We start from the raw sequence: 288,358 nt of genomic DNA, 5'->3' as shown, positions 1-288,358 counted from the left end.
TCTTGCATAATCTGTGTGAAATAGTTTTGCTGATCAGAGTCCTGATGAACAAATGCCCACATCAGAAAACCTACCATCACGATTGATTCTAATGATCACCCTTCTAGGTATTCCTAGTAAAGAATACAGAAGCTGACTTGACTATGGAGCCTGAATTCCTATCTCACTCCAATGGCATGGGCGTTGTTGCACACAGATTGCCCCGCTGCTGTCCAGATGTATCAGCATTGTGGGTGAATAGAGATTATCAGTCTCTGCTGATGTCAGTATGGCACTTTTCTCTGCCATGAAATATACTGACTTTTTAAAGATAGAACTTCCCTACGCATCTGTGTGCCACTGTCCATTTTATTATTTACACCCTTCACTCCCACCTCTCATCCCAGGGAGGTTTTGACTTTTAAAGACATTTCATCTCTCTTTCCCCCTAACAATGCAGTGGTTTGATTTTCCTCACATGTATTTCTTCGTTGCTCCAGGGTGGGTTGTTCCTCAGAACAAGTATACCAGCAGTGCACACACAGACACATTCGGATCAGAAGGAAACACAGCTGAGGTAGCAGGGAAATACACAGGCAGATGGGGTTGTGTCTGCTTCTATCTCTCTATAATTTATGAGGGTTTTGTAAAGGATAAATCATTTTCTGTGTGAAAGCCACATTATGTATGGTCTGGGAGTCAGGGCATGCACATAGGTAATAAGGGTAATTGGGGTGTTACAGATAGAATTCATGCTTCAAGAACATCGGTGTAAAATAAGTAGAAGCCTGGTTTGGAGATTATGCATATTGAATGACTTTGATACTGAATATATGAGTGCAAAACTGACTGGGAAAGTTATTTCTAACCTATAAAATACTGAACTGGACTCTGGATTATCTGGCTTACTGATTTTTGTATTGCAGATTGTTTGGGCAGGAATTTTTCTTTTGAGGAGCACTTCAAAGATATAACTGAAATAAATTATTATAGTATTTGGTAGGTTTCCCAGGCATATATTGGGCCTGCTGTTGCTTAATGCTAAACTTTGCTGTATAAAGAAGTATATATCTATTCACCCCTTCAAAGCCCTTTCAGGATTCTGCAGTAATGACCTAGAGCTTTGATGAACAACATGTTGCTGCCAGTACTCCAGGGCATTGGCTTTATTAGCTCAGATTTTTGTGACTGGTAAATCCATTAGGACAGAATAACATTTTTGTCCCCATATTAAATTTTAGTAAATAGGAAGAATTTACAGCTTCAGCGGTACTCTGTGTTTGATTTCTGATAGAAAAGACTTTTTATATCCAGCTAGTCAGAAGATACATTTACAAAGTAAACTGAGTTGAGCCTTTCACCTCTAATTCACTGGTATGATTCTTGCATAGGTTGGCAGTCAGTGAGAATCACAGCCTGTTTAGTGGCTGATGTGATATGAGTTTGGTGGGTCTGTCACATTCCAGGTTGCAGTCCAGAGTAGTGAGAAGTTGTGTCACCACCTGCCCCACAACTTTGAGGTACCTCACAATGTTTTCCTGTTGTAGCTCCCAACTTGGGCAACTCACAAACAACCTGCCAGCATGCAGGTCACAATCTCAGTGTCTGGGTCTAGCTACAGCCCTTGTCCAGCAGTTCTAACCCCAACAGCCTCTCAGCAACACACCAATCAAACTCTGGCTTCCATCAGCCTTGGTTATTGCTTGCAGGGCAACCCCAAAACACCCCTGGTCCTGGATTTTCCTACAATCATGTGTTCTGCGCTGTCCAGCGCTCTCCTGGGCAATTCAGAGATTAAAGGCCATTGCCCCTAAAAAGGGCCAATATTCAACTATTTGCTACTTTAACTGGAGTTACCAAACAGTTTAGTTTAAACACAGCATTGGATTGGTTCAGATTAAAATACAAGAAGTTTATTAACAACAGAAGATAGGACTTTAGTTGAATTCAAATATCAGGTATTAAAGTCAGAAATGGGTACAAGATAAATAAAGATAGAACACTTTCTAGTAGTTACAACTTAACAAGCTAGACTTGGTTCAAGGTAAAATCCTTACCTCATGTTTCCAGCAGCACTGGCTGACCAAATTCTCAGGTTCCTTTGTCTTCTTAGATGTGTGTGTGTATGAGAGAGAGATCCCCTGGGGCTTTCTGCCCCTTTCTTTTATAATCCAGTTAACCTTTGAAGTGGATTCTTCTGAGGGTTATGCCTCAAAGCAAAGTTTATTCAAACAGTAAAGAAGATGACATGAAGTCGGGTCGTGAAGGAGGCTCCAGGTTCTTTCTTCTCACCTGTGTCTGGTGAGATGTAAATTTGCTTTGTCTCCTGCCATCTCCTCTCCCTGCCTTTTTAGGATCCTGCTTACTACTTATATGTACATTGAGGTAAACACACATTTCTTTGTTCAGGATATTTCTGACTGGGCAGGGCTGTTTTGATTTTGAACATCTGCTAAGAACATTATATAGTGGGATTTCATAACTTTATAGATACTGTCGCTACACACATTTCACAATGATATTATTGACCAGCAAGTTATTAGTTTTCAAATGATACCACACAAGGCTTATTCTGTACAAAGATTATTACAATGGTGTGTCAGGTGTGAATGCAGGGCTGCTTTCAGTCACAGGGTCTCAGTGCAGTTCCAAGTGGGAAAGCCTCTTATGACAAAAGCTCTCATTACAACTGGCACTAGCTGACTCCCTTGTGGGCAGCCTCAGCTGAGCAGACAAAGGTTGAATGGCCAATGGGGACAATGAACTAATCTCACCTGTAGAGGTGGTTGATCCAGGTCCAGATTGAGGCACATTGGCAGGATGGTGTAACAGAAGCGTGTCCTGGCATTGCCTATTGTGTACTTGTTCTGTGGATAAATAAAAAGCTGCATTTTGTGAGTCTGACAAGCCCGTACCTTTCATCTGGAATTTCCCTTTATAAAATGTTGAAACATCTCCAAACAGTGGCGGAACCAAGATTGTAATCTGTCCTCTAATGCATATTGAAGGAGAGCGAAACCAACCAAAATGAGGCTAGTGCTGGTAACATCAATAAAGACAATTTAAAGGAAGTTCTCTGCTGCTCCTTTGAGTGAATATGAACAAGCAGTAGCCATACAAACTTCCTCACAGCAATCCTTTCTCTTTCCCTCTGATGGGCTTCACCCCAGACCTAAATGGATCCCCATGTGACACAATCCTTCAGTCTCTATACTCATTCAGGTTGAAATCCTGGCCCCACTGAAGCAATAGCAAAGTTTCCATTGACTTCAGGGGAGCCGGTATTTCATCCTCAATCTTTGGTCCTTCTGCTGAGACTGCTCCCCATGAGTCCAGCTTCTGCTAACAGTTATTATATGGACAACTGTGCTGTCCAGAAACTGAAATAATATAAACCCTATTTTACACAGATCACAGAAGAGCCATCAAATGATAAAAAGTATCTGACATTATTACTGGCTTGGACCAGATTTAAACTGATGACTTAAAACCGACAATTTCCATATTCCACTTCTCCAGCATGCAAATAACGCAACACTCCACTGAAAATGTGACTGCGGCAAGCACATTAAATGACAGAAACGTGAGTTTCATTAAGAATGAAGGGCCAGTTTGTCTAAAATGCTCAGCCTCCAACAGCCCCCACTGATATGAAGTGGCCAAGTTTTCAAAAGTGCTCATCTCATTTTAGATGCCTAAACTGAGCTCTTTTGGAAATCTGGCCTTAAACTGTACAGGAAATAAAATACTTTGACAGTCCTGTGGAGATGACAAAATTAAATTTAAAGGGGAAGAAAAAGGAGACAATGAGAACTTCAAGCTGTTGTAACCATTCCAGGAAAATTTACCAAACACAGCTGCTACTTTTAGTGTTTGGCTAAAGGATGAATATTTATTTCAAAATGTGCTAATAAAAGAGTTTAAAAGACACAATAACGTTCTGCCTTCCCTCACCATCACCCCAGCTGAAAGCCTGCACTTGATTGCTAGGCAACCAGGTAGTTGCCCTGTCTGTGGGTGGTGGGCAAAGGCCCTATGGCCACTGGCTCTCCCCACACTTCTAATGTGAGGCAAACTAATAACTGTCAAAGTGCTCTGCCAATGTCAGGCATAGTGAGAGGACCCTAAATTAATTCCCTCTGCTTATGCGGAAAAAAGTTCTTGTGGGTCATTGAGGAATAAGGCAGAACCCTTCCAGCACCCTACTCCATGGATTTGATCAATGCTCATTGAAGTCAACGGCAAGACTCTCATTGACGACAGTATGTGTTGGATCAGGCTGTAAGTGGGGAGCTGGGCAAGAAGTGATTGTGTAGCCTCTTCACTTGGCCTGTGAGGAGCTGATGAAAGAACCCTCAGCCACACAGTGTGGAATAGTGATCAAGAACCTATTGGCATAGTCTGCCCAGTGCTTCAGGTGTGATAGGGCTGCAGACAAAGGCTAAGGGTGTGTCTACACAAGGAAATTTTTAACAAAACATTTGCACTGGTGCTACCGCCACTTTAGCTGAATTGCTAGCTGCATTGGTGGAATCCTTAATGTAGACCAGTGGTTCTCAAACTAGGTCTGCCGCTTGTTCAGGGAAGTGGCACAGGCTGAGGGATGTGCTGGCCGCCCTTTCAGCAGCTCCCATTGGCCTGGAGCGGTGAACCATGGCCAGTGGGAGCCACGATCAACCGAACCTGCGGACGCAGCAGATAAACAAACAGGCCCAGCCCACCAGGGGCATTCCCTGAACAAGCAGCGGCCCTTGTTTGAGAACCACTGATGTAGACTGGGCTCCACTGGCTCCTGGCATTTTTATTATCTGGTCAATTAAATCTATTCAGGAGCTTTTCCTTATTCCATTATTTACTCTTTCAAACCGTAGACTCCATCTCCAGAGCTAGTATAATATATAGGCATAATATATAAAAAGGTAAAAGCCTTGTCTACATGAATATGTCTACACTAAGGCTAGAAGGTGGTAGACATAGCTGCACTAGCTCTGATTCCTAGCATGCTAAAAATAGAAATGTAGCCATGGTGGCATGTGTTATGGGAGGCAAGAGGCCTGAGTATGTACCTAAAGTCTCAGATGGAATCATCCCCCTTGGTGCTACCACCAGGCAAGGGAAGGAGAGGGTATTTTTACTAAAATTCCCTAGTATACACAGACCTTAGCCTTTTAAGTTCCTATTACCTACATAGATACAACGTTGGGAGAGGATAGAAGCATACTTGAGAAAGGGACCGCAAGGGGATGTGCAGGCAAATAGCAGTTGAATGGAAGAGGAGAGAAAATAAAATAGCCTATAATCCTAAAACAGAAGAAAGAAACATATTGAGCAACAACAACAACAAAGAAGAAGAATAAAACATGAAAAATCTGACTACCTTTAAAGAATTAAAATAGATAAAAATGAAAACATTTTACAACATCCATCTACAGAGGCAAGTTTTAAAAGCCACTTAACCCATAAATGGGTGCAATACACTCAGCTCTTACAAGGCAGGAGTGGTAAAAGTCCAAGTACCACTAGAAATAGTCCAACTTTTCAAAACCTAAGGGAATCATTAGTTCTGTATAGCACAAGGCAGCCTAGGAATAACTGACTCATTAAAACAAAGAAAAATGCCTGTGATTGGTTAAGCTGTATCTGCACCAGACGGTGTGAGATGTCTGTGCTCTAGATTTTGTTTGAAAACTAGGAATCATTTACATGCACCTTAGGAGGGATTCTTTATTGCATTGTAAAAGGCTTGTTAATCTGAACATTATGGAACATTGGAAAGGAAATTCTTCATCACTTCTGTAGCTGCATCACAAGCAGCTAAGCACTTCACCATCGGACACTGCACTGGGCAAGTAAAACAACCAGAATAATATTATGATCAGCTGGTTGATGTGTTGTGTGTACCATGGGCCTCTCCTGGATGGAATCAGAATGGCTAAACTGTGCATCATGAACTCTATTCTAAGAGCAGTTAATGGAGATTCTTCAGCATGAGTGGCAGGGACCTGTTTTGGGAGCAAGCAGCTCGGGATTCTATCCCTGTGAAGTTCCACATAGAATCAGTCTGCAGCACAGAGGTAAAAGTCAATCTCCAAGTAGACTTAGACTTGTACTTTCACAGAGTACATGGGGCTGAATTTCTTTAAAAAACTGAAGTAGCACCAGTTTATCGTCAGTTACCAGATGGATAATCTTAAATGAAATGTTAATGATCAAAATGAAAATCACCTACTCTGGTTACAAGTAACACTTGGGATGTCCTGAACTGAAAGAAGTTAGCAGAAAAAAAAAGTCTATTTTCTCTTTTTCCAGTTTCTTCACTAGTTGACATCAGTTTGAAAATAGTCATTTTGGCCCTGATCCAGCCAAGCACTTAAACATATGACTAACTTTAAGCACATGAGCATTCCTAGATTTCAGTGGGACTATTCACTTTGCTTTGCTGGATCAGGCCTTTCCGCTTTATATGATCTGATTCTACAGCCACTGAAGTCTGGCAAAATGCCCATTGGTTTCCGTGATTCAGGATCAAAACAACAGACAGTTACTTAGTTCTTCCTTGGGGCTTGGTCATGCTGAAGTCAATGGCAAAATTCCCAGAGACATCAGTGAGTCCTTGGATATAAACATCAATCAAGGATCTCAAAAGACCCTTCTTTTTTGAAGGATTTACACATGTGCAGTCAGGAAACACTAACTACCAGAAACTGGGCTTTAAAAAATATTACATTCATGTTGCCAGCATCCTCTTAAGCTCCAAAACACTTCATGGGTTCAGAGTCATGAAAAGAGCACAGTAAAATTAGCTTTCTGGGTACAGTTCTCTGTGTATTTTGAGTCATACGTACTTAACTGAGAAATAAATATTTACCACTTTCAGTGCAGCAGGCAGCAAGTACAGCTGTGGAAGAGCAAGCTGAATTCCCCTTTGCCTCATGTATTATGACACAATTCTCAGTAATGGTGGAGGATGGTGTATGAAGTTGAGGTAAAGTGGTTTAATTTTCATTACCTCTCTGAACTAGCAATGCTATCAGTTAGAAAAATGCTGTTTTGTGTCTTGAGCAAGTTGGCTATGGAATTGACTGAGGACAAAGAAATATGAAATATCCTGATAACATTTCTGATATTCTCATTTTTCCAACCATTACCACTTTAACACAGCAGTAAATGGCAAAATCTTGTACTTACAGCACAAGACTGGAGTCAGGAGATGTAGGTTCTAATCCCTGCTTTGCTATGTGATCTTTAGTGAGTCACATTACCACTCTGTGCTTCAGTTTTCCCAGCTGAAAAAACGGGAATAATAATACTTCCCTGCCTCACAGAGCTGTTGTGAGGTTTAATTAAATAATTTACGTAAAAATCGTTAAGATCTTTGCATGGAAGGTTGCTATAGAAAAGCAAAGAATATGTGTTTTTGACTGCATTTTAATTAATGAATTGAGATAGCTGAAAAATGAATTGCAAATCTGAAACATCCTTTAGTATGTCTTTCCATTTTTATAATGTCATTACTTTCTGCATTATCTCTGGAATGTGTACTTCATTCAAACTACGTGGTTTTTAAAATGTTTGAGATATGCCTTCCTGAACTATTTAGAGACTATATTAACATTTGATAATTCCTCTGCAATCCTGTTAATCAAACTGAATCTTTAACTGTATAAGAAGTAAGGAATTTTGAGTTTGATACTGTGTGCATGGAAATATTTCTGTTTACTTCAATGGGCTTCGAAACAGGCCATTGATCTGTTAAGGGAAAATTGTGACTTTGCTAGAAGTCCCATGTTTGGAGCACTGCATCCCAGGAGTGGACCAGGAAGCCAGCTGAGACAGTCTGCCTCCTGCTTTCTGCCCCTGTGCTCTGTGGATGGGTGTACCCTGGGAGCCAGTCGGCATGACAGTGACAGTGTTATGGCTCCACCCACTTCCTGCCCTGACTGCTCATTCTCTCTCTCACACATATACACACACACAAACACACACACACCTGTGCAGGAAGGGGAGTAGTGGATCTGACAATAAGGTGATACTTATTGCATAATAACAGAAAGAAGATGCAATATTGATGTAAAAAATACATGAAAAGGAGATCAGAGTTGGTCAGCTTAATAAACCTGCGGATTCTTGTGAAATGAGCTTGGAGCTCCAGTCCAGTTCCTTCAGGTGACCACCATGGCAGCAAACACCGATGGAAACTCTTGATGGTCATAGGAATGGTTGGAAAAATCTCAAAACATTAAAAGTTTTGATGAAAATTACAAAAAGAAATCCACAGAATTTCAAACTGGTAAAAAATCAGCTTTGGTTTAAAAATAATGTCAGCATAATCTTTCTCAGAATTATTTCCCCACTTTTTGACCAGCTGGGCCATTCAGTCCTTGGCCTCGGTGCTAAGAGAGCCAATAATCCAGCAAGACTGAACTATCCTGCAATGTGTAGAAACTGTTCCCTGTAAGACAGGGTTGACATATATTGGTGAGAGCATATAGGAAGCTTGTGCTGTTGCCTGCCAGGCTAAACGTGCTCTCTGGATAACACAGGACTTTGTTCTCCATAGCTATCAATCCGATGCTTTATACCAGCTTTAAATCTACACAGAAATATGAAAAACCAATTAACTGCTCTTGATATTTTTAAGTTTCACCTTAAGAATTTCAGAAGTATATTTAAAAAAAAAGGAATCTGGGGCCAAATCCTGATTACTTTACTCAGACAAATGGCCCCATTACTTTTAGTAGAACTATTGATTTCATTTGGTAAGTATCAGTGAGAGTGTACACCTTGATTCAGTACACGAATACACCATTAAGGGGAGAATGCTTTAGCTCCCTTCCTGCAGGATTCAGTTTATAACAAAAACAACAATCACTGGTTTACTTCTCATTTCACTTAGCGTATGTGGGCTTCTTAGTGTGGGTAGATACCCATGCTAGCGCTCCTCAAGTTAGCATGCTAAAAATAGCTGTATAGCTGTGGCGGCGTGGGCCACATCTCAAGCTAGCCACCTGAGCGCTGTTGTGCCCAACCACTTGGATACATACTCAGGCTGCCAACCCATGCCACTGTGGCCACGCTGCTGTTTTTAGTGCACTAGCACTGGCTAGCACGTCTACCTACTTGCACTTAGACCCGCATCAGTGCATGACTCCCATGCTCTATTTGTCTTGTTTGTGCAGTGAGTGCCAGCCAGACTCAAAGCCTACTGAGATCAGTCGGAGTCTTTCCACTGATTTCAATGGGCTTTGCATCATATCCTAAGTCCCCATTCCGGTAAAGCATATAAGCAATTGATTTCAAATCACCTGATTAAAGTTAAGCACATGCATACATGATTTGCTGTTTCAGGTTCTAAGTGAGGGGAATATGGAAACTTTGAATTTGTTCTTTTTTATTTATTTCCAGCAATCATCACTTACTGGAATCCCCAAAATAAAATCTAAAATGTGAAAAGGCAGGCAGATTTTAAGGGTTAACCGCAGTAACAAAGCTTATACTATACACCCAAGTTCTGCAAGGGTTTCTGCATTCGTTTTTTTACGGGAGAGTGTAGCACTTTAATATGAAATAGGCAGACAAAATCTGTCCAGAACAGTTGGATTTCAATGAGATGTTGGAATGACATTGCAATTGTATGCAGTAATATTTATTGTCTGTGGTAAGCCTGTCAAATGCAAAAAGTCTGATAATTTTCTATGGCATTTGCATTCAAGAGCCAATAATCAACAGGAATGTATTGTCTATCATCCTTTAGCCCAGACAAAATAGGTTTTTTGGTTTTTTTATTTTAATATCTATCTCCCTATGGTATTTACATATCACACGTCACTGAGAGCCAGATTTTAATACCCCTGCTCTCACTCAATCACAAGAGGTTCCCTTGGAAGAAATGGGATTGCTTGTGGAGTGAGGTACTACTCAGTGTGAGTAAGGGTATCAGAATCTGGCCCTACAGTATTTAGGTGCTAAGATTCCTCTTCTAAATCACACTCTACTAGGGACAAATTGTATAAACAAAGTTAACCTAGGGGGGTAATGAATCTTATTTGATAGGACAAGAAAGGGTGCCCCAAATAATTTTAGTGCAGACACTAAAGCACTATAATTTGCAATCAGTATTAATAAGGACACAAACTGTTACTAGGCGGTGTCATGGACTTGGAGGAGACAAGGCCCTGCACCCCTGGCTTCCTGTAATTCACCATGACTTTCAGCCAGCCAGCAGAAGGTTTGTTTAGATGACGGGGACACAGTCCAAGACAGGTCTTGCAGGTACAGACAACAGGACCTCCTCAGTCAGGTCCATCTTGGAGGCCAGGGGAGGCCAGAAGGTCTGTCTGGTCTCCTCTCCATTTCCCCAGCCAGCTCCAAACAGAAACTCTCCAGTCTCTCCTCTCCCTTTGTCTCTTTCCTGGGCCAGGAGGCCACCTGATCTCTTCGTTCTCCAACACCTTCAGTTGGCATCTTTGCAGGGGAGGGGCCCAGGTTATCAGTTGCCAGGCAACGGTGTCGGCCATTCTCTGTGCAGTCCCTTGCACATCTCTACCCTGTAGGGCTCTGCAACAATCGTACACCCTTATCCCACCACCTAGATACTAGAAACTGCCAGCTAATTTTGACCTTGCCTCTAAAAGCTGGCTTTCAAATTAATCCTATCCTATCCTATTCTATTTTATTAATTCATGGTGGCTGAATGCACATAATATGGATGCAATTAGTTTGATCACATTCTGGGGTACATATACCCCTGAAATCCAGGGCAACAGGTCATACTGGCTGATACCTGGTGTGATAAACTCAGGACCGACAGCTGCAAGGGAGGGGTAGGAATCAGTCCCAGAGGGTTAAAAGGCCCTACTCCTTATCAACTGGGAGGCAACTACAGGTCAATCAGATTCAGCTGAGAAAGGGTTACCAAGGCAGCAATTAGAATTAGCTGATGGGGAGCTACCTGAGGTTAATTAGGATCAGCTGATTCCAACTTAGGGCTGCCTGAGACCTTTTTAAACCCTTCCCTGGGAGGAAGGAGGGGGAAGAGCAGAGAGAGAAGGAGCCCTGCTGCCAGGAGTGTTGAAGCAGCAAGACAGCGAGCCTCAACAGGAGGAGAGGCAGTACTCTCTCCCAAAAGGGAGTAAAAATACTCTAAACAGGACTGGTGAAGATACGGGGAGCAGACTTCCCCTGTGTCCCAAGGGGGACTGCATTACCCAAGCCTGTCTCACCAGGCTAAAGCAGCAGAGGCTGGGGAGACTGAGAAGGTGCCTTTCTATTGACAGTTCCTCCTAGCTGTTGAACACACTTGCTCTCTAGAGCTCCCTCCAGAGGTTGGAAGAAACCACCACTAGTTACAAAGAAATTAAAAGTAGACACTTTAGCAACTGTAACAAATACCAAAATACTGTATTACTCACTTTATAAGGGTTCCAAGTGGTGGAAGAAGGGAATAAGAGCTATAAAGTTTTCAACCCAAAGGGTCTGTTCTTGTCTTTACTGAAGACAATGGCAAATGCCCGACTGACTTTATTGATTCAGGACAGTGATTTCCCTCCCCCTCCCCGAATTTCCCCAACTCTCCCCATCCCAGTTTTGTAAACTAGTTACATGCCAATTTAGTGACTGTTTGAAAATCTGAATTGAAACGGAAACATTAATACACACTTTAAAAGCATATATAGTGTATGATAAAATACGTGTAACTGAAAAAGTATAATAGACTTTAAAAGTATGAACATAGACTAGCTTCCTTATACAGCTGTTGTTTTTTATGACAGTGTCAGTGCATTCATTTCAGTGATGTTGGCCAACCTAATAATTCCAAATGATGATTTGTAAGCAAAATCTAAATGAGCTCTGCCTGACAGCTAGTGATGAGCTGGGGCTGGGGAAAAAGGCTTCACGACCAGATTGTATTTACATTCCCAACTAATCTACCTAGGTATCCAGCAAACAGAGCTGTGTTGCCCAAGTGATAGATTTTGGCTGGGGTTGGGTTACAAATCACTTGAATGTGGGGGTGAGGGGGAGGGGAAATGAAATGTTGTTGTTCTTATTGTATGAGTAAAGGGTGGTAGAACTACAGATAATCAGGTCTAAGTGCTTAGTCCTGCTGTGGGGACAGTGTTGTCTATGGAAGAGACGGCCCAGCCTGCACTAGCAGCAAGGTTCTCCCACTGAGAGCTCAGCTGAAATCACTGAGAGCTGGGTGGAACCTCAAGAAACCGAGTCACAGAAGTCACAGTGACAGGTGGCAGCAGAAGGTGGCTATTTTGTCTGGGCTAAAGGATGATAGACAAATACATTCCTGTGGTTATTGGCTCTTGAATGCAAATGCCATAGAAATTATCAGACCTTTTTGCATTTGACAGTCTTACCACAGACAATAAATATTACTGCACAGGCCATTGGCAACAGAATGGTGGAATAACAGTGGCACAATGACAGCAGTGGCCAGAAGCGAACAGTGAGCAGCTGGAGGAATAGCAAGGTGCCTTCGTTGCCCCTCACCTGGGAGGTGTACTCACATGAAAGCACCTCTGAACTCTGAGTCTCCGCTGATCAAGGACAACACCGATGAGTGGAGTGCGGTAGAGGGAAAAATGAGGAGCACTTTAAATAAACATTTGTTTGTTGGACTATATTTTAGTGACTTTGCTCCAGAATGCTAGATTTGTGACTGGGAATGGAAACTTCTATAAATATGTTTCCTAGTAGGCCAAGATTTTTGAAATGCATTATTTGCCAAGGCTGTTAACTCATATCATTGCTATCTTGAGAGGTCATTATGTTGGGGAGTTTCTGTACTAAACATTTTTATTATTATAATTAATTTTTACATAGGAATGGTCATACTGGGTCAGACCAATGATCCATATAGTCCAGTATCCTGTCTTCTGACAGTGGTCAAGGCCAGGTGCTTCAGAGGGAATGAACAGAACAGGTAATCATCAAGTGATCCATCTCCTGTTCCCCATTCCCAGCTTCTGGCAAACAGGCTAGGGACACTCAGACCAAGGTGTTGCATCCCTCCCCATCCTGGCTAATAGCCACTGATGGACCTGTTCTCCAGGAATTTATCTAGTTATTTTTTTAATCCTGTTATAGTTTTGGTATATCTACATCCAACCAGCCCGAAGCACAAATACAGCTACCTATTGAAGAAACAGTGTCTCTAAAACCTAAAGGCAGTTCCCAATGTTTGTCAGTTAAAGTGTTCCCATTTATTGAAGTTACAAAAGATGGCTACTGGTGCATCTCTTGCCAAAAAGCTTACGAAGAAGGAAAGCTTCCCAATGCTATAACTGGTAAAAGTGGAGGAGCTTGGTTTGTCAAACCGATCAGCAAAGCCAATGCTGACAAACTACATGAAAAGGCTGCAAAACACCAGGCCTCTGGAGTACATCAACATGCAGAAAGCCTTATAAACCCACTTTCAAAGGCAATTTTAGAAGTACTTAATGAGGCTGTTAAGAATGCTGGAGACACAACACAGATCATGCGAACAAACATGGCTGTGCCATCCTACTTTCTATTTAAGCAAGAGATACCACACACTACAAACTGGAGGCCAATGTTAAGTGCATTGTCACTTGTTCATCCTGAAGTTGAACACTGGTTCCAAACAAGACCCGCAAAGGCTCACTATCTTTCTGCAAGAAACTCAACTGACTGGCTAGAAGCATGTGGTGCAACAGCAAAAGACTCATCAGTTGAAAACGTGAAGAACTCTGTCACCACATTCAAAAAATTTGCAAACATGGCTGATGAATGCACCGATCCAAAGGGCATCAAGTATTAAGTCATTGTGTACATTATCTTGATGTCAGGAGTAGGCCAGTAGATGCATTTCTAGATGTTCAAGTTATAGAAGACACACTGGCTGCATCTGTGGCAACCCACATCTTAGAAGAGTTAAATGCTTGTCAATTGGACCCCAAACAGATGGCTGCTTATGCATTTGATGGAGCTGCAAACTTCTCTGGAAGACATAGACTCATAGACTCATAGGTCAGAAAGGGCCAATATGATCATCTAGTCTGACCTCTTGCACAAGGCAGGCCACAGAACCCTACCCATCCACTTTTATAACAACCCCTAACCCAGGACTGAGTTATTGAAATCCTCAAAACTGGTTTGAAGACCTCAAGCTGCAGAGAATCCACCAGCAAGCAACCCATGCCCCACGCTGCAGAGGAAGGCGATAAACCTCCAGGGCCCCTGCCAATCCGCCCTGGAGGAAAATTCCTTCCCGACCCCAAATATGGCGATCAGCTAAACCCTGAGCATGTGGGCAAGACTCACCAGCCAGCACCCAAGAAGGAATTCTCTGCAGTAACTCAGTTCCCATCCCATCCAACATCTCCCCGCAGACCATTGAGCAGACTTATCTGGTGATAATCCAAGATCAATTGCCCAAATTAAACTATCCTATCATAACATCCCTTCCATATACTTATCAAGCTTAGTCTTAAAGCCAGATAAGTCCTTTGCCCCCACTACTTCCCTCTGAAGGCTGTTCCAGAACTTCACTCCCCTAATGGTTAGAAACCTTCGTCTAATTTCAGTCTAAACTTCTTAATATCCAGTTTGTACCCATTCGTCCTCGTGCCTACATTAGTACTAAACTTAAATAATTCCTCTCCCTCCCTAACGTTAACCCCCCTGATATATTTATATAGAACAAGCATATCCCCCCGCAGCCTTCTTTTGGCCAGGCTAAACAAGCCAAGCTCTTTGAGTCTCCTTTCATAAGGCAGGTTTTCCATTCCTCGGATCATCCTAGTAGCCCGTCTCTGGACCTGTTCCAGTTTGAATTCATCCTTCTTTAACATGGGACACCACAACTGCACACCAATATTCCAGATGGGTCTCACCAGCGCTTTATATAACGGTACTAACACCTCCTTATCCTTGCTGGAAATACCTCGCCTAATGCATCCTAAATCGCATTTGCTTTTCTAACAGCCATATCACATTGGCAGCTCATAGTCATCCTGCTATCAACCAATACCCCAAGGTCCTTCTCCTCCTCTGTCGCTTCCAACTGATGCGTCCCCAACGTATATCTAAAATTCTTATTATTAATCCCTAAGTGCATGATGCACTTATCACTATTGTATTTCATCCTATTACTAATACTCCAGTTTACAAGGTGGTCCAGATCTTCCTGAATAGTATCCCTGTCCTTCTCCGTGTTAGCAATAACCCCCAGCTTTGTGTCATCCACAAACTTTATTTGCACATTCCCGCTCTTTGTGCCAAAGTCAGTAATAAAAAGGTTAAATAAGATCGGTCCCAAAACCGATCCTTGAGGGACTCCACTAGTAACCTCCTTCCAGCCTGACAATTCACCCTTCAATACGACCTGCTGGAGTCTCCCCTTTAACCAGTTCCTTATCCACCTTACAACTTTCATATTCATCCCCATCTTTTCCAATTTAACTAACAGTTCCCCATGTGGAACCGTGTCAAACGCCTTACTGAAATCAAGGTAAATTAGATCTACCGCATTTCCTTTATATAAGTAATCCGTCACCTTCTCAAAGAAGGAGATCAGATTGGTTTGGCACGATCTACCTTTAGTAAATCCATGTTGCAATTTGTCCCAATTACCATTGACCTCTATGTCCTTAACTACTTTCTCCCTTAAATTTTTTTCCAAGACCTTACATACTACAGACGTCAAACTAACAGGCCTATAATTACCCGGATCACTTTTATTCCCTTTCTTAAAAATAGGAACTACGTTAGCAATTCTCCAGTCGTACGGCACAACCCCCGAGTTTATCGATTGCTTAAAAATTCTCGCTAACGGGCTCGCAATTTCACAAGCCAGTTCCTTTAATATCCTCAGATGGAGATTGTCCGTGCCCTCCGATTTTGTCCCATTAAGCTGTTCAAGTTTGGCCTCTACCTCAGTTGCGGTAATATCCACCTCCATATCCACATTCCCGTTTATCATCCCTCCATCATCGCTAAACTCCTCACTAGTCTTATTAAAAACTGAGGCAAAGTACTGATTAGATATTGGGCCATGCCTAGGTTATCCTTAACCTCCATTCCTCCTCAGTGTATAGCGGCCCCACTTCTTCTTTCTCTTTTTTTCTTCTATTTATGTGGCTGTAGAACCTTTTACTATTGGTTTTGATTCCCTTTGCAAGGTCCAGTTCAATGCGGCTTTTAGCCTTCCTCACTTTATCCCTACATGTTCTGACCTCACCAAGGTAGCTTCCCTTGCTAATCCCGCCTTTCTTCCACTCCTTGTAAGCTTTCTGCTTTTTCCTAATCCCCTCTCTGAGTTGCTTGCTCATCCAGCTTGGCCTACAACTCCTGCCCATGGTTTTTTTCCCCTTTCTTGGGATGCAGGCTTCAGACAATTTCCGCAGCTGCGACTTAAATTAATTCCAGGCCTCCTCCGCATTTAAATCAGCAAGTTCCTCCATCCAATCCACTTCCCTAACTAATTTCCTTAACTCTTTAAAATTAGCCCTCGAGAGGTCGAAAACCCTAATTCCAGATCTACATTCGTTTATCCTTCCATCTAGTTTGAACTGAATCAGCTCATGATCACTCGAACCAAGGTTATCCCCTACCACCATTTCTTCTACGAGGTCTCACTGCTCACTGAAACCAAATCTAAAATGGCATCCCCTCTCGTAGGTACTTCAACTACTTGATGAAGAAATCCATCCGCTATCACATCCAGAAAAATCTGACCCCTATTATTCTTGCAAGCACTCGTCCTCCAGTCTATATCCGGGAAGTTGAAGTCTCCCATAATCACACATTTCCCCTTTGTGTTTACCTTCATTAAAGACATTAAAGAGTCTCTATCCATATCCAAATCAGATCCCGGCGGTCTATAGCACACCCCAAGCACTATCTCAGGGGAAGCTCTAGTTGCTTTTTTACCCAGTGTGATTTTTGCCCAGACAGACTCTGTCTTATCCATTCCATCGCTTCTTATTTAATTACAGTTAATCTCATCATTGATGTACAAGGCTACTCCACCACCTTTGCCTTTCTTCCTGTCTTTTCTAAACAGCACATAGCCTTCAATACCTGTACTCCAGTCATGAGTACTATTCCCACCAGGTTTCTGTTATCCCTATAATATCCGGTTTAACTTCCTGCACCAGTAGCTCCAGTTTCCTCCATCTTGTTACCTAGGCTCCTCGCATTAGTGTACAGACATTTTAATTTTTGGCGTTTGGCGTCAGGACATTCTTTCCCCCGTCGTGCACAGACCTTCTACCACCAGCATCACCCATTAATCTGGTTTCTACTCCACTATTCCTCCTTGGATCAATTCTTTGGTCCACAAGGGTATCCCCTCTCACTTTGTTTACTTCCCTCTCCAGGTTATATTCCGGCGTGGAGATCTCCTGAACATCTCCCAACCATCTCCCTCAACTTCCTAGTTTAAAGCTCTCTTGATGAGGTCGGCGAGCCTCCATCCTAGAATTCTATTTCCCTCCTTACTTAGATGAAGTCCATCCTGAGCGAACAGTTGTCTGTCCGTAAACGCTTCCCAATGACCGTACATCCCAAAGCCCTCCTTATAACACCAATGCCTGAGCCATCTGTTGATCGCCATAATCTTGTCACTCCTTCGTCGCCCTGCTCTAGGAACCGGCAGAATCCCACTGAAGATCACCTGAGCCTCGATTTCTTTGAGCGTCTTCCCCAGTCTGGCATAATCCTCCTTGATACAGTCCAGCGAGTAACTAGCCGTATCATTCGTTCCCACATGAAGGACAATCAACGGATTCTTTCCCGCTCCCGCTAGGATCCTATTCAGCCTCTGGTCCACATCCTGTATCTTAGCCCCTGGCAGACAGCATACCCTTCTGTTCTCCCGATCAGGTCTAATTACAGGCCTGTCTATTCTTCTCAGTAAAGAGTCTCCAATCACGTAGACTTGCCTTTTCCTGGTGACAGTGTGATTCTCCGGTCTATCCCCCACACCAGCTGGCCGCAAGTCCTCTCGATTTGTATTCGCCCTTACAATCCTCCTAGGGGTCATACTTGGGTCGCCTCCATTGACTCCTCCCTCCTTCTGCAGGACTCGCTGTTCGTCTCTTTTCCTTGCCCTCTCTCCTTCAGCAGCCTGCTGTGCTCCATCTTCATTTTCCAACTCAGCAAACCTGTTCCTGAGTTCTATTTCTCCATCACTGGCCCGTCTTTTCCTCTGCCTGGTTCTCCTAGTCACATGCTTCCACCGTCCACTTTCCTCACCCAGCAGCCCCTCTCAGAGTTCTTTGGTCCTGCTTCTATCCGCTCGTCTGAGCTTATCCCCTGTGCCTCATCATGTCTGTGTTCCATCATCTGCTCAAACCCCCTTCTAACTCAGCCAGAGTTTCCACCTGCATCTCCAGTCCTCTTATCTTTTCCTTCAGCAGCTCTATCAGGCGGCACTTCGTGCAGACAAACTCCTTTCAGGTGCCCCTCCAGGACATGTACATGCCACAGCTACCGCATCCGTCATCCTCAGTGTGTCTCTACCTGCTGCCTCTGCCTCAGTCATACCCTTCCAACTCTGTGCCTGGCAGTCCACGCCTCACAACCGCACCACAGGCCACCAACAAGCACTGGACCCCTGCCTCTTCCCTTGTCCTGACTTCCTGGTTTCCTCTGCCTTGGTCTCCCCTGTAACCTCCTCCTGGGAACTCCCACTGGAACTCCTCTGTTAGCAGCTCTGTTTGCTGGCTCCTGTGCCTCTGCAGCTGTCTGTGACATGGTGGATAAAGCTTTGATCAGAGAAAAGTGTAACCCTATCTCTCCTGTACACACTGCAGAGGCCATCTACTCCAACTAGCACTAGTACAAGCTGCAGAATCTTCAAAAGACATTTAAAAAGCATAAATGTAATGTCTTCATTATATTCTTTTTTCAGCAAGAGTCCAAAAAGACTGAATATCTTGGAAAATATAGAAGATACACTGGGACTGAAGTTTTAAATTAGTCCAACGGGGAAACCCACTGGCTTTTTCATGAGCAATCCTTGGCTATTGTCTTAAATTACTCCAGCCGTTATTACTGGCTTTGGAAAGTATCTACCAAGATGGGATGGACCTAAGTAGTGAGGCTGGTAGATTACTTTTGCTATACATTCAGAGAAGACTACTGCCATTTCTCTCTCGTAAGTCTACTGTTGAAACCACTTGGGTCATTAAACAATGCCATCCAGGCATCTGCTACAACAGTTAGTAGATCTTTGTCCAGCAATAGAGGCTACATTTGGATCAACCAGAGAGCTATCCATTGAAAAAGTACTGGAAGAAGCAAAGACTTCAGTAAGGAAGTTGACTATGAAGGCATTTATATTGAATCCTTAAGTGAAGTAGACAAGAAGTGGTGTTAAGAAAACTGAAAAAGTTCACAGACTTGATTCTTAAAAATCTACAACAGCGACTTCTAGATTCTACTCAACCTCTATATAGCTTTTACAGATGCCTGTCCTATAAAACACCAACAGTTGAGTGGAGTGAGGAACTACTAGCAGTGGGGCTGCCATGTGATCAGGACAGAATAGAGAATTTGAACACAGAGTGGAATATCATATGACGAATGAATGAAGATTTGACTTCAACTTCTTTTTTATCATCACTAGTGGCTTGACCGATCTTTGGGCTATGTTTCCTGGGATGAAAGAAGTAGGAATTCATCTCTTGCTACTCCCAGACACAACAGCTACAGTTGAGCATTCTTTTTCATCACAAAATAGAATTTTGTGTTTTGAAAGAAGTCGCCTTCTGCCTGATCATGTGAATGAACTATGAGCATGTCAGTTGAAGGAATGGAAGTGCTGGACACACGAGAAGCCACCAAAGATGAACACACTGCATTCAAGAAGTTTCATTAACAGAGTTGTGCAACATTATAACAAGAATCAAGAAGGATGTAGATGTCGTGCTTCATAGAAGGCTTGAGTAGCCAACTGTAATTTGTGTGATGATTTTAAAACATGAGTTAAATCTAATAAAATGGTCATGAAACATTTTTCAGTTTTCACTATGGTGCCATACAACCTACCTTAACCCTCACAGTCTCACCCCTCATCGGCCCTGATACACATACTCTGTAAATTCAAACACCTCCCCCCCCATTTCAATTCCTGGGGAAACCACTGATTCAGGATCCAGTCATAAGATGGGTCTATTTGATAGCTAGAGTGGAATAAAATAGAAGAGATTTCCCATGACAAAGCAATTAACAAGAAACAAAAGTTCAGTTCTTAGATATTGCCTCAGCATCAATTATACATCCATCTCAAAGGCAGCCTCATCTCCAGACCCTGCAGTAATTTTAGCTAAATATTTCCTTTCTCTTCTAGTATTGACTTTTGTTAGATTGGAAGAATTTGAAGAGTTGGGTGTTAATCTGAAGCTTGATAATTTATAGAAGGAAGTAACAAGCCTGCGTGGCTGCTGACCAATTAAAATTCCATTAAAAATGAAACACAACAAAAGCTACACCCTTGGGAAGTTGAGTTCAACTTTGATTTAGATTTGTGTATAATAGGGGTTTAAAGGGTGACAATAGTGTTACTATAAATACTGTCGTGTTATGTTTGCTTTAAAATAGTTAAAACTTCTCATTTTGTTGTAAACACATCACTGCCAACCACAAATGTCAAAAAATCATGAGTCAAGCCCCCCCAAATTAAAGAGAATGATGCTAAAATTAAGTTAAAAACAATAATTTGGGATTCTTGTAATTTGTCTTCTGCTTTTCATCATTTAGGATTCACTGGGGACACATTTTTCAAAGTTTTCTCTGCAACTATGAAGGCCAAAAACTTGTTTTGTAATGAAAGTGGAAATTCTCATATATTCTAGCAACTGTAGCTTCAAAAATACCATTTATCATGAGACTTCATCATAAAAAGAAGACACTGTTGTTGATCATCTAGTATGTTAATGGGGAAGGGAATTAGATTTACTTTTCTTTTTTTAACTTAACGGTGCTTTTAAACTTTTTTAAAACGTTTCCCTCCCCCCCCTTTGGTATTCTGCCTCCATTGCCTGTCTCCCCTCTGCTCAGCTAGTGGTTGCTCTTTGGAGCTAGTGAAGCCTTCAAGTTGTGTACCCCTCAGCCCTTTGACCAGAGACGAACAGCAGTTGGAAGGCAGAATGGCTGAGTTTCAAAATCCACCGGAGAAATGATGAGATAGGTGAGAAAACATTTATATTTAAGCGACAGCGGCAGCCCACGCTAGAGAAAGTGCGGATCCAAAACAGGAGTTGTCCAGATGTGATCAGTGTAGAAAGGATTGGGGAGGCGGGAGGGGCGTAATGACATAACGAAAAGAAAATCAATAAAAACAAGGAGCAATCACCCATCCCAGCCCTTCCTCACCCGATGCAACAGGAGGCACAACATTATGTCCCTCCTCACCCTTCCCCAAGTATTTGTGTTTGATGCTTCCCTTAAATCAATGTGTTGTGTAGCATCCCTGGGATTGTTCACAGCCAGCCGCTGGTGCCTGACTAGAATGCAGCAGGCCCCGAAAACCACCCGCGTATGGATGCCAGAACCTGGCCTTTGAGTGGGAAATCTGACACGTGGACAGCTGCCGGTTTTCTGAGCGAAGTGTAGAAAAGCAGGGCAGTAAAAGTATGTATTTAAGCCAGTGGTGGGCAACTTGCTGCCCGCCCGTCGCTAGACAGTTTGTTGACACTGACCGCCCGCAGGCAGGCACGGCCAGCATGTCCCCGCACGTAGGTTAGGGAGATATTGAGGGCGCAGAAAGCACATCGCCAACTCTCATGTGTATCTATTTGATGGCTACCCTCTATTCCTTGTAAATATGCTTTTAAAAATCCGAACGTGATTCTTCCCTGACCGATTCTCTTCCCCCCTCCCAGTTTGGCAGGTATTGTTAGGTGTCACTCCGCTCCCTGTGTCTCTGAAGGAGCTGAAATTAACAATGACCCTTTTTGCGTAGCTTCACTGAATACCTTTCGGTTATCATGTCATTGGGGAGATGCACAACGTCGGGCATGGTGCCTACAGGGAAACCAGCTACTCGTGACCTGAAACCAGAGGCGCAAACATTCGTTCTTCGTGCGCCCCACACAAATGGTGGTTATTGTTGCGGGGGGGGGGCTGTACAGACTAGTGGATTATAAAAGACATGCTTATTGTCTGGACCAAAGTATCTCTTCCATTTTCAGATGATGGCAAGACAACTTCTCTGCTACTCGATATCTGTATGATACTCAGCTTTCTTAGCTGTACATCGAAACGTGTGTAGATTCACCGGGTAGAAAGGCAACTTAATTATTACGGCTGGTCGGAAAATGTCAGTGAATATAAATCTTCAGTGAAAAACGAAAATGAGGATTTTCATGAACATGGCTCCCCCACCCCACACCGCTTTCCATCTAGCTCAGCGACTTATTACCTTAAGGGATGGGGTCACGCAGATCAGAGAAAAGGAGCTAATTCCCCGTGGGTATCCGAAATGTATCAGGATGAGGATTTGCTGCAGGCTGGAGCTTGCACTCTATTTACGTGCTTGTTGTTCTTCCCCATGCCCTGGAAATAAGGCCTCTTCTCCTTCTTACAGCTTTTCTGATACACTGCTGACAGGAGAATGCATTTGTCTACATGCTAGAAAGCGTGGAAGCTGCATTTATGTTTTACATGTAATTGGGCATGATTACTGGACGAGCCAATATAGTGTAGACGCAAATCTCTGAGGCGATGTAAACACAGGTGCTTCTGTAGGGGTATCTATATGTAGGTGCATCTCATGTACTGTAATTTCATGCACCTTTGTACCCAGCATACGCGCTCCATTTATTCTAAACTGCACAGCCCTATTCTCTGTCTCTCTCTCTGTGTATGTGTACATGTGTATGTATACACACACACACACACACACACACACACACACACACACACACATATATTACTGTTCATAGGTATTGCGCATGTGGTTTAGTATGTGCTGTGCATTTATGCTGTGCGAGCCTATGACTGCGTGTATTTGCACTTGTGTGCTTTCGTGTATGCGTGTGCAATGAGCGAGCCCTGTGTATGAATGTGTGTGATGCAGGCACGTGTACTTTAGTGTGTGTGTGTGTACACAATGCAAGAGTCCTCCTGCTAAAGGCGAGCCTCAGTATATATATGTGTACGTGGCACACGTTCGCACCAGCATGGTAAAGTACCGCTGGGTGATCTCGGTGCATTTTATTACGAGACTCTTTTGATTGACGCCCCTCCTGCTTCTCTTCAGCCCGAAGGTCTCTGCCAATTCCGCTCAACACCCGCCGGCTCTGCTGGCTGAGGAGCCAGACAGAGAGCAGCGGGACGGATTCGAGTAAGCAAAAGTCCCAGCACCAGTTCGGTGCGCAGCACTCGCGGCTGATCTCTTGGACTCCGCGGCGCACGCAGCTCTTCCCACAGCCCCTGGGAAAGGCTCTGCAAGAGCAGCGCGCCCCGGCGGGGCTGAGCAGCAGCTCAGCTACGGGGCGAAGAGAAACCAGCCGAAGTTGCTGCAAAGAGCCCCGGGAGCCATCTGCTGCGCGCGGAGCCTGCTGCAAGGGATTGCTCGGGGGAGACGCGCTTTCCCTTTCCCCAGGACTTGTTGCTTCCCCCGAGACCTAGCTCTGCGGCGGCCCTTTGAAGTCTGGGCGATTTGGGCTCTGAGTTGCTAATAACCTCTCCGAATTTGCTGCCCCCCTCCCCGCCGCCGATCCTGGTGCAGCCTCGCTGGGACGCCGTGTAAATATTTTTGCAGCCGTGAGACGATTTGTAGGCTGTGATCCAGCTGAGCGCTAAGCGGCGCCCGCAGACTTCGGGGGAAGAAGGAGGTCAAGGGCCGCTCGGGACTGGAGCTGCGGCTGTGGCCTCTGTGTGTGTGTTTAGTGGCTATTTGGCTTTAACCTCAGGTCACCCTGTTTGCTCGGTTGCATTCCCTCCCTCTGGCTGAGAGGAGAGACGTCAACTGCAGCCGCAGCAGCGTTTTGTAAAAAGGCGCCGCGCTCCTCCCTGCTAAAAGTTACCGGCTTAATTATTGCAAAGCCCCGGGACCTGCTTTGCGGCGTAGGCCGGTCTCCCCTCCCCCCACTCTTCTGCCTCTCTCCAGGTCACATATCAAAAGAGTAACGAGCAGCCCCCAGCTCCAGCGGTCGGAAGGGTCCTATCCCGGCGGCACCTGCTAGTGCCAGGGTTTCCCTCCCCACCCCCAGCGAGTAGGAAACCATGGGATTCGCTGGCCAGAGCCCGTGTTAGACCCGAGCCAGCGAGCTGCACGAGAGGGGACAGGACCGCAAAAGGCTCGTTCTCCGCTCGCTGCTTGCACTCGATCCCAGCGCTCCCGGCGGACTGCCCCGCGGGCCCCCTCCGGGCATGGAGGTGCAAGTTGGACTTGGCAGCGTGTATGCCCGGCCGGCGGGCAAGACGTTCCGGGGAGCGTTCCAGAGCCTGTTCCAGAGCGTCCGCGAGGTGTTCCAGAGCCCGAGCGCCGGCCTGCCGAGAGAGGAGCCGGGCACCAGCCCCCAACCTTCCTCCTCCGCCCAATGTCAACCCGATGCCCGCCTGCAGCAGCAGAGCCCCCGGCAGCAGCAGCCGGGCTCCCCCGCGTACCTGGCTCTGGAGGAGCAGCCCCAGAGCCAGTGCGCCCCGGCGGCCAAGGGGCTGCAGCCTGAGGACGGGGGCCCGGCTGTCACCCCCTCCTCGACCCTGCCCCTAATGGGCTCCGCTTTTCAGGGCTGTTCCGGGGACCTCAAGGACATCCTGGGCGAAGCGGGCGCCCTGCAGCTCCTGCAGCCGGAGGCCCAGGCCCGGGGCAGCCGCGGCGAGGTGGCTGGGGCCAAGGAGGACTTCCTGGGGGACAGCGCCAAGGAGCTGTGCAAAGCCGTGTCCGCCTCTATGGGCCTGGGGGTGGAAGCGCTGGAGACGCCCGGCGAGCTCCTGCCCCGGGAGGACTGCATGTTCGCCCTGCACGGCGGGCACTCCCGGGCTGCAGCGGGCGCCCAGCTCGGGGACTGCAAGAACCCAGCGGGGGCTGCGCTCCTGGAAGAGCCGGGCACCAGCCCGGCCTCCTTCAAAGGGCACTCAGCCGCGGGCAGCGGCCCCGGGCCAGGCGAGAACGTCCTGGCCATAGACGTGCCCCACAGCCTGTCCCCGTACAAGGGCTCCCCGGGCTTGGAGGAGCCCGCTGCTTTCCAGGGTCGCGATTATTACAACTTCCAGCTGGCGCTCGCCCCCCACGCCCGCATCAAGCTGGAGAACCCCCTGGACTACGGGCCCGGCACCGCCTGGACTGCCCAGTGCAGGCATGGGGGGGACATGGCCAGCCTGGCGCCCCATTGCCCTGCCTCGGGCCCAGCCTGGCACTCGTTCTTCGCAGAGGAGGGGCAGCTCTACGGCCCATGTGCAGAGGCAGCTGCGGGCCCTTTCGGCTGCGGGCGAAGCCAGGGGCCACTGGGGCAAGAAGTAAGCGACTTCCCATCCGACGTGTGGTACCCAGGAGGGATGGTGAGCAGGATGCCCTATGCTGCTGCCTCCGGTTGCATCAAGAGCGAACTCACCCCTTGGATGGAGAGCTATGCCGGGACCTTTGGGGAAATGCGGTACGTACCCACAGGCACTTGCAGATGAGGGACCCCCCTGCCCTGCCCTGTCAGCATCTTCCCGGAAAAGTCACTCGAGCAAAACTACCTTGTGCATCGGAAGCCCCTACTAAATACCAGTGAATATAGGTTACTGTGACAGCAGCGAGCAGACTGTCCCAAAGGGCAATGCTGGGGGAATAGACAGCACGCAGGTGCAAATAATATACTAGGTGCCCTGGCTATTTAAGCAAGAAGTTACTGATAAAAGTTAGTGGACATTTTTCTCCCTGCATTTATGAAGTGCTGGTTCCCTCTAAAAAGCCCAGAGCAAGTTCTTAGGAGAGAGGGCTACAGCTGTTCAGTCTGAATTATGAAGTGGATTCAGATAATCGAGCACGAAGTATATGGAAGGGGTTTCCTCTTTAAAAGGTGATGGTTCGCATTCAGTGCTTACTCTAGATCATAACAACTCATAATCTCAATACACAATTTAATTTGGCTGCCTACATGGAGTAATAGCTTTGTGGTTTTGTTTTTGTTTTACTCTGATTAATGTTATAGCACTGCTCCTTGTCACTCATTAGGGGAGATTGTACCTGCATTGCTGTTCTAAAAATCACTGCACCATAAGATGATATAACTATCCATACTTCTTTTATTACTTTCTTTTAAATTAGTTATGTATCTGTTTCCAGAGCACTAACAGGCTGGCACCCAGGTCAGTGCATTTTTAGTACAGAACCCTATTGAATGTCAGACTTTAAAAAAATCTCTGATCACTGGTCTTCTTTCTGAGTAGAACCTGAGACTAATCACAGCATGGGAAGAAGTTAAACTAAGTGAATTTGCTCTCATAATAATACTTCCTTCAGATTTAAACTCTGTGTTTTAATGTAGTTAGAGGTGCAATTACTTAAGATTGCATGCGAGAGTACTCTGTATCCTCTGGGGAGCCTCTTTAAACAAACAAAAGAAATCTGAAGGGAGTTTTAATATATTTTGCAAGAAGGAATTGAGAGTAGTGCCCCCTCATCGTGTCACTAGATCCGTTAAATCTAGCCCAAAGTAGGAAGTAAACCACTATGCCTGAAGTAGATCAAAATAACCCTGAAGCCGTGGGCACCTCAGTGCATTGTTAGTTATGGCAAAAAAATTCAGTACCTGACGCTATCACTACAATTAGGGATATAAACCAATGGTGCCTGGAAGGCTGAGGGACTAATAATGGGCTATCCTGCATTTTTACATCTCTATGGCCAGTTCAAATCTATCTCTGGTCACTTAGTGTTTGAGACACTGTGTAAATGAGTTGGTGATCTCAGTCCAAGTACTCAGTGACAGGTTTCAAATGGGCATGGGCAGCTCTAGACATTTCGCCGCCCCAAGCACGGCGGCATGCCACGGGGGGTGCTCTGCTGATCGCCAGTCCCATGGCTCCGGTGGACCTCCCGCAGGCGTGCCTGTGGAGGGTCCGCAGGTCCCACGGCTCCGGTGGACCCTCCGCAGGCAGGCCGCCAAAGGTGTCCTGCCTGCCGCCCTCCCGGCAACCAGCAGAGCGCTCCCCGCGGCATACTGCCCCAAGCACACGCTTGGCGTGCTGGGCCTGGAGCCTCCCCTGCAAATGGGCAAGTAAAGCAGTAGGTAATCTTTTTGGATCAGCATTTTGCGGAAGAGGCATACTTGTCTCTGCTTGTGCTGTACCTGCTTTGTTGATAAAAAGACAGCTTTGTTTTCTTGGGCAATACAGCAGCTATCGTGAGCACTACATATATCAAAATGTTTTAAATAAAAAATAAGGATGTGACAAAAATGGGGAAAAGCGAGAGAATGTTAACATGAGTCTGACTTACGCAGATAGTGCCAATAGGGTGAGTTAAGTACAGAGTATTCTTTGGGAGCGTGGTGCAGCCCCCACCAGAGTCAGTGCGAAGTAACTGGAGCTGAATGAGGGCCTTAAATTTTTACTTGTCATAGCTTATGTCAGTTGATGGAGTGACTTTGAAGTCATGGGGCCCACTCCTGCTGACTTCTTACTCAACATGTGTTGTCCTTGCTCACAATATAACCACACATGGCACATGATTAAAGAATAGTTGCATGAGGGTATAGGGGCTTGGGTCAGGGTTTTTTTAAATGTAATTACTTCAGGTAATATTTCTCAGAACCAAATAGTATGTGTAATTATTTAAATTGCATCTGACAGTGAATGACACTAATGGGACTTATATGCCACTTTGTGTTCGGTTTTAATTTAACTGTGTTTAAGTGAAGAGCAATGAGGTTTCTGTGTGGCGCTGCTAATATTGCACAGTTCAGTCCTGCCAAGATTATTTATCATCTAGATGAGATTCTCTATTACTATTATAACTTACTGCCTATTGATTGCAGTGTGCGTTGCCTTTAATTTACTTGTGGATATGAACAGATAACAGATGAATGGACAATCATTGTTGTGACAGAGGCTGTGATTTATATAGCAGTTTCTTAGACAATAGCCCAAGTGATGGCAGAGAGTCAGAGGAGTGTTGTATCAAAGTTCTTTCCCTCAGTTCCCTCCAGTGAGCAAGTCTCTCTCTAATGATCACACTTGGTAGTTTTACAGCACTTTACGTTTCCAAAGCAAGATTCAGTCACTAGCTGACTAGGCTCGCAACCTGCCTGGTGTTGCACAGAGTTCTGTAGGATGGATTGCACAGGGAGCCTCTTCTCTCACCCTGAGGTCACGACAAGATATTCTCCTTGCAGTCTCTTTGGTGCTAGGTGAGGGACTCAGCTAATGTGCCCAAGGAGAAGTAGTCATCCATTCTGGGGACATGGGTATAGAGGGACCAAATGTCCTGATTTTATAGGGACAATCCTGATATTTGGGGCTTTTTCTTACATAGGTGCCTGTTACCCTTCATCCTCTGTCCCAATTTTTCACACTTGCTGTCTGGTCACCCTACATGGGTGGAGTCCCAGATCCTCCTACATTCACGCTGTGGTCAACAGCAGATGCTGAGGTGGGCTGAGTCTTCCTAAAGGAGTAGTAATAAGTGTTTTGGAATGCTTTGCTATCAGCCTTCTTCGCCTGAGCCAGTCTGTCTTGTGCCATCAGGCTGGACCTTCATCCATTCACTCCACTGTTACTAGTCTCCTTCTCTCTTCTTGTCCCCAGTTCTCTTTGGATTTGTGCCTTCATTTTTAAATTTTTAATCTTTTTTATTCTGCTCCTTTTTTGCATACATGATGTTAAAACATGAGCACATTTTCCCCTTTGCTTCTTAGCAGGTTATAAATTTATTTCTGTTATATCATATCTGTGTCACGCTTTTCAATTTATTTTATTTGTGATACCAAACTAGGTTATTTCAGCTCTAAAACATCTGGGAGGGCTTGGATGGCTTAAGAGATTGCTGATGGAATGCAGGGGGTCTTTCTCCTGTGCATCGTGTCATTGTTTTGAATCTTGCACATTGACTGGTACCGTCTGATGGCTGCTCAGTCACTTCTGTGAACTTAGTTGGTTCCTGTGATGCTGGGATATCCACCTATAAAAACCACCCTTACCATTTGCCCCCCTTATTGGCTGTCTCTGGGGACAGGACAAGGAGTGAGTGAGCAAAGGAGGGGAACTATTGTACTTGTTCCAAAGGATTGGTCCCTCTAGGTTGAGATTAATGCTGCCTGTGCTGTATCACTTACCATAAAAAAGAATATTTCAGTTTGCTGGACTCACAGAAGTACATTAAATTCACTAAAACATTAAAAAGGCAAAACAAAAAATATTAATCCATTTAGATTGCTCTTGTGGCTTTTCACACGCTGCTCGTAATTGCTCCAGCATCATTTGCTTATAAGCGGTAAATTCATCTAAGTCTTTGTTATTCTGTGGATTAATAGCTTTTTCTTATAACGGTGTTTCATTTGCTGAGGAATTATTTACAGCATTTGAGGTGACAATGGAGGTTTTCTAAATTAAGAAAGGGTTTGCTAGAAAAAATATTAATAAGACAGAAAGTTCACAAACCAAAAGACATGACTTGAAAATTAGAAACTAAGAATAAGTAACGGATTTGGGCAGATTTATTTCACACAAAAATAATAAACACCTGGAATTAGTCACTAGTCAGGTGATGGAAGAAAAGACTATAAGTAAACTGAAGGGATAATTGACTCAGAAACATCTAACTGTGCATATAGCTAGTCTTTGTAATCACATTTCCTATCACTATCGCTCCGCTCCTTTTTCTCATCCCATCCATTTGTTTCTGAGGTACACTCACTTGTCATATCCTCTTTTAAATTAAATTGCAATCTGTTCAGGGCAGAGACTCTTTTACTAGCATAGCATCTGGCATAATGGCACTGTAATCTTACGTGGAGCCTGTGGGTGCTATTGTAATACAAATGGTAAATTATTATTATAATAATTATTGTTACACGTGGAGGAGATTGAGGTATTTGGTAATAAAATCAGAAAGGTGTTAGTAAGATCAACCAAAAAAGAGGCAAGCATATTGAGCCAGATGGTTTTTCCATGTTCCTAAACTCTTTTACGTTAACAGTAATCAGTATTCAACTCTATGTGCGGGTGAGACTGTGAAGGAAGATTATTTTAGAATTCACAGAGCCCAATCCTGCACCTGTTCAGTAGCAACATTCCTATGAACTTTCATGGGAGCACGTTCAACCCCCTGTTTTTCTAACATGACCTTTTTGCTCAAGCAAATGATAATATTATGTAAATATTTCTTTTGAAGAGAAGTGGCGCATGGAAGAATGCTGTTTCTGAAACCTGCCATTCTAGCCAGCTTTCTCATACGATCTCAAAGTCCACAGTTATTAAAAGAGATTTCATGTACAGCGAATTCCAGGTAATTGTTGAAATCACTGATGTGCTAAATCCTGTCTTTCATTACAGAAAAATAAAATCCCTCCTTACCACCTTCTTTTAACCCCTTCCCCCCTTTTTTTGTTTAAAAACTATGAGGCAGATTCTGCCCTCATCTACACCCGGAAACCCAATAGATATTTGTCCTTGTAAGAAAGAAGGCTGTCATTTTGCAGCACTGTCAAAGTATCTGGTTTATTTGATTACACCTGGGGGGACAGATCCAGAAGGTCTTGCGTAGTGTTTTCTTAGGCAGGAGAACACTGACTTCAAAGACAGTTGGTGCGTGAGAAAAAAATGCAGTTTTTAAGGTGCTCGAAATTCAGCCCTTAATTATCAGTTTTCATCTCCTTTCAGAACACTGAAGTGATTTCAGTTCAGTGATGTCTGACTGACTGTTCAGTAATAAATCTGAGCTCTTGGTTGCTTCTGCAGCTTTAAAAATACAGTATTGCATGTTTGAAAAATTTTCCCAAACACTTCTGAAGGTTAAGCCTAGGGTTCTCTTTTCCCCGGACCACTAGTGACCAATGAGTTAATGGTCCCTGCCTAGTTCACAGGGGAGTGTATGCACCTTTTCATGTTACAGAACCAGTTTTGTGCCACTGTCAGCTTCTGCTTAGGAAATGCTAAGGTCTTAAATAATAGGGGATACTTATCAGGATTTAAAGCACTGGCATAGCTTTTGGATAGGACGAAGTTTGCCCAGGGCCTACCTGCATTATCCCTAGCTCTGGTGAGTGCTTGCAAACTATCGCTTCCGTGAGCACTAAATAGATATTTTTCTTTTTTCTTTTTTTGTTATTTAGCGGAGAAGATTGGGAGGCCAGGAGAAGTCAGTACTGATAATGATGGTTCCCGGGACTTGCTTTGATAATGATGGTTATTGAATTCTGTAGGGTCTGTTATTTTCTGCCAGCAGTTTGCTTCTTTAAAAAATGTAACAAAAGATAGCTGAACAAATCATTTCACGGCATAATAGGCCAGTGGGCTACCAAAGGGCAAGTTTTGGTAGTTGATATATTGATTAGATTGGATCAGAATAATCCCTGCTGTAATTCACCCATTATCCTCAGTAGAGTTATTCCATGGATGAATTTACCCCATTTTCAAGTATAATAATAATACCTGGGCAGATTTTGGTTTTGTCTCTAGCACTTTGAGCTCGATCCAAAGCCAGTTTGAGTTACTGGAAGAACTCACATTGACTTCAGTGGACATTAGATCAGGCCCTTAGTTCAAAGTTTGTAGCGCTGCAGTTTTCACAATAACACTATGTTCAGGTCTTCTGCAGCCAAGCCTTATGTCCTGAGCTGCCAGACTAATATTTTCTTTGCCCTGTAAAATGACAGCAGTCCTAAACCTGGCTAAGACACTGATGCCTTCTGGAGCCTTGGGCAAGACCCTTCCCTACCTAGTGCCTGAGGCACTGTGTTTGCAAACCAGTTAAATGCAAAAAAGGAAAAATCACCAGCCTTGCTATGAGATTAATGCTGGCTCTGAACTGAGTTTTCCTTAGCACTTAGTAATAATTAGAAAGGGACTTTCACATGTTCTCTACTAATAACCATGAAAATATTTTTTTAAGCACAGAGTGGAAGGAGTAGATGACAGCCGTGTTGTATATTTAAATAACTGTTCAGTCATTTTAAGTGTAAACTGGCATGTCGCTGGCCAGACACTCATCTCATCTCTCAGGGATAAGTTAATAAATTATGAAATCAATCTGGTCACCATGTAGGGTAGGGAACTAAACCAGGTGACACTTTAAAGGTTTCCTATAAACCTGCTCTCTTTAGCCCTAGCTCCTCATGATTCGGGGCCTGCCTGGTAGGCTCTTGCTGTTGTACTCAGGGCCGGTAGTGAGACTGCTTATTCCCATGTCTGGTCTCTCAGAGTTAGTGTTTGATGGGTTAGAGTGGAAGATGCAAGGCTTGGCTGTTTACTTAGTTCCCTGCTGAGTTGGTTGATTTAAGTAAATTGTGTTTTGTGTGTTTCTTTTATTCTGTGTTTTGGATATGTTTATTTGGTTTTGTTCTCATTGTTAATTTAAATTTGGTCTCCTAAATTCAGCTGACAGCAGTTATAAAGTAGCAGCAGTTTCCCCGCTGCCATTATTTAAGGATGGCTCATGTGATATATAGCAGGTATACAGATAAAATTTCAGTTCAGGCATCTAACCTCCAGATTATACAAGCCCTCTGGTGCTCAGTACCTTGCAGGAGACACTCAGAACTTTGCAGGATAGTGTTGCTATGTTGCTACAGCAGCAGGGCCCATAAAATTAATAACGTAAATCATTTGAGTCCTCTTCTGTTTATGAATTTGTTCATGATTTTCAGAGAAGACTGGTGTTGGAATTAAGTAGACTGTCATTGTGCTGGCAGTATTCACAGTTGTAGGTTTTTTCCTCTGCTATTAAAAAAGGCTCTCAGGGCTGTAGTGATAAGTGAAGGAAAAGTATTTGCTTCCAGTTTTTATGATTGTCCACCTCCCTCCACCTATCATGTAAATTTTTTGGTCATGTGATTTCAGTTGTTACCAAAAACTGAAATAAAAATAAATGATATTTACCATGAAATTATAAATATTTATTTCTGTCTTTGTTTCCGTGTAGTACTTCTGAAGTTGCTAGTATAGAAATCTACAGTTAGGGAGGGTAGATGCATCAGGGTATAAACCAATGTGATGTAGAGCTTTGTTCATTCATAGATTTAGAACCACCGTGCCTGCTGTGCTTAGAATCCCACGGTGTAGTTCAAAACAAAACATCTGTTTGATCTTTCACCAGATGCACCAGAAAAACATTCAAGGCAACATAGTCTGAGTCACCCTTTGAATTTCTGAAATCTGACAACTGCAAGAAATTTATTCTAAACACTTATACCTGACATGTAAAATGGACAAGCCATTTTGAGTTTCCTCTTAAACCCAGTATGTAACAAAAGGGTAATCTATACACAAAGCATTTAGGATAGAAAGCAGTGGCTGGGAATTCACAAATACATTAGAGAAATAATGTGTAATAGCACTAAAGAAGTCTGATCCATTTTAGCTATAGTAGCATTGGGTATGAGAATTCTGTCTTGTATTAGCTGGTATCTTTATATAAATAATAGTAAACAAATAGGTTGTGACAGCTATTCCCAGCGTGTACAGTTTTACATCTTTTCATGATCTATGCTTGAGGGTATTCTTACGGCATTCCTCTACTACAGAACTAAGGACTGTGCTTTGTGTTGTACAGCTCAGCTAGTCTTTGCCTTGTCATAAATCTTCCGTTTGCATATTATAGGAACCGCCAACAAGGGTGGGAGGTATTAAGCATAGACCATTAGAAAATATGCAAAGGATTTGTTGCTTTTGGTTGAAGGTTAGAGAGTCCTCCTTAGTGTTCTCTCTTAAGATGGTGGTGGTGGAAGGAGGCGGAACAGTGAAAGAGGAGCGTGATACTTGACCAAAGATATATTTTAAATAAAATCAGAGTATGTTTTGTAACAGAGAAGGAGGAAATTGTAACTTTGTATATTGGTAGACTTCAAACGAAAAGATATTTTAATAACAGGTTTGTGTTTTCATACAACTCCAGTGAGCTAACACCTTCTTGGGATTGTGACACCGACTCGGCAAAGGCAACAGTAATCAGCTCCACTTAAACTGGCTTTTTGAGCTCACTTTACAATCACACAGGAGGCATGTTATCCTTGGAAGTAACTCTGACACCACTAAAGTGGGGAGGATCTAAGAGGATTGTCATATTACCTGATAAAGAGAATAGGGGTCAGTTTGGGATATTGATGTCTCCATGTAATAATAGTAAGGGGAGAGAGAGGGCAACTCAGACAGAAGCAGAGAGAAATGCTGAGATGTTTATGGATTTTTTTCTCCCTCACACAGGGAGAGGAGAACATACCCACAATTTCTGAAGTTTTTATGTCAAGATTTATATTTGGAGTGGTTATTGTGGTAATGATGGAAAGAGTGGGAAGTCTTTGCTTCTACTTTACTTCTTAAATGCATTGTGGTAAATCTAGAAGAATGATAACTATTTACAACCAGTGCTTCATTGTGAGCTGCAGCAGATATTAAAACTAGTTAGTTCAGGTGAGTGCAGTAGTAAAAACTAGAGCTGGTTGGATTTGAATTCCTGTTCTGCAGAAAATTCTGAAGTTTGAAAAAAAATTATTACAAATCACAATAAAAACTTTTGAAATTTCCTGCAGAATATGATTCCAAAGTTTCATTTAAAAATTAAAACAATTTTTTGTCAACCTGAACTGAAATCTTTTGTTTTGATGAGGTCAAAATAATTTCATTTTGATAAATTTTAAATGAAGCATTAACATTATTAACTTAAGTTTTAAGTTATAATATAAAAGTCAACATGACATAATATAGGCAAAGCATTTTGCCTTTTATATTATAAAATAAAATGTATGTCAATTGTATATTTCTAATTTATTCTCTTTTCTTTTATAAATTAGTTTTAAAATTGGCATTCTAATTGGTAAGTGTTATTCTAATTGGTAATTGCTATTTTCATTGGTTTGGTAATTGGTACTTGGTGTGCTCATTGGTAATTGCTACTCTGGTCATGGGTAAATTTTATAATTGGTAAATGGCCTGGTAATTGATATTTTTATTATATAAATTACAATAGGAAACTAAAATAAAAAAAATTTGGATGCTGTTGAATCAGTATTTTCTGAAAGTAAGCTGTTCCATTGTAAAATGTTCATTCCACTTTAGTGAAAACTGGTTGTTCCTTAGAGCCATTCTGATAGCTCCCAAGGAACTGTATAGTAGATGCATGACTCTGACCAAACATTGCAAATATGCATAAGGAGTTACAGTCACTTCTCTGCTGACCACACAAGAGCTATGGGCTTAAGTGGCACTGAAGTGATGTATACTCCCCCAAAACATCCACAAAGCCACCTCATTGTCCTTCATATCGCTCCTTAAACTTCTCCTTTGCCATGAGGACTACAAACTTGACAATGCTTAGGCCACTGGTCTGCTGAGATTGCTGCCTATCATACTTACTAATATTGTTTCATTGTTTCTTTTTGTCCCCCTCTTTCCCCTCCCCCCCGGTAGCTTTCCATATGTTCCTTTTGTCTCCGTCTCTAGTCTTATACTTAGCTGGTAAGCTTTTGTCTTTCCTTCTGTATTTGTTCAGCACCTAGCAGAATGCAGTCCTAGTCCATGATTGAGACTCCTAGGTGTCATGGCAGTACAAATAAATAGTAATTAATAGGGCTGTCAATGAATTGCAGTGAACTCACACAATTAACTAAAAAAACCCGATCATGATAAAAAAATTAATTATGTTTAATCAGTTTTAATTGCACTGCTAAACAATAGAATACCAATTGAAATGGATGAAATATTTTTGGATGTTTTTCTACATTTTCAAATATATTGATTTCAATTGCAACACAATACAAAGTTTACAGTGCTCACTTTATATTACTATTTTGATTACAAATATTTGCACAGTAAAAATAGCAAAGAAATACTATTTTTAAATTCACATCATAGAAGTACTGTACTGCCGTGCAATCTCTTTATGCTGAAATTGCAATTTACAAATGTAGATTTTTTTAAACATAACTACACTCAAAGTGAAAAACTTTAGCGCTTACAAGTCCACTCAGGCCTACTTCTTGTAGAGCCAATCACTAAGACATACAAGTTTGTTTACATTTATGGGAGATAATGCTGCCCGCTTCTTGTTTACAATGTCACCTGAAAATGAGAACAAGCATTCGCATGGCAATTTTGTAGCAGGCATTGCAAGGTATTTATGTGCCAGATAGGCAAAACATTTGTATGCCCCTTCATGCTTTGGCCACCATTCCAGAGGACATGCTTTCATGCTGATGACACTCGTTAAAAAAAAAATCATGGTTAATGAAATTTGTGAATTAACTCCTTGGGGGAGAATAGTATGTCTCCTGCTCTGTTTTACCCACATTCTGCCATATATTTTAGGTTATAGCAGTCTTGGATGATGACATAGCGCATGGTTGTTTCAAAAACACTTTCACTGCAGATTTGACAAAATAAATAATTGGAGATATACCAATCTCCTAGAACTGGAAGGGACCTTGAGAGGTCATTGAGTCCAGCCCCCTGCCTTCACTAGCAGGATCAATTTTTGCCCCAGATCCCTAAGTAGTCCCTTCAAGGATTAAACTCCTAACCCTGGTTCTAGTAGGCCAATGCTCAAACCACTGAGCTGTCCCCCAAATGCAAAAGGAGATATCAATGTGAGATTTCTAAAGATGCTACAGCACTGGCCTGAAGGTTTAAGAATCTGAAGTGCTTTCCAAAAATCTGAGAGGGATGAGGTGTGGAGCATGTTTCAGAAGTCTTAAAAGAGCAACACTCTGATGCAGAACTACAGAACCCAAACCACCACAAAACCCCCCCCCCCACACAAAACACCTTCTGCTGGCCTCTGACTCAGATCATGAAAATAAAAGTGTTGGTCCACCCTGCTTTGGATCGTTGACCAGAACCCGTCATCAGCATGGACGCATGTCTTCTGGAATGGTGGCTGAAGCATAAAGAAACATGAATCTTTAGCGCATCTGGCACATAAATATCTTGCGACACCAGCTACAACAGTGCCATGTGAATGCCTGTTCTCACTTTCAGGTGACATTGTAAACAAGAAGCGTGCCACATTATCTCCTGTAAGTGTAAACAAATATGTTGGTCTGAGCAATTGGCTGAACAAGTAGTATTAAGTGGACTTGTAGGCTCTAAAGTTTTACATTGTTTTATTTGTGAGTGCAGTTATTTTTTGTACATAATTGCACATTTGTATGTTCAACTTTCATGACAAAGATTGCACGACAGTACTTTTGTTAGGTAAAGTGAAAAGTACAATTTCTTTTTTGTAATCAAAAATATAAAGTGAACACTGTACACTCTGTATTCTGTGTTGTAATTGAAATCAATATATTTGAATGTAGATAACATCCAAAAATATTGAAATAAATGGTATTCTGTTATTGTTTAACTGCATGATCACATTTTTTTAATTGCGCAATGAATTGTGATTAATTTTTTAATCGCTTGACAACCCTAGTAGTTAATAGTCTGTAGGCCTTGTGGAGAACCTCTGCTCATGTGGTAAATTTCCCCATGGAGAGTTTTAATTTTAGAAGATTACAAGGTGATGTGCAGTCCATAGTAGAGTTATCACCTGTGCTGATTTTTCTGGATCTGTTCCACCATCTGCAAATTAGGTTAAGGATGTTAGCAGTTCTGAATATATTTTATAATCGATGGAACATCACGACACAAAGACTTTATCCCACAAGGGCAACACTAAAGGTAGGTCTACACTTAGAGCTGAGAGAGTGATTCCCAGCTCGAGGAGACATGGCTTCACTACTTGCAATTGAGCTAGCCTGCTAAAAATAGCGAGTAGCCACAGTAGGTAGAGAAACTAGCTGCCGTGAGTATGCGCCTGCTGGCTTGCATGGGCTCATACTCAATGCATCTAGCCCCTTCAGCTGCTCGTGCCACCATGGTTACACGCTAGTTTTAGGATGCCAGTTCGATCAGAGCTAGCGCTGGTATGTCTTCTTGAGCTGGAAATCACACCACCGGCTGAAAATGTAGATGTACCCTAAGAAGGAGGCAGCCTGAACTCAGTTAGCTGAAAAGTTTGTGAAGACCTATCTTTCCCTGCTTTGTTTAGTTTACCTATAAACTTCTTTTTAATTGTAAAGTGTGTGTTTTATGCTGTTCAGTATACCACATTGACAGCCCAAAAAGCTGAAGTGTCCATCACAGCACAGGCAGCTGCAGTGCAGCCTTCCCCAGCATCCATTGCTCTGTGAATACACCTCAGCTTTGTCTTGAAAAAAAAAAACAACTCTAAGATGGAGAGGGGGCATTTAGTCCATTGTCCCACTCAGTCCTCGGCCTAAAACTGCCAACAAAGTAACTGCCAGTTTCTGAGGCTGGTTTTTGCGATGTGGACATGTACACTCTGAGAACTGAACAGAGGTTGTAAACTCATTCAATGCTGCCCACCTAACAGCTTGATCACTGAATTGGTGACCTGGAAGTGAAGGATTCCATAGCCTACTGCCATCAAATAAAATGTAATTTTCTGTTCCTAACAGTCTCCTTTCAAATTTGATGGCCCTACATCTTGCTGGAAGCAAGAATCAGGTTAGAGTCAGAGCCAAGCTATCATGCAAAGCCTGGCATTGCAGCAAGCTGAAGTCTGTATGGCTGCCCACACAACTTCCTAGCACAACCCCTGGGGATAAATAGGGCATTTGGCCAATCAAAGGGCTGCAGGGTACCATCACCCTGGGTTTCTTGGGTGTTACTTTCTGTGACACCTCTTCTCAGTGCTGCCTGGGAGTGTTATGCAGTGCCTCCTGGTGACCCTGTGGAGCTAGCAGCTATTTTATACCCTGCAGACCTGGGTTCTAGTCCCTGGATCCTTAAGAGTGTTATCATTACCTAGCCACAGTGGCATCTCAACTGCAAATCTACCTGATAACTACAGCTGCCTACATGAGTACTAACTCCTACCAACATTTCTGTTTAAAAACATGCAAATTTGCTGACAAAAAGCTTGGTTACCACAGAGTTCAGATTGCCTGGTGGGGTTTTGTGCCCTTCCCTGGGACCAAGTTCAGCAACACTGAGACATCTGAGAACCAGGAAGTACATTAAAGTACGTGCCTGCAGAACCTTAACTCTGTCCTCTTTGAGCAATGCCCCAATAAGCATTCAGACTCTGCCTTTGCACTTTTCTGAATGCCCTGCACTCAAACTCTCAGCTCTGGTCTACACTACAGAGGTAGGTCAACACAAGGCAGTTTACATCAACCTAACTATGTAAGTATCTACACAAAAATTTTGCTCCCACTAACATAACTCGCTCTCTACACTGACTGAATAACTCCACCTCCATGAGAGGCATAGAGTCAATGTTGATGTAGTTAGGTCAACACAGTGCATTGATTACATCGACTGTTGCTGGCTTTCAGAAGGCATCTCACACAGTGCCCCACCCTGAGAGTTCAGTCAGTGCAAGCGCTCCTTGTGAAAGTGTAGACACGCACAAGTGATGTAATTACTGTGGCAGCTGTATGCCAACGTAAATGAGATTGACTTAAATTTGTGGTGTAGACATGTCTTTAGCCTACTCCACAGAAACACCACATCTGCTAAATTTTATAATCCCTACAGTACCTTCATTCATATACACACAATGTTATCAAACACTACAATTTTACTTTACCCATCCTTAAACTCACAGACTACACTCCTGTTCAACCTAACTGCCCCAGTGACAATCCCGATGGCAAGAAGACCCCTTTGCCCTGCTACTGACCAGCTGTGAAATTAGCATATTGAATCTCTCAAGGTACACATGCACATCCTTCCTCTGATCACACATACAGGGATCAAGGAGAAGGACTCAGTTTTTCAGAGGCACACAGCCCCTCTCCCCTGATTACTTCATGTCACAGTTACAGCTCTGCTAAGCTGCTCTAACTAATCCCTCTACCATTCAATGCAACTACACCTAACACAATGACCGCAACTGGAGTGCATGCAGGTAACTCCCAGTAGCTGTTGCCAGTTCCAGAGGGGCAAAGTTGTGGTTGCATAGACATGTCACTTAAATCTTCATTTCCTTTTTTACACAAGTTTGGGTTATGCTAACTCAACATTCTGGAAGGACGTGATGTATACCTGTGAGCAATCTCAACTCTGCACTACTCAAGTGTTTTTGGTCAGTGATAATATAGATTGATTGATCCCTTAATAGATAAGGGCGTGGCTGCAATGCTAAAGATTTATTTTCAATTGAGTAAATGACCCCATATTTATTTTGTGTCCTACGGCAACACAGTTTGTTATAATGATGCATTAAACATACTTTATCCTTGCTTTCCAGTCCTTCTATTCAGCGCTGGAGAATCCTGATTGCTGCAGAGAATTGCTGTGTAAAGGACAGGAGTAGGTAGATGCTGGGGCTTTGCTTGAGGTGTTGGGCAAAAGCAAATGTAATGAATGCCCCACTCATGTATTCAATGCGGAAGGTACCTGCTTATCCAAAATCATCAAGGATGAGCCCTCAGTGGGCAGATCTGGGTTCTTATAAGGAATAGCAGTTGTTGTTTTGCTGTGGATCAGAGTTTTAAACTACAGTTAATACTAAATGTAACTTGAGTAAATTTTGTATATGAGCAATAGGATACAAAGTCATTTAATCAAGTATACAAAATGTGACGGAGCTCTATCCTTGTCTCCGTGGGTCCTGCGTTGTCTGAGATTTCACTAGCCTCAGAGGCACACTGTGACCCTCCACCTTTCTCCCTCTAGAGACAAGGAGGGCTTTAAACTAGGTTCGACGGGGACAGGTGAGCAAAGCCCATAGGTAAGTGGGGAACAAGACCTGGGAGATGGGTTGGAAACAGGAGGGAGCACGGGCTATAATGACAGAGAGGAAGGAGGGTCAGGGCAAAGCTGGGAGGCAAGATCAAACCAGTATCTTAGATGCCTATGTACAAATGCAAGAAGTATGGGTAATAAGCAGGAAGAACTGGAAGTGCTAATAAATAAATACAACTACGACATTATTGGCATTACTGAAACTTGGTGGGATAATACACATGACTGGAATGTTGGTGTGGATGGGTATAGTTTGCTCAGGAAGGATAGACAGGGGGAAAAGGGAGGAGGTGTTGCCTATATATTAAAAATGTACACACTTGGACTGAGGTGGAGATGGACATAGGAGACGGAAGTGTGGAGAGTCTCTGGGTTAGGCTAAAAGGGGTAAAAAAACACAGGTGATGTCGTGCTGGGAGTCTACTACAGGCCACCTAATCAGGTGGAAGAGGTGGATGAGGCTTTTTTCAAACAACTAACAAAATCATCCAAAGCCCAAGATTTGGTGGTGATGGGGGACTTCAACTATCCAGATATATGTTGGGAAAATAACACCGCAGGGCACAGACTATCCAATAAGTTCCTGGACTGCATTGCAGACAACTTTTTATTTCAGAAAGTTGAAAAATCTACTAGGGGGGAAGCTGTTCTAGACTTGATTTTAACAAATAGGGAGGAACTTGTTGAGAATTTGAAAGTAGAAGGAAGCTTGGGTGAAAGTGATCATGAAATCATAGAATTTGCAATTCTAAGGAAAGGTAGAAGGGAGTACAGCAGAATAGAGACAATGGATTTCAGGAAGGCGGATTTTGGTAAGCTCAGAGAGCTGATAGGTAAGGTCCCATGGGAATTAAGACTAGGGGAAAAACAACTGAGGAAAGTTGGCAGTTTTTCAAAGGGACACTATTAAGGGCCCAAAAGCAAGTTATTCCGATGGTTAGGAAAGATAGAAAATGTGGCAAAAGACCACCTTGGCTTACCCTTGAGATCTTGCGTGACCTACAAAATAAAAAGGCGTCATATAAAAAATGGAAACTAGGTCAGATCACGAAGGATGAATATAGGCAAATAACACAGGAATGCAGAGGCAAGATTAGAAAAGCAAAGGCACAGAATGAACTCAAACTAGCTATGGGAATAAAGGGAAACAAGAAGACATTTTATCAATACATTAGAAGCAAGAGGAAGACTAAGGACAGGGTAGGCCCACTGCTCAATGAGGAGGGGGAAACAGTAACAGGAGACTTGGAAATGGCAGAGATGCTTAATGACTTCTTTGTTTCAGTCTTCACTGAGAAGTCTGAAGGAATGTCTAATATAGTGAATGCTTACGGGAAGAGGGTAGGTTTAGAAGAGAAAATAAGGAAAGAGCAAGTAAAAAATCACTTAGAAAAGTTAGATGCCTGCAAGTCACCAGGGCCTGATGAAATGCATCCTAGAATACTCAAGGAGTTAATAGAAGAGGTATCTGAGCCTCTAGCTATTATCTTTGGGAAATCATGGGAGACGGGGGAGATTCCAGAAGACTGGAAGGGGGCAAATATAGTGCCCATCTATAAAAAGGGAAATAAAAACAACCCAGGAAACTACAGACCAGTTAGTTTAACTTCTGTGCCAGGGAAGATAATGGAGCAGGTAATCAAAGAAATCATCTGCAAACAGTTGGAAGGTGGTAAGGTGATAGGGAATAGCCAGCATGGATTTGTAAAGAACAAATCGTGTCAAACTAATCTGATAGCGTTCTTTGATAGGATAACGAGCCTTGTGGATAAGGGAGAAGTGGTGGATGTGATATACCTAGACTTTAGTAAGGCATTTGATACGGTCTCGCATGATATTCTTATAGATAAACTAGGAAAGTACAATTTAGATGGGGCTACTATAAGGTGGGTGCATAACTGGCTGGATAACTGTACTCAGAGAGTAGTGGTTAATGGCTCCCAATCCTGCTGGAAAGGTATAACAAGTGGGGTTCCGCAGGGGTCTGTTTTGGGACCGGTTCTGTTCAATATCTTCATCAACGATTTAGATGTTGGCATAGAAAGTATGCTTATTAAGTTTGTGGACGATACCAAACTGGGAGGGATTGCAACTGCTTTGGAGGACAGGGTCAAAATTCAAAATGATCTGGACAGATTGGAGAAATGGTCTGAGGTAAACAGGATGAAGTTCAATAAAGATAAATGCAAAGTGCTCCACCTAGGAAGGAACAATCAGTTTCACACATACAGAATGGGAAGAGACTATCTAGGAAGGAGTATGGCAGAAAGAGATCTAGGGGTCATAGTAGACCACAGGCTTAATATGAGTCAACAGTGTGATACTGTTGCAAAAAAAGCAAACATGATTCTGGGATGCATTAACAGGTGTGTTGTAAACAAGACACGAGAAGTCATTCTTCCGCTTTACTCTGCGCTGGTTATTCCTCAACTGGAGTATTGTGTCCAGTTCTGGGCACCGCATTTCAAGAAAGATGTGGAGAAATTGGAGAGGGTCCAGAGAAGAGCAACAAGAATGATGAAAGGTCTTGAGAACATGACCAATGAAGGAAGGCTGAAGGAATTGGGTTTGTTTAGTTTGGAAAAGAGAAGACTGAGAGGGGACCTGATAGCAGTTTTCAGGTATCTAAAAGGGTGTCGTCAGGAGGAGGGAGAAAACTTGTTCACCTTAGCCTCCAATGATAGAACAAGAAGCAATGGGCTTAAACTGCAGCAAGGGAGATTTAGGTTGGACATTAGGAAAAAGTTCCTAACTGTCAGGGTAGTTAAACACTGGAATAGATTGCCTAGGGAAGTTGTGGAATCTCCATCTCTGGAATATTTAAGAGTAGGTTAGATAAATGTCTATTAGGGATGGTCTAGACGGTATTTGGTCCTGCCATGAGGGCAGGGGACTGGACTCGATGACCTCTCGAGGTCCCTTCCAGTCCTAGAGTCTATGAGTCTATAAGGGTCACAGTTCACTGAGCCATTTTCATCATAAGCCAGTGAGGGAGGTGAGGAGAAGCTATCCTCCTTTGCACAGTCTCTGTTGTCTCCCAGTCTCACTGATTAATCAGGGGGTAAAGTGGGGGGAGCCCAGGCCCGTCCTCTACTCTAGGCTTCAGCCCAGGGACCCTAATAGTATCAGCTATGGTAGCTGACCTTTTTGGAACAGGACATATTCAATTCCCTGGGCTACTTCCCCACAGCAGACCCCACTTCCTCAATCTCCACTTCACCCTTACCTCAGGGCCTCCTTCCTTGTGTCAGATCAGGCACCCCCACCTGACTAACTGGGAGGCTTTTAACTAGGTTCAGCCAGCCCCTGATTGGCTTCAGGTGTCCCAATCAACCTACCATCGTCCCTGCCTTCTGGAAAGCTCTTAATTGGCCCCAGGTGTCTTCATTGACCTGGAGCAGCTGCCATTTACTTATCCTGGTACCAGGGATTTGTTTAACCTAGGGCTAAAATATCTATCTCCGACTACTTTTCTATAGCCATCTGGCCTTGCCCCATCACAAAAAGTACATTTGTTTTCTTGTAGTTGTCTTGTGGTTTAATATCTTCTGCACAGACATTTATGCTGGGATATGCTAAAATATGTTATGACTGAATAATTGACTGAAAAAGTTCCTTTTGTTATTTTATGTGAGAGGTAAATCCCACGTTTTGAGTTTAAAAAACAAAATCTGGTGGCTTTCAATAGCCCTTTTAACTGCAGCCGTGTTAGCATTTAGCTGTCATGGAGTGGCAAGGTGACCAGTTGGCTAGAACACTGCACCGACACTCTAGAGAGCTGTGTTCTGTTATCACCTCTGCAACTGGCTTGCTGAGTGACCTTAGTGAAGTCACTTCACTGCTTTGTGCCTCACTTTCCTTGCTTATACAATGAGGGTAATGAGACCTCCTTTGTAAAACACTTTGAGTTCTGCAAATGGAAAGCTCTGTAAACGAGCTAGATATTATCACCTGCTGAACCAGCTAAAGCATGGGAAACAGGTGGCCTTATGAACTTCTACTTAGTGTTTTAGACTAGAAAGCAGAAATTTTGTTTAGAGAATGAGGACATCACCAGTGAATTTTCTTTTCCTTTCCTGCCCCCCACTCTAGTTCAGTGGGAAACAGTATAGCTGCCTGATGTCCTATTCATTGCCTGTTTAGTGAGGATGTTTGGTTAGCAAAATTGTTTGCTGGGGAGCCAGCTGGGGAATCATACAAATTAACATTTTGATGTAATGACATCAGATGAATCCCAGTGATTTCCCAAATGTCCAATGACAATTGAAAGAATAACAAAAGTTACACTGAGAATATATAGGGATTTATACTCAGATTGCAGTTGATTTAAGGCAAATCCAATGTGGATCTCAAAAAGGATGGCAGTTGTCCAAATTAAGTTCTGATTTTGGATAACTCCACTGCAGTTTTTTTTACCGGTTGTATTTTTTTCTAGTTTCCTATAGGTAATTTGTGTACGTAGAGTCTCCTCTGCCTAGTGGCACATGAGGCAACCTGTTTTTCCCCTTGTTGTCTGTCCTTGGCAGCAGCCATCACTCTTCACATCACAGAGTCTATGACGATGCAGAAAGAAGTGGGCATAGTAGGCCTTACCCCAGTAATAGTCTTAATCCATTCTGTGTCTCTTCTCTTTGTCCTAATGCAGCGCACAGACTCATCATACAAAGCTGTTATATTTTCAGTCTTTGCTGGAATTTCTTAGCATCTCAGGCTCTTCCAAAGGGCTTGTCTGTGACATCTGTGATGAGTCTCAGAGCACCCAGGATTGTCAGTCACCATGTTACCCTGGCCTCCAGCGAGAAGGAGAAGGTAGCAGAGTATCATCTCTTTGGCACCTTCAGCCATTCAAATTCTCTCTTCTGAGCTCTGCCAGCCCTAACTTTTCCTTGCAGGCTAACAACAGTTGCACCCCAATCCCTGAGCCCCCTTGAATTGTTTCACTGTGATATCCAGCCCCTGTCACTGGCTACTCACAGAAATTCCAGACCCTCTGCACCAATAGCAGTGTACCCCGGTTTTACCTTATCCACTGCTCCTGTGCGCTTGTGAACGTTTACAGTAAAACAAAAGGAGGGTTATTTTAAAAAGAATAAGGACTTAAGTAGAAATGAGAGGGTAGTGCAAACAAATACAAAACAAAATCATAAAACATGAACCTGGGTCTACACTTATCAATAGTTACCTTTCCTAGCTAGTAAAGCAAGTTCTCCCTCCCCCTGAAGTTCAGCCTGTTGCAGAGCTATCTGGTTTTGAAGAACCAGGATCCAAACATGCGTGAAAGCCCGATGCTCCACAAGGTATTTGCTCAGTGAATGGATACAGAGTGCTTCTCCCTCCTCGGTGTTACACTGAAAACAGCCTTTTGTTTCTAGTCAGACAGGGAAAAGCCTTGTCTTGTAGAATTTCTTTTTTTACCTTTATATTGTTAAAATGTTTGTCATCTCTGATGGTTTCCCATTCAATGTCTTAGTATTGCACAAGGCTAAACTACTGCGCTATGCATTGCATCACTGGCCAAACAGGGCAAGGTGACAACACTCCCTTGCCTGACTGGGCCATCACCAAGACACAATATCTCTTGGTGACAAATTGCTACTCCAAGTCCATAAAGAATGCTTTCAGTAAAATACATCATTCCTTAAATATTATCTGTACATATACCTCACAATGATTATGAACCTTGACAAGTCGTGAGCTTTCTGTAGGTACCTTACCTGCTACTCTTTATGGATAAATATCATGTAAGACATGGGTATAGTGTGTTTGTCAGGTCTGAGGTGAGAGATGTTTGCAAACAACAGAGACCACTTTGCCAAGAGGTCTGTGTCACACTATCAAATAGTTCCATAAAATCAATGAAGTTAAAAAGCATCTTCCTCTAGCATTCTAAGCCTTTCTCAATGTGCCTTCTCAGGGTGAAAATCTGCTCAGAACATGACCAACCAACTTGAAAGCCATCCTGTTCTTCCCTGACCATTTTCTCAACATCAGATTTCATGCTATTCAGAATGTAATGGGATTCACAGAATACTTTATAAATAGAGCGCGCGTGTGAGCAGGCTTTTAAAGAGAGGATAATTTTTTTATAACTATTCAAACTGCACTGGTCATTCCAAAACCCTTATTCCAGTAATGTGCTCTTGTGAAATCCTCCCCAACATTTACCATCCCAGGAAAAAAATCTAATAGCTTTCCATAGTTGTGCTGCTAAACTTTATGAGGCTTTTCAGGGATGAGTAGGGAATAGCAGGGAAAAGTTCTGGCTGTGGTGAGGGAAGAAAGAATATGCTGCTTCTGGCTGTGTTGATGAAGGAGCTGGAGATATTAAAAGGAAGATCTGTCTGGTCTTTACCTCCTCTCACAGGGATAGGACTGCAGGATGCTACTCTGTGGTCCTCTTCTGTTGATCTGCAGCTTCTTTTTGCATGATGTAGCAAGATTCCTAGAGACATTCTATTGTGTCTCCAAAAGGTGGCTGGAAGCCCAGGGGTGTGTTATCCTAGCAGCACCAGGCTAAAAAGGTTAATTTCCATTCACCCTAGGAGCAGCAGGAGTACTGAAATTAGCAAGGCTGTAGTAATATTTAACAATGCCTATAGTTATAGAAAAGTAACAGCAATGTAGAAATCAACTCAATCTCTGTAGGTATAAAAATTAAATAAAGACCAACTCTTGCCCTGTCATTCACCTTGTTTAAGCCCAGTGAATGTGATTTTGCAGAATATACCAGTCATGGCACAGTTGGGTCTGACAGCTGTAAAATTAATAACAGAATGATTCTTCATTATAATGTTAAACCTGAGAAATGTCTCCTTCTGACTGTATCAGTTAATCTTTTTGAATGAATGCTTGAGTTTAAAAAAAAATTTTTTTAAACCTTCTCATCCACTCCTGGATTTGATAACGGAATGACAGACAAAATAAAGCAGCAGCATTGTTTTCTTTTAGTTAAAGAAAACAATTACATTACTTCAGGTTTAAAGTCAAAACCAGAATTGACTTTGTCTTGAATAGTTAGTAACACATTACGGAATTTAATTGTAGGTATAAGTTCTAATGATGACATGATTAAGCACATTAAAATAGGGGGAACCTGACAAGGTTGTCATGGCAAAAGGCTTCTCTCAAGGGTTCTCGATATAAATTTTATTTCACCATATCCCTCTGTTTTTGCCTTTAGCACCACTCTGTTCTTGTGTGTGAGATGCCCATTCCAAACTCCACTTTCTCTCATCTAAGGACTCTTGATTTGGGACAGTTAAGTGTCAAAGAAAAGGGATAAAGCCATTAAGGATCTGCTTGTCTTTACTTCACTCATTTTATGAGGCACTTGTGACTCTAGCTGTTGGAGGAACCTATAAAGGTAGCATTGGTTATAGCTACAGCATATTTATATTTTGTTCCACTGAAAAATAAACTCAAGTTCCTCTTGGTTAAAACTGTACATTTTTAAATGAAGTATCAGTTTCAACACATCTTGTAATAAGTATAGTAGTAATACTTTGTATTTGTTTAGCATTTTTCTTTAAAGACCTCAAAACGCTTTGCAGACATTCATTAATTTAGCATCAGAATACCACTGCAAAGTAGCTATTCGCCTTTTTCCAGACGGAGGAAACGGAGGATTACAGAGAGTAGGTAACTTCCCCCTGGTTTCTGTAGTTCATCATTTAGAGCTCAGTCCTTTCACGTGTGCTTGATTTTAGGCACCGTGACATCACCGTGTGTAAAATTAAGCATATGTGTATCGTTTTTGCAGGATCAAGCCTTAGACTGAATGATATTGGAGTAGAGAGACCTGTATTTTCTGTGAAGCACCTTGTGGCTGCTGTTACAAAATATTCAGCAATTATAATGCCAGAAACCATGCGATAGGGCAATGTTAGAGCTGGGATCAGAGCCCATGAATCTTGACTCTCTGCTCTACTATATGCACCTTTCCCACACTCCCTTACACAATCACTTCGCAATCACCTTTCATGAGACTAAAACTATTTTAGATATTATTTGAGAATGAATCAAAAGCCCATGTTTAAAAAGTTAAAAAAAAACTACAGTGCTCCTGCTCCTGAAAATCTTGCCAGAAATAACTGAGATGTTTAGAAATGTCCAGACTTGCTCTATTTTGTTACTAACAACTCAGGATACTTATGAAATGAAAAAGCTACACAACCTGTTCTGGATGCTGTCCAGCCTCTGTATGCCACTCCAGCAGTATATAGGGCCTATAAATGTGCTACCAACAGCTATGGGAGACTTACTCCACCACAGGGGTTGTCCTACATTGTCTAGTGGAGGGCGCATGTGTGGAGTTGGGAAGGGGAGTGTCTGGATCCAAGGGCTTCTCTAATTCACACTGAGCGCTTCATTGGCCTCAGGTTGGCCCAGAATCTGGGCAGTGCAGAAGTGTCTTAAAACCACCTTTGCCCTCTTTCCCCTTGGGCTGTGCCATCTGCCAGGTGCAGCACAGAGTCTTTCCCCGTATTATATAGAACATTCAGTATTCCCAAGTTTTCAGTCTGATGAGAAGAAACCTGCAAGAGCTGGATTAGCCGTATAGTTCCTGAATTGGTTAGAAATGACTGAATTTTCCATCTTGAGAAACATTGTTAAATGATGAGAGCCAGCAAGTTTGAGTTTTAATAAATCCTAATAAGCAGCAAAGATAAATTATCCAGACAAAGCAAACCAAATGGAAATAACGTTTATGCCTAGTTGCTCTTGTGTAAAAAAAACCCCAAAAAACAAAACATAAACCCAAGAAAAAAAAGAGGCACAGTAGGTATTTATTAATTGTTAACGCCCCACTGTACCCAGTAATCTCCACTCCCACATAACAGGCACCAGTCCCATCAGGACTACAGTTCTCACGTTGCTTAGCTCCTCGCTTGCCAGATAAACTCACAGGGCCAAATTCTGTCTTCCAGTGCATAAGCATTGTGCTCCCTGTGATTGCTGTGTGAGAGCCCCATCTAAGGGTAGAATTGGGCCCACTGCAGTAAATGAGTGTCCATTCCTGACTGAGAGCTAGGGTTCTAGTTTATGGCTCTTTTCCCAGGATGGGAGGGTCTCAGTTAGGTATCCAAAACAGACTGTTCATGTGCCAGGAGTGAGCAAGAGGGATCACACAGAACAATGATATTAGGAGCCACAGTGCAGACTATAGTGGAATGGAATCATAAAGAGGCAGCCTTGGGAGCAAAGATTATATATTAATAAGCCGCAGAAAAACAGTCCAAAGGAGTAAGTGTCAGAACATCATCCCAGACAAATGCCGAGATCAACTCTTCGGAGCTCCTGCTCAGCTCTCTTATGGGTTAGCCAGGGAGGGCAGGCAGCCTATGTTTATGAATATAAGACAACTCATAGTGACTTCAGAGAGTTACACCAATCATGACTTTGCCCCTTTGAGCTGGATAAATACATCGTATAATAGGAATACGTATTCTGAATACACTTTAGCTACCAGAGCCCAAACTACACCACCTGTTATTGGTGTTGCACCTTGTACCCTCTGAACAGTGCCTGGTGCACCTATCATGTGCTGTATACGTGTACTGAGAATTACACCTGTCTGTACCCGCTTTTAAATCGGGGCATCTGTGGCAGAGGGGGATTCACCCCAGAGAGAGCGAGATTGACTTCACTAGGGGAACCACAGGTACTAGGGCATCCCTGTACCTGTCTGAGCCAGCCTCACCCACTGTATGGTCTCTACCAGCCAACTTCAGCATCCCCAGTACTGCAGGACTTGTGCTGTTGCACTCTCCCTTCCCCACAGACAGTCCATTGCTGAGGGCTGAGTACGTGGGTTCTTCCGGCTTGCACTGAGAGAATCCATGGGTGAATCCATCCCTGGGATTATCTCCCCTTCTCTACTCAAACTGCCAGACCACCAATGCTGTCACATTTTCTGTAAAATGGCTGTCATCAGCAGAACCTGATCAAAGCAATGCCAGTTGGGAAAAGGGTGGCCAGATGTCCCAATTTTATAGGGACAGTCCTGATTTTTGGGTCTTTTTCTTATATAGACTCCCCATTCTCTGTCCCGATTTTTCACATTTGCTATCTGGTCACCCTAGTTGGGAAAATACAGTTTTCTATTCACAGATTAGGTGCTCCTTGCTGGGGAACTATTAGAACAAGAGGCTGGGGTGAGGAGCTTTCCAGGAAAATCATCAGCCTTTCACTTTCTTTTTCCCTTGTCAGAGTGAAATACCGTCCTCCTTAGAAGGCCCGGTTTTTGTCATTTTTGTCATTTTGTCATTTTTAAAGATGATATTTTAATGTTATCTGATGTTTTCTTGCAAACCCTTCAAGAGCCAGGCTTTACATACTTTAGCTGCATTGGCTGCTTTTCTGGGTCCAAATGCCAGAAAAAAAAAAACCATAGTGACCTTGGCACTTGTGCTGAGAACAGAGTACAGGAATGTTTTTTGTATCAGTAATTTACCATTTAAGTTTCTCCCTGCTGCCACCCTGTATATGTGGAACGTGAAACATCAGAAATTGCACACTTTCTAGAATGCTGCTGGGGAGGGTTTGAACTAAATATCTTTCCTGTTTCACTTTGCCTTTTCGAGAGAGAGAAGTAACTTGTAAAACTGTTCAGGTTAATTTCTTTCCTTTGGCCTACATGATTAGAAGGATTAACCAGAGAAATGTGACCAGGTTGCTGAGTTTTTTCAAACCATTAACAATATTTTCTTGTGTTGTGTGTGTGCATGCACAAGCAGTACATGTGTACACATATGTGTGTTCCTTTCCTGTACTAACAACATCTGCTAAATGTCTGACAGCCAAGGGAAGAAATTGTACCCCCTCAGTTGCTGACTGCTAAAGTGGGAGGAGGAGACAATCCATGGGACACTGGCTCTTGAGGTGTAATGGCAGACCTGTGTGGAAGTTAGAACTTTGAAGCAGAACCATATTTTGCTTGAGGTACAATTTGATGCAGAGCTAAGGTGTGAGGGGGCCATGATTAAAGGGCTAGGAAGGTGTAAGGATTAGGGAGCCAAGGGTAGGGGGATCCTGCAGCGAAGCCAAAGGGAACTCCACTGAAGTCAGTGAAGAAGTTGGCCCTGTGTATTTAGTTTTGAAAGGACATTGACAGATCTGCTAAACTTTCAGAGGGAATCGCAATGTTTTGACACCCCCAAACAACACCTGAACAATGGAAATTGAACTTCCTTGTTACTGTAGAGGTATCTAATTTTTCAAAAAATGTTTCCAGAAGTTACACAATTCTGTTAACAACAGAATAGAGATTTGCCACTCAGCCAAAGATCAGCTCGCAAAAGCTTCCTGCAGCTCTTCTGAAATTCACTGAAACTGGTTGATGGGAATGAACAAGAATCTGAGAAGGTCAGAAGGCAGATCTATTTGCATTGTGCTTCCTATTCATCTGGATAGTCAAGATCGATTGTTGTTACTAAGAGCACTGTAGTCCTTTATGATTTATGCGTTTGATGAGTCTCTATTATTTCCTTAGAATATTTAGATGTGCTCATCTCATTCAGCGGATGGTTTTAGCTGGCTGCTGGGCAGGTAGCTGTAGTGTCCTCATCATTGGCTTAAAACAATGGTCTGGAGCCCTTTTGTTTGTATAGATATTCTGGGAATAAAGACAGTCCTCCCAAGTTCCTCCCCATACATATAGCTAAGCATTTCTGAGTCAGGTATCAGTGAAAGACAAAGAAGCACAAAGGTTAAGGCAGGAATCACTAATTGAAGTTCTGTGGCCTCTGTTATCCAGGAGATCAAACAAGATCATCATGAACTCTTCTGGCCTTAAAATTTATGAAATGTCAACATATCAGAAGGTGACTATTAGGTGTACCCACTGGGGCCAGAAACTGAGGTGGGCATAAAATATTAGTGGTCTCCCATCTAGTGGGTGGACTTGATGTATGTACATCCAGCACATTAACCCAACTGCCATGTCGGTTGGGACCTTGATGGTCCACATACAGTGGTTACACCTTGTCAGAAAAAAGGGAGTCTCCTCCAGGCCACTCTGATAGGGTCTGTTGTAAACTGGTCTTTAGCATTTGATATTACCCTTCTTTTGGGGGGCTAGGGTAGATCAGAGAGATTAGGGGAATGCAGTCATTGCGTGGTCACAGCTCATGGACATGTAGGATTAATTATATAGTATCTGTACAGTGCTTTGAAAATGTGAAGTGCTGTGTGAATGCGAAGCATTATCCTTACTGCCCTATCGTGAATAAGTATATGAAGAGTATAAAAATATGAGGTTTATTAAGTTTATGTAAAACGTGCTACTGTTCCATAAGGGATGTCACAACTAGGAGGGATTTATCAGTGATGGAAGATGGATTATTTACCTCTATATGTGTATTTTCACCATGTCCCTTGTGAATTGACTTGGGAAAAGGTGCTGTATTTTCAACAATTTCTTCCTTGATTGGTCTCTCCAGTGTCTCACTTTCAGTTTAAATGTGAGACCACCATTTTCTCCAGAGGCAGAGATTGATTGGTCACCATCTTTCTTTCTTTGGAGATCTTAGGTATTTTCTGAGTCCCATGGATAATTTTCAGTGGCAGAATAAATCAGTTGTTCCAGCTGTGTTCTCAGTTGGGCCTTTGTGTGTGTGTTTCCATATCAAGATGTTGTGGTTTTTGGAGTCGTCATACATGTGATATGATGTATTAGCATACTATGCTCTTTTTTTTTTTTTTTAAAAAGTAAATATACCTCTACCCCAATATAATGCCATCCTCTGGAGCCAAAAAATCTTACTGCGTTATAGGTGAAACTGCGTTATACTGAACTTGCTTTGATCCGCCGGAGTGTGCAGCCCCGCCCCTCCCCGAGCACTGCTTTACCGTGTTATATCCAAATTCTTGTTATATTGGGTCACGTTATATCGAGGTAGAGGTGTAATACCCAGATCCTTATCAGCAGGCAGAAATCCAGGCTGGAATTAGCCTCCAAGTAAGCCATGTAATCATCTTTTCTGTTTCATTTTGCAAAGTTTTTGTATCACGCAGAATAGAAATTAGGTTTTAGAGCGCACTTTACAAATTTAGACCTGAGCTTAAGGAAGTCTGAAATAATTTAGAGCTATCTAATTTGGTAAAATACACCTTTGTCCAGGCCCCTCAGCGTGGACATCGCACCAAATAAAGCTCCCACAGACTTATTTAGAGTTCCTTAGTTAGACTCATACCCATTAACCGGTAGGGCTGGTCAGAAAATGGAATTTCCATCCATGAGAAATTCTGACATTTTGAAATTTGTTTTCATTTCCAGAATGAAAAGTCAAAATGTTTTGCAGAATGGAAATTCTGAAAAATTTAGATTCAGAAACAACAAAATGTTCACTTTGATATAGCAAAAGTGTTTAGGGTTTGTTTGTTTTTTGATGATGTTGAAATATTCTAATATAATGTACAATATATAACCTATAACCTTGAAATTAATAATTAATATGTCACAACAAAATGAATGTAAATGACAAAATCAAAACAAAACATTTTTACCTTATAGAAATGTTTCAACATTATTAAAATGAAACTAGAAAGTCAAAAAACTATTTGCTTTGACAATTGACATGTTCCTATGGAAAGTTTTGATTTGAATGAAGCTGCATTCTCTGATGCCAAACTATTCTGTTGAAAATTTTGTAACTAGCATGTAACTTACACCCCTTTCATCTTTATGTCCAATCTGTGAATTTGGCCCAGAGACTCTTTCCATATATACCAAGTGCCCAGAAGGAAGGAGTGTAGCAAGAGAAGCAGCTAAAGGGAGAGTGCAATGAAGCATAAATGGAAGTATCCCACCCCCTTCTTCAACATACCCCTTCTTCCTGCTTCTCAGCCTGTAAATTACCCCAGCTGAGACTGCTTAGCCCTCCCTATGCATTGTAACTATGGCTGTGTCTACAGTACAGCCCGGATCAATGCTCTGAGATCGATCCACTGGCGGTTGATTTAGCGGGTCTAGTGAAGACCCTCCAAATGGACTGCAGATCGCTCTCCCGTCAACCCCAGTACTCTACCCCAATGAGAAGAGTAAGGTAAGTCGACGGGCAAGAATCTGCCTTAGAGTCTGGAATCTGCCTTAGAGTCGGATGATACATTGGCCAGGACCCTGGGTCACCCCTACTTTTTTTTTTTTTTAAAGCGCCTGTGTATCTTAGCAGCCCATTGAGATTGGCAAGAAGCGCCTTAGTTTAACGTGCTGTCTTTATGACAGTATCTCTGGCAGTGCGTTAGCCTTCCTACCCATTCCTTCCATATGTCACCCCACTGTCTTCATTGGTTAGGAACCTATGTCCTTGGATAGAACTCAGCCAACCTTCTGTAGTATCTGAACAAGAATGTGTCTGGTTTCATCATTGCTGGAGCTGGCGTTAGTATGTTTTCAATATTTCACTTGACGGCTGTTGTTGTGTGTCCCTTGGTACAAAAGCAGAAAGTCTCTCACTCATGATTTGATCTCATACTTGTAAAGAAAATCAGGATTTCCTGGGCTGCCGGAAAATCCACAGCAACATCTTAAAAGGACAGGTTTGGACAAAAAAGAGCGATGAATGGATTTGCCCTCTCTTGTTTATAGAAGAATTTGAGCCAAAACTATGACTCTAATCTTTGGCTATAGCTGAGACCACCTGGCACAGATCATAAAGAGGTGCAAAGCTCACTTGATCCTGGGCTGGCTGTGTGTAGGCCTGATCCTTCAGGCCACTCTAGATGAGACCAGTTGCCAACAGCTCAAAGAGGATGAAATGGCTGTCTGGGATTAGCAGGCTGCAGGGTCAACCCATCCATGTGACTATTCCCAGTTTAATTTAAGGTGGGGGAGGGCCAGTACGTCAGCTCCATGTCACTGGGGAATTCCCCTGTGCTGGGAGGATCATCTGGGCACCAGCTATGCCAGATTTGCACCCCAAATCCACTGATGGTATGGTGCAAAGCAGCTGCACTGCAGCTGCAAAAGAGAATCGGGCTCTATAGCTGAGAAACCTCAGGCTTTAAGAGGATTTGATTTGGGATTGGGAACTAGAACTTTGTGGCTTTTTCCTAGCTCTGCTTTTATTCTAAACTTTCAACAGGTGTGTCCTACACTCTCAGAGCTGGGAGGCCTAAAATTAAACCTAGCAACTAACTGTGTTTTGGTTTGCTGGCAGGCTTCAGAGAAAACAATTTCTGTCTTCTTCAGTTCTCTGCCTGCTCGTAAGAAGGAGGCAGACAGGTAGAGCAGAGGGATGATGTGCCTATAAAGGAATCCAAAGCCCATGGTCTCTTGCAATATTGCTATCCTGCAGAACTGAAGTGTATCAGAACTCCAGTATTTGTTTAAATACATGGGACTTGATTTTCATCTCACACAGGTGTAAATCAGGAATGAGCCTGTTGAGATCAGTGGAGTTAATCCTGTGTAAAACTGGCCTAAGTGAGAGCCTATTGGTCCCATCCTGTTTTTCAGCAGGGCCTCTATCTGGCTCATGCTGATGTAAAATCGCACTAATACCAAAGGCAAAATTACACACTACATACGTGTGTCTGTGCACCCACATTCATTTTTCCAACATTTCAGCATGAGCAAAGCATTAGAATTTGCATCTACCAACGACTCTTTATCCCAGTGGGTTTTCCAAGTGCAATAATGATGGATCACACACAGGTGTTAGAATTTTTAAAGCGATCATGCAGACATTTACAGCTGTAAATTAGAGGCACACACGTGCATGCTTAGTATTGTGGGCTGATGACAGTTTTGCAAAGTTGCAAGTCAGATAGGGATCCAGCTGAAAAGTTGTCATTAACTCTGAGATGCTTAGGTATTTACAGCTGTGATGGCAACAGGTAATGAAGTGTGCTCATCATAATTGATAATACCCTCTTTTATAAGTTAACTGAAAGAAAGTTCTTCCCCAAGAGCCTAAGTTCTTATTGCTGTATAAATTGTCTACACTAGAGAGAGTTTGCCAGCATTGCTATGCCAGCAGACACGCCTAGTGGAGATGCAGTTTATAATGGCAAAATAGTGTTTTGCAGGTATAGTTTATGCCAGTTCTCAGAGCAAAATAAAACAAACGAGCAAAATAACTATACCAAAAAAAGTTTCTAATGTAAACCAGGTCTAAAATACTAATGACAGGCTTTTGGCAGCTGTCTATTCCCTTCTTTTGCTTATGGTTGAAGTAAATGGAATAATCCATGATAGCCAGCATGCTCTTTGTTTTGAAGCTTTGCAACATTGTAGCTGCAATGTTTTTGTTTGTGACTCCCATTCTTGGACCTGCCTTAATTCCACCCCTTCAGGCTTCAAGTGTTGCGAATGTGTTTCCTGATTTTCCTTACCACATATCTCCAGCTTCTGATGACACCTGTGTTTAAACAGAGGCTTTGCTCATGCCCTGTCTACTTTCATTGTGTGCCTTATCCAGCAGTCAACATGCTGACTTTGTAGCGTTAATTTCCTCACCAACAATTTAATTGTCCACTAAAATGGAGAAATCCTCCAAGTTTGGAATATTCAGGCCTATGTATAAATCCTGGCAACCCTTCAAAGCTTTACAAGCCCTCCAAGCACACAGTAGAGGCTCCAGTTCTCTCTTCTGTGGGAGTTTGTACACATGTGCTTGAGGACAGAGTGTAGAACTGGGGGTCCATTTCTGTAGCCTTTGCTCATGCTGAGTAGATCTGAAGTACACATGTTGCAGAACTGGGGGTCTAAGGCCAGATTCTCAGGAAACTGACCAGCTGAGAATTTCTGTGGTGGAGGGGTGGGGTTGCCCTTAGCTGGTGTAAATCTATCCCCCAGGAACTCAACAGAGGGTGCATGTTAGTGGGGGGAACGGGGGGAGTGGAACTCATCACCACCTATGCTTAGGACAGCGGAATGGGGGGAGCCCCTTTAATGGATCATTTTGAGGGCTGCACCTTCACATAAACTTGCTCATGTCCGGGGTGCGACGGGGAAGTGCACAGAGGTGAGAGCAGGATCCAGAGAGACTGGAGTGGCTGCTGCAAGACCCAGGATTGGGGCCAGGAGTGGGACCAAGAGGGGCTAGAGCTGCCATCACGGCACCCAAGATTGAGCCAGGGAGCAAGGAGTGGGACTTGGAGGGTCTGGAATGGGCCCAGAAGCAGGACCCTCCTTCCAAGCCAGGAGCCAGCTGTCTTCCCAATCCCAAGGTCTCAGTACCTCCCCTTAACTCTCCCTCCTATCCCTCCACCCCCACATTCGCAGGGTGCTTTTCTCCTTCCCCCCACTTGTGCATAGCTGTCATATGGTCCCTTGGGGATCGTAATGCTAGTGTAGGCTGCTTTAACGTGTACTGGGTCTGGGGCTAGGGCACACAGAATCCTGGGGCTAGGGCACACAGAATCGTGGAGTTCTAATGTCTCCCTGCTGCCCTGCACTCGTGCTCGCAAGCGAGCATCAGCTCTTGGAGTCTGGAGACCATCTGCCCTACAATGTTTATTGTCTAGGGGTAGCTCAGTGGTTTGAGCATTGGCCTTCTAAACCCCAGGGTTTGAGTTTAATCCTCAAGGGGGTCACTTAGGGATCTGGGGCAAAAACATAGAATATCAGGGTTGGAAGGGACCTCAGGAGGCCATCTAATCCAACCCCTGGCTCAAAGCAAGTCCAATCTTCAGACAGATTTTTGCCCCAGGTCTCTAAATGACCCCCCTCAAGGACTGAACTCACAGCCCTGGGTTTAGCAGGCTAATGCTCAAACCAGTGAGCTATCCTTCCCCCTAGTACTTGGTCCTGCTAGTGAAGGCAGGGGGCTGGACTCAATGACCTTTTGGGGTCCCTTCCAGTTCTATGAGATAGGTATATCTCCATATATTATATTATAGCTCTCTGGCCTTTGCAGTGACAGATAACTAGCCAGCATTATTCTAATGTCATGCGTGAGGCTGGTTACAAACAAAGATGACCTGATAAGAGACACAGTACCTGAATCAAAATGATTGCAAACAGAAAACCAGCCACGGTAATTTCAATATAATTGAACCAACAGAGTAATAATCCATGTTTGACACCTGGGGAAGAGGACACTATCAGGAAAGAAAAACGTTATCAAGTAAACTAACCCATCTCATATCTATATTGAAAACTATGGACCATATCCTCAGATGGGTAAATCAACCTAGCTCCATTGGCTTCAATGGAGTGTGTGGCTTTGTCCATGAAAAACAAATGACAGTCCTTTCAAAATCAGACTGTCAGTATTTGCAGCGCACTCTATAGCATCTATCATGGAGCTGTCAACTCTGTTAATGATACTGAACAACTAGTGTTTTCTGAATATCTAGTAATTTCTAACTTAAATGCTGTACAAGCATTTAGCACTGTTGTGCTGTATGCATGAATAATACAGCACTGAATTAAATTTCCGGTAGTCTGGATACTTATTGCACATTTTGCTTGTGTGACAGGGAAGTCGTACCCATGTCTGTATAGTAGGTGCATGTATTTGATTGTTTTCCTTGTCTATGTATAAAGTCTATAGTAGTAATAAGTCACTCCATATCATGCATTTCATGGTGATTTGTGCACATTTTGGGTAGTTCACTCAATATTTGAACTAGGGCTGTCAAACAAAAAAAATTGTGATTAATTGCAGTTTTAATCACATTTTTAAACAATAATAGAATACCAATTGAAATTTATTATAAATATTTTTGGATGTTTTTCTACATTTTCAAATATATTGATTTCAATTACAAGACAGAGTATAAAGTATACAATGCTCACTATATTATTATTTTGATTACAAATATTTGCACTGTAAAAATGATAAAATAAATAGTATTTTTCAATTCACCTCATACAAGTACTGTAGTGCGATATCTTTATCATGAAAGTGCAACTTACAAATGTAGATTTTTTTTATTACATAATTGCACTCAAAAACAAAACAATGTCAAACTTTAGAGACCACAAGTCAGCTCAGTCCTACTTCTTGTTCGACCAATCACTAAGGCAATCAAGTTTGTTTACATTTATGGGAGATAATACTGCCCACTTCTTAGTTACAGTGTCACCTGAAAGTGAGAACATGCATTCACATGGCACTTTTGTAGCTGGCATTGCAAGGTATTTATGTGCCAGATGTGCTAAACATCCATATGCCCCTTCATGGTATGGTCACCATTTTAGAGGACTTGGGGTCTCTAAAAATTGACATTGTTTCGTTTTTGAGTGTGGTTATGTGACAAAAAAAATCTACATTTGTAAGTTGCACTTTCATAATGTAGATCAGAGGTTGGCAACCTATGGCACGCATGCCAAAGATGGCACGCGAGCCAATTTTTAATGGCACGCAGCTGCCTGCTGAGACTCCGTGTGTCATTAAAAATCCTGTTGATGCGGCAAGCTGTGGGGTCCATGGTCCCGCGCAGGAGTGCTGGTCTAGCGCAGCAAGCCACTGTCCCCTCCCCCGCCTTCCCCCAGAGCCCTGCTGCCGCCCACGCAGAGCTCTGGGGGCTGGGGCTGCATGCTCCCGCGGGGCAGCGTTTGGCTCCGTGGGGGGGGAAAGACGCTCCCCGCTCACCCGGAGCAGGGCTGCGCGTGGCGGAGGTGGCAGGGCTCCGGATGAGCGAGGAGCCTCATGGTAAGGGGGCCGTCTCCGGGGCTGGGGGGGGGGGGGGCGTTGGGTAAGGGGTGGGGGCAGTCAAGAGACAGGGAATAGGGGGGTTGGATGGGGGGGTGGTATACTGGTGAGTGGTTAGGAGTGGGGGTCTCTGGAGGGGGCAGTCAGGGAGCGGGGGGGGGTTGGATGGGGCATATGAGTCCCGGGGTCCGTTTGGGGGATGGATAGGGGTCAGGGCAGTCAGGGGACAGGAAGCAAAGAGGATCCTGGGGGAGCAGTTAGGGTGGGGGAGGGTCTCTGGAGGGGTGGTCAGGGGACAAGGAGCTGGGGGGTTGGATGAGTCAGGAGTTCTGGGGGGACTGCCAGGAGGTAGGGGTGTGGAGAGGGGTTGGGGCAGGCAGGGAGCAGGTGGGGGGGTTGTATGGGTCCAGGGTTCTAGGGATCCTGTCAGGGGACGGGGAGCAATTAGATAGGCATGAGAGTCCAGGGGGTCTGTCTGGGTGTAGGGGTGTGGATAAGGGTTGGGGCAGTCAGGGGACAGGTAGGGGGTAGGGTCCTTGGGGGGGCCAGTCAGGACATAAGGGGCAGGGAGGGTTAGGTAGGGGGTGGGGTCCCAGGAGGGGGTAGTCGGGACAAGGAGCGGGGGGAGGGTTGGGGGTTCTGGGAGGTGCAGTCACCCAGCCCTCTGCCCTGAGCCCTGATTCCCCCCCCACACACACCCTCAGCCCTCTATCCTGAGCCCTGCACCCCCGCACACCCCCAGGCCCCTGCCCTGAGCCCTATACCACCCAGCCCTCTGTTGACTCCTTGACCCCCCCATGACCCCAGCCCTGACTGGCACCCCCACACATACCCAGCCCCCCTACCCTGACACCTGCACCCCCTCACATGCCCCCAGCCCTCTGCCCTGACTCTTGCACCCCCCACATCCCCAGCTCCCCCCACATCCCATGCACCCTGCACATCCCCACCCCCATCTTGAGCACCAAACAGGAGCCCCTGCACCCTCACTCACATTGCCACCTGCACCTCTCACACCACATGGGAGCTGCCCAGGTAAGTGCCCCCACACCCAAACCTCCTGAGCCCCCTCCTTCATTTTAGCTCCTGGCCAGACCCTTCACCCCCAGCCCTGTGCTCAGTGCACTCCCACCCTCAGCTCAGTGCAAAGAGAGGAAGGCCAGAACCAGGGAGAAACTGGGTACCCGCTCTATGTGGGCAGGGCCGGGACCCCAGACCGGCACTGGGCTGAGCGGGTCCAGGAGCCGGAGGATGGAACCCCTGAGTGGCAGTGAGCTGAGCCGCTCAGCCCACTGCCGGTCTGGGGTCCCTGCTGCTGGCCCCGCACAGCCCGCTGCCAGTCTGGGGTTCTGGCTGCCAGACCCTTCCCAGCTGAGGTCCTAGCGACAGGCCCCACTCAGCCCACTGCCGGCCTAGGTGAACAGAACCCCAGACCAGCAGCGGGCTGAGTGGGTCGGTGGCGTAAGATCAACATTTTAATTCAATTTTAAATGAAGCTTCTTAAACATTTTGAAAACCTTGTTCATTTTACAATACAACACTAGTTTAGTTATATAATATATAGACTTGTAGAGAGAGACCTTCTAAAAAACATTAAAATGTATGACCGGCACACGAAACCTTAAATTAGAATGAATAAATGAAGACTCGGCACACCACTTCTGAAAGGTTGCCGACCCCTGATATAGATAATGTCCATAAAAACATGAATGGTGTGGAGAAAATGAATAAGGAAGTGTTATTTACCCCTTCATATTACACAAGAACCAGGAGTCACCCAATGAAATTAATAGGCAGCAGACTTTAAACAAACATAGGGCAGTATTTCTTCACACAATGCACAGTCAACCTGTGGAATTCATTGCCAGGGGTTGTTGTGAAGGCCAAAAGTATGACTGGGTTTTAAAAAGAATCAGATAAGTTCATGGAGGGCAGGTTCATCAATGTCTATAAGCAAGATGGTCAACTGTATGCTCTGGTATCAGAGGGTAGCCGTGTTAGTCTGGATCTGTAAAAGCAGCAAAGAATCCTGTGGCACCTTATAGACTAACAGACGTTTTGGAGCATGAGCTTTCGTGGGTGAATACCCACTTCCTCAGATGCATGTGGAGCATGAGCTTTCGTGGGTGAATACCCACTTCCTCAGATGCATGACATGCATCTGAGGAAGTGGGTATTCACCCACGAAAGCTCATGCTCCAAAACGTCTGTTAGTCTATAAGGTGCCACAGGATTCTTTGCTGCTTTTGTATGCTCTGGGTGTCCCTAAATCTATGACTGCCAGAAGATTGGACTGGACATTAGGGGATGGATCACTCAATAATTTCCTTGTTTTAGTCATTCCTTGTGATGCATCTGGCAGGATGCTGGGTTAGATGGCCCACTGGTCTAATCCAGTGTGCCATTTTATGATTAGGGCCCTACCAAATTCATGGCCATGAAAAACACATCACGGACCATGAAATCTGATCTCCCCCAATGAAATTTGGTCTTTTGTGTGCTTTTATCCTATGCTGTACAGATTTTACGGGACAGGCCAGCGTTTCTCAAACTGGAGGTCCTGACCCAAAAGGGGTTTGCAGGGGGGGAATCACAAGGTTATTTTAAGGGCAATATTGCCACCTTTACTTCTGTGTTGCCTTCAGAGCTGGGCAGCTGGAAGTCAGCGGCTCTTGACTCGGCACTCAGCTCTGAAGGCAGCACCCCACCATCAGCAGAGCAGAAGTAAGGGTGGCAACACCATACCATGCCATCCTCACTTCTGTGCTGCTGCTGGCAGCAGCTCTGCTGTCAGAGCTGGACTTCTGGCCACCCAGCTCTGAAGGTAGCACTGCCACCGCCAGCAGCACAGAAGTAAGGGTAACAGTACTGCAACCGTGCGACTTTGTTGGGGTAGGACCCCTACAATTACAACACCATGAAAATTCAGATTTAAATTACTGAAGTCATGAAATTTATGATTTTTAAAATCCTATGACTATGAAATTGACCAAAATGGACCGTGAATTTGGTAGGGTTCTACTTAGGATTTATTGCTGATTTGTAGCAATTTTTGAAGTACACAAGGTTTTAAAGAGACACAGCTAATCTAAAACATTTGAAATTGATGAATTTTTAAATCATCCCATTTCTGAGTAAGCACATTTAAAATCATATATCCTGATTTTTTTTAAAGACAATTCTAATGTTTTTATAAGGTATTTTAAAAATTGCTCTCTGATATGAGTTTTTTCAGCAAGAAGGTAACTGCCTAAATGACTGCACAGAACAAAGAGCAAAGTTGACAGCACACAGAGTGTGTCCAATGCACAAAGGTAACATATTGCAAAGGGAGATTTATTTGGTTTGATTTTGCTGACTTTTTAACTATTAATCCCTTGAGTGACTTCTTTAGCTCTTAGTCATTTGGGTGTTAATTGTAACTGTAGTTGTGCAACCTTTTCATACAGAAACATAACTTTTCAAGTTGACTGTCTTTTTAAGGAACTGTTTTTTGAAAAGTTTGGACCAACAACTTAATCTTTTTGGCTGGAATTGATTTGGTTTGAAGGGATAGGCTGGGGGGATGCTGTAGCGTTAAAAGGTATTTGACATTACACTTGGTTGTTGATCTGTCAGTCTGCATGCTTCCAAGTGGACTGTGAGCACCTATCCCTTTTTCTTGAAAACGGAAATACAGTTTGGAATAATTTTGCTGAAGATAGCAATGACTGGTCATTTCAGTTTCTGTCTCTTTCTTTCTACAGAACCCTAGCAGGTTTTTCCTGTGCTAGTTTTTCAGACCATATGAGAGAGAGAAAGCTTTGTAAACATTAAATAGTATGTGTTCTGCATAGTGCTGCAACCTATTTAATTTATCCATCAAAAGAAGATCTCAGGAGAGAAATACAGAGGGTTAAACCCTCAAAAGAACAAGGTCAGCCTTTGCAGGGACAATTTATGACTAATTTGGCTGTTGCTTCTTCCAAAACAATATGGCTTGCTTTCGCTACATGTAGGTTGTGAATAGCAATAAAAATTTTAGTAGGGGCGCTTTTCCCCTTGGCAGACCTGGCACCAATTAATCAGAAGATGGAACTCAGAGCACCTGTTTTCTACCAATTGTCATTCAAGATTGATATCTTTAATGTATTGTATTAGCATGCCAAATTGAACTGACTAGACTCCATCATTTTCACATTAATATCGTGTTGCAAGAAAGAGAGTCAGTGATTTAGTAAGGAGCATGCTCCTTACAAGAATAAAAGAGTTAGCATATTTACCCCTTCAGTTCCAAATTGGGTATGCTATTTACACCTTTTTTTTCACTTCTTGTTCTGAACTATTGGATAATATTGCTGTTACTCTCTTAAACAGCTGCTGCATTTCATCCAAGAGGTGGCTTCACTTCACTGGTTGGCAAAGTGAGTTGTGTACATACTTATAGTATCACTTTTCAGCTGATGCAAATTTGCCTTGCTCCATTGAGGTCAATAAGATTAGAGCAAGTTACACCAGCTGAGGATCTGACCTATGGCATTTATAATGCTAAATGCTACTTTGTACTTCTGCTACATGGAAAAGGTCACATGGTGATAAGCATCTTACAGATAACTAAAGCACAGATGTGTGAAGTTATTGTCCATAATAATAATTATTGCTCTGGATCAGTGGAGTTTCTACTATGGGATACAGCAAAGAGTAGAGATGATCACTCAGGACACTACAGTCAGGATTCTGCTTATGACTTGGAAAGGGTTTGGCAGATACCTGCACCATAAACTGGAATCTTACCTTCACTTTACTGGCAATGTTTTTTTTTCCTCTTTTGCTCCACTGGGGTTCCTCCACCAAGTATATCTTTGTTAACTTAGAGAACATGTCTGGTGCAAGTTTGCCCATCACCTAGAGTCCCAACTACAACATGAAGCACACCAAGCACTCTACATGTGTAGCAGTTGCCCTGCTTATATATGAGCTATGTCAAAGCAAAGATGGTTCTTTGATTCTTCCTGGGAATTAGGGAGAGGGTCAGCACTAACTCATCTACAGCAGATTGGTGAGCTGCAATGGATGGAACCCACTCCTGTTTGTTCTACATCTACAGACCTGGAAATTTAGGCCACATAACATGAGTCACTGTGTTTATTCGGAGCTGTTCCAGAACACAACTTTCCTGAGCTGCTATGTCTGGTTCTCACTATTAGGAACAGAGGCCATTTTGACTAATTTATGGGTGAAGCCATGCCCCAGGATGGCATTAGTATTACAATCTGTATACAGCAGCAACACAAATCATATTTACATGCAGGTGGGATATGTGTGCAGAGACAAGCTTTGGTCTTTGGTCACCAGGTAATTTCCAAAAACACATCAACCTGAGTCACAGAAATCTTCCCCACAGCAGAATTAAAGTAATTATTGGCACAACCAGCCAGTGAAAGTTTGCAAAATGTATTATAACACATTTAGTTGGAAGGCACTCATTATATAAATGTAACATGCTTATCATTTGGGAGTACAGATCAGAATTCCACTTCCAGCACTGCATTTCCTTCACATTTTCTGCACTCCTTTCTCCCTCCCTTAACCCCAGTTCTCTCATGCACATTTTCCAGTGTGGAATTTTCTTCTGTGCAATGTGTGATCAGGGAGGCTGGCTGGTCACAGCATTGAAAGTAATGAAATGTAGTGTGTGTGTGTTTTTAGGGAGATTTAAGTTTAAGAATAGTAGAAATCTGGGCCCCTATCACCAAGAAACAGGTTAACACCTATTCAGCTCCATGCATACCATGCATATCCTTCAAGAGAGCGAATCATGCTCATGCATTTGCTTAAAAGAAAAAAAGAGCAATCCTGCAGGATGTTTGGGGCATAGGATTAAATCTTGCTCCCAGTCATGCCCTTGCAATGCCATTGGCCCTAGTGGTCTGTGGAGATGGAACAAAAGTCAGAATTTGTCTCTTTGCATGCAGGGTTTGGAACTGCTTTTGAATTAACTTGCCTGTGTAACCTTTGCCACTGCAGAGTTTCACATCAAGCCCCCTATTTATACATAGCCTTTGTAAAACCTGTACAAGGTGCCCATATCTTCTGCTCAAAAGCATTCAATTAAGGCCTAATGATTTAATAGGGGAGACTAACTATCTCCCTGACCATAAGAATAGCATCTTGTTAAGCAATAATACAAACCTGTTGCAGCATGTGAAATAAAATAACATCCAGTTAATGTTTTTTGTGCGATCTTTAGCAAATGCTACCTTAGTCATTTTGCCAGTGTCTCCTGGGGCCATGGAACACAGGGATCAAGACTATCTCATTACTTCCAATCTCCTTTGTCACATTTTCCTTTCATTGCCATGGGGAATGGAGTATAGAATTGAAGATCAGGGTGCAGGTTAAATGAAATTAGAAAATGGTACACAGGACAGATTGTTTCCTTGGGAACTAGCTAGAGCTCTTGTTGCACTTCTGTGGTGCACCAAGGACCCCACCAAGGTCTTGACCTTGGAGATTCCAGGTGACTTTCAAGTCACCAGGATGTCACAGTGTGCAGGTGTGATGGCCTTATGGTTGTCAGCATGGGTTGTTATTTGCTTTGTTTTCTCATGCTTTGCAATCAGGTGAGCTCCAGTCTTAAGTAACATGGTGATGTGTTTGTGCTTGACTTTCTTAATGGATGGATTCTATATCAGCCAAACTCAGGTGTTTCATCTTTTCCCTCTCTGGCTGAGCTATTGATGCTGCTCCCATTGGCTCATGGGGTGCTGTTTTTGCAACAATTTCTGTTCCCAAGCCCCAGGCACTATGGAAGCCATTACTTACCACAGAGGCCATACAAATGTGGCAAAGACTGCAGTATGTACTTGCCAAGCCAGCCATTCCAGTGTAAAAACTATAGGCCGCTGTTATTGTTTCACTCGTTTAACCTTGTTTCCCCTCTCCACAGTCCTTGCAAAAGTTGGCTGGAAGTGTGAGGGCTACTGATTACAGCTGAAATAAGGTCGCTGAGTTCCCCATTTGTTTGCTTACTGATACATATTATGTCTATTTTCCCAAGGTATATTTCAGGAAAGGGCTCCCTGGTCTAGGAAACATTTTGAGAATGTGTCTATATACATGTGCAAAGACAGTCCAAAAAGGGGAGTGGCACAGACTGTCACATGGTTCACTCACTGCTAGCAGCACCTCCTGCTGGCCATCCTGGGAATTAGCTCTGTGAGACATTGCACTTCCCTTCTGGTGTCTTCCCCATATCATCTCACCCTGCAGCCCCTCTTGTTCCAGGGGCTGGAGTCTCCTCTTCCATGGCTAGGCCCTCCAGGCAGGTCGCTAAAGTCCTCTCCTTCCAGGGAATTCAGGTCCTTCCAGACCTGCTGGCTGGCTGGCTGGCATCTCCAACATCCTTGCTACTTTCCAGTGGCTGGTAGGGGAACCCAGGCCCACCCTCTACAATGGGTTCCAGCCCTGGGACCCTATAACAAGCAGCCAGAGTCTCTGCACGGTCCTGCTCCTTGTTGCTGTTTCCCTGGGCTTCTTTCTACATATCTGGTTTCCCTTCTCTCTGAGGATACCAGCCTCCCAACTCCCTCCACTCAGGGAGTAGCTGCAGCTTACTTCCCTGCCTTCTTGCATCCTCCTGTCTGTAGCCACCTTCCTGGCTTTACAGGCCCCACCTGTTCTTGCACAGCTGAGCCTACTTACGATCAGTTAGTTCTCTGCTCCCCGGCTCCTCCTCCAGGTGCAGCCTGGGGAATTAATTGGCCAGCCTGACTATCTTAATCCCTTGCAATCCTGTGTGGGGTGGCCACCTCATCACACAGATGTTTAGGTGGCATTCTAAGCTAAATTGTTCTTTCCAAGCATGACTGCAGAACCTTGATTTCCCATCCACACACAGCGATGAAAACAGAATGTGTTATAACATCAGATGCCCTTACTCGTGGCAGAGAGCCATGCACTAGCACAGGTCTTGTAGTGTAGATAGGTTCTTAGAAGTGAGTGTGATCCGGTAAAGGTTGGATAATAAATGGCCAAATGTTTGTAAGTGGAGTGTTAAGGGTAAAAGCAATACTTGATTTAGAGTGTTTGATAATGGATGTATGCCAGTACTTCCTACAGAGTGCGTTAGAAAGATACAAGACCAAACCAGGTAAGGGGGGGACTCTGAATCCAGTGATAAGAATGTGTGCCATGTGTAGAAATGACTGCCATATCAGCTGCACAGCCTGATGCTTCCACTGTTACTTAGAAGAGTGGTTCTCAAACTAGGGCCGCCGCTTGTTCAGGGAAAGCCCCTAGCGGGCCGGGCCCATTTGTTTACCTGCCGCATCCTCAGGTTCGGCCGACTGCGGCTCCCACTGGTCGCGGTTTGCCGCTCCAGGCCAATGGGGGCTGCAAGAAGGGCAGCCATCACGTCCCTCATCTTGTGCTGCTTCCCACAGCCCCCATTGGCCTGAAGCACCAAACTGTGGCCAGTGGGAGCCACGATCAGCCAAACCTGAGGATGCGGCAGGTAAAGAAACTGGCCCGGCCTGCGAGGGCCTTTTCCTGAACAAGCGGCAGCCCTAGTTTGAGGACCACTGACTTAGAAGACCTTCATTAGGAAGTTGTGCTGGATCTGTTTGCCCTCTGTCTTCTTGCCAGAGCAGTCTGGAACTTCCTTAGTATCATACTAATGTTTATTAATATCAAAATGAAGACAGTGTTCTGTTTTGTGTTTACCACAGACATGCACCTATTGTTCGCCATACTTATTGCTCTCACAGGGATGCTATCTTCCACCTCCGCCCCCAGTAACCACACATAAAAACAAGAGATGGTCAGTCTGGAAACAAACTCAAGGCTATTTAGAGAAGGGAAACAAAAGTCAGTGTTCAAGACTGTGTGTTTACAGATTAAACTTCTCAAAGCAGTTTAAAGAATGGGATGGTTTGAAGATCCTAGGCAAAACTTGCAATTTAAATCAGTGCAGCTCAGACAATGACAACAAATTAAGGACTCAATTAATGTCAATCAAATATCAATGTACAAAAGTGCCTGGATCATTCATGCTTGAAGTACATGGAATAGGCAAGAGTATTCAAGCTAGGCATGTTCCTTGCATTTTGACTTGAAACATAAATCCTTGCATGCCTTGCCTTATCCATGCACGAGCCTTGCACTTTCACTGACATGACATTGCTTATTCAAGTACTATTTATTTAAAGTGTAATGTACGGCGAGTACCATTTTAGAGCCAATGTTTACTACCAGTGACCACATCATGGTAACTCACGCACAGCAGTACTTAAGCTGGGGCAGGAGTGCTGTCTCCTCTCACTTCGAGAATAAGTGCATTTTCAGTTCATGGCTTGGTTGCTAATCCAAAACAATCAGCCAGATTTTCAGAAGTGGCAGTGGAACTGGGCTGAAAAGCAGCCAAATCTCTCTAGGCATGTTGGGGCAAGAAGGTCTGTGACTAATGTGCTACTGCACTCTGATGATCCCCGGCTGGTAAACAGCCCAACGGGGGTCAGAAACTGCTGGTGGAGAGCACCCCTGAAACGTGCAGTCATAACCAGCTCAGCTGTGCCCACGATAGACTTGGCACAGGCAAGAATCTGGCTCATTGTGCTTTTCCAATGACATGATCGCTGTCATCCAGAATGGTTTAATATTTCAGCAGGTACTTTTAAGTAATATTACATTACAGTTAAAATGCTTGGCTGATGAAATAATGGGAGAATCAGCACAAGTTCGTTACTTCTCCTTTAAGATTCCTGGACTGTTATTGGTGGTGTCGGCTGTAGTGGAGGATTAAGCCACTTTGCCAAATGTGGTGGTCTGGAAGATTTGTTCAGTTGATCATCACTGAATCATAGAGGGCATAGAGCATGTCACTGATGTGTGTAGTGTCTGATTAGCATGCTGGATGCTTAGTGATGGAACTGCTAGCAATAAAACAGTCATGAGACACTTTCTAATAAGGAATGGCCTGCAGGAGCCATATAGATATGGAAGGGAAGCAAACCTGCTATTTCCTGCTCCCTCTTAATGATCACAAGATCCTGAGCATTGCAGGAGAGACAGCATATGAGGAGTTTTGACGTTGCATAAGATGAATTGCAGAGCTTAGTGCTTTGGTTCCTCTTGAAAAGGGTATAAGTTTTATTACTCAGGTGGAAAGTTTAGTGTGAGCGGTGGGAGAGGGGTTGAATGTTCTCGTCTATGGCTGTGCCCGGCTTTTTGGGTGTGCCAGGCTATTTGGAGAAATTAACTGTTGATAAACAGATGCTTACTATGAAGGATAAATAGCTCTCAATCGAGGAAGTTATCTGTATGCTGATTGAGCTACGGCTTGATGTATTATTCTTCCTATAGTGCCCTGCCAGCATGATACTAAAAGTCCTCTTCCTGTGCCAAGAAGCAAGAGAGGCTGTTTTTTTATCTCCCCTCTGAAAGCTGTTTTGCTCCCTTGTGAGCAGTTCTGACCTTGGCCTTCTAGTCATGAACTGAGTCTGGAATCTCTATCCCACGTCATTACTACACAAGTTGTGTCTGCTTGCACGGCGCTATCTTCATTCTTTGAATTAGCAAGTTACTGTGACATTTGCCACACATTTTTTCAAACTCTAGTTGTGTGCTTTAGAGTTCACAGCTAGAAGCTCTTTGTTTATACCTGGAGGAGGACAGCAGTGTGCAGTGGGTGAGACCAGAGGACTTTAAAAAGAACTAGAAATGCCTATTTATATAGAGGAAAAGTCTTAAGTAACACAGCATGTGCTTGCTGCTTGCCAATTCCTTGTGTTCAGAGATTTAGGAACTACAACTGCTCTTGGTTATTCATGATCTTACTAGTGGTAGGGTCGACTTAGAACAACTTCTAGCATATCTAGGCTCTCCACATCGCCTTCCATCCCAAGGTGCCAAGAAGGTGAGGCTCCCTTTTGGCACAACTAGAATAATTGCTACCTACATACCACAAGGGCCTGTTCAAAGCATTGGTTGCAGTAATCTGAATGTTCCATTTGCTCATGTGCAAGAAAGGCACATGCACCTTGCCTAGACAACTAGATGTGGTCTTGGCAGGTGGGTTAAGCCTATTCTAGGGTCTGTCCCCAGCTGGCAGGCACGACACTAATTTCCACCTTTGCCATGGAATTATAGATTTAAATATGTCCTGATAGTTTGCCAGCCTCATTTCTGAACTGGGCACTCATTGATGTTAGGCTCACAGTTAGACCCACTTTCTGTAGCACTGCTGTATAAAGTAACTCTTCCACAGCAGCATGTTGTTATCCTCGTTCTGTCTCACTAACTTATTCATGTATACTTTATAATATCTTCATCTTACAGGTAAAAATAAAAAACAACTGCTCTCCCGCTAAGATCAAATTAAGTAGCTTTCATTCTGCTTCATCCATCATTGACAATGGCTTCCAGCAATAAAGATCCTGGGACAGGAACTTGGTTAGCAGTTTGGTTGATGATGCAGGACATAATCTTTTGAAGCTCTGTTGGCTTTGCAGATCTGATCACAATAAGGCTGTATTGATGTTAAACTAAACAAATGGAGGAGCCACAGGGGCCAAATTCTTCCATGATATACATTCATTGAAGTTAGTGGTGTTACACCAGGGATGAATTTGGCCCAGTGAGCCTTACTACCCAAGATCTCTACTTTTGTATCTACAGTTGGAAATCTAACTGTTTGTGCCCGCAAATCAAGTGGTTAAGCGTCTAAATGCTAGTATTTGTGCAAAAATGGGTGTGCAAAATTAGAGACTGGATGAAGGGGTATTGCTAGAGATACCCATCAGCATGTGCACACACACGTGCACATACATGGACACACAAATCTGTTGCCGAGAATTATTTTAAAATCTGCCATGTCAGTGTTGTGCCTGACCAGCTTTAATTATTATCTTGCCTTGAAGCTTTAAGCAATTAAGCTACAAAAATTGCTCGTTCCAGGACTGCACATTCATGCTGATATCACCAAAACAGCTGCTGCAGAAATGGAGAGGTAAACAACAGGGGGGCATATTTACTTCTTTTCCATAATAAATAGATAGGATAAGGGGAGGAAGAATTTAAGATTTGCCATGTGGAAAAGGATAAATTAAGTAATTTTCAGATTTCAGACTCTATCCAATGGAAAGAAAAACATGGAAGACCATTAAAAGAGAATTGAGTGGTGTGTTTAGGACAGCAGCAAGTCCTGCAGTGTGAGGACATTTGCTGCAAAACTGTTATTTTTGTGCCACCTGTATTACAGTAGTGTCTAGGAACCTCAGTTGAGGACAAGTGCCTGGGTGCTAGGTGCTGTACAGACATGCTCCAAAGAAGACAATCCATGCACCACGGGGGTTCACCATCCCTATAACAGCTGGGATGCAAAGGGTGGAAAAAATAGACAAGTTGGAAAAGGACGAGAGGACAATGTAACAAAATGTTTATAGCATTAGCACATGCATAATATATAGCAGTTATATTGCAGTAAGCATATATCTCATTCCATTTAATCTACCTGTCAAATAAAAGAGAACATAAATTTACAGCCTTGTAAATTGAAATCATCAGTGTTCTGTGACTGCACAATGGAATAGTCCCCAGAAGTGTGGCTCCTTATTCTTTAATAAAAAGGACATGGACAGCCAGTTTAGACTCAAACTTTTCTCTAAAGGAAACTTCCAGTGTAACTTGGCATTTATTTTGATCACCACATCTAATTAAAAAGAAGAGAAAATTGCTCCCAAAATTCAGTTAACTTTTGGACTGTAGAATTAAATTGTTGGTCTTGATCTTCAGCTGCAGCTCGGGAGGACTCTGTATAGCTATGGAGTGAGGGGCATAAAGGTGAGAACATTACTGAATGATGTAGCAGATAGCTAGATCAGGTAGGTAAATGTAGAGACAAAGCCAAGCCTGATTCTCATCTCACTTACACCCTCTAGCTCCATTGACTTCACTGGAGTTGTCCCTGGTTTACAATAGTGCAAGTGAATGCAGAATTAGACCTTTGAGCTATTAGGTGAAATCCTGCCCCCATTGAAGTGAACAGCAAACTCCCATTCACTTCAATAAGTCCAGGATTTTATCTTCTGTCTTTAAGGGTGAAACTTTAAAAAGTGTTTGCATGCTTCTGAAAATCTGGCCCTAAACTAGTTGAAAGGCAGACTGCAGCGATACTGTCCTTTAAGGAAAGTCTGTTTTGTGGCTGATAGTAAACGTCCTTTTAAAATTTTTGACCCTATGTTCACAGAATACAAGGCCTTTTCTACATGGGAAAGTTTTGTCGGTATAATCTAATTGTGAATTTAAACCAATATAGTTATACTGACCCACCAACCTCTCCCTGAAGTGGACGCTCTTCTTCTGGTATAAGAGTGGCCTTTTTTCAGTTGAGCTTACGTCTCTTGAGAAGGGAGGGGTTAAGCTAAACTAAAAAAAACCACTCATACCAGAGTAAGTATGTCCAGAATAAGGGAAGTCTAGGGGTACAACTACATTGGTACATCTAGTAAAACTTTCCTATGTAGACAAGGCTTAAGAGTTTGACCCTGCAGCCTGTACTCATGTGAGAAGTCTCACTGGAGTTACTCATGGGATTAGGGATGCAGGACCTCAGCCCTACATTTTAAATAAGCTTTTAATAACCTGCTTTGCCTAACTAATTGTGAAACTCATATAAAGAAACGTACAACAAACAGCACTCCTGTTTCATGTGACAATGCTATCAGTTTAGAGTAGCAAAAATATAAATCCATTATGAAATAATAAAGAGCTGGAACTCAAGTGGGAAAAGTTGGGAACTGGGATCTGCAAATAATGCATGTTCATTTGTTTAATTTAGCCTTATTTTAACAGGCAGCTCTTCCTGAGTGCACAGGCTTCCTTTTGAATCATATGCCAAAGTGCAGAAATGCCTATGATACTGCAGAGCACACAGGCACACTGGGCAAAGGCTAATGGGAACCAGTCCAATGACAGATAAATATAGACTGAATCCATGATAGATTACAGTTGTGGGTGGGACTAGGGGGAACCACCAGGAAGCGTCACTATGCTCTGAGGTCTGTGTAAGTGACAGGAGCACTGGACAGTGAAAATAGGAAACTGGAGGGAGTTTTCAGAACATTTTCCTCACTGTTTGTAATCAGCTCCCTGGAAGATTGAAACTGTCATCTGTTTCCTTGGTAATTTTGTTTGGTTTTCTCCATCATTTGTTCACATTAAGAGTGCTATCCTGCAACATTTCTTCCTGTGTGTAACGATTATTCAACCAAGTAAGGATTGTAGGATTTGTTATCGAAGGGTTGCTTGCTCCTAGTTTGATTTTCAGTAGCACATTTATTAAAGTATGTGCAGGGTTAAACTAGATCTAGAGGTTATATGGATTTTGCAAACGGATAGAAGAAAAGGCAGGTTAAAATTTGAGCCAAACAGATGTTAGTGTCCCTTTCCATATTACGTGATATTAAGCATTATTTGCCTAGCACTCTGTAGGTGTTACTGCAAACAAATCGTAAATAATAACTAACAATAAAATATGATAGAACTTCCCAATGTCACTGCCAGTACATGCATTATCTGATAACTCTGATACACTGTCTTCGTGCCATGTCTTCTTGAAAATCAACTGCTGAACATATGTGATTTAGTGAGTTACACAGCCACACATAATGTATATCAGAGGACAGGTTAAAGGCATAAATTTTCATGTCAGAGAAAAGGCTCTGAATTGTAGATTAATAGGTGTAAGATGACAGTTAAGTGGTTAGATAAGAAAAACATGCACTTCACCATGTATTGTTATTGTTCTGAATGAAATTTGATATTTGTACATTGTGCCATTTGGGTATAGCCCATGGTGGGGTGGGATGCAGAGCTACCCTGAGGAAGCAGGAGGCATTCTGCCTTGTGGGAGATAATATGCTTTCCAGAGCTCCCTCTGGCACACAGAGACAGCTCATCTGCTACCACATCTTTATGCGGGGTGCAGACTGCTCCCCTCACTCCACACAGCCAGCTGGCTCTGCTGGCCAGTGCATTGGGAGGAGATTGAGCTATTACTTCACCTCAAGGGGGTTACTGCATCATCCTAGTGCACGCCCATGCTCTGTCCCAGTCCCTGCTCTGTATTAGCGTGTTACAAACCCAGGTTTGATTCACCAGCCCTGTCTCCTGCTGATGGTAACAAAGCTGAGCGAGCATGGGGCGGGAATGTGCAATCCCCTTAGATGTTTAATAAGTATCACTGGTGGGCTGGAGTGCAAAGAACTTTCTGGCCAGTTACAGCTTCTTGAAGGTGGTCATGCATTCCAAATGGGATAGAGATTTTGGGGTAGGGGGAAGGAAAGATATTGTCCTCAGGGCTGCACTGGAGATATGAGAGTGCTCCTTTGGAGGAGGAAAGGTTCAGGTGAAATATTTAATTTGGTGGGAGTGGGGAGAGGGGCCCATCCCCACAACCTGTTGGACAGTTTTACATTAGTTGATAGACTTGTTTAAAAGAATTCCTTCTTTCAGCCTGAGTGTTTTACCAGTCAGCACAGCACTTCTGCGCATAACTGAGTCCTGCTGTTTCACTGGCAGTTGTAATGGTGGCTGGCTCACCAAAGGGAAGTGCTGTGGCAGGACTTCGTGCCCTGCTGTTTTCTTTATGCAGTGAGGGTTGCAGGGGCTTGTTTGAGAGGGATTTGAGTGCTGTGTTGACAGCTCTGGTGACTGAAGTCATCTCTCTACCAAGGGGGTACCACACACATGGAGTGCAGCAGCAGCATCATTCACTCTCCCTCCGTGACAAGGATCTTAGCCCTGACAGGTGAAGCCATCTCTAGGTCTAAGAAAGGAGTTCAGTCTTTGGCCTGTCAGCTGAATAGCCAATGGTGGTGATTGTAGCTGAGTTTTTGGGGTGTGTTTTGTTATGCCTGTGAGGAATTAGATTGACTCCACAGTGAACTTTGATCACTGCTGATACCAGTGACCTTGTAATGAAATACTTTATAGCCCATTGCTGATCACTGAGCTATCCACTCCCCTCTTGGACTATGTTTTTGAGACATGACTGAAGAGAGTTATGGAGCCAAATCGTTCCATTTAAGGTATTGGTTCAGTGGCATGGATGTTTGCAACTCTTGGGATATCAATGGAAACTTCACTATTTCATAAAATATGATTATGACTTATGATTTGCATTGCCTGGTGCGTAGGAGCCCCATTCACAGAACAGGACCCCCCTTGCCTTAGGCATTGTACAAAGGCAGAAAACGAAGATGGTCTCTGGCTCGGTTCTAGCTATTAGTCCTGCATAGGAGATCACAGGATTAATGTTTGGATCTGAACTTTGTCTCTGTAGGCCAGTAGATGCAGGGAGCACAGCAGAGACAGCACTCTCAAACCTGGTGTGAGGGGAGCAAGTGCCTCCTGTTTTCAATAGGGACTTCTCCATCTGCACTGGATCAGTGATAGAAGGAGTCCTGTCTGCCCATCCTTAACTGAAAGTAGGTCTATGCAGCTTCCACTGGGCCTTCAGAGAGAGATGTGTTGCAAACCTAGCAGGGAGAAAGAGAGAGGAGAGGAGCCGCCTGCAAGAGGCTTGATGGTACTGCAAAAATTAAACTGTTCAGATTAAAAATCAAAGCGCCAAATTAATCCTCAGCGAAACAGCACTGACTTCGATGGATTTGGCCCAAATAGCCAACTGAAAATGCAGGGTGTTTGCAGTGCTATACCGCATTTGGGCTTGAGTCCTGCCAGCTAAATTGGCTGTACAATGGCCTGTTCCAAAGAGGCACCTTACAGATCTAACCCCCGGAAGCCCTCAGCAAGACAGGACTGAGTTATGAGCCCTGGGCCTGATGCTGCTATCACTCATACTATAAGAGTAATCACCCTGCCAAAGTCAGCAGGGTGACACTAGCGTGAAACTAGTTTGTTGTCAGAGTGAAGCCTCAGCTCTATTGCTTCCCGTCTTCATAGGTGTGACCCTTCCTGTTTCTTGAGTCTAGTGTTTTGAAGTGAACAGTCTCCCAAGCAGTGCACGCTGAGCTCACCCACAGCTCACCTAGACCATATTTGTTGACTCTCTTTATCTTGCTCCCTTTCTCTTTTATCCCTGAAGGCTGGAGGCTGGCAGGGACCACGTTCTGCCCATTGACTATTACTTTCCACCGCAGAAGACTTGCCTGATTTGCGGCGATGAAGCTTCTGGGTGCCACTACGGAGCTCTCACTTGCGGCAGCTGCAAAGTCTTCTTCAAAAGGGCAGCTGAAGGTAATTCACCTTGTATACTTCACTCACTAAACACATTCTCTCATGAGAAACAAATGCATTAATTACATAAAATGTCCATGGGCATTAGCAGCATCGTTAAATGTCTGAGGAGGACATTCCTACCTTCTTAGGAAGTTGAGCTTCCCTGCTGGCTCTGAGGAGCCTGTGGTGCAGGGGGAAGCAGAGACCTGAGGGATGGGCAGAGAACGCTGAGGGACCCTGAATTCCTTAACACAGAAAAGAAAATTGGTTTTCTTACTGTACGTTTGTCATTCCACATTACAGACCAGTTATAGAAAAAAATACCAATAACGAAAGCCTAGGCCAGCCCAATGTCAGCATCACCATATCCCCATCCACCCATCTGTGGTCTAAAATCCAAATATCAGAATCCAATATTTTCCCTCTATTCCCTTTCCTGTTTCCCATTTCTTAGTATCCCCTCCAGCAATATGTGCACTCATGACTGTCCCATTAACACCCTGAGAATGATAGTGTTTCCATGGTGCCCGAAACACTAGTAGATGTAGCACTTCTAGTGTAGGCCTTCCCCAATGTTATAGTTAGGTGAACTGAGGGAAGAAAGAGCAGTTTAGGTTGTGGATAGTGCTCTGATAGTTCAGTTAATTCTTCACAACACACGGATGGAAACTCATCCCACCTGCCACCCCTAACCCAGCCCCAGTTATACCAACCAGCCTATCACCTTCACCCTCATAGAATAATCACAGTGAACAATCTGTGCAATTACAGAGTCTGATTCTCCTCTTACATGGTGCACGTTAGAAATAACTCCATTTACTTCACTGCTGTGAGAGGCCATACCATCTGCTACCTTTCAGTCAAGGATCTCCAAACTCCTGTACTACTGTTGGTCAAGTAGTATTTTCACATTGCATATTTGACATTTGGGGGCACAAATTGTGGAATAAATCAGCTTCATATACATTTTTTTCACTGTTCCACTAGCTGTCTATATGGTCAAATGCAAAGGGTCAGATCCTTAGGTGATGTAAATTGGCACAGATCTATTGAAGTCAATGGAGCTGTGTTGATTTACACCAGCTAAGGATCTGGTCTAATTTTTCAGATACATCATTCAGAATTTGTCCCATCACCAATTGGTGAATAATTTGTTAATTAGGAGGGTTTGAAATCATTGGACAAGCTCTGCTGTAACAAAGCTGGGCAGGTCCCATTCTCCTGTGTGACAGAAGGGAAAACTGAAGCATTGGGTGCTTAACCTACTTGCCAATGTCAAACAGTGAGTAACTGCAGAGTGAGGAGTGGGATCTGGAGTCTGTTGATCCCCATTTCCGTATGCCTGGGTATTTGGGCTGCTTGGTCCTTTCTGGTTGATTTTGTATTGCTGAGTTGCTTTGTGATAGACGCCTTTCTAATGGGGTATGTAACAAAAATGAACAAATCAGTAGTATGGTACATAATAGTTTAACACGGGATGGCCAACCTGTGGCTCCAGAGCCACATGCGGCTCTTCAGAAGTTAATCTGTGGCTGCTTGTATAGGCACTGACTCCGGGGCTGGAGCTACAGGCCCAACTTTCCAATGTGCCGGGGGCTGCTTACTGCTCAACCCCTGGCTCTGCCACAGGCTCTGCCCCCACTACCTCCCTTCCCTCCCCCTCCCTTGAGCCTGCCGTACCCTTGCTCCTTCCCCCCAGAGCCTCCTGCAATCCACACAACTGATTGGGAGGTGCAGGGAGGGAGAGGGAGGCATTGATTGGCAGGGCTGCCAGTGAGTAGGAGGTGCTGGGAGCTAATGAGGGCTGCTGATGTATAACTGTGGCTCTTTGGCAATGTACATTGGTAAATTTTGGCTCTTTCTCAGGCTCAGGTTGGCAACTCCTGGTTTAACATTTCAACGCAACACAAGTTTTTTTCTTACCATCAGGTATAACTAACTTCTGGATATTTTATTTGAAATTTATCTGGATCATTATTTGACAGAACATTTGAGTAACTCAAGTAATAGGGAACTAAAATGATCTGTTAACGGATACTGTCCCCATTCAGCATCTTCAGACATAATGAAAGGTGATCGACCTCGCTTCCTGGAGTGCCTCCCAATCTATTTGTTTCACCCTCGTTCAGATCCAAGGGCTTTCTCAATTTAACCCTCAGGCATCCTCATAGCAAAGCCATCATGCAAGTTCGCACAACTGGACATGTTTTCCAGAGTCAGGACTGAAATAGCAGGGGTGTTGTAACTTGGCATTGAGTTACATTGGCAGAGCTGATTGGGGAACCCAGGACTGGAATAACAGGGGGTGCTGCACGTCAGGAGTGAGAAAACCAACATGCTGGCCTATCTGCGCTATGCTTTATAATATATACTGCTGTCATCTCCTTCATGAAGTAAATTTACAGATTCCTTTAAAAAGGGATTTACTGATGTTCCAAGTTCTGGACTGTGTGTGGAGTGTCAGCAATATTTTATTGTTTTATTTATAAATTAGGATCATATGACATAAGGTCATAATTCTTCATGCAGCAGGTTCTTTCCTTTCCCTTGACAGAGTAATTAGAATAAAACATGTTTGCCTGATGCACTAAATTGCAAGACAGGGGAGAGGGGAAAGGCAATGGTCTCCAATTGGAAAACCTCATTGGTATGTTGTTCTATTTTCAGCTACCAAGCAGTGTTGTCTCTATGTGTAAAGAGTGAGAGTATAAATGAAAATTTTCTTTTGCAGTATCAGATTCTGAACCATTTAGTTTTGCAGGGCAAGGCTTTGTTTGCAGTATTAATAGTGCAGCTGGAATTAAAAGCCTGCTAGCTCTTCCCCTAGAACCCCCCTGCTCCCTTTACATCCAGGAGTTAGTAACTAATACCCCATTTCCCCTCTCATATGGACACCTTGGGCAAAGTTCGGTGCTGGTGTCAATTGGTGCAGCTCCATTGACCTTAATGGAGTTTCACCCAATTACACCAGCAGAGAACTTGGCTCCTTAAAATGCTGTATTTGAGCCCATACAGATATTTATGGTTGTGACACAATCATAAAAATAGGGAGCTTTTTCTCATCGAGGATCAGAATTGGCAAGTGTTTGTTGCCTCTTTACAAATGGGAAGACGTGTAGATCCCACATTGGAGAGAATCATGCACTAGTAAGAATGCCTGGTCCATTTATCTGGAGAATGAACGCTGGTCTGGCAGACACAGAGTTAATAGCTTGGATTAGGATTTTGTTTTTAGCTATCTAGGTGAAACACAGATGAAAACTCTTAATGGGGAAGAGAGAAAATTAGAAACCAAGTGCAGGTGAAGGCAAATAATCCCTGTTGATTTTGATTGGTCAAACGGAGAGACCAGAGGGCTAGAAAAGCCAAGAGGTGATTGCACTAATCTAATGCTGTTTGCTTCTGCTATCTTTGCTATCTTAGACTAGGGCTTCTGCATGGCTTTGTTTATACATGCTGCAACACTCACTGCTTTCCTACTTGTGTGTGAGAGGTGGAGATTTTCCAACTAGACAGTGATTTGAGGGTGTGTTACATAGGAACTAGTGCGAGGCAATTTAGGTCACCTAAATCAAGATTTTTAACCTAGATAATTAGAAGTGAAGTGTAAGGCAGGAGTTCACTGTGCTACTCAGCCCTTGAGGTTCTTATACTAAATTATACAGTACTGCATTTTATTTAACAAATAATTGAACCAAGAGGAGAACTTTGTGTTTTTGCTTTACCTTGCAGGGCATGGATATAGCCTGAGGTGTCTTTATTTTGGGAAGGGGGTCGTAAATGAGGGTTCTTACCACTTTCCACCCTTGATTCCATATTTGTAACAGTTTTCATACTCCCTTTGGGTAATTTTCCATGGACAGTCCCTTTGCTTCTTGCACAGATGTAAACTTGAAATCTGGGATTCCCCACCTTCCAATACATTTTTACTTCTTTAGATTTCTAGAGGAATTTTTTTTTTAGGACTATCTGAAAAGCTCTAGGCAGGTTCCTTTTGGTGTACTCTAAAAATACAGACCAACAAAACCAAACACAGCAGCTTTCCCAAACCAGAAAAACACTCCCTTTACCACAGATTCATACCAGCAGCTTACAGCAAACTCCTCCCTCTCCAAAAGCTAGGGAGAAGAAATGGGTTGTTTAGTGTGCTGTGAAGATCAACACATTCAAGCTATTTGGGGGTGGAGGGTACCTATATGTCTAGATATGTCTTTGGCCCTCATCACAGTATCTGGAAATCAATTAGCAATTGTACATAGCTGCAAGTATTTCAAAACTGTAAATGGGGGTGTTGGGGCAGGAAACTTCATAGAAATACATTGCACTGGGAGAGACAGAAGGGTAAAAGATGTTTTTCTGAAAAATGATCATCAATACCTTGGGGCTGTCACTCCTTTATAAAGAGGGCTAGTTGGTCTGTGCGGTACTTTGTGCTTCAAGGAAAAAAGCTCACTCTCCTCTTAATAAAAACATGACTAACTCTTTCCAACAGGACTTGCAATCTTGACCACAAAATGCTGGAACAGTGGCAAAAAGGCATAAATCTTTCTTCCTCACAAGCCCATCAGCTGTCTGGATTTATAACCTTCTAAGGCACACGTAGGGCCAGGTTAAATACAGGCTGGTTCCAAAACTTGTGTGCACGGATTCTTCAGCCCTGACGTGGGATTTCTCACTGCAAGTGGGACGGGCTGGAATTAATTTATTTTTTTAATCAAAGCTGGCATTTCTTTTGCTCAGAATATGGTCCCATTCTGCATCCAGACAGGCCAGTTTTTATTTTTCCTCTCTCCTGGTGGAAGGTTGTGCTGTAACTGTTCCACCAGGCATGTTCTCTGCTTCCAAAGAAAAAGAATAATCATTCTTGCTTTTAATCCCTCCGCAATATACAGAGAGATAAAAAACAAGAAACCCTTCCATCTAAGTGGTTTTTTTTTTATGCTTTCATTTTATGTGACCAAAGCAGATTCAGGCAATGAGTAAGGGCTGCAGATCTTTGGCATTCACAGCAGCATTCTTGCACTTTGTCAGGGGTAGTGATCTGAATAGCATGTTATTTTAAAAGTCATCTAATTTTGAGAGAAGATTCATGATCCTGATTGCTCCTTCTCACAGAAAAATCGACAAAGGAGCCGTGTGTGCATGTGGAGGGATCTGTCAGGTTCTATTCTATTTTGATCCCTTCCATCTCCTGCTGTGTTCAGCTCCCAAAACCTGTAGATCCCCTGATATCTCATGAAAGCTTGAGGGCCATCTGAGGCAGTTCTGGGGCCCTCTGCCCCCAATGTTCCCAAGCAGAAGGGCACTGAAGCCACACTGCCAGGAAGTTCACTGCCTGCAGTTGCCTCTAGATCCTTTTCTCAGAGCACTTTCATGGTGCAGAGAGGGCTTAATGGAAAAGTGAATGCAGCAAGATAGTGAGTTAACATTTTGGCAGATTCCCTTCAGGGTCAGTGTGTGGCCCTTTTGGCCCCCTCCCTGCTGCTGGGACTAGGATGACAGTGGACTGCAGGCCGCTGACCCCCATTTCTGGACTCAGGCGGTGTGCCTGAACCATCCTGGCTTGATGATTTTTCTGGTAGGCAGGTAAAAGCACTTTATTTTCCATTACTTTTCTTGGCGCTCCTGTGACCTATACCTTGGGGGAGCGTAGTGTAACCCCCATATTCCTCATTTTCACATAATTGTGATCTTACGTATAAAGCATGCCTTGTAAGGTATCAGGGGAAAGTTTATGATCTGCTGAAAGTCATTTCTCTATCCATGTATGTATGTCATGAGTTATGAGAATTTGTGTAGTATTGTTGTCACTAAAACATGCTGTAAGTTGGGGGAATCAACCAGATATTAGCTCCCCAGAGGCAACAGCAAGGAAAGTAACCAATGCCCGGGTGGGGTGTCAAACAACTCATCAGTAGTCCAGCCATAGTCCAGCATGGGAGCTACAATGCAGTGACCCACCTGCATGAGGCCACACGTGAACAGCAGTGACCATGAGATGGTTGAGTTCAGGACCCTCACAAAAGGAAGAAAGGAGAGTAGCAAAATATGGACCCAGGACTTCAGAAAAGCAGACTTTGACTCCCTTAGGAAACTGATGGGCAGGATCCCTTGGGACACTAATATGAGAGGGGAAACGAGTCCAGGAACGCTGGCTGTATTTTAAAGAAGCCGCGTTGAGGGCATAGAAACAGACCATCCCGATGTGCAGAAAGTATCAGAGAGGTAGCTGTGTTAGTCTTTATCCACAAAAACAACAAGGAGTATGTTGCCACCTTAAAGACTAACAGATTTGACTAATCTGTTAGTCTTTAATGAGCCACCGGAGTCCTCGATGTGCAGAAAGAATAGCAAATATGGCAGGCAACCAGCTTGACTTAAGAGTGAAATCTTTGGTGAGCTTAAACTCAAAAAGGAAGCTTACAAGAAGTGGAAACTTGGTCAGATGACTAGGGAGTAGTACTAAAATGTTGCTCGAGCATGCAGGGGTGTAATAAGGGAGGCCAAAACACAACTGGAGTTGCAGCTAGGAAGGGATGTGAAGGGTAACAAGGAGGGTTTCTACAGATATGTTAGCAACAAGAAAAAGGTCAGGGAAAGTGTGGGACCCTTAATGAATGGGGGAGGCAACGTAGTGACAGATGATGTGGAAAAAGCTGAAGTACTCGATGCTTTTTTTGCTTCGGTCTTCACAGACAAGGTCAGCTCCTACACTGCTGTCCTGGGCAACACAGTGTGGGGAGGAGGTGAGTAGCCCTCAGTGGTGAAAGAACAGGTTAAGAGCTATTTAGAAAAGTTGGATATTCATAGGTCCCTGGGTCCAGATCTAATGCATCTGAGGGTGCTGAGGGAATTAACTGATGTGATTGCAGAGCCATTATCTTTGAAAACTTGTGACGATCGGGGAAGGTCCCAGACAATTGTAAAAAGGCAATTATAGTGCCCATATTTAAAAAAAAAGGGAAGGAGAACGTGGGGAACTACAGAACGATCAGCCTCAACTCAGTCCCTGGAAAAATCATGGAGCAGGTCCTCCAGGAAACCATTTTGAAGCACTTGGAGGAGAGGAAGGTGATCAGGAACAGTCAATGTGGATTCACCAAGGGCAAGTCATGCCTGACCAACCTGATTGCCTTCTATGATGAGATATCTGGCTCTGAGAATATGGGGAAAGCAGTGGACATGATATATCTGGACTTTAGCAAAGTTTTTGATAAGAGTCTATCACAGTATTCTTGCCAGCAAGTTAAAAAAGCATGGATTGGACTAGTGGACAAAGAAAGCTGGCTAGATTGTCGGGCTCAATGGGTAGTGATCAACAGCTCGATGTCTAGTTGGCAGCTGGTATCAAGGGAAGTGCCTCGGGTGGGTCCTGGGGCCAGTTTTGTACAATGTCTTTATTAATGATCTGGACGATGGGATAGATTGCGCTCTCAGCAAGTTCACAGATGACACTAAGAGGGGAGGAGAGGTAGATATGCTGGAGGGTAGAGATAGGATCCAGAGTGATCTAGACAAATCGGAGGATTGGGCCAAAAGAAATCTGATGAGGTTCAGCAAGGACAAGTGTAGAGTCCTGCACTTAGGACAGAAGAATCCCATGCACTGTTACAGGCTGGGGACCAACTGGTTAAGCAGCAGTTCTGCAGAAAAGGAACTGGGGATGACAGCAGATGAGAAGCTGGATATGAGTCAGCAGTGCGCCCTTGTTGCCAAGAAGGCTGATGGTATGTTGGGCTGCATTAGTAGGAGCACTGACAGCAAATGGAGGGAAGTGATTATTCCCCTCTATTCAGCACTGGTGAGGCCACCTCTGGAAAATTTTGGTCTCCTCACTACAGAAAGGATGTGGACAAACTGGAGAGAGTCCAGCAGAGGGCAACGAAAATGTTCAAGGGGCTGGGGCACATGACTTGCAAGGAGAGGCTGAGGGAACTGGGCTTGTTTAGTCTGCAGAAGAGAAGAGTGAGGGGGGGATTTAATAGCAGCCTTCAACTACCTGAAGGGAGGTTCCAAAGAGAATAGAGCTCAGCTGCTCTCAGTGGTGGCAAATGACAGAACAAGTAGCAATGGTCTCAAGTTGTAGTGGGGGAGGTCTAGTTTGGATATTAGGAAAAACTATTTCACTAGGAGGGTGGTGAAGCACTGGAATGGGTTACCTAGGGAGGTGGTGGAATCTCCATCCTTAGAGGTTTTTAAGGCCTAGCTTGATAAAGCCCTGGCTGGGATGATTTAATTGTTGTTGGTCCTGCTTTGAGCAGAGGGTTGGACTAGATGACCTCCTGAGGGTCTTTTCCAACCCAAATCTTCTATGATTCTATGAACCTTGCTTAGAGAGACTCAGTAATGCCCTCAAGACATGCTTGGACTTGTGCTCCCCAAGCACATAGAATGAGAGTATAAAACAGACAGAGTGGACACATACTGGGCCCTTCTCCTGTCCCCACCTATTCTGCAAGCAACCAAGACACTGAGGCCATGGCTATACTGGAACTTTACAGCGCTGCAACTTTTGTGTGCAGGGGTGTGAAAAAACACCCCCATGAGCACTGCAAGATACAGCGCTGTAAAGCTGCAGCACTAGGAGCGCGGCTCCCAGCGCTGCAAGCTACACCCGTAGAGGATGTGGAGTACGTGCAGCACTGGGAGAGCTCTCTCCCAGCGCTGGCACTCCGACCACACTCACACTTCAAAGCGCTGCCGTGATAGCGCTCCCGCAGTGCTGCCGCAGCAGCGCTTTGAAATTTCAAGTGTAGCCATACCCTGAGAAGAGACTCCAACACAGGAGATTGGCCAGGTTTAAAGAACAAACCTGTATATTAAGGACTGCAATATTCAGTGGAGTGAGAGAAACTGCTTTATCTAGTTGCTGCCCAGTCTAATAGGGTTGAGAGTTTAGACTGCCTGCTTTTATTTTATTTTGGTAACCACTCTGACTTACTTATAATCACTTAAAATCTTTGTTTATAGTTAATAAATCTGTTTGTTTATTCTACCTGAAACGGTATGTTTGGTTTGAAGTGTGTCAGAGTCTCCCCTTTGAGTAACAAGCCTGGTGCATATCAATTTCTTTGTTAAATTGACTAACTCATATAAGCTTGCAGTGTCCAGCCGGCATAACTAGACACTGCAAGGTGGAGGTTTCTAGAGCTGTATCTGGGACCGGAGATATTGGCTGGTGTCATTCATATGCAAGTAGCTGGGAGCAGCTTATATGCCAGAGGCTGTGCGTGAACAGCCCAGGAGTGGGGGTTCTCACAGCAGAGCAGGGTAAGGCTGGCTCCCAGAGTCAAGGATTGGGTTGACCTAGCAGATCACCGGTCCAGATAACACCAGATGGGAACGTCACAGCTCCTCATTCCCATCCTAGAGCGGGAGCCATGACATCATTGTCATGATGGGACCTATCAAGGCAGCCATCTCACTGTGCAGCTCACATACCACTATCCATGAATATTAAAAGGGATTAAAGTTTCCTGCCTCCCTTTCCTGGGGTACATCAGAGAACACATTCTTTCTTTGCTCTACATCCTGAGCTGCCATTTGCCAGAAAAAAAAATATTTGGGCTAGACTGCTGGTTGCTGCCAAAATTGGTAATAATTTGAAATTAAAAAATGTCAGGACCTGTCCTTGTGGTTTAAAATTTCACTCCCTTGTGTTGGGTGATCAGATGGTTGACTGAAGAAACCTGCAAAAGATCCCTTCACAGAATATCAAAACAAATTCATCTGCCCACTCTACCAGTTGGTTTCTCTTGTTCAGTTTTCCACAGTTGGACTTTTTTAGCAGACTCAGGGTTTAAATGACAGGGTGACTTAATTGTGGGTGAAGATGTGTTGAGGGTGTTGGTGATCAAGAATGAAGTGCCGTGGCAGAGCTGTACAGGGAACTCAGGAACTGAAATAGCAATTGCTACAGGTGGGGTCAGTTGAGCTGCATAGGAGAAGTTTGCACACTGGCTTGTCTGCATTAGTCTGTATTATTCAATATTGCTGTGCCCCTTTTGCTGCAGTCCTTACTCAGGCAGGGCACCCACTGACTGCCATGTAGATACGGTAGGATCAGACGTTACATCATCTGAAGTTTGAAGCAGTCATTTTGATTTGAAGAAACCTAGCGAATTAAAACATTATATGTTTTTTGACTATAAAAATGTAAAATGATTAAAATGTTCCTGTTCACTGGACTTGAGCTTCCTTAAAAAACAGCCTATTAAACTTAAACAATTCCATAGTTATTTGTGTTTATAGCTTGTCATGCAGGTTTTCTTGGCTTGCTCTGCCCCGCTAATAATTCTTTGTCCTCCCACACAGTGCTCTTCACTTGCACGTAGCACGATTAGAACTCCAGTGTCTGGAGCCGCTTTATCATTTGCATGGCAGGCAGTGACACTGGGTAATATTTCATAGAATCATAGGACTGGAAGGGACCTCGAGAGGTCATCACTCATGGCAGGACTAAGTATTATCTAGACCATCCCTGACAGGTGTTTGTCAACCTGCTCTTAAAAATCTCCAATGATAGAGATTCCACAACCTCCCTAGGCAATTTATTATAGTGCTTAACCACCCATTTGCATTTGAGGTGGAACATTCTTGGGTCCCCTGATAGTTCCCCTTTTGTTTTCCCAACTCCAAGCTCTCACACTGAGCTAAGCTCTCCTAGCTCTAGCAGGCTGTTGCAATATTTGTCTCAACCAAGCAGAACCATAGTGGCCAGGGCTAACTCGGGTGTTGTGTGCCCCCATGCTGAGGACAGTGTTGATTGAAAGATGTTCCTTCATTTCCATCAGTTGCATTAAAATTGTGCCTCATGCACACATGGCAGTTACCAAAATCACTCTGCAAGAATAATCAACAACCAGTGACAGATTACTGGATCCTGAAAGCTAATTTATTGTGTCTTGCTGATGACTTTCCAATGGGAGTAATAGGTTAGGAACACAGAAGCCCAGGGATTGCCAAACTGGATCAGACCAGTTGTCTCATCTAATGCAATATCTTGTCTCTAACAATAGTCAATTCTGGATCTTTCAGAGGAAAGTGTGAGAAACCCAGTGGCAGTCAGTTATATAATAACTGATTCCCGGGGAAAGTTTCCTCCTAGTAATTAGAGATTGGTTTATGCCCTGAAGGATGAGGATTTATATTCCTTCCAAAATTGATTTTAATGTTTTATAGCATTTTACTGTCATAAACACTATTCCAGATGTACTTACAGATTGCTCTGCTTCTGGAGGAAACTGCTGCATCAGGCACAGCAAAAAATGGTAATTGACAGGCTTTTAGTTGAATAATTTCTGCTGCTTGTTTTGTTCTCAGATTAGACTAGAGAATTGTTCTCCCTCTTTGCCCTTCACTTTGTAATCTCAGCTAATGAGCCAAGAGGAATCCAGTGATAGTGACAATTATATTATCATTCTCTCTGTGCCATGCTAAAGAGATATGGAGGAAACCCACTAGAAAGAGATGATGTCTCACTATCACCTGGGGGGAGGCCCTGAGTTGTCATCCCCCTTGCTGACAGCAGAGAGGGCCATAGGGAGATTCTGCATTGCACAAGAGGATGTCTGTTAGGAAAAGAGGGGTTGGAATCTTCTAGCATCCTAATTGCACAATTTACCTGAACAGTCGTAAGTGCCTTATAAGAATCCTCCTCTTCTGATCATTTCTTATCTATACCTAATACCAAACTGTGTGGATCAGTTTCTTTTCCAAGGTCTACATTTAAGAGCACTATCTGTTGGCATTGTATCATTGCAGAAGGGACTGAAATCACAGGACAGTGCAGGCTTTTATGTCAGGGGGCTAAATGGAAAAATAGTCTTTCCAGTGCATTACTGCATTGGAAGTGCAGGGATATGTGGTACCACAGAGGAGTGTTACTCTAATAAATTATGAAATAGCATTTAGCAGAGGATACGGAAACCCTCAAATCTCTGACAGAGAGGAAAGGTGGTCTTGTGAAGTCACTGAGCTGTGACTCAGAAGACCTGGGTTAAAATCCTAGACTTTCTGGGTAACCTTGGGCAAGTCATTTAATCTCTCTGTACCTCAGTTCTCTACTGTAAAACTGTGATGATAATACTTCTTCTGACTCTCCCCTCCTCCCCCCGTTTTGTCTCTTTTGGTTATTTAGAGTTCTTCAGGGAAGGGACTGTCTCTTACTATGTGCACAGACACCACTTAGCACTATGGGATCTGATCTGGGTTGGAACCTCAAGGCATTACTTTAATACAAACAATAAACAGTAGTTAACAGCAACTTATCACATGTATAATAGCAACCACTCTTTGACGTCCTCTAATGCTTTCAAGCCAAAGATCTCAGAACACTTTACAAACACTCATTTAATGTCAGTAACTCCCCTAAATTGGGAAAAATCATTGTCTACGTTTTACAGAGGGAGAGACTGAGACACAGAGAGAAGGAGCGACTTGCCCAAGACCATATACGGGATTATTGACAGAAATTGGAAGTTAATATTGTGGTCTTATTACTTATGTTACCTATATAATCCAACCTCAGGAAAAGGTTAAAGTATAGACTATAGATGGTGTGTGTATACTCTGTTGATACCTCACATGGGCACCATATGCCTTAATGTTAGCATACATGCTGTCTGGTGCAGTGTCTTCCTGTTTAATATCAAATTTCTTTTAGAATCCCTTATTCTAGGACCTGTGCGAGCGTGTAACATGTTAAATGGCTGTTACTGTGGGAATAACAAAAAATGATGGGTGCTCCCTCTGGAGACATAGCTATTAAATGAAAAACGTTGTTGCTAGGTCTTTAGTAACACCCTTGGTGAAGCCATTGCACCACTAAGAAGGTAAACAATTAGTTCCATAAACTCCATGATTTAGAAACAGGAGATAAATTGTCATTTGCTAAATGGAAAAAAGACAAAGCCATTCCAGAATGAAACCCTACCTTCAAGTTCTTAAGAAGTTTTATAAACAATGGAAAATAGGAAAAAAGAAAAGTAAAAACTAAGCTATTTAGTTTTTTTTGTTTTGTTATTTTTAGTTGTCTGCAAATTTGTCAGTTTTTCTGAAACAGGGAAGGGAATGAATCACCCTGAAAAGAGTTAGCAATAATGCAGAAAAAGGCACATAAATCTGTGAGATCCTTTTTGTATTAAAACCACTCTTCATTATTTCCTGTGCTTTTTCATTCAAGGCTATAGTACCATCCCCACATATAAGATCTATAATCAGAATATCCAGATTTCAGAGTAGCAACCGTGTTAGTCTGTATCCGCAAAAAGAACAGGAGTATTTGTGGCACTTTAGAGACTAACAAATTTATTTGAGCATAAGCTTTCGTGGGCTACGGCCCACTTCATCGGATGCGTCCGATGAAGTGGGCTGTAGCCCATGAAAGCTTATGCCCAAATAAATTTGTTAGAATATCCAGAGATTCATGTCTGTCATCAATTATTGTACTTCTGTTTCATCACTACTTGTAGGGGTGGGAAATCACAAGTTCTGTTAGAATATTAGTTGTACACACACAGGAGATTCCCCAGGTTGGCATCCATATCTATAAGATCCACAAGTAAATACATAATATCTCAGTTATGGCCATCCTCCATCCAGCCAAGGAGGACTGGACAGTAGTCAGTTCAGCCAGGTTTGCTTTTAACTAGGCTGAGATGATGACATGAAACGTGGTCTCTCTCCCACTGTCTGAGCTCACAGTATAAGCAATAATCTTAGCTCCTGGCACTCCGAGGTGTGAGAAGTCTAGGCTGCCCCAGTAAATTAAAAAAAAGGTCAGAAGGCCAAAGTGTCACAGGCAGCTTATTCTCCCAGTGAAAAAGTAAAAGACAGGTGTGTGAACAATTATCCCTATTATTTGTTTAGTGGTAAAGAAACCATACCTCCGTTATGACACACATATAACAAAAAGACAGCCACAGAGAGTTTTACAATGCAAGGAAAAAAGGGAGAGCCTTCCCTGAACTGAACCCAGCTGTCACAGTGAAAGCACTAGCTCCTGACAACTGACTTGAGATTCAGAGGCCATAGGTCCACTTAAACCCAGTGGCAGGAAGACATACTGTAGCAGAGTTGCATTTTAAAACATGCACAGTTGTATATAATTATATAGTTAGATGAGAGACAGAGAGCTCCCACTTCTAGGTGGAGTAGATTGTTCAGTCTTCAAGACCCTTTCATGTTTTGGCCTTTCTACGGCATGCGCCAACAAAGAGTGAACATTAGTGACAGCTGGTGATGTTAATATATTTTGAAGTGAACCTATTCCCCTAAGGGACTGGGTTGATACCACTGATTCATTTCAAGTAGACCACTGAAACATCAACAGACTGCAGGTGGCCTGGGGGTAGAAAGCTCTGTATTCCGCTTCCAGTCCCCTGAGCCCTCCTACCACCCCCAGTGGTATTACCTCACACATACACGCAGAGTCCCACCGATGCTATGTGAGGAAAGCAAGAGCACTTGTAATAGAAAAAACTGCCTTGGATGCTATTCATGTGTTTGGATTAAAGAAAGGGGTTAGTGCTGTAGTGGTGTCTGGTTAGCCTCAGAAAGTTCTGATAGTGATATATTTGACCCTGGAATGTCCTTGTATGTCTTGAGCAGTTATCTTGTTGCATTTCTTTGCTAATGTCCCTCTTGGGAGCGGCACTTGGCTTTTCTAAGGTTTTGAGCTGTTATTTTAGCAAAGACACTGTAGTTGAGACTAGGGAAATGAGATAGGGAAGGAGCAGGAGCCAAGCTGTGAAGAGGTGGAGCCAGATAGTGCTTTAGATGGAGCTGCCCAGCTGCCCTCAGGCAACTCCTCCAAGGGACGTCCCAGTTTGTGAGCCACCTTTGCAAACGCAGGTAGGAAGTTCTGAGTTGGCCATGAATATCTGTCATGTGGTTCCTGCCGCTCTCAGTTCCACCTTTCTTTCTGCCTATGGTAATATTGGTGAGTTCCAGGGGAGTCCTGTGTGCCCCGCTTCACCATGGGAAAGGAATTGTACAGTTGAAAATGAATGTCGCAGGGAAGAGAGTAAGATGTCCACAGGGGCTGTTCTGTTACTCCCCACTTCAATGCCTTGGGAAGCGAAGCTTCCATTCTTGTTGGATTCACACTAACAAGCAGGTCCAGCAAAGAGAGCATGGACTCAGCGCCTGGTGCCCTTATCTCTCTCACACACATATAATGCTAACTAACCCATTTTCTACTGAGGCTGTATGTTATCCAGCCTTCTCAGTTAATTGCTAGAAAGAGGTTAGTATTGGAGTTCTTTGGGGTTTTGCGTGGTCTCTGCTTCTGTGGGTTTTTTTTTAACATGTCCTTAAAGCTGATTGATGGGCAAGAGAGAGAGAAGTGGGGGAATGAGAGGGGGAGCTGATGAAAGTTTGTGGTGTTAAAAGGATTGAGTGATATCTCACATGCTGTAGTAATGCACTCCAGACTCATTATGTTTCCATTCTTGGCACCCAAGCACATGGGATGTTATAACCAGGTGCTAATAAAGGCAGCTACAAGGAGCTTAACTGTATGGTAGTTTTCAGCCCTGTGCTATAGCCTCATGCCAGGCATCATGAGAGAGATGATTATTATTATAACAGAAAGCCTCATCATGACTCTTACGTGATGCCTTGATTACAGGTTGTTGGTGTGATTTTGCTGATGGAGGTCAACAATGTCAGACAAAGAGTACAGTTGTATAATGTTAGGAGGAGGCTCAGGAGGTGGGAAGAAGACTGAGAATTCTTAGGGTACGTCTCCACTACGGGATTATTCCAATTTTACATAAACCGGTTTGTATAAAGTCGAGTACACGCGGCCACACTAAGCACATTAATTCGATGGTTCGTGTCCATGTACCGAGGCTAGCGTCGATTTCTGGAGCATTGCACTGTGGATAGCTATCCCGTAGCTATCCCATAGTTCCCGCAGTCGCCCCCACCCGTTGGAATTCTGGGTTGAGATCCCAGTGCATGATGGTGCAAAAACAGTGTCGTGGGTGATTCTGGGTAAATGTCGTCACTCAATCCTTCCTCTGTGAAAGCAACGGCAGACAATCATTTCACGCCCTTTTTCCCCTGGATTATAGACTCATAGACTCCAGGGTCAGAAGGGACCAATGTGATCATCTAGTCCGACCCCCTGCACAAAGCAGGCCACAGAACCCTACCCATCCACTTCTGTAACAAACCCCTAACCTATGTCCGAGTTATTGAAGTCTTCAAATTGTGGTTTGAAGACCTCAAGCTGCAGAGAATCCACCAGATGCCATAGCATGGCAGCCATGGAGCCCGTTTTGCCTTTTGTCACTGTCACCGTATGTGTACTGGATGCTGCTGACAGAGGCAGTACTGCAGCGCTACACAGCAGCATTCATTTGCCTTTGCAAGGTAGCAGAGATGGTTACCATCCCTACTGCACCGTCTGCCATTGTAAATTGGCAATGAGATGACGGTTATCAATCATTTTGTACTGTTTGCAATTGGAAATTGGTGATGATGGTTATCAATCATTTTGTACCTTCTGCTGCTGTCATGGGTGCTCCTGGCTGGCCTCGCTGAGGTCAACCGGGGGCGCATGGGCAAAAATGAGAGTGACTCCCCAGGTCATTCCCTTCTTTATGTTTTATCTAAAAATAGATTCAGTCCTGCCTAGAATATGGAGCAAGTCTACAAGAGAGCCAGACAGCACAGCTGCTCCATGTCAGAGCCCCAGAGATCCCATAGAAATGATGAGCTGCATGCCATTCTAGAAGGTGCCTCTGCAACAACCCCACCTGTTGCTTCCCTCCTCTCCCAACCCTCCTGGCCTACTGTTGCAATGTTCCCCGATTTGTGTGATGAAGTAATAAAGAATGCAGGAATAAGAAACACTGACTTTTTAGCAAGATAAAATGAGAGGGAGGCTGCCTCCCACTGCTATGATAGTCCAGGGAGTACAGAATCTTTTCTTTAGACACGAAAGGAGGGGAGGGCTGATGGAGCTCAGGCTCCAGCTGCTATGATGAGGACGATTACCAAGCATTTTGTACCGTCTGCCAGGAATGACAGAGTCATTCCCATTTTTACCCAGGCGCCCCCGGCTGACCTCACTGAGGCCAGCCAGGAGCACTCACGGGATGATGATGGTTTTCCACCATTTTGCGCCATCTGTCATCAGGAAAGGAAGGGGAGGGGATGCTGCTGTTCAGCGCCGCAGCACTGCATCTACCAGCAGCATCCAGTAGACATAGGGTGACATTGAAAAATGGCAAGAAATGATTTTTTTCCCTTTTCTTTCATGGGGGGCATGGGGGGGTAAATTGACGAGATATACACTGAACCACCCCGGACAATGTTTTTGACCCTACAGGCATTGGGAGCTCAGCCAAGAATGCAAATGCTTTTTGGAGACTGCAGGGACTGTGGGATAGCTGGAGTCCTCAGTTCTCCCTCCCTCCCTCCCTCCCCAAGGGTCCATTTGATTCTTTGGCTTTCCGTTACACTTGTCACGCAGCACTGTGCTGAGTCCCTGCTGTGGCCTCTGTCTATCATAGCCTGGAGATTTTTTCAAATGCTTTGTCATTTCGTCTTCTGTAACAGAGCTCTGATAGAACAGATTTGTCTCCCCATACAGTGATCAGATCCAGTATCTCCCGTACGGTCCATGCTGGAGCTCTTTTTGGATTTGGGACTGCACAGCCACTCATGCTGATCAGAGCTCCACGCTGGGCAAACAGGATATGCAATTCAAAAGTTCGCGGGGATTTTCCTGTCTACCTGGGCAGTGCATCTGAGTTCAGATTGCTTTCCAGAGCGGTCACAGTGGTGCATTGTGGGATACTGCCCGGAGGCCAATACCGTCGATTTGCGACCACACTAACCCTAATCCGACATGGCAATACTGATTTCAGCGCTACTCCTCTCATCGAGGAGGAGTACAGAAATTGATTTAAAGAACCCTTTATATCGATATAAAGGGCCTCGTTGTGTGGACGGGTGCAGGCTTAAATCGGTTTAACGATGCTAAATTCGGTTTAAACGCGTAGTGTAGACCAGGCCTTAGTGTGAGCTCAGCAGTCACCTAGGACACAGCAGGCAAGTAATTGACTGCAAGGTGCTCTTGGAATTTGAAGGTTGCTGATGAAACCAGAGGTGTCGGAACCTGTTGTGTGACACCCCCACACTCATGCACTAACAAACTAACCTAGCCATTTTGGGGCTTTTCTTGTGAAGAAATACCAATATACTGAAGTTTTGTTGTTGTTTTTTTTCATTCAGTGCAATAAAAGCAGGGCCGTCCTTACCTATATGCAAAGTACGCCAAATTTCCTGTGCCCTGTGCAGCTGTGTGCTGCTCTAGCCCCTGCTCTTCTCCAGGGCCCCTGCCCCTGCTCCACCCCGACCCACCTCTTCCCACCCCAGCCCCGCCCCCACTCCACTGAGGACTCCAGAAGCGGTCGGGCCTGCCCTCACCGGTACGTAGAGCTACCTGGCCCCAGCCTGCTCTGCTTCCCTGACTCCCAGCTGCGTCGCCAGTGAGTGCTGTGGGGCGGTCTCCCTCCTCCCCCCCTAAAGCCTGGGAGCCAGGGGAGCAGAGCAGGCTGGGGCTGGGTCACTCCACTTCCTTCAGGAAGTGGCCAGCCCCCACCCTCCAATCCCCCACGGAGACCTGGGACCAGGCCTCCCGCCCCCACTCTCCCCCGTACAGCCCCCCTATGGGGGAGGGGGGCTGCATAGGGCACCAAAATAGCTAGGGATGGCCCTGAACAAAAGTGAATCCTTTGATAAAGCTGTTAGGTTAGACTTATTTAGATGGATCAAAAGGTTGGCTCCTTGAGCAGTACTGAAAGCCAAAGTTTGTGGGATTTCAGGGAAAACCAGTATAGGCAGAATTTGGACAGGTACAATTTTCCATGACTCCACAACATCAGATTACATTGGGTGTATGGCTTCTTCCTTTGTTGAGGCTAATCCGGGTTTGGGTGCTCAGAGTCTGAAGTGCATTGGGTAAATCTTGATCTACTAAATGTATCCAGACTTGACAAGAAAGCAAAATGTGAAGCAATAGATAATATGTTGCAACTGAGGGAAAGTTAATTCTTGGTGTGTCTTGAGATTGAGACATCAAGGCTGATAAGGTAGAAGCAGGTTAAATATTACGATTTACAACTCCTTTCCTTCCCTCTGAATTCGAAGAATAGTGCTTTTAAGATGCTAGCTATAAATGACAATAAATAGTGGCCTCTCAGCTCTCTGCAGGTGTTCATAAACTCACTGCTTCACAGGAAATCCCACATTAAGCAAGGCCAGTTAGAAGATGGGTTCAGTTAAAAATACTGCATTATGCTGCATAAACAACATATTCAGCCCATAGGGATGTGGGAGAACTTTGCATCACTGAGCAGTTACTTTCCTGACATGTTGCCCACAGAATCCAGCCCTCAGTCTCAAGATTAGTAGCTATAGCTCATAGTCTGAAGGGCAGGTTAAAGTAAGTGAGTAGAATAAATCATTTCTGATATAAAATGCACTGTAAGCAGAAGGATAAATATGTAGGGACAGGCAGTGCCTGGGGACGTATTCCACAATCCATAGAATAGAGACGTGCATTTATATCAAAGGAATTTTATTGGCTTTAAGGGATATAATTTGGATATCCTAATGCTCCAATGAGAATGCAGAATGTTGGAGCTGTGGGAATGAAAAGGTACATGACACTATATAGTATAGATACCACAAAGTACCAGAGGAGTGAGAGCAAGCTGTTTTGAGCGTGGGGCAGTTTGCTTGTACTGAGTCTCTCTTGCTTGTTGATAGTTCATTGCTATCTCCAAGCAGGGCTGCCTGGGGGAGGGGATGACAAGTGGGGCAATTTGCCCCGGGCCCCACAGGGGCCCACACAAGAATATAGTCTTCTATAGTATTGCAACTTTTTTTTATGGAAACGTCTCCCGAAATTGCTTTGTCCCAGGCCCCCTGAATCCTCTGGGCGGCCCTGTCTCTAAGAAGTATCTTTGTAGTCCTACAGTGTGTTTCCTATCACCTGTTTCACATACTTTTATAGACAGGCCATTTTACTAAGAGTCAAGAATAGACTTGAGAGACAAATTCTGCAGCCCTCTCTCAAGCAGCATTTGGCACACAGTGATTAGAGATGGAAAGACCTATTAGATCTCATACAGGTCATCCCCAGTTAGCACAGGTTTGTTCTGCACAGTCTGTTTCCTAGTGTTATGTTCAGTCTAGTTTTAAATGTGCTGTTTAAATGCAAAGTCTACCATGTGGGCGATGCTGATAATTCTGTCACTGAAAATCAGCAGGCCCACAACACATCTAGGCTGAGTCAGCTACATGTCTTCATAGGCACCGAACCCCATAGCAATAAAGAATTAATGGAAAAAATGGAAGTGGCAAATGTTTGGTGTGTTGATGGTGCTGAGGATCCACAGGAATGTGGTATAACTGTTAACTCAACCTAAGGCTGCAGGGAGGAGACCTAGCCAGATCATTTCCCCTTCCTGTGACCACAATATTTCACAGAGGCTGAGGAAATAACACAGGAGATGCACGGCTGTTGCCTCATTCTGTCCCAGTTCTTTGGTTATCTTTTGGTTACTTTCTTTTTTATTCTTAAAAATTTGCTGATTGCTAATGACATTCTGCACAAGACAAAATACAGACTCTCTGTCATCCAAAGAGCTTACAGTCTAAAAGATAGCATTGAAAGTGGGCCTTTAGACAAATACCTGATGTCATGTATCTTCAGGCGGGACACCCAAAGAAAGGGGCCTTTTTAGTACAGCAAAATCAGTTTACATATATATTTTGCTGCTGGCCAATTCCCGTAAAAAATTCCCATATCTAGCAACAAAGATTGCTAACATAGTAAGTGAAGAATCATGTTTAGAATTCTCAATAGCAAGTTAACAGAAAGCATCACTGCTCCACTGGGAGGAGATGGGGTCCACGCCAATCTGATTTAGATTTTATCAGAAAGCTGCTCCATCTGTCCACTGTCCTGATGGAGATACAGATGGTGTTTGCCTTTCCAGCAGCTCTCCTTTATGTGGAGGAATGATCACAGTTCCCAAGGCCCTAGTGGGATGGCTAATGGGAGGTATTTGCACTGCCCTCTTGGGTTTCCATTTTCAGATTTCATTCTCCAGATCAGAGATGTTTCATCAAGACAATATGGCATTTGGATCTCGTAACGTTACATCGTGCTGGCCCCCAGACTGTATTGCTGCTGCCACAACATCCCAGCAATCTGCTTGCCAGATGCAGGAAAGACCATTTCAAATCAGGAATGTCCTGCAGAAACTGTCAGTGCTAGGAGCCCTTTCTTGCTCAAAATGGTATCCTTTCTTTTAATATGCATCCTTCTTATGCAGTGGCTTTCAGCCTCCAAAATGAGCTGCAGTGCTCTGAAAACTAGATTATTTTTAGAAGACCCACACAAAACGAAACTAGGAATGTGAATTTTCCAAAACTCTTATTGAGTTCAGTGGGAACAGCGTCAGGTCCATACAGCGATGCTATGGAAAAACATGAGAGCTTGTCCTGATTGTACAGTACCTTCTGACTGATCTGTGGAAATGCAGGATCCATTGTCCATCTGCTTTTTCTTTAATGTCTCTAGGTAAACAGAAATACCTGTGTGCCAGCCGGAATGACTGCACCATTGATAAATTCAGGAGAAAAAACTGCCCTTCCTGTCGCCTGCGAAAGTGCTACGAAGCAGGGATGACCCTGGGAGGTAGTGTGAGCTTGGTAGAACCCTTTGATGCTTTCATATGCACCTGTATAATTTATATATGGAACGCACACCTGTGGCGCTTTTTTAGATCTCTCCCTAGATTAAGCTATTGGCACCTCTGACCATAGAGACTGTACATTGCCCTGTATTAAATTCTTGCAATTAACTGATAAGCGTATTATGGACACAATGCACTCTTCTTACAGATCTCTTCTTCCAGTTACCCCTGCAGGATCTCTGATGTGTGGGATACATGCCATTGACATCACCTAGGCCCATCTGGCCCATTGGGAGTAGCATGCAGCCCTAAGATAACAAGTAGTCCCATGTCATGGCAGGCAACAGGTTAAGAGGACTCACTTGTTTTATAAAGCAGGGCAGTAGGGCCTCTTTAATCTGTGCTTTGCCAATCCCCACACTCTGTAACCCACACCAGTAAAGGTTCTCTCTCTCCCCACCTCTGACAAAGATTTAACAGAAGAGTGCCATATCTTGTATTACTGAGCTTTCATTGTTTTCCCCAAAATTTCTGCAGCCCATGCTTGTGGATTATAGAAGTTATCATAACACTTACATATTGTCAAAGTCAATTATTGTTATTGCAGCTTGTAATTGCAGACCCCTCGCTCTTGTTTTTCTATTGCATTTGTTCTCACTAATTGACCAAGTTCAGTCCTCCCCAAAAGGGCCTTCCCCATCCCTAGTGCACTGTGCTGAAGTTGTACTGTGGTTGCCTTTGAATAACAGGAAATATTTTCACAGACTTCTCTTGGAGGGACTTTTCCACTCCTGCCGTTTAACCTTTCTATGCCAAAACATTTTTTATCTCCTGGTCTTTTAAAAGCTATTCATATTATGGGCATTTTATTGTTTGTCTGGGTGTGAAGTGGTTTGACATGCATGGGTTGTGATAATTTAATAGCTCTGGTCTTTTAAGTGGACTGATCCTTTAAAAGGTGCAGTAAATATGGAAGGACTCTAGGCTCCAATTTAATTCTTTCTCATTTCACAGCTCTCCCCTTTGCAGTTGTATAATTCTCCAGCTACTTTGCTGACTCCCTAATGTGCCTTCCTAAAATCCCTTTGAATCCTGAGAAGCTCTAGCTAATTAGTGACCTTTCCTCCTTCTTTAAAATAACCATCCGGGTGAGATGATAGTTATGTGTGAGCCGTAATTGTGGTGCTTGCACCTTGTTATTAGTTATGTATTTGTCTGGAAAATAAAAGAATGAGTCACTAAAATATTGGCTTTTCCTTAATCCCACTGGAGCTGAGTCACATTGGTGTTGCTGAATCCAACTGTTGCGGAATTGTGTCATTAATGCTTTCATTTGAGGTGTCAAATGCATTGCTTGTCGATTGTGTTTATTTTCAGCAATATGATGGATATGGATTAATCCCATATAGAGAGTAATAAAGCTTAGTCCTTTTCATCTTCAGAGTGCTTTATAAACACGTTCAACAGATCTACACTACAGGCCTATATTGGAATAACTACAGTCCTTAGGGGTGTGAAAAATCTACACCCCTGAGCGACATAGTTGTACAGACTTAGCCATACCCCCCATCATGTGTAGACAGCACTATGCTGGTGGTAGAGTTTCTCCTGTCAACACAGCTACTACCTCTCAGGGAAGTGGATTAGCTATGCCGATTAGAGAAGCTTTTCCATCAGCATAGGAGCGTCTTCACTAACGCATTACAAGGGCACAGCTATACCAGCACTGCTGTTACACTGTACGTCCTGTGCCCTGGCCATGGAGGTAGTAGCATTCTGATTTTACAGGTAGGAAAACAGGCATAGAGAAATGAAGGGTCTCACAATAAGGCAGAGTCAGAGCTAGTTGAGAACTCCCATGTTACTGGTTCTCTCATCTGTGCTTGACATCATCACTTGGTCAATAAGGGGAGAGCGAAGGTTTGTTTTTCAATAAACAGCTTGAACCCTGGCTTCCCCTGTGGCTGCATCATCACATTTCACTTGAACATTTGTGGAAAGGCCTGAAGTTAATTAAAAGTCACAGAGTTGTAGAGCTCTCTGTCCACATGAGCGGCTTTCTTTGCGGGCCTTTAAGCTTTTATGTTCACTAGGGGAAAAAAGGGTGTGGTCTTATTTCAAGTTAGCTAACACAAGGTAAAATTCTAGTGAAAACAAGGCAGTTTGTAGCTTTCAGCAGAGTTAGCAGGTCAAGGTAAGCCCTAGACTCACCTATGGTCTCTAAGGGTATGTCTACAGGGCTGTGTGTCTCAGAGCCCAGGTCAACTGACTCAGGCACACTGGTCTCACTCTATGGGGCTAAAAATAGCAGTGTAGACATTCTCGCTTGGGCTGGAGCCAGGGCTCTGAGATGCAGTCTGAGCAGGAACATCTCTGTTGCTATTTTTAGTCCATAGTATGAACCTGAGTCTGTTGACGCAAGCTCTGAGACTTGCTACCACTGGCCTTTTTTTTTTCTTTCTTTCTTTTTTTTCCGTGTAAATGTATCCTAACTTGATTGGCTCACCCTCCTGAAAGCTACAGACTGCCTTGTCTTTACTAGGAATTTACTCCATGTTAGTTACCTCGAGCTGAGCACACACCTCTTTCCTAGAACAGAACACCTTCTTATTTTCCCTGTGTGGGCTGGTGGAAACATTAGATCAGAAGAAAAGGGGGTCAGAGTGGCTACAGTCCACTCTCCCAGGTGAGCACCAGCTCCAATGTGTCACCCTGGCATTCCTGATGTTCCATTGGGTTGTTAGCACTTCAGAGGGGGCCATGCTGGATCCAAGTGTCACCTGCCATACCAGCTATGTGAGTTAGCAGCACAGCAAGTACTACAAATCCCCGCAAAAACTTCTAAGTGCACTGAAATGTGCAGCTCAGCGAGGCCAACAAAAATGTCCTTAGAATATCACAGAGGAGACACTGTATTAGGCAGATGTTTTTAAAACTCAAGCTGAGGCTCCGTAACTAACTGGGGGCATCACAGGAAATATGAAGGCTTCTTTTGCTGCAGTTGGCTTGTTTCCAGGTCACCATGCTCCTCTTGTAGTGTGCAAGCAGCTATCGTTTAATGAAGGAACGAATCCCAATAGACAAGCCATTTCTGGGTCAATTTAAACCCCGCTGGGTGGTGGTTTAGGGCATGAGGCCAACAAATCTGCCATTTTGACCATTTGAGAAGTATTTTACAAATGGGTTTATAAGTTGTGGGGGGAGGGTAAGTCAGGCTTGCCCATTCACTGGATCAGCTGCTGAAGCTTTCTGATTGGTTGGCAGCTCTGTGCTCCCCATTGTATTTGAGTCCTAATGCCATTTTACTGTCTATATTAATAAAGGCCTATCTGGCATTGTCTTCCTGGGATTTTAAGGTGCTTTCATTAACTGCTTGGGCAATTCCAAGAACCTTGAACCTCAGGTTTTTGCCCAAATATTCCCTGAGAGCAGTTGGGAATGCCAGGAAAAGATGCACCAGATAAAAGTATCTGAAAGCTCTGAAACACATGCGACTTGAGATAAACATATCTCTGTGAACATAGAGGAAGAGAGAGCCTCAGCAACTAGATATTATTGGTGCTCAGTAAATACCAGGAAGAGAGAGAGAAGTCCTGTTTCCTCTGCCTTTTCTGTCGTATGAAAGTTCTGGAGCATGTGACAACAGATTTTTGGAGACAAAACATGCCTTATCTTCCACTGTGACCTGCAGGATGGGCTTTTCTATTTTATGCTCTAGTTATGAGAATAGCCTTAGGGCTTGTCATCACTAGAAAATTAGATTGATGTTAACACAGTTCAGCAGTCAGTAGGCAAGGGCCATTGTGTTTAACGTCCAGTTAGCTGGTCGTGATTATCCTTCTGGTTCCAGTAAAGGTTGCCCACTACCAGCTGACACAACGTTAAACACCGTTTGGCCCTGTCTGCTCTGATTGCTGAGTTGGTAGTTAATATATCTCTTCAAGGCTGTGTTGTTACACTAATCACTTAATTTTTTGGTTCTACCTGCAGGCACCATATGGGGAGGCTACATCGGTATTTGGAGTAGCTCATGTTGATCATGTAGCCAGTTAACAGAGTCAGTGTACTGGTTAGTAACCAATAAATGAGTAAATGGGCCTGGTGGGAACCCAGGTGATATTTAGTTTCATGAAACATCTGGAATGTTTTATTTTGAGTTCTGAGATTTACTGAACCTTTTGTTTGCGTTTCAAGAAACATTTCTTCCCTTAATTTAAACTCTTGTTAATCCAGGGAAATTTAATAAAAACTGTGGGGGCAGATTTTCAGTTACAGCAAAGCACCTTTACACCACTCACTCCCACTTTCGGGTGACTTTACACTGCCCGAGTGATGTAAAAGGCCTAGTGTAAATGAATATCTGGTTCTGTCTTTTTGACTAACTGGAAGTCTGTGCAGTGTAAAGTCCATCTTTGAAAGTCATTTTTGCCAGGTCTCCAGACTAACTACCGTAGAAGAATAAAAGATGAAAAACATACGATGCAGCTTTGTCAAAACCAACTCGAACCCAAACTTTCAAAGTCTGAGGTTTGATGTATATTTGATGTGAGCAGGGGGCAGAAAATACCCTGAAAACTGGGCTGACGGAACATCTAACAGCCAGAGCAAGGGAGTTGTCAGTTAGGCTACCTATGGTATAATATAATGAAAATGAAAGAGACTGGCAGCATTAAACACAGCACAAAATGAGGTGTGGGAGCCTTCATTAATGAGTGTTAGCTACATAAACACGTTAATTTCACAATGTTTTCCATTGCTGAGCTGGATAATATATGATGGGGATTGTTAGGCTGCTGTGAAATAGTCAAGGAAATTGTCAGTGAAAAGGCTCAGTTTTGTTGGTCTCTGGGGAGCAATGATTTAGATTAGTTTTTTTCCCTATCTCCAAGATTATTCTAACCACTCCCCTCTCCCCATCATGCACACACACTCAGTAGAGCAGCAGGTGCCCTGCCTGACCCTTCCGCGTTTACACCAGCAAATAGTGCATTTGAAAAAATGGTAATAACACAATGAGGGGAAGGTCAGAGGCAAGCAATCAGCCCAACCCCCACCATCCATTCCTTCCAGACAAGAAGTAGGGGAAATAAATTGCCAAATGTAAACACGCTCTCTCACTCTCATGCTCACTCACTGCTGGATTAGCGCACAAGGTCTGGCTAGCTGTTCAATCACATGTGCCAGCTCGGGGAGAGGCAGGCCACATAACCTGAGAGCTGCCTCTTTCATAGATTAATATGTCCAATAGACCCTGACTCTCTTTCACAATCAAGCATCACTGTATGAGCAAGATGGGGGAGAGACCCAAAGTGCAAGAAGTAAAAATGGATGGGTTCTGCCTCACCTGATATAAGAAAAACCAACAATCCTTGTAAGGTGAAAACATACCTCAGTGAGCTGTTCGGAACATTTAGTTGTTTTGAATTTGTCATTCAAAGCTCAGATCTGCTCCTAAAATGTGATTGTAAAAATGGAATAGTGGGGCTCTCTTTTTTGTCTCTGTGAGTCCAGATCAGATTTGCTCTTTTACAAGTAGAAGACGAGGGAGTTGTTTTTAGTGTCTTCCAACTCTGGAAACTCACTTTGGTGCCTGTGAGTCAAGCTGAGGTTTTTTCCTGCTCGCTCTTTGGCAACAAGGAACATTTCGTAGTCAGAACTTCACTATCAATTTCAGTTGATAGCATACAGTTCAGAATGGAATGCTGCTTGTTCCTCCAGAGTTTAGTTGAATATGAAGGGCTAACAGAAGTAAGACCCACCAGAGAAAGATTTAGCCAGCAAAGTGAGCAAATGTGACTGAATTCATATGGGGAGCAGATCAGCAAAGTTAAGAAGACACCATTTGGAGCACATTTCAAAGCAGAAAGAAAACCCTACACACCCCTGATGGGTCGTGATGTTTGAACAATAATTTTTTTACTGCTGAACATGGCTAACCTGCTGGACATGGCCAACCAGAACTTCCTGATGGCCAGTTTATAGCCATTTGTTGTTCTGTCCTTGTTGGTGCTGAGCTTAAATAATTCCTCTCCCTCCCTGGTATTTTGACATCTCCTACCAGGAGGTGTAAAGGATGTGCTTGGGAGGGACTCCATTACATTCTGAAGGCTCGCATTGCTTCCTGCCTTATAGCCCTGACTGTCACTGAAGTTCATGGCAAAACTCCCATTGATTATAATAGTTCAGGATCAATACATATATCCCTTGGAGGCTCATCATAGCCATCTTTGGAATGAGAAATGCTAGAGTGGGACTCCTTTGGGAACTGATCTGCACTTCCTTAATTGGCCAGAGGGGTCGCTGTTCAACAGTGCACTGTAGGTATTACTTCTGGCCCTTGCCAGCTTGGGAAGGACAAAGACAAGGAATCAAACCAGGATCTCCAGCACTACAGTGCAGAGCGCTAAGCCCTTGACCAACAGAGCAGCCGTTTGCTATGTTTGCAAAAGCTAACATGCTTTTATTTATTTTTAAGCTCTTTTTCTTTTTACTTAAAGATTCATAGTGAAGTTTCCTTGAATAAAAGCAGCCATACATCATTGCTACGTTCTCACATAGGACAGACTGACAATTAATGCTGCTAACGATGGGGCGTAGTTTTCACTCTCCAGGTCACCCTGACCTGTTCTGCCTCGTCTGTTTTACATTTGTTTTTAATGCTGGTTTAAAAGTAATTCTAAAGCCATGTATGCTGTGAATTCACGCACTGCAATTTTTCCCCCCAGTAGAAAGACAAAGCATTCAAGAATGCTTCCAGGGTCAAACAGTTCGTATTAACTGTTTATTAATCACCAGTCACTTCTGGGTAGAGAGCTATGTGTGACCAGTGAACCTGCAGCTTTGAGTATTTATAGTGCTATAAGGAGGAGACCAAGCAAATGTCTTATTTAAAACTTTCTCTGCTTTGGCACAGAATTGCAGTTCTGAAGCCTTCATTATTGATTTAGTTCACTCTGACATGAGAGCTGAAATCCATTAAAAAGGATCTTCTCATGACCCATACCATCAAACCAAAAAAAGGGGGACAATGGAAGAAGTGAAATAGTTATAGCACTTGGTGATGCTTCTAACTTTTCAGCAAGAGTCCCCAATGCACATCACTCCTGCCCTAGAGTCTCCCTTGTTATTGCAGACCTGAACACCTATGCAGCTGTGCTGATGCATCTCAATCCTGACCTGCAGTAACCCTTCTGTTCCACTTGTAAGCAACCAAACGTCTCTGCTAATGAACCTTACACAACCCTCTTCCCATTTTGGTCATGCACCAATCTATTCAAATTCTTTGATGGTGTCAACAAACATGTGGACAAGGGATATTCAGTAGATTTAGTGTACTTGGACTTTCAGAAAGCCTTGGACGAAGTCCCTCATCAAAGGCTTTTAAGCAAAGTAGGCAGTCATAGGATAAGAGGGAAGGTCCTCTCATGGATCAGTAACAGGAAACAACGGGTAAGAATAAATGCTGAGTTTTCAGAATGGAGAGAGGTAAATAGTGGTGTTCCCCAGGGGTCTGTACTGGGACCAGTACTATTCAACATATTCATAAATGATCCAGAAAAAAGGATAAACAGTGAGGTGGCAACATTTGCAGACAATACAAAATTACTCAAGATAGTTAAGTCCAAAGCTGACTGCAAAGAGTTCCAAAGGGATTTCACAAAACTGGGTGGCTTGGCAACAAAATAGCAGATGAAATTCAGTGTTTATAAATGCAAAGTAATGCATATTGGAAAACATAATCCAAACTATGAATAAAAAATGATGGGGTCTAAATTAGCTGTTACCACTCAAGAAAGAGATCTTGGAGTCACTGTGGATAGTTCTCTGAAAACATCCACTCAATGCGCAGTAGCAATCAAAAAAGCAAACAAAATGTTTGGAACCATTAGGAAAGTGATAGATAATAAGACAGAAAATGTCATAATGCCACTATATATATCCATGGAATGCCTACACCTAGAATACTGCATGCAGTTCTGATTGCCCCATCTCAAAAAAGATGTATTAGAATTGGAAAAGGTACAGCGAAGGGCAACAAAAATGAGTAAGGGTATGGAACAGTTTCCATATAAGGAAAGATTTAAAAGATGGGGATTTATCAGCTTGGAAAAGAAACGACCAAGGGGAGGATATGATAGAGATCTATACAATTGGGAATGGTATGGAGAAAGTGAATAAGGAGGTGTTATTTACCCCTTCACATAACACAAGAACCAGGGGTCACCCAGTGAAATTAATAGGCAGCAGATTTAAAACAAACAAAAGGATATATTTCTTCACATAATGCACAGTCAACCTAAGGAACTCATTGCCAGGGGATGTTGTGAAAACCAAAAGTATAACAGGGTTCAAAAAAGAACTAGATAAGTTCATGGAGGATAGGTCCATCAATGGCTATTAGTCAAGATGGTCAGGGATGCAACCCCATATGTTCTGAATGTCCCTGGTCTCTGACTGCCAGAAGCTAGGAGTGGATGACGGGATGGATCACATGATGATTGCATGTTCTGTTCATTCCCTCTGAAGCACCCAGCCACTGTCAGAAGACAGGATACTGGGCTGGATGGACCATTGGTCTGATTGTTCTTATTTTCTTAGGTCCTTATAATTTTGTCAGTCCATTTTAGTCCTGACTTGCAAAACTTTCTGACACTCTAGTCAAGGGCATTGCCTAAATAGGGGCTTCCAGTACACTATAGTCCTGACCTAAAGCGCACACACGTTGTTCTATATGTATAGACTACACACACACTGATAGTGGACTGTAATCGCAGCCTGTAGAACCCACTGCTATTCTGGTCTTGGCTTCCCAGGCCACAGTTCTGCCCATGCACCTCATTCCTGACTTGTAGCACCCCCTGTTGTTCCAGTCTGGATTTTCTCCTTACCAGAGACTGAAATGTGGCAGACATGCTTGAGTTTTACATATTAAAGCCAGAAGGACCCATTGTGATCATCTAATCTGACCTCCTGTATAACAGAGGCCACAGGACTTCCCTGAATTAATTCCTGCTGCAAGTCCAATAGGTGTGGTGGAACTAGAGCATATCTTTTAGAAAAATATCCAGTCTTGGTTTTAAAATGTCCAGTCATGGAGAATCCATCACAACACTGGGTAAGCTGTTTCAATAGTCAGTTACCCTCAATGTTTAAAATTTGCATCTTTTTTCTTATCTGAATTTGTCTAGTTTCAACTTCCAGCCATTGGATATTTTTATATCTTTGTCTGCTATATTGAAGAGCCCTCTCATATCAAATTTCTGTTCCCCTTGTAGGTTTTTATAGACTGTGATCCAATCACCCCTAAACTTTCTCTTTGATAAGATAATTAGATTGAAATCCTTGCTTTTCTCATTATAAGGCATGTTTTCAAGTACTTTAATCATTCCTGACACTAGAGCTGGACATAGTATTCCAATAGCATTTGTCCCAGTGCCAAATACAGAGCTAATATAACCTCCCTATTCCTATTTGATGTTCCCATTTATACATACAAGGATCACGTTATCCCTTTTGGCCACAGCATGGCCCTGGGAGGTCACAGTCAGCTGATTATCCACCCTGACCCTGAGGCTTTTTCAGTCACAGCTTCCGAAGTTAGAGTCCCCCATTCTGTCAGCATGGCCTACATTCTTTATTCCTAGATGTATGACCCTTACATTTGGCCGTATTGAAACATATTGTTTTACTGCAGCAGGTTTAACAAGGGATTCAGATCGTTCTGTGTCAGTGACTTGTCCTCTTCATTGTTTACCACTTTCCCAATCTCTTTGTCAACTGCAAACTTTATCAATGATGAGTTTGTTTTCTTCCAGGTCATTCATACATTTTTTTAATAGTGTAGGGCCAAGAACCAATCCCTGCAGGATCCCACTAGTCTCACACCCACTCAGTGATGATTCCCTGTTTACAATTACATTTTGAAACATATCAGTTAACTAGTTTTTAACCCATTTACTATGTGCTGTGTAGATTTTTCATCATAGTTTATTAATCAAAATGTGTTGTGGTACTGAGTCAAATGACTTACAGAAGTGTGTTACATCAACACTGTTACCTTTACCAACCACATTTGTTATCAAAAATGATATTAAGGTAGTTTGACAAGATGTATTTTCCATGTTAAATTGCATTACTTGTATTACCTTCTTTTTGCAGTCATTCCATTGAAATCAGGCAGACAGTCCTGTAATTACTTTAGTGATCCCACTGATCCTTTTTAAGTATTGGCACATTAGCTTTCTTCTGGAGCTCTAGAACTTCCCCCTGTGTTCCAAGACTTAATAAAAATCAACATTAGTGGTCCACAGAGTTCTTAGGCAAACTCTTCTAAAACTCTTGGAAGCATGTTATCCAGACCTGCTCATTTAAAGATGCCTCACCTTAGTAGCTGCTGTTTAACATCCTCCTTAGTTACTGTTGGAATGCAAAATATTTCATCATTATCATCATCATATAATGTGAATACATTATCTGGCTTTTCCCCAAACACAACAGAAATATTTATTGAATAAAGAGTAAAGTGAGAATATCAAACTCATCTCACTTGTAATTTGTGGTAAGTAGGTGGAAGACCAATGCATTTAACCCAGTATATTGTGAGGCTCCCAGATTTTTCATATTTCTAGTAACAGCAAAAGCAGTTAATATATTTTTCACTATCATTATTCATCTACTTATTTTGCAAGGTATTTGTAATGATGGCAGCACATTATTTACAGATTGAGGATGGGGAGCCAAAAACCTCCTCTCATATCTTCACAGTAGATCTTGACTCTAATTATTTTTGCTCTTAAGCATGTGCAGAGTGACAGTTGCCATCAGTGGGAATTTTGTGCACATAAGCAAAGCAAAATACCAGTCAAGAGGAGCTGTGCTAATTTGAAAGGTGGTGGGGAGGAGGGCGAGGTGTTTCCCTGGATGCTATGTTTGTCCAGATGTCTGAATGCTTCACCCATGCTTTCACTGAAACAACCTCTCATGTTTTTAGATTAAAAAAAAAAATAAAAAAAGTAAAACATTGAAAAAGACCAGATAGGTAACATGGTATGGGATGGGGCATATACAGTCCTAGAGAAGTACACACCAGTGCCATGGAAATAACAATACGTTAGAGAAAGCTGCTCATTTTTCAGGCTGAATACAATATAATTCCTCCACTGAAAAAGATCTGAAATTCCTCTGGATCTAGTAAATCAGATTTTCATTGGTGATGGGAAGAATCAAACTTCTCCATCCCTGGCTTTAAAAATAAACACAAATGCTTATATCTTCCTTCTCTCTGAAATGGGAATTATTCATATCACTGACACTCCTTGTGAACAATAATATATATAACATATATATTCTCATTAGAATTGGGGTGATTATTCAACTGAGTCCTGTGGCACCTTGTAGACTAACAGACATTTTGGAGCATAAGCTTTCGTGGGTGAATACCCACTTCATCGGATGCATATGAAGTGGGTATTCACCCACGAAAGCTAATGCTCCAAAATGTCTGTTAGTCTATGAGGTGCCACAGGACTCTTTGCTGCTTTTACAGATCCAGACTAACACGGCTACCCCTCTGATATTTCAACTGACTGTTTCTTTCTTCACAATGATCCTTTTTACCACTATTAATTCATTTTTTAAAAAATGAATACAACACTTACTGTAGGTCTCAGATATAAACAGATCCATGCACATGTATGTTATAGCATACAATAACATCTACCTCTTTGTAGATGCAGGACCTCTAATGGCTGGCACTTTTCTTGGTTTATTTGTCTTGATTATTCAGCACTGAAAGTACTGGTCTGAAATTTCTCTCCTTCATTGAAGTGGAATGACCTTGTTCCCTATAAGCACATAGACTTTTAAAAGTACAGCACAGGGTTGAACTGAAGGACATCAGCATGTCACCATGACATTGACTCGCTCATTCATGCCTCCAGCCTTTCCAGATTTTTTATGGATTATGGTGGGATTTCTAATAACCGGGAATTGGCACTTTGTACTCATGTCTCTCCTTGTTTGTCCAAACCCAGATCACCTATTGACTTAAAGTGCACAGTTCTCCTGTTCTGTCCTGATGATAGATTTTTTAGGGAAGATATCTCAAGGTTACTAACGGGGGGCAGCTACATCACTCTGAGTCCTGATGATATGTCTGCCATCAGAGATTTGGAGGAGTTTGAGAGGAGTGATTTTGTTTTTTGTTTTGCTTGTGACCCACACAAATAATTGCAAGACTATGTCATGCTGCACTTTGGTCTTGTTTTCCATGCTACTCTCTGATTTTTATGGCCATGTTCTAGTTTTCTCAGAGCAGCCTCCCTTAATTGCTATTACTGTAGATCATCCAAAGCATATTATTTAAAGATCAGCCTTTGCATTGATTTACAAAGCTGCACTTTGACTTGACATTTTTACGTTTCGAGGCTTGCTTTTCTTTTTTACAGCCGAAAGGAAGTTTCAGATGAGTATCATATAACGTAGGAGCCAGAACCCCAAGGACAACAGTTTTTGTGTTATTTTCTGTGCTTGAACTAAGCAATCAGCTTTTTATCGTGATTGATTAATTTTCATTGGGGCTCTTGGGGATAAAAGGTTTGCCATCTAGAGTAACTTGCTCAGCTCCGTAAATTTCATACATGTGAACCAGTCAGCCATTATAAATTAAACTGAACACTAAATACCCAATCTCAAAGCATTTCTAAATTGTACACATGAAGTTCCTGGTATTTTGTTCATGGACTGTATAATTTGTATGTGCAATCTAACCATCGGTCCATCTATCTAATGCAGTGGTTCTTAACCAGAGATATGTGTACCCCTGGGCGTATGCAGAGGTCTTCCAGGTGGTACATCAAACCATGTAGATATTTGCCTCGTTTTACAACAGGGTACATAAAAAGCACTATCATAGTCAGCACAAACTAAAATTTCATACATATACTGTACACTGAAATTTAAGTACAATATTTATATTCCAGTTGATTAATTGTATAATTATTTGGCAAAAGGGAGAAAATGAGCAATTTTTCAGTACTAGTGTGCAGTGAGACTTGTATTTTATGTCTGATTTTGTAAGCAATTCGTTTTAAAATGAGGTGTAATGTGGGGGTATGTAAGACAAATCAGACTCCTGAAAGGGGTACAGTAGTCTGGAAGGGTTGAGAGCCACTGATCTAATGTATCTGTCTGTCTAATCTATGAGGTCCATCACTGTAGAGTGTAGGTGTTGGCTTCTAGGATATCCTCATTGTGGCATCCTGTGCACCGCAATTTGTCATCTGTATGCTGACATCACACATCCACAAGGCTGCAGCTCCACCTGATCCTGGCTAATTGCCATCTTGTCTTGAGAGTTGCCTGTTTTGAAGGAAGTGACTGAGATGGTTGTGGTGAAGCAGCTCTGGTGCCATCTAGTCTTCTGATTTCCTTGATCCATTTGTAGAGTGAGTATCAAGTAGGAATGCTTGAGTCCTACAGTGTTTGGCTTAGGTTCAGCCGGCTGTTCATGGCTTATTTTCTCCTTCTACTTAATCCTGTAATAAAATTACAGTATTGGATTTGTGATGTCACAATAATTTGCATGGCAATAGTGCCTGGATACCACAGTGATGGATGTAATATACATTTCAAGCAGGATAACTATGATGTAGAGATTGTGCTATGTTGTGCCACAGAGTGATGGGCTTCTGTGCTTCCATGTCGCATCGTGCAGTGATTTATTTGCTGTCAGTCATATTGTGGGTTATGGGTTTTTTTTACTTGCATAGTTGTTTGGATCAATACACGCCCCTCCACCCACTCTTTCCTCAACACACACATGCAGTCATATTCTTCTCTCTCCAATCCTTCCAAAATAAGTATATCTGAAAGTAACACCATGCAGATGGGACCGATCGCTCTTGAGGTCAAGCAACCTTGTCCTTGTCTCAGTAACACTGTTTGCCATGTATGGATTAATGGCTTGAATGCTTTCTATGTATAATAGACCTCCATCCTTGTTCTTACACAGTGCCTCCATCACCATGGCATCTGGATAACTTTCTAGGCTGTAGCTGTCGCTAGACTAAATGTGAAGGTGCAGCTCTCTTTCAGCTTCACCCTCCTTGTGGGTGGTGGGGCTGGAAGTGTAAGAAGCCTTAAGATTGTTGTATATTTAACCATCATGTCAAGCTGTGTCATTTTTCACAGCCCGCAAGCTGAAGAAACTGGGCAACCTGAAGCTGCAAGAGGATGGTGAGGGAGCCAGCTCATCCAGCCCAACAGATGAGCAGGCCTCCAAGATGGTGATGACACGCATCGATGGGTTTGAGTGCCAGCCCATTTTCCTCAACGTCCTGGAAGCCATTGAGCCTGGTGTAGTGTGTGCAGGCCATGATAACAACCAGCCTGACTCCTTTGCTGCTCTTCTGACCAGCCTGAATGAGCTTGGGGAGAGGCAGCTGGTGCATGTGGTGAAGTGGGCAAAGGCCTTGCCAGGTGAGGAGAAAAATGACAAATTCCAGCACCTTCCACCACCTTCCTAAAACCATCGCACTCAAATCATGGCAGGGACATGTTTCAATAGAAGAACCGTATAATCTTGGCCCCAAAACCACAACATTTGTAGGGGTGCATTTTCAGAATGTTTTCTTCTGTGAGCACAAATTACACCCACAACATTTGAGTGTAACCCACATTGCTGTAGCATGGGATTTGTGCCCCTCTAGTGGCTGGTCCATGAGAGGTTATTGAGTCTGCTGCAGCTGTAGACGTTTACCCCTTTAGCTCAACCAGAAGAGGCTTGTGCTTTTAGAATGAAAACTTTTGGGTTCAGTCTCTGCTTGAGTTCATTCCTTTGGCAGGTGGTTATCACATGGGTATGGTTTTGGCCACAGTTAAATAGCTTCTACAAATCTAAGCACTGGGTTTTTCAAATATCTGAATTAGGGTGACCAGTCCTGATTTTATAGGGACAGTCCTGATTTTTGGGTCTTTTTCTTATATAAGCTCTTATTACTCTCCACCTCCATCCTGATTTTTCACACTTGCTCTCTGGTCACCCTAATCTGAATGTTTTCTAGACCAGCAGGGGTGGAAGTTGCTGTAAAGAAGAGAAGCTTCTCTATTCTTCTCTGTGCAATGATCTCTGTCTGCTTTAGGAAGAATATTAGGTTCAGGCAGGAGCTACAGCCTTACTTCTTAAAATGAAGGCCCAACACCATGACGCACTCCTGGGAGTGGATGGAAGGAGTAAATTTTCTGAGGGAAGGAATAAAAACAAGGCTGTTTGATAATGTAGGAGGTGGAAGCTGAGTAAAACCAGGCTGAAAGTAGCTAGGGAACAGAACACATTGGCATGAAAGAATCTATGCCCTTCCAGCCTGTTTCACATTGTATCTCCTCCAAGTGCTGGAATTTCATCTTAATATAATTTGTCAGAGTTTTAAATGCAAAATTTTCTCTGTGTCTCTCTCAGTCACACAAAATGATGGGACAATCGTTCTTGGAAGTCTAAGTGTGCCAAAAATTGATGGGATTTTGGATTATTTAGCACAAATTATAATTATTTACCACAAATTAATTTAATATTATCATACGTAGCAATATTAAATGAACGTGTTATTAGCAGATTAACATTTCATAGTTTATAGCATACTGCAAAGGAGAGCTACAGGAGAGAAGTGAGCTTCAGAAGGGTTATCCTGTGGCAAACCAACCAAACCTAGGCCTGGTCTACACTACGTGTTTAAACCGATTTTAGCAGCATTAAACCGATTTAACGCTGTACCCGTCCACACTACAAGGCCCTTTATATCAATATAAAAGGCTCTTTAAATCGGTTTCTGTACTCCTCCCCAACGAGAGGAGTAGCGCTAAAATCGGTATTACCATATCGGATTAGGGTTAGTGTGGCTGCAAATCAACGGTATTGGCCTCCGGGCGGTATCCCACAGTGCACCACTGTGACCGCTCTGGACAGCAATCTGAACTCAGATGCAGTGGCCAGGTAAAAAGGAAAAGCCCCGCGAACTTTTGAATTTCATTTCCTGTTTGCTCAGCATGGAGCTCTGGTCAGCACAAGTGGCGATGCAGTCCCAAATCCAAAAAGAGCTCCAGTATGGACCATACGGGAGATACTGGATCTGATCGCTGTATAGGGAGACAAATCTGTTCTATCAGAGTTCCGTTACAGAATACAAAATACCAAAGCTTTTGAAAAAAATCTCCAGGCTACACAGTGCTGCATGACAAGCGTAACTGAAAGCCAAAGAATCAAATGGACGCTCATGGAGGGAAGGAGGGGGTACTGAGGACTCCAGCTATCCCACAGTCCCCAGCAGTCTCTGAAAAGTATTTGCATTCTTGGCTGAGCTCCCAATGCCTGTAGGTTCAAACACATTGTCCGGTGTGGTTCAGGGTATCGCTCGTCAATGTACCCCTCCCCCCCCCATGTGAAAGAAAAGGGAGAAAAAATCGTTTCTTGACTTTTTTTAATGTCACCCTATGTGTACTGAATGCTGCTAGTGGACACGATGCTGCGGCAGTAAAGAGCAGTATCTGCTTCTCTCCCCTCCCCGGTGGCAGATGGTACAATATGCTTGATAGCTGCTGAATACCTCTGGCTGGTCTCAGGTGAGGCTGGCCGCAGGGGGCACCTGGGTAAAAATAGGAATGATTCCTGGTCATTCCTAGTAGATGGTACAGAATGGCTGATAACTGTCATCATCATAGCAACTGGGGGCTGAGCTTCAATCAGCCCCCTCCCTTTCATGTGTAAAGAAAAGATTCTGTACCGCCTGGACTATCATAGCAGTAAGATGATGGGCTCCTCTCCCCCACACCGCTTAATGTCCTGCCTGGACTATCATAGCAGCTGGAGGCTGCCTCCTCCTCATTTTATCTCACTAACAAGTCACTGTTTCTTATTCCTGCATTCTTTATAACTTCATCACACAATTGGGGGGTGGGGACGCTGCCACGGTAGCCCAGGAAGGTTGGGAAGGAGGGAAGCAACGGGTGGGTTTGCTGCAGGGGCAACCCCCGTGAATGGCATGCAGCTCATCATTTCTGCGGGATCTGACATGGAGCAGCTGTCTTCTCTGGTTCTCTCATACACTGGTTCTCTAGTACACTTGCCCCATATTCTAGGCAGGACTGACTCTATTTTGAAATACCATAAAGGAGGGATTGACTTGGGGAGTCATTCCCATTTTTGCCTTTGCGCCCCCCAGGCAACCTCAGCCAGGGGCACTCATGATAGTAGCAGATGGTACAGAACAACAGATAGGCATCATCTTATTGCCAATTTACAATAGCAGCAGACAGCACAGAACAACCAGTAACCATCTCTCCTATCATGCAAAAGCAAATGAATGCTGCTGTGTAGCACTGTAGTAGCGCCTCTGTCAGCGGCATCCACTACACATACGGTGACAGTAAAAAAAAAGCTGAACGGGCTCCATGGTTGCCATGCTATGGCGTCTGCCAAGGCAATCCAGGGAAAAAGGGCGCGAAATGATTGTCTGCCATTGTTTTCCCGGAGGAAGGAATGACTGACGACATTTACCCAGAACCACCCGCGACAATGATTTTTGCCCCGTCAGGCACTGGGATCTCAACCCAGAATTCCAAGGGGAGACTGCAGGAACTATGGAATAGCTACGGAATAGCTACCCACAGTGCAACGCTCCGGAAATCGACGCTAGCCTCAGACCATGGACACACACCACCGAATTAATGTGCTTAGTGTGGCCATGTGCACTCGACTTTATACAATCTGTTTTACAAAACCGGTTTATGTAAAATCGGAATAATCCCATAGTGTAGACGGACCCCTACTTTCTAGACAGACTCTCTGACTTCATTAACCCTCTGGCTTCCAAAGATGCCTGAAGATGTCCTGTTTCATGCTCTTGATTCTTAGAGTGCACAGCTGCTGGCAGGCTAATGACAAGTAATTGTATTCCTGTGTGCCTAGAGCAGAGGACAGGCTGATGGTGACACCTATAAAATGTGGTATTTTTTATGGCGGCACCTGGTAGTGACTCCATAGTTAGAGTTGCATTCTAAAATGGGTTTAAAATGAGGCATTTATTCCTGTTTTCTCCTAAGTAAGTGGCCAGTCAATGTGGCCCAGTTTCACACTGGATAAGTTTTCTGCCCTTTGAATTTTCTGTATCATTTTTGTTTGGTTTCCCTTCATATATGTTTAATAAGCACCCTTTGAATTTGGGCTGTAGTTGAAATTTTTCCTTGCAGCCCTACTTCTCACTGTCTGTTTTTAAAAAAAGTCTGTCTACATGACACGTAGTAAATAGGTGGGTCCTGTACAGACCAGCTTCAGTTGGTTGGTTTTGTTTTCTCTCCCCTCTCCCCTGCCGCGGTTGGGTTTTGGGTCACTTTTAGCCATGGACAAGAGGGATGAGCATGCCTCATTCTCTCTGCAGTGACGCAGTGTTCATGCGGTCACATAAGAGACAACTGTCAAATTGATGGTTTTTAAGATAGCTACTTACATGTTAAAGGGTTGCAAGATTTCTTCATATTGGCCCTTTGAGTTAAGACTCTATGGCTACTCCAGTGTTTTTTGTTATTTGGAGTTTTTGTTATTTGGAGTTAGAAATCTTTTGTCTAATAATGCATTTATACAAAGTCACTCATTTGCTGTAGGGGTGCTAACTTAACTGGGAGTGTTTACCATTGTCTGGATAAACTTTGCTTTCCACATTCTGAGCAGACATTGTTTTCCACTGTCTAGACAATACAGCTTCCAGAACATAAAGTGGGTATTCAGTTATATTAGAAACCTCAATTTAATATAGCGTGTCAATAATCAGTGATGGAATGTAAACAATAAAATTTAGTAAATTAAAATAACTGATTTTGATGAGAAGGGAAATAAAATTTCCAATTTTTGTTATTAAGCAAACTCATAAGCTGCCAATCTTGTAAAAATAAAAATGTCTAGTTGACGAATAAAAATGTTTAAGAGAGAAGCTAAAAGCATCTCTCCATAAAACTGTATTGTGTTAACATTAATTGAAAGAAACTATCTATTCTTTCAATGCTTTAAAATTAAAATGAACAATGACTTGACTCTTATTAAGATTTAACTTTGCACGTGTTGGGCTAGATTCACAAAAGGTCTTAGGTACCGAAGTACCACTTTAGGCCCCACTGGGATTCACAAAATCTGGCCCCATTGGGATTCACAAAACTTCTCAGCTGCCCTCAAAACTTGTAGGTACCTAAAATCATTTTGTACCTATGTTTTTGCAGTAAAAGTTCCCTAGGCACCTATGTCTCTGCCTCCAAGTGTGCGCACTGCTGCTCCACACCAGACATCTGCATGCCTAAGCCCATGAGCGATGCATGACTGAAGAAATATAGGTATTTCTCCACTAAACTCACCTGCATGCTCAGACCTTGCCTACTGGATCTGGCCCCTCTAGGTGAGTTTGCACAAAACTGCTTTTGGGGGAGATGGAGCTCCCTTATAACTCTTAGCCCAGTGGTTAGGGTATCCAATTAGGATATGGGAGCACTGATTCCCCCCCTTCACCCCAGCAGCTTCTTGCAAAAATGGCATAGGCACGTAACACCAGAGAGGGTTTGCAGTCAAGAATCCCAAGCAGAAGGAGGCACTTCCCTGCAACCTGGATTCAGGTGCCTATCTCCGAGAGAGGGGCGGGGCTTTGCACACACACCTTTTGTTGGAACCTCCCATTGGCAAGGAGCCACTTCACATGCTGTGTTTTATGAATCCCAATTTTGGATACCCATCTCTCTTCATTCATTGTATATGGAGCCTCAGCACCAGAATCAGGCTTTGTGAATCCAGTGATTTTTCTAGGTTTCTAAAAGTTAGGAATGACAATGCTCATTGTCACCCAGGCCTAAGTTCCTTTGTGAATCTAGCCCATTGTTATCATGTAGGTATGATCATACCAGACAATCAGTTAAAAGATATCTCATACTGCACTATTAAATTAATGGTCATGAATCATCTGATGAACAGAGAAAACCTTTGTTCACATCTGAATGAGCTCTCATTCACATGAATAAGAGCCAAGAATTTAAATAGAATTGGTTTTTTAAATGAAATCCAAATCAGACTAAATATGTCCTTCACATTCTGTATTTGGGAAAGAAATCTAGTCTAATCTTAACAGAAGTCAGAAATTGCCAAAGTATTACTCAGATTATATTAGTGTAAATATGCTTTAAAATGTGGGAGGAAATACTGAATCTGATGCTTTTAAAAGTAAGGTGCAATATGTTGAATATTATTTAATGCATGCGATGAAGTGGGTATTCACCCACAAAAGCTCATCCTCCAATACGTCTGTTAGTCTATAAGGTGCCACAGGACTCTTTGCTGCTTTTAAAATAACTATAATGTCTCTCTCTCCTGCCTGTCCATTTTACATGTGGCAATGATATGCCTTCCAGAATCAAAGCAGAACCCCCTCTTAAATATAGTCTGTATCTTTTTTGCCATGTGCCCTGGCTCAGAAGCTGCAGATCTGTCAGCCACTGCTGGTGCCCTGTCTAGAAAATCAATTTTCCAAGGGGTCGGGTCAGCCTTTGAGAGACAATCCAAGCTGATGGCTTCAGATTGCACTGAGGTGGCTTCTCAGTAGAGGTCCTTCAATGAGATGTTAGTCCCACTCCCCAGGGAAGGTGCTTATCTGGAATGCAATTCAATAACCTTGCCTTGGGCAAGGTTAAACATGCATTCAGCACAGAATACAAAATGGAGGTCCTAATACAAAATGGAAGTTACAGTATCAAACAGAGTTAATTATTTGATCCAGACATGCCACTGTCTGTCCTGGGAGTTAGGAAGAAAAAGGTGCTTTAACAAGGTTTCATCCTCTGTTGCATCCCCCTCAACAGAAGGCACCTGCCCACTTATTGTAAAGACATTTAATGCATGTGGATGCCCAAATTGCCATGTGTAGCAGTGGCTTTCATAGAGAGGCAGCCATGCCGCTGCTTCCTTTTCACTCGTAAGGAACTGAGCCTTCTGACTAAGCCAAAAGGTCCTTCTCTTCTATGGTAACACAAGTTCAAACTAAAGAAATGGAATGACAGGCCCAGTGATAGTCCAGTCCTCCTCCCAGCCACTGTCTCTCTCCTGAGAGGCCATTCACTGTTGTCCCTTCATTCTGAGATATGGAGGGGAATCTTCATCCCAGCCTCTTCCAGGCCATTAATCGCTGCAAAAAATGCTCTTTTCCACTTGTGACTTGGCAAGAGACTGTGCCCCATTCTACTAGAGAAAGATCTGATTACAGCAATCCACATATTCAAGTCCTTCAGGTTCAAGTCAGGCTAGTCATTATATCTAAGAATGAAGCCAAGTAGCCCATTAAATTTTCATCTGGTATAGATCTAGGGTGATCACCCTTCCCTTGTTTCACTGATTTACCCTTTAGGGTGACCACGCATCCCTTATTTTAAGATGTACTGAAAGGTATTAAAACTGATAATAAGTACCATTTTAAACATGAAATTGAAGCTTATGATGATTGCATTGTATACTGGAGGGCAGTAGAAATGTACCCATGAGAGAAAACTAAATGCTATGCTAAGGGAAATGGTGTTTCCATAAAATTTCCCTTAAAATAAAGCAATGTCCCTCATTTTTCATGTGCCCTTCCCTTATTTCCATCCAACAAAGGCTGTCACCCTATATAGAACATATGTCTGCACCAAAGCACAGGCTGCTATGAAGAGGGTCACCCTGTGAACTTCTCTCTACACTGCTTTCCCATTGAATACAGGGTCAAATTCAAACTCTGTTTTTTAACATACAAAGCCCTCTATGGGAAACCTGAGTGATTGCCTCTCGCTCCGTGACCAACCCGTGCCAAGTCTGCTACTTTCCACTACAGCCATTAAACTGCCAACCAGCATATGGGCTTGTGAGTGCAGGAGTCATCCTTCACCAGACCTGTGCCTAGACCATTTAACTGACTCCCACAAGAGATAAGAATGACCACAGATAGGCCTCCCAACATGCAGAACTAAATGCAACCACACACACGCAAAATACATGTATGTATTTTCTGCTTGCTTTCAAGCTACACCTCCTGGCAAAGAAGGGCAAAGAAAATTTGATATTTTTCTTTTTTGCTGAAGAAACACAAGGATGCTATGGTAATAAGGGCCACATAGATAGCGCTAAGACCACCTTGAACTGAATTGAGGTTTCTTCCTATTTCAAGAGACCAGCCATTATAAACTATCTAATTAGACTGAAGAATTCATCTACACACCAAATTCATTGGATAAGTAGGAAAGGGTTTTTATACATATATTACCTTACTGAAAAGAGAACTTGGTTCTAAGTTAAATACTTCTCAGAAGGCACATACCTGAGTTTATAAAGCATGGAGGTGATTTAAATGTATAATGTTTACTTGCATTTTTCTAACAAGTCTCACCCTAGGTGCCTACAAGTAATATTAAGTTCATCAGTGCTTAAAAGTCCTGACAATGGAAAATACCTTATACTAATTCCGCATAGCACTATTTAAACACAAAGTGTGCTTTCATGCAGTGAAATGAAAACTGAAAGAATGCGTTCAATCCTAAAGCAATTACAGCATATCGATAACACATGGTTTGTGCTCACTTGAAACTGACAGCTTCTCAGACAAGAGATAGAAGTTGGAGTTGATGTCTCATAATTATACACTTAAGACTTTACCGTTGTTTTAGCATTTGGTCACAGTAATGTAAGAATTTATAGAAAGCTGAGATCAGGACTGCAGGTTATCTATGGCTATATGTACTGATAAATATCCAGAGAAATTAGAAATAGCGTTGAATTACTGACTGCATACTCTGTGTATGTGTGTCTCTCTCTGTGAATTGCAAATGTGCTTGTGGCTGGACTATGAATCATCCTGAGAACACTATTTTATTGTTCATAAAGTTCTTTGAGACTCTCAGAGAAAGATACTATATAAGTGCAACTTACTGTCCCATTTTACCACTCCAAGCTGTTTGCGTTTTTTCACTTGTTCTTTCTCTTCTTCCCACACTGAGTCACAACCCATCAATTACAGCTTCTGGCTTGGAGGCTTCTAGTTTACTATCAGCATGTCAGTGCCGTGGCTCCAAGGTTGCAATACAGCAAGGTTTCAATTTTGTCATCTGGTAGAAGGAAGAGACTGAATTAGTTTGTGTATGCAGACCTCCCATACACACTGTCTTATAGCTGAACACATTGGTAATCTGGGACATACGGAGATTAGGCTGGGGGCCACCGTGTCCTAACTTTCTAAAGTCCCCAGGAGCACAGATTGGGAATTAAAGTGCTGTATTTAAAAAAAGAAATTATGGTGAATTGTTTTAATCCAGACTGAACTTGTGATCTCTGTTTATGGCCTTTTGTAGGATTCCGTAACCTGCACGTGGATGACCAAATGGCACTAATCCAGTATTCCTGGATGGGTCTTATGATTTTCGCCATGGGATGGAGATCTTTCACCAATGTTAACTCCAGGATGCTTTACTTTGCTCCGGACTTGGTCTTCAATGAGTAAGTGTTAAATAGCAACAATTTGATATTTTGTATTGTTCATGTCAGAAAGATTGCAGACAGAGAGTGAAAGAGGGACAGCTATGTAACAGGCTCCTGATGAGTTCAGGTCAGATAACCTCACGCCGAGAACTGCCCACAACATTTCAAAATTCAAGAATGTTGCTGATTTTCCACTAGTTAGTCTGCCGAAATCTCCTTGAGGTGATCCAGGAACATTAGGTGGTGCTACGGAGTCTCTCCTATCCTTCTTCACCAAGCCTAGCTTTTACATTCAGATAGACTCCTCATTCAGAGAAAGGCAGTGCTGACTGCAAGAGACTAATCTCTGAGATCCTGCTGTGCGTCCAAGTGCCCGTGTGGCTTCCCCTTCACCAGTGGGTGGGTCAAGGCACAATCAGAGGTAGAGTGACTAAAGTGCACACAGAAGAAGGAGATGTTTCCAACTGCTGGAAATGTTCAGACTTTGGTTGTTCTTTCCCAGACACGTTCACTACTGCTAGAAATTAATAGGCCAGACTAAGAATAGCAGCTCTTTTATTAAACCTTTCTGTTGTGCCCAGCAACCAGGCTGTATTGCTCTGACGAGGTTTTTCAAAGGATGGTTCAGGAAGCTCTGCACCATGCATTTCATTCTGAAACCACCAGCTCTCTCCTTTGTTTGTCTGCCTGTCTTCCTCTTTCCCTGGGCTCTTACACCATACCCATTGCCAGGATATTCAAAGCTCCTAATTCAATACATAGTTAAAACACCTGTCTTTGTCTGAGTTGCCTTAAATGAAAAGGGGTCTCCTTTAAATCAAGAGTTTGGTGAGTTTCTCCTTCAGGCCTGTTGAGTTCTTAGACCCAAGCACAGTTGCATGAATGGAGACATAATGAACTTGTTGGCTGAATTTACTGACAGCATGATAATCCTTGCAGAGCCAATAGCGATTTGAGTAATGCACCTCACAAAGTGCAAGATACGTTTATAAATGGGAGCTTTGCATAGCTGACGGTGACTTGATTATTATGGCAAATGGCCTGGATGAGTAATGACCCATCCTGGTAATATATTAGGGATTAGTATGTCAGATCATAAATCATCTGTATACTGTTCTTGGGGGTGTGATGTGACAACTGCGGGTATTTTTATAGGATGAGGAATCTGTGACCTTTTCCACACAGAATTGTCCCATTTCCTTTCACATTGTTTGGAAACCTCTGAACACCAAATCTCACTTGGCTGGAGTGTTGGGCCTCATTGTCCATGGCAGTGTCAGGGACCCCAATCCCAGTGTCTGGTCTCTTCATCAAGGCCTCCCAGAAGAAGGAGGGTTGGCAAAGCCTGGCTAGTTGCCCTTGCTTTAGTGGAGGGTGAAAGCTGAGGAGGCTGGGAATATCTCATTACTGATGCCCAATGAGGCTTGGCTCAGTATCGATCTCCAGACCATTCTCTCTCTTCTTCCTTCTGATATTTTATTATTTTCTCTCCCTTTCTCCTCCCTCTTATCTTCCTTCCCCGCCAGGAAGCACCCTGGGTTTCTCTCTTTCTTCCCTGTTTTTCCCCCTTCCCAGCCTCCCATACTGCTTCCCCTCCCCATGTCCTCCTCTTCCATACCCCTGTCTCTCACTTCTCCCATGCAGGTCATTTCTGCAGCCCTTACTCTCGTGGGCAGTCTGACTGATAACAGTAAGCATTAGGCATGCTCAAACGGTACAGGATGAAGCATCATGCCTGTTTCCCCCTCTCCCCTCCACCCACCCACAATACACGTCTTCAGCCAACACCGGTGCTGTCTCCAGCACCTGACGATCGAGTCCTAATTTCAGTGGTGTTCTGGATACCTGCTCACTTGGAGCATTGCTCCTTCAGCTGATAATGGCCTCTCCAGCTGCCCATATATTGGCGTGTGCTCCAGGAGCCCTTGGTTTTCAGGTTGCAACTGCAGTGCTAGAAGTTTTAGGCCTCTCTGTGTGATGGGACATTTGCAGCTAATTCACCTCTGTGCTTATACAGTAAAGAAATCCATAGAAAAGGTACATGCAGTTCAGAGAATGATCAAAATAGTGTCAGGGGGGGCGGAATTAGAGATTTAACAAGAGAATCTGCTTCCTCTCAAGGGAGCCACAATGGAACTGTTGCTTCAACATTAATTTACCAGTTTGGAATGGTGGCAAAGAGTGTCAGAAGTTCCTGCAGTGTTACTGTCTGATTGTCCCTCAGCTAAGTTGTGGCAAAAAAAAAAAAAGTGGTAATCTTGAGGTTCCCCTGATGTCATCACTGAGACCACAGACATAGAGTGTGAGCATAGTGCTGAGCACAAAGCCTGAGTCTTTCTCCGAGCGCTCGCACCAGGATACACGCCCGTAGTTTGTTAAATATGGTACATTGTTGCTGACACTTTTCAGCAAGTGAGAGGGTCAGGTAAACCTTAAAATCCCCCTGATCATCCCATTCCCCAGCAAGCAGATGCTGGGTGGTATTTTGGAAAACTTTCCTTTCCTGAATTCAGGCCATGATGATGTTGAGATCCTACAAGAGATAAAGACTATCTCCTTTTCAGATAGAACATGCTAGGGTAGATGCAAAGTTGTTGGATCTTTGTCTTTTTTTAATAAATATCTCGATCAGCCTGCATATCAGACCAGCAGTACTTTAACCTTCTCACCAATGCATCTTGCCAGGTACCGAATGCACAAATCCAGAATGTACAGCCAGTGTGTCAGGATGCGACATCTTTCTCAGGAGTTCGGGTGGCTTCAAATCACTCCCCAGGAGTTTCTCTGCATGAAGGCTCTACTGCTCTTCAGTATTAGTGAGTGGCAGCATCCTTCTCTGAGCAGATTAATAGTTGATATGCCCTGTGTGACCCTGTATGTAGTCTAGGGTGACTAGACAGCAAGTGTAAAAAACTGGGACAGGGTCGGGGATAATAGGTGCCTATATAAGAAAAAGCCCCCAAAATCGGGACTGTCCCTATAAAATCGGGAGATCTGATCACCTTAGTTCCCCCACATGTTCTGGCTGTGACTATTTGCTTCAGCCATTGTGCTGAGAGGCAGAGAGATGATTTCAGAAATAGAAATTAGATGCCATAGTGGAGCCAGCAAAGACCACTACGGCCATTCATCCTGCCCTCTGCATTTTGCAGGAGTCCTCCTGATGTAATTCCCTTATCTAACCTGCTCTTAAGTACTACTCTTAATGAGGGCTTGGCCAACTCCCTTGCCTAATGGCTTTTAATAAATGGACCTGTGAGTATGAGTGGCTGAGCGGGAAAATCTAACCACAGCTTGTGGTGGGTCTGATGTGCTACCTTTGTTTTGTAACAATGACAGCACCAAACAAAGGCTATGTTAGTAGAGGTGCAACCTGCCCCCAACCCCTCCCCACCTCTCATCCCTAGACAGTGAGCCTCAGTCATCCACAGTGGGAGCGAAGATGAGGGGAATAACTGGGGATGTGGGGGGGGGGGTTTCAATCTTCCTGTTGCTCTTGTTTTCTTCTCTCCACATTATGATTGTTTCCTGTCCTTGTCCCCATGCCAGTTCCAGTGGATGGTCTGAAGAATCAGAAGTTCTTTGATGAACTTCGAATGAACTACATAAAGGAACTTGATCGTATCATCTCTTGCAAGAGAAAGAATCCTACATCCTGCTCTCGGCGCTTCTACCAGCTCACCAAGCTCCTGGACTCCGTGCAGCCTGTAAGAGGGGATGAAATGGCCATAAACCTGGAAGCAGTAATAACTATAGCTGGGGTCTACTGGACAACTCAGGGCTCTGAGATTTTGCAGGGGTGAGGCAGGAATCTTGCAGATACAAACAAGGTGCATAAGGAGATAGCTTCATAAATGTTCGCTGTAATGTCAGAAAAGAGGATTTTGACCTGAGATAATTGCTTTAATTACTTCTCTCTTTTATTGGTGTTTCTATAGGCGAGAGCTCAGAGGCAGACAAACTCTTGAGAAAGATCCTGATTCTGTGCCAGTGTCACTGATCATAGAGAACAAGGGAGAAAAACTTTCAGGAAACAATATGATCTATAATACTGGTTACGCACAAACCTGTCCATTGCCTAAAATAACTAAACCAGATTAGCAGTTAGCTAGCCTCAGGCCATGTCTACATCTAAAATTTTGCAGCGCTGGTTGTTACAGCTGTATTAGTACAGCTGTATAGGGCCAGCGCTGCAGAGTGGCCACACTTACAGCAACCAGCGCTGCAAGTGGTGTTAGATGTGGCCACACTGCAGCGCTGTTGGGCGGCTTCAAGGGGGGTTCCGGGAACGCGAGAGCAAACCGGGAAAGGAGACCAGCTTCGCCGCGGTTTGCTCTCGCGTTCCCGGAGCCACCCAGCAAACCACAGGGAAGGAGACCTGCTTGCTCGGGGTTCCGGGAACTAGAGAGCAAACCGGGAAAGGAGATCAGCTTCGCCGCGGTTTGCTCTCGCGTTCCCGGAGCCACCCAGCAAACAGCAGGGAAGGAGACCTGCTTGCTCGGGGTTCCGGGAACGAGAGAGCAAACCGGGAAAGGAGACCAGCTTCGCCGTGGTTTGCTCTCGCGTTCCCGGAGCCACCCAGCAAACCGCAGGGAACGAGACCTGCTCGGGGTTCCGGGAACGAGAGAGCAAACCGGGAAAGGAGACCAGCTTGATTACCAGAGGCTTCCTCCTTCCACGGAGGTCAAGAAAAGCGCTGGTAAGTGTCTACATTGGATTACCAGCGCTGGATCACCAGCGCTGGATCCTCTACACCCGAGACAAAACGGGAGTACGGCCAGCGCTGCAAACAGGGAGTTGCAGCGCTGGTGGTGCCCTGCAGATGTGTACACCTTCAAAGTTGCAGCGCTGTAACTCCCTCTCCAGCGCTGCAACTTTCTGATGTAGACAAGCCCTCAGTATCTGCAATCTTGAAGGTATTTCTTGCAGTAAGTGTAGGGAAGTACAAGGGAACACTGCAGAGAAACTAAAATGAGCATCTGTATTTATTTTAGGTAGAACTTGCAAGTTTTTGAGCACCACCACTGTGGAAGGTAGTTTTGATGTTTTTCAAACATCCTGTGGGTTGTTAACTGCTCTTTAACTCTCCACTGGATACGCATGGAGGGCTTTTGGAGAAAGATACTGCAGTGTACCTGAAGATCCTAAAACCCAGTCAGTCAAATCAGCTGCACTTAGTCAAAGCCAACTGCCATGCCAAAGTGTGGTTCCTCTCTGAAAAGTGACTGTGTAAGTGGTAATTACTCCAGGTCAAACCTGCTCATTTAGAGAGCTTTTTTCCTTCAAATTGCCAGCTCAGCAGGCTCATCCTGAGATCTGAACATCAAGCTGGGTCTTATCTGATTGGCACCTCATCAGCAATAACAAAAATTCTGCAATCAGAATTTAGTTATCAATTCTGTTGGTGATACACAAGGCAGTACAGAATCCATCTGCCTCCACACAGCTGTATCTCTGCAGGGAAACAATAAGAGAAACAGATTTTACTCAGTAAAGCCAGCAGCCCTGACTTTGAACCTGCACAAGACGCTGGTCTCTGTTTGAATAAGATGCCATTTGCACAGTCACTTTTCTGAGCAGAACCACAGTCTAGTTAGTACCTTCTGAACTTAGCGCCTGAGCACCACAGCAGTCTCCCTATCTAGATTGCTCACTTGCTCGTTCTCAGGATGAATAATGGCCCCTAGTGGCTATTCTCAACCGCAGAAGAGTTTGTAGCATCCAAACGGCAGAAACTTATCACGTCTCACTGCACTGCTGCCTATCCTGTGGTGTGGTACCTGCTAATACTTTCCTCTGTAGTCACCACAGTGTTAGCAGGAGCCATTTGTCAGAGAAGTTAAATCATTCATTTAACCTTCCTACTTTCTCTTTCTTTCTTAGATTGCCAGGGAGCTACATCAATTTACATTTGACCTTTTAATTAAATCGCACATGGTCAGTGTGGACTATCCCGAAATGATGGCTGAGATCATCTCCGTCCAGGTTCCCAAGATCTTGTCTGGGAAAGTCAAACCTATCTACTTCCACATGCAGTGATGTCCCGGAGGGAATCTCCTTCCCCTGCCACTCCCTTTCAGCCATCTCCTGCCTGTTCTCTCTGCACTACTGTACTGCAGTGCCTTGGGGAGTCTCCTCTAAAGATACTGTATGCTGTGAAGATGTACAGTGCCAAATGACAACCTATTGGGATTCCTTTGATTTCAGTTTTTTCTGGGGTACCTCTGAACTGAACTCCCCTTCACGGCTTCTGCATATGTCTGGATGGCTCTGCATCTCTGTAAATGTTGTGGCATGGTGACTTTGTGGCACTTGTTTACACCCTTGTGCTTGCGTATTTTCCACAGTGATGTTTAGTGGCACAGTGCCACGGGAAGTTTCAGACTGGGAGAAATTCCTCCATTTGTTTTCTCTTTAAAGCAAAGAAGAAGTAGGTTAAACATGCAAGTTGAGAGGGTGGGTTATTTTTCTGACTAACCTGGGGTATTTTCTTTTTTGTTTGCATCGTGTCTTCAAGAGGCATGTGAATTAAAAATGCAGTAGTAGTGAGACAGGAAGGGGACAGGGAAAGAGACCAGAGCGTGGTGAAATTAGAAAGTCTATTTCAATATCAGACAGTCCTGTTGCTGCAAAAATCCTTGTTATCATCTGCTCTGGTCATGCCCACAGACCCAAATACCACACCACTCCAGCCATACGTGCAGACCCATATACCGGGCCACTCTGGCCATACGTGCTGACCCATATACCAGACCGCTGTGGTCAAGCACCCAGACCCATGCACCCAGCTTAGAACAGCATTAAATATTTACTCACCAAAGAAATGCCCAATTCACAGGAGTATTTGGAGTGTTGTCATGTCAGTAACGAGGGCTGGTGAGGATTATGACCTTTGGAACCCCTGAAGATTGCAGAGGGCTAACTTCCATCCAGGACATTTTTCCTGTGGACTGTGAGCCAAACTGGATCTAAGTCTGTCCAAAGACTGTCCAGACACCTAGTAATCACATTCCAGTTTTGAACATTATTTTTCCTCCACACCAGCAAACAAAGAAATTACCACTGGCATCCATCTCTCACCTGTGCACCACGAGTGCCTGAAGTCTCCTCTCACCTCTGCCTCTAGCCTGCTCCCCTTCGATGTCTGAGGTCTCCACTTGTTTCTGCCCGTCACCGTGGGTGTCTGAAGGTCTAGATTATCCAGTGGTGCTTCTCATTTGCCCTTTATCCAACCGTTTTGCAGATTCTTTCAGAAGCCAACACAGAAAAGAATCTCAGAAGCAAAGCGGTGAGATCTTTGACTCTTTGGGCTCTGTGAGGTCCAGTTACTTTGGGATTATTCCGCTCTTTTGGAAACAGTTGTACGTGGCCTGAGATCAGAGGCAACGCACGTGGACGAGCATGTGAGGTCACGTGCCCCACCCCCACATTTGCTGCTTGACTTATATTGAGCATGCTCACATGGACTGAGCATGCTCAGTAACACTTCTGGAGCCACCTGCCCTCACTCTGCCCCCCGGCAGGCACAGGTCATCTCTGCCTGAGATTCCCAGCTATTTCAGGGAATGGTAAAGATAGCATTTAAGAGGCCTGTTCTCTTACTTAGGGGTTCCTATGGCTTGCATTAATGTTAGTAGTTGATCTCCACCAAGGAAAAAATACACGCCCTCTCAGTGTCCCTAAAATTCCTACATTTTAAAATTAGAACCCAAACAAAGCCCAGAGCTAAACCTCATGGAGATGACAGTGTGTCGTCAGACTGCAGCACACTCAGTGAGATGCCAGCTGGAGAACTCTGCCTAACACACACATGCTATCATTCAAAATGAGATCAAAGGTTCGTCATCTTTGTTTAGTGGCAACTTTCAGGGTCAATATTTCAGAGAGGAATGAGTGTTTCTTCAAGGTAGATTAATGTTGGCTTGAATCATCCCCCTGGCATTCCTAAGGACACATTGGCCCATCTAGGAATTTTATTCAGATTTGTTTTTTTTCTGAGGTTGTACTGCACGTGAAGGATCTGACCCTTCATTGCCTGGTGGCTCTGAGTTCCCTCCTGCGCCCTTCCCCTCATCTCGTGAGCCCAACACAGCAACAAGAGCCCTGTTGGCAGGACTGGCTTATGAACCAGATTTTTGAAGAGGTGGATCTGAGTTCATCTCATCTAATATGGCATCCCACTATGCCCATGTGACAACAGCAGATTAAATGTGCCATAAGCCTCCTTTACACGCTAGGAGAGTCAGACGTTTAAGCCTGTGGATCCCCACCAGTTTTACTCTCCTCAAGTATGTGGGCCTTTTCCAGCCTAACACCCTCCCCAACCCCTCCTTCCTCATGCAAAAGAATTGTGGCAATTCTGCTGCTACTGGGGCCTTTCATGGGTTGGGTGCTGCCATCAGCCTTAGAATGCAGCAGCTTGTCGAGTTTCATGGTGCTGCACCTGGGGTTCTGTGCAGAGTGCTTGTTGGCACAGAAGGTGCCCACAGAGTTTCTCTGATACTTTTCAATCATACTGTAAGGGTTGCATTTAAAAAAAAACAAAAACAACAACAAAAAAAACCTTTTCAACAGTTGTGAATGAGTTTTCATCCCCTGCGAAGCGTGGCTCTGATCACAGTGTTCCTAGGCTCCTCGTGAATGATAGAATAGTAATAAGCTCTTTTTGATATCAGCCAGTTGGTACTGTGGTATTATGAATATCTTTTTCTCTTTAAAGGCTTATAAAAATACTGACATTTTGGTGTGATTGAAAGCAGCTGGTGCAAGGCTCCACTGACTTCGAAAATATACCAGGTTAAAAAGTTCAGTTTACACCAAAGCCTGCTTCTTTGCACTGGGGTTTTTCAGCTAGTTAGCAGATGAATACAATGATCAGCTGGCTTGGCACAGCACAACTCACTCCATAATGAATGAAGGATGGCTGGACTATGCAGGAAGGCATGTATTTTGCATTTGGTCAAGTCCATGCAAGGGTTTCACCTTTGTGTACTTAGGGAGCTGGGTTGCTTGGTACCATTCTAGAATGTCAATGGCAGGCTGGCAAGAGATCTAAAGTAAATGTACTGCTTGCCTACAAACACTCCTGTTTGATGGACAGAACCACGTAGTGGACAAGAGAGGAGGAGAGAGAGGGAGGCCGCTGGCTGTGACAGGCACTATACACACAAGTTGCACACATTCTGTAGATGATACGAAGTGTGAATCCTTTAGGAAAGGAGCATGTGACTTACTTGAAGTACATGCCATCCATCAAATACTGTACATCACGACTAAGTTGCCTTTATTGACCTCCCTGCGCCAGTAGTTTCTGTGCCAGACCAGCCATAATGGGAAGTGAGGTCTTTGTTTGGAAGCTGTTCGGTATCACTTCTTGTTTAATCTGAAAGCTGGCTTTGTACGACATTGTTAGAGGAATTACTGAAGGATCCGGTCACAATAGCTAGGATCAGTGACACGTTTTTTGGTCTGTGTATTCACCGGGGTTTTTAAACACTGTCTTCTTCAGCTTATTTTCAGTGGCTGCTGCAGAATGGAAAAAGGCTTGCGAAGTGCCAAAGCGCTGACTTGGCGATGTTCTTCTGTACTTTGTTGTTTATTTTCCATTTTTATTTCTACGTGTGCTTAAATAAAACAAAGAGAACCCCACAACCCACATGATAATGTAGAAATTGTCCTTAAGACTACTACACACTTTGCATAGTGTTTTTCTTTAATGTTACTCCAGGAACTCATGAAGCTATCTGCTTACCTGGCAATGCTTTCCAGAACACGGGTGCAAATAGCTTGCAAGTACCCCTCCAATTACATAGAGCTAAATTCTTCCTTCACATACAAGAGTTCAATTTCTCCTGGAGTTACAGGCATGGGGAGGCAGAATTCTTAACTTAGCAAGGACCTGGTAACTACACCCTCCTGCATATTGCTAGGGCGTTTCATGCAGTGAGAGTAAAAACCATGTAACCTGCAGTCTGGTTGGGGAAAAAGAAGAATGGATGGGGTGTTCAATATTGATCTAACTCCACTCCCATTGAAATCAATGGGAGTTTTACTATTGACTTAAAAAAGAACAAGAGTTAGGCCAATGCTAAAGTGTATTTGAAGATCCCACCCAATATGTGTTTGCTTTAAGCCATATCTGGAGGTTCTAACTCACATTGTACTTAGTGCTTACTCAGGGAAGACTCCCATTGAGTTTGCCTGGGTAAGGGCTGACTAGATTCTCCTCTCATTTACGCTAGTGTAAGCCAAGAATACAATGCCTAACAAACATTGAAGTCAGTGGAGTTATCCCAGTGTAAGTTAGAGGGGAATCAGGCCCCAGGAGCTGGATCTCAGGATGTGTCCCCTATTTACTACACACTGTAGGAACTCTCTGGTCAATCACCCTTATGATGAAGCGGCATTTCCCCAGTGAGAGCCCTGCCACTGAGGGTATGTCTACACTTCATGCAGGGGTGTGAATCCAAGCTCAAGGAGACATCCTTGCTCTAGTTCTCATCAAGCCAGAGGCCTACATGCTGGAATGCTACCTCCCCACCCCCCAGCCCTGCCTCCCCTCCACACCGCACCTGGCTTTTTTGACAAAAGAGGGCATTTGTCCCGTTTGCTCTTGCCAACTGATCAAATCAGCAGTTGCGAAAGGACAAATACCTCCTTTAGGGAAAAAAAAAGTTGGGACGGGCTTAAAAAAGGGACTGTTCCAGCCAAAACGGGACTATGGTCACCCTAGTGAGTCACCTGGAGTACATGCCTGTTTGAGACCCGAGGCATGTAGTCAGAGTGGCTAGCCCATTCTGCCACTCATGCTGCCACGGTTTTAGCACACTAGGGCAAGTATGTCTCCTCACACTGGGAATCGCACCCTAGCTCTAAGGGTAGACATACCCTAAAATGATACTAGTTTTATAAGTAGTTAGGGTCCATGATCCATATGTAAATGAAGGTGACTTACATGGTATTTATCACCAGTGACATCAAGTGTTACCTGCCTCCTAGCAGACTAGGAGTGACCCTTCATCGCTGCAGGAGCGCTGAACTGATCTACCACACACCCTGCACCTTGCAGCAGATGTCTCCCCGGCCCTTTGTCACATGCAGCTGCAGCTTCCAATGTTGTTTGCCTCCCTTAATGTTTAAAACTAAAAAGAACGAGATATATCATTTTATATTACCAAAGATTTCTATATAAAGTAATGACTTAAAAGGCATTTTTCACAAAGTAGACACTAAGAGAGATTAAATATCCTTCAGAAAATGAGTCCTTAAATGTGTGCCTGTGTTAGTAGACGCTTTTATATACTCTTTTTTTTTTCTTGTACTATTGACCAGGTTTTGAAAAGTCCATGGTTGCATTGTGCAAATGGAGTATATACTGGCATGCTATATTCTGGTGCCAGTATTAGTTTGCTGAGGAGCTGTATATTTCAGGGACAATATTTGCACTGGAAGGACAACAGAGAGAAACCCATGTTGCTCCCCCCTTTGACAGCACAAAACTTCTCTTCAAGCTAAGGCAGAGAGTTAAAATGTGTTGTAAACTGGCATTTGCTTCATAATCATATTTCAATGTAGATCTATAGTGTGAGCGAAATATGTGCCTAGGACTGTTCATATAGACGGGTCTCTGCACCTTCCCATTTTGGTTCCATTTAAGAACTGATATTGCCTGTGGGAAGCAAATTGGTAATTGCACCTTGAGCTTATGTGAGAACGGGGCTGGCTCTGTTGGCCTCATGCTCTCACCTAGGAAGCCGTGACCTTGGCACGCTACCTGCAGGCCACAGGGCAAGAGGTTGTGGAACCTTCCAAAGTGTGGGGATGTGGATGGCCTTTGGAGACAGCGCGCCATGTCATGTCCTACATTTTAATAGCCCAGAGCTGAGGCACATGCAAATTATTGCTGCAAACTCTTTGGACACTAGCTTCCCAGTTGCAGGGTGTCTCATTTTAGTTGCATTTTCTGTGGAGGACTAATTGACATCTGGAAAGGGGGCCTTAAAATCCAAATCTCCCCCTAATCAAGCTAGCTCCATCTGTGCACTAGTCACTGCCTTGGGGAAGTGAGGCGGAACCTCCCTTTTAAAGGGACTGCAGGGAGCCTGGATTTAGATGCCTAGGACCCGTAGCTGTATCATGCACAGAACCACAGGAGCCATATGCTGAGTGGCTCTCCTTGCTGGCTGTTTTGTGTTAAAACACTGGGTTTGGGAGATGGTCTGGAAAGTTGATGGCAAATTAATTTTTTTTTGTTAATGTCTGTAATTAAAAGTGCTGTATATAGATATATTTTCCTTTTGTAATAAGGCTAAACGCTCACTGCTGGGGTGGTCTCTCACCCCACAGCTATTTGTGTGAAAGCTAGAAAGACTCATTACGGTTACTCATCTTACTACATCTGAACCAGATCATGAGGCAAACAGCTATAGTTCAGTGGGGCTCCCGAAAGGAAAAGCGTGGCAGCCCACACATTGATCACGCGGGTTTTCAGGCAGAATAATGCAGCTAGTTCACTAGATCTGTTTCTACATTATGGGATTCAAAAGTAATAGCTAGGCTTTGGGCATCTGAGGCATATCATTCAAGCAGCCCTCTGCCCAGTCGCAGTATGGCCCTTCTTCTGTTTTTGTTAACGCTTTCTTGTCCTTGCAAGGTTTGCAATCATGTAAAATATATAATCATCTTTAATTACATATGCAGAATTGTGGCTTTTTTTCAGACAATCTGCTTTAAAAAATGGTATTCTGGTGCCCCAAAACTGACAGCCACTAAGAGCTAAATTCTTTTCCTGTGGAAGCCAAGTGGGAATTTTGCCATTAATATTAATGGAGCCAAGATTTGGCCATAAATGTATTAATAAGGAAAACTCAGACCCACGATGTTAACTGTCATTGAGGCTTAACATTAACTGACATCCGGCTGCTTCAGCCCACAAAGATGTGGCTGAAAATGCCTCCTCAACAGGGATCAGTGAGTAAGAAATTACCCTGCTAGTGTGAACTTCATTTATTTTTGTTTGTAATGAATCAAAAAGAAGCATTTCTGCTATGAAGAAAAAAACAACCAGCTGACCTTAGTACAGGGGGAAATAAAAACAGAAACATTCATTTTGCTTTTGACTTCTTTAGTCCCTGCTCAAGTTCAGTGTGTGCACCCAGCTGACGCTAGACAGCAGGACAAACTTCATGCAGTAGCATTCAGCTCTCTTTTTATAACCTTGGAATCTATTGTTGCTCTGAGTTTAATAAAAGGCAGAACCTTGTTTGTTGGAAAATCAGTGTATGTGTGTGTTTGTCATTTGTTTATTTCAGACAGGAGTTTGGAAAATGTCATCCGGTAAGAAAAATATTTGCTAGTGGGCCTGCCAAAGTAAGTAAATAAATAAATGAATAATTGGCCCATTTCCTAGTGTCAAAGTTGTATGCTTGGGTTATTTGTAACAAAAGCTGACTGTGGAAAATTGTCTAATAGTCCCTTATCTTGATTGTTAATTCGTTTATACATAAAATAAGTAATCTTTTCATCTCAGCCTTTGGATTGTTTAAAAATTGGCTTTTATTTTATTAATATATTTATTGGAGTCAGTGTCCTTCTTTTCTCTCTGTTTCTGTTGTTAATATTTACTAGCAACTGTAAAGCCAGTCTGCTCTGACTTCATTATAAAATTGACAACTTGACCTGTGATCTCCAAGTAAGACAAAATGCCGTGTTTCTTCATTCAAAGCACGGACGGGCATTTTGCTACAATTTAGTCAGTCTTCTATTGGCCAGACTGAAGTGCTCAAAAACAAAGCCACAAGTAACAAAATGTTTAATGTGGAACGGTGTGGTAATTACATAGGTACTCATGCCCTGAAAACTGAAATCGAAGTGTACACATGGCTTTTAACAATACAAAAAAATAAAAGGCTGCGAACATGGAGCCGTGGGATCGCATTGGTTTAGTCCACTCTGGAGTGTCTAGTTCCAAACCTTCGCTTGAGTCACAGCTGAAGATGAGTTGGTTAGTTTCAACGTTTGGCTGCAATTGCCATACTCGAGTAAAGCCAAAGATCCGAGTAGCAGCAGGAGTGTTGGCAGAGCAGTGCGGGGAATGCAAGAGCAATATGGGCTGCAGCTAGAGTTGCGGTGCATTGGGGGGACCTAGGACTAGAACAGCAGCAGGGCAGGGCATGGCAAGGCAGCCGGGCAGGCCTGGAGTCAACTGACCCAGCTTGCAGGGAGCCCAGAAGTTGGGCAGCTAAGAGGTGCTGCAGGTCAGATGAGGGGCATTGGCAGAGCTGGGAGCAAGGCTAGCTCCAGGTTTTTTGACGCCTCAAGAAAAAAAATAAATAAAAAATAAATTAAAAAGGGGGGCTGGAGTGCCGCTGCCAAAGCAAACAAACAAAAAAGCCGGAGTGCCACCCCTTGAAAAGTGCCACCCCAAGCACATGCTTTGAACGCTGGTGCCTAGGGCCAGCCCTGGCTGGGAGGGGAGTGCTTGACTGGGGGAGCTGGGTATGCAGTGCACTGGAAGAGCTATAGAGATGAAGCTTGCATCGGGCTTGCCCATATAACACCAGACTGTAGGCCACTGTTCCCAGGCTTCCATTCCCATAGCGAAATTCATGCCCCCAACCACTGCCAAGTCAACCTTTACCAAAAAGCAGCAATTTGTTCCTAAATTTTGAACTTGTGTCAGATGACCGTGATGGACATGCTGCCTCTCACCAGTTCACAGCTCCTCCTCAGGTGCATAATGGGGCATTCCCCTCCCACTCCCTACAGCCAGACCCAGCTGGCCCAGTCTTGGTAGGAGCTCAACCACTTGACCGGGAAAAAACAGAGCCATGCAGGGCAGTAGCCCACTCAGCACATGCCCTGACAGGGCCTAAGGCTCCGTGGGGCACTGAGGCCTTGCTGAGCCTGTGAAGCCTGAGACGAGACTGCCCAGGGGATTCTCCTAAGACTGCATTTCCCACCTTCACATTGTTTTCCCTCTCTGTGGCCACTCACACTCAGCAGCACAAAGGTGCTTTTTACGACCCATATGGAAAAAGCAACCATATTAATCAAAAGTTACACATTTCTAGGTACAACAGACTGTCACTCAGGAATTTCCTTGGAACGGTTAATGTATTAGCTTTAGTGTAGCATCTATCCACACCGCAGCAGCTTTCAAATTTTATTTCATGATGGTTAAACCACAGAAACACTAAAACTCTTACTTTTTTTTTTTTTTAAAGAGGAAAAAATATCACACCTACAAACAATGCATCCCAGGATATTATGCTTGGGGGGAACCCCACCTTTTGCTGCTGCAGTTAATGTCCGCCACACATCTCTCACATAGTAGCGTGCCGGCCTCACAAAGGTTTTGAGCTTCCACTGGATTATCACCTCCAAGTCCAAATTATCTGAACCACTTGGATTTACAAATGTGGGCTGGAACATTCACAATCAATAGTTATTGAGAGAGTAAGAGCAATTTCCTTTAATTCCTGACTCCAGTCCAGCAGGAAATACCACAAGAACTGCCTCTCTCATGATGTTTTCGGCCTTTCCAATCCTGGCTGCAGAATCAGGGCTTACAAAAGCTGCTGATGCGAAAGTACAACAAATGTTACCAAATGCAGATGAGCTTTCTTGAACATTTGCAAAAGTTTGGGTTTGATCAAATGTGCAAGCTGGACCTTATTTTATCTGAACCGGTTTGTCTTTTGTCTCATCTCTCCATAAGTACGGGTACAACATTGCTGTTTCCTCCCCATCAGTATATACAGCTCTTTCCTTTTGCCTTAACTAGAGAAAAATTACACACAAATCATACCTGAATTGCTGATACACCAATGCAATATTTCTGACCACCTACTTGCCAAGAACAAGAAACCTTCTCTCTTGGGGCATCATGGGACAACCACATGTTCTTACCTTTGTGTAAGTGGGGAATGGTCCTGCTATTGTGGGCAACTTTCTGGCTTATACCCTACCCCGGTGAAATGGGCTAGTGGAAGGATCTGAGTCCTCACTCCCACTCCCTTTACCCAGAGGCCTCCCTGCCCTCGAAGACTCCCCTTCCACTTTCCTGTGTGGCAAAGTCTGTGTAACCCCAACAAGACTGAGCCCAGGATTCCTGGGGAGCTTGACCCCCAACCTTGTAGTGGTCACTTAGGGCAGGGGATACGGTATCGCCACTCTGGGATGCTCTCTCTGCACTGGATGCTTCCCTGACCCACTGATCCAGTGCCGTAACAAGGGCATGGTGAGTGAGGCACTTACCTCAGGCGTTCAAAAGAGAGGGGCGCAGCTCTACCACCCAAGCAGGGTGGAGGAAAAAAAACAAAAACACGATCAGCGGCACTTCAGCAGCAGCTCTACCACCGCCGCTTCTTCAGCGGCAATTTGGCAGCAGGTTCCTCAGTCCCTCTCGCAGGGAAGGACCTGCCGCCAAATTGCCACCGCCACTTCATTCATTCTTCGGTGGCAATTCAGCAGTGGCGGCAATTCAGCAGTGGGTTCTTCCCTCCAAGAAGACTGAGGGACCTGCCGCCAAATTGCCGCTGAAGAGCCTGGAGCTGGCCCTTGCAAAAATTCCTTGTTACGGCTTTGCACTGATCATTACAGTAACTCCTCACTTAAAGTCATCCCAGTTAACATTGTTTCGTTGTTATGTTGCCTATCAATTAGGGAACATGCTCGTTTAAAGTTGTGCAATGCTCCCTTCTAACCTTGTTTGGCAGCCACCTGCTTTGTCCACGGTGTGCAGGAAGAACAGCCCATTGCAGCTAGCTGGTGGGGGGCTTGGAACCAGGCTGGACCAGCAGCCCCCCTATCATCCCCCTGTTCCCCTAAGTTCCCTGTGCAGCAGCTGCCCAGCAGGCTAGCAATTGCAGCTGCCCAGCAGGCTAGCAATTGCAGCTGCCCCTCCCCCCACTGCCATGTGCTGCTCCTGCCCTCTGCCTTGGAGCTGCTCCTTGAGACTCCTGCTTGCTGTGCTGGGGGAGGGGGAAGAAACAGGGGGGCTAATGTCAGGATGTCCCGCTCCCCCCTGCTCTGCACCCCACTTACCCCATCTTCCCTAGAGCAGGGCTCAGGATGGCGGGAGCTTGCAGCAGCCGCGGTCTCAGCAAACTGATCTAATTAACAAGGCAGTGTACTTAAGGGAAATGCACATATCTCGCTCCATTCCTGCTGCCTGGTAGAGTGAGAGAGTTAACCCTTGAGGGCTCAGCTAATTGCTAGTTCATCATTTAGCAGTAAGGGAAATATCCCACCCTCTGTTCCTCCACCTCAACCAAGCTTCACAATCATCATCACTGTGTATCCGTATTAAATTGTTTGTTTAAAACTTATACTGTTTCTGTGTATATATATAATAGTCTTTTGTCTGGTGAAAAAAATTTCCCTGGAACCTAACCCCTCATTTACATTAATTCTTATGGAGAAATTGGATTCACTTAACATCATTTTGCTTAAAGTTGCATTTTTCAGGAATGTAACTACAACATTATGTGAGGAGTTACTGTACATACAGTTTAAAGTAAATACAATTTATTAAACAGCAATCAATCTTACAAAAGTAAAGAAAAATGAAAAAGGTTAAAGGAGAACACATAAGCCCGCTCTGTGGCACAGGGACATCACGACCAGCGTCTCTGGAATGTCAGGAAAGTTCAGTCTGTTCCTCACAAGTCCCAGGCCCCTTCTCAGGCCCTGGCCGTGCTGCAGGGATGCTGCGGGTCAGACACGTGCTCTGGTGGTGGCCACAAGCTCTCAGGCTGTAGGTGGCAGGACCCTTCTTCCCAGCATTGCCCCCGCCCCATCGGGGTTACAATCCCCTTCCAAGTCTGAGCTGCAAGGTGTCTTGGCTGGGGGCATCTCCCTGTGCTGGTACTGCTGCCCAGATTCCCCCTCCCTCTCCTCAGCTGCTCACCGCACCTGGCTCCAGACTGCTCCAGCCCCAGCTCCAGCTCCAGCTCCACCACTTTGCCTCAGCATGGCTGCTGCTCTGCCTCCAGCTCCCTGGGCTACTATTTTGGCCCACCTGGCTCTGGTTGCTGCAGCTTTGCTCCCAGCACAGGTCTGTTCTCTGGGTTGCTTCTGTGACTCTGATCCCAGCACTGATCTGCTTCCTGGGCTCCTTTTCTGGCCCCTCTTCTGGCACAGCTCTGCTCCCCAGCTCAGCTTGGGCCCCTGCTTTCTCCTTAGCTCTGCCCCACTCTGTCTGACATAGGCAATTCCATCTCACACGGAGGATGGGACCCTCCCTGGCCTCCTGACTCCCTGATTAACCTGCCTGCCCTGTCAATCAGGTTGACCTGGCTCATTGGCCTCTCCTCATTGTTCCTGGGGACTGTCAGTCTCAGGGTCCTGATTACCCATTGACCCTTCCCCTTTCTTTTGGTACTGGGAGATAGCAACCGAAACACCCTCACTGAGTTTTAGTAAGGGGACAACAGTCCCCTTACATTTGTATCCTTCCATGCATGGTTACATTGCAAAGCCAGGATTTGTTCTGGTAAAAAGGTTCCTGTGTGATTCCAGAACTACTGACTTATAAAATCCTATCCTTTTTTATTTGAGTAGGGGGCAGATGTCTCCAAACACTGTCCCATTTCCTGTTCAGAAGCTTTAAAGAGAAAATGATTACACCAAATAATCAATTTCAGAAATAATTTCCCCAAAAAACAACAGCAGGAGAACTGATGGGATGCAATTACTTGCATATTTGGCAGGCACAATCTCCCATATTAATCATTACAAGATTGTCCAGCTCCCCGCTCTTACATTGAATATGGAATGCAGGGACTTTGGATCAAGGCTGTAGGTCCCAAATTTGGCCTACCTTTTATTTTTCCTGTATGGGTTTGAAAAAGTCATGCAATTGTTTATAGGTTGCTCTTTTTTGGTTTTGTACTTTTAAATCAAAGCCAGGAAGCTCAGTTCTGATCAAACCTACAATGAACAACCAATGTGTAGCTTGATACTCACAAGCAACCCTACAATAACAAGGGGCTTTGTTTGTTAAATTCACACAAGCATTTTCCCTGTCCAGGGAGGAATGGAGAAGGTTTAATATGTGATATATGCCATCCACATCATTTAATGCATCTCCGAAAGTGCTTAGATAATAGGGTAATGGGAATACAATCCAAGCGCTTGCAAGCATCTCTTGAATAACAAACCAATATGTATGTGTATGGTGCCTCTGAAACAATGCTAAGTTTTATCTTTCTCAGAAGTTACTGTAAAAAATAAATATAAAAAAAGAAATATGACACAGACTCCTTTTAAAATATAAAAACTTGGAAGGGTAGTAAAGTAGTTTCAGAAAGACAGCTTGCCTGCTTTTTACTCTCTAAAGTATGCTGCAAGATACATTTCCCAATTCTCACTACAATTTACAAGCCACACAGTCTGTGTTTTAAACCTAATGGAAGGAGCCAAAATCAACATTGAAAACAATCAACCAAGTACTAAGGAGCAGGAGGTTATACTCCCTCAGACCACAGTATGCTGCCTGGACCTTGTTTGAAAAAGGACAGCAACCTCCTGGAGCTTGCAGTTCTGTCCTATCTTGACAAAGGGTGGGTGAAATCTCTGCCTTTCTTCTAGCTCTCTCCAGACTTCAAGGTGTTGTTTTTAGCCAACTCTAAGATGTTCCATGTCAGCACAACAAGAGAACCGAAGAACAAATCTGTGCATCATCTCTGTTATTATTGGTCCTCTGGGGACTATGGGTTACTTTTGTTTGAAGTCTCTGTCATGACTGCTGGGTCCTGCTGTCCATGCAAGTTGGAAACAATCAGATGTCAGATTCTCCGGGATTCAGGAGAGCCAAAACAAATGCTGAGAAATATCTTCAGAGGCCACTGTGAGCAACACAGGGATAGAGATCACTGCAGAACCAAAAAGCAGTTTTCAGATGGAGAAAGTTTCAAGTCGATTGGACCCAAATCTGAGCATTCTGTAAATAATTTCCAGACTTTACTCCTCATATCTGCTAATTATTAGAGAAAAACAAGTCTCCTAATTATTAGCACAGTAACCTATGTTAGTCCTGAGCTTTCACCTCCCTCTGCCTGCCTTCTCATCTTTGATCCTGCGTGAATTTGTGGTTTCTGCAAGCAGTTCCATGGCAACAGACTGCAGTGTCATAAACGGGATCAGAGCCTCAGGCCTGGTCTACACTAGGAGGCGGGGTCGATGTAAGATACGCAACTTCAACTACGTGAATAGCGTAGCTGAAGTCGAAGTATCTTATTTCGACTTACCTGCCGTCCTCACGGCGCGGGATCGACGTCCGCGGCTCCCCCTGTCGACTCCGCTACCGCCACTCGCTCTGGTGGAGTTCCGGAATCGACAGGAGCGCGTTCGGGGATCAATATATTGCGTCTAGATGAGACGCGATATGTCGATCCCCGATAAACTGACCGCTACCCGCCGATCCGGCGGGTAGTGTAGACATACCCTCAAAGCAGTATCCTGCTGAAGGATAGGCTACACTGGGTAGGAATGAAGCTCTTGAGTAAGGTCTTCCCTGTGCAGAGGGAAGTGAAACCCATTAAGGCCAAGTGCTTTGTTTTTTGCAAATGTTATTGTCTTCACGTTTGCCCTGGAGGGAAATCCCACTTTGTCCCAAATAGGACCCAGATGATATAGAAATAGGGAAAATTGTTTGAGCAATAGCATTTTGCATCACCAATCTGTATATTTTCCTATTGCATTCCGCTGTGTATTATGGAGCAAATTCATCTCTGTAAATCTGTGGAGGGCAGTGGAGACATGGGAAGAGCCACCTTGGCAGATCAGACTCATGGCTGATCTGTTCTCGTATTCAGTGTCCAACTGAGACCAATATTACTAGCTACCTCAGTAGAATTTACACAAAAAAATATATCCATGATGGACAATTATGCACAAAGTGCTTTACAGGAGTCAGCAAGCTAAGTGAGGTATCGCCTGACCTAGCCAGTAGGAAATGCTGAGGCAGCCCCAATAGAGTGGGCCCCACCCCTTAGGCAACTAGGCACCTGACTGCACAGGGTGGCACCTCCCTCTCCTTGGCATTCTGAACAGTGGCTATCTCCTGGAGTTTGCAGCCTAAGACAGGTCAACCTTCATGACAAACCAGAGAGTGAGAGATCTGCCCACCCCGAGCAGGCAATAACTCAGTGCTAGGGCACTTTCCTGGACTGTGTCAGAGCTGGGTTAAAGTACCAACTCCAAACTAGACAGAGCAGGGATTCAGACATGGGCCTTCCCAATTCCAGGGGAGTGCTCTGGGCTCTTTGGTATAACAATGCACACCAGCCAGCCCCACCTAGCTAGCTCCCTCCTGGCTGTGTCTATTAGCACACCTACACCAGGATCGGGCCCTGCAAGCAGGATCAATGGGAAAATCCTAGCCTGAGAATTCTGCAGGGGCATAGCCACGACCTAGGACAATGGAGCAGCTTGGCAACATCAGGATTCAGTAGTTTTGTGTATGTCCAGGGTGGAAACAGAGTTATGCAGCAGTTGAGTGGGGGGATTTGAAGATCTCAGTGGCACCTAAACATTGCACTAACACACCTAATGTGGCAGTTAGGCACCTAGGTCCCTTTGTGGATCTAGTCAGCCTTATTGAAAGCCATCAGTGGACTGACACCCCTTGAGTTCAGTGGCTTCAGATCATGCCATAAACTGGCCATGGTGGAGGGTACATCCTAACCTCTTAGGGAGAAGCTTAGGGCCTGAATTCTGAAGGTTGATAGCATTTTATGAAATTTTACCCCCATCAGAGCAGCGGAGCAGCCTTTTAAAAAAAATCCTTAAGAGTGGCTGACGCCACTCCGGGAATTGGGCCCTGAACTCCCTCCTTGAGCCATCAGACACCACAGACTGAGTGTGTGTCTGGGGGTGGGGCATGGTTCTAGCCCCCTGAAAATGCAAGGCCAGGAGTAGTTATCTCCAAGATAATGTGGACTATAAAGAGAAGAGTGAGACTTGTGCCTTCTCTGGGAACTCTACACACCACCTCAGTCAGCCCCAGTTTGTCTCAGAGCTTCAAAGTCACTTGCCAATATTTGTCTTCAAAGCAGCCTGCCCGGGGCTCATAAACCAGACAATCTTTGCAGCTCATAAAATGATAATAACTAACTTACAGGCCACGAGTACTTTTCCTGCAATGCTTCCAGGTGCTGCACACATTCACAGCGACAGCTGTTTAGTACAGATTCCAGCTTTATCCAGATTTTGGATTCCAATAATCACCTCAAAGTGTATCATGCACAATCAGATAGCATCAGAAATATCCCAGCTGAGAAATAGCCCACAGTCCCTGCACTCTCTGTTGATTCATCCCATGCACATGGCTCCAGTCCAGCAGTATAACTACAGTCCATTCAGGCTGCTCAAAGAACTCCAATGTAAGAGTGATCAGAGATCATCCCAGGGAAAAAGCATCCACTTCTGAAGTGTTCCCAGATAAATGAGGCAAACTGAGGGATCCCTCTCCCTGTTCGGTACCAGCATGGATTCAGTCAGTGAGTCTGCAGTCCTGGGAAATTCTTACCCCACATAAGACAAGCCAACCACCCACTCTCCCCCGAATAGGCACTAGCTTCTCTGGTCAGCAAATGTTTATAAAATGGGACAGTTACAAGCACATCTGCAACTGACGTTTCTGTTTTGAGGAGTAAGTGGATTCGAGGTGCCCCCTTGTCTGACAGGTGCAGGTCACTTTGGCTAAGTGACCCATGTATCTTGCTGTGTTCCTGATAGATAGGGAAAGTATTTACAAGCATAGCAATGGTTTCCAGACAGTATTTCACATATGCACACTTGGACATGCACAAATAAAATTTGAGTGTCACCAAATCTTTGTGCAAGTGAAGTTTTGTTGCTTTGGATGCTCCAGGAGAAAGGATATTGGCCTGTAGTTAACATTCATTTACTCACAAAACTAAATTTGTTCTGAGTGGCAGCAGAAATAGTTTATAAAGGTTAGGTCATCCAGTCAAGGAATAGAAAGCCCATGTGACTGAGGTGACCAACCTATCATGCAGCTTGAATGTCAAATCTGTCACACAGTTCAACATGTGACTATTGAATACTTATAGGGAAGAGTCAAAGTGAACAGTCTGGAACCTCCCAGCGACTGGAAGGTGATTGCATAAATATGTGTGTCAAACAATTTCCAGTGGTGAACAGATTGATAAGAACTTGTGACCAGGAAAATGGGTCAAATTCCCTCAAATAAATTGCCTGTTGCAAACTGTCCATCCAGGTTCAGTTCAGAAGTTCCTCCAGTTTGCTGAAGGAAGTGGTCAGAGTTGCTTTCAAGACAAACTGAAGTAATTCCAATACAACCTCTGGAAATCTGGGCCCAACCCTGGGAAGGTGTTGTGTACCTGCAAGTGCAGTTGACTTCTTTTACAGTGCATGGTGTGCGTTCAGCATTTTCCAAGATTAGGCCCCTTATGGCGCAATGCTCAAAATGTGCTGAAGGATGCCAAGATAATGTTCTACTTAGAATACTGCTTCTACATCAGAGATTTTCAATAAGTTTGCAGAAGCTATGTTAGCCAGAGGAAATTAAACAAGTTAAACCTAAAACTTCGATGCTTTTAAAATTCTTGCCACACACACCTCTAGACTCCTGGCTGGCTCTCCAACTGTTGACCTGAATTTACGGACTAGTTTATTATGGCTCGTCAATGATCTGATCAGAAGATATTTTAGCTTCTTGTCCCAATTCAGGCTACAGAGATAGAGAACACAGAGAGTTCAATATCATGACAGGACTCTCGGGATGTATGGCAAGAACATTGTATGGAGAACAATACCAACTTGTTAAGATCTTTATTAAAACGAATGAAAGAAGAATAAATATTACAAAACACGGAGTGGATGTGTGGAAACAGGTTCCATATTACTTTCCATCTCTCGGGGTGTAGGCAGGATATCATAATGAGATACCTCCTGATATCTCTCTACCATAGGCATTGTGGACACATATTCACCAGCCTAGATGTCTGTTGGTTGTATGGGCAATTGCTCTTTTTTCTTTAACTTCTTCTCAGGCAGCATCTAAGACCCCTAGTGGTAACATTTCTATTCTAAAAGACAACTTAAGATAGCATATTCACACCCTTCCCTGAAGACCTGGTAGTAGAAGACAGGGGACCAGCCTCGTCTCTGGCATGCCTGATGAATTTGATGGTCCAGGCTCCCCAAGTTGGTAGGTATTAGGTTTGAGTGTTGAGTGCCAAGCTGTCCTGAAAAGCTGAGCTGATAACTTGATAGAAGATAGGAAAAAAGCAACCCTCCTGTATGGTTGTTTGCCTTTTTATAGAGTCCCAGTACTGCCCACTGCCAGACTCTAGGCCCAACCTACCACGCACAAGTCTTATTTCCTCACCCACATAAATCTTCAGTACACTTACTCTATAGGTTAACATATTATGACATATACTCATATGTATTAGTATCAATTATCTCATTCCTGAAACCGTTACCCTTGGCCTAACTCATGACTTCCATGTCCTGAGGTGTGCCCTGTGGTTACCGGTCTGCTCCAGACCTAAGGTAAACAGATTTGGTTCTTTGTTCGGTTCCCCATTCAGTTCCCCAAAATAAAGGGGGGGTGACCGGTAAGCCATTTACCTATGCCAAAGGTTGCAAACACTCATACTAACTTGCTCTAGCTAACCATACTAGATACAGGCCTGTAGATTACTTGCATTTACAGCCAACTATTATGGATAACTCTTATGAATACCATAAACTGGCATTCAACATAAACAAAACCTAAGAAAATACTATGATTCACTAATAAGAAGATATGATAACAAAACAACATAAATCAAACGAAAAGAAAACATATTGTGCAATATAGCAAGCTAGCAAACTGGCCTTATGCGCTACGTCCTGCAATGAACTCCATATGGATACACCTAATAAACATTCTCTAAACTTAGGCCAATAACCTCCCACACACCTACCCCTGCAAGAGTACAAATAATTCAGAGAGAAATCCAGCAGCACAGTGGGGGCTATCCAGTTTATTTCACTGAATGCAACATATCTGATTATCTGGTTTGTAGGTAGGTGGCATATGTGCATTCAGTGCAAGTACTTCCTGGCTCTCAGAGGCCGAGAACAGGCTCTTGAGACCAGAATGGCTGAACTGGAGCAACGAAGGGAGACAGAGGGATACACAGATGAGACTTTCCAGGACACATCAGAGCAGTCCCACCCCCAGTCTGACAGCCTCTGTGCTGTTGAGGAGGATGAAAGTCTCGGGGAAGGAGAACATCAAGCTGGAATGGAGGGAAACACTCCCATACTTGCGACTATCCTTCCAGATAATGTCATGGTATCCTCTGCACTGAAGCTACCTCCCCAGGGATGGGGAACCCTGTTATTAGGAAAAGACAGGTAATAATTATAGAATAAGAGAAGTGTATGACTGGAAGGGACCTCGAGAGGTATTCTAGTCCAGTCCCCTGCACTCATGGCAAAACGAAGTATTATCGAGACCACCATTTGTGCAGGGAAAGCCCCTGGCTGGCCAGGGCAGTTTGTTTACCTGTCGCGTCCGCAGGTTCGGGTGATCACGGCTCCCAGGGGCTACAGTTCGCGGCTCCAGGCCAATGGGAGCTGCTGGAAGCAGCGCGGGCCAAGGGATGTGCTGGACGCTGCTTCCAGCAGCTCCCATTGGTCTGGAGCAGCGAATCGCGGCCACTGGGAGCCACGATCGGCTGAACCTGCAGATGAGGCAGGTAAACAAACCGGCCCGGCCCGTCAGGGGCTTTCCCTGCACAAGCGGTGGAACAAATTTGGGAACCACTGATCTAGACCATCCCTGACAAGTGTTTGACTAACCTGTTCTTAAACATTTCCAATGATGGGGATTCCACAACCTCTCTAGGGCATTTATTCCAGTGCTTAACCACCCTGACAATTTTCCTAATGTCCAACTTAAACCTTCCTTGCTGCAATTTAAGCCCATTGCTTCTTGTCCTACCCTCAGAGGTTAACAAAAACAATTTTTCCCCTCCTCTTTTTAACAACCTTTTATGTGCTTGAAAACGGTTATCATGTCCCCTATCAATCTTTTCTTCTTCATACTCAACAATCCAATTTTTTTCAATCTTCCCTCATAGGTCATCTTTTCTAAACCTTTAATAATTTTTGTTGCTCTTCTCTGGACTCTCTCCAATTTGTCCACATCTTTCCTGAAATGTGGCACCCAGAACTGGACATAATACTCCAGATGAGCCCTTATCAGCTCTGAGTAGAGTGGAAGAATTACTTCTCACGTCTTCCTTACAACACTCCTGCTAATACATCCCAGAAATGATGTTTGCTTTTTTAGCAACAACGCTGCACTGTTGACTCATATTTAGCTCGTGATCCACTATGACCCCCAGATCCCTTTCAGCAGTACTCCTTTCTAGTCAGTTATTTCCCATTTTGTATGTGTGCAACTGATTGTTCCTTCCTAAGTGGAGTATTTTGCATTTGTCCTTATTGACTTTCATGGGGATTTGATTATTAGAAATATAGATAGCTGTGTTTGTGATGATCAAAAGAACCACATGGTGAATTGCCTGCTGGGTGCAAAGATTGTGGACCTCTTGAGACATCTAGACAGGCTTATGTTCAGAGTTGGGAAGGAGCCAGTGTTCATGGTACATCTGGGTACTAATGACTTAAGCAAAGGTAGGAGAGAGGTCCTAGAGGCCAAATTTAGGCTGCTAGGTAAAATATTAAAGTCCAGGACAGCCATAGTAGCACTCTCTGAAATGCTTCCAGTTCCACATGCAGGGCTAGTTCGACAGGCACAACCACAGGGTCTTAATGTGTGGATGAGACAGTGGTGTTGGAAGGAGGGTGTTAGGTTTATTAGGAATAGGGGAGCCTTTGGGGAAAGCAGAAGCCTATACAGGAAGGATGGGCTCTATCTAAACCAAAACAGAACCAGATTGCTAGCATGTAAGGTTTAAAAGGTTATTGAGGAGTTTTTAAACTAAGATCTGGAGGAAAGCCAGCAGGTACGGAAGAGCACACTGTCTGGACAGACAAATCCCTTAGGGGATGATTTATTAAAGGAGATGCTCTATATCCTAGTAGAAAGGAGAGAACAGAAGTTGATAAAATACAACTAAAAATTCAAGAGAAACAGTCAAATGGAAAAGAGTTCCATTCAATTACCTCACATGAAGGCAGGCAGCTAAATACTGAAATTTTTTTGTATGCTTGTACACAAATGAAAGAAGACTAAATACTAAGGTGGGTGAACTTTAATGCCTGGTATTAAATGAGGCTATTGCTATAATCAGCATCCCAGAAACTTGGTGAAGCGACAATAATCAATGGGATACAGTAACAACACGCTACAAAATACACAGGAATGACCGAGTCGGTTGCATTGGTGGGGAAGTGGCACTACAGATGAAAGAAAGCATGGAATTAAATAAAGTAAAAATCTTAAATGAATCAAACAGTTCCATAGAGGTTCCATGCTCGAATAATAAGAGTATAGGGGTGGGAATATACTACCAACCACCTGCCCAAGATGGTGATGGTGATTGTGAAATGCTCAGGGAGATTACAAAGGCTATAAAAACAGAAAACACAAAAATAATGGGGGATTTCAACTATCCCCATACTGACTGGGAACATGTCACCTCAAGGCGTGATGCAGAGATAACTTTTATACATTATTAATTACTTTTTCTTGGAGAAACTAGCCCTGGAACCCGCAAGAAGAGATGGAATTCTTGATTTAGTCCTAAGCAGTGCAGAGGACTGCGGTCCAAGAGGTGCATATAGCTGAACTGCTTGGTAATAGCAACTAAAATGTAATTAAATATAACATCCTTGTAGGGGGGAAATACCAAAGAAACCCTCTACAGTAGCATTTAACTTGAAAAAGGGGAACTACACAAAAATGAGGAGGCAAGTTAAATGGAAATTAAAAGGAACAGTTTCAAGAATGAAATCCCTGCAAGTTGCATGTAAACTTTTTAAAAACACAATAATAGAGGTCAAACTAAATGTGTACCCTAAATAAAAAAAAGAAGTAAGAGGACCAAATAAATGCTACCTTGGCTAAACAGCAGAGTAAAGGAAGCAGATAGATACAAAAAGACATCTTTTAAAAATTGGATGTCAAATCCTGATGAGGAAAATAGAAAGGCGCATACACTCTGACAAGGCGAGTGTACAAGTATAAGAAGACAGGCCAAAAAAGACTTTGAAGAACATCTAGCAAAAGACATAAAAAGTAACATCAATTTTTTTTAAGTATATCAGAAGCCACTGGATGATCAAAATGCTAAAGGAGCACTCAAGGAAGACAGGGCCATTGCCGAGAAGCTAAATTCATTCTTTACATCAGTCTTCATTGCAAACGATGTGAAGGAGATTCCCACACCTGAGCCATACTTTTTAGGTGACAAATCTGAGGAACTGTCCGAGGCTGAGGTGTCAGTAAGAGGAGGTTTTGGAATAAATTGATAAATTTAACAGTAATAAGTTGCCAGAACCTGATGATATTCAACCAAGTGCTCTTAACGAATTCAAATATGAAATTGCTGAACTACTAACAGTGGGATGTAACCTATCGCTTAAATCAGCCTCTGTACCAGATGACTGGACAATAGCTAATGTGACACCAATTTTTAAAAAAGGCTTCAGAGGTGACCCTGGCAATTACAGGCCAGTAAGTCTAAAATGATACCAGGCAAATTGGTTGAAAGTAGGGCTATCAAGAGATTTTAAAAATTAATTGCAATTAAATTAATCACACTATTAAAACAATAATAGAATAACATTCATTTAAATATTTTGGATTTTTTCTACATTTTCAAATATATTGATTTCAATTACAATAAGAATACAAAGTGTACAGTGTTCACTTTATATTAATTTTGATTACAAGTATTTGCACTGTAAAAAAAACAAAAAATTGCATTTTTCAATTCACCTATACAAGTACAGTAATGCAATCTCTTTCTCATGAAAGTTGATTTTACAAATGTAGAATTATGTACCAAAAAAAACCTCCATTCAAAATAAAACAATGTAAAATTTTAGAGCCTGCAAGTCCACTCAGTCCTACTTCTTGTTCAGCCAATTGATCAGACGAACAAGTTTGTTTACATTTGCAGGAGATAATGCTGCCTGCTTCTTGTTTACAATGTAACCTGAAAGTGAGAACAGGTGTTCATATGGCACTGTTGTAGCCAGTGTTGCAAGATGTGTATGTGCCAGATGCACTAAAGATTCATATGTCCCTTCATGCTTCAACTACCATTCCAGGGGACATGCGTCCATGATGATCACAGCTTCTGATCAATAACAATCCAAAGCAGTGTGGACCGATGCATGTTCATTTGCATAACCTGAGTCAGATGCCACCAGCAGAAGGCTGAATTTTTTTTTTTTTTGTTAGTCTGGGTTCTGTAGTTTTTGCATCAGAGTGTTGGTTTTTTAAGACTTCTGAAAGCATGCTCTACTCCTTGTCCCTCTCAGATTTTGGAAGGAATTTCAGATTCTTAAACCTTGGGTCCAGTGCTGTAGCTATCTTTAGAAATCTCACATTGGTACCTTCTTTGTGTTTTGTCAAATCTGCAGTGAAAGTGTTCTTAAAAGGAACAACATGTGCTGGGTCATCATCCGAGACTGCTATAACACGAAATATATGGCAGAATGGGAGTAAAACAGAGCAGGGGACATACAATTCTCCCCCAAGGAGTTCAGTCACAAATTTAATTAACACATTATCCTTTTAATGAGTGTAATCAGCATGGAAGCATGTCCTCTGGAATGGTGGCCAAAGTATAAAGAGGCATATGACTGTTTAGCATATCTGGCACATAAATACCTTGCAATGCCAGCTACAAAAGTGCTATGCAAATACCTGTTCTCACTTTCAATTGACATTGTAAATAAGAAACGGGCAGCATTATCTCCTGTAAATGTAAACAAACTTGTTTTAGCGATTCGCTGAACAAGAAGTAGGACTGAGTGGACTTGTAGGCACTGAAGTTTTACATTTTTTTTTTTGAGTGCAGTTATATAACAAAAAAAATTGACATTTGTAAGTTGCACTTTTACGATAAAGAGATCGCACTACAATATTTGTATGAGGTGAATTGGAAAATACTATTTCTTTTGTTTATCATTTTTACAGTGCAAATATTTATAATAAAAACTAATATACACTGATTTCAATTACAACACAGAATACAATATATATGAAAATCTAGAAAAACATCCAAAATATTTAATAAATTTCAATTGGTATTCTATTGTTTAACAGTAAAATTTAAACTGTGATTAATTGCAATTAATTTTTTTTTGCAGTTAATGTTTTTGAGTTAATCACATGAGTTAACTGATTAATCGGCAGCCCTAATTGAAACTATAGTAAAGAACAGAATTATCAGACATATAGATGAAAATAGTTTGTTGGGGAAGAATCAACGTGTTTTTTTTAAAGAGAAATCATGTCTCACCAATATAATAGAATTCTTTGAGGGGGGTCACAAACATGTGGATCCAGTGATAGAGTGTGCTTGGACTTTCAGAGAACTTGTGAGTAGGTCCCTCACCAAAGGCTTTTAAGCAAAGTAGACAGTTCTGGAATAAGAAGGCAGATCCTCTCACGGATCAGTAACTGGTTAAAGGATAGGAAACAAAAGGTAGGAATAAATGGTCAGTCTTCAAAATCCAGATAGGTTAATAGTGGTGTCTCCCAAGGGTATGTACTGGAACCAGTACTGTTCAACATATTCATAAGTTATCTGGAAAAAAGGGGTAAACAGTGAGGCAGCAAAGTTTTCAGATAATACAAAATTACTCAAGATAGTGAAGTCCAAAGCTGACTGTGAAGAATTACAAAGGCATCTCATTAAACTAGGTGACTGGGTGACAAAATGGGAGATGAAATTCAGTGTTGATAAATGCAAAGTAATGCACACTGGAAAACATAATCTCAACTGTACATACAAAATCATGGGGTCTAAATTAGCTATTACCGCTCAAGAAAGAGATTTTGAAGTCATTGTGGATAGTTCTCTGAAAACATCCGCTCAATGTGCCGCAGCACTTAAAAAAGCTAACAGAACGTTAGGAACCATTAGGAAAGGGATAATAAGACAGAAAATATAATGCCACTACATAATCCATGATATGCCCAAATCTTGAATACTGTGTGCAGTTCTGGTCACCTTATCTCAAAAAAGATACATTAGAAATGGAAAAGGTACAGAGAAGGGCAACAAAAATGATCAGGAGTATTGAACAGCTTCCATATGAGGAGATATTTTAAAAAATTTGGATTGTTCCACTTAGAAAAGAGATGACTAAAGGAGGATATGATGGAGGTCTATAAAATCATGAATAGTGTGGAGAAAGTGAACAAGGACATGTTATTTACAGCTTCACCTAACACAAGAACTAGGTATCACCCCATGAAATTGATAGGTGGCAGGTTAAAAACAAACAAAAGGAAGTATTTCTTCACACAACGCACTATCAACCTGTGGAACTCATTGCCAGGGGATGCTGTGAAGGCCAAAAGTATAACAGGGTTCAAAAAAGAATTAGATAAGTTCCTGGAGGATAGATCTATCAAAGGCTACTAGCCAATATGGTCAGAGATGCAAACCCATGCTCTGGGTGTCCCTATACCTGACTGCTAGAAGCTGGGAGTGGATGCCAGGGATGGATCACTTGATAAATTGCCCTGTTCTGTTCATTCCCTCTGACGCATCTGGCATTAGCCAAGGTTAGAAGACTAGATGGACCATTGGTCTGACCCAGCATGGCCATTCTGATGTTATGTTCTTATGTTGGTGGATTCTTGTGCCAGTCTTAAGCACTGTTGCAGCACATATATAAACCCCATTTTTAATTATTTATACTGTTATCTTTTTAAATCTCTCTTAGCCCACTCCTGGCTCACTCACTGGATATGCCTCTATGAGGCCTAGTCACATGTGAAGCATAAACTTTAAACATTTATCTTTTTAATGAGTTATCTGTGTGTAAATACATAAATAAAATCTCCTTTGTAGTCTGCAAAGCACTTTGCCTACTCGGACACTCAAAAACCAGCTGAACACATTTACCTCAAACTTTTACAAAACAAATACATTCCCTATTGTTTTGAGATCCTAGCACTCTTGCTAATTACATACAGTGCTATAGGTGCTACATGGTATGGCTCAGTAGGGGAGGCTAAAGGAAAGAAAAAAGCAGGTTTCCTTTCCTGAAACACTTATGGTCTCAGGGCATAAATGGAAAGATCTCAGCCCCAAAAAGAGATTTTTTCAGAACGTTTTGAACAAGGGGAAATAAGTGGTTAGAAAGAAAGCCTTCCTGCATCTTAGCAAAAGGCTTTTCTACATTGGAACCAAAAATGCATGTGGCTCATAAAAAGATTATTTTTCAACATTTTCCACAGATACAAGGGGCTCATAAAAAGTGAAAATGTAAGAACGCTAATGACTGTGAGGCAGGTCTCAGGCTAGTGAAAGTAAAGCAGCTGATTTGTGTCATTCTAAATGCTCCCTCTGCTTGCTGGGAAGTTATATCTGTCTCTGGGTGTACATGTGTGTGTCTGCATGTTAGTGATAATCCCGCAGAGCTTAGCTGCATTACAACCCCACATAAACCTAACCGGGTGTGGCTTTGTTTTTCCTGGTTTGTTTGTTTTTTTTTTGTTCACGAACTTCCATTAGTTCAGAATTCAAACTATTTCTGCTTTACAGACTTCCAGTTGAATCACAAGACAAAATTCACTGCCAAGCTCAAATGTGCATCCACGGCGACTGTGCTTACAAATGGCTTGTTTTGTAAAACAGAGATGGTAAAATAGAATGTGATGGGAAACCCAGAGAAATATATCAAGAGCCACTTTAGCTTCTCATCTCACCAGGGAAATTTCATCTGAGTAAGTGGCAAAATCTGCTCTCTCACTCCTGCGCTCTATCTCGGGCCTGACCACCAGAATTCTCCTGCTGCCTATAGGTTTTTGCCAAAACACCTTTCTCCTGACCTGCAACATCCCCTTTCAATTTCAGTCTTTAGGTTCCCAGCTGCAATTCCATCTAATCTTGACTGCAGTGCCCCTGCTAGTGCAGCTTTGGTGACCAGTTTACTCCATCCCCAAACAAACTATCACCTATAAGCCTTCATCTTGAGCTTCAATACTCCGTTATTACGGTCCAAAATAGTTCCACCGATGCATTTCAATGAAGCCCTGCAGCACCCACTGCTCATTTAGCCCTAGACTACTCCATAGCAAATAATTATCATCTCAAGCAGACTGGTAGCATGCCCTTATTTATTTGACGGAGACCACTTATGACCTAACCAAGATTTTGAACCCTATCTTCAAAGGGAAGGTTTAGTGCATTGATGAACTGTCTGCTCCATATACACCTTCAGTTATAATCAATGACTCAGCATGGCTGGGAAGGGCTAGGAGTAGTTTTCTACAATATTCCCCATAGGGTGCCATTTGCAGTATTCGTTTGATCAAAGTGGCAGGATACAGTGCACTACTGCATCATGTTATTAAGCCAGGCTGTCTTGGCTGGAAAGCAGAAAACCATTTCATTTGAAATGTATCACAAGAAAAGCAAAGGAAACATTGAACATAATGTGCTGAGAGCTGAATACAAGAATTCAGGGAGAAAATATACTATTAGTACGTGTCTACAGGCCATTGCCACATGAAGGAGTTCAGTTGGGAAAAGACCGACGCTTCAGTGCAGACTCGGTAGCTGCAAAATAATTTTCCTCTTGTAATAACTCTCTGAAAGGCTGTCACGAGGAGCGCCACAGTAAATCCTACTACTGCCAGAAAAGGACCAGGCAGATATCTTTGAATCATATTTGCAGTCTTGGATGTTGCAGGCTCTTTAAAAGGACCAGAGAATTTTGTGGCCATAGGAAAATAGTTGGTGCTTCGTTATAATAGGGTACAGGAAATATAAAATATCCAGATGCAGATATGGCACCTGAGGCATGAAAAAGCAGCACAGATACATAGTCTGGGATGGAAAATGCTCAAACAAGGCATATATGTCTTGAACCATCCTTTAGTCAGTATACGACCAGCCCATTTGACAGTGCATGCCTCTAGGCTAGAAAATCATGGGTTCACGTTGTGCACCAAGCCTGGTAGTTATCCAGTGCCTGGTGGCATTTGATTGCTTCTGAGTCAAGGATGCCACTTTCAGCTGAGACTTTGAACTGAGGTCACATCTGCCTCCAGTCACTGGTTAGCTGGAAGATCCAAGGGAACATTTCAGAAAGTGTTGAGGATAACTTTGATATCCCAGACAACAATCCCTACCACAATAAGCAGGTTATAACGTCCCAGGCTGCATGTGAGCTAATGCAGGATGGAGAATAGCTACTATCACCCAAACCATATCTTCAACTGCTGTGTAATGTTCCTGCACGCTGTTAAAAAAGACATTGTGTTTTGCTCTAGAAATGGCTGCATATACAGCTACACAAAACTTATGAACCATTTGGGGCTCCGTCAAGCTGTCAGACACAGTGGAAATGCCAGATACTATTACAAGAACTAGAGGCAGTGAATTAGAAAGACTGCAAGGAGCTCTGACCAAGCTAATTCTCTGCAGCTGCATGGGGCGTTAAGTCTCATGAAACATGTTTTGGCGAAGCCTTCCCCAGGATGCAGTTTGAAGTTTCCCTGCTGTCGTCTCATAGTGCCCTTTCTGTACACACAGATGAAAGAGGCAGATGGAAATAATTTATAGGTTTCCCTAGATAAAAATCAGAGAACTGATTGAACACCCTGGGGCTGTCAGAGACCTGAGCCCCCTCCTCTCACACTGGCCTCATATGTATGCTTCCTAAAAAGGATGATTAAGAACATGAATTCGCAAGCCTGAGACAAGTTTGGCCAGAATCTGGCCCTGCTGTCTAAACAGAGGGCATGAGTGAAACTTGCCAATAGGATAAACAGGGCTGGCCTAGCCTTGTTTGTGCCCTAAAGGAGGTCTGCCAGCATGGGAAGGATTCAGATTCAGAGTAACCCTCCTGTGAAATGAGCACACACACCAAGGCGAGCAGCAAAGGACACCTCTCCAGCAGCAACCCCTTGGAGCATGGGCTGAACCTTTCCAAGGAACGATTGCTCCATTCGACTCCTTGCCAATCACACGGGGGACTTGTTTTATTGGCTATTTCTACCTCCTTTCTTACCTTCCCAACACTGAGCCTTCCCAAGCCATCGATAGTGCAGGCTCCATATACTGTTGGGTCAAAGCCTTCACAATCAATGGCCTGTGGGTTTCGGAGACTTTACAGAACCTTAAAGCCAAATGACATTAACAGCAGAGTCAGGAGGCAGACACAGTTATAGGCGTTAGTATTAATGCCAGCTGTAGGGTCAAACAGCTCTTGCTGCTCTGTCCATTCTTTCATAAAAGTCCCTCTTCCAGAGACACGCTTCGCTGTCACCTGAGCTTTCTCATTTTAGTAGCTGTTGCTCCCCATCCCTCATTCTCACAACAATTAGGATGGTCTCCTGGCCTTTCAGGCTGCCATCTGCTTTTTCTGCTCCTCAGTCATGGCTCTTCACCCAGTGTTGGGCCTCTCTTTGAACGTGGAGGGGCACTTTGTCTTCAGGAGGGGCTATTCTAGCAAAATAAACCAAACTTCCCAGAACTGAAAAAAAAAATGTTTGTAATAGTGCAAAATTAGCAACAATCCAAACAGCACAACAGACATAAGAGAAAAGAATTGAACAACAGTTGCTGGCCAGAGGGAAAAAGGAGCTAGAACAAGAATCCGTGGTCTGAGGTTAACAAGGCAAACTTAGTTTAAATACTAGACAACATAAAGGCTGTCACTCAGTAATAAGCCTCCACAAGAGGGTGCGGCTTCACCAGCCCACAGGTACTTGCCTTGAGTGTGCTGGAGCCTGGCATAAAGAACCTCAGTGCACACATGTACTTGCTAACAACTGCACAGACCCAGCTAGACAAATGAGCTCGTTGTAAAAATTAACAACTATGGAAGATTTAAGTATTAAAAGGTGAAATCCAGTGAAATCACAGCTGTGACCAAGAGCAAAATTAGGCTCCAGATATGTGAGTTGTCATCCAACAAAAGAAATAGTTCTGTTTTCCTTTATTACTAGAGCCACAACTAAAAATTAAAATACTATAAAAACCCAGTCTACAGAAGTCTTCCTTTCTTCTTAGTGTAACAGTGTCAGATCTTATTTCGTTGTATTTAATCATTATGTTGGCAAGTACTGGCTGTGGGTCAAATGATGACGATAGCGGTTTTATAGCTCTATATATTTTCAGCTGTTGGCCCATTATCACACAACTTTTAAATGCATCCCATGAGTTCTGTGGCACTTCCTGCAAAGGATGCACCTCTGTGTGGTCACCCCCGCTCTTAGCCTTTGGACCAAAAAGGAGAGATGTTTGGAGATGGGTATTTGGCTATGGACCATTTTCTCAAGTCTTCCATCTTCTTTCATACAAGTCAGCTTCTTGGAGTCTGTTCACAACTTCCCAGCCTAGGGCATGTGAAGCAATGGTTTCTGGCGACTTTGAGTGAATAAATAAAGGAGAAACATGCTATAAGTCAGCCCAATGTGGAGCAGTGGGTGGAAACTAGCTTCTTGTCGCAACTGGCTAACTCTAATGCTCTAGTGGTTTTCCTTAGCAAGATGAAGCATCAATTGGTGTATTCCCTTGCAGGGCTCAATGGGGCAAATTATGTCTGAAGGACACCAAGGCCGATGTGGCTGCCTGCTGTAACCAAAGAGAAAGGAAAAATGAGCACAGCATAAGAAAAAGGCTGCAAGCAGCGAGCAGCGTGTGGCTCCTAGTTAAAGGCAGAATCCAAAGTTCATACACAAGCAGATCTGCGGTTTTTGGTTCAGGCCCATCTCCAGTTCTAAACTTTCCCAGATGAAATGAAAAGCCCTTTGCTAAGGAAAACCTGCCTCTTGCAGTGGATGTTCCACTGGGTATTAGCTGTGGGAGGGGAGCAGTTTCATACACACACAAAAATCACCCTTGTGTCTTTGCTTCTCTGTTTCCGGAAGCTGTTTGAATCTAATGCCTCCTTACTAGTTTACAGCTATTAAAGGGCCTATGTTAGAGCAGAGATTCATTTTTCTCTACTTTAGCTTTCGCTGCATGGAGAGGGGCACTGGAATTTGATCATCTTACAAAATTAACAGTCAATGCTGTTGATCTTGGCTGGATTCTAGGTGAGGGCTAACTCCGCTCCTCTCCCCTCGCACACACTGTGATGACCTGTACACCTCCCCCCCAGCTTGGTCTGCATGTGAAATGAGAGCACAGAATTCACTAGTGGCTTCTGCCACATTCAGTTAAAGTTCAAGCCACTCAGTTGTTTTCATCCAGTTGTATTATACCCACCTTAGGAGGAAGAGGAATTATTTATAGCTTGATTTAGGAATTATGTCCAAGGCGGTAATGGGATGAAATTAAGGAAGGAATTCATAGGAAATAACAGGGAAAAACCAAACCAAATCAAACCCTTCTGAATTGTAGAACGTTTTCCTATTGGACTTGGGAAAATCAGCATTTGGAACTTCTCTACTAGACTGGACACTGCATTAATAAAGGGACAAATAGGGACCAACACTGTAGGAAGATGGACTAGATGAGGCTTGTCAGGTCTGCTTCATTTCCCCTTTCTGTGATCCACGTCAGAATGTACAGAGACATTAGGTGTCTGACGGGGCCTGGCTTACATACCATCTGGAGGGCTACATGTAATTAAAACAAGGGAGAGCATCGACACTTTGAAGGACATGTGTCCTGGGTTTTTACTTCATGGAAACTTGAACATCACAGCTAATCTAACCTTTTTACAAGACAAAATAGATCATGGTTGATGTCACATGGCACCTTAAAATTCAGAACAGCAGTGCTGAATCCCCAGCTTTCTTCCAGTTGCTTTGTTCATGGTCACAGACATGAGGGAATGTCCCTCAAACCCTCATCTGCAAGACCTTACGTATTAAAGCCATGTCACACTCATCTCAGCATACAACTGTGCTTATGGAGGAAAAAAGTACAGGACAGAGAGAAGTGCGGTTCATTCACATGCTACCCACCATTGTCTAGAATTAAACAGAAATTTGAAAAACAAACCTCTTCTGCTGGGTCACGTTCTTTTTCCCATTAACAAATAGCAATTTCTCCCCCAAAAACCATACCACAGATATCTTCCGCAAGACAAACGAATCTGGCTCTGTTTCTTTATTTCCTTTTGCATGCAGAAGATTGATCTGTACAGTTGCAGCGCTGGGAAGAATGATTAAGAGTACATTTCAAAAGGGCCTCAGATTCTGGGTGGCTCTCATTCTGAGTGACTAATATTTAGATACTTAGGGCTGGGTTTTAATGCTGCTGAGCATTTGCAGCTCTGTTTGAGTTCAGGAATTTTGGCTGCTGGTGTCTCAAAACTAGGCACCCAAAATTAGAGGGCATGTTTGGAAATATTGTCTGCTCTCTCTCTCCCACACACACACACTCTCTCTCTCTCTCTTTTGAGAGTCGTGGCCAAAATGGTGGCTAAATTCTCGGTGGCAGAATGGTGGTTTTGTGTCCTCTGTCCTTGGATTAAAAAGACCTGCATTAAAAAGGTTCAGCTCCACTGATACCAGATGAAATTGGTCCATAGACGCTGGAGAAGATTCCCCACAAGATTAGTGTAATTCTGATACAGGTGAAAGCACTGTACCACTAGCTCTCAGTTTCCATTATCCACACTTGCAGCTGGGCCACCTTATCTTTGTGCATTTTTAACAACCGCACCTAAAGAGACTGTTACTTTTTTTAATGGTGATAGTTATTTTCTTCTAATCACAAAAGTGTGTCATGGAGGAACTGGACTGGCTGATCACACGCTCTGAAAGCCCAGAGACACGGATGTGCATGATGTAATATCAATGTTTACATCACTTTTTTAAAAGCCACCTTTATCTGCCACTGCTACAAGCACACCTCTGGGATTGCCAGCCGGGAGCATGGGACTGCAGTCTAAGGGAACAGGCACACCATTCACACACCACTGTCATTTCCTGCAAAAATCAGAAGTACATTCATTAATGAATCAGGATTTCACATTAGCTGCACAGAGACAGGCGATGAAAACAGCTCTGAAAGCATCAGCGAATTGCATGCGCTGCAGTGGTCCTTTGGCAAGTCAGTATTTGTGCACTAGGCCCAGCTGGAATACACGGCATAGAGGTCTGCTTTGGTTTCACCCCCACTAACTTTATGGAAGCGTGTTTGTAACAACATGAAACCTTTTCTTCCAAGCAATGGGAAATCAGGGAGCAGCTCCACAAAGGCACCTGACTAACAGAACACTGGCTCCTGGAAATGGCTTGAGGACACTTGCAGCACGTAATGGGCAAGGTGCTGCCTTAGATCTTTGGGGGAAGGTAGGAAGACTGAACATTGCACAGCTATATGTATGCTGGGCTGAACACTGGCCTGCAGTGGAATCAGGACATGGACCCATATGGTTAACAGAGTTTTCTCGTAATGCACACTGATGCCTTAACCACTGAAACAACACAACGTGGTTTACTTAGCACTCAAAACAGTTTTTTTTAAAACAACATGTCAATGGCAAGAAGTTTCCAACAGCAAAAAGGTCTGATTCGGATGTCAGCTCGTCACACCCAGGTACCCAAGCTCTGGGTATTGGTCACTTGCATTTTGACTGCACATCCATCCAAACTCAATGTTTTTCCAGAGTGGAATTTCCAAAGGGTTGGAGGGCAGATTGCTTTAAGTGCTTGTTCCTATTCCTTCCATGGCCTGCCCTCCGCTCAGTTCTGCAGATTAGGTCTGCTCTCACCACTCTGTCAGACTCACCATTTATCACCCTCCTTAGACATAACAAGTGTCCTTTCCATGCTGCCCAAGGCTGGAGCTAGGGGAGCTGTGGCAAAATGGCCCCAAACAAACATTTAATTTAACAGGGACAAGGCCTGGGTCTTCCTCCTATTTCATCCCCTTCTCTTGTAACCGCATGAGCTATTCACAATAGTATGCTCCACAGGCAGTGTCCAACGGGGATAGCTGCACTCCAGGATCACATCACACAGACTGAAACAGTCTGGGGAGCAGGGGAGTCCATTTCAGAAGCGGGAAAATCTCCTGGAGCCAGCCAGGGTTAGGCGGATAAAAGCCTGAAAGAAGAAAACAATCAGGTGAACAGTGTGAGACAGTCAGTGGTGGCAAATACACATTGATCATTTAACCCTTAGAAACAGGCCTGAACCAAGCACGCCCTATTTCTGGGGCTGTTTGCACCTGGCCATGAACTTTGTGGGTGGCCCCTCACAACAAGGACTCAAACACACATTTATCTACCCTAAAGTCCAGTAGGACAAAGTAGTAGTGACCGTAGCCAGGGTTCACAGAGAACAGGCAGCAGCTTCTGCAGCAGCTGCAGTGGAATCCATCCCATGGAATAACATGGATTACATAGCAACCACGGAACACTGGTCTACCTTGCCCTGCTACACCGCAACAGGAGAGAGAAATGGGCCACTTCTGATGACCTCTCCTCCCCAGTCTTCTGCCGGAGAAGGCGAGAGGAGGCTGATGTCAGTCTCTCCTTACAAATTCTCATCTACCTCCAGTGGCCTCCACTCCACCCAGTCAGCTGAAGCCAGGTTACAATTATGCAGCTGGTTGCTTTCTGCGACAGACACGTACCTTTAGCCTCAGCTCTCATCACTCGGGAGTCTGCCTTGTGGTGATGAGGAGCTACGAGTGAGGGGATAGGGAAAGGGAGAGAAAGAAAATCAATGTAATAAACAAGTCTAAAATCACAGCCATGAATCTATGAGGAGGAATGGGATAGCGGGCAAGGTTAATGTATATTGCTTAGTACACTAGGCAAGGAAATTGTAAGCATCGCTACGAGAGACCCACCCCCCATCTGTCACTCTCTGAAAGATCTACACAAAGCCATGATTGTGCTTTTGGTACATGCCAAAAAACCAAACAGTGGTGCTGGTGATCTATGAGAATGGGGAGATGAAACCTGCATGTACAGGTACTGCTCAGATCTAAATTTACTGCAGAAAGAAAAAGAGTGAACTGCATCTACTTCAAAACAGTGCCACCCCACCCTGACCGGAGGATCTGACGCTGACTTCGAAGCCATCATATTCATTAATAGTGGAGTTCCAACTGGAAACCGATTTTGTGTAGTGTCAGTTTAATGTCTAATCCTGTATAAGGAGGTTATACTCTGCACTTCCAAGGGGACAGATTCAAGGAAGCAATCAGTTTCATCTTTTTGATGGTCCTAAGATGTTCAGGTACTGGGTATTGTGAAATACAATGCAACATCCAATACATTGGCCTAGAGCTGAACTCACATCAACAGAGTAATCCAAAGAAATATTTATTACCTAGCAGATGTGAGCTCAACCTACAAAATTCAGACCCAGATCTGGATTGTTATTCAGATCTAGACTGTGAAGGCCCCAAAGTCTGGTTTGCTTAGATGCAGCATTCTGGTTGGAAACCATCTCTGTTACCCAGGAATACTGAAGTCTAGGAAAGAACCAGATGGGGGCCTCCTGCCTGCGCTGCCCACTTATGATTAGAGGGTCACTTCTGTGCTGAGCTGCAGGCTTTTTTGTTTGTGTGTGTTTTTGTGTGAAATCACCCAAGTTCCTGGCATCTCTTACCTGCTTGTCCTCCGGGAAGCTGTCTCGAAGAACTTTGTTCTGGAGGCCACTCTGCAAAAAAAACCAGCAAGGTTCTTTAAGGTCTCCCATGACAAGGCAGTTATTTGATGAGACACTATTTGTGTCAAAGAGCAATTATTTGGTGAGGGGAGGGAGGCAGGCTGCCAATGGAAAGCACTGAGGATGGTCAACTATAGCTTCCTACCAATATCCTTCTCTGGTCTGATCAGAGATGCTACTCCTGCTCTCACACCTCTCGTTTTGCTCTTGCCGGACACAGTTCTGACCGCTTGCTGCTAGAGATGATGTCTTACTGCCTGCAGCCTGGCGGCCTAAACCCCTCCACACTGGCTCGAGAACCTTTAACCCCTGTATCCTTAATTTTATGACCTATGATCTTCATCGGACTTACCACAGACCTGACTTCAAATTGTAATTGTAAGAAAAAGGAATCACAGCAAATGATTAACAGTAATAGGCCAACTTTTGCCCATCCTTCCTCAGGCATGAGGTCCACTGAAACCAACAGGAGTTTGACCTGAGCAAGGAGTGCAAATTGCAGGATTTGAATCAACTACATAACACTGCTTAACTGAAAGTTATTCACCAAATCAAGCAGGACTATACCAGAGACACTATATGTTGGGAGCACAACGCACCGGGAACTCAGACTCTGCTCCTCTCCAAAGGACACTGCATTCCCCGTGCTGTGCCGTGACAATTGGGTATCGCACCTCTTGTTTCACGGAGGGCATGACACTTCATTGGCTTTTGGGTACTTAAATGGATTAATGTAGTCACAAAGGATGTTCCATCACAGCAAGTCACCAGCAATGGGGTATGAGAGGGCTTGCGGGAGGGAGCAGGTAGAAATCTTAACCCTGTGACTCTGTGATCTATAGGAGAGTGGGAAGAAATGCCAGAATAGAGGTCCATGATAAAGTATCAGGCAGCCAGTGTCAGTGTCAGACCCTGACAAGATGACAGAGAAATGAAAAATGTAAGCTCGGTTATGGTATTACAGCGCTAGCAGCACTGAGTGAATTCTTTGCTGATAACACTTAGAAGCCCTTCTGCAAGCCAAACGCCCATTGAAGTCAGTGGTGAAATCTTTAGCCATTCTTTACATAAGAACACTCCCATTGACTCCAATGGGATTGGTGTCCAGCTATTACATAAGTGAAATTGGAGAGCAGAGCTCAGTTTAATTAGTGGTCAGCTTCCCCCTCATTTTGCTTAGAACAAATCCAAGCAGCCTCAACTCTTTCTTGGAAAGTTTGTTCTTTTGTGTGGCTTGTTCATCAGGAAGTGATTAGAAGTTTCTCACACCATTGTTACTGGACACAACAGAGGGTCCTGAGGAGGAAATGGAGTCCCCGTGACTATCCTACAAAAGGCTCATGGTTTCATTAGACTAGTGCCATTGTATGGCTTTTATCACCTTGCCTTTTCCTTCCGCACATTTTGCACATCCCTTGCCTGCTAGGAAATGTCTCCTACTTACACAGATGAAGGCGTTTCCTCCACTCCTCCTGCTATTGGCTCAGGCTTCTGCTCCAGCTTTTGGGATGGAGGAGCTCTGCACGGAGGGTCTGGAGGTCTCACTGGCGGCCGTGTTATCACTGGCTTATCTCCAGGGGATCGGGCTTTAGTGAAGGTGTCGTATTCACCTGAAAGGTTGAAGATAACAAACACTGTCAACAATGCTTTGGAGTGAGAGCAAAAGATTGTGAAGAGGAAGAGGTTTCAGGCTGGTTGGAGAGAGGGGCAGTATGGGAATCTAACCACACAGAAGCAGACATTACTGTTTCATGGTAAACAGACCCTGTTCAATGTCTCTGAGGCTATTATTTGAGATAAAAAATTAACCACAAGCTTTTCCAATGGAAAACATGCTCAGTGCTTCTCTACAGAATCAGGGAGAGATTGATTAAATTCTAATGCTGAGTCATAGCTGAGATTACTGCAGTTCCTCTTAGGACCTTCCCGAGCCTCTGCTTCACCAAACTTCACACTAGGTCTTTATTCCAGGAAGCTGGACTACATTTACCCCGCCCCATGCATCTTCCTTCCCCTTCCCTGGCTTCCTATCCATTCCATTCACCAGCTTCCTATCCCTCTAACCCTGAGTTCCTTGGCCTGGCTTCCTATCCATCTCAGAATCCAACCGAGCATTGCAATCACACTTTTCAAAACTCTCCATGGCCCCACTCCATCCAAACTCTCTGACCTGTTATCGACCAAGGCCCAGCTCAGCCACTGCACTCCACCTACTTTGGCATCCTGCATCCTTAACTTGTCTTGCCATCACTGGCAGAAGGTTGTGAAGAAAGATGCTCTTTCATTTGTGCCACTCAATCTCTCCAAATCCTTTCTCCCTCCTTCCTCTGAAACACTAAATCATTCTTTCTCTTCACATCTCACCTTCCAAGCCACTGCCTAACTTCTTTAGGAAGCATTTTGACTGATTCATAGATTATGAAACCAGAGGAAACATTGTGGTCATCTAGTTTGATCTCCAGCATAACACAAGCCATAGATTAATTTCTGTTAGAACTTGACTATATCTATTTATCTCTCTCTCTCTTTTAAATCAAAATTGGATTGTTTTCTAAAAGTTTCCAATGATGGAGAATGCACCACAAACCTTGGTAAGATATTACAATGGTTAATTACCCTCATTGTTAAAAATCAGTGACTTACTTCTAATCTGAATTTGTCTAGCTTCAATTTCCAGCCACTCAATCTTATACCTTTGTATGGTAGACTGAGGAGCCCTCTTCTATCCAATTTCTGTTCTCCATGTTCTGTAATTATAGATTGTGATCATGTTACCCCACAACCTTCTCTTTGATAAGCTAAGTAAATTGAGCTTCTTGAGTCTCTCACCATAAGGCATGTTTTCTAATCCTTTAATCATTCTCATGAATTTCTTTGGACCCTCTCTAATTTTTCAACACCTTTCTTGAATTATGGACACCAAAACTGGACACAGTATTTCAGTAGTGGTTGCATCAGTGCTAAATACAGATGTCATATAAACTCCCTACTCCTACTCGAGATTCACTGTTTATACATCCCAAAATCGCATTAGCCTATTTTGTCAATGTGTGTACTTCGGACACACTGTAGAGATGCAATGTGTTACATTATAACAACATCATAACTTCAAATGCTAAATAGCAGTTTATGTTCACCCACTTCCATCTGTAAAAACCATCCTATTATACCAAAAGCAGATTTCTAATACTCATAGGTAAGATTTATATGAGATCAGTAGTATTATTTAAATTAACTTTATGGTTGTGCTACCAAGCCAAACCTTGTTGTTCTTTTTTTTTATTATACCCAGGAGTCAATGTTAAGTGTGCAGCCTACTGTTTCCTTTCTAAATGCGAGACTGTGAAGGCTATTAGGTTATGAAAGCATCTAACAAGCAGTCAGATGAACACAGGAAGAGCTGTCAATGCACAAATCAATCATCTTTTTTTTTTTTTAATAAACAACCCACATCTGTGTCATTGGACTGATCTGTACATCTTGGCAAAGTACCACACCTTCCTTTACCTATTTTAAATGGAAAATGCCAACTTAAATTTGGTCCCAAATTGATTCTTTTAAATTACCAAAACAAGTTGTTTTTTTTAATCACATTTGTGCTAAATAGAAATGCTTCTTTGATTTTTTAAAATTCCAGTGGAAATGGATGAAATAAACCTTTCCCTGCCAGTATGTGCAATCCAGACACTGCAGCATTAAGAACCTAAAAGGGAAACTGACTATAAGCAAAAGTAAAAGTGACTTCATTGATTTTCTTTGTCTGCGCTCAGAGAAATACAAAATGCAGGCGCACTGTCTAAATAGCTAAACGCATTTTGTATATTTCAAATTACTCAAGTTTTCAATATTTAAAGCACTTATCGTAGAGGGTTCTGAATAATTTCTATTCACATTTGAATTCTGATTTTACAGAGTCCATTGAGCCACTATGTGATCTCTGAATCTAAAGGGTGAACCCTTGCATTAGTTCCCACCATGTCTAATGCTTCAAAGGACTAGTCTACCATATCAGCATTGCTACATAAAGCTCTGAAATAGCATAGGCCAATGTATGTCCTTTCCTTCATCAGTAAGCAACAGGCTGAGCTTACAAACCCATCTGTACTAAAAATGGGCTGAACGCATGATGATTGGATCTGGATCAGAACATCCTCAGAAGGAGAAGGGACCAGCTCCAGTGGTCCATGTGAGGGTTTTGATCTCAGGTCCCCTATTGTTGAACTGCATGAAAAGAGACACAGGTTGCAGAAATAGAACTTCCCTCTGCAAACCCCCTACCCTCCAGTCGGACAAAACACAAAACATTTGGGGTGCTTGTCACAAAGTTTGTTGTGATTTCTGCAGTGCAACAAGATGGGCGAGAGTTCCATCCGAGGTCAGCTGAGACCTCCCAGAGCAGAAAACTTACCCTCCTTGCTGTATATCATGGGCCTCAAAGTAGGCCTCTTAGCATGGAGAACGGAGGTCTTTAGAGCAGTGGTGCCAGTCACCACTCCGTTTGCAGCCTTGTTGGCGAGCTTAGCTCCCCCATCCTGCAGCTTGGACACCAGCTTTCCCACAACCACTTCAGAGTACTGTTCATGCTTGCTCTCTGAGCCAGGCCTTCCAGGATCAGCCTCTCCTGCTCTCTGTGTAGGCAGTCTGCTGCGATGTAGTGGCTTGGGGGCTTCTGTGCTATTAGGGATGATGGTGCCATTAGGAGTCTGGTCATGGCTGTCACCTGTGAACCAAAGGAAAAGAGAACAAATACGCATACCAAGTGAAACCCTGAGATGCACAGGGCCTGATTTTCGCAAGTGCTCACTCAGCACTCACTGCTCTCAACAACTTTGAAAAATCAGGCTCAGAGTATCTGTGACAGTAACTAGAAATAAGCAAAACTGCCTGGTCTGCTTTCATGGTCCACACTGACTGCAGTGCAAAAGGTAAATAGCTTGCACTGGTGGTGAGAAATAAGTGATAGTGAAATGTTATTTCAGTTTCACTAATCTAAAGTGAGAAAAGGAAACCTACTGATGTACTTTTAAAATCTATGAGTTTTAGAGGGACACTGTTGACTTCAATTTTCTAGTCAATTTAAAAAAATTAAAATAAAAGTAGTTTCTAGTAATACACTTGCCTGTGAATCCCCTGACATGGTTTTACTACATTTTCACAGTTTTGCAACTTCCCCCCCCATCGTTGCTGTGTGAAAGATCCACACAGGGTGCACCATAGCGAAACTGGCTGTACTACAGCCTCAGACTGCAAGGTGCTGAACACCTTGGTCCTAATTCAGCAAACCTTTAAGCACAAGTTTAACCTTAAGTACCTGAGTTGGTCCACTAATTTTAAGGGACTACTCTAATGCTTAAAGTTAAGCATTGAACAGGAGAGTTTTGGCAGAGAAATGCTTTAATTGGGGCTTGTTAAGCAATGACTCAGTTCCTTGCTCTTATTTTTCTTGCGGTGCCTCACTTGATTCACCTTAAATTGCCAGTGACTCAGGCTCATCAAGAGCTCCCTTGGTATCGAGCTTTGGTCAGTACAAAGTAAGTCAATCCTAGGGCTTGAAGGAAGCACTGATCTGCTTAGCTTGACTGTGCTCAGTTGCTCAGCACTGCTGGAATCTAGGCTAGCTCTGCATCTCATACGCTGTGCTAGAGAAGATACTTTTATTTTTCAGATCTGTTACATTACTCTGCACTTTCATCTGTGGAACTGTGAGCCCTTTCCAATGGAAGAGCACTGTGTTTAACTTAGATCTCTGAAATATCAAGCTATGAGAGAACCCTGCTCCAAAGTAGTTTAGGAGCTGTTGGATCAGAAGCAGCCTAAATGCAGATATTTACTCTCCTTCCACTTTCTACAAGAGGAAACAAAAACCCCAAACAACCCCTCTTCCCACCCCATACGTTAATGCCCTTGGAAAAGTGATGCTACTGCTGCTGCAGTTTCAAATCCCTCCCTCCCCCAGTGAGTGGGAAGCTGGGATCCAACGTACAGTGCCGACAAGAGAAATGTAAGAGCTGGAGATTGAGGTGGTATTAGTGAACAGCTCAACTGACCTTGATTTTCTTCCAGGGAACCACCATAAAAGACAGGTCTTTCCCTCAGCGGGCGCTTGGAAATTGTGATGGGTTTGTGCCTTCGGGCAGCTACCCTGGGAGGAGGTACTGGAGGGGCAGCACTGTCCTCAGGTGGGCTGGAGTAGATCTGTAGGGAAGAGGGGTTTAGAAGGACAGGATTTCAGTTGATCCTCTGCTCTATTGTTATTTGACACTCACTATACTGGGCCAATCAGGCCAGACTCCTGGAGTTTCCCCTGAGCCCCTTAGTCAAACAAATTATTAACTAGAAGACATTCTTAAATGGGCTACATTTGACATCAAGATTCAAAGCTCTGAACAGGAAGGAAGAATGGTCTTGGATTAAAAGCACAGATCTAGGAGCCAAGAGACTAGGGTTTCATTCTTGACTCTGACCCCGACATGCATCTGTGATGCTGGGAAATTCAGTTGGCTTCTCTGTGCCTCAGTTTCCCTCTGTAAAATTGGGATTATGTTATTTCCCTCCCTCACGGGGGTATTGTGAGGATGTATTTATTACTATTTGTAAAGGACTGGAAGGTGTTATAGAAGGACCACCTCTTACTACTGTTACCATTGGCTAGGCAATGTTAATCATTTAAATCCAAAAAGAGTTGACTTTGGATTTTCTGCAAAGCTCCTGCTGTTTTAAGCTTTGCTGATCACGATTCATGCATTCCCTTACCAAAGGACAGACTCCCACCCCAAAGCCATGTAACTCAAGAGCCCGGTAATAAGGGAAATGCAGCTCACTGCGATAAAGTACACACGTAGAGATCAGTCCTAAACGGTCCAATAAGCGCTGGGTGCAGCTGACCGGGGGAGCTGCAAAGGAGCCAGGTGCAGCTGAGCAATCCTGGAGTTAAGTTTACCCTTCCTCCAGCTTAGCTTAGAGCTGGTTTAGGGTTACTCTAAACTATGCTGGCTGAATACGTCTCTCCCCTGTCCCCATAGGGCTGGTAGGTGAGCCAGGGATCACTAGAGTGCAGCAATGCTCTAGACAGGCCCCCTTTCTCCCCAGCACCTGCCAACGTCCTCTCTACACCAAGGCCAGGTGAGGGGATAGCATTAGGACTGCCAACTGGTTAATATTTAAAAAACGGACACTGCAGCAGGAGTGCTGGAACCTCCCCTACCCCTTACTCCCCCCCAAGGCCCCATCTGTGCCCTGCTTCTTGCCCCCCCAGAGGCCCCACCTGTGCCCTGCCTCTTCCTCGCCTCTTTCCCCGAGGCCCTGCCCCCATCCACTCCTCTTTCTTGTTGCTTGCTGCTTTTCCCCTCCCACCCACCACCCTGCCCGGGTCAGGAGGGACTTGCCTGCAGAGCCGGGGCTGGGAGCTGCAGCCGCCCAACACAGGTAGGAGGCAGCCTCAGCTGAGTAGGGGCTGGTGCAGGTGATGATCTGCTGCCTATCCTCCTCCCTTGCCTGCAATAACCAGACTTTGGGTGTTCAGTCAGTATATCTGACTGGACACTGTCAGGTTCTCTTTTCGACTGGACTTTTTGGTCAAAAACCAGGCACCTGCCCACTCTAGATAGAATATGAGCTGGCTATGGACAGTCCTACAGCACCCAGGAATTCTCCTGTGCTGGACAAATCCCCAGCTGCCTGCTCGTAGCAGCTTTTTAGTCTGTTTGCCCCATCAGAGCAGCACAAAGGTGGTGGAGCAGGGCTGAGGATCTGTCAGATGCTGTACAACCACTGAGATTTGGGGAAAGCTGTGCATTACTGTGTTCATTAGGCTGCTATGTCTCTGGGTGTGGGCTTTTTTCTAGACAGATTTCCTGTTATGCAGCTTTGCACGCACCCACTTCAAAAACCGAAATGCTAAACTAGACAATGCTATGAAACAATGCTAATAAAACGTGCCTTTGCACATGATGGCAGGGCATGTTAACCAGGCCTCAAAGCAGACAGTTGATGAGAAATGACTAGTTGTGCTGAGAAGAGCTAATTTAATCTTCTGCAGAAATCATTCAAACAACCCCCGCATTAGCATCAAAAGAAACCATCAGACCCATGGCCACTCAGTTACTAATTTGTCTTAAACAATCATTGATTAATAAGTCTGGTTCCCCATCATACCGATCATCCAGCCCTTACTTCTGACATGGGCTGGTTTTAATTTAGTTGCTTTCATTTATTCAGATGCTTTGTTCACAGTTGAAGAAGCATTAATTAACCTTTGGACAGGCTTCTGAAGACATAAAATGCTATATGAAGGCTGCAATCCAACTGCCATTGAATTCTTTCCACTGACATTACAGGGGATTAGATTGGGCCCTAAATGCTCAGTTATTGTATAGGCCAGGAATGGATGGCCCAGAGACACTGTAAGGGGATACACAGATGTTCCGTTTTAGATCACTGATCTAAATTTGGCCTGAGTTGATAGAGACCAAAAATCATTACAATCTGACAGTTAGGTGGCCTGTGTGGAATGCATTGCTGGTCACGGACAAGAATCCCAATTGTAAAAAATGTCATAACTGACTCTTCTGATAGCAGCATTAGCAGAAAGAACAGAAAATGAATGAAGGCTAGAGACTGAACCACGTTGTCACTGGAGAGGAGACTCTCACTGCGAGGGGACTGCCCGTTCTGCATCTGTTCTTTGTTCAGGGATTTTGGGGGGGTCATTCATGCATGTTTGAAATGGAATAATCACTTTTTCCCCTGCTCCACCACCTTTGTGCTGCTCTGATGGTGCAAACAGACCCAAAAGCTGGTACAAGCAGGCAGCTGGGGATTTGTTAGAAAACTGATTTCTTTCCTCTTTCAAACCAAGAGAAATTCTGTGAGGTCAAGCAAGTGGGATGAGACAGTGTAACACTCTCCAGCTTCTTTTTCCTGAATCTTCTTGGGTCATGAAGACCTGGCAGAATGTATAAAAGTGATGACGGGTCCCAGGCATCTCAGCAATCAGACTCTCAAAGGTCTAACTGACAATACCAGCACTTGAGCAGCAGGGAGCATGATCTCTCTCTACTGACCAAGCAAGTAAAGGGATGTAATATTTTCAGTGGCATTAACCATTTCTCAACCTCTTAGGTCAGTTTGGTACAAATGCTGTTTGTTAGGATTGGGCGTGTGCCCCTGCTTTTTTCCCATCTCTCTTTGTATTCAGCATGAGCGATCTTCCATGCCTTGCAGCTCTATGCACACACAGCTGCCTCTCTGAATTCAGGGCAAGAATTCAGGAATCTCTTCCAAACTCCAATCTCTTCGTTTTGGATCTTTTGCCTTCAAGATCCTGTGACATAAAGCAGCTGTTGATGTTTAACAGACTCTGATTCCAGTGGTTCTATTCGTTATACTTTTTCTCCATCCTAGAATACGAAGGTCCAGAGTGTTCCCTTTGCCTTGATGCCAAGGAGGTTTCTTTGGCACTATTAGCTGCTGAAATATGCAGTGCTGCTGAAATATGCACTCGGCCAAAGCTTTCCAAGCTGCTGACACAAGCCCTGCTTGCTTTGTGTATTTTGAAATGAAAATCAAATTTAAATAATTCAGAAATATGATATTGACCCAATCTCAGCATGAGACACTAAAGTTCATACAGCAACAGGAGTTATTTCCAGAGGAACAACATTTTTAATTTAGCTGTGGCATGGAAATTTAAGCTCTTGAAGCAATAATTACCCAAACTGACTTAGTGAATTTCCTTGTCCTTATAGTCTTCATAATGCACTGTATAAATAATATACCTATTCTAATTCAAACTCATCTGAAGTATTTGCTTATATGTCAGCTGACGATATTTTAGACACTGAAGCTGCATTTATAAGCTCAGTCTAATAAAATATTACTAGCTTAACCTTATCATTGCAGAAATTAAAGGTAAGGAAGTGGAGGTCTGGCTTAATTAACATTTCATTCTAGAGCTTGGAGATGGCAGAGTAATCATACATTTTCCCTGGCTCCCTTCTGCAGGCCATTATCTAGGCTGCAGGCCCTGTAACACAGAAGAGAGCGAAAGGCCATATTGTAGTGCAGAATCTGAGCATTTAACTTATAATCAGCTAGCTGTTCAGCTAAAAGAGCTTCCTAGGGAATGGTTTCAATGAACTGTAGAGAGACCAAGATGTGTTATTTTCACTGGCTTCTTGTCAAATTCTAAATCCAACTGTCCTGCGGGTACTCAAATCTCCATGGATTCATCCATCCTACCCCAACCCCCAGCACCACCATCTACTACTTACTCTTCTCTTCTGATCTCTGCTCTACCTCTGACCATACGCCCACCTGCTCAACTACTGTACTCCTTCACAGGTGACCTACTCTCCCCTCCCCAGAAGTATATGTGTGGGGGGCGATCACTTTTCACTTGTGCTGATCTGTCTCACAGGAACTCTCTCTCCATCCTCCTCAAAGGCAAGTAACTACCTCTCTTAAAGCATGCTTCACAGCTTTTCTCTTCTCGTATGGCAGACTTTCTCTGTGAAGTATTCTGTGATCAAGGGCATGCAGTAAAGATAAAGGGCCAAATTCATCCCTAATAACTTGTGCTGTTATTCAGGAATGAATCTGACCCTAATACCTTGTACTGCATATTGCAGCTGATCAGTTTTCACATTTTATTATAAAACTCAATTATACTCTTCCAAACCACCCCCCTCAAAATACCAAATGATTAAATTTATACCAGATATTATTAGTGACAAATCACTAACACATAAGGTAGCGGAGTATTCTACATTCCATCACAAGGGAGAAAGCCATGATCAACATCAGCTTGCTGTTGTGTGTGTATATATAAACACATGCTTTTATACAGCACTGGGCATAATGAGGCTCCAGTCCTGATTGAGGCTTCTGGCCACTACTGTAATACAAATATTAAATAAAGGTCCCATGAATATGAAAATCTTGGTGCAACTTTAAATATGGAGCTGCTATCAATACCTCCATAATTAAATAATAATAACGTGAACTCTTTCGAAACTCTGTATCAGCAGATCGTCCTTTCCGCCAGTTCCACTGTCGAGAGCTTTATGGGAAAAGTATTACTCTATCCAGAACTCAAAAACGCCAGGTGTATGCTGAAACTTGCACTAAAGACCCCACTCCCCCCAATTGGAAGCTCCTCTCACAAGAGATCACTTTGAAGTGCCACCATGTGAGGCTTTCTTCAATTTTTAGTTAAAAAGATCCTATCTAACAGGCAACTTGCTTTTATTGATCCTTTAGGAAGTCACTTAAGAGAGACTTCACTCAAGAGTAGTTCTACAGTGACCTATTTTGGATCATGTCAGGTGAGACCTATTGTCCATACAGTTTGGTTTTCTGTCCCCAGTCTACACGAGTTGCTTCAGAGGAAGCTGTAGAACTCCCACACTGCACAGTTATATAGCAAGTTTCCCAGCAGGGAGTTTCTTCTGTTAAAGCAGTTAGTGCAGCCCCTTAAGAAAACCAAGACTTTATGAAGTAACCAAGGAAATTGTGAAGAACATGTGATGGTTACAACTTTTGGTTCCACTTTGTGCATCTCTGAATATTACAAGGAAAACCATAAGGAGAATCCAGCAAAACAAGCCAGTGCTCCAGATCACGCAGCGCAATGATCCACAAGGACTTGATAGAGCACTAGCAAGCTTCCAAGGCAAACTCTTGAGGTCTGGTCCCATACCTTGTCAAAGTGCTCGATGAGGATCTCAACCACAATGTTTTGGAACTTAATATTCATCATGGCAGCGACCGTGTCCTCCTGCGCCCGCATAAGAGTGGGGCCGAATATAACCCCCATGTTGGATGGGGACATCAGATTCTCTCTGCTGTGCTCACACACGCTGTTGAGGTGGGCAGAGGAAAATAAAATAAAAAGGTGAGATTAGAAGACAATGTGAAAGGCCATTTAAAAATTGGAAGATTAATTAATTCAATTTCCTCCATATTGCTAAAGCAGAACTAGTTTTCCAGTGCCCATGAAGCTGGTCATAAAACATATATCTGGCTATGACAAGCACATTCTTAGTCGGTGCAGAAAGACTGAGATTGTGATGTACTGGCATTGTTATTGGATCCCTTCGAATGTCTGGCTCTTCTTTTAGAAGGATCATTACGCCAGGAATTATTAGCTGTCCGTGCTACATGCATGTTAAATGAACCATTTATTTTGGAATGATTTATTTAGCCAAGACATGCATTGGGATTTTTTTTTTCCCGAAGAAGAACTGCACATAAGGATGGAATCTCTAGAAGATTTCAGAGAGATCTCTATGGTATTGTTTTTCTGAAAGTGTCATGGCGTTCAAGAAACAGAGTGCTATTTATGTAACTGTGTTTAGATTTCAGTGCCATACGCAGCCCCATTGAATAGCACCAACTGTGGAATGATTTATAGGCTAATCTAGGAAGAGACCACACAGAATTCAGGTATAGATTTAGAGTCTGAACTTCAAGGGCTGGGAGCAGAGATATTCTAATGCTGAGCTCTGAGTTTTACTTCTGCCACCTACCTCCTATTGGCATTTATGAGATTTCTGCCAGCATCAACAAGGTAGGGAATAGGGCCCTTAATGCAAAACTCTGTGTAGGCAACAACAAAGCTACTATTAATAATGGGTCAGCCTGACTGTAAATGGTACCTAAAAAGAGGGAAACCTTGCATCTTCTGCGGAGAAGTTTTTTTAAAAAGATCATGTCTGCCAAAGGCTAGCGACAACTCCATGTTCCAGGACCATATAGCCAGCCTTCTTACCCCTGAAATAGATGAGTTAAGACCAACCAGCACCAAGATCTATATCCCCCTTTGGAGCTGCAAAATAAATCCCTGCCCAGTGTGGTTTTACCAACCTAAACCAGCCCTGCAAATGTCATGTTTTGGAAGTGGCTCTTCCAGTTTGGCCAAAGCACATCCTTTCAATCTGGAAGCCAGTCCCACCCCAAACCATGTCTGTTACTGAGCAGAACTACAGCATCTTTCCCTCCCCTAGAGCTTCAGGATGGCTGGCACAATGAGCACCGCCAAGAGCTAACTCTCTCTTGGACTCTCATGTGAGATGAGGATACCAGGTTCTGCCCCTTGCATCCTCACATTCACTGTGAAAGGAGGGCAGGAAAACAGCAGCTCCAGTGCCTTCACCATCAATGAACCGATCCTTATTGGTGCTGAGTGCTCATGACAACAGCTGAAGTCAAACAGAGACACAGCTGCTCAGCACCTCAGTAAAATCAGCTCCTAACTGGACATTAAGGAGGGCTTGAAAGCTAATGTACCTAGCACCAATGCTCCTCAAAGGACAATGCACGTTGAATCCACAGTACAAGAAGTGCATCCAGTATGCACTTAATCTCCAGTCCCAGGGAACAGGGGTCTTAAAACTGCTCCAAAATTCGAGACATAATGTTGTTGCTAATTGGGCTGGCCAGACAGCAGGTTTACAGCTCTGGTTTGTTAGACCATATTATCATATACAAATTATTCTCTACCTGGTGCTTCTCATAAAGCAGTCACTGAATGGAAGTGGCAGGTGGACAGGGGAATATCTAATACAGGGATAGGCACACAATTTAGGCAGTATATTCCCAGCTGTACAATAGTTGTCAAGGCTTAATTAATTTGCTAGAGAACCAGGCTGGCGTCTCTGACGCCCTTTTTTTAATCTCTCTGGTTAAATTGGAATATTTACTGGATTCTGCTTACTTGACCAGATGTCGTATGAGGAGTTCCAACATCTCTCTATTCTTCTCGGGTAGTTTATAAACCAGAGAGTGAATGGCGCCCAGCCTGTAATCCAGGTTCTCAGACTCTGGAAAGAAACAAGTGAGAAGTTTTTGCCTAGTGCTTAAAAAAAAAAAATTCTGGGTTATTCTCTGAGGTGTGGGGCCAGCCTGCCAAGAGCAAATGAGAGCAACCTGGAAGGAGTCAGATTACACAGCAGCAAGGTTATCATCATGAGAAATGAAGTGATGTGGAAAGAGGTGAAATCAAACTTAAAAGGGGTGCAGAGTAGGATTTTTCAACTGAATTTAGTGCTGGTGAAATGTGCTGCGTGAACAGAACCGATACAGCATGAGCAGCTGCTTCCCTCGCACTCTGGCCCTAGGTACCTCAACCCAGATCTAGCAAAAGCAGTTCTAGGGCCAAGCGAGCAATTCAGGCCCCTCTGCTGAAACTGTTATCAGCACTAGTACTTAGTACTGTACAGGGGGTAAAATGCACAGGGTTAATAAGCATCCAGTCAAGAGGCACAAACCAACCTGGAACAATTAAATACACAATGCACGCAGAACAGAGCGTGATCTTTACAGCTGAAAAACTTCATGGAGAAGATGAGGTTCCTGAAGGAGGGCAAGGGAGGGGGTTAATATTTCCATCTACCCAGCTAGGATTGGTATAAGATAGAAATCTAGTAACTCTTGGGTTTGAGCACAGTCATCTGAAGGAGGAGAATTTCTCTTTAGCAGAACGAGAAGCAACGTCATTAATTTTCTAAGGGCCAAAGAGGTGTCAAGCTGCAGTTCCATGGAGCTGCAGGTGCTCACCACATTAGGTTTGAGCCCAATGTGTTTTCCCCAGATACAGGACATTTTAAAACACCATTGTCTCTTTTATTGAGAAAATTGCTTAAGTAACTGCGTGCCCAGGCTCTCTATCTCTGCACCACTGCTCTAGATGTAATTATTAGGGTGCAGCTACTTCAAAATTATGAAAGAGAACTTGCAAAGAGACATTTTAGCAGGATTGATGAAGACCCTAGTTTTAAATGAGTCTTAAATATGTTAACATACTCCTGCTACTTGCCTGACCTTTGTCAGTTTGGTCTGTTACTTAGCACTAAATGCTCCATCCGAAAAATGCATTTTGCATACTTGAAGGTACTATGGGGTCAGCATTCCCGGACAAATCTCAGTACCAAAGAGGGACATCTGACACACTGCATGACCATTGGGGCCTGTCACTTTGTGTCTCTATTTACAATTTAAAAAAACATAAATCTGTCAGGAAATGCTCCTGCTAGCACAACTGGGCCAATTCGCTTTTTATACATCTGATACAGACACAGACACATATATTTTAAAAGATCCCTTACTCCACACCCCACCATGAGCGTATCTGAAGGGATCCCAACCCAGCCACACAGAAGTACACTGTAATGTAAAGGACGATGGGGATGAAATGGAGTCATCCTTTTAGAACGATCCCTTCAAACAAAGTAAGAAACCGGACGTAGGAGTGAGGCTCTATTGTAAGTACGATGGGCCAGCTCCTCAGCTGGTGTACATCGGCATAGCTCTATTGAAGCTTTGCCAATTTACTCCCACTGAGGATATGGCTCAAATGGGTAAGGGACATGATCCTGAAAATGCTGAGTACTCTCAAATCCCACAGCAGTACTGAACTCTAAGATGCCATTCAGTGATGTACAGAGACTCTCTTTTGATTTAGCATCCCAGCAAGTGAATCATCTGATTTTCCTTCCCTGTCAGGTCCCACATGGATGTGGCTGGCTGCAATGACCACAGCCCCTGTTGGATCCCATACACTGCAAGGCCAAGATGCTCGTCACCTGGCTACAACATGTCTCACTTGAACTGGAACGCCACACGTGACACATACTCAGCGTTGTGTTGAGCTAGTGGAGCAATGCCATTCTTACGCAGGAGAGGGGTTTGGGGCCTATCAGTAGTGAAGCTCTTGGGACTTACTCGCAGCCGAGACCAGCTCTTTATGGAGTCTGTACGTCATGACAGGTTCAGCTAGATTCCTGAAACAAACAAACAAACAAACAAACAAACAAACACTGAATTCCTCAAAGAGCAGAGGAGCAGCTACAACTCTGCTATCAATTACGCTGGAAGACGAATGGAAAGTAAAGTCACACTTTCCACTCCAATTCCCATGGATTCTTGAGGTTGCCGAACTGGCACTCAATCCTAATTTCTTTTATTTACATAGTGCTCTAAGTGCACATAGGGTTATTACAACAGACACATTTTTTCAAACACAAGACACCATCTTTGCCCAAAGAGTTCCAGCCCCGCCTGGGAGAGTCAAAAATAAGACAACGAGCGGTGAAGTTACCTGAGGTAGAATTTCAATGAGCTGGTAATTGTCTTGATGTCCCAGTCACTGTTTTGGAGATCTACATCCCCTGGACATTTTGGATCTGGAAGAGGAAAAAGAAAGAGGCAAGTAATACAAAATAAAGTAGCTTTCAAACAAAGCCTGATTTTTTTAAATGAATAACAAAATTTATGCTGGCAGGATATGCCCTACTGGCAGAGGAAGATACAGTAGCATGTAAGGGACACTGGTGACTCGTCTTGGACAGGTAAAGCACAGTGACAGTGCCGGCAGAGGCTTTATCTTCACTGACACAGAGCTGTGCTTATTTGGTTTTTTACACTGAGACAGCTAATTTGTTTCCCGAGATGTAGCAAGGTATGGCCCAGCCCTATACCTCCCACCCATGGTGAACTCGCCTAGTTTACTTTGTAGTAAAACTCTGGGTGGATTTGATTTAAATCAAAATGATTTAATCATGATTTAAATCACTAGTCAGGTAGACGTGATTTAATCATGCATTTCTATATAAAAGTGCAGTCTTGTTGATTGTTATAACCTTCATATATACTCTTCACAACTCAGAGATAGATGTAGGTTTCATTTTTAAAAGGTACACACTATACATTTTTAAAGTGATTTAGTTTGAAAACTTTTCAGATTAGTTTTACAGCTATATCAGAAAAGGAATGATTGTTTGGTTATTTCATTTATCAAAGATAATTGAAGCAGATATTTATGAAGTCATTCGGAGATGAACTATCTCCAATTCAACAGGTTAATCATTAATATTTGGAGGATTTTCTTGCTATGCTGTATTAGAAGGAGAACATTACCAGACAGACATTTAAATTGTTTTAATTAACTAAAACAGCAATGTTATGTATTCTGGATTTTTTTTCTTCAATGGCAAACATACAATATTTTAACAAAACAAGCATATGGATTTTTGAATTTAATTAAACATTCAAGTTTTTTAAAATCAGGTTTATTTTAGTTAAAAACAATTTTAACCAAAACAGTTAAGTGAAATATTTTTTTTAAATAAAGCACAACAAAAATTAAATTAACTATGTCAGCCAGGTCATCAGAAATTTAAAATATTGGCTTCTGCAGCTAACTCAGTCATCTTCACCTTCATTTTCCTGTTTGTTCATAATCTGGAAAAGAAAACCAAGCTGTCCTGCTTTTTCAGTTCCAAAACTATTTCTCAGTTTGGAATGAATTAGCCCAAAGGAAGAAAATATTCTTTCTACACTGACAGAAGAAGCTACTTGTGTTAAAAGTGAGATTATCACATCAACAGTCTCTGAATACAAGCGCTTAAGTGATTTCCACAAGTTCACTGGTGTGACTTTCTTTAAAACATAATCAGCAAACATATATTTATTGAATGGTTCATCCTTAGCTCTGAAGTTTATTATAGTTGGCATTATGGAGGGATGACTGCTGGACGTCCATGTCATAACCAACGACTCTTCTTCAGCAGTTAAGGTTTGACCCTGGTACCAAGTATTGAGAATATTTGCAAGAAAATGAGCTGGAGATAGTGCTTGACCCATTCATTTTTTTTAAGTTTCTAATTTAACTCTATCACTGCATATTTCTCTTTTTAAGATCTCACTCAGTTCCTTCCAAATTTCAACAGCATCAGCAATAAAACAGCTATTTCCCTGCATTTTGTTCAAGGCTACAGAAATAGGCTTCAGGATACTCATAGACTTTAAGGTCAGACGGAACCATTATGATTATCTAGTCTGACCTCCTGCACAATGCAGGCCACAGAATCTCACCCATCCACTCCTGTAACAAACCCCTAACCTATGTCTGAGTTATTGAAGTCCTCAAATTGTGGTTTGAAGACCTCGAGCTGCAGAGAATCCTCCAGCAACTGACCAGCTGCCCCATGCTGCAGAGTGTTCACCATTTCTCTTAAGTCCAATGCTGAGAACTTTGGCTGTGACAGTGCCATCTATTTTTTCATATTTTTTCATGTTCACAAACTGTCATCAGATTAGGCCAGTTCTTGATACAGTGCTCAAAGCAGCCCACTACTGAGTTCCATCGCATGTCTTGTGGGAGAGTTAGTTTGGTTCCTCTCACTTTTTTCAGAGCAGCTGCTGCAAAGTGGTTGTTACGGAAGTATTTTGTAATTGCAACAACATTAGCCTTTAGTTCTGGAACACTGAAGTCTTTGGCTAGGAGGTGCATCAAATGAGCACTGCAACCGTATGTTATTAGCTTGGGACTCTCTTCACTCTCTTCTAAATAATTTCTTCTCATCTTGGTATATTTGCAGCTTTGTCTGTGACCAAGCTGCGTACTAGACATTTGAATTTTTTTCCCACAGTTTGTTATAGCTTTTACTGCTACTTCTTGTAAGTATTCTGCTGTGTGGGCATTTCCTGATGTATCTTCCTGATGTAAGGAAGACATTCCCTTCTGCTGTTGTCTCACAAGCACATACAACAGGATCATTGTGGGCATTGCTCCACTCATCAAGACTCAGGTTAACAATTTCACCCTCTAGACCTTTTGCACGCTGCTCAATTTCTCTTTCATACACTTTATCCAGCAATTTGCCTGCGAAATCTGCTCTGTTGCGTGGACAATCCTGGTCTTAATGACTGAACCATGTTAATGAAGTGTGGGTTCTCAATCATTCGGAAAGGAGAGTTTGTTGCATAAACAAACCGGGCAATTTTTTCATCAATTACCTCTTTTTGTAATCTGCTGGTTCTTATCAAAAACTTATCTCTGCTTGTTTCTGGATGATGGAGATTTTTTTTCTTTTTGCTACAGGTGATATATTGAGGCTATGTGACATACATGATTTGACTGAAACATTATCATTGGCAGATAACTCTGAAACTATAGAAAATGATGGTGATCTTGAAGGTGGATAATCTTCAGAATCCTGTATGTTGAGGATGGATTCTCCTAAACAAAATAAGTCAATGTAGTTATTTAATTATCACCATGCTGCTCATTTAGTATTACTCATTGCATTCACTGACACTCATTACTACTTTAAAGTTCAAATTGTAAAAGGAAGATCTGCCTATTTCAGCTATTTATTTTTTATCACAACTGCATCTAAAATGATAGTACCATAGAGTAACAAGTATATTTTTTGCTTAAATATGAGAATTCAAGAATAGTCCAGAAGGAAGACAGGCAGTCCTTAAGAAAGAAGTATGAAATAAAAAAGTTTACCAACCTGAAGATCCTGCATGTTCAGACATGTTCCTTTCATCATCTTCAATGCAACTTCCTCCTGAGAAGGAATACTTCTCATGATGTTGTTTCATTCAGGCAACCAGGCCTTGCATTTCTTTGTTGCACTGTTTGCATTTTGCACACATGCCTGTCTTACCCACAGGTAGAGGAACTTCATTAAAATATTCCCAAACTGGGTCTCTTTTATGGCCTGCTGCCATTATAGGTTTTCCCTTCTAGTGAGAGAATGGTATGGTAGATCTCAAATCAATGAAGGCTACACTCAGAAAGACCTCAAGACTTTTGGAATAAGCTGCTCAAACAGTTTCACTTTTGTTTCTACTGCCTGTCCCTCCCTTCTCACATTTATCTCCAGACTTCTACTCCTTATCCACATCTATTCCGCCACCAACAATCTTCTGTTCATTGAACTTTTTGAAACATTGCACTTTTAGAGAGAGGTAAGGGATTGACTCTGTGTACAGAAATTTGCAGAGGGACAATAGGGTTGAGGGCTGTTATTTCTCACCTCTACATACTATTTATTTATTTAAAACCATTTTTGCTGTTAACAAGCATGTTTATCTCTGGAGACACAAATCCAGCTTGAGGACTGCAAAACTAAGAATCTCTGATGGTATCTTCTAGACTAGCACTGAGTACCATTGGGTAGATAGAATGATTAACCTAAATAATCTATACAAAAGCCCCTGGAACCCCATAAGATTGGGTCCTTAATCCATGAACTATTGGAACTCATTTACAAAACTTTTCTTAAACATTACATGAATATATTGTCTCATACTATAGAATTAGAATTTATAATCCCCATTATATTATGAGATATCTTTAAGCTATAATGTATCTTAATAAAACTATCCTTAGATAGGTTTTTTCCCTCAAAAGCATTTTATCCCAGGCCAATGGGGGCAGCAGAAAGCGGCGCAGGATGCGCTGGCCGTGGCTTCCCGCTGCCCCCATTGGCCTGGGACGGCGAATCGCGGCCAGTGGGAGCCGCGATCAGCTGAACCTGCCGACGCGGTAGGTAAACAAACTGGCCCGGCCTGCCAGGGTACTTACCCTGGGGAGCTGCGTGCCAGAGGTTGCCAACCCCTGCCCTAGCCAATGAAGTATTATTCTGTACTGTGTGTTCTCCACAGCTTTGTGGCCTATCCTTTAAAGCAGGGGTTCTCAAACTGGAGGTCAGGACTCCTCAGGGGGTCAGGACGTTATTACATGGGGGGTCGCGAGCTGTCAGCCCACCCGAAACCCCACTTTGCCTCCTGCATTTATAATGGTGTTAAATATATATATATTAAAAAAGTGTTTTTAGTTTATAAGGGGGGGTCGCACTCAGAGGCTTGCTATGTGAAAGGGGTCACCAGTACAAAAGTTTGAGAACCACTGCTTTAAAGCAGTTGTGTGCGGCCTGTCGGGGTAATCTGCTGGCAGGCCGCCAGAGCGCTTGTTTACATTTGCACGGCGAGGGCCTGACGCAGGCCACAGGTTGCCCACTACTGCTCTAAAGGGAAGTGGTGGAAGCCCCACTGCTTAAGTCCTCTAAAATGAAACTTTCTATCAAACCTCAGTGTTTGGATAAATTTCCTTGTGTTCCACTTAAAATTTCATTTGCTCAGTTTCACCCCATTACTCCTAGTTACTTCCCCTTTAGGCTTCCCTGAAAAATTCTGCTTCATGGAATCTACATGTAGGCAGAAACATGGAGGATAATGAAGAGCAGAAAAGACTAAAGAACACTTTGCTCATGTCCAGGTTACCTGGATGCCCACAAAATTTCTGTGGCACCATAAAATTAAGGATTTGGTGTTGGGGAAGGCAGGTTAGGAGATATAAGTTACATGATTTATGTTAAACAAGAAACAAAGGTTGGGTGAGAAATTCAAATGGCTCACCACTCTTAGATATCATTATTTTTTGCTGCAGGAATTTCCACTCTGACCAAAATGAGGATTTCTGTACAAGGAGTGAGGACAAAGTGTTCAACCAATCCAGTGTAAATTTACAAAAGAGAAACCACCCCCAGGGTGTGGAATAGAAAGACACGGAACTATTTATTGGGATGCTGGAAAACATGAGATATTTAAAAGCTTCATCCAACCTAATAAATTATCAGGAAAGTGTGACTAGATGTATCTGATGTTCCAGCTGTATGGAAATCCAGTTCAACCATGTGAGGACATAACAAACAGTCCATTGTTTTAATAAAAATAAACAACAACAATCAAAATAAGAGCAGCCTTTGAATAGTGTATTTATACTAGGTATCTACTCAGGGGGCAGTAGTCAGAGGCTTACATGCTGGTCAGGTGGATATTCACCAGGAACACTCCTCTCGTCCTGTGTTCCAGCTTTATGCAGTCTTTCCCGCCAGACAAGCCATCCAGAATGGTTTGCATCTTGGCTATCTTAGCTCCACCTCTGTCCTACAATGCTTGAACTGACTGTCCACCAGTTTGTACATCAGGGTCTGGGACCAGGACATTCCTAGAGCAGAGCCCTTGACTCTGGAGGGCATTCCCCATTTCCGGCCGAACACAGCCCCATGTTGTTGACTTTCACGGCATGCTGCGAGGATTCTGTTTACTCAGCTTTGTCTGAGGATGTGGAGGATGTTTTTGGCTGGAGTTCTGTGGGAAGGGCAGTTATTTTGTTTGTGCTAACAATGGCTAGTGGATGCATTTGGTGGCTCTTTTATTGTAAATGCACCTAGAAGCTGACAATATGTGCATCTTATAAATGAAAATAATACTGTGCAGTGCTTTGTAAACAGCAAGACCTAGAAAAGCAGTAAAAATTCTTATCACACTTAGGGCTAAATTCTGCTCTCACACTGCAATAGATTGGGAGCAACTCCAGTGGATTACACCAGTATAAAACTGATGTAAACAGGGGGAGACTCAGCCCTTTGATCTAATTCTCATTTCCTTTAAGGCCCATTTACCCTGCCAGAGAGGAATAAAGGGATCTTCATGTAAATGAGAATCAGGACTTAACATTGGGGGGGAGGGATAGCTCAGTGGTTTGAGCATTGGCCTGCTAAACCCAGGGTTGTGAGCTCAATCCTTGAGGGGGCCATTTGGGGATGGGTCCTGCTTTGAGCAGGGGGTTGGACTAGATGATCTCTTGAGGTCCCTTCCAACCCTAATAATCTGGGATCTATGGGGGAAGAGAGTCTGTTTGGCAATTAGCAATGGTCTCTCTGTTTTGGGATCTATTTGCACTGTACAGGGTCATCACATGCTGCACAAGCTAGTCCACTTCCACTTTACTGTTATCTGTTATCTTTGCTTCTTAGTTTGAAAATGCAGGTAAAATTGGCGACATTTTAGCTTAAAGGGAGAGACGAGAGACTAAGTTGGAGAAGAAGTCACAAAAGAAGGGAAAGTACACATCAGAAAGACTGGTGGAGAAGACCAGGGCGAGAGAGGAGAGAGGCTATACCTCGGGTGACCAGATAGCAAGTGTGAAAAATCGGGACGGGGGTAGCAGTAGTAGGAGCCTGTATAAGAAAAAGACCCAAAAATCAGGACTGTCCCTATAAAAATCAGGACATCTGGTCACCCTAGCTATACCTGACAGTATGTAGGGGTTCATTTCACTGTGGAATCTAGTCTTTCTTGTCTTGCCTTACAGTACTAAAAAATTACAGTCTCATCATCCAAGAACTGGTTATTCCTACCAAAGAAGGCATTCAGCAACTTCTGCACCTGGATATTGCTGCCAACTGTTCGGTACACTCCCTCGGTAGTGATCCCTGCGCAGAAGGATGAAGAAAAGAATTAATCTAGTGTCTTTTCATGGTTGTAGACATTAAACAGCGCCACCTACTGTCGTAAGCACATCACAGGCTGTCCCCAGGCCTGCAACAGATTGACAGCACTTAGATGAAGAGCTGAGTGAATAATGCAGAAGAAATCATTTTCAAAAAATTGCCCATGAATACCTCATGTTAACCTGGACTTTGTTAGGCAAAATGATTCACCAAATCACTTTGGCACACAGTTCTTGTTTAGTAGTTAATAACTGAATAACTGGTTGCAAATATTCAGTATTCGAAATTGGAGCTGTTCTGACTGGACACAAAAATCACACAGTATATTTCTGTTCCTTGACTATATCAGTGCCACTGTGAGAATTAGATTTCAGGGATGATTACTCTCAATCACAAATCTGAAATTCTCTTTTGGAAAGGTCTGCAATATTTGCTTAAAATCTGCTATTTCTGGAAACATTAAGAACATAAGAACGGCCATACTGGGTCAGACCAATGGTCCATCTAGCCCAGTATCCTGTCTTCCAACAGTGGCTGGTGCTAGATACTTCAGAGGGAATGAACAGAACAGGGCAAATTACTGAATGATCCATCCCTTGTTGTCTGGTCCAAGCTTCTGGCAGTTGGAGGTTTAGTGATAATCAAAGTATAGGCTCGCACCCCGACCATCTTGGCTAACAGCCACTGATGGACCTATCCTCCATGAATTTATCTAACTCTTTCTTTAACTCAGTTATGCTTTTGATGTTCACATCTCCTGGCAAGGAGCTCCACAAATTGACTATGTGTTTGTTTTTAACCTGCTGCCTATTAATTTCATTAGGTGATCTTTGGTTCTTGTGTATGTGAAGGTATAAATAACCACCTCCTTATTTACTTTCTCCACACCACTCATGATTTCATAGAGCTCTATAATATTCCTCCCCTCTCTTTCCTAAATTGAACAATCCCAGTCTTTTTAATCTCTCCTCATATGGAAGCTGTTCCTAATAATTTTTGTGGCCCTTCTCTGTGCTTTTGCCAATTCTAATATATCTTTTTTGAGATGAGGTGACCAGAACTGCACATAGTATTCAAGATGTGGGAATATCATAGATTTATATAGCGGCATTATGATGTTATCTGCCATATTATCTATCCCATTCCTAATAGTTCTTAACACTGTTATTTTTTTTGACTGTTGCTGCACATTGAGTAGATGTTTTCAGAGAACTACTCATGATGAATCCAAGATCTCTTTCATGAGTGGTAACAGATAAATTAGACTCCATCATTTTGTACGTACAGTTGGGATTATGTTTTCCAATGTGCATTACTTTGCATTTAATACTGAATTTCATCTGCCATTTTGTTGCCCAGTCACTCAGTTTTGCAAGATCCCTTTGGAACTCATTTCAGTCAGCTTTGGACTTAACTATCTTGAGTAGTTTTGTGTCATCTGCAAACTTTGCCACCTCACTGCTTAGCCCGTTTTCCAGATCATTTATGAGTATGTTCAACAGCACTGGTCCCAGTTCAGCTCTTTGGGGGACCCTGCTATTTATCCCTCAACATTTTTTTATCAGTAAACTAGTTTGCTAGAAAAGTCACAGAAAGTGCCTACAGTCAAAGCAAGTTCTTTTGAAGTCTGGACTAATATTTGGAAGTGTGTTTATACTATTTGCACAACTCTACTTACGCTGTTAAGGAAGTTGGTGGTTATTCAGCATGGAATTTTCAGAGCAGAGTGGAAGATCTATCACACTACTCTCATTCATTTTAGAGGGAGTTGTGTGGTTAAAATCCTGCAGAAACCTTTGAAAATCTCACCCCACATATTTGTTTTGTGAAAAACATACTCTGAATAATTCTTTAAGATATTCCCCAAACACAAAATTGCCTGAAATATTTTGTAACCTGTTCACCTTTGGCCTACTACCAAGCATGTGATGTTTCAGCCCCAAAGGAAAATTTCTGAGAAATTCACAAGTGAGTGAAAACAAAATGAAAGTGAGGACTCAACCTTGACTAGAGTTTGCTCCTGCAAATGTTGTACTGGGGGCGTAAGGTTTCTACTGTTTTGTAGGCATTGTCTTTATCCTGTGACATGAGTCTTTGATAAAAGGTTTAGAAAATATGACCTATGAGGAAAGGTTAAAAAAACTAGGCATGTTTAGTCTTGAGAAAAGAAGACTGAGGAGGAACTTGATAACAGTCTTCAAATATGTTAGAGGCTGTTACCAAAAGGACTGTGATCAGTTGTTCTTCATATCTACCAAAGGTAGGACAAGAAAAAAAATGGGCTTTATATGCAGCATGGGAGATATAGATTGGATATTAGGAAAAACTTTCTAACTATAAATGTAGTTAAGCTGTGGAATAGGCTTCCAAAGTAGGCTGTGGAATCCCATTCACTGGAGGTTTGTAAGAACAGATTAGACAAACATCTGTGAGGGATGGTCCTGCCTCAGCACAGGCGGCTGGACTTGATGACTTTTCAAGGTCTCTTCCAGCCCCACATTTTTATGATTCTGTGATTTTTAGATCCCACTGCTATATATTAGCGAAATCACAGTGCAATCAAATGCCATTCAAGAAATTAAATATCAAAAAAGCAAATCATTTCCAGATGCAGTACTGAGATCTTACCTTTGGTCTCTACTGCATTGATGCATTTCCTTACAAACTTAAAGCCAACCTCATTCAGCTCCACTATTTCAAAAAAAGGGAAGTAAAGTTAGTTGCCTGAATGTCAACATGCAATTACTGGTGGAAAACCCAAACAGATGTCAAGTTACTGCAGGCATTACACCTTGCAACAAGTTTGTTACATTTTTAGGAACATTTCAAATCCACACACACACACACACACACACACACACTTTAGTATGCAAACACCTTCCTGTTGGGTGCAAGTCAGGGTCTGTGCATGCATGCCCATCTGGTGCACCTACATTAAGGGGTTTGCATGCATATGTAGTGAGGGAACTTGTGCAAAAGCACACCCAGATTTTTAAGAATCTGGCCAGGAATTATTCATTTCCACTTATTCTCCTCCCCGCCCCCCCTTGAAATTGCTTTAACAGCAGGCTTTTGGATTTTTTAATAAAACTATAATTTGGAGAGTTCAACCACACATGAATTTCTGCCTGGCAAGAGCTGATCTGTGGCTTCCAGAGTATAGCAAAATCCGCAGTCCAACCTCTGGCAAATCAAAAGAACACACAAACTTCCATATATTCTTTATCTACTTTGTTAGATTGCAGAAAATAACAGCATTCTACTTAGATACCATATAGGTTAAGGAGAAGGCAGGTTTTTCTCCCCGCTGATTAACCAATAGGTTATCTCAGGGTCTTCCTTGGAGGCTTCAAACAGTGGACCGGTGGAAAAGTAGTTTGCTTTGGACTAATCCAAAACCCACTGAAGTGAACCAGACTCTTTCCATTTACTTCAGTGGGCACTGAATCAGGCCCCTTAGTTCCTTACAGGAACGAGTCCTGCAACTTGACTCAAATGGATGACCTTTACTCACTAATTCTTCCACAGACTTCAGTAGGATTACTTATGTAATAAGGGTCACAGGATAAAGCCACGTATGTGTTTATGTGATTGATCAATGGCTTCTTACACTGAAATAGCTTTCTGTCTGTTGCAAACAGATATTTTGAACTTCTCTCAAACGTGTTTAATGTGTTTTTATTAGGCAGAGGGATGGGGCTCTGCATATCATCCTTCAGATCAGAAGCAAAATTTGTTCTGAGGAATTCAAATCATGGCTAGAGTTAGTCAGGAAACCAAAATTTTTCTGGCAAGAAATACTAATAAAAATAAAATCTGCATTCAATTATTTTTAAAGCTGCAGGAGTTTTTGAACCAAATTCCAACTACAAATTTTGGTTTTGACTCAAAGCTTAGAAATTAAACAAAAAATTTTGTTTCAACTTAAAATGGTTTTTCGTTTTCAAAAGCAAACATTTGAAATCAAAATGAATACTCTTGTTTCAAATGTTCATGCAGGTAAACCAAACTGTTTCATGAGAAGTGACATTTTGTCAAAAAACAATTTTTCTTCACATCAAATTTGTATTGCTCTCTGGGGAAAATTTCCACACCCAAAATCTGAACCAGCTCTAATCCTGGCACAAACTTTCTAGGGAGAACTTGGGTGAATCAGTTACCTGCAGACACCCCATGCCTGCCAGCAGGTCAGTTATAAGGAGCCTCCCTGCTCAGAGCATTCTTACTGGAAACTTCAGATAGACCAGCTTCCAGGTAGGGCCAAAACAAATGTTAACGGAGATTCAGTGCCTAGATTGCAGTGAGCTGTGCAGTCTCAATTGATAATATCTCTGATTCCAAATTATTAAAACATAGGGTTTATCTGACTAAATTTGTATTACAGAGCTAGAAGGAACGTGCCTCAGCACTGCCCAATGATAACAGATCGGTCTGAAGGAGAGACTTCAATCCTAACTGCACACTAATTAGGATAAAGTAGTTTAAGAAAGTGCTCCCCAGCTCTGAGTAACTGACTGGTCAAGTCAGCCACCACAGGCAGAATGCAGATTTTTCAGTACTCATTGAGGGTACCTGAGTAATAAATCCACATAGCTTTCGAGTCCAATGTACCAAGCTATTGGAGGCAGTATGGTTGGAAGGACTTGACATTACTAAATGAATATGAAATGAAGGGGGGAAAGCTAAGAGGGATATCATTTTAGCAAGATAGAGATAGCTGTCATGAGCTGTGGGCATGTGCAGATTCAACTTATTAAACATGTGCAGGGTCAGAGACAGCACTCACAACCTAGCTCTGATAAAGAGAGATGGGCGAACCTAATGGGGTGTGGCGTTTCAAGAAACCCCTAAAAACTTTTTATTCTTTTGTTTAACATTTATAACACTTTTTCATGTTTCATGAAACTCTTTTCTCCAGTTAACTGAAACCCTATTTTAAGTGGAAATTTAATGTTAATGCCATGTAGTTTTCACTAAATGGATGCCTGTGCTTTGAAAACAAATATTCTTATTTGAAAGCTATTCTTGTCTGACTTCAATCGCAACTAAGGGGATAAAATTAAAGAAGTCGCACAGCAGCCCAGAACTCAAGTTTCGGTGACAGCCAGCTAGAACTTGAACTTCAAAAATTGAGAACTCCATTCTAAATTTGGAACCTGCATTTTTCTAGGTAGGTTGAAATGTAGTGCAAATTCCTCCACCACTTAGGGAGCTAAGGGCCTTAACCTGCAAGGTGCTGATCACCCTCAACTCTCACTGAGACTTGAGGGTACTCATCATCCCTCCCCCTGGAGCAGAGACCCAAGATATCTTTTGGTCCACTTGTGCATTGAGTTGAGGAAACCAAGGAGGACGCAAATGGATGTGAGATACAGTCCATCCAGCATCCAGCAACGATGTGCACAGTTGCAAACTAATATATTATACAACATCAGTACAAATCAGATCGTTAATGTTTCAGCAGAATAGAACCATGAATTACTCACTTTCTTCCTGTTTTGTGATGGGACTGTGGTAGATCTAAAGAAGAAGAGAGAGAAACAAAAGCAAAACCAGGCACGAGTTGAGAATTACTGTCCAAGAATACATCCAGGGAAAGCAAGTCACAGACATACAATATTGTTTAATACTTTGCACTCAAAAACAAAGTACTAAACAGTATACAACCCTATATTCGAGAAAGGTGTTGTAGTTTCACTGGGGCACCTGTTTCTCTTGGACACACCCTTCCACGCTAAACACAAAGATCCTTTGTCTCTTAGTAAAAATTAGGTCTGGAAGCTGTACAGCTCGGCACAATTACATTTACACAGAATATCAATAAATTGCTTTCTTCACCATTATACTAATAACATGATTTACACACTTTAATAACAACATCATGCACTTCTGTAGCACCTTCCCTCATAGAAGATCAAAGCCCCTTGCATCCAATAACAAATTACACTGCAGTCATTGAATACTGGAAGTTGCTTGAAATCTGAACAGCTGTCCAATATTACTATGGTCATACTTCTTATTATTCAATATGTGCATATATTCACACAAACTGCTTTCTCTTTGTCCACAGGAAAGGTAAAGGAATTACTATTCTTCACATGGACACCCTGTGACAAGGTGTACTGGACCCTTTGAGGCCTCACAGTCCTACCACACCACACCCCAGAAAAGGAGAAGTAAAGGTGGGTCTTCCAGGCCTCCCTAAAAAGGCGGCAAGGAAGCAGCCAATTAGAGCTCAACAGGCTCAGATAAAAGAAGCTGCAGGGCCTGAGCAGATCAGTTCCTGACAGGGACCAGAGGAGCAATGAAGGTGCTCTTTGCTGGAGTTCAAGGAAGACCCAGAAGATGGGTTCTGTTGACATTGATATTCCATGAGGAAGAACTTCAGCCCTGAGGTAAGTCTACATGGGAAGTGGCCCAGGAAAAAGCAGCAGCAACTATTATAGGAAGCAGCACGTGGCTGCTATTTATAGGGTCCCTGGGCTGGGATCTGAAGTAATGGATTGGCCCGGGTCCCCCCACTGGCCACTGGCAGGGTAGCCTAAGCCCCAAGGAGGGGATAAGACTTGTTTAGAGGACCAAGTGAAGTCTCCAGGAAGAAAGCCCTGGGGGCCCTGCTCTATACCAAAGCAGACAGGAACTTAAAGCTAGTTCAGAAGGGCTGAGGACTGAGCCCAGAGACAGGGCTAAAGAGACTGTCAAAGGCACAGGGACAGGTCCTCTTGGACCTTTTTCCCTGGAAGGGGTTTGTTCATAGGTTGATAGCATGTACCAGTGAATGAGCCACTGAAGACCCACCTGACAAGGGCAACAGCCGACGGGGCACTGCGAAAAGAGAGAGAGTGCAGATTCACACCCATCTGACAGGGGGCGCTCATGAGAGGTGAGTGCACACAGTCACGCACCCATATTCACACAGGAAACACAAGCTTTGGCTGCTCACTACTTGTTTCACATTACTTATTATTTGTTATTCTCCTGTTTCAGAACATTTTAGTCAGCCAGTCATGTAGTACAGTGGTTCTCAACCAGGGTTACGCATACCCTGGGGTATGCAGAGATCTTGCAGGGGATCCATCAACTCATCTAGATATTTGCCTAGTTTTACAACAGGCTACATAAAAAGCACTAGTGAAGTCAGTACTAAAATTTCATACAGACAATAACTTGTTCATACTGCTCTATATACTATACACTGAAATGTAAGTAGAATAATTACATTTCAACTGATTTTATAATTATATAGTAAAAATGAGAAAATGAGCAATTTTTCAGTAACAGTGTGCTGCAGCACTTTCATATTTTTATGTCTGATTGTGTGAGCAAGTATCAGAGGGTAGCCGTGTTAGTCTGGATCTGTAAAAGCAGCAAAGAATCCTGTGGCACCTTATAGACTAACAGACGTTTTGGAGCATGAGCTTTCGTGGGTGAATACCCACTTCCTCAGATGTATGTAATGGAAATATCCAGGGGCAGGTATATATATGTGTGCTAGCAAGCAAGCTAGAGATAATGAGGTCAGTTCAATCAGGGAGGATGAGGCCCTGTTCTAGCAGTTGAGGTGTGAAAACCAAGAGAGGAGAAACTGGTTCTGTAATTGGTAAGCCATTCACAGTCTTTGTTCAATCCTGAGCTGATGGTGTCAAATTTGCAGATGAACTGAAGCTCAGCAGTTTCTCTTTGAAGTCTGGTCCTGAAGTTTTTTTGCTGCAGGATGGCCACCTTAAGGTCTGCTATAGTGTGGCCAGGGAGGTTGAAGTGCTCTCCTACAGGTTTTTGTATATTGCCATTCCTAATGTCTGATTTGTGTCCATTTATCCTTTTCCGTAGAGACTGTCCAGTTTGACCGATGTACATAGCAGAGGGGCATTGCTGGCATATGATGGCGTATGTTACATTGGTGGATGTACAGGTGAATGAACCAGTGATGGTGTGAGCAAGTAGTTTTTAAGTGAGGTGAAATTTGGGGTGCGCAAGACAAATCAGACTCCTGAAAGGGGTACAGTAGACTGAAAAGGATGAGAACCACTGCTGTAATAGAACCAGTATCATAGGCGATCAACCACACACAGGGGCGGCTCCAGGCCCCAGCACGCCAAGAGCGTGCTTCGGGCGGCAAGGCGTGGGGGGTTCTCTGCCGGCGCCGCGAGGGCGGCAGGCAGGCTGCCTTCCACGGCTTGCCTGCGGAGGGTCCGCTGGTCCCGCGGCTTCGGAGGACCTCCCAAAGGCAGCCTGCCTACTGTGTTTGGGGTGGCAAAATGCCTAGAGCTGCCCCTGAACACACAGCACAAACAGTTGATGAGAATAGTTTGCAAATAAACAATTGTGTAGATTAAAACTTGTTCATATGAATTATTTTGGGAATAACTAAATTCACAAAAATTGGGATTGGTTCCTGAGTGATCTATGATCCATAAAAATGTTTAAATTCAGAGGATAATTAACGAGCAATTAATTATTCAACCACCTCTAGAATTAGGCCTCAGAACCTTGCTGGGAGGCAGGTGGGGTGGTATCATCCCATAGTTTAGAGATGAAAAACAGAAGCACAGAGAAGTAAAAAGTGACTTGCCCAAATAGTTAATGGCAGAGTCAGGAAGAACCACTTTCTTTCAACTTCCAGTCAGTTACTTTAACAATAAGACTAGTCATTTGTTCAGAAGAATAGAAAGAGGCACTAGACATTTAGAACAGTGCAGGTCTGGGACTCTGCATTATTTTTTAACAAAGCCCTTGATATAACCAGAGATGCTCCTGAATTTGCCAGGACAAAAAGTTCTAATTATTACAGCTAGCTTGTCATTCCTTTGATTATGTATTTCCAGCCTATGCAATTCAGTGTGTGGGATCCAGAAAAACATCCATACAGGCATTTCACATTAAACGCCCACGTGCATCACTTCTTTACAGCAGTGAGCAGGTTCTGTAAGGGGCACCTAGCAGCCTATCTGATATGCTTCAATCCCCACACGCTCAGCCCCATCAAGACAGCTCTGAGTTACTCTGTCCAACACTAGGTCTCTGAGCACAGAGTTAGGTGCCAGTCTTTTTACAGAGATATTGGATAACTCCAACAGGCCGCTTAGGGAAAAGGAGCAGTCAATGGGGCATGGGGAAACAGCAAGAAACATATTTTGCTATATTGCACATAGTATACTCTGTTTACAGGAAATTCTGTCTAATAGTAACATTTATACTGGGCTTGGATTAAAGTAAGGAAACCAATGATGGAACACAGAAAGCATCGGAAAATTTCTGGTGTGTGTGTCTCACTCTCTCTCACACACGCACATGGGTTGCCACAACTTCAGACAAGAGACTTACAAGCAGGAATATTATGCAGGCAAAACCAAAATTACTTCAGACAGATCTGAGAGCTATTTGTCTGAGCAACAGAAACACTGAAAGATTCAGCTCTACTTCTCTATGCCTGCAAGTCACATTTTTATGGGGTCCAACTGATGCCAATCTAAATAGCAGAACTCAAATATCAAAGGATACAAATGGACAGGGCAATGTGGTAACAGTCCCTGGAATGACACTGTGAAATCTATTTGTACATACCTACTTGCTAAACTGACACCTCTGTTATGGACCACACAATAATAGCGATGTTGATCATTATATACCTAATCTCACGAGAACACCTGAAGAGGTGAGCTCTCCAAACTGACCTATCAATACACTCTTCATCTGTGTGAAATTACGCCACTAAACAGCACATCTATAAATCAGACAATAATTCTTTGAATACTTACTGGCTCCTTTCCATCCATGGCCTCCATCCATAGCCGTCTATTAGCTTCTGAAAGTGCTTGCAATGTGATAGTCCCAGCCCTGTCCAGAGAATTAAAGCAAAGAATTTTTTTTTTTAAAGATACAAAGGAATTTCATCCAAGGTTTACAGAGTTTTAGGCTTCTGGAGACCACTTAAATACTCAGCAAGACTGAGTGAGGGGCCACTTTAAGGAAGTCAGTACACACACATCATTCCAATTACCTATCTATGTATAGTATTTCTAAAGCATATGTTTATCATAAAAAATGGAAGTTACACACGTGCTGAACACACTGGCAAAGCAGGTCCCTAAATCATCTAATTCACACTGTGTCTTTGTACATTTATCTGCAGTGACCTAATCATGCAGCCTAACGTGTCCAGAACTCCCTCTCCCATCTGGTTCTCGTAGCTATCAGCCTAGCACATTTTCTGATGTCTTTTCAGTTGTTGCCACTGTAAAGTCATGTGGTTTCTGAAAAATCATTTCAGTCTGAGTCAGGCTAACTGTTCCTCTCCTCTTCTCCAAGCACTTCAGAGAGATCCCTCTCGGCTTCAGGTGAGAAACTCTGATGTCCTTATTCACCACTCATTAGCACCATAATACAGAAAAAGACACAAGGAAAATGGTCAGGGAAGAGATAGGTACCGGGGTCTCTAGTATGACTGAACATGCTATAGATATAGAGATCCCTGTGCAGCATTCACCCAAGTGAAAAATCCAGTGAGCCAAATGATAAAAGACTTTGGTGCATGACAGAGTGGGTCAAATTCTGCTCGGCTACACCCAAACAGTCAACTGGGGTCAATGTAACAGAGGGTAGATTTTGGTCCATGTGTTCCTATCTAATTGCCACCTTATTTGTAGATTTCTTAGGCAGCAGACAAATGATTCTAACATGATGAGATGTTACTTGTTTCCTAATAGATCAGATTCCTAAGAAAAATCAGAGTGTGCAACTTTATTTCACGTCATGCCATACTGTCAAACACAGCACTGCACTGTACGGCCTATCCACTAACATAAAGGGCTGGCTCAGTGTCCTGTTCTGGCGGAGACCTCCCCAACACATCTCTCATCACTGTGGTAAGGAACTGGCCAGAGGTTCAAGAAGTGTGGCCGCTACAAACTTCTGAGGATATGACACAGTCACTAAATATGTCTCTACGTTAACCCCTGGTGCTGTCATTAAACAAACTATGTATTATTATTAGTGAGCTAAACTTCAGTCTTCCTCCACCTTTATGCAGGTTAGATGCCGTACCATACCAAGTAAGGACTGAAAGGCTTGGCTCATTGCTATACCTTTCAAAACACTGCATAGTATTACACCCCACAATCTTCCAATATGCACAAATTATGGAAACACCAGGCTTGCCACAACCTCAGAAACTCACAATCCCTGAAATTTACTTGAGTCAGTCTCACCCTATTCATGTCACTGCTTTTCAAAGTTCAAGATAATTTGCAACCTACTGCTCCAAATGACTAAATTAATAACACTCAGCATTACTGCAGGCACAAGAGAATTAATTCAGGAACGGGAGAAATCAGTCTGCATTCTGGAATTAAGTGGGAATGTCAAAGGCTGAAAGAGTGACAAATGTTTGCTTTTTGTTTTATATGTCTGAGCAGGGTGTCCTTCTCTGGTAAAATAGGATCTGACAAAAGTAATCTGCAGTTTAGCGCTTTCTCCTTTGTTGTGGCTTAAGCAGATACCAAGACTTCCACAGCACGTGTGACATCCCAGCATTCATTCGTCTGTGGGCTGATTCTGCTCCCATGGTAATTAGTTAGCACCCTCAGAGAGTTCAGTGGGAACAGGATCAGACTCCCAGTGAGTAAAGTGAAAAATAACCCATGGAGAGAATCTCCAGCTGTACAACTGGCAATATATATATTGGGGTGAAAGATACATGGGAAAATATGAGGGTCTCATGCTGGTTGAAGACATTGGGCGTTCAGGGCCCTCAAGTTCTCACTGAAGGTGCTCATCTTTTCACAGTATTAGAAGGCCCCATAAAAAGCCCACTGAATTTAACAGAAAGATGTCCATTGATTTCAATGGGCCTTCAGATCAGGCATGAGATTGTAGCAAGGAAGGATAGCACTGCCCTCGGTGCATAATCTTCCTGCCCATACAAAACAGATTTTAGAATATTCAGAACAAACATACCCTCACAAACACCAAGAAAGTGGCATATTATTTTCAAAACTGCAATAACAGAGAAAGTAGCAATCACTCTGGCTCACCTTTCATTCGTCTCAATATCAAAACAAAACCTCTTGTCTATAGAATCAGTCTTTCTCCTTACGCAGGACTTCAGTGTCAAGTCTGAGGTGCCCTAGAAAGAGACAGACATTTAAAGCCAAAATTTCAAAAAATGCATATAATAGGGATGAGACTTCTCGGGTTCCTCAGATGGAAAGCAATGCCACACGGTCTGTTGAAACATCAGGAGTGATTGTGTAATCCCAAAATCAGCCTTGCTAATCAGATGGCACTTGTAACATGAAAGCAGATGATCCCTCTCAACATTCTACAAAGCAGCAACCAAGACAGAGATCAACAGCTTCCTAGAACAGACTTCCTTCATACAATATCAATTAATAATGGGGTTCATGGGATTACAGTGTGAATTGGTGCTAAAAATCCTAGCAACTATTCTTTCAATATGCCTTGTGGCAGAAAGGTTGCTTAAAATGGACACTCTTAGAGGAGGAATTCTGTAGCCATGTTGGTCCCAGGATAGTAGAGAGACAAGGTGGATGAAGTAATATCTTTTATTGGACCAACTTCTGTTGGTGAGAGACAAACACAGGGCTCTTCTTCATCACCTGATTGGGGTTCATGGGTGCTACCATCATATAAAGTATCAAATTACCAACGGCAGCAATAATGACCCAGACAGCTTTTTGAAACACCTTTGAAAACAATTTAAGTGGATAAAACTTCATGGGCAAATTTCACACTCATTTACAGCAATTGTGTTGTAGGGGGCAGGCCTTGGCCCTAGGTTTTAATTACCAGCTGGCAAAAGTAAATTGCAGCCCGTTTATAGCCCCAACCCGGGGTCTTTATGATTTTACAGAAACCATGAAGTCAAGCGTCAGTAACTTTTGAAACCCATGAGAAGCTAGCTACAGATGCACAAATCTGGAATGAATTCCCCATCAACAGCTGGCATCTGTATTTATATACTCTAGATGAACAGTGAAAAGAACCAAAGGGATCACAACTATTGATAACCTTCCACAGCCTTTTCCTTCTCCCTGGTTATCTATCATTATGTGTCTACTGTAAGCCTTTTGGTGGGTTTTTAAGAGCGCTCACTATATGGTTCCCTTTGAAGCTGTATTGGTCTGTTATGCCAGGGGTTACCAAGGGATCCCTGAGAACACATGTTACTGACACAATGGGCTGTATAAGTTTGAAAGGGATATTAGTCTGTATTATTACAAGCCCCTACATTCTTTAACATTATTCTGCCACATATATTTACATAGTGTATGTCAACAGTTCCATCTAGTCAATGTGTTTGGATGACTTCATACTTCTAGGGGTTTCCAGAAAAAAATTATTTTACTGCTGCAACAGACAATTAGCCAAAGAGCAGGAATTATGAAGTCTCAGATTGGAGAATTTCATGCTATGATTTGAAGTCTCCATGGGCTGCAACTCCATGCAATGATGAGGATGGACGGGAGCTGTATTGCAGAAGAATTCCATAGATTTTGTTGGACTCATTGGTTGCACTGTGGCCAGCCATTGTCTATCAAGTCTTGCAGCCTACACCCTTTATTTCACAGTGAGCAGCAGTAGAAGGCTGACAGACAGCAGCTGAAGCACCTACTGAAAAATCTGTGAGAAGGATGACAAAAGATCCCAACACTGTTGTTTTACAGCATGGTGTAAAGATGCTAAACCCCAACCCCTGACTGCTCCCACCCACTGTACATCTTCAATTTACTTAGCAACTAATTCCTGAAGAGAGGAATCCATAACCCTGAACCAAAGGGTCCTTTAACAGGAGCAGACAGAGAGGGGGCATTATGGAGCAATTCAAATAACCTTGCTAATTCAAGTACTGTCAACAATCATCAGAGGCATTAGTTCAAGTCAGGTTGTCTCTTCAAAAGAAAATGCCATGTGTTCACAACTGGTTTGCCAGAGAAAACATGCAAGCCTGCCTGTGCTGCAAAGCCCAAGGAACTCTAGGTATGATGCACACACTGCCCAAATTCATAGGTGAGGAACAAAGTGACTTAAGTTCTATGACTGATCAACATGTAAATTACATGCAGAATGGAATAGCTAATAGGGTATGTAGAAAGGCGAGCAATGACTGAGAAAGGCTTGAGACTGGAGCATCAAATCCCTTCTTGATGGGCAGATGCAGTGGCTTTAAGTGAACCACGACTGGAATTCATGGGCACTGATGCTGGTGATCTCAGCATAGGAGTCATGTCCGATCCAGGCCATTGAAAGTAGACTACTTTTCCCTTGCAAGGGTGCTTCCTGCAGATCAGCAGTACTCAAGGAATTGTGTGTGTGTAGCTGGGGGAAGCTCTCCTTGTATGTCTGTGGCATATCTGTTCTGTGGCTACAAAGAAGCTTTCCATCTCCAGAGGTGTCAATCCAGTACTTAAATTAACTAGCAATACTTTTTAAGAACTGAAATTGTGTACATCGCTGCTTCATACAACAGGGATGGAATGTACCTGTTATACAGATATTTATACTTGTACTTCCTCAAAGAAGAAACAAGCCAGAATAGAAGGAAATGAGGCAGAACCTGCTGACTGTCAGTGGTTGCAGAGCTCTCTCTTATAGGGAATCCACTCACTTGCTTAGCTCCAGACTTCTGCTCCACTGGAGTCATCCTTAGCATCTTTGACTCCTTCTCATACTGGCAATAATATTTCACCCAAGATATGCCCAGTGCCCCTACAAAAACACAAAGATAGTCAAGAGTCAATAGACAGCATGAATTAGTTTGATTGCCAACTCTTCGGGGCAAGGAACTATGTTTTCCTGCGTGTTTACACAGCACCCGGCACAACAGAGCTCTGATCCTGTTTGGGGCTCACAGGCATTACCTCAATATAAATAATAAACAGTAATAATAATGGTCAAGTGCATCATTATATCCTGCAGCCTGAAACAGTGATGCACTTGACCATCAGAGCCCTGTTGTGCCGGGTGCTGTATAGACACACAGGAAAACATAGAGCTCTATTTGCAGCATTGCCAGTGACAGAAGCAGCAGTAACGAAGGAGGAAAGTAAGCACTGGGTAAATGTTAGCACCAGCCTCTCAGAAGGAAAAGCTGATGAAAGGGCATTTGTGTGACTCTGACGTGGCAAACCAAACAGGACTTGCAATCTAGGCCACAAAGTACACAGGCAACATCCCGGGGGGATGAGGGGTGGGCAATACGTTTGTTGTTTTTAAATGGACACTACTGTTTTTTTCCTTACTGACAACTTTTTGTTGACAGAATAAACACAATAGCACATTAAAATATCATCTTACATCTACATTTATGTTACACCACAATTTATTTTCCACTCTTCTTCCAATTATCTTAATTGAAGCACGCTGTTCCTGACATGCCTCAAAACTTTTCCTCCAAAAGAACTAATTGAACTATTTCAAATATCTTGGTTTTTTCTTTAACCAATCATAAGAAATGAATTTAAAGGCAATAATATAGTTCGTTATCATGCAGGAATGTACAAATTTCCTTGTGGTCTCAAATGACTGTGTATGCGTATGTGTGGTTTTTTTTAAACATAAGACTCGTTGATAGTCCTTCTATAAGCAGCCAATATTTGCCCTGTTTAACATAAATATATCAAATGAGACATTTACCGAACTGGCAGCCCCAACCCAATATCCTGCATAGTAACTACCTTGTAGGAATCTGACCTGAGATTGCAGAGTTGTCATTGTTTGTGCTTATACACCTCTACCCCTACATAACGCTGTCCTCGGGAGCCAAAAAAATCTACCGCATTACAGGTGAAAACCATGTTATATCAACTGCTTTGATCCGCCAGAGCGTGCAGCCCCGCCTGCCCCAAGCACTGCTTTACCGGTTATATCTGAATTCGTGTTATATCGAATCGTGTTATATCGGGGTAGAGGTGTATAACTAACCCACTGCCACATGACATACAAACAGTGACTGTCAGCAGGGGATTGAACCCCAGCCTTCAATACTGGCCCCAGTCAACTACTAGCGGTCAGTAAGTAATAGGCTTTTATCCTAGCAACTAGAGACCAGATCATATACAATAGGTAGAATATTACAACTCATGCAACAGTTGGAGTCGCTGTATGAACTGTCCGGAAGAAAGGTATGTGAGATGGAAGTGACACTTGCATTATAAATATTGGTGCATTACATACTTGAAGGTTGTGAATAGGAACATCTATAAGAACAAAGGAATGGAATGTGCTTTGACCAACATGCTATATGTAACAGCTCTTCTGTCTTTCAGAGTACACGAACTACTATGTTTCAGACACATGAAGTGCCATGTTCCGACAGGAGCAGTGGCTAAATAAAATAACAGCTTATCTGTCTCAGTTATGTCTGGAACTGAATTGTTATTCTCTTTCTCACAATCCCAAAGGCAGAAAATACACCTAGGCCTTTTCATCTGTATGCCTGCCCTGGACATCTGCTCTTGCAACCCTTTTAATATATCAGATTGTTTATTTGGACAAGGGTTAGGTTTAGGGTTACTAACACTCACTCAAACCCTCAATGCCAAAAGTAGGGTGAAAGAATATCTGGAGGGAATGGAAGGGATTCAACACCCACAGTGTCTCTATCAAATTAACATTAGAAGCTTGATATGGGCTTCTCTGCAAAATATAATTTACAGCCTCAACTGAACTATTAGTGGATGTAGTATAATCTTGATAGAAAAGGAAAGAATAGAATAGATTTGGACTCCAGCACTTAAGACTCAAGCTTTAGACTCCAGCCACTGGATGAAGCAGCAAGTTAGAGACAGGGAGTGGTACTGCAGCCATTCTGTAGCTCAGACTGAGATAGATGGGCACTGAAACCTTTCTTATTAAGCAAGAGAATATTGATCAGGAGACCAAGTTTATTCTGGTAACGAATGTCTGATTTTCAATTCTCCGAGCCTCAGTCTCACAAAATGGATTATTAAATCTCACCCAGACAGTCACCAGAGAAAAGGCAATTAGCATCTTGAAACATGTCTCAGCCAAAAGATGGCATCAGTAACAGTGCCTGCCACACCCACACCAAGATTGCACTGCATTTCCAGCTAGCTCTGGATCATGATCGGGTACGTAAGGCAGTAGGTACAAGGTGGATGGGAGATATGAACCCACTTGCTTCTGGCTCAGTGACTAGCACACCCAACAGCTAAGGCACACCCATACAAACATCCCCATGGCTATAATAGCTATATAAATAGACTCCTGGCTTCAAGCTGAATGAAGCTTAGAGTCGGATTCAAAACTAGGCAAGCATTACAACCTACAGCTGGACCCTATGTATACACATGCGCACACAGGCCATTACATTTCTCCTGAGTGTACAGATAACCCTCTATGGTTGGCTTCCCGGGTAGCTTGCAGGTCAGAGGAGCTTCTTTCATCCTTTTCTTCAGGTCTTCCAACTCCTCTCGTGTGCTGGAAAAGTGATTCCTCGTCTGGTGAGAGAACAAAAGAATGATGCTTGAACATGGGCAAACAAATCTGGTAGCTGGCCCCCAAGTTTGCAATGGGCACTCAAAAATGCATTGTCAGCACGCACAAAATGCCATACACCCACTTTTGTGGGAATGATCAGTGGCACATTGAAAAGACGGCATCAAAAAACCCCAAGCCCTGAAGCTAGCAGAAAAGTTGGCCCATAATGGTCAGTGACCAGGGTTAAACATTATATGCATGGAGCGGGCGACATGGTGGCTGAGAAACATAACGTGTCACGATCGAGGGTAGCTTTTTGTTCTTTAATATGAAGAGATCACAACAGAACATTTTAATGCCAGAAGGATGAGGCACCTGAACTCCTGCTTTGAGTTATCATTATAGAGTACACATAGTTTGCAACAAACACATTAATTTGGGGCACTGGCTCAAGCCCTGTGATAAAAATAATTGTGCACATTAAGAATGTTTGCAAAGTTTTCATTTGCATTTCTACCATTTCGTTAATACACAATCATGTCACCTCTCCAAATAAAATAAAAATCAATTATTTTTAACTCATGTAAAGCAATTCAAAGGGATTCAACAGCACACTGGGTTTGGCACAACCTTACAGCTCTTGTTCCTGAGGCTATGAATGTTGGCCATGTAAGGGTACAAATCTTTTTATAGTATAATTAACCATTTTCACAGCCTACAAGGGCTGTGGTAGATTCTCCATCACATAAATCTTTAAAATCGGGATGGATGCCTTTCCTAAAGATATACCCTACCGCAACCACAAGTCAATGGTTTGATAAGAAATTACTGAGTGAAATTCTATGGGCTGTGTTATGCAGATGGTCAGAGTACATGATCACAGGAGCCTTCTGGCCTTAAATTTATGAAATATGCGTAGTAGCACCTGTAGCTGTTCTTGCTAGGAAGAAGAATTGATGGACAGAAGACATTTTATGAAGGAAAGAGCATTTTGTGTCCCTCCCAGAAAGCAAACAAGGGGTGTCCTCCCTGCATGGGAAAGGTTTTATAGCCAGAGGCATTTAGATGCACGCAGGAACAAGAGTGTGCATATGAGAGTGTGTGTGCAGCTGGACAGGAACTACATTCTGTAGGCTGAGCTGAAGCTGCTGTTTATAAGGGAGGAAGTCCTGTGTGAGTTCGACTGTCGTTGTTGTATGTAAAGAGGCGTGAAGAAAGGCCAACACCTGCGCAGAAAGGAAAGATGATGGATTAGCCTTTGTGTGAAAGACAATAGTATTAAATCATGCAAAGGTGGCAAGAGAACAGTTTTTAATTAAATCAAACAGTCAACTGAATTATTAGCAGCCATAAAATAAATATACATTCAGGTGAGAGGAACCCAATGCAGATTCAATTTGTACCCAGTGCTCTGACAGTGAAAATAGGAATTGCTCAGATAGTGATTTTTTTTAAAAAGTGTAATCTATACATATACCTCATAGCATCACCTGATCGTACAATGCTCGTATTAGCTCAGACGCAGGCCATATCCACACGGCCTACCCAGTTATGCTGTAAGCTGGATCACAGAAAGAGGGGCATTTTCATTCTCCCACAAGCCTGGGGACAGATGGGGACGTAGTTCACTGGCCACAACAGCCCCCCAGAGCCATGGGACGTTTGTGCCACCACAAATGACAGCTATGATCTTATGGATGTGTATTGCCTGTCTCAGTAAAACACTACCAGTAATGAAAGATAGCATTGGAACAACAATGAATACACCATCAGTTCTATGGAGAGTACCTCCTTATGGACACTTACCTAGAGGAGGTCCTGCTCCGAGGTACAGCTATTCATTCAACCAGCACAGTGAGCTGTGATCTACAGGCTCCCTGTTAAAGTGATGAGCCTGCACCAGACAGGCTTGTACCACAGCAGGCAGCTGGGTCAGAAGGCATCTCTCCCTTTAGTGTCACTCTTCAGGGCTACGCTTCTCACCATGTGCCAGGTGAATGGGGCAATCCTTAGCATCTGTAGCAATCTCCAGAGTCTGGCTTGTTAGGACATTCACTTTCAGAGCTAAAAGAAGACCTCACTGTTCTTTATCTTCATGAAGCAGCAGCAGAGGTAGCAAAACAACAGATTGCTAACTCTATACGTTTGGCTTTGCCTCATCACAGGGACCTATGTGGAATGTTAGGAGGACAGGATCCAATTTGACTATTTCCCACCCCTTCTTGATCACATGGGCAAAAAAATAAATGTGAGAAAGTGATGATAAAAAGGAGGCACTTACTGGCTCCACGATACTGAACTTCTTGCTCTCCTGCACTTCCTGGATCTGGTACACATACTCCAGGGACGACTCAAAGAAATTGTGTCTCTCTTTATTAACCTGTAAGTCAGCCTGCATGAGAGGGGGATGGAAAAAAAATACATAAAAGAATAATAATTCTTTAGTGGTGTCTGTATATTTGCCTGCAAGTGATAGCTATTACTCCTCAAGCCACAAAAGAAGCCATCTCAGGTTTTGAATGCTTTATGGGGGCCATATCTGACTGGAACATAGGTCACATTTCCCACTAGAATTTCTCCTAGCTGCATCCCAAACGCTCACATGAATTCAGAGCTTAGCGCCACTCTGCAAGGAATAAGGCTTTTCTTTAAGGGCATTAGTTTTTGTGAAAGGTGCCAGACTGAGAGACCTGCAAACTGCAGTTCCCTGTCTAAGTACAGAACCAGTACAGGACCGGCACAGAGAATGCAAGTGTAAGAGTGTCCCTGCTCACACACCCATGGAGCATTGACACCAGGTCTAAAAGCAGCAGGTCTCTTTGGCTTGAGCTAAAGGACCAAATGAGTTAGCTGAGGCAGCAGCAGACTCAAATCTAGCCACTAGAGGGCCAGAGAGACATCTAGCCACTAGAGCAGAGGCGGGCAAACTTTTTGGCCTGAGGGACCCACCAGGTTTCGGAAATTGTATAGAGGGCCCTTTAGGGGAGGCTGTGCCTCCCCAAACAGCCAGGCATGGCCTGCGCCCCCCCCCCCTGATTTTCATGCCCTGACACCCCCCCCCCCCCAGAACTCCTGCCCCATCCAAACCCCCATTCTCTGACAGCTCCTTGCCCCCCACGGGACCCCTGCCCCCTTTCCCCTGACCGCCCCTGGAACTCCTGCCCCTGACTGCCCCCCATCACCCCATCAAACCCGGGCTCTGTAGCTGTGCTGCCCCAGGAGTTCGCAGCCCCGCCGCCCAGTGTTGCGCCAGTGGCAGAGCGAGCTGAGGCTGCAGGGGAAGGGGAACAGCAGGGGAGGGGCCGTGGGCGAGTCTCCCAGGGCAGGAGCTCAGGGGCTGGGCAGGAGGGTCCTGTGGGCCGAATGTGGCCCACGGGCCGTAGTTTGCCCACCTCTGCACCAGAGACATATGTGTAAGCATGGCTTACACCAGCTTCCCTACACTGCCTTGTCAATCTGTTTCAAACTTGATCTGAAATGACTACCCCTGGAGTGAGAGAGAAGTTGAGTCTCGATGAACCATTCTCATCAAAAGGAATGTTACGTAGATTTAATCTTTCATTATTGAAAGAGATGTGTATTGGACAGGAGCCCAATGTACCTGCTATTAGTTCTTCTAGACTCCAAGAAACAGAAACTTCTAAGGAAAATTTCACACTTGCCTCCTGTAACTGGGACTCTTTCTTCTTAGATGATAAATGCAAATGGCGATCCAGCATGGAATAAAACTTCTCACCGTCCTTCTCAAACTTTTTCTTCCTTTCCTAGAGATTGAAGAGTTGACACAGAACTGGATGGTAAGAATTAGTTTGGCCTCTTTAGGTAGGAACAATGCAATAGTGTCAAAATTCATTGTACAATATAATACTACCATGAAAAAAAATGATGGGCCCATCAAAGTCGGGGGCCACCTTATATTTTCCATATCTATTTCTTCTTTCTCCAGCCAGTTCCATAAACTGCTCTCAAATACACACAATGACAGCTCTGGCAATACTTCACAGTACAGACACATTCAATATTTTCTATTATCATCAGCACAGCATAAGGCAGCCCTGCTGGAGAGGTTTCTTTCAATGAGCTTCCAACTTGTTGACTTCTTTGCTTTTAACTTGAAACTTATTAATGAGAGAAGACAAATATACACTGTTTGCTGATATTTTACTCATCTACAGATCAAACAAAAACTGGCTAAATGCTTTAATACCAAGGACACACCAAGAACAATTAAAGATTTATTAGGATTTCAGTGTTTTCCAGGTTTTGAAGCTTTTTGTATGTATTTGCATTCTAAGCTGTATCAAAGCCGAAGCAAAAGATTAAACAAAGTTTGGAAAGGGATAACACAGGCCTTTGATTTCACTGTATATTTACTGTCTTTGTTGGAATCAGAGATTGCCAGCCTTGCCTTTAATAGCATATGTTAGTTACACTGTCTGAGTAGACCAGTTCAGAGGAGTGTTACAGTAAGAAAAAAGAAAAAAAGACATCCATGTTGTCATGATTATTGTGGGATCCTCAAAATCCTACTGGGAGTTTCATATACGTTGCCCATATCTTCTTATTGATCGCTATTATATGTTAAACACACAGACATATATTGGTCAAGAAAGAAAGAAACCTTGACTGTGCATGAACTTAACAAATTTCAGTGTGGATAATAGCCCACCTTAATTGGTTAGTCTTGTTACAGTTGGTGTGGCAACACCCATTTTTTCATGTTCTCTGTGTATATATATCTTCCTACTGTATTTTCCACTGCATGCATGCAAATTTAACAAAGTTACTAATAATTTGACTGGTGCCACCATAGAAAAATGATCCAGATGAGGCCATAAAAGAGATACTAGTATGAGGAGGGTGACTGCAGTAACACTCAGAGAGAAGTTCAACTGAGAAGCTGTGCCTCCACCACACAATGGTTGTGAAATCATTGAAGAGGGCGGTTTCCCCAAGATGCTAGTTTTTTTTGATATTCAGATAGGCAAAAACATTCACTCCAAACTGGAAAATGAACCATTCTGTGGCTAGTGACTGTTGGTAGACCTCATTAGTAAAAAATCAAGCAAGACAGTAGCCTCAATTATAGCTCCAAGCGGACAAGAGGATGCTTACGCATATCAAAGGACAGGTCCTCGAATACCAAAAAACCTTCTCTCTCTCCCTGTCAAACTGCTTGGTCTATTTGTCAATTCAGGTGTTTGAAAATGTAGGCAAGTGGAAAGCTGGGCTGGAAAATCCAAAACCCAAGAAGACTTACTGATCCCTCTACACCATCCACACAAAGCCTCACCATTCTCAATCTCCTGCTCCTGGTATGCTCAGTCCAAATGCCTGTCCCTCTACTTGTTTTAAAAGAACATTTTACACTAGGCCAAGCTTGACAAAAGGGACCATTTATATAAACAACACAATACATTGCTGTGCTCCCTTAGCTCCCATTTCAGATATCAGTATCTGGATGAGGGCGTTATCTCTTACAACCCAGCTTCTACTGCTTGACCGGGCAATGAGGGCATAATCCTGCATTGGAGGCAGAATAATGTGCTGCTCTGGAAACTACTGGGAGGGTACTAATTCAACATTCTGACTTCGCTATGGGATCACATGATTCTGGGGCTAGGGATGGTGGTGACAATGGAAAACTGTGGAGGAGAAATCCCTCTTTCTCACAAAAATATTGTGAATGATCCTTAAAAGTAAGAAGCCTTCGGCTATGCGTCCCATAACAAGGAAGAAATGGAAATGAAATTCTGTTGGTATCTGGCTACGTTCCTCTGACATCACTACTTTAATGTTGCTGGGACTTCTATAATGTAAGGGCACCCAGACACTTGATTGAGCACCTTTTTATATGATTAAATCTGAATAAATAAAAGTAGCAGGGACCTGATAAGCTACCAATGCTTCCAAAACTTCACAATCCACAGGAACTTCAAAGTCAACCTGGTCTCTAATTTTGTGTCCTCCTTCACATGCGGGCACAAATGAGCAGGCAGCGTAACAGGTGCAATCAGCCAGACAGCAACATTCATTGCTTCTCTCCTGAAATGTAATGCCATCTGCAGTTGATTGCAGGATCAAAAACATGAACACAAAATTAGAGGCCTCTTTTGAAAATTTGGTCCTCTTTTCCTCTTTTAGTGAGTCCTTGTTCTATGAGGTTCCCCTCCCCATTATACAGCCTGTGGAAGTAAGTCTGTATAGCACGGAATAATACTACCCATCTGGGTCCTTGGGCTTGGACTGACATAGGTGGCCCCAGCCCAACCTTCTGACTTCCTATCCACTCTGAGAAGCACAAACAGACAGGGAAGGAATAAGGGGTTTGGACCATAGACAGCCAGTCCCAATAACTTATCAGGCCTGGACTTGCCAACTGTCTAATCACACAAAACTGAACACCCCTGCCCCGCTTGTTCTATTCCCCTTCCCTCCGTCGCTCGCTTTCTCTCACCCTCACTCACTTTCACTGGACTGGGGCAGGGCGATGGGGTGCGGAAGGGGAGTGAGGGCTCCAGCTGGAGGTGCGGGTTCTGCGGTGGGGCTGGGGATGAAGGGTTTAGGGTGTGGGAGAGGGCTCCGGACTGGGGCAGGGGGTTGGGGTGCGGGAGAGGGTTCGGGGTCCTGGCAGCGCTTACCACGGCTCCCATGAAGCGGCCACCAGGTGCCTGCAGCTCCTAGATGCATGGGTGACCAGGAAGGCTCTGTGCACTGCCCTTGTGCTCGCAAGCGCCGCTCCTGCAGCTCCTATTGGTTGCTGTTCCTGGCCACTGGGAGCTGTGGAGTCAGCACTAGGGGCAGGGGCAGAGCGTGGAGCCTCCCTAGCTGCCCATGTGCCCAGGGGCTGCAAGGACCTAGTTTCCATTTCTGGGATCCTTGTGGAGCTAGGGCAGGCAGGGAGCCTGCCTTAGCCCCGGGCCCCCTCTGCACCGCTGACCAGAGCAGCCAGGGTCCCTTTTCGACAGGGTGTTCCAGTCGAAAACCAGACACCTGGCAACCCTAATCAGGCCCAGCTGCAGAGTACAAAAGCAGAAGGAAGTAAGTGATGAGACTCTGTTAGGGGAGAGACCAGGCCCAAGAGAAGAGCAAATGGTGCGCTCCTGCTTGAGCCCGAGAAGGGAACAGATTTCCTTTTTAATAACCCTGGGAAGAGAAGCATGCTTATGGGGACTACTATTGGACTGCCACTGAATCCCGGAAAAAGAAAGGCCATGCTGTGTTAGGCGGAAAGACCTGGAGTCTGTTTATTTGCTCAGATGCAGACCGTTCACATTCCTGAGGACAGACAGCCCACACCACTACAGTCTGTTACCAACCTCAGTGCCCACCTCAATCAAGCAAAAGTTAAAAATATAAATTAAACTCCCACAGCAGCTACTTTGCCTCCCACTGTAAAAGGCAGTGAATATTCAAGTCTATGTCACAGGGAGCAGAGATAGTACTGGCTACTGTTTTGAGAAAAATACTTCTGGCCCCCCTACAAGGTTTCCTTTCCCACATCTTCTTCCACCACTGTTGTCAACACAATAACCGTGACAAAATGACCCCATCCTTGTGGAGGCACCAACGGTTGCAATCTTTGAGCTTGGCGACTGTGATAGGTTCTCACCTGCAAAGGTATTTGAATAGACATATAGTTACTGCAGCACAGGGACCCACTGAAGCCAAAAGACCTCTATACTGTACTTCCAAATGTCACCAGTTGCAAGGTCAGGACATCATAATTTGGAGTCAGCAAATTCATGCCTCAAAATAAAGAAAAGCTCAATCGTTGTCAAGTCTAGTGGATGAGAGAAAGAGGAAGAACTAGTAACAGTGAGATCTGAATAGAAAAGCACGTCTGCTGAAGAACTGGCACGAGATACTGGCAAAACAAAAGCAAAACCCTGCTGCTAAAACCCCATCCAAAACCATACAGACTAAAGGGATGTTAATCTCAATTATTATTTAAACAAACATGCTCCCAAACCATCCATTCATACCCTGAGGCACCACACCAACAAAGCTAGGAGCCTAAGTGGTACACCTCTACCCCATTATAATGCCATCCGATATAACACAAATTCGGATATAATGCAGTAAAGCAGCGCTCCAGGGGGGTAGGGCTGCGCACTCTGGAGGATCAAATCAAGTTCGATATAACGCAGTTTCACCTATAACACGGTAAGATTTTTTGGCTCCCGAGGACAGCATTATATCAAGGTAGAGGTAGAGGTGTATTTTATTTTTAAAAACAATGATCCACAAAAATGTGCTATGCTTTTTGCACCATTTTTCATAGAAGTGTTTTAAAATAAAGCTACATGGAAGTCTGATTACTGCTGAACCACTGGTGTTGGATTACAGCTTCCATGCTTCCCTTCTATTTACTATATCAGACATTAGGGCTTGGCAAAGATATTTTGGTACATGTACAGTACAGTACAAATATGAGGTCATGTACAAACTTACAGTCTACATACAAGCTTTAAAGCAGTTTGGCAAATACTTTTCTCCAAAAACACTGTGCAATACTGAAAATGTGTAAAGAATGGAATGAAATATCTATGGGATATTGTTTGTTCTATCCAGGCTAGAGAACTCCTTCCCTATTTCTAAGAAGTAATAAAAATAAATGGCTGAAAAAAACCAATCAATTCAACCTGTCAATTCCAGCTTGAGTTCTATGCTCAAGAGGCAGTTCTTGGAACATTCATGCCTGTCTATTCTGGCGAGAGGCATATGTAAGAATAACAAATACTCTCTGCTCCACCCACTTGCAATGAAATTGCCAGTTTACGCAGTATTTTTCATCCATGTGAAATGGGTCACTAGGGAGCTCAGAAGTATTAGTAATGGTCAGAATAAGATTTAACTCTGTTTTATGCCTGAAATAAGTAAAAGAAAAAAAATCACAGTCAATCTAAAACAAATGAAGGCACACTACTGTGGTGACACTACCAGAAAATACAACTTAAATGCTGCCGACAGACTTCAGTCAATGGAATCTTTGAAGAGGAAGAACATGGGTTGATATGTAAATGGAAGACGTGACAACCAAAGCAGGTTCAGTTCTGCATGACAGGATAGAATGTTCTGGAATACCATGTCCTCCTTTTCCATGACTCCCAGCAAGAAACAGAAGCACTACATGTTTCTGGATTATTGTAGTGTGCGCAGAGTCAAGAGATGCTGTAGCAGATGAGTGAACTCACCAGTTAGTGAAAAACCATTACTATGTATACGCACAATTGAGTTATGAATTCTCATGACTTGTGGCATTAGCTCGGACTGGGCAGTTCTCTCCAGGTAAATGCATTCTGCCTTCATGGTGGTGGAAGATTACTTCCATATAAAAGCCTGCAGGAGTGAGAGAAGGCTCTTTTGTATATCAGGAACGGAAATGCCATTGCCAGTTATAGTCAGTCAATTCTTTCAGAAACTGCTCTTTTCTTCCATAGTTTACCTGCCATCTAGATTAGTGGACACTCCACACCATGACATGCACAGGGAAACAAAACAAGCGGAGGTTTTCCCCATGACTTGAGGAGATCGAGCTGACGCACACACTGAGTTAAGATCTCTCTCAGAAAGCAATTGCTGCCATGTGAAAACATGAATAGCACAAAACTGAATTTTTGGCAAATAAAGACAGAGGATGCCAATCATTTTACACTCAGGCTACTTAACATGAAATTAAAAACCAGGAGGACACACTAAAAACCCCTCCCTAATTTGGAGCCAAGGCTTCCAGGAGCTAGCCTGCTTGCTCCATTCAGCAGCCAAGAAAAATGATTGAAGGCCGATCTGCAAACACAAGCACAAATTAGTTGCTCATGAATATTCAGTGAGAGGCAGCATTACCTTCCTATTAGTACATGCCAATATTCAGAGCCAAGAACCACACAACTTCCATGTACTCGCTTACCAATACAAAATACTTATTGTAATTGAATGCAAGACAGAGTAGCACAGTCAGCATACAAGTTAACAAAAGAAACTGCTCTTCGAAAGCGCTTTGAAAGCCCAGCTCTCTAAGTTTCAGAGGATGTGTGTTTAATCAGAAACTAATGAGAGTCCTAGAAATCGCATGAGAAGCTGGGATAAGCAGCCTACCCAACAGCAACTAGGGATAACGGTACAATGGAAGGGTTACAATTCCTTTGGCATTCTCTCTCATATCATCTGCTGCTGATAAACTGTGGCACAAAGGCCTATGCCTCCTGGAAACTGGCTTAGTTCCAAGCTTGAGTTGAGGAATAGAGCAGTCAAGGGGGAAAATAAAAAGCTTGACTTGCAAAACTTTCCCTTAACCATTTCAGTGCTAATTAGGATCCTCTGAAACTGCCATCCAGCAGGAGGCAGGGGGAATTATTGTGTGTAGAATCTAGCCCTTCTGATTATTTCAACTCATGGAAAGGACAAAATCTAGCTTGTCTGCAAGCAGGGCCACCTGGAGCGGGGGGGAGGGGGGGGATGTGGAGCAATTTGCCCCAGGCCTTGGGCCCTGCAGGGGCCCTCACGAGAATATAGTATTCTCTAGTATTGCAACTTTTTTTTATGGAAGGGGCCCCTGAAGTTGCTTTTCCCCAGGTCCTCTGAATCCTCTGGGCAGCCCTGTCTGCAAGGATCACTTTCACCCCCCTAAAGCACTTGCATGGGACCGAGCAGAATGCCAGCAGTGTGTGCTATGGATGGGAGGCTAGCACACTCAACAGCACTGCGGGACACAGTCTGTGTGGCCAGCCAGGTTAGGGTGAGGACAGAGGCCCATCTCCCTGCGAGCATCTGTCAGCAGGCTCTGGAGACAGGGGAGAGAGACAGAGCAAGATTCACTAGCAGGTGTAAGGAAAGCTGCTCCGCACATTCCCTGTCGTGCATTTCCTGAAGCCTCCTGCCTGCCCTTGTCTTGTACCTCAACTTGGTCACTTCAGGTTTCATCCCCACAGCCTTAGAGGAGCAAGGCCACAACGTAGCTCTAAACAGATTTGGGGAAATACTGCACAAATAGCTATGAATATTCACTTGGCTTTTTAAATTAACCAACTTTTTCTGAGTTTATCCCCTAATGTGGGCTGGTCTCTTTTGGTGAACATGCAAGTCATGTTTACTGGCTGGCTGGTTTGCAGAGAGTGAATTTCAAACTCAAGCTGCAGGTACATGCACGTTTTTCCAGTCGGGGATCAAAAAACAGTGTTATGTGACTTAGCTCATTAAACTTAGCCTGACAACACAACTCAAGATATTGTATATCAAATACGTCCACTGAATTTTTTAGGCTCCACGAAGAATAAAGATGTGCTGAATAAAATCAGATAATGAATCAGCGTGAGGAAATCACAACCCACTGGCAGATAATCTGATAGCAGGACAGGCACTAAATTCACAAGATGAATTATTTGCAAATTATATACTGTGCTCTAGCTAATAATCCTCTGTCTCATTTTCATGTTAACAAAAAGGTTGAGGGAGGAAGAATCAAAGGAAAATAACAAGAAAACCCTGATGCAGAAAAAAATATTTAGTGGCTGTGTTTTCAAGTGATTTTTACGGTACATATATCATGAGTTACTTAAAATAAAAGTTGTGTGAAATACAAAAATGTCCATGCAGTTGAAAGATGCAATGTAAGCATTTCTGTAAAAATATTCTAGCATCGTTCAGGTTTTTTCCCCCTACTCAGTTCCCCAAAATTCTCCTGATTTGCCTCAAACTGAGATCTAAGAACAAGAAAACTCTTCTTCCTCTTTTTTTTTTTTTTTTTGTTGATAATCACTTCAGAACTACATGCTAAGTACAGATACCAGCAAGTATGACTGCTGGTCTGGTGCACATTTGAACACTGAAAAAGTGTGTCTGAAGATGACAAACTGTGGGCCAACCCTGCTAACATTTCCTATGGCTTCCGTGGAATAGCTCACAGTAATAAGCAATATACTCACTAGTAGGTGTCTGCAGGATTGGGTCCTACAACTTCATAACACACATATACTTCCTACTGGGTCTACAGGACTACAGACCATTAAGTGTCCTTTGAATACACACTCTCAACCATTTTTTAAATGCCGATGTATAGCATGCACAGAATCCCATGCAACAGTAAATATTCCTCAGGCTAACCGGAATTATCCAAAATAGATTTTCAAAAAAGTCTGATCAAGAAAACAAAAAATCCCCAGAGTTGTGTCTATCCAGTAAACCAGCAACTCTGAGTGGATTTCAAACTCTCATAAGCTGAATGAATTCAGCGAGGCTGTTAACAAAGGTGTCCTGTACCCAACATACAGCTTGTCCGCTGCTTATATTTAGAAATGACAAAGAGGTTAGCTGGATGGACACGAGAGCAGGGGGAAGGGAAGGGAACAGACAAATTCTTTTAGTGTGAAAAAGCTTTCAGCTTTCCTATGTGTCACTAGTGCAGCATCATTCTTTAGAAACATTCTGAAGTGATTTCTGCTGCTCCAGGAAAATCAGAAGCTTTTCCCTCCCTCTCTCTCCCCAAAACACTAGTGACTTCCCCAGTCTTCTTCCTTGTCCTTTTTGAAGGCTACTACATTCCAGAAATACCAGGATTTATGGCACAATCTAACTAATTTTCAAATGCCATGGTCATCATATCCAGACACCATGCTTCGCCAAGGCATATTCTAAACATAAATGACATGGCGATTGCTCCAAAATCCAGTGAAGTCTGTGGCAATATGCTTAACTCCACTGGTCTTTGGATCAAGCCCATGACCTGACCACAGTGAGTTTGGTCAGCTATAGACTTAAAAATAAATAAACGATCATGCTTGTTTCTCTCACAGATGGAGTTGATACAGGATTAGAGCTCTGGGTTTTCTCCTGCTAGATCTCACTTGAACCCATCCAATGATCCTCAGCTAGTTCTTTTTGCTTTCTCACTTGAAACTCCAACAAATCAATAATCCAACATCGATAGCTGATCTTTCACTAACTCTCTCATTTTAGAGTGGATGATGTTTCCAGGCCAGGGTTGAGAGACCAAAGTCAGCTCAAGAATCCCATTGGGATCCTCTGCCATGAGATGAGCTTGTAGAGAAACACAATGCAGGTGTTCCTTGTATTGCCACTCTCCCAACATTCACACAAACAAACATTTATCTATAATTCATGAAAATAGCAATAATTCCAGGCCTTGCTGCTGGTGAAGGAGGATAATTGAAGAAAGACCCCCTGTGCTGTATCCCAGTGAAACCCTGCAAAGGCATCTGTGTCGGAATACACCATTTAACAGAGAGACTCCATTCATCTCCCAGGAAAAGCTGATTAGTGCAGACTCAGATGTCTTAGACTATCTGGCTTTTTTCCAACCACAGACATCACAAAGGCTCAATTCAAATGCCCTTCCTCTCGGCATCAGTGTCCTTGAAAGAGAATGGAAAACATCTTACAGAAGGCGACTGACAAACACAGAAAACAGTAATCGAAGGGTACGAATTATCTCTGCCGTGCCTCTGCTCAGCATGACTAAAGACCTCGTCCTGATCTCACTCACGCTGGCGCAAGTCAAGAGGAACTCTACTGAAGTCAATGGAGTTATAGAAGCGAGGGCAGGAATCAGGTCTTTATATCCCTTCATCTTTTATGGTAGTCCAGTGCTGTGATTTCTAATGGAAAACTCTAATAACCTCGCTGACCCTCATCTGTACTTCACACTGTCTAATACCAGGAGTGCAGATGTTGTGAGGCAATTCTATAAGTAGCACAAAGGACAGACGTTTGTGCTGTGTTAGTCTAGATGGAGCCTCAAAGTACTCTGAGCTAGGGTGTGATTCCAAGGTCACATATGCATACTCATCGAGCTAGCATGCTAAACACAGCAGTGTAGCCATGGCAGCATGGGCTAGCTGCCCCAAGTACAAATCCGCCTGCTTCCCTTGGGTATATTTGGGGTGGCTAGCCCAGGCAGCTACTGCCTGTGCTACCACAGTGACACTGCTGTTGTTAGCGTACTGGCTGAGATCAGAACTGGCAGAAGTATATGCATGCCAGCTGGCAATCAGTCACTTGAAGTGTAGATGTAACCAGAGTTAATGCTCAGAGAACTCTACCCTGTTTGGTAGTGCTTTGGAGGTGGTGTGATTTCAGGCTTTCATAGGTTCATCCCCACAGGCCTGGGGAGAGGGTTTAGAAACTGGGGCAAGGATGAGGAGGGGACTCATCCATTACCTTCAGTTGAGGTCTCCATTTCTTCCACAACCCGCATGCACTGTGGGCACCCAATGGTACCCCACATGGACATCTATCCCCTTCAGAAACTCATATCCGTTGTGCCCTTCCTCGCTTCAGGGCATCACAACAACATTCAGGATAAAGCAAGTCACATTGAACATGTAATTTCCTAGCTTATGTTGATGGTGTGAGGTGCATGAAATACCTTCCTCATCCCAGTTCACCAGGCCACAATGCTTTTCTTCTTCTAGTACCTCCTAAAAACTTACAAAGAGTAGACAAAGAGCTATATAACCCTGAGTCAATTCTTCCTCTGGGCTTCCTCTGTCTTCTCCGTTTCAGTCTATTACACTGCACCACACAAGAAACAGTGTAACAGATTGGCAGTGCCTGTCTCAAACACCTTACTCTGACTGCAGGCGTTGATCTTGCTGGGAAAGGGTTAGGTAGGTTTTGTGAACTCCATGAGACAGATCGCTCGTTATTCCACCCAAATAAAGGAGGAGGGAGTGGTTCTCTGGGAAGAAAGGATCTAGTGTGGCGGCTGAGCAGTCCTGAGGGGACAAACCCTAGGAAGCGGGACTGGAGTGAACTTTGTTACCTTATTATTATTATTAGTTTGTATGGTGGCAGAGCTTAGGCCCCCATCGTGCTAGGTGCTGTACAAACATAGAATAAAAAGATGGAACCTCATTGGGGCAGGTACCAATCTCAATAGGAGCTGACTTCCTTGTTAATCAAAACAAACCCTTGAAAGGGGTGAGTTTTGTCTCTACACAGCATGTGTGGACTGTGTTTGCTCACAGGCAGGGACGCTTTCATTTTGTCTGATATGGAGCCATGCACATTGTCAGTGTCCAGCGCATGTAAATCACTGTTGTATGTGTTTGGTTATTTTTGGTGTTTGTTTTTTGTGGGGAGGGAGTATGGTGTGTGGGGGGGTTAAGTATCATTTTCTCCAATGTATTATTTATTAAATGTCAAAGGCTCAGATGAGTCGGGCTGAATCCAAGCTCTAAGCATGTCTCCATTTTGGAGCTGGTTCAGACCCAGCCTCATTTCAAACTGCTGCAGAATAACGTGGAACCTGAGTCCCTGAGGGCCGACAAGGAAGAAATAATCTTTTCTGCTCCACATGTGCAGGACTCACTTTTTGTGATGTGTTGCTTTAAAAACTTGGTCCAGATGAAAGAGCCATTAGAAGCCTTATTTAAATATTTCTTAAACTGAGCCCTACAGCCATATTCAAGTCCTGATTCCTGGTCTCTCTAGTTTTTTTCTCTCTGATCTATTTTGAGGGGGGAAGGAGGAAGGGTTATTTTATTCTAAACTCAATTTAGAAACAAGTAAGGTCCAACATGGACCTTGCAAACAAGGGGTGGGGGCAAGCAGTAAGGCAAAAGAGGACTTTCATGATCTCTGGTGAAAGAAGGTGCAACTTTCTCAGGAAGGTCTGTGTTGCGATTATGCCAGAGCCGAGCCCCATGAGTTCAGGAAGTACCCTTGGTACTGCTCATGACAGGAAGCCAGACTAAAGCATGGACGGACTTCCTCATTCCAGCATGCCTGCACTGGGGAGGAGAAATATCTTTAATGGTCCTGCTGCACTTGAATAGTATGCATGAAATCTGTCTTTAATCTCTCCAGTACCATCCTACTTCTTTAAAAAAAAAACCCACTAATGCATAAACACATGTATAAAACCTACCTTGGTGAAGCCTATTTGTTCCTTACGAAAATTTTCCAGTGGTTTGATCAACAAATCACTAGCATTTTGGACCTGCAGAACACAGAAGGAAACAACAACTTAGTTACAGGACACATATTTGTGTTACACTAAAGAGAGACAGGGATAGGGGTGCAAACTGAAAGGCCCAAATTGTAATCCCAGTTCTAATACTGACTCGCTGAATGTGCTTAGACCACATCATTTAACCCATGTGTTTTCTTGCCCCTCTACACAATGTAGGTCAATATTATCCCCATCTCATGGAGCTGTGAAGAATCACTATGACAACAGTAGAGTGTTCAGTATTATATTAGACTTCCACAGGCCCCAAATCTACTACTAACACAGGAGGGCAAGTTAGCACTCTGCCTTAAACTATCTGTTACTACCCTCCAGAGTAAATTTCTAACCATTTCCAGTGTGGCACTTTCTGTTGGATTACAGGAATCATAGGGGCAGACTTTTGAAAGTAAGAGGATTGGGAGATTATTCTATTGGATCTTTGGTGCAGAGAGCCTTGTTATAGTTGTCCTACTGTTGCAATCAGGAATACATAATACACCTCTACCCAGCTATAACGTGACCTGATATAACACAGGTTCGCATATAGCATGGTGGCAGCAGGGCTCCACCGGCGATTTAAAGGGCCTAGGGCTCCCCGCAGAGGATGGAGCCCGGAGCTCTTTAAATCACCGCCAGAGCCCTGCTGCCCCTACCCCGATATAACGGGGTTTCAGCTATAATGCGGTAGGCATTTTTGGCTCCCCATGACCGCATTATAGCAGAGTAGAGGTGTACATTTAATATGAGGGGAAGGTTTGCCCCAGCACATCTGTATCTTTCTAGCCCAAGTACCAGATAACCCCCACAACAACCTATAACAAAAACAGGACTTTGCCAAGAATAGGATCTGATGTCCAACTACTGTAATTCACACTCAAGAGTTGGCACTCAGTCTATAGAAGGGAGAACTCTACCTTTAAAAAGGGGAACAAAGAAGACCCGAGGAATTACAGCCTAACTCCGATACCTGGAAAGATACTGGAACAAATTATTAAACAATGAATTTGAAAGAACCTGGAGGATAATAGGATAATTAGTAATAGCCAACATGGATTTATCAAGAACAAAATCACACCAAACCAATCTACTTTCCTTTGTTGACTGGGCTATTGGCCTAGTGGATAGGGAGAAAGCAATAGACATGTTATCTTGACTTTAGTAAGGGTTTAGACACAGGGTACGTCTACACTACGGATTATTCTGATTTTACATAAACCGGTTTTGTAAAACATTGTATAAAGTTGAGTGCACATGGCCACACAAAGCACATTAATTCGGTGGTGTGCGTCCATGTACCGAGGCAAGCGTCGATTTCTGGAGCATTGCACTGTGGGTAGCAATCCCGTAGCTATCCCATAGTTCCCGCAGTCTCCCCCGCCCACTGGAATTCTGGGTTGAGATCCCAGTGTATGATGGTGCAAAAACAGTGTCGCAGGTGATTCTGGGTAAATGCCGTCACTCATTCCTTCCTCCGTGAAAGCAACGGCAGACAATCATTTCGCGCCCTTTTTCCCTGGATTGCACTGGCAGATACCATAGCATGGCAACCATGGAGCCCATTTTGCCTTTTGTCACTGTCACCGTATGTGTACTGGATGCCGCTGACAGAGGCAGTACTGCAGCGCTACACAGCAGCATTCATTTGCCTATGCAAGGTAGCAGAGATGGTTACAAGTCGTTCTGCTGTGCCATTGTAAATTGGCGATGAGATGACAGTTATCAATCGTTCTGTACCGTCTGCTGCTGTCATGGATGCTCCTGGCTGACCTTCCCTGAGGTCGGCCGGGGGCGCAAAGACAAAAATGGGAATGACCCCCCGGGGCATTTCCTCCTTAATGTTGTATCTAAAAATAGAGTCAGTCCTGCCTAGAATATGGGGCAAGTGTACTAGAGAACCAGTGTACCAGAGAGCACAGCCGCTCTGTGTCAGATCCCACAGAAATGATGAGCTGCATGCCATTCTAGGGGGTTCCTCTGCAACAACCCCACCTGTTGCTTCCCTCCTCCCCCAACCCTCCTGGGCTACCGTTGCAGAGTCCCCCCATTTGTGTGATGAAGTAATAAAGAATGCAGGAATAAGGAACACTGACTTTTTAGTGAGATAAAATGAGGGGGAGGCAGCCTCCAGCTGCTATGATAGTCCAGGCAGGACATTAAACGGGGGAGAGGAGCCCAGCATCCCGCTGCTATGATAGTCCAGGCAGTACAGAATCTTTTCTTTAGACATGAAAGGGGGGCAGGGCTGATGGAGCTCAACCCCCAGTTGCTATGATGAGGATGGTTACCAGCCGTTCTGTACCATCTGCTGGGAATAACTGAGAGTCATTCCTATTTTCACCCAGGTGCCCCTGGCCGACTTCACCTGAGGTCAGCCAGGAGCACTCATGGGATGATGACAAGGATGGCTACCAGTCCTGCACTGTACCGTCTGCCACCAGGGAAGGGAGGGGAGAGGATGCTGCTGTTCAGTGCCGCGGCACCGCGTCTACCAGCAGCATGCAGTAGACATACGGTAACACTGAAAAAAGTCAAGAAACAATTTTTTTCCCTTTTTTTTCATGGTGGGGAGGGAGGGTAAATGGACGAGATATACCCTGAACCAACCTGGACAATGTGTTTGACCCTACAGGCATTGGAAGCTCAGCCAAGAATGCAAATACTTTTCAGAGACTGGCGGGATTGTGGGATAGCTGGAGTCCTCAGTCCCCCTTCCCTTCCTCCATAAGCGTCCATTTGATTCTTTGGCTTTCCGTTACGCTTGTCACACAGCATTGTGCTGTGGACTCTGTATCATGGCCTGGAGATTTTTTTCAAATGCTTTGGCATTTCATCTTCTGTAACGGAGCTCTGATAGAACAGATTTGTCTCCCCATATAGCAATCAGATCCAATATCTCCTGTATGGTCCATGCTGGAGCTCTTTTTGGATTTGGGACTGCATCGTCACCCGTGTTGATTAGAGCTCCACGCTGGGCAAACAAGAAATGAAATTCAAAAGTTCGCAGGGCTTTTCCTGTCTACCTCGCCAGTGCATCCAAGTTCAGATTGCTGTCCAGAGCGGTCACAGTGGTGGACTGGGGGATACTGCCCAGAGGCCAATACCGTCGATTTGCAGCCACACTAACCCTAATCCGATATGGTAATACCGATTTCAGCGCTACTCCTCTCGTCGGGGAGGAGTACAGAAACCGGTTTTAAGAGCCCTTTATATCGATATAAAAGGCCTCGTTGTGTGGACAGGTGCAGCGCTAAATCGGTTTAACGCTACTAAAATCGGTTTAAACGTGTAGTGTAGACCAGGCCACAGTCTCACGACAGTCTTATAAGTGAACTAGAGAAATGACTCTAAAGGTGGGCCCACAACTAGTTGAAAGACTGTTCTCAAAGATAATGCTTAGGTTAGATATTAGAGAAAAAATTCTAATTATAAGGATAGTTAAGCTCTGGAATAGGCTTCCAAAGGAGGTTGTGGAATCCCCATCACTGGAGGTTTTTAAGAACAGGCTGGACAAACACAGGTCAGGGATGGTTTAGGTATACTTGGTCCTACCTCAATGCAGGAGGCTGGACTTGATGACTTCTCATAGTCCCTCCCAGTCCTACATTTCATTTATTCTTTGTTTCCCATAAACAACCCCTCTCTGATCATTGCTCTGCTAGACACCAAGGCTCCTTGGCTGGAAGGAGAATCCCGTCAATTCAGGGTAGGGTGTCCAGATGTCCTGATATTATTAGGACCATCCCAATATTAGGGGCTTTGTCTTACACACGCAACTACCTCCACGCCACTCCCCAAAAAGGTGTTCTGATTTTTCACACATGCTATCTGGTCACCCTAATTCAGGGTCTTTGAAAAAGTATGGGGCACCTCAAAAAATAATTACATGCCTTCTTGCATATGGCACTAGCTGCTGACCACAGCTCATGCAGGATGGGCTGACAGGAATGCCCGCTGCTCTGCAAACACAAACTAGAAGCATCCTGAAGAAGGCAAGGGTGTTTGTTTACTTTTCTCAGGGAAACGAAAACACCAAAAGCAGGAAGCAGATTATATGTATTTTAAACATGGTGCATACTGGTGTCTGCAACCTCCTTTTAACTCAGATTGCTCACCGTCTGCAGAGTCAGGACAGGTTGGCTCCATCTTTGGAATTATACAATTATATTGTTTCCTGCCCAATCTAACGGAGAAACAGGGTAGAAGAACCAGCTCTCTCCGCAGCAGCTTCTCCCAGCCTCTGCTCTTGGACAATCTGTTTGGTACCAAGTGAAACCTCTGTCATCCTCATTGCAACACCACTTAGCAAAGCTGTGGCTCCAGCCCTGCTTTTCCATTACAGCATCTATCCTTTTTGCAGTGGAAGCACTGAATGATGATCCCTGAATCTGATGGACACACAAGGTGAATACAATCCCTGAACCAAGAGCATGGCCTGTTGCCAACATTTCTAAGTGAACAGGAAAGTTGGTGAATGCATTTCTAAGGAGGAACTGCATCAGACCTGAAATGAGCCGTTTGTCAAACCTAGCCACCCACAGAAACTTGTGCCCAAGATCTCACCCCCAGGAAGGCCCACATATGTGAGAATTGCTCCCCACAGACACAGTTTTAGCCAGGAGCTCAAAATAATGTGTAGAAAGAGCAGTGGGAAGAGCAGAAGGCTAGTGTCATAACTTTGGCATAACACTTTCCAAAACACTCAGTTTCCAGATCCAGTCTGTCTGATTGCAATAAGCACATGTGGGGAGAAGAGCAAATTTAAAATGTGGCTCTCAAAGAAATGAATTAGGGACATTCCTGTTGATGAGGCATAACCCAAAGAAGCATGAAAGCAGGTGACTGTGCAGCAAGGCTACTACCAGTGTCTATCCCGAAGGAACCTGTGACAAAAGGCATGATAATTCTCAAACTTTCTAATCCATTATGCTCATGGAAGAATGTCTTCTTCAGGCATGCTCTGTGACCCTTTTCTAGCAGTTTTGGAGGGGAAATTATATTCTACCATGTGTCACAGTCCCCAGCTTGACCCTAACCATTGAGGGGTACCTCCGTCCCCTGTCGTCAAAGGTGGGAGAGGCAGGGAGACACACTCAGAACTGTTAAAGCTTTGCCAGGACACCAGTTAGTTGGTAACCGAGAGCACAGAATACAGTATGAGACGGCAGCGACCTATACAGTTTATAGATTTTTTTTAAGTAAATGGGATATTGTAAAAAGGCTGGCCCTAATAAATAATGCACCAAGGGTAGAAAAAGATCAAGAAAACTTCTCAGATGGCATCCCTAAGTCTCTGAAAACCCTCAAGTTAATGGGGTCTTGGCAGTTCTCAGGAGCCCACCCCTTCATCCTTCCACATAAGCTAAAGGTGGCGGCCACACCTGGGATGCAATGCAAAACATTCTTCTTGCCTTCTTTCAGTCTATTGCTGGTTCTTTCTCATCTGTTACCCAGACCCTTGCCAACCTCTAGAGCTACAGAAAACAGAGTCCTGGTACCCCTTGAGGTATAGCTGTCCCTAACCCTGTAGTTCAGTCAGATGGTATAGGAGGAGTTTTTTCCATCATTGCTTTCGGGCACAGGAGAGCAGAGCCAAACAGTGAATTCCTGGCATGCTGTGAAAGGCTTCCACTGATTCTAATATTCATGTTTTTCTTGGAATAAGTGTGAAATAGGTTGCCAACTTTCAATAAACGATCAAGGAGTTCTGGAGACAAAGGGGTACAATGTAATGAGGGACAGAAAGAAGTGAATCACACTTCTGGAGCTGCATGCCAGGAGAGGCAGGAGTGCAGGGGGACAACTGCTCCCTTAGAAAAAAATAGAAATGCATCTTACTTCATATTTTATAACCTATTTGACTAAGTGGAGCGTGACACAGTTTGTTCCCGGACATGGCCCAGTTGGCCCCATCAGAACTTAATGCCTTCTGAGTGAAAAGGGAATCCTTCACAGACCCTTAGGGTTCCTTCAGTATGCCCTTGGCTGCTCAGTGTCCAAATCTTGCTGGTGGAAGGTTTGCCTGGCACCTGTGACAGGTGCTGGCAAACTGAAGGTGAACCGTCTCCCTCCCCACAAACTCCTTTATATTGTAGAAATAGAAAAGTCTTTCCTTCTCCCTCACTCCTGGGTTGGCTTTGGAGCATTCAGAGGGGAAGGTCAACACTCAAGTACAACTGGTCAAAAGATAGTCCTTGAGGGGCATATGCCACATCCCTTGTAAGCCCTACAGGGCCTCCAGTTTCCTTTGTCTTTCAAGGCCCAGCACAACAGCAATGGTGGAGACTATGGCATCCCACTCAGAGGCCATCACCTCTCTTTTACATCCTTTCAGCACTCCCAGTCCATAGCCTCCAGACAATAGGAATCTTAGTATACATGGTCACTTGCTATTTTTCTTGTATAGTTTGGCAGTTACACATTGTAACTAGACCCACAACTGAGCTAGCTGAGACTAGGCTGTGTAATCTGAAGAAGACTGAGACACATGATCATAGAACCTAAAACAGGGAACCTTCACCAGATACTATACTGCAGGACAGGCAGGATAAATTGGAGACGCATTTAGCATTATTCTGCACGATGCAGTACTGGGGTGCGGTTCCTCTCTCTGGTGGAGTTACACTGCCAGAAAAGTGGTGTCATGCTGTGCAGAGTCAGAGCCCAAGAGTGGTAGATTTCTGTCCATAGATTGCAAAAGAGAAGCATCCATGAGCCCCTAGTATGTGCAACAACTGACAATCAAAAACTTTCCAGCCCTGCTTTAATATCAAATGCCAGTGAGGGGCATTTGAGATAGGTAGACTGTCAGGCTAGGTCTGATACACAATCATGTAAAAGCAAGAGCAGGTCATAGACCCTTCATGTCTGGAATTGTGTAGTGACAGCTTTATCATATTTATATCCTATATAATGTAGTGAACCAGCTTGTGTGCATGGATATATAAGTTGTACACACCATTACTCTTTACTGAATGGACTAATAGAGCAGCTGTGTCATAGGCCCTATACTTCAAACAGCTAAGAGAGATCCCCCTTGAGCTCGAGGGTGAAAGGCGGTGCTTTTTTGGAACAGGACGATACAGGTTCTACTCCTCACTACCACCATGAATTTCTGCGTTGCCCAAATGTGCAGCATTATGACAATAATGTGGTCCCACCTGGCCACTGATTTGCTACAGTAATTTCCATCCTTTTGTGTAATACACTTACGCCTAGGGTACAAATAGGCATAATCACTGTCATACTCCAGGGCCCGAGGAGGGATTTGTTAACAAAATCAAGTTTTGCAGTTAAATAGAGAACACCAAAGAAGCCAAGTGTTTGCTATGAGCAGCTTTGTGACTTCTAGCCCATAACAGGTGTTCACGGGAGGTCACCTTACCATCATTGATCTCTCAAGTTCTACCTCTTGGAGCAACTCTGCAAATTCCTTAAAGGATTCAGCTATAAAGAGAGAGAAAAATGAAACAATTGATTAGTGCAGATCCTGGTCAGATCAGTGTTGAATTTTAGCCTCCTGATTGCCACATTAAGTACAACACTCCAAGCAGGGCCAGAGAAACAGCTGGGGTTTATTGGTTGACACTCCATCTAGGCAGGTTGTTTACAGATCCCATATAACACAGGCTTTCCTTTTCTCTCAATGTCCACACCAAAGCCATGCCCAAAATCTGCCTCTTAGGCTTAAGTAGCAGGTTGAAAGCTTTACACTTCAACTTTAATAAAGGCTTTTGAACAAGCTCAAAAATCTTACTGCATCTTTGTCACTTTGAAGGCTCCCACCCATTCTCTCAGCATTGCCCAATTGTTTAATTACTCATGGTAGGAGAGTGTGATCACAACTGACATAAATGCTGCTCCATGGGTTGGCTGGAAGAGCGGAACAAGTGATGTCCTTTGGCTGACATGCTGCCTGAGGCAGAAAGCAATGACTCCATCAGCCACAGAGGATGCAACAGGACACTGCTGCCTGTTGTCACCCTCTGGTCCATTATGGCTGGAACAACATGGAGGTTTGTCCTTCATGGAGCTTTGTTTATTTAACCAAAAGGAAAGACAATTCAGTCCAAGAAAGCTCTCTTCCCCTCCCCCTCCCCAATCGTGAGCCTTGAGGAAGAGGAGGTGAAATCTCCCATCATTTCTTGTGGCTAACACTAATGAGGCCACATCCCCATATTGCAGACAGATCTGATCATTTTAACATCTGCATTCTGGGGCAAAGACACAGTCTTTATTCCCGCTATGTGAGAAGTCACGAAGGTGACATAACAGAAGTAATTGGAGCATATTAGCTCTGTCTCAGAGGAACTGGAAAAACTGCTGCTGCAGGTTAGATTTGGTTCATTATAGAATAACGAGGAAACTAAAGAGTGAACAGGGAAACCAAGCAGAAATATTTCATGCCCAGTTGCAGATGAAACATATGGAATAAGTTACCAAGCAAGGCCAGCAAGACAAATAATCCAAGGGAGGGAAAGGAGTGGGAAAAGTGAGAGAAAAGTTCAAATGTCCATTTCTACTCTTGAGAGGAGTGGCAGATAGAAGGCAGCCGTACTCCACTCCTCCAGTTCCTAAGCCTACGCAGCATAACACCCCTGCTTCCCCACCCCCTCGCGGTATGAACACTGCACAGTCAGGACCCATGACATTCTGGGGAGGGGGATACAGCCAGGTGGAGAGGTTGGAGATCAGCTTGAGAAATGCCACGCTTCCTCCTTCAACTACTGCAATTGCTTGTAGAAATGACTTCGGAACGTCTGCTCCATGTCGTCTCCTCAAGTCTTTGTCAAAAACCTGGCACTTCTGGAGAGGGGACGCATCGCAGGGGACCACATGAAGCGCTTTGGCAGCAAAGCTAAGGAGCAAGCCATGCTACTGGGGAAGATTATGACGGTGTTTAAAGTAAAAGAATCGGCACTGTGTGCCAATGCCTTGAAATCCTGGTGGTTTGGTCTTACTTTGTTTAGGGTGCTAGAGCAACACAGTGGAAGGATTTGAGAAAAATCTTACATACAGACACTGCTTTAGTGCCCACAGGAAATGGTCAAGCGCACCACGATAGGTGTGGAGTACTTCATAGAGCCCTGTGGAGAGGACTTCTCCATAAACTCTGCAGGAATTCCTACCACCCTCTATTTACACTCACCTCTGTTTGTTTACAGTCCAAGCCCTTTAATTCCAGAAGAGTATATATGTAGCCAATTAGCCCTAGCAGAGGAGACTGGAAAATTAACTTACTAAAGACATTTTTAGAAAAACGTTTGGCTTTTAACAAAACAAAAAGGCAGAGCTCCTAGAAGGGAGAGCATCGAGGGAAATAGCACTAAAAACTGATCTATGTTAACGGTGGCTTAGAACATCCTCAGCAATGTGCCAAATAATGAAGAATGGAAGCATCCAGGTGTACAGGGCGACTTGTACACCAGTATCTTGTTTTGCAGGTAATGTGTGCAGAAACCAGTCCTTGCCCTAGCTGCAGGCTAAGTGCTCTGCCCAGCATTCAAAGGGACATAGATATCTTAGTGGTAGCTCAGGAAGTCTGTCCAGTCTTTTGTTTAAAAAAAAACCCCCTAGCTGTAGCAACTACTGCACAGCAAATGAATGGTTGTTAGGTATTGTAGGGGGATTTACTGTACAATTGCTGAGATGGGCAGAAAAGGAAAAAAACACCAACTTGTGATATGATAATTCCACTGTCATCATCAAAATAGCACCTTCTCATTATTAGTCAGTGATTCCGAGTTTCCCCCACAAAAGAGAGAACTTTAAATACTCAAACACCTATCTTTGAGCTGGCCGTGATAGTCGTTGTCATATTCTACTACTGGCCCACGAGCTGAGGCATGCTAACGTTCAGCATGGTCGCCAATGGCTATATGAAATCTGAAGTATCCACAGGTTCCAAGAGGTTAGGTTCAGGGAAAATAAGCACCAGGGGCAGAGCTGCCATCACTACAGAAAAATGCCATAAAACCCTAAAGTGGTGGGCACAACAAGAGGGTCTTGCATCTCCTGAGGCAATAACTGGAGTTACCCATATAATTTACTCATGTGTCATCGGAAGACTAGGCCCACTTAAACTGTTTAAAAGCAACTTGTGAATGAGTTTTTAAAACAGATTTGTGCCCTTTTTGCTGCTTTATGGCACGTAAAGAAGGCTTGACAAGTTTTGTTGGGTTTTTTAATGATTTGTTTGCCATTTTCCCTCCCCATTAAATTATTTAAGAATTTCAAGTCAGGTCCTCCCCAGTTTTGCTGGAGAACTTCTTGAGGGTTCCAGTGATGTCTCAGTATGAGCTCATTCCCTAGCTAAAAGGGCAGAGTGAAGGGTTTCTGAATCTTCAGCAAAGAGATCCTTTTTCCCAAATGTTCATTAGGTAGTGCAGTTAATATTTTGTTAACTCCTTCTAAGTGATGCCAGTTCTCCTGATTTTATCATCTTCAGTCTCATATATTTTGAAGCCCCAGTTCCTAGAGGCACATGAATGCATGAGAATCTCAGCTTTCATTTAAAAATAAAGTAAATTTTCAGCTCTTAGATTCGGGAGAAAAACTGGAAAACATGAACCCTAGAAAGGTCAAAACAAAACAAAACAAAAGGCAAATAAAACCCCCAACATGTGTTACTTCAAAAATCTCTTGATTTTTAATCCCCTCATGATTTTGGGGGCCTGACTCATGATTTTTGAACATATGTGTTTGGCTAAGCTCCAGTCTCAAAACAGCTTCACTAAAAATTAATCATATTTCAGTGTTTTGTAAAGCTGTAATTTCATTATTCTCCAATCAGCTTGCAGTTTCCCAGAGTTGACAAGACCTAAATGGCTAATGAGGAATAAAAAGAAGCAGGGACGAGAAAAAAAACACCCTTCCAATACCTCCGTCCCCCAGTGCCTGGTTCAATGGGACCCCCAATTCATGACTGGGATCTCTACATGCTGCTGGAACATAAATAATAAAATAAAAAGTGGGGAAACAAAAGGTACACGCCTAATTTGGTTTTCTTGCAGTTAACCTTTAAGTGACAATAACTCTTGAAAGTTTCCTATGCTTGTTTAGACACAGCAAAACCTGCACATATGACCAAAAGACCAACCACAATCTGCTATTTAAACAGACGTGGGCCTTCCAATAAAGGTGGAGTCAATTTGTGCTCAATACATTTGGGGCACTCTCTTGAAATGGGAGGCTGACAATTAAGGGTTGTGTCTTGAGAAAATTCCACACTTACGGTGGTGTTTTCAGCAACACAGTTGCTTACATTGCTGGAGGGTTTCTAGTGAACTACTGGAAACCCTCGATTACAGATGTATGTGAAAACCTGGCTCTATATTGCTGAAGCTGTTCAGTGACAAAATAATGTAATTCATACAAAGCTATGTAATAAGGACATGTCAAAAGCAATTAAGCCACCTCAGGAGAAAGCTCCATCTACAAGAGACAACACCAGCAAGGCGTCTTCCTCCTGAGTCACATTTGAATCATTCAGCTTCATTATTTTATAACAATGCATTTTAGCTTTGTCCAAATCTGCTTGAGTTTGTAAAGAGCACAGGCCTTGCCATCTGCCTCCATAACAAGTGCAACACTGTTCACGTTTACAGATCAAACACACTCCCCTAGAGTTTGATTAAAAAAATATTCTATGGATTTGTACGTTCCACCCCTTGTTCTGTGCAGCACACCTCTGAGCTATCAGATCCTATGCCCGGAGAGAATCTTGACACTGATTACAAACCACCATGTCATAAGAATTTTAAAAGTAGAATAATTAAAGTCACTTGTAGCATGTCAATGACTTGTTCCCATTTTCAGACAAAGGGGAGATTTTCAAGAAGGCTTTTTAGTCGCACCCATCAGGGAGAGACTGCAGGAACTGGTGAGGAAGAAGAAATACAAACCACATTTCTTCACACTGAGTGATGAGAGTGGATCACCTTAAAAGGTAACTTCCTTGGTTCACAACTGAAGAACTATTTGGTGTCGTTTAAGTTTGCGTGGCCCAAGATCTGACCCTGTTATCTTCCTTCTTAGATCTGTTTGCAAACACCTTATACGGAGTCTGAAATCCTTGATAGTCCTCCTCACCCTCCCCAACCACCCAGAACAAATGCTTTACTGTTACAGGGCACCTAATGCTGGTGAGAGGTGCCAGCCTGACAACTCTGGAGACTGAAGCTCTCTTTATCCACAGAACAGGTGCTCCGCTGAGCAGATGCAGTGGCAGTGCAAACATCCCCAAGCTAACTGATGAAGAGGCTCTATTTTCTTCTCCCCTTAACCACTCCAGAGTGGTGGGCAGACAGGCTACACATTCAGACTGGGCTGATGAGCTGGAAATTTCTTTTTGGATTAACAGGAAAGAGACACTTGCTTCTTGGATTGCTGTTTGCCTCAGATCCTTCCGTTCCCAGTAGGGCTGATTTATATGCACTGTTTTCCTCTCCATTATCCAGCATCACGAGTTTGGAAATTCAATACCTCTTTTTCCATTATAGTTGGACTCTGACTCTTTTTCAGCGGATTTCACCTATGAGCTTTATGCTGAAGGAAATCAGATTCTGAAGGGCAAATCACAATCTGCTCCAAAGTGCTTACAAAAAGCCAGCCTTTGCTTTCCTTCCTTCCTTCCCCCTCTGATGCAGGCTCACAGAGTCTCTCTCAGCATGGACAATGTCACACTTCTGGGCACAGTTAAACAATAATGTGACTCTGGCGTGAATCTGCATTAGTAGGCTATCTATTTTCCTCTCTATGCATCCAACCCTGCAAGTGCTGAACACCCTCAACTGCCCTTGACACCACTGGGAATGGAGGCTCTCAGTATTTTGCAGGATCAGGCTCTATGACCTGAGGCCAACATCAGGTTTTGTAAATTGTATGGAAGGCCGCTGAGGGGAGGGGGTCGTGGCCCAGCCCCCATCTCCTATCTGCAACCCTGGGACTCCTGCTCCATCCTACTCTCCCTGTTCCCTGACAGTCCCCCTCCCCGGGACCCCTGCCCCATCCACACACCCCACTCCCTGTTCCCTGACCGCCCTCGGACACCCGCTGCCCCATCCGACCCCTCCTCTCATTCCTGATGCCCCTCGCTCCCTCCCCCCAGATCCCTGCCCCATCCAACCACCCCTTCTCCCTGTCCCCTGACTGTTTCCGGAATCCCTGCCCCTGACTGCCCGCTGCCGCCCCATCTAACCCCCACTCCTTCCTGACTGCCCCCCCAAGACCTCTTCCCCCATTCAACTCCCTGTTCCCTCCCCCTGACCGCCCCGACCCCTATCCACACCTCCGCCCCCTGACCACCACCCTGAACTCTCTTTTCCTCTATCCAACCTCCCCCCCCCCACTTCCTGCCCCCTTACCATGCTGCCTGGAGCACTGGTTGCTGGTGGTGCTACAGCCACACTGCCCGGCTGCTGGAGCAGGGCCACACCGCTCTCGCTGCCACTGTCACCATGCAGCACAGAGACCAGGTCAGGCCGGGCTCTGCAGCTGCGCTGCCCCAGGAGCTCACAACCCCACCGCCCAGAGTATTGCGCCGGCGGTGAAGCAAGCAAGCTGAGGCTGTGGGGGAGGGGGAGGAAGACAGTGGCGGAGGGACCGGGGCTAATCTCCCAGGCCAGGAGCTCGGGGGCTGGGAAGGACGGTCCCACAGGCCGGATGTGGCCCGCGGGCCATAGTTTGCCCACCTCTCCTCTATGACATTTCCATGGAATTAGAAACAGTTCTCCTGTATGACTCACGCACATTAAGCACTGCTAATCTACTTCCTGTAGTTTGCTGAGTTTTCCAGCACAGCTAAGGATTTCTGCACATTTTAAGGAGCCCTCACATATCGATGTCACCACAACAACAGTTCCCAGACTTCAAAACTGCTAGTTCAACAGCGATGGTTAATCCCAGGGCAGATGAATTCTAAAAATGCCTTTTTTAGGAAGTTTAATCCATTACTTTTAGCTCCCTGGATGCAGCGGACAAATGTTTAACCAACAAAGAATTTACTGGGTTGGCAGGAAAGTAATAAAATACATGGAAACCAAACCAGAAACGGAGGCGTTGAGCTCAGGGAAGCTTTGCATGCTGCTGGCTCTCCACAACGAAGCTGCAGCTTCAGAGGCACGTTGGGCGTCTTTTTCAATGTAACGAAGCATGTTAATTTTCTTCCCAAGGGGTCACAGGCTGGTGTTGATTCTGGGTCACCATGGGGATTGTATATAGCATTTCAAACCACAGCAAGCTTAGATCGAGGAATACCGTTAGCCTGGTTCAGAACACACAGCCAAGTGCTCTGAGTAACACTATCTGGCCCAGGTAAAGAGCAGGGTGAGAGGGTAAGACAACATGCAATAACACTCCAAAGAGGTCACCCACAGGGTACTTACTACAAAGGAGAGCCTCACTCTGGATTACTGCAATTCATTTCCAATCTTTGGCAATAAGGAAGAGATTTAGAGCTGTAAAACTATCAGGTCAAAATTAACCTATAGCACTGTGAGTCAGATTCTAAACATTAATTCCTGAAGACTTATTAGATGTCCTATAAACTACATTTGTGACTGCAACTATACGCAACCCAGGCACTGTGAACCAAATGGCTCCTGGTTCTGTGTAAGGACCAGAACACAGTTATCAGCGCTGGACTCTACTATGCAGTCTCACAGTAAAAAGGAGATAAACTTTTCTAAGTAGCTGCAAATCTACATTGAAAGGAAAAGCACTTACCAATATTAATTTCGTCATCGGTTAGTGTGTCCCCAATAAAGTCAAACTGAAAGGACTGTAGAGTCTGAGAGAATTTCTGCACGGCAAAAGAGTAACCTGGAAAAGGAAGAATTGAAAGTTGAATGTTTATGTAATTGATACATAGGGGTGGTGAGTAAAGTTTTAGGAAATAAATATTGGAAGAGGAGGTTTACAGTGGAGGGGTTAAAAAAACCCAGAACAGATCTCTGTGCACTCCATGGATTTCAAGTTCTCTTGAAAAATAAAAAAGGTAAACGTGTATTTTATGCGCTGCTGTTAGGGAATACATTTTCAAAGGGTCTCTGAAAGTACACCTGCAAAATTGGCAGATGCAGAAAATTCCACAAGCAATTAATCATATGTGTCCATATATCCTGGTGATGAATGCAGGAATAGTTTTCATCTGCAGAAACATGCAATCTCAAATATACTGTTCACCATTTTGGGATACAGTCAGAGAATTTGACACTATGAATATTGTTTATGAGGACCAAGAGAGGTTAGCCATTTGTGGATGGCATGTTGGACTTTTCTCTCCATCCCCTGTAAATAAATAAAATGTAAGTTGAACATTACAGGTCAGATCTTCAGCTAGTGTAGATCAGTGTAGCTCTATTCAAATCAGTGGAGTGATTCTGATTTACATCAGCTGAGGATTTGCCCATACTAGGAGCCAAATTTGTCATCCAGGGCATACCTCAAAATAAGTCTCAAATTTGCTCAAGACATTCTATCAAACACCGAAGCACTACCCATCCTGACGTTTTAAACCAAGACTTTCAAAAATATATGTTTTTTTCCCCAAGTACTGAGCACCCAACAGCTCCTACTGGAGTGAATAGATACTCAGCATTTTTCAAAATCAGGTAATTTAGGCCATGTCTACTCTCCCACTTATGTCAGCAAAACTTATGTTGCTCAAAGGCGAAAAAAACCACCCTCGAGCGACATAAGTTTCACTGGTGTAAGTGGTCATGTACACAGTGCTATATCAGCAGGAGAGCTGCGACAACCACTCACTGGGGATGATTTAATTATGTTAACAGGAGAGCTCGCTCCCATCCGCATGGAGCGGCTACATGGGAGATCTTACAGTGGCGCAGCTGCATTGGTACAGCTCTGCGGCTGTAAGGTATCTAGTGTACACATCATGTAGACAAACCCTTAAGCTTGACTAAGGCAAACATTTAGTTTGCAGCAAGCTGGAGAGTGAATCTACCCTGCACTAGCCCCATGAATCCTGCTGACGTATATTTACAGTTCATTAATGTACTTTGATCCCAGCTACTTGTTAATGAAGATCAGCAGGTGCACACACACAGTTAGTCCATGACAGGCTAGTGCAGAATAGATTCATACCCCAGTTTGCCATAAACTAACTGTTTGTGTAGACAAGCCCTAAGTTTAGGTTCCTATATGTGAAAATTATTGCCATATACTTAAGATAGTATTTGCATGGTTTGTATTTGATGAGAAGAAGAAATTAATAGAACAAATGCTTTGGGGTAGATGGATGTATTATTGTGAGGACATATGTCTTGCCATTTGGGGCAGTATTTCTACAAGTTTGCCCACCCGGAAAATAAAATAGAAAATCACCTTTCAAAATGATAGCTGCTGTCCCAGGGCATCACAAACACATAAACAAACAGTTCTATAGACAAGCAAGGGAGTGAAACAGCTGGGCTTGATAAGCCAGGGGTTCTCTGGTGCTCCAGGTAGCCCTTGGATCTCTTTCTATCCCAACGATGAAGAAACTGTTAGCCTTTAAGCAAAGATGCTTCCTGATGGCAGTTGGTAGCCTGGTCCAGAACTATTTGTAGGCTTTCCAGAGAGGTTTCTGCCCAAGAGAATCCTTTTCTCTGTATCCTGTGTGGCTGCTGTGTGTCTTTGTTAGCTACACCATTGCTTTAAACTCAACTGATCACATCTGTAGAGGAGCTCCGGGGGCGGGAACAAACATTCGGAGGAACAAATCCAAACTGCAAAATTACCTGGCAAGATTAGAGCAGTGCTGGCCACAGGTACCATTCAGTCTAAAGATACAGCAAGTCCTGCACCCTGGAAGAATCAGCAACACAGATATGGAGGTGGCAGGAATAGCCAAGCAGTTGCATAGTCAAGTGACTTTATTTTTACCTAGTCTCCTTAATATTGTCCTACAATGAGTCCATGTAGTGAAGACACAGAGAAGGCATGGGATCAGGATTGGAAGGAGGGGAAGGGATTTGATCCATAAGAGGATCTTAAAAGTGTTTCACAGTATAAAAGAGTTTGAAACCAATGTGATGAACCAAATCAAGCCAATCTTCATGTGTAGAGCAGCATGTGTTGTTTATGTTTTGTGGTCCCCCTGTAAGCACATGGGATAACAGAATGAAAGGGTCCAAGCTAGCGTGTGCCACAAGGGATGTGACGTAGACAGCAAAGCAGAACTGAGCCCAAACGATAAAGTTTGCTTCTTGATTTACATCAGAATTTTCCTAAAATTCAGGGAGGGGCTATAGTCAGCGTTCCAGGCTGGAACCATTATAGGTTCTGAGTTCTGAGGCAGAGTTCAAATCTGTATTAGAACCTTATCCAAAGGCTAAAGATTGTATGAACACAAGGGCAGGACATAAGGTTCCAGTTCATGCCCTACTGTATAATACGAGAAGGGATTCTTCTTATAAGATGGCCAACTGTCTGGGTACAGGTCGGGCAATATTTTCAATCCAACCTTAATTAGGCCTCCATTTTTGTGCATGCAATTTTCCTCTCCAAGTTTAGGCCACTTAGGGTATGTCTACACTGCAACATAAACCCAAGCTTGAGCCCGGGCTCAAGCCTAACCCCTCCTTGTGTCTACACTGCAATTTCACTAACGAAGGGCTTGGAACCAGAGCCCCAGGACCATGCAGGGCTGTAGGGTCTGATATAGAGTTAAGCCAGGACCCAAGGTCTGAGCCCTATTGCTTTGCAGTGCAGATGCAGCCCCGCTTGACTCGGGTCCCAGAAGTCAGCTGGAAGTATCCCACAATTCCGTGGGACAACTTTCTTAATTCTTTCTATCCCAACAATCTGCAACCCTCTCTACTGAAAACAGAAGCCACCGACCCCTTTTGTGAATGGCAGCAGATCAGGTCAGTTCCAGTCTATGCATTCGATGAAGTGGGCTGTAGCCCACAAAAGCTTATGCTCAAATAAATTTGTTAGTCTCTAAGGTGCCACAAGTACTCCTGTTCTTTTTGTATTTTCTTCTGATCACCGATCTGCAGGCACACTATCAGAGAGCCTCTGGGGTTTGCAATGCAGTGGAAACTGATCAAGTCTTTTGCAAAGGGAGCTGCTTCAAACTTCCTATAATGGGCAGGGCAGGCAGAAAAGTTTCCCCACAATCCACCACATTTGTAGGGCTAGAGTGGCCACATTTTATGGGGTGATGCTAGGGATTCTGGGATATAGTTACTTTAACTTGGGTCTGCACGCTGCAATGTGGACACCAGAGTCTGAGATTCAAGCATGGGTTGGAAAAGTCTGAATGTAGGGTTAAAATACAATGTAGATGCTCAAGCCTAGGGTTCCCTAACACAGCTCTGCCGACTCGAGCAGCACTGACCCTGGGCTTACATTGCACATAGACATACCCTTAGGGCTTGTCTGTGCAGGACACTTAAGTAATCCAAATTAACTAAAGGTGTGAATTTAAAATTGATTAGTTAAACTATATAAAACACCTGTGCGGACAGACACTCGCATTCAGAATTGACGTGAAGTGGCCAGACAAAGGCCACTTTAATTCTGAATAGAGTATCCACACAGGGATTTAATGCAGTTTAAGTAATCGACTTTAAAGCCCCACCTTTAGTTAACTGGGATTAAATTTTCCTGAGAGTGTCCACATGTAGGCAAGCCCTCAGATGCTTAGGACCACAATTTCAAAAGCACCCTCTGATTTGGGGTCTCTCCATTTGTGGGTGCCCAATTTTAGATACCTTGGCCCTGCAGCAAAATCTCCTGATGACACCTTAGCTTCCTATGCTGGGCTTTCAAAAACAGAGGAACCCAACACTGGAGGCCACTTTTAAAAATCTGGGCTGTCATCCCCATAAGAAAGTGTGGTCACAGATGAGGGACTTTCATATTAAAGTGGACTAAACTGCATTAAAACAACACACCCCTACCTACCTGCAAAAATACAGGTTACTATATTGCTTTTAAGGTTCCTTTTCCCTATATATTTTCTTTGCATAAACAGCAGCAGTTCTAGATGCATTCTTTAGTTTAGATGGAATGTTAGCTTTGGTGAAATTACTCCTTTTGGCTGGTGCTTGGGACACCTTAACAGAAAAATCCAAGGTATTTGCCAGGTGCCTGTCATCTTAATATCTAAGCACTGACAGTGTCATTTTACATCTGTAGTGCATTTAGAAAGTACAGTCCAAAGACCAAATCCTTATTCTCTCAAGACCTCAAGATCGATGGGCAAAATCTTTCCCTCCACTTGAGATGGGTTAGAGTGAGATCAGAGCTTGACTACTAATAGATCAGTCAAGAACACTGTGAAAACCAGGTTTGTATGTGTGTTCTAAAAGGAAGAAAAGGAACAACATCGTGGCAGTGTTTGTGGTTCCATGGCTCCATGCTATGAAATTCATTTTTTCCCCTTACTTCAAGCAGCCTTGTACCTTCGTGATACAGAAAGTGACTTTAAATGTTGACCTTGATCCAGGTGATCACAAACAGTTTTTTTAAAAAAAATCTTTTACAACAGCAGCAAGGGGTGAAAAAAAATGCAGCTCATGCTGACCCATTCAGCTTCAGCAAAGAGTAACGCTTCTTCAGGCACATTTCCCTCTCCAAACTGGAGACAAAAATTGGACAGAGATTTGTACACACTCTTTATCGCTACTTTCTACCTGTGCATCATCAGAAAGCAGAAGGCAAAAACACTGGTGTATGGGGAGGATTTTATCTATAAATTTCCATTAGCCTGGGCCTCTGGGCTTTACTAGCCAATAGTTGACCTAATCAAGAGGAAACAAGGAAGAATGGAAAGGAGGGCCAGAGTTCTGTCAGATGCCCTCTGTTCCACTCAGCCTGCTCCACCCTTGCTCATTTTCTGAAAACTCTGTGTAAGAGGAGGGTTGTAGTAATTAAAGAAGAGTGCAGCTCCTCCTCTGTCTCATGCTGAGCTGGGCTGTTAACACAGTGATGTCACGCACAGCCTAAGTCTTACTTGTCAGGGATCCAAGTCAACATAAATAATCAACTTTCCATCTCCAAAGGCTCCATGGACATTCTGGCCGCTGGAAGAGATGATTCGTGTTCTACTCGCTTGACAGCAACTAGGAAATGGGGCAAGCTGCATCTCAGCTGTGCAGGGATTTCAGCTGGGGGTTGGATAGTACTTGCCAAGTCCTTCCCTCTGTGCCATCCTACAAAGCAGCTAACCATCTGGTGACTTGTTCTTGGTTCGGTTGTTTTTACTGCTGCTGCTCCTGTTTTGCTAATGGAAAATTCTAGACCAAAAGCAAGCAATTCCTCTATAATACACACTACCTCAGAGGTTTTTAGTGCAGCCATCACTGGAATAAGTTGGTCCCCACTGCCCATAGCACAGCCTTGTAGTCAAAGTCCTTCGCTATCATGACAGGAAAGTTCCTCTCCTGCACTCAGCATGGCCTGTGTTCTTTGCAACACCAGAAAGCACACAATGACACTGTGCTTCCTGGCTATACTCACCAACTTCAACAATCGGGACTGCAATATTATTAGCTGAAATCCTGATCTTACTGGGATGAGCTGGTGACTACGGTGGGACAGCTGGGCACTAGTTCCAGCTCTGTCACAGACTTGTGGAAGTCAGATAACCCCTCTATGTCTCAGTTTCCCCACCTGTAAAATGGAGAGGACAACCCAGACCTATTTCAGAGCAAAGATGTAAGGCCTGGTTTGTCAACGCTGGGGAAAAATGCTTCCGGAGGGCTGAGGTGACTGATGCTAAAGAAGAGCAGGGTATTATTGAGAGTTCTGGGAAGGGGAAAAGGTTCCAAGGACAGCCTCCCTAATAGTGTCCCATTTCCCATTCAACCTCTCAAAGCCTGGGAACAAGACCAAAGATTCTGCTGCTAGCTGAGGAGAGAACAGCATGGTTTCCTCTGGGATCAGTTCAACGCCATTCCTTGGGCAGTCACTCAGGCTTCCCCTCTCCAACCTAGAGGATAGGCATGGGTTCTCTGCAGTGGTCTGATCCTGTTGTTCTGGAGCACATTTGGCGACAGTACATGGTTTTCAACTAATCAAGAACTGACAGCTCTGTCACTTTTAGAGGGCCCTAGCCATTTTTGTACACAGGACATCTTGGTAAGTCACCCAGTTACATTTCTGAATTCTCCTCCCTACTGTTATGCTGGTGGCATAAGAATTAATCACCATGGCTGCAAATGGAAATGACAGACATGGGATTATCCAAAAGAACACAGCTGCTTGTAAAGGTCAGAGAAAAAAAAAGCCTGAATTACATGGAGTTTGGATGAAAATACTGTTGAAACTGGCCTTTGCAAAAAACTCAGAGGACTAATTGGGGAAGCTGGCCAATGCTCTCTTCACTGCATTTTAGTCTCTGCAGTACAGCTCCCCCACACAGTGCAGTTGCCCTTAAATAAACTGGACAGTGTTAGCTCCACATAAGCAGGCTGGCTTTGAGGAAGCTGATCAGCAGCTCTTCACTGTGTTGTTATGTTTCCATACATAGAGTAAACCATGTCCTTTAAACCCGTACCAACTTATTCCAGAGTGACGAAAAAACAACAAAAAGAAGAACAAAAGTAAGGTCCCCATCACAGAGCCCAGTGTGTTTCTCTCTTTAACAGCCCGCAGTAATGGATGCTCTCTTTGCAGACAGGCAGAGTTCTTAGAAATGTAAGCGTGTATCAGACAAAACAAAGATATTGCAGTTTCGAGTTGGATACATCACAGCTGCACTCTGGGGTTGGGGAACCTTGAGCACTACACAGGGTACATAGGTAAACACCATGTTAGTTATGGTGTCACAGAGAGGCTGGCCTAAGAAATGAAGTAGGTCAACTCCCTGTGCCAGGATAAGTGTGCCTATTTGGCCAATTAAAGTAGGTAGAGCAGCACATGAGGGTTATAAAGGATCAGAGGGAGACTCAGTGAGAGAAAGAGATACTTGGTGAATCCAAACCAGTCAGAAAAGGGCAAGTGAGAGCTGCCTGGAATGGAGGCAGAGCGCAGGTAAGAGCTGTCAAAGCCTGTATGTTTGGGACCTGGGAGAAGGCTGAAGACAAGGAGAACAGCAAGAGGTGTTTGCTGGACTGGCATCCCTAAGCCAGAGAGCTGAAACGAGAGGGCTAAAGGTAGGAGGTGCACCAGAGAGAGGTGTCTGCTGGCTCCAAGCCAGAGAGCCAGAACCAAGGGCTGGAGAGGGCTGAAGGCAGGGGAGCTGTGGAGAAGCCAAACCACTGACGTCTCCAGGGCTGGACAGTAGGACCCAGAGGAACCATGAGAAGGTCAGGGGGAAATGAGGGATACTTACCTGATAAGGTGAGGGCCCAGCAGAAAGCAATGGGGATTCCCGCTGGGCAGAGCAGGATTACACTCCAGTTGGAAGGGCTAAGGTAAATGTCCTGGTACAGGGACAGGGAGGACTGACAGAGTCCGGGCATTTTCAAAGGCACTGAGCTATGATATGTGAAGCATTATGGGACAAGACATTGGGTGAGCTTAATGACTGTTTGCATTGGGGTGAGAAATGGATAAAATGTTTGGGACTTTTAATAAGGATTGTTTTGAACTATGTTCAAGAATAAGCTTGCATAGAGTTATTGGGGTCTCTGAAAGGAGAAACTGAGGAAGATGTCCCTGCCATGCTGTGGCCTGCGACAAGAGGGTGCTCCAGTAAGGGAAGCCTTATAACATGTGGGGGTTGGTTAATTCAAATTACGTTGCAGTGAAAGCAATTTTACTGTATGAAATTAGGGGATAAAAAATTGAGCACTATAGGGAAAAAAGTTAATATAGCTGCATTTGCAGTCACCAGTGGCGCAGAACTCAGATGCTCTCGGTACTTTAACATGGTTCTCATGAGCCTTCTAGATGCTTAGGGTCTTTAAACAGGTTATTTAATGGTTCTCCTTCTTCTTGACTTCTAGCTAGAGCCCCTAGGGCTACCAGAGGCTCTTGGATAATAACAGCACAAGAACTTGTACTGCACTGGAAAAGTCCCACGCTTTCAAATCAAAACAAGAGGGCAAAGGGCCAGTGAATTAACCATTTCCAAAAGGGCGTTGCTGCTGTAACAGCCTCTCAGGGATTGTTACGTGCTGGAAGTTACAAAAGGAGAAAATGACCCGACTAGATTCTCCAGCTTTCCTGACAGGATTCTGAGCGTGCCTATGTTTCACCAGTCCCCAGGCTACACAAGCCATGGCACCACGCCGAGCTGCTCTAGAAACCTGTGGGCAATCAGCAGACCTTGGGGACAATAGCAAAAATCCCGTCCCAGGCCATGAGAAGAAAGGCTTCTTCTTATGCACAAGAGAGAGCCCTAAGACATGGGAGGGATAGAAACTAAAAAAGGATAAAACCCCTTCCTTCCAATCAAAAGCCTTGTTCAGCAGTTTCCTCCAAGGGGCCAACCCTTAGGTCTTGAATGGAGAGATTCAAAGCCTGAATGTAGCTATTTAATGACCAGCTGCTAGGAATGCCTTGAGAGAGATATGAACTGTTGAACTCTAGCACAAAGTGATGTCATTGACTCAATGGAAAGTCTGGGCAACTAACACAATTTCAGCCCCTAGGAAATCAGGTTTTTTGCATACTTTAGGTCGAATCTGAGAGGCCCTTATTCAGTTTTTACTCAGGCAACCAACCCCCTTTTTTCCCTCACACCAAACTTCTCTTCTTTGCCTTTAAATTTAACTGACATTTAGATGCAGATCTCCAATTTTTCATCTCTCTCAATACCTTTAGCCACTTTCCCTGTAATCCTCTTTTCCTGCCTTGGATCAAGTTAACTTGGGGCTGTGTTCCAGCCAAATCTCTCAAGGACCGGTATTTTTTTCTTAACCAACAAGTGTATCCTTGAATAACTCCATCTGGAAACCAATAGGCAGCCAGTACAGATCCTGCAATACTGACACCATCTACTCCCGGAGAGCAAGCCACCACACCAAGCAAGCCACCACACTCTGTTGCAGTTTCTTGACACATTTGAAGATGTAGCTTCAAGGACAGTGTATTGCAGCCACCAAAACCTGAGGTGACAGCGCCAAAGGTGACAGCAGTTCAGCTCATACCTGAAAGAAACAGTTGCATTCACCTAGCCAGATGGAGGTAGAAAAAAAACACTCTCCAGACCATCACAGCTTCTTGCTCATCTACTAGCATGTGGGAAATTCAACAGATGATTAGATTGCAAACTCAAACAACCAAAGGCGAGCATACACCCTTAATACAAGAAGCAACTTATCCTCACCATGTCTTCCCAAAAATCAGATGTCCCCAGTCCTATCCAGACTGAGTCTCAATCAGCTAGCTCTCATTTATATGTATTATGGAATGAACTACAGTGCAGGATACCAAGGTCCAAAACTACTCTATGTCTCCAACCGTTTGAACTAAAAGAAGAGGGGATATTGTCTTGGCTACCCACATTCCAAAGAATCCTGTTGATGCAGAGCAGAATTTAACACAGCTGGCCAGCTCAGTGGTTTGTGGGCCAGCCCACCCTCTTCTATAAGAAAGCAACACCCTTCCAGTCATGGCATGTGTCCTGGCACATGAGCCGCGTACATCTTCAAGCACATTCACGGGACACATGGAGGAATCTGGCTGGCCACATGAGACAGCTTGGCAAGGACTGAAAGCTGACTCTTGCACCCTTCTTCCAACTCATGTGCCAGTGCAGGATTGAACCCTAAAGATCATTTGAAAAATTGCTGCTGCACTTGCCATTTTTAGGTAGACAGTTGGGGCAGAGGGGACTTGAAAATCCAAAACCAATAATTTAATTGAAAAGCACAGTATAACTGGTTTAAATTACATTTTCCTTTTGTAAAAATTGGCCTGTGCTGAAACCTTATTTGCCAAGCTTCAAGCTGAAGTAAATACAAGTGGACATGTAATAAACCACCTCAGAAATGAGCATAAAGATAATTGTCCTTTAGAAACAGCACCACTGGCTGAAAGCTGTTTTGCTTGGTGCAGGAAAAGAGGAAAGACACATATCCTTTTCTCTACAGAGATGCATTTCCATCTTTAACAGAGTCTGTGCCTGTGAGGGTTTTAACAGTGATTGGCTTAAGTGAGTATGCACTGCTACCATCCCGCCTTGCAACTCCAGTCTGCTTTTGTTGTTTGAACAAGTTCTGTGCCTATTCTCTCAAGAAAGACAGAGTTCCCTTCCTCCTTAGTTTGCGGTGCCCCACCCCAGACTAGATCCATGGTAGCAAAAACAGTGAAGATTTCACAGGACAGCAGTTCCTTTTTCAGAAGTGAAAAACTGGACAAAAGAAAAATGATGGCAAAGGTTAAGAAAAAGCTGTAGTAAAAGTAACAGTCAGTTCCAAACCACAATAACTCTCTAGAAGAGTTCCCTGACAGTCCTCCATCCTAGGCACGTCACAATAGACTATGCCAGGTTTCCATCTTGGCAGACTCATTCTCGAGCCTCTCTGAAACATAATGGAGCGGGAACTTTGCCTTCCATCTCCTGAATCATTTCGACTGAACAATTAAAGTTATGGCGGCGTAGCATTGATACATTCCAATGATCCATTCTGAAACACTGAAAGCTGGCAACCCTGCGTAATCTTCATACAGGTCATCTCCTCCTCAGCCTTATAGCAGTGGATTTCCCAATTTTCCGAAGCCATCTTTTGTTTGCTGAGTGCTAGAACTCTGGACTGGAAAAGAAGTTAGTTCTCCTCCTTGTGGAACAGGGTGGGTGCTACCAGAACACAAATACAACAACATAATGGGACAGATTTTAAAGGGGCCTCAACCTAGTTTCAATTTTGTGAATACATATAATAGCGTGTATGTGTAAAGCCACCTACAATGTGAATGCAATCAGAATTCTAGATGTCTAATGCTAACATTTTGCCCCTAGAATTAGCTGTGATGGCATATTATTGAGGGTTGTATGGATAGCACCTTATGCACTAGATAGGATAGCATCTTATGCACTACTGTCCTGACGCAAAGCTCACTGAAGTCAGATGGGAGGCTTTGGATTAGACCCTATGTTTTTGTCAAAGCCACATAGTCTGCCAGGTCGCCCTCACACCCTACTCACAAGTTAATGTGCATCAAGGAAGTAATGCTGACATTAATTTAAATTGATGCCAAAAGTTCCCGCAACAGGCATTTTCATTCTGTAACTCAATGCACTTCACTGAATATATATTAGGGATGAAAGTGACTCCTGGAATTTTGAGGCACCTGAACTGAAACTTCTAGTGACACTGCAGATTTTTTTCATAATAGGAGCTCCAGCAAATTCTGAGGGATTTAGGGACACCTGGGAGCCTCACCTACTTGGCAGTGTCTCTTAAAACCAGATGGAAAAGACAATTACAAAATTGCGTCATTTGGAACAAAACAGCGCTAGGGGAGAGTTTACACTGCCTTAAAAATGTACATTATGTTGCTAGTATACAGCAAGGTCTCACACATGCCTGAGCTACAGATACACACACAAAAAGTGAGAGAAGAGTGATGAGTATTTCAAATCAAGGGGCTTCATGTCTGAAACAGAGTCTGCTGGTTATTTCCTCATTAGGCCCCAATCTCAGAGTAATAAACCGTGTATTTGAATCTTACACAGCAACTCAGGGGAAATTATTTATTAAAATGAGAATATCACTAGCAGTTGCCATTCCAAGACAAAAAGGACAGGTTTAGAGGACTGATAATCAATTTTCTTCTACTGAAAAACATGTTCTCCATTTTTTATGAAGCAGTGTGACCTAGAGGACAGAGCACTAGACTGGGACTCAGTAGACTTGGGTTCTACTCCCAGCTCCACCACTAGCCTGGTGGATGATGTTAGGCAAGTCACTTTACTGCCCTGTGCCTCAGTTTTACCATCTGTAAAATGGGGATAATGATAATCCTCTGTAAAATGCTTTGCGATCTAACAGTGAAAAGTGCTGAGCTAGGTACAGCTATTTATACAATACCCAAAAGCCTAATAGACGATTCATGCACATATAAAGAAAGGCTGCTGCCCCAGAGTACTCATAATCTAAATAGACAATAGGAAGTAACATGGGGCATTTGAATTATGTTCCCCTGGCAGTTCCATGGTCAAAGGAGAGTGAAAAACTGGAAAGAATCCCTCCATCCCCTTCCCCCCTCCCCTGAAATATGGCAACAAACAGTACTAAAGTTTTGGAAAAATATGACTTAATAAGGAGAGGTTAAGAGACCCAAAAGGCAGAGCTTAGAGAACAGTTCCTTGAAGGGGGGAAATAGTTGTCTGTATAAAAGGAGAGTGGATGGTTTCTGTGATTATGACTCTGATTTTGCCATGAGTTCCACACAGTTAAAAAGAAATATGTAGAATCTAATGTTTTAAAACTAGATCCCTGGTAACAAACAAACAATTAGATAAGAAATAGATTTAGAAAAGAAATAAGCCAAGCTGGAAAAAAAACAAAACACAACTGTTGTTAATGTCTGTAATGTCTTCTGAAGATAGAAATCATTTAATGGAAACCAGATTCCTAGCAGATCAACATTATTGGACTCCACATGTACAGAATCTTGGCTGAGCACACATTTCTGACATATTATACATGCACAGAAAGAACAGTATTGGGCATGTTACTGTGAAGTAAATGTTTAACGACAAATAAAAGAGGAATGATTTTGGCAGCTTACTCTGCTATAGAAATGATAGCTCGTTAAAGTCAGTACAAACAAGAGAATAAAATGACATTTATCTGAGACAGGCCTGAACTTTGAGGGAACTTTGCAGTCCAAGCCCGTATCTGTGGATTATACAAAAACCTTCATGCAGCGCAGCGCCAATTTCTTTTCAGAGGGGCTCATTGGTAAGATGAAGAGGGAATGAAAGGTTATAAGGAGAGATGCAAATGTTGTGGCTCCTAAACAGAGGTAAGATTACACAAGTGAGAGAGTGACCCCACTGTGGGGAGTGAATGGCAAGTAGGTGGAGCGAGGGAAGGGATGAGGCTGAAACTAAGGGCGTAAAGTGAACAAGTTGAGGAACAGGTGGCTAAGAGATCAGAGAGTCAATGGAAAGCTTTAAACGCAAGTTAGAGCCATTCTCAATTGGGTTTGGAGCCAGCTAAGAGTTAGAGATGCAGGAGGGTGGGAATGCACAGAAAATGACAGTGCATTTTCCTTCTTTTAAATGGAAAGTCACTAGTTTTTCCTTGGCGTAAATTTATCATTGTTAGGTTTATTGTTCTTTATCATCCTCCATTTCATGTCCAGACAGTGAGGCTAAATAAAAATGATAGAGGCTGGAATGGAGATTCAAGCATCTCTTCTATTCTCACATGATCCCATACAATATGTGGAAAGCCTAAGATGGAAGAATTTTCTGGTTTCAAGCAAAGGATATTGCCTCAAAAAGCACAAAAAATGTAATTACTATTCTAATGCAGGATATGTACTTTCTGTCTTTGTTTCTGTCTTAAAGGGCTTCAATTAATCCCGGCACAACTCCACTGGTTTCAATTGACTTACACTGAACCAAAGATCAGTTTAGTCAGAAACTCTTTAGGCCTATTTTTCCTTACAGTGTGTGGTGAATCCTGAGATTTGTTTCACAGTTTGCAGTCATAATTTTTTTTTCTTTTTTCAGCAGGAGGTCTAACATCTGTGCTTTAAAAAACTGGCATACGATAACATCAGTTACATAACATCACAGAGGAATGGGGATTGGGTAATGAATGTCAGACAGTTACAAAAAGAATGTGATTGACTTGAAATGCAACACAGCAAAAGCTGCAAACACACTAAAAATCTTCATAAGGCACTATCATGAACTTGCATGCGTTTAAATAGTCCACCACGCTCTACTGGATGCAATTGGATTACACAAAAGTGTGTCATTGGCCCTATATTTCACTCTAACCATTAATGAAGATACTTTTTAAAATTAAGCGGTAGTGACCTGGGCTCTTGAATAAGGAGAACTGGAGTTCTCTGCTGGAACCATTAGTTTCTGAGAAGGCACAGAGTATAACTTAGTGACAACCAAGAAGCTCTAACACGGTCACAGATTTTTCATACCAATAATTAGAAATAGTATTAAACCACAAAAGTCTAATGCAGATTTCAACATCTCCCCTATTAAAATTTGAGAGTGCTTAGATCTGGGAGTGTGATTAGGGTCAAACTCTACTGATAAACGCCACATCAGAATAAAACAGATTAGTGGACATGTTGATTATACCAATGCAGCTTTTAGAGTCCAGACAATTGTAGTGGAGTCTTGTGAAATAAAATGCTTATTAATACAAATTACTTTAAGAAAGCTTTAACTTTGCATTGCACTGCTGAACAGGATGAAGTAAGTGAATACAAATCAGAACCACAGAAAAAAGCTGCTATCAAAGACGACTAAAGTGTCATCCTTAAAACAAGGGGACAGAGTTTAATTTTCATATTTCCTGGCTATTGAGTGCTTTATTATGCAACCTTAATGTTCTCTTAGCATTATAATTGTATGGAATATATACAATATGTGGCAGGGCATAAATATTAAAACAACTAAACAATCCTGCAAAACATATGCAACGTAACCAATTTTCTGTAATTTTATGATTTTCTGACTTTTTGGGCATTTAAACTCTCATTCATAACGGAATTCATTTCTTGAAGGATCATTGCCAGATTCTTCAGAGAGAATGAACAGAACAGGGCAATTTCGAGGCAAATCCCCTGTCATCCAGTCTCAGATTCTGGCAGTTGGAGCAAAGAACTCATGACCAAGCAGTTCCCCAGACTGCATCTTGCATTGTGGGAAGAATCACTGGGCAGGCTGCAGGGGAACCTCAGCTGCTTTTAGAACAAAATGTCTTCCTATTTCTGGAAGGGTGCAAGCTAGAAGCTTTCAGATCCACTCTGGGTCAGATCAACATTCTTCTGGCAGACTCAAATCGGAAATCCTCTTGTAATCCTAAGGGTGGAGCACCACAGAGAGATTCCTCAATTGCAAGTGATGCTTAAGATTCAACAGCTGCTGCTTTTAATTTAATTTGCCATTCCTCAAATGAAGGGGACACTTGGTAAGTTTCTTTCTAAGTACTTATATGGTCATCAATTACTACAGTATTCCAGCAACTCCCATGTATGTAAAAATAGAAATAATAATGATAACCTGCTAGTTAAAGCTAGGAATCATTAGTAGCTTTTTAATCAATTATCTGGGAAACAGAGGCCCATGTTTGATCTGCCTCATGTAATACTGTATAGAGATATAGATAGAAAGAAACATATTTGAGATATAATTTTAAGAAGTCCAATGTGTAAAATAATAATTTCAGGACATATGCTTCAAACCTGTTGAGACCTGATTGTCTGTACAAGCATCTAGCTTTAATAATGCCTATATATTCAAAAGAGATCAAACCACTTTACATAACTTAGCCTCACAGTATCCCTGAAAGGTCATGGTTATTAATATTATCTCCATTTTACAAACTGGGAAATGGAAGTACAGAGAGCTGCCCACATTCCAACTGCAACTCAGTAGCAGACATGGCAATAAAATCCAGGAGTCCTAATTGCCAGTCCCCTGTTCTAACTACTGATCTGTACTCTTTCCAATACACTAGAATTTCAGCCACTGCATGAAAAATCATACACAGGGTGAGTAACAGTCAATGGCAGATGCCACTTGCATTTGCAAAGCAATAAACCCTGAATGCCCACAAGTAGTGAAGTGCCTAGGTCCTTGTTTAGGGGCTAGTTTTGGAACCACTGCAATGCACAGAACTCCTGCTGAACCCCATAGATGCCCAAACTCACTTGACACCTAAGTTTTTGCACTAAAAGTTCCCCAGGCATCTATGTTTCTGCCTGTGGGCATGTTCTGTGCATTCAGGTGCCTGTCTCCCGTCTATGCCCCAGAGCAATTCTCAAACGAAGGGAAGATAGGCGTTCATCCACCTTACTCACGAGGGTCCCAATCCTATAGGCATGCTCAGAGGGCACGTATTTCACAGAAAGCAGCTCATAACCATTAGCCCAGTATTTAGGGTACTCACCTGGGATGTATGGGGATTGGATGCTAGGTCTCCCAACTCCCAGGTCAGTGCTCTAACCAACATGCTACAGCTTGTGCTCTCGCACTTAAAGAGTCATTTTGGATTGACTCACACAGTGACTCTGTAGGTTACAGTACTCACCTGGAAGATGACAGATCCTTGTTCAGATCCTGTCTTCTCACTCAGATAGAGGGGGGCTTGAATTGGGGGGGGTCTCCCCCATCCCAAGTGAGTACCCTAACCATCAGATTAAAAGTTACCAGGGAGCCCCTCCTCCTTTCCCCATCCCAGCTCCTAGCCAAGAGAGGGGATGCAGCTGAGAATCACAAGCGGAGATAGGTCCCTGAGTCCAGGCAGGTGCCTATCTCCAAGATAGGGGCACGCCTTAGCACACACCCCTCTAGCTGGCATTTCCCACTGGCTAGCTTAAGCAGCTTTTGTGAATCAGTCTAAAAGTGCCTCTCTCTCCCCATTCAGTAGGCAGGAGCATAGACTCCTAACTTAGACTTTGCAAATGGCATTGATTTTCTAGGGGCCTACCTCCTTTTGTGCTTCCAGGCCTACAGTACTTATCTTAAATTCAATCAAGTGCAAAGTCAGTATGAAAAGACAAGCATAATACCCTAAAAATATAACTTATTCAGAAAACAGCCTCACGAATTTAACAAGCTTGAAGAAAGTCAGCAGTTGTAGACACAAATCAAATATGAGCTGAAGAAAAGTCCATTTCTGCCCAAACTGACATCACATATGAGCTAAAAGCACATACCTCTCTTAGTTAACACCAAATTTTAAAAAGTGAGGGGGAAGGCGGGGAGGTTTTAAATACCACTTTGCTGCCTTCCGACAGGAGCAATAAACGTGGCCTGTGAAGCAAAACAGGCAGTTTCCAGATCCAGCTCACCCACATCTCTCCTTCTTCACCAGTTTTCCTTTTAGACAGAGTTATAAATGTTCAACAAAAAGAGAGGCGGGGAAGAGAAAGACCTGGAACATTTCTTCTTTGACACCAATAGAAAGGAAGACCAAACAGATGGGGACAATGTGTCAGGACTTTGGGAAAACATTTCTCTTTAAACACCGCAGGATAAAATAGAAAGGTTGTTAGAGTTGGTAAGAGCTGAGTATACACTGCATGTAAGTATAACCCAAATGGCATTAAAGGGGCTTGCAATCATTGAGCTACTCTTTCAATCCAATGAGGACTAAGGCCGGCTTGGTCTCCATTTAAGAGGAAGGCACTGATATACTGAAGCAGTTTTCAAACTTTTTCTAGACCAAACTGCATTTTATTTCAGGGCCTGTGAGGCAGACAACTGCTCTCCCAGTTTTGATTCCCTGTGGTATCTACAACAATTGCTTATATGATAAAGTAATGTTAAAAGAGTATTTGTGTGTTTCTAAGTTAGTTTATAATGTAATTTAGCAGCTGGAAATGAGGAGGAGCCAGCGCTATATGACTAGCCAGATCTCTGAAGACCATGAGCAAATGCTAGTCTGTGGGCAACCAGGCCTGATTTATATCTCACGCGCCCCTAGGCACAGTGCCTTTTGTGTCCCCACCGCCTACAGCTGACCTTCGCATTTTTTGTAAAAAATGAAACTTTTAACCCACTTTTAGGCGCCCCTAGAACGCTGGCACTCCTAGGCTCGTGCCTACTGTACCTTATTGTAAATCTGGCCTTGTGGGCAACCTGTGGTCGCTGGTCCACTACTGGGAATTTCTGGTCTAGTGAATTAGGCATAGGTTGAGCTCTCAAGAGAACCTGGATTCTAATTCCACTAATTTTCTGTGTGATCTGAAACAACCTGCTTAACTTCATGCCTCACTTTCAGCACCTGTTAAGCTTGCCCACCTTTCTAAACACTCTGAGATCTACAGAAGAAAATCTGTTCTGTCATACATGTTATTACTTCAAAGCTAGTTACAAGATATGATCAGTACAAGCAGCATGTGATGTACTGGAGTGTTACTGCATACATCCAATTACGGTTCTTATTGAATAGTGAGCAAACATTGTAATGTTAACCTGCCTGACAAGTTGGTGCACTTGTCACGAGGCTGCCTAAGAGAGAGGAGAGAAAAATATGAAGCTGGAAACTTAGTTTCAGGAAAGTGCATGGAAACTAGACAATGTAGCACATGGTGGAAGAGTCAGATGTGTGAAATAGAACTCCAGCACCTCAGCCTGTGAACCATATGCTGGTTCTGTAGCTATTTAAAACTGTACTGGGTTAACTGGGAGAGCTGCAGAGCGGTGGTTCTCCAAATGGCATGGACAAATCTTTGATCCTGGGGGAGACTACAATTTTGTGGTGGACAGAAGCACTGGGTGAAACTAATCTAATGAGATGGGGGTATGGAGGGCACCAGACTTCAGGAAAGATGTGGACAACATGGAAAAAGTTCGGAGGAGAGCAATAAAAAAGATTACAGGTCTAGAAAACATGATCTATGAGGAAAGATTGAAAAACTGGGTTTGTTTAGTCTGGAGAAGAGAAGACTGAGGGGGGGGATGTGATAACAGCCTTCAAGTACGTAAAAGATTATTATAAAGAGGAGGAGATAAATTGTTCTCCTTAATCACTGAGGACAGGACAAAAAATAATGGGCTTAAATTTCAGAAGGGAGATTTAGGTTAGACATTAGGAAAATTTTCTAACTGTAATAGCTGTTAAGTACTGGAACAAATTACCAAAGGAGGTTGTGGAATCTCTGTCATTGGAGGTTTTTTAAGAACAAGTTAGACAAACACCTGTCAGGCCGGGTCTAGATTATACTTAGTCTTGCCTCAGTGCAGGGAATTAGACTAACTGACCTATCCAAGTCCCTTCCAGTCCTATAATTCCATGAATACATATATAATTTTACTACATATAAAAAAAAATTAGAAACTATTTTTGAAAAATAGTTTAAAAACCCACATTATCATAGCAGAAGTGGCTTTTTTATGGAATATTCCTGAAATTATATTTTTGGATCTCCAGAATGTGCATTATTAGGTATAAATGACTTTGTAAGGCATTAACTCGTCCATTCACAAACACGTAACCAGGTGTAAACGCAAAATAACATATACCGTGTTGTTTACTGTTGCTTAATTACCACGCGACATACAGCATTGATCTGTAGAGCCACAGAAGTACCTTTTTTATTACCATATGCTGTTATAGACCTGGAATTACCTATGAAGTTAATCCAAAGATTTTCTTTTCCTCATCTAAAAGAACCAACATGTTTTTGTCTTTAGCAGCTGTAAACTAATTAGTACTTTGTTCTATGAGCCAGGCTCTATTGCTTGCTTTCTTGATGACTCATGTAAATTCAGAGTAACTCCACTGATTTCAGAGTTGAGGCCTTTTGTGGGACAAATGTTTAGGGACTTCAGTGGAGGCATTGTATTTACACCAATGCAATTCATGGCAGAATCTCGGGCCAACAGGGTGTAATTCTTCCTTCAATTGACACCAATAAAGCTTCACTGCAACCATCATAGAATCCCACTGAAACCATTAGTGTTGGATGGATGCAGGGGCAAATTTGCCCATGGATAGGAATCATCTGTAAATGAGTCCCTTTCACAATACATCTCATTGTAAAATTCTTGAGTGGGAGTCACTCATTCCATGTTGGAGAGAAACACTATTTCTCATGTTCTGTATATCCCATTGCACAGCAATCTACAAGCAAGTAGAAAACAGAGTGGATTCTTTGAAAGCAAATAAGCCAGGCTTCATAAGTAGCAGGAAAGACAGCTACTCCCACAACACTGCTGTAGATCAGGGTCTCATAACATTTCTATTAGAAACCAGGATTTCCGGAGCTCAGCTCTTAGCTATAAAAATGTTCCCTCAGGCTAAAACCTGTGCTGCATGGAGAATAAGTCACAGCAGATAAGCCTCAGTTTTGTAGCTTTTCCACAAGCTGTCCTACAGTGGCTCAAGAGCATGGTTGCCAACCTCAGGGAAGAGTGTCAGGAAATAATGCACAAATCCCAAACTGGTTGTGAGTTCTATACTTAGATTTCACCAACCAGGTAGCAAGTATAAACTCCTCAGGGACTATAATAGCCTCAATATGGAGCCACAGAGAGTCCCATGGGATACACCAATCTGTCTTGTCACCCAGGTAAGCTTACCTTTGTGATAAATAGTTCTTTATACCAATGATCACAGCAATATTCAAGTTATTCCCAGTCCCAAAGGACCAGTCACTTACCAAAGTCAGTCTCACACTCGAGATAATGCTTGTTGCCAATCCTATAATAAACTCATCTAAAGTTTTATTATATAGGAAAAGGAAACAAGAGAGAGTTATTTACAAGATGAAACAGGTACACCTCTATCTCGATATAATGCAACCCGATATAACACGAATTCGGATATAAAGTGGATATAAGCAGCGCTCGGGGGGGGGCTGGACTGCGTGCTCCAGCAGATCAAAGCAAGTTCGACATAATGCGGTTTCACCTATAACGCGGTAAGATTTTTTGACTTCCAAGGACAGCATTATATCAAGGTAGAGGGGTGTGTGTGTGTGTGTGTGACACACACACACACACACACACACACACACACACACACACACACACACACACTCTTTTTGAAATTTAAGATTGGAACTCGTGTGTAATAGAAGCTTTTATGAGCAGCAAGCTCTAAATGTCCTTTAGGGCTAACTGACGTTAAGCGTTGGGGTTCTTTTGCTTATGCTTAGTAATCTTTGCCCCTCAACGTCCAAGCAACATAAAGATACATTTCCTCTTTGTCCGTGGTTTTTATCCCTCCCCCAACCTTCTGCTTCGACTTGCAAACTCAGCTGATGGGAGGAATTCATGTCTCCTTCACTGGGGGAGGGAGAGCAATCAGCTAAGTGTTTTCTCCTCTTTGATGTTGCACAATAGTTCATCTGGTGCTGATGGGCCTTCCTTGTGGGGCAGGACATAACACCTTCTGTTGGAAGCCTTTCATACTAATGAATGTCTCTGCTGTCTGGTGATTCATTACCATTACCATTCTCTGGTGAGGCTTACAATTCAAATGATCAAATATTACCTTACAATATGGGATATAGATGTTATAAGTGAGATTAATGCACGCAGCTACTTATAAACATTCATTAAAAAGTCTAAACACTAAGCTCATTTTGATAACTCTGAAACCTATTTTAACAATATTACTACACAGGTGCGCCAGACTGACTCCAGCTATGAATTTGTCAGTGTTCAAGTGAGGTATGAGGACCGTGGCATGAGCTGGCACCTGGTTTGCCAGTGTCATATCTCCATGTTGTAACTTTTGCAAATGGAAATCCATTTGATTCTTTTTAAGATAGCAGAGAGCAAAACAAACAAAAACAAACTCACATACCCACTTGAAATCCTTACATATTGCCGTTTAGTTGCTTTTTAGTAGCTCAAAATTGCCTTTTTGTTTTTAAATGATATTTTGGAGGCTATAAATCTTAATATGGGTGGGGTTCTTCTAGTGGTTTGTTTTAACTGCTTCAGTGCTGATTAATATGCTGGTTCATTGGAGAAAAAGCACCTCAGTAGTCACCTGGGAATCTAATATGGCCTTATTAAGTCCCCCCTGTTCTTTCCAAAGATTAGGTGTATTACCAGAACATTGGGAGGACCCAGAACTGCAATGGCAAAGGGTGCTACAGTTCAGGATGGAGAACTCTTAACGGAACTGCATGGGGATCTTGGACAGCATCTCTCTGCACTATTCTTGGCGTTGGACTGAAACTGCCCACATTATTGCTGCCTCCAACCAGCACCTGCCCGCCAAGCTCTGCCTGACTCCTTCCAGCACTCTCAGTCCCTCACGTCCAGGAACACAATGTGCACTCACAAATTTAAATACATTCTCTATAAAATAACCCAAGGGGCGGGGGGGGGGGAAGAGAATGTCAGTCAAGTGTTAGAGTACTGTTCTCAGCACGGACGGTGTTTATGTACAGTGAAGGTATGGCCAGGTCAGATCATCTGAAAACAAATTACATTACTGGATTTCTCCGAACACACCCAGATAACCATTTCCTTTTCTCTTCCTGTTTTCAGGCCAAAGGCCCACCCAGCTAGACTTGTATTCCTCGCAGAGTGTGAGGCCAGCAGCAGCTGCCTGAAAAAGCTGTAGTTGCCACAAAGTGCAGCAGTTTCAAGAGGCCGTGGGAAGGGAAAAGAGTGCACTTGTGCCCTTACCTCCTATAACTAATGGTGGGGGATTCTGGAAAAGAACAGCCCCACCTCAAGAGGGGCAGGGCTAGTGGGGCCTGAACAGGAGAACCTGTGCCACTCCGCTGCCTGGGAAACTGGAGGAGTAGGGGAATGGTGGAGAAACATCCTCTTCCTCCTTAGTCAACTACCCAAGAATAGAAGAGATGGATAGGAGGGATCTGGGAAGGAGCACCTGATCTGCTCTAAGGAGAGAGAGAGGGAGGTTACTGACCCTGAGCTTCCCACTTCTGCTGCAGAACTGTCAGCGCCTCCATTGGGCTCCCTTCCTGCTACTGGAAGAGGAGAAGACAAGGCCTGCAAACACCTCCCATGCCTAAGACCCTAAAGACACACCAAGGTACGTGTCTGTTTCCCGCAGAGATAACAGAATTGTTGGCACCAATGCACAGCTTTGTGCATTTCATGAGAAACAGGAAGTAATTCTGATTTGAAACTATATGCAACATTGAAAACCACCAAAGCCAAAAAACCTGCTGAAACAAACGTGTTAAGAAGTGGTTATTATGGAAATAATATTTATTCCAGTTGTATTGTCATGACATATTTATCTATTAGTTAAAGAGGAAGGGGCTTGGTTTTCTCCATGAATTTTAGGCCTATCTTTACTTGGAACAAATTTTATTTAAGAAAGCAGCATGTGGCCCACAAGCATTTGAATCTGGGCCCATCTGTGGAAGGACTCCCATGACAAGACTCTGCTTTCAAGCTTCATTTCAAAACCAAAACTTGTTGCTGGCCTATGCTGTAGTTTTGGGTGGAAATCAGGCAAAGCTTGGCAACTTGGGAGATGTGTTCCTTTTTACCCCAAGTTAAATTAGAATGGTATGAACCAAAATGAGGCTTGGACAAACCCCTGAGGACAAACCTGTCCCCTCTTTCTCCTCAATTTTCTCTGCCAAAGGAGCAAGGCTGTAGGGAACAAGAGATGGGAGGAGGCTGTACCTTGTGCTGCATCTGACTCGAGTGACTAACTAATCCACCAGGGGCCCCAACAAGTTCTCAAGGGAGCCATATTCACTGGGAACTGAGTGGAGAGATGGACTGGTTCCTTTGATGGAGAAGGAAATGAAAACTGAGGGGTTGGACTCCAGAAGACTCCATTCCCTTAATAAAGTATCGTGATTTACAACAGCAGCAGAGTTTTTTCACTCTTGATCAGAGAAGTTGAGACTTTCCAGACAGACTCTATCTTCCCTGAGACCCAAACATTATACAAAGGAGGTGCAAGAGGAGAGTTAACCCTTTGGCTATACTGGTATTTTAGCCCAGAATCACAGGCAGCTTTTAGTTTTGCTTCTGTTTGCATCTTATACTTGGTTGAACTGATAAAAAGTAGGTGTCGAATTTCCCTATTTAATCAGATTACTTGGCCTGAAATGAGAAAGGAACAGAATTTGTGTCCCTACCTTTCAGCCCAATTTTATTTAATTCATCAAATCCCTCAAAGGTCTGTCTCCCTTAGAGTAATGCAATGATTAGTTACATTTCTGTATCACAACGTTATTATGACCATCTATTTATATTGCTGTGCATGGCGCTTTACAGAAAAAAAAAAAAAAAGATACTGTCCCTGCTTCTTTATCATTTAAATTATAATTTCCCTACTGTATTTATGCAATGGCCCCTACTACCAAGGGCAGAGCTCCCATATTGCACATTTCTGCATTATTAATGTAGCCAGCAAGCAATGATATTTCCACTTTCAGGCCACATCCATTGGCTGGCTCCTACAACCACTCCCTTCTAATGTGAGAACTATCAGACAGTTAGAAATGTGCTGCTAAGTGCTAGTGCGAGTTAAAAGTTTACCACACAAGAGGTATCAGTACTTGAATTGGGGACTAGCAGACCACAGCACTGTTCTGTTGAGAATGAATAAAGAGAACATGATCTTTTAAAGGCTCTCCCCATTTCTCCTCCACCCCATTCCCAATTCTTATTCTAAGAAGTCACAATACAGAGATCTTCTCACCTGGAATTTGCCTTGCTCCAGCTGAATTCAGCACTTAAAGACAGCCAGAAAGGTGATACACCTCTTGGCACACTATTCGGCATAAGTGTAGCGACCATGTAGTGCATCAAATGGTGCAACGGGCCTCGTGACATGTAGCCATATTATTTATATATTATACACCTCTACCCCAATATAATGCTGTCCTCAGGAGCCAAAAAATCTTACCACGTTATACGTGAAACCGCATTATAATCGAACTTGCTTTAATCCTCCGGAGTGTGCAGCCCCCCCCCCATAGCACTGCTTTACCGTGTTATATCCGAATTCATGTTATATCGGGTCTCGTTATATCGGGGTAGAGGTGTATATATATAATCCACATAGCACACTGGGAATTTTAGATTAAGAATTATTGATTCAAAAGGACATTACGCTATTCTGAGGGAGCACAGTCCATTGGTTAGAGCAAAGGCCAGACTCAGCATTTGATTCCTGACTCAGCCACTGACTCACTGAATGAGCTTGTGCAAGGCTCAGGTAAATGTCCGTCTACCAAAGTTTCACCCTCTTTCAAATTATAAAATAACATTACTCAGTTCACAGGGGTGCTGCAAAGCCTAAATAGTGTTTGTAGAGTATTTCAAGATGCTCAAGTGAAAGGAATACTCCACGGTATTATTAATCTGCGAGCATGTGCATGTGAGATGAAGATAGGGGCCAGCCCCCTTGCTCTAAGACTGTCTCTGAATTCCAGGCATATTTAGCAGAGGTTCCTAGAATGGCTGCATACCTACAGCAGCAGTTGGATTCCCTTGTTTCATTCAGCCTTACATTCAAAGGATTTCATTCGGTCCATTCTTATGTCAGCTTATAACACTGCAAAAAATAATCGGTATGCCACATCAGCAATTTCCACTGCAGGAAAATACTGGCTTTGGTGTCTTATGTTCTAATTAAAACAAGCAACCCGACAGAGGTGATTAGGGTAAGTTGGCATGTGGATGAGTCTGGCATGCCTTGGAGTATCACACTGAAGACATTCCTATTCTCTAGTGGGAAACATAAAATCATAGAATATTAGGGTTGGAAGATACCTCAGGAGGTCATCTAGTCCAACCCCCTGCTCAAAGCAGGACCAACACCAACTAAATCATCCCAGCCAGGGCTTTGACAAGCCGGGCCTTAAAAACCTCTAAGGATGGAGATTCCACCACTTCCCTAGGTAACCCATTCCAGTGCTTCACCACCTTCCTAGTGCAATAGTGTTTCCTAATATCCAACCTAGACCTCCCCCATTGCAACTTGAGACCATTGCTTCTTGTTCTGTCATCTGTCATCACTGAGAACAGCCTAGCTCCATCCTCTTTGGAACTCCCTTTCATGTAGTTGAGGGCTACTATAAAATCCCCCCTCACTCTTCTCTTCTGCAAACTAAATAAGCCCAGTTGCCTCAGCCTCTCCTCATGTCATGTGCCCCAACACCCTAATCATTTTCATTGCCCTCCGCTGGACTCTCTCCAATTTTCCACATCCCTTTTTTTTTTTTGGGGGGGGGGGGGCGGGAAACAAAACTGGACGCAGTACTCCAAGTGTGGCCTCACCAACGCCGACTAGAGGGGAATAATCACTCCCCTCGATCTGCTGGCAATGCTCTTACTAATACAGCCCAATATGCCGTTGGCCTTCATGGCAACGAGGGCACACTGCTGACTCATATCCAGCTTCTCGTCCACTGTAATCCCCAGGTCCTTTTCTGCAGAACTGCTGCTTAGCCAGATAATGGTCCTTGGCTCTGCATTCACATCAGCCAACTCTTTCAGCACCCTTGGATGCATTAGATCTGGACCCCTGGACTTATGCATGTCCAGCTTTTCTAAACAGTCCTTAACTTGTTCTTTCACCACTGAGGGCTGCTCATCTCCTCCCCATACTGTGTTGCCGAGTGCAGCAGTCTGGGAGCTGAGCTTGTCTGTGAAGACTGAGGCAAAAAAAGCATTGATTACTCCAGCTTTTTCCACATCATCTGTCACTAGGTTGCCACCCCCATTCATTAAGGGTCCCACACTTGCCCTGACCTTCTTCTTGTTGCTAACATACCTGTAGAAACCCTTCTTATTATCCTTCACGTCCCTTGCTAACTACAACTCCAATTGTGCCTTGACCTTCCCGATTACACCCCTGCATGCTCTAGCAATATTTTTATAGTATCAGAGGGGTAGCCGTGTTAGTCTGGATCTGTAAAAGCAGCAAAGAGTCTTGTGGCACCTTACAGACTAACAGACGTCTTGGAGCATGAGCTTTCATAGGTGAATACCCACTTCGTTGGATGCATGTAGTGGAAATTTCCAGGGGCAAGTATACATAAGCAAGCAAGAAGCAGGCTAGAGATAATGAGGTTAGTTCAATCAGGGAGGATGAGGCCCTCTTCTAGCAGCTGAGATGTCTCTACGGAAAAGGATAAATGGACACAAATCAGGTATTAGGAATGGCAATATACAAAAACCTGTAGGAGAACACTTCAACCTCCCTGGCCGCACAATAGCAGATCTTAAGGTGGCCATCCTGCAGCAAAAAAACTTCAGGACCACACTTCAAAGAGAAACTGCTGAGCTTCAGTTCATCTGCAAATTTGACACCATCAGTTCAGGATTAAACAAAGACTGTGAATGGCTTGCCAACTACAAAACCAGTTTTCCCTCTCTTGGTTTTCTCACTTCAGCTGCTAGAAGAGGGCCTCATCCTCCTTGATTGAACTAACCTCATTATCTCTAGCCTGCTTCTTGCTTGCTTGCTTATATATACTTGCCCCTGGAAATTTCCACTACATGCATCAGACAAAATGGGTATTCACCCATGAAAGCTCATGCTCCAAAACGTCTGTTAGTCTATAAGGTGCCGCCAGACTCTTTGCTGCTAATATTTTTAAATTCCTCCCTAGTCATCTGTCCAGATTTCCACTTCTTGTAAGCTTCCTTTTGGAGTTTAAGCTCACCGAAGATTTCACTGTTAAGCCAAGCTGATTGCCTGCCATATTTGCTATTCTTTCTGCACATTGGGATGGTTTGTTCCTGTGCCCTGAATAAGGCTTTTTAAGTAAATTAAATTAATGGAGATATCCTGTCTCCTAGAACTGGAAGGGACCTTGAAAGGTCATTGAGTCCAGCCCCCTGCCTTTACTAGCAGGACCAAGTACTGATTTTGCCCCAGATCCCTAAGTGGCCCCTTCAAGGATTGAACTCACAATCCTGGGTTTAGCAGGCCAGTGCTCAAACCACTGAGCTACCCCTCCCCCCCAAAATACAGCCACCTCTCCTGGACTCCTTAAGCTCTCATATCCTGCCCATCAGTTCCCTAAGGGAGTCAAAATCTCGTTTTCTGAAGTCTAGGGTTCCTATTTTGCTACTCTCCTTTCTTCCTTTTGTCAAGATCCTGAACTCAACCATCTCATGGTCACTGCTGCCTAGGTTGCCACCCACTTCTACTTCCCCTACCAATTTTTCCCTGTTTGTGAGCAGCAAGTCAAGAAGATCATGGCTCCTAGTCGGTTCTTCCAGCACTTGCACCAGGAAGTTGTCCCCAACTCTCTCCAAAAACTTCCTGTATTATCTGTGCATTGCTGTATTGCTCTCCCAGCAGATGTCAGGATGATTGAAGTCCCCCACCAGAACCAGGGCCTGTGATCTGGAAACTTCAATTAGTTGTCCGAAGAAAGTAATCTTCACTCATCCCAAAGGCAGAATTTGTGTGTGCTTTGGAAGTGGAGCATCTCCTACTTGGAGAATTGATGCTACCATGGAAATTATCTGAATCAAAGGTTCTCACAAACCTATATTATGTACCCACGCACTGGTGTGTGCTGTTCAGTGTTCCTTGGCAGCTGATCCATGGACTATTACTATTGCCAACCCAAGCAGGAGGATGTAAGGGTGATAAGTGTGTGAGAAGCTGATCAGCTTATCCTGTTGGGCACAGAAAGGGTCTGCTATAAAATGAGTGGGGATGAGAAGGAACTTTCAGGCCCAGAATGACAGAGTCACAAAGTCTTACATCCCACTTCAGACCAGCCGCAGATTTTCCGTCTTTAGGGGAGGGAAGAAAGCTTTTGATATGATTGATTTAGAGTAAGTGGTTACAGGGAGGGTGCATTTCAAGGTCTGGAACTCCCTGCTACACAAACAACATTAATAATACAGTGGAAATCAAATGGAAAACAGACTCCTATCCAGAGCAGAGCATCAGCAATCCCTGCAGAGGGCTCTGATGGATGTGCAGAAAGGCACATCTCTTTTTAGCATTTAATGAGTCAAATAAATCACCTAAGGCAAAGATAACATATGGGACGTCCAAGGGCACTTTGCAGAGCAGCTGCACCTTTGCCTCCCAAGTATAAGGAGAGAGAGTAATACTGATTCCTCCTCGTGGCTGCCTGACATGCAGTGATTTCAGAATTTCCTTTCGATAGCACCACAGAGAAGCACAGGCAGGAAGCCAGATTAGTCACACATGATACTAGGGGAAAACTTACAAGCAATTTATGAGCGATCCGAAGCGGCTCAGCATTGGAAAGGAACACAGCCAAGTCTTGTATCTTTTCTGCAAGAAAAAAAAAATCTGCCGAGCAGGAGCCAGGTTTTAGAACTCACACAACTGCTGGCCTCAGCACAGTCAGAACCTCTGCTGGCCCCTGGTCGTGTCTCAATGGAATTAATCATAAGAGAGCATCCATCTGTGCCCCTTCCCAGGGGTCAAGTATTAACTCCATGTCATCCTCTCATTTTTGTGCTCATGGTGCTGCTAAACAAGCATCGTGAAGCAACAGGCCAATCAGCAAACCAAGGCATTTCCCAAAAATAATGGGACATGTTTGAAAATTAATTCCCTAACTGATTAGTCCCAGGCTAAATAAGTGAGTCAGTGATGGAACCATAATTAGAACCCAGGAGCTCCCAGATCCATGTCTGACATTATATATTTAATCATTAAACAAGTCAGTCTCTCTTTACCCAGAAGGATTGAGAATTAAGACTGAGGCTAACAAAGACTACCTTTTTCTCCATTTAGACAGCAAACCCATGACAGAAGGCAACAGAAGCCACTACACACCACTGACATCAGAAAATGGTTGCTAAAAACCCTAATGAACACAGCTCAATGTGATAGCATCTAAGACTACATCTATGCTTAAACTGCTACAGTGGCACAGCTGTGATAGGAGGAGTTCTCCCGCTGCTGTAGTTAATCCACTGTCCCAAGAAGCAGTAGCTAGGTCGACAGAAGAATACTTCCATTATCTAGCCTTGTCTACACTGGGCTTAACTACATCACTCAGGGGCATGGATTTTTCAGAGTGAGGTAGCCGGGTCGACTTCACTTTACATTTTTAGCATAGACCAGGTCTAAGTTTGTCAACATATCCTGCAGTGAAGACATTACATGAAAGAGGAATTAGAGGTTGTGGCCAGATGTTCCCCAACAGCAGTTCATTTATAAGTGCTGATTCCACAGCGATAGTTGCATTAGGAAGCGTGGATGAGTGAGTTAGAAAACAAAGGTTAAAACCGAGATCATAGGAACGAAAGCTGCTCACTCTGCAGGTCTCATTTCTGTTCTGTATAGGATCATGGCTATTCGATACTGTCTAAGCCCGCCAATTATTTCAGGTAGGGAAGGAGAGGAAAAGCCTTCATATAAACCACCACAATTATGAATTTAAGAAAACATCAAAGGCTGTACAGCAGAGGCAAACAGCTGCCAAAAGATTTAAATCCAGACTCCAAGTCTTTGTAGAACAGGATTTGAGAGGAACGAGAGCCTCAGTTTATTTCTAATAGCCGAATTAAGACAGCTCGACCCATATGTATATTAATAACCCTTTGGCTATAGTTTATTACCCAGATATAAAGAAAAGCAAATTTCCTTTCAGGAGGGTATGTCAATGGCACTTGAGAATTTCTTGAAAGCGTCAACAGTGGTCTCCATTTTTGAAGATTTCCAGGCATCTACACTATACCTAGTACTCTAGATCAGAATACTGGTTATGCTTATCGATTCAGTACTAGTACCCACACTGGCAACAGCCAATAGTTCCATGATTATTAGTTTTCACAGCTGCAAAATTCATTAAAACAATAAAATTATCAACCTTTTTTTTTAAATTGAGCCTCAACATTTGATAATCAATCTTGCTCGCTGAAACAGAAACTTGCTTTGAAAAAGTAACACTGTCTGCAAAGCCTAGTTTGATGAATGGTCTGACTTCTGTTTTTACATGAAAACATCTGATCCTTAACTCACATTTACCACCAGGAGAATTCGATGACTCAAAAGACACTCCATAATTACAGTGAAGATCTTAGGCATATCAAGAAAGCAAAATCAGCGCTCTGTGGAAAACTATAGTTTACCTAACAAGGGTACAATCTGATAAAGAATTGAGGATTGTACAAGATACTCAAATTCAGAAACACCCACCAAAATGAAGCTCTGAATTTTCAGAAAGCTCTTGCTACTCGATAAGTTTGGAACATCTTATCAATGCCCAGTGAGCAAAAATAATTTTAACTGGAACTGGCTGAAAAATGGAAAATTAATTTCATAGAAATTCAAAGGTTTTGAAACTGATCTTTTCAATTTTTTTTTCTAGAAATTTATCAACTGTTTTCTTGTAATGGTCAAAATGTTGTCTAAATGATTATAGAAATGTTTAGTTTGTCAAAACTAAAGTTTGCAAATTTTTGGTAAATGAAAAATGTCAGTAATGTTTTCCATTGGATTCTGAAACAGATAGTATTACGGGTCCGGGATATGCTGTATGTTTGCCTTCTCCCTCTGGCTACGTCCAGACTACCCGCCGTATGAGCGGGTTAAAATCGATTGCTCGGGGATCGATATATCGCGTCTCATCTAGACGCGATATATCGATCCCCGAGCGCGCTTACATTGATTCCGGAACTCCATCAACCCCAACGGAGTTGCGGAATCGACAGGGAGAGCCGCGAACATCGATCCCGCGCGGTGAGGACGGGTGAGTAATCAGATCTTAGATATTCGACTTCAGCCACGTTATTCACATAGCTGAAGTTGCGTATCTAAGATCGATTTCCCCCCGTAGTGTGGACCAGCCCTCTGTTTCTCTGAGAGCACCCTTTCCAAGTGACAGGTCTACACTGGCATGTTTCTCAGAACAAAATCCTGGGATTAAGCCCACTTTTAGACTTGACTGACTAGGCTACAGCACCCTTTTTACCAACCCCATTACCTCGGCAGGCCCAAATGGATTTAGACCCTGTTACAGACTTCCCTCCAATCCCTCCAGGAATTGTGACCGGTATGAAATTGTAGTGAATCAGGATAGCTTCTTCAAAATAGTAGTATTTGTCCAAAGGAACAGAACAAACAGAGAAAAAAAGAGTTAAAATAAACCTACAGGCATAGTCTTACCTAACTTAGCCTTTCTTTGCCAGTTTAAGTGAGTCCCACTTGACCCAAGCACCTCTCTATATTCGAGATGAGTGAAACAGGCTGTACCCTAAAGCTTCTGCCCCTCTGATAATCTGACCACCCAGTCTGTTCTGAGTATAGACTACAGGAGCTCTCTATGGCCCATAGCACTTTTGATTCCTGCAGTCCTAAGCTATCTCTGATGGATTTAACCTCCTAGTTACCCATTAGCCAGCAATACAATAACTACCAAGCCCACAGAGATACAGATAATTCTGCATGGATGGGATGCCAGCAAAGGTGACAGAAGATGGGAAAGGAAGGAGTGTCTTGTGGTTAAGCAGTCAGAAGGTATGAATTCTACTCCTGAGTCTGCCAAGAATTTCCTGCATGACTTTGCGGAAACGATATAGGGTCCCTGTCCTGCAGGATGCGGAGTTCCCACAACTCATATTGACTTTCATAGGATTTGAGTTTGCCATCTCTTAGTCACTCTTTGCCTCAGTTTCCTCTTCTATAAAATGAGTATAACATTACTTTCTTACCTCATGGCAATGTTTGTAAAGTGTGTTCAGTTCTTGGATGGAAGGCACTACATAAGTGCCAAGTATTACTATTATATTGACTTCTGCTGCAGGCATCTCTGATGTCCATGACAGAGGAGTATCATGAAATACACAACACATAATTTAAAACACCTGACCTGGATCTTTGTGATGAGATGGGAAAACAAGTTTTCAGAGCTTTCTTCATATTAAAGGGTGCCAAGAGGTGTTTGTACAGGTTGTGGAGACAGCAAGGATGTAAGCTACAGCACAATGTATTCAGTAAAACCAACAGCTTCCTAAAAGGAGGCTACAATTCCCACAATTCCAACTGGTTAGGGGTCATCACTAAATAGTGGACAATTCCTCAGGCTTCCGTGAATGTAAGCAAGCAGGGGAGGGAGGCGCAAATGCTTCAGCATTTCTGAAGTCAGGAGACTCTAGTAGGATGTAATTTATGCAGGAATCCATGACCTCAGACACTTGCCTCAGAAGCTGACCTACTACTTGCCTGAACAATAATGAGCCTTTAACTCTAGCCAGAAGGCAGGTCAAGCAGTACAGTGACTAGGTGCTCAAGGAGTGAATCTTATCTGGGGAGAAGCTCAGTCTAACAAGCACGTATTAGAGAGAAGTACAGCCTTAGAACTGGAAAATATTGCGTCTGCATTTTATGATTGTTACCAGTCTCTCTTGTCTAGATCTGAACACCACACTTTTTTTGACACACATCTGTTTCAGATCTGCAACAACCTGGGGCCTCGGAGTCTCTGTATCTGCATCAAAGAGCTATTGTGCCCAACAGCTTTTGAAAACAAACTTGCCCGCCCACTGCCTGAGACACTCACTGGCTCAAAGCTGGTTGGTTGCTTCCTCTTACGTGTCCTGAATATGAGCCACTAGAACTCAAACGCCCAACAAGGAGAACAGAGCTAATTGGCGCCTTACCTGAAATCCACACATTCAAACACAGTTTTTGTTTTCTGACACTCAAATACTGCTTCAAAGCTTTTGGATGTTGAATCTGAATTCCAGACTTCTCTTGGGAAAGCACAAGAAACCATACGGGAAACCACAGCACCTTACTAAAACAAAAGAAATATGGGAATACCTTATACAAATATAGTACAGCAATGGCTCCACACAAAGCAGAATCACTACTGTATATTTAGGGTTTGGCACCATTACTATAGAATACTGCAGTATTTTTATAGGATTAGTCCATTGTCACAAGGCCATGAGTTAGCATCCCAGGACAGCGGAAGCTACTCTTGTTACAAAGTCAATAATAAGTAGGTGCCACAAACCACAAGCCTTATCCCTGTAGAGCAGTATCAGAGCCCCACCGGCCTTTGCAAGTCTTTAACAAGCAGTCTGCAGCCTACTATTGAGGGCTTCTTCCTCCTTCTTGCAAAGGACCGGTTCCTAATTGAATCAGCATATGTCGCATTGCATCTTGAATGTTAGGATTGTGGTTCTGTAGCTGTAGAGGTGGTCTGAGCAACAATGCCTTACTAAATAGCTAATGTTAACTGTAGCAAAAGGGGAAATGGCTGCCATTCGTGCCTTTGAAAATGTCCCCCATAAACTTTGGGGGAGGGTTCCAGAGAGTGTATGTACATCAGAGAAGTGTATGTACGTTGATATGTGCTCCTTACTAGCATTAAAACCTAATTTGGTTAGGGTGGGGTCAGTGGGAGAACAGGAAGTAAGTGACAGATGCAGGGTGGTGATAGTGCTGAACACCTTGGTGAACAGTTTGCCCTCCCCAAAGGCAAGACAATCTTTTGTTTGTGGCCAGTCTAATACCCAAAGCAAAGTATGCTGGTAGCTGAGGTAGGAAAGAGGCTTCTTCCATGTAGCAGTGAATCAGCACTTTTTTTGAGAGCTGCTGCTCGAGAAGTCATTTCAATGTTATATGCAGCAGGTTTTAGAGTCAGACAGGAGGATCAGGAGGGTTTTTAGTAATGCTTAAGAAAATAAATAGAAGAGAGGGAAGGGAAAAGAAGTTGGGAGAAAAAGGATAAAATAAAGCGAAGAAGGAGTCATGTTTTGCTTCTCCTTATAAACCTGTCCAGGAGTCCTGTAAGTGAAAAGCTTAACGAAGAGATAGAGATGCTAGATTCACCATGTACAAAGATGATGAACTGACCTCTTACAACTCCTCTTATAGGCAGGATTGTTCAAACTGTCTCTTCCTTCTGGATTTGTACCCTAATTTTGGCTCCTAATGCTACAGTAATAATATTTTGAAAAAACAAAACAAAAAACAAATAGTTTATTTTAGTCTGATGCATTCAAATTTCACAGTGGGACTGTCACCCACTGATATAATGAGAAATTCAGAGTCTTCAGATACACTCTGGACAGGATAGGCAGGATTACCAAGGAAAACGAGGACATGCAGACCTAGAACGTAAATTAGATTATATCTCACCAGTTACTAATCATTTGCTTTAACAGCTGTTTTATTAGCCAGGGGCCTGATCCTGTGCCCATTAAAGCCAATGAGAGTTTTGTTATTGTCTTAAATGAAGGCAGGGTGGGGCTCCAAGTCATTCACTGACACCACCTGAGACACGACTGATAAAGTGCAGAGATTACAGGGTATACAGAGGCAGAGAAGGAAACAGAAAGAAAAAGGAACTTTTTTTTTAAAAAAGCCAGATCGATATAATAGCAGCCGTATTACAGATGCTGGATGCAAAGTTAGTCCTTTCACACTTGTTTGGACTGGGGGTATCACAGGAGCTGTGTATTTTTCAGGATTCCTTTTCAGTGTACTGGGAAATTAAATGAGTGGCTTTTCAGGAGACAGAAAGCTTTTGTGTATCTGCAGGGAGGATTTCCATAAACTTCTTCATTAATGTATCATATGCTGGCTCTGAACTGTAGTTCTCTTTGTAGGATGGGATAACTTAATGCAAGTGACTCAATGACAAGTTTCTTATGTGTGCAGAGCTTATATCTGTGAGTAGATCTTACTGCAGAGGCAGGAAGAGGGTGCATGGGATAGAAGACACCCCTTCCCATCTTCATAATAAGGTTATGTTCTGTTTAAATGCTGGATGCATTGCTGCAAAAATACTATGTGGCCTATGCACTCAGTAACCGCCACAAATCCCTTTGAGAGATACAACCTAATGCTATAGGCCAAATCTGCTTCCCTACTTGCCAAGCCTCTCTAAAATGGCTTGGCACATGGGGCTTCTGCAGTAGTTAGAGAGAACATAATCCTCCCCTCAGGCCACTCCATGACTGCTACTGCTGCTTCAGTGAAGTAACAGCCCATGGCTGCTATGCCTTCAGCACTGCAGGCCACTGCATCCCCATAGTACCAGATCCTCCAGTCCCAAAACTATCATCTGGGACAGTAAGATAGGATAGCTCATGGAGAGTAGCTCTATGATACACAGGCCCTGCAGATCAATAGGATCGTCAGCATCCACTCCCGCATACCTCCATGCACCAGCCCTACACCAGTTCCATTCTCTATTGTGAGTTCTACACCGAGGTCAGGGTGGACACACAGGATCTTCCCTGTAAACATGTGCATTATAGGCAGAGAAGAGGCCTGAATATTTTGCTAAGAGGAACAGTGGAGAAAAAGAATCAGGGATCCATGATACATTGCTACCTGCCAAGTCAAGCACAGGATCAGCAGGTCTTTTTCACTATAGGACCTCCTTATCTTTGAGAGGATAGTATCTTCAAGGGCCTCCATCACAGATGCTAAATCTGCTCTCCTCAAAATGAGCAGTTTGGCTCATTGCATTTTTTCCATCACTAGTCCCCGCCCTAGAATTTTACACCGTGTGCTCCAGAGGGAATTTGAGAATAAACAGGTTGTTGTGTAGGCAAATTCAGAAATAAAAAAAGTGATGTACAAAATTACATTAAAAAATCCATTCAAGAGTAAGGTTTAGCACTCACGCAAACTCTCTTTCTCATACACACACATACACACAGCAAACAAACCCCTTTTTATATCAGATTGTGTGAGAACAGCAGAGACCAGAAGAGAACATAAGGTCTATGGCCAGAATGTTACATTACCCTCTATACCAATCATCATCCAACAAACTAATGGGACATATTCCAAAACCAATACAATTAACCACATGGAAGGCAAAAACAATACAAAGTCGGTGCTAAAAATACACCTGTTCTTATAGCACCAGATCCACAAAGGGACCTAGGTGTTGCTATGCCTAACTTTTAGGTGCCTTGCCACCCAGTGGAATCTGCAGCCCCAAATTAGGTTGGTAGGCTCCCTATAAAATGCAGGGGGAGAGTAGTTGCTTAAGAATGGGATCCACAAAAGCCAGCATGCTGAGCAAGGAGCCACCTAGGCTAGCCAATAGGAAATGCCAAGGAGAGGGCTGTGGCCTAAATCCTGCCCCTCTAAGGGAGTTAGGCACCCAAAGTTTGGGCCAGAAGGTGTCCCCAATCTCTGCCTGGGATTCTCCGCCATGAACCTGGCCCTGGAGTTGAGTGTCTCCACTGTATTTTGCAAGAAACATGTATGTGTGTGTCAGGGGCAGAGGTATTCTGGATTACAGGATATTCTGTTGTGGGAATCTCAAGATCTCCTGTTGAAGTTATTTGACTGTGTACAAAGAATTAAATATACCTTGGGCCAGAGAGAGAGAGAGAGAATGTCCAATGGTACTCACCCTAGAGGTGGGAAACTCACGTTCAGATCCCTGCTCCATATCAGGCAGAGGCAGAGAATTAAACCCAGGTCTCCAGGTGAGTGTCCTAGTCCCTGGGCTAAGGGTTATAAGGGAGGCATCCTCCTGCTCCCCTGCCCTGGCTGTTTTGTTTGGGTTTAGGCATATTCTGAAAACACCTATCAAAACAGGTCCCACAGTTTGGACAGATGGGGGAACACCTAGTTTGAGGATACTGCTGGGATTTAGGTGCGAGATAAGTGCCCAGGCACCTAAACAGAGATGGCTGTGCATATGCCCACTTGCAGGAACTCAGACGCCTAAGGATTTTAGGCACCTCCAGGGCTAGGCGATATCTGAGCCAAGATTTTGAAGATCCCAGTAGCATCCAAAAGTTGAATTTAGACACCTAAAAGTGGCCATTAGGTACCTAAGTCCATTTCAGGATCCAGCCATATACTATTGCACATCTGACTTCCTGATATGCTGCATCAAAATATATTACCTATTTCAAACCTGGCAAGGCTCTTATGTTTAGCTAATGCTGTCAAAATGGCTTTTGTATCCTCAGACCTTAAGTGTTAAGACATATTTGATGTACCACATCACCAGTTTCATGAGTCATCCTGATGTCTTCTACCATTGCATATAGTTAGGGCCCTACCAAATTCACGCTCCATTTTGGTCAGTTTCACAGTCATAAATGTCATGATTTCAGCTACTTAAATTTGAAATTTCATGGTGTTTTAATTGTAGGGACCCAGAACCCAAAAGGAGTTGTAGGGGGCTCACAAGGTTATTGTAGGGGGGGTTGCGGTACTGCTACCACTACTTTCTGCGCTGCTGCTAACAATGGTGCTGCCTGCAGAACTGGGCAGCTAGAGAGTGGAGGCTGCTGGCTAGAAGCCCAGCTCTGAAGGCAGTGCCACCTCCAGCAGCAGCACCGTAGAAGTAAGGATGGCATGGTATAGTATTGCCACCATTTGTGCTGCTGCTGGTGGGGCGCTGCCTTCACAGCTGGGAACCCGGCCAACAGCTGCCGCTCTCCAGTCCCCAGCTCTGAAGGCAACGCAGAAGTAAGGGTGGCAATACTGCAACCCCTTTATAATAACCTTGCCATCCTCCTGCAACTCCCTTTTGTGTCAGGATCCCCATTTTGAGAAACGCTGGTCTTCCTCATGAAATCTTTATAGTACAGGGTAAAGGCACACAAAAGACCAGATCTCACGGTCTGAAGCATTTTTCATGGCTGTACCCAGGTCACCTCAGAAGCATATGAATCTTAGTGATGTAAGTACACTTGTCCAGATTCTCTGCTGTTGCAAACTGGTGAAGCTCCATCAAAGTCAATGGGACTACAATGACTTACGACAAATGAGCCAGATCCTCAGCTGATGTAAGTCAGGAAGGGGCTGGTAAGACCACCCAGCCTGCATTGAGAAAAACCTGATGCTGGGGCATCAGAGCAAGCTGAAGAATTCAGAAAGGAATAGATAAATTTTTCTAGCATTTAGCTATCACAGGAATTGGTGCTATCTTTTGGTAACAGCAAAGATAGATAAGCGAATGTTGTGCTGGTGTACAGCAGGTGAGCTGAGACAAGAGACCATCATAACCCTGTCCTGAAGAGCTTACAGTAAAGTCATGAGTGGGAGCAATACAGAACAAGGTCCATATATTTATTATTGCTTGAATGTTTCATGGATAGGCAGGTTTGGAGACTTCTGCAGGAGGAAATTTAGCACACATTAACCAGCAGGCTTTTCCAACAAAAAGGTATTGAAAGTGACAAAGGGCGAGGCCAGAGATACCTAGATGCAGGCACACAGGATGTAGGAGAAGAGGAGTGCAGGACAATAGCTGTGTTAAACCTTAAGCAGAAAATTAACATTTAGTGTATGGATGGATTTGATTAATACGGTATTTTTTTTCGTGCTAATCATAACAAAAAATGATGACGCTACCCTATGAGCCAGGTTTTACTGGATCTCTCAGTTTTTACCCGTTTTAAAGGCATGAATGATATGCTGAATCTACAGGCACAGTTAGGCAGTTAGATGTCTAAATTCAGAAATTAGCGTCCTGAGTTAATTTGTGTTGGCCCCACTGTTCCTGCAATTGATTGCAAGCATAACGTGAGGCTGTTGTTTTTTTTTAAATTAGCCCAGTGTGTTCATCTTTCAATTCAAGATATTTAAATGGAGTTTTAAAACTTAGGAGAGTAAGTAACAAGAATGGGGTGGGGGAAGAGTGTACATATGTAGCAGTGGGTGGAGAGAGAAGGAGAATGAGGAAGATAATATGAGGGTTAGTGAAAATGTGGCCTGGTGACTTGGCAAACTAGGATTGGCAGGGCATTTCACGTGCAGGGGGCAGTGTCGTAAGATGCACAGCGATAGAACTGCAAATAGGAAGTGAACGGAATAACAAGTCCTGCATCACTGCTTAAATGGAAGTGCTGGAGGTGGACTTGCGAAAAAGCCATTTCAAGATGTGGACTTTGGCAGAGTCCCTGTCACATCCTGAAGATGAAGGATGGGAAGTTTACCTTGTCTGGAAAACATCTACAAATATTCCCCCACCAGAGTAGTGCTGTAACAGCAGGAAGTTCTAGCACTGGGAGAATTTGTATTAAGGAGCAACTCTACATTATGCTAATTAGTTTTTTCACCTCCCTGCTCTGAGCATTTAGCCATGGCTGTGATCAGCTCTGTTAATTACCACAGGAGAGTTCAAGCAATGGATATATATTACTTTAATCATATTCCTGGGCTTTTCCTCTGAATAATTTACTCCACAATGAGACTTTGAAGCATAGAAATTGTCCATTTATTTCCTGAAAGCCTTAATCTAAAACCTCTTGCTAAGAGAGCTCTCCAGCTTTCTGAGCTCCCCTTGTCGCTTTTTTGTCATATATGAAAAATGTCTCAGTTGTTTGCTTTAGTGCAGGATTCCTGTGAACAGAACTGGCTGCCACAGCTTCGTTTGTTCATGCAAAGCCCCATGCTGCCATAGAAAGAGTCTCCATCTTGTGAGGTGCAAGCAAGAATGATTCCCACAATAATAAGAAGAGCAGGAATGTCAGCAAGTTCCCCAATGATTGTGTAGTTCTCTCTGTACTCGCACAGAAGAGAAGGAAGGCAGGTACATATAAAAAAAGAGAAAAATCAAGCTCTGGAGCATTTCCACTTTAAAGGGAGAAAGGACAATTGCACAGGAAATGATGCTAGCCATATGGTTCTGTAGCACCGCTGGTAGAACATCTAAGCCATGGTCTTGGAGAGAAGAGAACAGGGGTTCAGAAGAGGAAAGGAAATTTAACCTAAGTTACTACTTCTCTCGCTGATCAACAGTATTGCGGGTATGTTGTATCGTGAATGATACTGATATCGCTAAACACATACCGGGCTAAAAATAAAAATCTGATGCGTCCAGTGGTGCTGATTGCTCTCAGCTCTGATAAAAGAGGGATACAGCCAACAACAACAAACATTGTGACAGAAACGTGTTCTCTACTCTAGCTGCACTTTACACCAGAGATTATTATAATTGAACCAGATTAGAGAAAAACCATCTTTTTCTCTGTTTTCAGTTAGTTTAGAATTAACATATGTCAGCACTTTGGGTCTAGTTAGTTCCACAATGAACCCTGTATATCAATTTGTGTGGATCAGTCCCATGTATTACTTTGCATCCAAAGATCTCATAGTGCTTTAAATAAAAAAAAGTAAAAAAAAGTGGAGAAGCATTATCTGTGTTTAACAGATGAAGGAGCTGAGTCATAGAGTGATCTTCTCAAGACCGCAGAGGAAGTCCCTGTCAGCTTTTCCTTCTGTAGCACAGAAAAGGGACAAACACTTATTTTTCAATAGAAATTACTATAAAAAACAATTTTTTTTTCCAAATTGAGATATTTGAAACAACTGAGAAAACTCTCTTTCTAATGCCCCAGCAAACCAGCTCTGCAGAGAAGTCACAGACACACTATCAGTAACAGCCTCCTATTATCATTCACTTCATAACTAGTAACATTACCTACAACCTCATCAAAGCTAAACGTGCAATTTACATGGGAGTCTCTTCTCACTCTACCTCCTTTTCTTTAATTAGGGAAATACTCCATTGGATCAGCATTTCCACATTCAAATTTAGCAAGAGACTGCCAATGCCTTGCCTATGCAGAGGTCTGTAGTGCTGGCCAAAACTCAACAGTGCCAGATTTTAAATTCTTTCTGCATCCCCCTGAAAGGGGTGTGAAGCAAGGGAAGAGCTTTGATAGCCTGGAAAAGCATGTGTCATTCCAGACTCTCTTAAGTTTGCAGAATATCCCTTAACGGGTAGGCTGGAGAAACAGATGCATAGAGAGAAGGGAAAGGGAGCTCTGCTTTTCATTACAAAAATTAAGGAAGCTGAAACCTACATTCATATCCCTGCTTTGTAACTCTCTGGTCTGACATAGAGAGCCCACCCTAGATAGCTTTTTATGACCTACCTATCTCTGAATAAATACTCCAGACCAGATCTGACCCCCACAGATCCACACATGGAAGAAAATCTTGGAGTGAGGAGTTCCCTCTGTCCAAGTATCACTTCCATGGCACCTCTCCCTAACGTGCTGTTCTGATCAGATGCTCCTTCACTGTGGCTCCAAGGGGATGGGGTTCTGCAACCTGCAGGACAAAGCAAGCTCAAAGTGATAGGCACAATGTCTTTCTTCTTTTCCCCTCCACCATCCTATCACCATCACAGCGTCCCTCCCGCCCCACAATCCAATGAACAATCAGAAGTTGTCAGAACTTTTCTGCCAAAGCCCTCCACTCTGTGGATTCCCCCACACCCTCAGCCTTTCAGCAGGTAGTTCAGGAACAGCAGTCAGAAGTACTGTTAGCTCAGCTCAGTCCAAGCTGAGTTGATAGGAGTGGGCAAGGGTGATGCTAACGAGCTAGTATCAATATACCAAAACGTGCAACCTCTGGCAGATCTCCCAAGTCAGGTCATTTTGAGGTAGGTAGGGAGGGAGGACCCGGTCTCTTCTCCCCACTCCTTGCAAGCCATCTGAGGGACACTGTGAGTGGAATCTTACTTAGATTTCCTCCCTCCTGACCCTCTCCTTTCTTCTCAGGGAAAATCCAGGGCGCATGCACATGCACACACAAAGAATTAATTTAAAGAAATAGATTAAGTTGAAATCAACACAGACTTTAGAGATTCTAACCAGAAAGAGTATAATGTGGTCTGGAAATTGAGACTACTCTATCACAGGTGCTGGGGAAAGATTCAGGTGAACATATGGAAAATGATTAACAAGGCTGCTTTGAGAATACAGTATGTTCATTAGAGCACGTTACACTAAGGTAAAACAAATTAATATTATTGCCAAGGAAGCACTGCCAATCTGACGACATAAGAGTTCCTTTCAGGCCCCTCAGAGTTTAGTGCTTGTCTCTCAGCCGACTTGGGGACGAGGCTTAAAGAAGGGGTGAAAAAAGAGCATTTTTTCCCACTAAAGAAGCCAGCAACCCACTAACCTCAGAGAAATATCCACCTCCTGAAACTACATTACATCATTTAATACTGGCAACCTACAATGTGATGCATTTCAATAATTTTTAAAAAGGTGCACTAAAAAGGTATCCACTAAATTGCCTCAGACATGCAGCTTAGTACCATCAGAATGTATTGGTCCATAATTCTTAAATATTTTAGCCTCATTTGCATTCCTCATAAAAGTGTCTACAAACCACTTACAAAGGGCACCTAACCATATCAGGGCAGATTTTCAAAGGTACAAATTAGTGCTGTCAATTAATCACAGATAATTCACGTGATTAACTCAAAAAAATTATCATGACTAATCGCAATTTTAATCACACTGTTAAATAATAGAATGCCAATTGAAAATTATTACATATTTTTGAATGTTCTTCTACATTTTCAAATAGATTGATTTCAATTACAACACAGAATACAAAGTGTACAGCGCTCAATTTATATTATTATTTTGATTACAAATATTCTAACTGTAAAAATAATAAATAGTATTTTTCAGTTCACCTCATACAAGTACTGTAGTGCAATCTCTATTGTGAAAGTGCAACTTACAAATGTTGATTTTTTTGTTATTAAATAACTGCACTCAAAAACAAAACAATGTAAAACTTTAGAGCCTACAAATCCACTCAGTCCTACTTCTTGTTCAGCCAATCGCTAAGACAAACAAGTTTGTTTACATTTCCTGGAGTTAATGCTGCCCGCTTCTTTTTTATAATGTTACCTGAAAGTGAGAACAGGCATTCACATGGCACTGTTGTAGCCAGCATTGCAAGGTATTTACATGCCAGATATGCTAAACATTAGTATGCCCTTTCATGTTTCCGCCACCATTCTAGAAGACATGCCTGCATGCTGATGACGCTAGTTAAAAAAATAATGTGTTAATTACATTTGTGACTGAACTCCTTGGGGGAGCACTGCATGTCTCCTGTTCTGTTTTACCTGCGTTCTGCCATATATTTTATGCTATAGCAGTCTCGGATGATGACCCAGCACGTGTTTGTTTTAAGAACACTTTCACTGCAAATCTGACAAAAAGCAAAGAAGGTACCAGTGTGAGATTTCTAAAGATAGCTACTACACTCGACCCAAGGTTCAAGAATCTGAAGTGCCTTCCAAAATCTGAAAGGGATGAGATGTGGGCATGCTTTCAGAAGTCTTAAAAGAGCAACACTCCGATGCAGAAAATACAGAACCCGAACCACCAAAAAAAGAAAATCAATTTTCTGCTGGTGGCATCTGACTCAGATGATGAAAATGAACATGTTGGTCTGCACTGCTTTGGATCGTTATCGAGCAGAACCTGTCATCAGCATGGATGCCTGTCTTCTGGAATGGTGGTTGAAGCATGAAGGTACGTATGAATCTTTAGCACATCTGGCACGTAAATATCTTGTGACATCGGCTACAACAGTGCCATGAGAACGCCTGTTCTCACTTTTAGGTCACATTGTAAACAAGAAATGGGCAGCATTATCTTCTGTAAATGTAAACAAACTTGTTTGTCTGAGCGATTGGCTGAACAAGAAGTAGGACTGAGTGGACTGCTGGTTCTAAAGTTTTACATGGCTTTATTTTTGAATGCAGTTGTTTTTGTACATAATTCTACATTTGAAAGTTGAACTTTCATGATAAAGAGATTTCACTACAGTACTTATAATAGGTGAATTGAAAAATATTATTTCTTTTGGTTTTTACAGTGCAAATATCTGTTATCAAAAATATTAAGTGAGCACTTTATTCTTTGTCTTCTGTGTTCTAACTGAAATCAATATTTGAAAATGTACAAAACATCCAAAAATATTTAAATAAATGGTATCCCATTATTGTTTAACAGTGCAATTAATCGCAATTTTTTTTAATTGCACAATTAATTTTTTTAATCGCTTGACAGCCGTAGTACAAATGGGATTCATTCAAATAACTTTTAATAGATATGAGGCACCTAACTGTCCTCTGTGCCTCTGAAAACCTTTTCTTTTCCTCCCCCTTTGGCTTTTATTTAATGTGTCACCAAATATTACAGGTTGTTTGTTCATTTGAAAAATCTCTAGAGATTCAGCTAGAATTTTCTGCAGATTGTATTAGCTAATTCTCATTCTTTGACAACCTTTACTTGCTAGACAATGTAATAAGTTTTTTAATATTTTCTTACTTTAGATCTTGCAATAACATCTGGCATTTTAAAAAACATCCCCAAGACAAACATATAAACAAAACAAAAGACAGAAAAAAAAAAACCTGCATACATCTGGCAGATTTTGCACAGAATTCAGAAGATATTTCCCACTACAGAATTCAGAGGGAAATCCTCCACGCATGTAAATTGTCTATGCACATGAGCGTTGATTCCTGTAATACTTACAGAAATTCTGAAGAAGTGAAACCCGACTCCCCTTTCACACTAGTGTAATTTAAGAAATGCTCCTCTGACATCTTTAGAGTTACATGAATATAAGGAGAATCAAGCTTCAGTCTTATTTTATGGTAGATCTTGAGAGTAGCTTGATATTGTTCTGCACACAGACAAGCTGGAAGTTATGCATATTAAAAGTAATTTCAAATTTTGAGTCTTAATCTGGGACCTATTCTACGTCTTTGTCATAAATCTTAGCAGATCCTATTTCCCAATAAAAAGAGAACTGTAAACTTTCCTTGGTAGCTCTGAGTTCGCACAATTTAAGAGGTTGTATGTTGTTATATATAGACACACAATGCTGCATCCAACCTTCTAGACTGCAATCTCTAGTCACTCTAGCAGGCTGCACAGCCTGTTATTTTGAGACAAACAGGTGGTTGGCATTTTAGAGGCCTGTCGGCAGACAATGAATTTAATTAATTTGCTTTAAATCTTACATTTCCGTTTTTACACTAATTATTTACAGCACCACAAGATGAAGCCAATACATAAATAAATCAAACTTCAAAATTGATGGAGTACTGCACTTAATTAAAGAAATTAATGACCTGGAGCATTTTACCAAACCAAAGTATTAGACGCAAGATTGATCAACACAGTACCAGGATGTCTACCAATACATTTCTAATATCCTCATTTCTGTAGTAAATAGGCTTCAACATCTATCTGTTAAACACACAATTCCCACTCACTTTTAAAGCCAAATTATCTTTTCAGCACAGAGCCCAGTTAGCCAGGTAAGCATCTAAATATCACTGCAGTGGGTGCATTAGAAGCAGGAGGATGGGCATTAGAAGCAGAGGGCACTGCTCTAACATTTTTATCTATTTTTAGGTTAGGTTAGTAGTAGGTATTGTCCTGTCTGTATCCAATAGGGTGACCAGATGTCCCGATTTTATAGAGACAGTCCTGATATTTGGGGCTTTTTCTTACATAGGCTTCTATTACCCACCGCCCCCTGTCCCGATTTTTCACACTTGTTTTCTGGTCACCCTAGTATCCAATGAGTCTTTCCTCCAAGCCCTTCCTGGGTTCCAAACACCCATTTATTCCAATGGAAGTTCAGCATGCCAAAGACTTGGGAGAATCAGTCCCAACTTTGGTAAAATTGTAAGGATGCAGGCTCTAATTCTCCACTGCCTTGCACCTTCTGCCATCGTTTATACCTGCACAAAGTGGTGTAAACAAATAATTGCAGCAAACCAAAGTTTTCCATCTCTTTGTCCCTTGAATGAATTACATCTTGCACTGGGCTTTCCTGTTGAAATCTTGCATTTCTTTCCTCTCCTAATTAAATAAATTGGGCAAATTGCAGAACATACAGAGGCAGATTCACAACTGCACCCAGTGGGTTCGATTCACTGACTGTACTCCAGTTTTATACCTGCAAAAGTCCATTCATGTAACAAAGTAATGTGGCAGTAAATCATTCCAATATCCACTGCCTGCAACTAGAATGAGGGCAGGGCCAGCTCCAGGTTTTTTGCGGCCTCAAGCAAAACAAAAACAAAAAACAAAACAAAACAACAAAAATGCCCCTTGAAAAGTGCTACCCCCAAAGGGCTGGAGTGCTGTCCCTTGAAAAATGCCACACCAAGCACATGCTTGGAATGCTGGTGCCTAGAGCCGGCCCTGAATGAGGGGGCACAATGGGGTCCCAATTCTATGCTGGCTCCAGGTAGACTAGCCTCAAGATCTGCTCAAAACTACTCTAGCTGTTTAGGCCTTAAGAGGTCAATACACCACCAGAGAATAAGTAGAGCACACGAGCACTCTGGATATTACCCTTCCCAATCCTGACAGGGAGTTGCAGGGAGTGTCACAGATGCTAGCTAGGCAGACTGTATGCCAGCTTGGGATTGTCCTGAAGATGAAGACTTTCTCACACCAGGGAATTCTCAGCTGAGAGGATCTGATGGTTTCCCAGTCCCTTTGTGCCAACAGACTGACACAAATGGGCAGAGTCGCAGAAGAGTATCTAGCCCCTCCACCTCTCTCCTTCTCATCCTTACAAACAGGCTATCGAGCTGCTCAAATAAATATCCATTTATTGACGCTGTATGAACTAACTGAAGCTTTTCACTTTCCCAATAAGAAAATCAATGGCCTAATAGCTACTGAGTTGGTTGACCTCAGCTGTAGCAGGCAAAACCAAAGAGAGAAAAGGAAAAGGGAAAATGATAGATACAAGAACTTCCTGTAGTACAATCACAACAGCTGATAGCCCAATTGTTTTATAGACAAGGATTGAAACCCTTCTATCTTAGGTACTTATCAGGCCCCAACACTGTAGCATCTGAACACCTAGTAATCTTTGATGTATATATCCTCACAATACCCCCATCAGGTAGGGAAGTACTATTATTCCTGTGTTATACAGATGGGTAACTGAGGTACAAAGAGACTAAGGGTGGGATTCACAAAGGCATTTAGGCACCTACCTCCCACTGAAGCCATTGAAGATGATTTAAATAGACTCCCTCTGCTCTACACCTATTCCATCAAGGAACATTTCAACATGGTGGGAAAGGCTGCCTTCAGTGGTATTATTTCAACTATTGTTCATGGTCTTTTCCCTTTGATTCAAAGTGCTAATCTCCTCTGAAGGGATTCTGGCCTCTATAACCATCAATGGAGGCAAAATACAATATGTGCATTGATCTTTGTTCCAGTCTTAGGTCCTACACTATAGAAATCAGAATAGAAGGTTGCATTTAACCTTACTGTATTTGAACTGTTCTTCATTACATGGGGTAATAATTATACTGGAAAATTGTGCTACTTCCTGTTAGGAAAAAAACAAACAAACACTACACACTTCATCATGTTGTGTTTGTATGTACACTGTATCACACTTACCTGTACTATATCATAAATAAGCAAGCTGATAAAACTGTTGCTCATCAACAAAAATTATTGTCTGTTTCAATGAAGAATACTAACCTGTCACTGGGGTATACTATGCACTTATATAGACAATATACACATAACATATCCCGGTGCACTCACCGTACAACATCTGTTCAAAGGGCCAGCAATAAAAACAGTGTAACATTCAGAATAAACTGCATGAAGGGAAAAGAGCTCTGCACACTAACTACAGAAAGTGTCACTTTAAATAGAGAATTTTGTACTGACATATGTAAAATATCTCACATACTGCAGAGACAAGGTGGGTGAAGTAATATCTTTTATTGTAAGAGAGGCTATATTTGGAATTTCCTTACATACTGCAGTCAGAAAATTGTTCAAATGCACAATAGGAAATTATGATTATTGTATATTTGTTGCATCTATTATTAAAAAGACAAGAGTTTGGTTATGAACAGATATATTTAAGTATTCTTACATAGTAGAACACGATGAGTGTATAATATGGTAATAATGCACCAATATTATTAGCATTGTTGGAAAGCTGTGGGCAATGTATGTATTGCGCAGGTATAAATGAGTGTTTAAACAAAGCCACATCATTTTACTTACTTTTTATAGCACTGATAAGTGCATTCCCATCTTTAATCACATCCTTTATGAATTTGTTGGTTCTCTCCAGCTCCTGCTCATAACATTTCAGCCTGTCTCGAAAATCTGGACTGTCCAGGTAGCAGTCACTGAACTCTAACGCAGGGTGCCCCATGTTCCTTGGAGAAAAAATTAAAATCGAAATGAAAAAAGAATTCTCCAATTTAAAAAAAAATCAAAATGATTGAAAGCAAATAATCTCTTAGTGCCCAACTCACTCCTAAAACGACAGAGATCCTTCTCGTTGTCTGCTGAGGATACCAGCTTTGATTTGTATATCACAGAAGGAAGGGGCAGGCTGCCTGATCGCACTCTACTGAAAACATAAGACAAATTTATACGACCTCTGTAGCATTCTAGCTATGACTCCTAGATCCTATTCACTATTGTCCTCTTCTTACTCCTCAGCAAGTATACGGTGTCCTTTCCATTCCTTACTGAAAATCCACCCAAACAGCAGCACTAGGGGGTCCCTGCTCTGTTACTCCCCTTCTCTGATCTGCAAACGTTAGCTCGACACCTACAAACACATCTGGCTGCTCTGAATGAACGCAGGGGCTGGGGCGGCCGGGAGGCGTCCATCCAGCTCCGCGCTACAGAACGTCCCCACCCCCTACCGCTCCGCTTTGGGCGAGGATTTCCTTCCTTGTATTCCTCAAGCACCGAGTGACTCGCAGCCTCCAAAGGTGGCACCTCCCCTTTTCTCCTGCGCTCTTAAAGAAACAGGAGGGAGAGCCGGTTGTTCCCTAAGGAAACTGGATCTCTGTGTCTGTGGCAATAGTGCTTTCCGCCCCGATCCGCATGAAGAGCGACACATAACCCTGAGCATTACATTTAAAACAGACTTCCTCGCTCGGGGACAATGTCCTGTTTCAGCTCCTACCGAGCCCCTTCTGTTTCTTGCTCACACGTCAGCAGCAGCTCCCCTTTCCCCAAATCTCCCTGCAGCGGCTGTTCAGAGAGGATTGTCTGGGGACCTGCTCACGAGCGCCACACGCTTCTCCTACGCAACCGTGTTGATTTCACGTGAGTCTTTCCCAGGGAATGGCTTGGTGCTGCTGGAGGATCGCTCTTCTGTTTGGTGAGCTAGCATCTCCTGCGGACTCTTCCTCGCTCTAGCTGTCTGCTGAGCCCTCAAGGGTTAACACCTTGTTGTCAATATAGCCTCACACTCTACAGGCAGCATCCAGAGAGGCAGGAGACACAATAGAGGCATCGCAGCTGCTGCAAACACGTCCCTACGGAAACTGAACCGGGATGAATCCCGCTGGAGCGACACTCCCTCCTCCGGATAGCGCATGCAGGGCTGCCTGGGAGGTGTAGTTTTTCTTTCCGCAGGATCTGTATTGTGTATGTGAGTGACTGAGAGGACCCGCCCTTGTTCCAAGCGCCCACCCTCTAGCTCCGGGGGACTGTTCTTCCAGAGAATCCGGCACTAAAGGCACAAAGTAGTGGACAAAGTAGTATAGACTGAGCGAAAACTCAGACTGAGTGATCAGTATTGTCTGCTCTGATTTACTTTGTTTGGCCCCTAGTCATGTACCTTAAAGTGGAGCTGTCTGGCTGCTAAGCTACCCTGGGGACCTTCACAAAAAGACCATCTTTTGAAAATTTATGAATATGCTAAGCATAAATTTATGCATGTGCTAAGCATACTCTTTATGTTCTGTGAGTGATCTCAATTAAGTTAAGCACAATGCACAAAGTTAAGCATGAGAGTTAAATCTTTGCAGGATTGGAGCCACAAACTCTATTTTCAGTCTCAGCTTTTTCTTTTATTATTGGCTTGAGCATTTAAGTTTAAAAAAATCATGTCACTTTAAATCAGCAAGCTAGCAGGGCTAAAACCTTTGTCCTAAATTCCTGTAATCTGCACACTTTTATTAGCAACTCTGGATAGGTACAGATGTAAGGGGTGATGTTTTTGCTCATATAATCTGCAATCTGCAAATCATTTTATACATGATTTTCTGTTTAGAAAAATTAACAATATAATCCTCATTGTTTCATTCAAATGTCTTGTTTAGAACAAGATAAAACATGAGAACTTTTATTTTATACTGATGAAAATCTCCATACTATATCTACTGAGCACACTTGTTCTTGAGGACCAAGAGGGATACAATATGTTTCCAGTTTATTAAAGTATATGATTATGTATCTTCTTCATTCCTCTTTCTTGTTTCTGTTAATGCAGAACACATTTATCCCCTTAAAAAGTCAGGGAAACATTAATTAGTAAAACTAAATCTTCCTTCTTTTCCACCAACATGTTCTGAACAGAACAGGATAAAATCATATTAGAGTCTGATTGTACTTAAATACTATTAAAGCTGCTTAATAAAATCTGTTATTCTTTCATGCTGATCTGCACAGTTCTTTAATATTTTGCAGGTAATATTAACAAGAGAAGATGATCTACGAGCACATTGGCCCTAGAGACTTACCTCAAGGTCAAAATGTTGATGTTTTCATCTTCTTTTTGTCAATGTAGCCAGGAACTTAAAACAAACACTCTTTACAGTAATGTGGAAAAATGTTTGTTTACATGTTAAACAATAAGGTTCCTCTTCTAACTGTTGTACTATTACTAAAATAGGAAGGAAACTGGTTAATATCATCTCATTTAAAAACTGACTGAATTTATTGCTGCTGATGCTGAGGAACTGATAACGTGGATTTTAGCCAAGAGCAACACACATGGACTTCTTTTACACTGTGCTGATGCTAATTCTCATAGACTCATAGACTTTAAGGTCAGAAGGGACCAATGTGATCATCTAGTCTGACCTCCTGCACAAAGCAGGCCACAGAACCCTACCCATCCACTTCTATAACAAACCCCTAACCTATGTCCGAGTTATTGAAGTCCTCAAATTGTGGTTTGAAGACCTCAAGCTGCAGAGAATCCACCAGCAAGTGACCCATGCCCCACACTGCAGGAGAAGGCGAAAAACCTCCAGGGCCTCTGCCAATCTGCCCTGTAGGAAAATTCCTCCCCAACCCCAAATATGGCGATCAGCTAAACCCTGAGCATGTGGGCAAGACTCACCAACCAGCAGGAAAGCATTCTCTGCAGTAATTCAGATCCCATCCCATCACCGCCCACATGGCATATTTATCTGCTGATAATCAAAGATCAGTTGCCAAAATTAAGCTATCCCATCATACCATCCCTTCCATAAACTTATCAAGCTTAGTCTTAAAGCCAGATATGTCTTTTGCCCCCACTACTCCCCTTGGAAGGCTGTTCCAGAACTTCACTCCTCTAATGGTTAGAAACCTTTGTCTAATTTCAAGTCTAAACTTCCTAATGTCCAGTTTATACCCATTTGTTCTTGTGTCCACATTGGTACTAAGCTTAAATAATTCCTCTCCCTCCCTAATATTAATCCCTCTGATATATTTATAAAGAGCAAGCATATCCCCCCTCAGCCTTCTTTTGGCTAGACTAAACAAGCCAAGCTCTTTGAGTCTCCTTTCATATGACAGGTTTTCCATTCCTCGGATCATCCTAGTAGCCCGTCTCTGAACCTGTTCCAGTTTGAATTCATCCTTCTTAAACATGGGAGACTAGAACTGCACACAGTATTCCAGATGAGGTCTCACCAGTGCCTTATATAACAGTACTAACACCTCTTTATCTTTGCTGGAAATACTTCGCCTGATGCATCCTAAAACCGCATTAGCTTTTTTAACGGCCATATCACACTGGCGGCTCATAGTCATCCTGCGATCAACCAATACTCCAAGGTCCTTCTC

The 288,358-nt window shown here is 43.3% G+C and overlaps 2 protein-coding genes across 12 annotated transcripts; one reads left to right on the top strand and one right to left on the bottom strand.

Moving 5' to 3' along the window:
• The first annotated feature begins 23,346 nt into the window (after positions 1-23,346).
• Positions 23,347-136,455, top strand: AR (androgen receptor). Of its 3 annotated transcripts, none has more exons than XM_030575672.1 (8): positions 23,347-25,565; positions 77,557-77,708; positions 99,301-99,417; positions 113,606-113,893; positions 122,807-122,951; positions 125,619-125,749; positions 126,483-126,640; positions 128,817-136,455. In XM_030575672.1, the coding sequence occupies exons 1-8, from the start codon at positions 24,340-24,342 to the stop codon at positions 128,970-128,972; spliced, it is 2,373 nt and encodes a 790-aa protein (XP_030431532.1). In that variant the 5' UTR covers positions 23,347-24,339; the 3' UTR covers positions 128,973-136,455. The 3 variants fall into 3 exon arrangements, with proteins under 3 accessions (XP_030431532.1, XP_030431531.1, XP_030431533.1); XM_030575671.1 differs by having other exon boundaries at positions 99,301-99,420; XM_030575673.1 differs by lacking the exon at positions 99,301-99,417.
• A 24,290-nt stretch (positions 136,456-160,745) lies between these two features.
• On the bottom strand, positions 160,746-286,902 carry OPHN1 (oligophrenin 1). Of its 9 annotated transcripts, none has more exons than XM_030575233.1 (26): positions 285,429-286,902; positions 284,815-284,912; positions 284,558-284,715; positions 235,975-236,070; positions 228,635-228,696; positions 221,170-221,241; positions 208,946-209,047; positions 207,565-207,675; positions 206,408-206,509; positions 205,174-205,303; positions 202,450-202,550; positions 199,856-199,947; positions 197,582-197,660; positions 193,310-193,343; positions 190,452-190,514; positions 187,731-187,805; positions 180,830-180,914; positions 180,454-180,512; positions 178,448-178,553; positions 176,432-176,591; positions 170,781-170,928; positions 169,142-169,453; positions 166,178-166,343; positions 164,674-164,724; positions 163,688-163,738; positions 160,746-163,155 (listed from the first exon to the last, which is right to left on the bottom strand). In XM_030575233.1, exons 3-25 carry the CDS (start codon positions 284,709-284,711, stop codon positions 163,696-163,698), a joined length of 2,403 nt encoding a protein of 800 aa, XP_030431093.1. In that variant the 5' UTR covers positions 284,712-284,715; positions 284,815-284,912; positions 285,429-286,902; the 3' UTR covers positions 160,746-163,155; positions 163,688-163,695. The 9 variants fall into 9 exon arrangements, with proteins under 9 accessions (XP_030431093.1, XP_030431094.1, XP_030431099.1 ...); XM_030575234.1 differs by having other exon boundaries at positions 284,815-284,909; XM_030575239.1 differs by having other exon boundaries at positions 285,480-286,902.
• Between the last annotated feature and the right edge of the window lie 1,456 nt (positions 286,903-288,358).

The sequence above is a fragment of the Gopherus evgoodei genome, chromosome 9 (assembly GCF_007399415.2).
Source record: "Gopherus evgoodei ecotype Sinaloan lineage chromosome 9, rGopEvg1_v1.p, whole genome shotgun sequence".
Classification (NCBI taxonomy): domain Eukaryota; kingdom Metazoa; phylum Chordata; order Testudines; family Testudinidae; genus Gopherus; species Gopherus evgoodei.
Note: the sequence above shows the minus strand (reverse complement) of the source record. Positions and strands in the feature narration are given on the sequence as shown.

Excerpts from the sequence above, each read along its gene's own strand:
- OPHN1 (XM_030575233.1), bottom strand. The coding sequence starts at position 284,711 with ATGGGGCACCCTGCGTTAGAGTTCAGTGACTGCTACCTGGACAGTCCA. Across the intron at positions 193,344-197,581 it reads CCATGGATGGAAAGGAGCCA|ATCTACCACAGTCCCATCAC; the intron begins GTAAGTATTCAA and ends CTTCTTCTTTAG. Across the intron at positions 163,739-164,673 it reads GCTTCCCGGAGGACAAGCAG|CTCCTCATCACCACAAGGCA; the intron begins GTAAGAGATGCC and ends CCTCACTCGTAG.
- AR (XM_030575671.1), top strand. The coding sequence starts at position 24,340 with ATGGAGGTGCAAGTTGGACTTGGCAGCGTGTATGCCCGGCCGGCGGGC. Across the intron at positions 113,894-122,806 it reads GTGGGCAAAGGCCTTGCCAG|GATTCCGTAACCTGCACGTG; the intron begins GTGAGGAGAAAA and ends GGCCTTTTGTAG. Across the intron at positions 122,952-125,618 it reads CCGGACTTGGTCTTCAATGA|GTACCGAATGCACAAATCCA; the intron begins GTAAGTGTTAAA and ends GCATCTTGCCAG.